At 37.0% G+C, this 211,788-nt stretch overlaps 9 protein-coding genes and 2 non-coding genes across 19 annotated transcripts; 3 read left to right on the top strand and 8 right to left on the bottom strand.

Annotated features, from left to right (window-relative positions):
• The first annotated feature begins 787 nt into the window (after positions 1-787).
• ccdc93 (coiled-coil domain containing 93) lies at positions 788-14,130 on the top strand. 4 transcript variants are annotated; one of them, XM_067444263.1, is made up of 23 exons: positions 788-910; positions 1,378-1,491; positions 1,865-1,959; positions 2,076-2,187; positions 2,676-2,774; positions 2,886-2,942; positions 3,101-3,201; positions 5,174-5,210; positions 5,985-6,083; positions 6,204-6,254; positions 7,381-7,467; positions 7,808-7,921; positions 7,999-8,061; positions 8,511-8,584; positions 9,728-9,809; positions 9,929-10,003; positions 10,454-10,525; positions 10,609-10,717; positions 10,931-11,013; positions 12,306-12,343; positions 12,475-12,559; positions 12,699-12,812; positions 12,952-14,130. In XM_067444263.1, exons 1-23 carry the CDS (start codon positions 827-829, stop codon positions 13,006-13,008), a joined length of 1,902 nt encoding a protein of 633 aa, XP_067300364.1. In that variant the 5' UTR covers positions 788-826; the 3' UTR covers positions 13,009-14,130. The 4 variants fall into 4 exon arrangements, with proteins under 4 accessions (XP_067300364.1, XP_067300365.1, XP_067300363.1 ...); XM_067444264.1 differs by having other exon boundaries at positions 5,982-6,083; positions 10,457-10,525; XM_067444262.1 differs by having other exon boundaries at positions 5,982-6,083.
• A 1,570-nt stretch (positions 14,131-15,700) lies between these two features.
• ddx18 (DEAD (Asp-Glu-Ala-Asp) box polypeptide 18) lies at positions 15,701-21,821 on the bottom strand. Of its 2 annotated transcripts, none has more exons than XM_067444260.1 (14): positions 21,649-21,821; positions 21,162-21,329; positions 20,892-21,077; positions 19,412-19,547; positions 19,210-19,310; positions 18,902-19,101; positions 18,711-18,825; positions 17,974-18,113; positions 17,719-17,880; positions 17,171-17,323; positions 16,984-17,097; positions 16,820-16,876; positions 16,549-16,726; positions 15,701-16,071 (listed from the first exon to the last, which is right to left on the bottom strand). In XM_067444260.1, the coding sequence occupies exons 1-14, from the start codon at positions 21,758-21,760 to the stop codon at positions 15,926-15,928; spliced, it is 1,968 nt and encodes a 655-aa protein (XP_067300361.1). In that variant the 5' UTR covers positions 21,761-21,821; the 3' UTR covers positions 15,701-15,925. The 2 variants fall into 2 exon arrangements, with proteins under 2 accessions (XP_067300361.1, XP_067300362.1); XM_067444261.1 differs by having other exon boundaries at positions 21,611-21,730.
• A 1,601-nt stretch (positions 21,822-23,422) lies between these two features.
• Positions 23,423-33,139, bottom strand: tfcp2l1 (transcription factor CP2-like 1). Of its 3 annotated transcripts, XM_067444259.1 has the most exons (15): positions 32,857-33,136; positions 32,271-32,416; positions 31,651-31,724; positions 30,772-30,877; positions 30,312-30,418; positions 30,071-30,223; positions 29,599-29,709; positions 28,515-28,606; positions 28,387-28,438; positions 27,011-27,104; positions 25,890-25,980; positions 25,727-25,809; positions 25,496-25,638; positions 24,409-24,460; positions 23,423-24,126 (listed from the first exon to the last, which is right to left on the bottom strand). In XM_067444259.1, the coding sequence occupies exons 1-15, from the start codon at positions 32,916-32,918 to the stop codon at positions 24,089-24,091; spliced, it is 1,404 nt and encodes a 467-aa protein (XP_067300360.1). In that variant the 5' UTR covers positions 32,919-33,136; the 3' UTR covers positions 23,423-24,088. The 3 variants fall into 3 exon arrangements, 1 of the variants encoding a protein (XP_067300360.1); XR_010905055.1 differs by having other exon boundaries at positions 24,409-25,638; positions 32,857-33,139; XR_010905056.1 differs by lacking the exon at positions 32,857-33,136 and having other exon boundaries at positions 24,409-25,638; positions 32,091-32,410.
• Positions 33,140-34,285: 1,146 nt separating this feature from the next.
• clasp1a (cytoplasmic linker associated protein 1a) lies at positions 34,286-119,317 on the bottom strand. Its single transcript, XM_067444258.1, has 42 exons — positions 119,127-119,317; positions 116,333-116,906; positions 86,781-86,859; positions 86,248-86,351; positions 85,775-85,866; positions 85,436-85,511; positions 84,478-84,575; positions 80,935-81,005; positions 71,818-71,961; positions 71,157-71,233; positions 70,970-71,062; positions 70,714-70,859; positions 69,569-69,704; positions 68,868-68,938; positions 68,721-68,780; positions 68,189-68,266; positions 67,845-68,012; positions 65,720-65,766; positions 65,451-65,621; positions 63,246-63,353; positions 62,347-62,373; positions 61,059-61,214; positions 58,838-58,945; positions 57,784-57,846; positions 56,674-56,777; positions 53,738-53,967; positions 53,486-53,549; positions 52,875-52,877; positions 51,269-51,432; positions 51,082-51,160; positions 50,846-50,989; positions 49,226-49,372; positions 46,396-46,502; positions 45,847-45,984; positions 45,344-45,491; positions 44,807-45,047; positions 43,594-43,650; positions 42,542-42,714; positions 42,286-42,414; positions 41,354-41,560; positions 38,625-38,741; positions 34,286-36,636 (listed from the first exon to the last, which is right to left on the bottom strand). The coding sequence occupies exons 2-42, from the start codon at positions 116,525-116,527 to the stop codon at positions 36,550-36,552; spliced, it is 4,707 nt and encodes a 1,568-aa protein (XP_067300359.1). The 5' UTR covers positions 116,528-116,906; positions 119,127-119,317; the 3' UTR covers positions 34,286-36,549.
• Positions 119,318-122,947: 3,630 nt separating this feature from the next.
• On the bottom strand, positions 122,948-125,824 carry nifk (nucleolar protein interacting with the FHA domain of MKI67). Its single transcript, XM_067445092.1, has 6 exons — positions 125,586-125,824; positions 125,192-125,320; positions 124,506-124,614; positions 124,208-124,419; positions 124,041-124,100; positions 122,948-123,791 (listed from the first exon to the last, which is right to left on the bottom strand). Exons 1-6 carry the CDS (start codon positions 125,697-125,699, stop codon positions 123,612-123,614), a joined length of 804 nt encoding a protein of 267 aa, XP_067301193.1. The 5' UTR covers positions 125,700-125,824; the 3' UTR covers positions 122,948-123,611.
• LOC137076227 (small nucleolar RNA ACA64) lies at positions 123,861-123,987 on the bottom strand. The gene has a single exon (XR_010905260.1). It is a non-coding gene; the product is annotated as a small nucleolar RNA ACA64 (small nucleolar RNA).
• On the bottom strand, positions 124,697-124,822 carry LOC137076226 (small nucleolar RNA ACA64). The gene has a single exon (XR_010905259.1). It is a non-coding gene; the product is annotated as a small nucleolar RNA ACA64 (small nucleolar RNA).
• A 1,209-nt stretch (positions 125,825-127,033) lies between the features above and the next one.
• si:dkey-219c10.4 (high affinity cGMP-specific 3',5'-cyclic phosphodiesterase 9A) lies at positions 127,034-136,770 on the top strand. Of its 3 annotated transcripts, none has more exons than XM_067444254.1 (14): positions 127,034-127,172; positions 128,313-128,385; positions 129,282-129,333; positions 129,760-129,862; positions 130,230-130,372; positions 130,465-130,524; positions 130,965-131,142; positions 132,870-132,992; positions 133,064-133,156; positions 133,371-133,438; positions 133,526-133,628; positions 133,794-133,898; positions 134,040-134,186; positions 135,061-136,770. In XM_067444254.1, exons 1-14 carry the CDS (start codon positions 127,116-127,118, stop codon positions 135,235-135,237), a joined length of 1,482 nt encoding a protein of 493 aa, XP_067300355.1. In that variant the 5' UTR covers positions 127,034-127,115; the 3' UTR covers positions 135,238-136,770. The 3 variants fall into 3 exon arrangements, with proteins under 3 accessions (XP_067300355.1, XP_067300354.1, XP_067300353.1); XM_067444253.1 differs by having other exon boundaries at positions 128,224-128,373; XM_067444252.1 differs by having other exon boundaries at positions 128,224-128,385.
• Positions 136,771-136,897: 127 nt separating this feature from the next.
• On the bottom strand, positions 136,898-179,329 carry cacnb4a (calcium channel, voltage-dependent, beta 4a subunit). Its single transcript, XM_067444257.1, has 14 exons — positions 179,050-179,329; positions 177,366-177,449; positions 149,835-149,951; positions 148,052-148,174; positions 147,814-147,941; positions 146,889-146,965; positions 146,000-146,019; positions 145,751-145,831; positions 145,164-145,222; positions 144,970-145,079; positions 143,737-143,888; positions 143,512-143,607; positions 141,106-141,291; positions 136,898-141,002 (listed from the first exon to the last, which is right to left on the bottom strand). The coding sequence occupies exons 1-14, from the start codon at positions 179,110-179,112 to the stop codon at positions 140,739-140,741; spliced, it is 1,560 nt and encodes a 519-aa protein (XP_067300358.1). The 5' UTR covers positions 179,113-179,329; the 3' UTR covers positions 136,898-140,738.
• Positions 179,330-185,598: 6,269 nt separating this feature from the next.
• On the bottom strand, positions 185,599-204,771 carry stam2 (signal transducing adaptor molecule (SH3 domain and ITAM motif) 2). The gene is made up of 14 exons (XM_067444251.1): positions 204,608-204,771; positions 202,432-202,516; positions 201,967-202,042; positions 200,766-200,861; positions 200,500-200,646; positions 194,278-194,347; positions 193,920-194,112; positions 193,685-193,779; positions 193,522-193,604; positions 193,311-193,398; positions 190,173-190,227; positions 189,928-190,084; positions 189,666-189,808; positions 185,599-187,193 (listed from the first exon to the last, which is right to left on the bottom strand). The coding sequence occupies exons 1-14, from the start codon at positions 204,645-204,647 to the stop codon at positions 186,998-187,000; spliced, it is 1,524 nt and encodes a 507-aa protein (XP_067300352.1). The 5' UTR covers positions 204,648-204,771; the 3' UTR covers positions 185,599-186,997.
• A 429-nt stretch (positions 204,772-205,200) lies between these two features.
• hacd2 (3-hydroxyacyl-CoA dehydratase 2) lies at positions 205,201-211,337 on the top strand. Its single transcript, XM_067444250.1, has 7 exons — positions 205,201-205,402; positions 206,919-207,036; positions 207,583-207,601; positions 208,073-208,161; positions 209,328-209,449; positions 209,523-209,701; positions 209,895-211,337. The coding sequence occupies exons 1-7, from the start codon at positions 205,278-205,280 to the stop codon at positions 209,975-209,977; spliced, it is 735 nt and encodes a 244-aa protein (XP_067300351.1). The 5' UTR covers positions 205,201-205,277; the 3' UTR covers positions 209,978-211,337.
• Positions 211,338-211,788: the final 451 nt, after the last annotated feature.

The following is a 211,788-nucleotide window of genomic DNA, read 5'->3' as shown; positions in this document are numbered from 1 at the left end:
AAATATATATATGTATTTAACACATTTTGTACTATCCCATATGTACTAATTTTATAAATAGCTTAAATTCTTAGCGGCAGAAAGCATGTTCTTGGACTTTGGTCCTCAAGAAGCCCCAATGAATTCTTCAGGCCAATAAAGTCAAATAAGGTTACTGTCACTCTTTCTCTAAATTTGACAGATATTAAAATGTTTTTGGTAACAAGAGTGGAATTCACTGTGGTTCTCGGACCCTATAGTAGCCTATAGTATATTCACATGCAATCAAAAGAAGAGTATGTCTACATGTGAATGTATTTATCCCATAGACCTAATCAAGAAGAGCATATTTAATATACAGAAAACATACAAAATAATGAAAAATATGACTTTTAAACTAATTAATTCACTTACAAGTCTACACTGCCTTACCATTGTCATGTATGCATCTTCCCATTCTGCTCTTGCTTCAGTATCACATTTCTAAACAAAACCAACAAAGCAAACATCAAAACCAACACAAACCAACTATGTGACTTTACTTCTTTGACAAATAATACTACCTGTAATTTCTTATATGTCTGATAGCTGAACATATGAGAACTGTTCCTCATACTGCCCATATCCATTAGTATCATGCAGTCAGCTGGATGAAAGCATGGATTTTTTTTCTTTTCTTGTGGGGAATGTATTAGTATGCTGTCTGTCAAACACACAAAATAATCACTAAGATTGCTGTTCACTATGTTATGAGCATTTGAAATGGTTTTGGCCTCTATGGTTTTGGTTTTGACTGTGACAACTTTTGCGTCACGTTATTCATCTCACGTGACACATCGTGATCATCATGGCGGCCACCTCTGTGTTCCAGAGAGTGAGAACGGGCTCAAAAATCGGAGCGCAATATGATCAGGAGGGAAATCTCATCAAGGTACCACTGAAAACAAAACATTTAAACCCTCGTGTTTAGGCATTTGCATTTGCAGTCAGTTTATTTCCTTTAAAGGTTATAAATTCAGCCAGAGACATCAGCCACTTAACGTAGCCTATACTGACAAAAATGTTGTGATATAATTGTAAAAGACGCATGTTATAGTATTTATTCTCACGTTTAATTTATTTGTGAGGATACACGCATTTGAAAGAAAATAAATAGACTATAATATATGAGGTGTCTGTAAATGTATGTTTAAAAAAATGCTTAATCGTTACAATTTTAGATTCATTTTAAGAAACGTTTGGATACACTAAAGTTAATTTAAAAATAAACACACACTGCCTTTTAGTTTCATCAGTGGCAAACAAGAGAAAAAAGATTAACATAAAACATTGACTTTTTATTTAAAGAGTGTGTTTTCTGTACTGACAGCTTGTGATTGTATGTCTTGTGATTGACAGGTGGAGACACGTGAGGATGAGGAGCAGAGTGTCAAGCTTGCTGAGATTTTGGAGCTGTTGCTTGCAGCTGGTTATTTCAGAGCACGCATTAAGGGACTGTCACCCTTTGACAAGGTGCATTAGACTTTACACACCTGTACCCACTGCAATAAATGTGATTTCACTAAGTTAAACATGTTCGTGAATCAACATCTTTGTTGACCCTGGAACAACATTCCAATCAACCAATCAGTTTGACGGACAAGTTTACATTCATGTCAAGTTTAGGTTTACAACAAGGGCTTCTGCACCATTCTTATTCACCTATCATTTCACTCTGATTTTAAGGAAAACTTATAGGTAGGGTAAGGTTTAGAGATAGGGATAGGACACATTTTCTGGACAGGAATGTTGCTCCAGAATCAAAAATATGTAGATCCAGGAACATGTCTTACTTGGCAAATCACCAACCACATAAATGTGTGAACAGTCTCCGCTTTTACTTTAGGTGGTAGGAGGAATGACCTGGTGTATAACTACATGCAACTTTGACATAGACGTTGATCTGCTCTTCCAAGAAAATTCCACTATTGGTCAGAAAATGTGAGTGGTAGATTAAACAATGCCGTAACATACTGTAGAAGAATGAAAACTGACAAAAAACATTTTTGCCCAGACTGAACTGAATCCTGGTAACCATCTGCATTTTTCCATTAAAGCGCTCTGACAGAGAAGATTGTGTCAGTCCTGCCCAGAATGAAATGTCCTCACCGATTAGAGCCTCATCAGATCCAGGGCTTGGATTTCATCCACATCTTCCCTGTTGTACAGGTATGTGCACTTGCATACCTAAAAATATCCTATGCTCACCAAGACTAGATTTATTTGGTCAAAAATAAAGTGAAAACAGTAATATTGTGAAATATGATGCCAATTTAAAATAACTATTTACTATTTTAATATATTTAATAGCAAAGCTGCATTAGTCAAGTCTTCAGTGTCACATCATGCTTTAGAAATCATTCTAATATACTGATTTGGTGCTCACATAATACTTTTTTCGTCAGGATTATTTGATGAATGAAAAGTTAACTTCTTATAAATTATTTTGTAACATTAATGTCTTTACTGTCACTTTTGAGCAATTGAATGCCTCCTCGCTGAATAAAAAAATATTTATACATTTCAAAAAAAGAAAAACACTTAGTGTTTTTCAAAAAAAGAAAAACACTTACAACACTTACAGGAGTGTATTTAGTTTAAATGACTTGAGAATCCGTGCAAGAATGCTTACAATGCATCATTTCTGGGGTCTATAGTGGCTGGTAAAAAAGGCGATTGAAACCCGGGAGGAGATGGGAGATTATGTCAGGTCATATTCCATCACTCAGTTCCAGAAAACGCATGCATTTCCTGAGGTGAGACAACAGGTCAACTCTGAAATATAATTAGAGTGTATTAACACTGTAATATATCAAACATTTGACAATCTGTAATCTTTGAAGTCTCAGCAAATGTGTTTATATTAGGATGAGGAGTTTGCATTAAGGAAGGAGCGAGCCATCAGCACTGTGGTGAATGTGTGTGTAAGTATCTAATAACATTTTATCTTTGCTTTTTCATCTCTGCTGAATTTATCATCGCCCCCATGAAAAACAGCTAAAGAGCTGATGTGCCATCTGTTCCTCCTACTATATTTGATAACAGAAGATTGTTATATGTTGTCACGTGTGTTTGGGTGTAGGAGGTGTATGCTCCTCAGAGGCGTTATAAACGGCAGGTAGATGCTGATGAGCTGTTGGATGAAGAGTCTCGGGTTCATTCCACCCTGCTGGAGTTCGGCAGGTACACTCTTACCCTTCCATCGCAGGACCTTATGACTTCGCATTCTTATCACGTCCCACTGGAAATGAACTGAGAATTAAAGGGTAAGTTCACCCAAAAATTTAATTTCTGTCATTAATTACTCACCCTCATGTTGTTCCAAACCCTTAAGACCTTTGTACATCATCGGAATATAAATTAAGATATTTTTGGATGAAATCTGAGAGCTTTCTGATTCTGACCCCCCATAGACTAAAACGTTATTACCACCTTCAAGGCCTAGAGAGGTAGTAAAGACATTGTTAAAATCTTTTTGTGTGCAAAAACAAACAAAAAATGTTCAGATTGTACACATGGTGCAGCACTTCTGGGTTCTGGGTCAGAACGGCGGCTCAGTATTGGCCAGCTCCATTAGTATCACACGCATGCCTCGTGGTGCTTACATGAACAGTATCGGGATTTGGGAGACACTCACATAATAGAAGAAATTGTTTAATAAAGTTTATTATTACTTGTCACTTCATAACATTAAGGTTGAACCACTGGAGTCACATGGACTATTACCAATGTCTTTACTACCTTCCTGGGCCTTGAAAGCGGTTGTTGTGTTGTGTTTCTGTCTATGTGGGGTCAAAAAGCTCTCATATTTCATCAAAAATATCTTGATTTGTGTTCTGAAGATGAACTTATGGGATTGGAATGACATGAGGGTGAGTAATTAATGACAGAAATTAAATGTTTGGGTGAACTAACCCTTTAATGACTTGTAGATACTTGTGTGGATGTTTAAACATTACTGTTCATAAGTTTGGGATCAGTAAGATTTTTTAAATGTTTTTAAAAGAAGTCTCGTATGTCCACCAAGCACCATTTGATCAACAATACAGTGCCAATCTAGGTTTTATTTAGATTTTCTGTTTCTCATTCATCCTCTTATTTGTTTCCTTCATCTTTACTGGTCTATTTCCTGCCTCATTATTTCAGCAGCGCTGGGTTTAAATCTCCATTAAAGGGTTAGTTCACCCAAAAATGAAATTGATGTCATTAATGACTCACCCTTATGTCATTCCACACCCCTAAGACCTCTGTTCATCTTCAGAACACAGTTTAAGATATTTTATATTTTAGTCCCAGAGCATATGCAGTCTATGCACACTTTACTGTCAATGTCCAGAAAGGGAATAAAAACATCATCAAAGTAGTCCATATGTGACATCAGTTGGTTGATTAGAGTCTCTTGAAGCATCGAAAATACATTTTGGTCCAAAAATATCAAAAACTACGACTTTATTCAGCATTTGCATTATTTGAGGTTTGAAAACAAACGCGGAAGGGAAGACAATGCTGAATAAAGTCATAGTTTTTGTTATTTTTGAACCAAAATGTATTTTCGATGCTTCAAGAGATTCTAATCAACCAACTGATGTCACATATGGACTACTTTGATGATGTTTTTATTCCCTTTCTAGACATGGACAGTATAGTGTGCATAGACTGCATATGCTCTGGGACTAAAATATAAAATATCTTAAACTGTGTTCTGAAGATGAACGGTCTTACGGGTGTGGAACAACATTAGGGTGAGTCATTAATGACATCAATTTCATTTTTGGGTAAACTAACCCTTTAACGCCATCTATTAATTCACAGGTTTCTGTAATCGTCTAATGTTCTCATTCTTAATTTCCCCCCCTTTTGCTTTCCATCTGTCTCTCTTATTTCACTCATCAGTCCGTGCCTTCTCATATCACAGTATATGCAGTGAGTATGACTGAGGTTCCGTTTCTGAGAATGGGAGTGAGACATATTGACTGTCAGTCAGATGTAATGGCTTTGCATTACTGTCTTTACTTTTGCATCTGCCCAAGTGCTGTCATGTGGTGTGTCATGCCTGTAGTCGGATGTGTTTTGAAACAGACTCTTGCCTTGAGCTGCATGCTTTGTGTAATGTGATCATGAAGTATTTCAAATGATTTATTTTCTGTTTTTCCAGGCGCTATGGATTCAGCAAACAGTCTAAAGCAGGCACAGTGAGTATCAGATGCTCTTTTCATTTTTCTGCCACTTCACATAAAAACTTCAGTCAGAGAAGCAGCTGACTCATTTGTCTATGGTAAAATGGATGCATTTTTAAATTCCATTAAAGTAATGTTTTTTTTTTAATTAAGCTTTGCAGTTTCCTAGAATTGGCAAGTTGTTCAAGTGCAATTTCTGTAAATGGATTTTGAAAAATCTTGGTATTATTACTGTGAGATCTCATTTGTTAATATTAATAAATGCATTTGTTAACATACTATGAGCAATATATTTTTTACAGCATTTATTACTACAATGGGTGCATAATTATAATGCAAGTCAATATTCTGATAAAAAAAAATTACAAGCAGATTTTTTCCAAGCACAATACAGAAGGAATAGTAGTTATTAATGTGTATTAATGTGTCATTAATGTGGTTTGAAATTGGTAAATTGTGCTTTGAAAAAGAAATCAGAATATCAACTTGCATAATAATTATGCACACACTAGTAATATACTGACCAAGAGATGAATTTCAGTCATACAAATCCACTGGAATTTCATTTAAACTGATATAAAATGTTTTCAGCTTTCAGCTCTACAGGCAACAATATTGGCAAAAAAATGTCTGTTGACTTTGAAGATTTTTGTATGCCCTGACCCCAGAACAGCCCCTGTGGTGTCCATCTGGGTAAAATAGACCACAGATTGAGAGGCGGGCTTGGCACTGACCTTTATTTGTTTTTGATTTGTTGTTCGTTTGATCATGTGATGATGTTTCTAGCAGGCAGTGGAGCAAAAGCAGGTGTTGGCTCAGGGCACGCAGGGTGTGCCGCCTGGAATGGCCCAAGTTTCTGAAGAAGAGGACCTGCAGGCAGCAGAGGAGGTCAGTTAGGATCATATGAACCTTCAATCAAATCTCACTTGTTGCTTGTCACCCACTGACTCTTCTTCTAACCAACATTAATTTTACATCAACCAATCAGAAGCTCTGCCTCTTTTACAGCTCAGAATCAAGGCCCTGATGACTGGAATGGCTGCCATGGCAACCGAGGAGGTAAACTTCTAAACGCGTAGCATGCTAAAGAGTTTAAAGTGATAAGTCACTCACAGTGAACAAAAAATGTATGACTTTCTTTATATGTGGATTGGAACATAAAATAATATTTTTTGTCTATACAATGGAAGTTTCAACATTATACAGAAATCTTTTTTTTCTTCACAATTTGGTAAAGGAAGTCATAAAACAATATGGGGATGAGTAAACGATAAAAAAATTATAATAAAAAATGTAAATTGACAAAATAAACCATCTTGTGCTCTTCATGTAGAGGTCAAAATTAACCAAAATGTTGTTGTTTTATTAAATAAATGTAAAATGTATTATGAGTTTAGTTTAAATTTAGTTTGAAAATGTTTTTTATTTAATTTTATGGTACTAAAATATATTTATGCAGTAGATCCATTTATTCACTGTTTGAGCATGAGATTTCCAATTTAAACTGTCATAAATCTCGCTTTAGATGTGCTTTAAAAATGGTTTAGAGCAGAGACTTCATTTTTGTCTCTTTTTAAAGATGACATTTGGCAGATTATTGCTGAAGTGAACTAATAAAAAAAAGAAAAAGTGAACTGGTAAAAAATCCTTGGTAAAAAATAAAAAAAAAGTGAACTGGTAAAAAATCCTAAAAAAATTGAAACATTTTATCAATTATTTAAGTTTAATTTTTTAATACATTTTTTAAAATGCATTTTTAAAAAAGTTTATTGTTATGAAAAATGCATACATACAATTTATTTGAAATATATTTTCCAAAACACGTATTACTCTAAAACATCAAAGCCATAAATCTACACGAGTCAAAAGACAAAGCTTGATGTCTCAAAAATGAGCTTTCAGTAAGATTTTGTTTGGACGCAGTACCAAAAGTTTAAACCCGATAAAATCCGCTTCCCTCCCATTTCCAGTGCGGTCACAAGGGTGACTTTTTTTCTGGACCATAACCTTTTCAAATCATGTCCATGTTTTATTTTTTTCTTCTTTTTTTAAATCTTTAATCTTCAAAGTTTCGTAAAAAAAAAAGAAAAAAAAAAGTCTTCAGTGGATGCCTTTTTTTCACCAAGAAAATATATAATGGTCAACAGTCTCTATTTTGCACACCATTTCTGTGTGTGTTTTGTAGGGGAAGTTGTCAGCCAGCACAGTTGGGCAGATTGTTGGGCTGCAGTCTGAGGAGATTAAGCAAATTGCCACTGAGTATGCTGAAAAGGTGAGTAGTGAACCCCTATACACAGAACCCCTGAAAAAACGTATGTTTCTTTTTCCACTACTGGCTTGATGCTGAAATACGCTACATGAGCTTTGCACAGATTTTTGCTCTGAATTGCAGTCTGGGGAGTCAACGTTAGTTTGCAAAAGTCATAGCCATCTCAATCAACTCCCTACTCCCTAAGTTGTGAATCATCATGTGATTCACTTCAACTCATAAATCCAACGGACTCACAGGATAGTAAAGTGTCCATCAAATGCGCACTTCAGAATCTACCGGTACTAGTTTAATGCCTTTTAATGTGTGGCAGGCTTTAATGTACATACGTGTGATTGAACAGGCAGAACGTTCTGTGGAGGATCGGCCAGAGAGATTTGGGCCTGCGCAACAACACCGGCGTCAGCTGGCATCACTCAACAAACAGATCACTCAAAAAACAAAAGAGCTGGAAGAGGTAATGCACATACCTCACATTGCTGATATCACAGTTATTGTTTCTTTCTTTCTTCATTATTTCTTGGTTTATTCCAGCTGCAATCCAAACAGCAGGAGGCCAGAGCGGCATGTGATGATGCTAAAATCAAACTATCCGAGGTAAGACAGGTAGACAGATATTTACTGACAGATAACGGGTTTACCTGGACCAGTAAAGACACCATGAAATCAAAATTGACAAGTCCAATTTTTTTATTGAATAGTGCAGTTTTTTTTAATTATAAATTATTTATTCATGCACATCATTATTTTTGTTATTTTTGTTTGTGTCCTCATTGATCTTTAATCAAAATAACTTCCCCTCCCTCTTTGAACAACATCTCTTTTGTTCCCTGATGATGTGTTTACTGGTGCGAGGGCGGGACATCCTGTCACTCACAGGAGATCACAGCAATAGCAAACCATTGCTGTCCTGATGGACAAAATCAAGTCCTGCTCTACATTTTTTCGAGTTGGAGAAGTCTTTTCACACTGATATACATCACAATAGGGAAGAAAAAACCACCACAACTTCAATTCCATGCCAACTTTAATGCATGTGTTTTTAGGCAACAGCACACACTGAAAAGCTAGAGAGAGAGCTGAGCTCACTGGAGGATGTGGAGTCTCAGGCGGATTCAGGGTAAGTAAATAGGGCGCCTGTAATTCTCTTAACTTAGGCAGTGTGTCTGTTTTTAATCAGCTAAAAATGTCAGTGCTCTTCTGAAAAAGACTTGCTGCAGGTGCTTGAGCACTTTTTTTCAGTTGAGATGTGATGTGTTATGTAACAGAATATCTGCCGAACTGTTACTTGTATCTGATTTCGCACATCGTTTTTTTTCTGAATATAAAAATGTTGAGAATGTAATGTACTGGCTCTGGCACTAGTTTTGGATGAAGAGATGTGGTTGTTGCTGTCGTTTGTTATCATTGTATAAGCAGAATGTTATGGTTGGTCGACTCAATGTGGTATTTGTCCCGCCCTTCCTCTGCTGTGATTGGACGGTGGGTAAAAAGTGACTGATGATGGTGACTGGTGATGCTGGCATTTGAAATAATGCAGCGCTAGCATTGAAAACAATTAGGTTTTGTTTATACCTGGTATTAAGATGCGTTTTGGTCGAACAGATCACAAGTGGACGATGCTAAATACAGGTGTAAAAGGGGTCTAAAACACTCTGAGCTTGTCCACTTGAATCAATTCCAGAGGTAGTCGGGAAAAAAATGCATTCTACTGGATTGCTTTTGTAATTCGTAGTGCTCATGTGGTTGAATGCGTTCGAACAGCCACAAAAGACCGCCTACTCTTCACCAACTGACCTAACGTGTAATTATACATTACATTATAGGAAGCGCTTTAGCCAGACAGAATTTACACTTTGTCTACTGGAGAGTTTGGTTTAAAGACGATAAACGTACCAAGGACAATGTTCGCCCCCATTCCTGTTTTCTCACAGTGTTCCGTGTCGTCTTGCGGCTGTCAGAGCAAAAACGAAAGCTGCTGCTTTTTGCGTCATCTCCTTTCACATTCATATGTAAATTGTGCAAGCTTATTTTGTCTATTAGATTTAAAATAAAAACTAACATCCATTACCCACCCATAGAGCTTCCCATCAAAGAAATCAGGACAGAAGTGGTTAAAAATGGACAAAAGAGACGGATTAAAACACTGGGTGTAAAACGGAATGTGTCTCCCTCTTCTACTTATGATCTGATCTACCAGAACAAATACTAGGTGGATAAATATGCTAGTTAGTTATGTATTATGCTTGTTTTTATCTTTTAGGTTGCTGGAGAAACTCCGTGCTTTGGTGGCCATGAATGAAAGCCTGAAACATCAAGAGCAAACGTTCCGCTCACATTGCCGCGTACGTTAATATAACAACAACCATGTCAACAAACATTAACATTGGTTTGTTCTGTTTTACTGAGTAATAGTAATGTTGAAGACATTAGTATTCATTAACAGCTATGTGCATGTGTATAGGAGGAAATGACACGTCTGCAGCAGAATATTGAAGAGTTGAAGCTGGAATCTGGAGATGAAGGAGATGATAAGAAGGTGCCGGTGACACTCTCAAATATAATCATACATAGCACACAAATAGTCGATAAAAACCCATAGTTTAATTAGATAGCTATTTTTATTTTATTTTTTATCAATGCCTCGCTTTGTCCACCATCTTGGATAAATTTTGTATCTTGCCCCTTTTAATGCTTTGGGGTATTGCTGCCTTAGTATTTGACCAAAAGAAGGTATCGTAGTCTTATTATTGAGTTTAATGGCAGATTGAACACCATTTGGCACATTATGGTGAGAAAAAAAAAACTACAATTCTCAAATTCTGGCACACAGTTAAGTCTTTATAAATACCAGAACATAAAGAAGGTATCTTAGAAGGCAGCCTACCTTTTTGAGGCCATTCTGGGTGACTTTGGATTCTCCAAAGTTTTGGAACAGAGTCAGTCTAGTTTCGTTTCTCACACTTATCTTCTGCATGTGTGTTTGTAGGAGATGAATGTGTTGATTGATCAGCAGTACACCACAGACCGAGAAAAACTACAGAAGATTCGTCTGCTCATGGTAGGTCAAGTTGAACTAAGGGTTTTACTCAGACAATTGCATGAGATTCTTAATGCTCAAGTTTTCTCTACTGCCCCCTGCAGGCTAAGAGGAATCGCGAGATCGCTATTCTTCAGCGAAAGATTGACGAGGTTCCCAATAGAGCTGAACTGACCCAGTATCAGAAACGCTTCATTGAGCTCTACAGCCAAGGTGTGTGTATGAATTTTAAAGTTTGTATTTTCTAATAAATTTCACTTGGATGTACAGTATTGTCATAATACAAAAGAAAAGATCTCTTGATTTCCATTACATTGCAACTTTATGATGTTGGCTATACAATAGATAGATGTGATTATATGGGCCAGTCAAACTCGTCGTAAAACAACTTTAACCCTCTTTAATTGTTAATTTGGTATTTTTCAGTTTCTGCGACACACAAAGAAACAAAGCAGTTCTTCACGCTCTACAACACCCTGGATGACAAGAAGGTTTACCTGGAGAAGGAGGTATCAGCTTTGTTTTGCTGTGGGAAGGAATTTTCTTTTATGCTTAGTGTAGTGTTTAAAGGCATCATGAACTGGCTTTTTAAATTTTTTATACTCTTGTCTGAGGTCAACTAATGATGTGTGTGTGGTTTTAAATTCAAAAACATCATAACTAATAAGTAACAGGCTATTTTCAACACTGGTTTTGATGCCGTCTCCTGAACGCTGGGTTTTGATTGGCGTGCCCTTACTGGAGACTTGGAAGTAAACGCCCACGGCTAGGATTGGATAAGATTTGCATATTTTATGAGCTTCAGCTCCTGTTAGTTTAATTCACATGAGGGAGAGATTGTTTTGAAAGCGGCAATCGGAATGATTTTCTCAATCACAGGGCTCGTAAACTTCTTTATCAAACAAACACATTGATTTATTTCTCATCCACCTGCGATGACTGGAATTAGGGCTGGGCGATAAAACGATAATTATCACAATATACTTTTCCTCGATAAAACGGTAACAACAGTTTGATGTTGCGCATTCGCTTTGCAGACCGGGCTTATGGGTGCTGCACGCACTGTTGTTTACAGTCAGTTTACAGCTGACATGCTTAGAGGATCGGAGTGGAGTGAGAAAAATGAGAGATAGTAAAGAAAATTCAGCGCTCATGACCAGCTCAGAGGACACAGATATCGTTGACAAGTTAAAGTTTGCTCAACATCTGTGGTTTCGAGATATTTTGGTTATCTCTGACATAAAACAGAGGAACGTACCTGGGCTGCTTATCATAGGTTCACCACACGGAATTAAATGATTAAATTATCGCGCTTCTTCGAAGTTCTTGCGTATAACATTGAGCCCAACACAGCGGTAAATCTACATTAACTACATTCACACACTGGCTTATCACCTTGTTAGTTGTAGTGGGTGACTTACTAGCTAACGTTACCAAACTATAATCACTAAAACATCGGACTTGTCCATCGCTATCATCGTTTGTCTTTGGTGAAGGATTAATGACTGCATCGCCTGTATCAAATAAGAAATAATTGTATTTCTTATTTAATTTCTCCAGTAACCTAAGCGAACACGTGTATGTCTTCTCCACGTGAGCTGGAACTACATTAAAAATAAATGAAATATCACACATTCTTAATATTAGGATCTGAAGGAAGCTTATGCAGTGACTGTGTTCTTCTACAATATCTTGCCATCTTCTTTGGCATGTTTATTGCTACTGGCTAGCGATCCGAACAGCTCTATGAGTCGGTGGGCGTTTCGATGTGCAATGAAATGAATGTCTTTTTCTTTCACAGGTCAATCTGTTGAACTCCATACATGATCATTTCCAGCAGTGAGTATCAAATAAAGCTCTTGGATACATGTAGGAATTTCAATATTACAGCAATAGCCTTTAAGATGAATTTCGACACGTTATTTCTGAAGGCACAGGTAAATGTGGCTAAAGCCTGTGTATGTTTTTAGGGCCATGGCTTCATCAGGAAGTAAAGAACAGTTTCTCAGACAGATGGAGCAAATTGTGGAAGGAATCAAACAGAGCCGCATAAAGGTACAAAACCAGACTTCTACATCATATTATAGAGGAAATCTGCTACTGCTGATCATTTATTTATATTTGGTATATGAATTGGTTTGACACTCCATTTGTGGTTTTCTAACATTTTATTTTTGTATTTTTGCACTTAAAGATGGAAAAGAAAAGACAGGAGAATAAGATGCGCAGAGATCAGCTGAATGATGAATACCTGGAGCTGTTGGATAAACAGAGACTCTACTTTAAAACAGTCAAAGACTTTAAAGAGGTAAATACTCAGAAAAAAAACATCAGTTTTACATAAAGTTCCCCCCTCTTACTTTATATAGGGTGTATAGACATTCTATTGACATTATATTGTCTGGATTGAGGAAAACCGATTCATAACATGGTCTTGTCTGTTTCAGGAGTGCCGCAAGAATGAGATGCTGTTGTCTAAACTGAGGGCAAAGGGAGCATCTTAACCGCTGGACATGCACTCACACACCCCTTCAGTACACGACTTCTGAGCACTTCAAAACATGCACATTCCCTAATGTTGATATTTGAACCACAGTCTCGTGCTGAAATCACATCTGATTTTAGACTGAAACACTCCGTTCAGAATGCGTGTAAGCCTGGATTATTCTAGGCATGTAACTAATATACTGTTAAACTGGAAATGTTTTGTGCCTTGCTGCCTTTTTCTTTAAACCCGTAATGTATATAACACAAATTATCTTGCCAGTCACCATTCTTTTTGTATTGTTGATAAAAATCTGCCATAAGACACATTAAATGAGAATGAACTACTTGCTGTGGCTTGCAGTTCTTGTACGTTTTAAAGCTCATAATTGAATAGTCAGTTGCCTATGGCTGGGGAAATGGGCAATATATAGAACATTTAACAAAATACTGAACATAAAAATTAACCAAACTCTTAAATATCAATGTGTTGGTTTTATTTGACCAGTTTTTATTTATTTATTAAAGTCTGTGCTAATTTCCAGCTTTGTACACTGTTTATGAACACAAGAGTACCAAGATTGCATGGCTATCACCAGACCAAGCTCTATTTAAAATTGAACATGGATTTGGGTAATCTGCTCTGTATTTTCTACTGCATAAGAGACATGATCAATTGACATTATTCGAATAACTCTGTACGCAATTGGATAGTCCTTCAACCAATTAGACCACAAGACCCATCTCTCCTCTATCCATCATTGTGTTAAACCAACCCATAGCATGGCAGGTGGATAAGCCAGTCTGTGATTGGTTCATGTAAAAGTGTAACAGAAGCAGTAGAAATTAATGTACAGGTTTCCAGACTAAGTTGCTGGCTGAAATCAACTTGCTGGCAGATCAGGCTGGGTTTACTCAGTCTAGTCCCAAGATGCATTTAAACAAAAAACATTAAAATGCCAATAGCTTTGAAAAATGCTAATTATTTGTTGTCTGTCGAAACATCTGCATTAAAAAAAACGGAAACACAAAAAAACATTCGTCAATCGACTTCTGTTCTCCACTGTTCTCAACAGTAATCTGATCACTGAAACTGTCCTAAAACGTTATAAATGTTCTTTCATGGCTTCATGTATTAGTAGGGCTGGGCGATAAATCGATTTTATGGATTAATTCGAGTTTGTAGTTTCATGTCGATTTTTGTGAATGAAAATCGGTTTTTTTCTTTAAAATCCGCCGACGCTCCCTCTGGGCTTCCGTAATGGCTGAGCCCTCCCCCGCGCGTTTGCCAGTGCCACAGAGATACACAAACAACAAGGACAACATACAGTGTCATTGGTTCAGTTTTTCACAGAACTATTAACAATACCCCGCTGCAAAGTGTGTTTGAAGTCTGAACGGAGCTGCGCTCATTTCAGCTGCGCGGACAACGAACGCAGCGCGAGCTCATACACGGGCAGATCTCGTGACAGACACGATACACAGCGCTGGAGATCCAGTGAGAGAGCGTTTAAATTCACCACAGAGTTAATAACATCGCTACTGTGATCTAGTGGAAGCGTTCGGCGCAGATTTCTGTTACGAACCACAGATATCAGATCAAACAGAGCTGAGCGAAGGTCAGGGGTTTCAGTCACAAATCACCAACATTCACCAGGATTTACTGTAGTAAAACCACATTGATTTAATGTTGTTGTCATTATTTTGGGATTCGTACAACCTTTTGAGATTGAAATTCAAGCACTTTCCAATGGTTTCGTAGGTTACACTTATTTGTACACGTACTGTCTGCACTTATTTCCAGCACTTCAAAGCCTAATATATGGAGAAAAGTATGAAGTCACGAAGTCTCATGAAAAAACTAAATTACACAGAAAGCAAGAAAAGAGCTCATTTTATAATAACTGAAGCTGTCGGTCAGTTCAGTGTGAGAATATTGAAGAACATTGGCAATCTATATTTAATAATAACATTAGCATATTATTAAATAGCATAACATTTAAATTTTCCCTATACTTTTTTGCACATTACTGTTGTTAATAAAAGTTAATTTGATCTGCATATGTATACTGTGTATTGTGTATTGCAAAAAATATGGTGCCCATTTATACTGTGGAATGGTCTGGGTTATTCACATGCTGAAAGTTTTGCACCGGTAGGCACTCTACCAAGCTGCAAATATTTTACCTAAACAAAATAAAGTTAAAACTTGTTTTTAACAATTTCTTTGTCATGCAGATTGATTTTAAGTAGGAGGAAGAAGAAGGAAAAAAAAAAAAAAAAAAATAATCGATTAAAATCGTAAATCAAATTTTTTGGCAAAAAATCAGGGATTTTTTTTGTGGCCATATCGCCCAGCCATATGTATTAGTAGAATAAAATGCAGTACTTCATTATGCAGTGAATACTGAAATGTTTTACCAACATAAACAGTTAATAGTTTGAGAGCAACTACATTCATTTGGAGAAATGTGTCGAATCGATTGAGAAAACTGTAATAGGTTTTAGTACTTTGCATTGTTTATTTTAAGAGCATACTTTTTTTTTTATCTGTGATAAATTGTTTGCAAATAAAATATTTAGTTGCATTTAGCATCACTTGTTGATCCATTTCTGAACAACTAAATGAAGATCAAAAGGCTGATCTATCAGCCCTAGGTTTAATGTAGGTTGTAGGTTCAATCTCATATGGAATAAGAATTATTCACAACACAAGTTTCAATGTTTAATGAGTTGGGCGATTAACAATAGAAATTCAACTATCTAACAATATATAAGGTCTTCTGAAAGCAGATTTCTGTACAGACATGGAATGCAGACTGATCAGAGCATTTCTCACACATTTCAGAACAAGTAACTAAAATGAAAATTGTGTGTTCTGATAGTTACTCCATAGAGATCGAAAGAGGTGCATAACAGGAAAAATTCATCTTATTCTCAGCGTGAGAACTGTCTACCGTCTCCCTTCCCTTTGTTGACGTGTTTGAAGATCTTGGCCTTGTGAACATTCTTAGATTTCTGGTAGCCGAAGCCTCCGCCACCACCTCGCTTCTGCATCTTCACCCCTTTACTGCTGTGAACGTCTGAGATGGCAAACGGTTAAGAAACAAACTGGAAGAATTAAACTTATGAACGAATAGGCTAATAATGCTTGCCATTGATCTACAGTACGGTATGAGGTCAGTAATATGAGTTTTTGAAAAAAATGTATACTTATATTTAGCAAGGATTCCTAATGGCCAGACTGCTAACCCGAAGGCTGTGGGTTTACTCCGTACCGACCTAAGGCACCTAATCCCATATTGCTCCCAGGCACCACAGTGAACAGTGTGTGCACGCACTTGGTTACCATACTTGGCATTTCACATGTCACTCACTTAAATGGAGAATTTCTTTATAGAATAAATGCAGCCATGGTAAACATAAGACTTCTTTCAAAAACGAAATTCTGAACAGTAGTTGTGTACAATGAAAATTCAATGATTAGCATCAAAAACTAAAACGGTTAAGTAAGTTCCACATGCAAGAAAATTCACTGTAATGAAGTGCTGAAAGGATACTGAGGTCCACAAAAGGCGGCACTTTAAAACCAAAAGACATTGCCACCTTCGGGAGGTCGAGAGTCTCTACGTTATAGATTTGTTTGAGGGAATGAGAGTCGTAAGCTCGGACGTAGGATTTGTAGGCCTCCTGAGCAGATTTGTGAAGGTAGTAGTTCTTCTCTATCAGCTTCTCCAACTGAAAAAGACAAAAGCAATTTGATTTCAGAGGTGTTCAATTTGAAATGAGTTAGAGATTCAGTTCAATTCGGCTAAAAATATGAAGTCTCACCTGAGACTGAATATCAGAGATTTTAGTCCAGGAGAACTCAAACTCACTCAGAGGGACCTTTAGAGGAACACAAGAGAGGAATCAGAAAATCTATTTTGTCTAGATAAATCTTGCTGACACATACAGAGAGCCAATATTAAACATTAACAATAGAGATGAAATACCTTGGCCTGTTTGAGGAATCGCAAAAAGCCGAGCTCCTCTGGTCTCAGGATCAGGAGGGCATGTCCTCTACCGTTAATACCACGAGCTGTTCGTCCTACACGGTGGATGTACTCCTATAATAACCCAAAAATCATATATTAATAAACACACATTTTAAATGAACAACCAGGCTTATAATTAGTGTACCTTTGGGTCATCGGGTGGGTCGTACTGGACAATCCAGTCTACCTCTGGGATATCCAGACCTCTGGCTGCCACGTCCGTACAGAGGAGAATGCCAGAGTCTGCGTTACAGAATTGGAAAAACGTTGTGGTTCTCTTCGTCTGTTTCTGCTTCCCCTGAAAAATTGTGAAAAACAAAAGGAGGTTCAAACTCAAAGGGATTTATAGTAATCTCTCACATTTCAGCTTTTAAAGATTTTCTCAAAAAGGAAAAACAAGTTTAAGTCAGAATTACACATTCATTTAAAATGTGACCACAGGCCACACAGCAGCATTATTTAATGTATAACCTTTAATACTTGCATTAAGACATATTAAGATATGCGGCAGAGCCAATTAATTCATAGCCTTATGCTTTTCTTTCACTGAATTTAAGACCGTTTCAAATGATGATAAAGACTTTTTTGGCCCTTTTATTTGCCTTAAATTTAATACTACTGAATTTAAGACTTTGAAAAGCATTTATCACACTGCATGAACAGCACTTCTCATCTTATCGCTCAATGACTCACATGAATAGCCATGACGGGCAGATCAATGTAATTGAGTAGCTCATAGTGGTACTTCACAGACATGCAGGACGAGAAGAACACCATCAGCTTCTTCTTACGATTCTTCTTCAGGAACGTGAAGAGCAGCAGGAAACGTTTCTCCGAAGGACAAACAACATATCCCTAAAAATAAAGCACAATGCTTATCCAATTCTTGTGGAACTCAATATTTTATAATATATGACCCACTGGTGCTAATAAAGATGAGCAGTTTACCTGTTCAAGTCCTTCCACAGTAGCCGTGTCTTTGTTGTCATCCACTCCAACATACAGCGGCTCCTTCTTGAGAGAGATTCGTGCAAGATCCTCCACCTTACGTGTCTGTGTTGCTGAAAACAACATGGTCTGTCTTTTTTCTACAGAAAGAGAAATATGTCAGTATATCATGTACAAAATCCACCATTCACATTATAATTTCTGAATTAAATGTAATGGGCTCAGATGATTGCATAGTGCACATTTTATTCAGTGTATAAGTATGTACTGAAACTGTTTTACATAATACATTAATAATGCATTTAGGCACTAAAATAATTGCTATGCCAATACTAGTAAAATCTATCTATCTATCTTGACAAGAGTTTGTTCAATGTACTTGTTAAAATTGAGTTAGCAGAAAAAAAACCAACAACATCCAGAGGGAAGAAAATAAATTAACATCTATGCATGGTGTGGGACTTTTAATTGAACACCAAAGTAAACACTCAATTCACACACATCCGATGATCAATAAACAATCAACCTATGACTATACGTGCAGTGGTGACATTTATAGATTTCAATCATAGCTTTTTAATGTTTAATATTCGCATTAAGCCGTATCATGATTGCTTTTCCTTTTAGTACTTATGACTTTTTTGTTACCATTTTAAGCACCCACAGGAACCCTGGTTTAAGGAAGTAAGGAATTAAGGAATGATGTTAGATTGATCAGGTTAGTCATTGGTTCTTACTAGGCAGTAGTTTGATGATCTGCTTAAGTTCTTCCTCAAAGCCAACCTCCAGAATCCTGTCAGCCTCGTCAATGATCAAACACTGAAGGTTCTTAAACATGAACCCTGGTGTGTTCTGTGGAAAGAAATGGCGAGGTCAAGTATACTGTACAGACCCATATGGCCAATCTATTCACTGTCAAAGGCCTTACCTGCAGGTGATCGAGAAGTCTTCCAGGTGTAGCCACCAGGATATTGACTCCATTAGCAAGTTTCTGGGCTTCAGCAGAGCGATTGCTGCCTCCCATGATGAGGCCATATGTGTGGACGTGATGCGTCATCAGCTCCTTCAGCACACCATATGTCTGCATAGCCAACTCTCGAGTGGGAGACAAAACCACAACTCCAGTCCCTGTAAAACAGACCACAATGTCAAAGTTATATGGTCATACTTGCAGGTTTGATTGACATTCTTCTATAAAAAGAACTACAACAGTCAATATATTCAGTGTGCACTCACCATTTCTGGGCATGAATTTAAGTTTGTAGATAAGCTCAATGGATGGAATCAGGAAAGCCAGAGTTTTACCACTTCCTGTTTTAGCTGCTGCCAACACGTCTCTGTTGGACAAGAATGAGCACACATCCAAAACGTTAATAAGACAATTAAACAAATGTGATAAATCACAGAAACGCTGGCATCTGATGAACTGCACACTCACCTCCCTTCCAGCAGGGGGCGTATGGTCTTGTGCTGGATCTCAGTCATGGTTTCAAAGCCCATTTCTTTCACTCCCTTCAGTGTGTTCTCACTGACCACTTCTGCCAAAGATGCAAATGACTTGTCCTCAAACGCACCTGAGAAAGTCACCAGGGAGACAAATCATAAATAGATAAAAATACCTAATGGTTTAAGAAAAACATTTAGAAAGGTTATTTTTCATTTCAAATAAAGCAAAAAACAAAAAAGTAATCCGCTAACTGAAGAAGCTTCTGTGGATTTAGGATTATATTATATTTTACTACTAAACCAGGCATCTATTATTTTGTCTCTAAATTGCAAATATGAAGTCATAGTGCTGGGCGATAGTGTAGTGAAAGCACTACAAATGGCTGTCCCTTCAAATAATGGCTATAGGGGGCGATTTCGGGTTTGTCCCTTGATTCCAGCGGAGAATTCAAACTTCATGCGGCGCGTGCATGAAAGAGGGTACTGCACGGAGAGCCGCGATGAGATTAAAAATGCTCACCACATGGCGAGTGTGTGTACGTTTCTTAATGGTTCTATTTCATCTCTAATGCTCTAAACACAAAACAAACAGCGTGTACACGCACATATTTCATTACTTCTTCAAATGAAATGTAAATGACACTGACAAAACCAAACATCTGATCCAGACAGAGATCACACTATAGATTATTCTGCTACACGGAAGACGATGCAAGTTAATAAACAGACTGACAATTCAAAGAAGATTAGGCAAAACGTAACTGCTTTATTCCTTTTGTCTTAAACTGAAGTATGTCGTTTGTTCAGAGACCATAGCGCTCTTAAATGTATTAAAAATATCCTTAGAATTTTTTTAAATGTTATTCCACGTTTCTCCCTCATTTGGTAGTTTGTTGTTATATAGGGTTAGGTTTTTTAAATGCTTAAGATGCCCTCAACTAAAATGTATCTCTCTCCGTGGTCATATTTTTATATTAATGCATCTGTAATGAATGTAGCAAGCGTGTGTTTTATTGGTTGTTTCCCCACAGCATCATTTTGTGGGCTTTTGCAAAACTTGTATTACCTCTAATGTGGATTTGTTCTACAATATTCACTCTTGATAGTAAAAAAGGGCATTCTAGTCAATCTACTGCAGTATTTCCTCTCTCAATCAGTAGAAAATGTGGTTAACACCCGATCATGCATAGGAAAAAAATAGCGTAATATACCGCTAAAAAGATATAATTTAGAAAAATACAGTGATATCAACTTTTGGTCATACCGCCTAGCACTATGAAGTAATTATTTCACTTGTCTAATATAATAAATTGGCTTTTTTTTATTTTTAGAAAGAAAATCATTCAAAAGGTTTTTCAAAAAGCACAAACCCTGTTTTTTAACTGAATAGCCATCGATTGGACATCTCATTATTTTCTACATTTAAATGAGCTAGACTGTATTTAACATAATGTCGGCTGTGCCATGTTTACCTGTCAGACCAGAAGGAAGCTGTGGTCCATCTTCATCACTATCATTCTCCTCAGCTGATCCCTCCTTGTCATTTCCATTCTCTGGCAACTTCACAGTCCGTGCACATTCCTCCTGTTTCTCATCACTCTGTTGCTCTTCTTCTGTTGTCTCTTCAACTTCATCTTGCTTTTTGATCTTTTTCACACCTAAACGAGTGTGTGTATATGCATGTCAAACACTAACTTTAAAATGCATAACTACACATTCACACAGCCATATTAAACACTCACTGGATGTTGAGTCTTCTGTGCCAACCAATTTTCTTTTCTTTTTCTTTTTGGTTTTCTGTGAGGTTTCGCCGCCCTCGGTGGAGATATTTTTACTTTGCAGTTGCTGCCCTTCAGTGACTTTTGGAGCAGAATCACTGGTCACAGCTTCCTCCAGCACAACCTTCACATCTGCCAGAGAAGAAACACATACATCACATTTCATCAACTCCATCTTTAAGGAAAGAACATGAGTGCATGACACTCAATATGAGGAGTAACGTTAGGTTAATACATTGGCGGTGTCGATAACATGTTCCTCAAGATTACCCATTACCAACATTGTAATTACGATTGAACTAAAATTATGTCGTGCTAGGTTTAATACAACTGACTGAACTATAAGACACAACTTTACGGATGTATTTAAAAGCGGTGTGATTATCACATGGTGGATCCGAGATAACGCTTACACATTAAATTCATCTTTACAACAAAAGTGAAAAATAACCTCCGACGCTTTCTTCTTCTTCCTTCTGAGATTTGAGTAGTTTCCGTTGTTTATTTTTTTCATTTCTCTTCTGGATTTTCTTGCGGAGAATCTTCATCTGCATGTCCGCCATGGCTGTACACAAACACGTGTGTGCGTGCTGCGTGGGGTCCTTGGCTTAGCTGACTGACTCAAACTATGCCTGACTAAAAATCATCAAAGAACTTACGGCGGCCTGTTCGAAATCACCCCCAATTAGTCCAATAATATAGTTCACTTGAGGGGGTGAATTAAAACTAGTGTGCGATTTCGTACACTGGTGTGCTGGAAGGGCTGCCTCTTTTGCATAGTATGTTCTTGCTGTAATTATTTGGAACTTAACTAACTGGCAGCTTAAGTAGTAAAATGAAAATATGTATCTTGAATTCTGATAGAAACTATGCATAAACAATTTAATAATCAACTAAAAAGGAATTTATACCGGATGATATTACGCTGGCTGAAGCCATATTTGTATTTGACAATGGCTGGATGGATGGTTCAGATCATAGATGCGGGCGCCATCTTCTGGTCAGACGAGGGAATTCATTGATTCGACGCGCGATACTCTGTGCACAACGAGGCGTAGAACTGACACTTTTTTTTATTCGTTTTTTTTTTTTTTTTAAGTTTATCAAACTTCGGTAGTAAAAAAGTTGCTAAGTACTGATTATTTATTTATTTATATGGTCGTAACTTTACATAAAGAGGCCTTGACGCTCCAGTCGTTGACTGACCCGCACCTTTGACAGTTTTTTTTATCTAAAATAAAAAGTCGACTAGAAACATGACATAAAAAACCTTAACAAAAAAATGGAAAAATCATTTAAATCTATATTATGTGAAAAATATTTTTATAATTTTTTTTACGTAAATCGCGATTGCATTGAAATATTTCCATCACGACCAACCGAAAATTGAAAGGTTTCAGAAATTACCGATTTTTTTTGTGTGCATGAATGTTCACCACTGCACTTTGTTAGAAATTAGTGTGCACGAGTTTACCAAACGTCAACATACTGCTCACATTTTTTAAAAAAATATCTTGAAAAATATTTTAAATAACTGCACCATTTGCATGTGTTGCTAAGCGTTTTTGTATGGGATGCTACAGGGCTTGGGAATTGCACACTAGTAGATTCAGTGCTGCTCAGTGAAGTGTGCTACTTTCCACGTCATGACTAACACACAAAATCGCCCCTACAAGTTCACTTAACTACACTGACCTCATGACTACAGAGGAATTGGAGGAGAATCTGAGTAGAAACCAAAGGCTTTTGTCAATAAACTGTTTCATAACCAACCCATTTCACAAGCTGAACCTAGACAACCTAATACACATTACAACCCAAGGAAATGATTTGTACGGTCAATCAAACAAAAAGGATAGCTGATTTGTTATAAAAGCTATATACACATATAAACTTTAACGCTTACCTGATGTGGCAGGTGTAACCCCACACTGTTAAGTGTGTAATTGAAAAATAGGTTAAAAAAAACAAAAACAAAAAAAAAACTTTTTTTGTTAAACTGAAACGCATATTGTCTTTATGACCAGAGTATTTACCATAAAAAAGTTTTATTTTTTTATTCTGAAAAATATATTTGTTAAGGTTATTATTAAGCAGCAAGGTGCATCAAGATAAGTTAACAAAATTCAGGTGCTGTCGTACAGTTCAAAATACACAATCATTAATCAGTTACAAAAATACAAACCTCAAAAGCATTGTGATAGAAAAAGCAAAGGAAAGCAATAAAAGATCCTGAGAAAAGACTTTATTTAGACTTTGTCTGTGATGAACAAGAAAGCACCAAAGTAACATTACTGAGAGAGGTTGTTTAAATTCCATGTTTGTCTACAATAGTTAATATAAACACTAATATCTGTATTGTAAATGGCAGAGTTATTGACAAGAGTTTCCGTGCATACAATACAGATTGTTTAAAGCAACTTCACCGTAATGAACAGAAAAAATAACAGAATCAACAAGGAAAAATCAAATGGGACAAATTCAAATAGAAACGTTTTGAAAGTTGATATAGCCTATACAGTATACAGTACATATAGGGCATCTGTACAGCAAATTTGGTATCTAATAATAAAATAAAACAAATCTGGTGATGGTTTGAAAATAAGTCAAAAAACTACTGTAACATGTTAAAAAATAATTTTTATAAAACAAATTTACAAACTGAACATGACTCGACGTAATACATAAAATAATTAATATTTTAATTGATTTCCAGTAAATCCCTTCACAAAAGTCTCTCTTTACGGAACATTCATTTACATCATGAAAAAAAAATCACATTCATTCATTTCACATTCCACCATGTGATATTTAACTTACAAACAGTTCCTATATTGTGAAATTCAGCTTAAGGCACCTGTAATGCTCCAGTAGTCACACACTCAGTCAGGTCACTTCAGTACAACATGGTAGCCATCATTACTTTCATCTGCCGTCAAAAACACATAGTCAATATTAACCAGTGTGAATGCAATGAAGATTTTTTAAATAGTCATTTGTTTTTGTCTTTAGACTTTTTAACAGTTGCCTGTTCAGTGAGCCATGAAAGTCAGAAGTGTGATGCAATCAGATGCTACCTGTGATGTATTATATAGACTTCCTGCATATCAAAGTGTTTACATTTAATGTAAAGTCTACCCTATAACTCAATTTTGATAAACATAAGGCCTAATCAGTATAGTTAAGATAAAAATAATGTCCATGAAGTTACCTTTCATAGTGCTGATAATGAAGCTAGTCTCCTCTGTAAAGTTCTGCACCATCTGAAAAAGCCAACAATATGTAGAGAGACCTGAATTCATTATAACAAACCTTTGTGATTCTTTTTAAAAGTGTATGCTTGGATTACTGTATTTTCTGGCACTCTAATCCATTTGAACAATCAGTAACTGATTTTGGTTATGATTTCGAGGAAAAGTGTGTTGCTACAGACCTATAGTCTATAGTGCTTTTTTAAAATCTATTATTGGAGTTTAAAACCACCTGGTCTATATTCACTTTTACTGTATGGAAAAGACATTTTAATAAACATCTCCTTTTGTGTTTTTTACAAAGAACCAAAGTCATGCAGGTTTGAAATGAGTGTACATGATGGAAATGGACAAAACATTTCATTTATTGGTAAACTAATTCTAGAAATAAAATGTCATGTGGCCAAAACCCCCTCATATACAAATCTACACTACCTTTGGGGTCAGTAATTTTTTTTTATTTGAAATAAATGTATAGTTTTATTTGTATAATTTACATTATGTTTCTTTTTAAAACAATGCTATTCTTTTGAACTTTCTAATAATCAAAGATTTTTGAAACATGTATCAGTCTCCAAAAAAATTATGCAGTATAACTGTGTTCTATATTATTAACAATAATAATTAGAAGAAGAAGATTAAGAAATGTTTCTTGAGCATTAAATCATCATATTAGAATGATTTCTGAAGGATCATGTGACACTGAAGACTGGAGTAATGATACAGAAAATTCAGCTTTCCATTATAGGAATAAATTACATAAAAAATATAGTAAAATATAAAATTATTTCAAATATTTTGATATTTCTGGATATTGTTTTTACCTCTTTTTTTTTTTTCAAACAATTGCAGCCTTGATGAGCTTAAGATACGAAACCATTACCATTTCAAAAGTTTGGGGTAAGATTTTGTAAGTGTAAATGTGTTACTATTTGCCCTCTTGATAAACCTATCCCCGAACAGGTTATATAACCCACAGTTCCGGCGTGATCTGTAATCTCTATGTGGAATGTCCTTACTCAATTTTAAGCACTCTCGCCATCTTACCTCATCTGAAACTAAGACATGGATCCCTGTTGGCCCGTGTCTGTATATACGATGGATTTGCTGTGAGGGAACATTATATAGATTGGCTATCTTCTCAGTGAGCTCAAGGACAGTTAGGTCCTCTAGGTAGAGGGCATGGTACACTACAGACAAAAACAGAGTATTAAGAATAAATGTAACACACCATTCGCATGTCATACATATTATTAAGGACACTGTGATATCTCCTACCATCATCACTCGCTGCTTTTGTGTGCGGTTGGTTCCTGTTCTGCAGCTGGGATACATAGACAGTGAGACGAGGTTGTATACACCTGGGAAACATTGCCACAGACAGTGTTGAGTACATGTTTGGACCCATTTTAGGAAGTGTTTGATTAGGGACACGACTCACCTTCCTTTGATTGCATTGAAAAGACGGATGCCATCAGCAGGACCACAGATCTGAATGAAGTCTTCTCTACTCATTTTTAGCAGATCAGAACCTGAAAAATTAGCAAAGCTGTTCATATAGTAGTCTAATATTTAAAATGTATACATTTTTAAAATAAAACTTGAACACAATGGCTACGATTTTGTGAATGTTTTGAAAGAAGTCTCACTAAGCAGTTTGGAGCCAAACTTTCAAACTGCTGAAATCATATGACATTGGCGATCCGAATCATTGATCGATTCATTGATTCATGGCTGTTTGAATATTTTTTTCAGGAACACGGAAGAGAAGACAATGCTGAATAAATTCTTCATGTTATTTTTGGACCAAAATGTATTTTCGATGCTTCCAAGAGATTCTAATCAACCAACTGATGTCACATATGGACTACTTTGATGATGTTTTTATTCCCTTTCTGGACATGGACAGTATAGTGTGCATTGACTGCATTATGCTCTGGGACTAAAATATTAAATATCTTAAACTGTGTTCTGAAGATGAACGGAGGTCTTACGGGTGTGAAACAACATTAGGGTGAATCATTTATGACATCAATTTCATTTTTGGGTGAACTAACCCTTTAATATTGTAAATTATTATTATTATAATTTAAAAAGCAATTTATTCCTGTAATGCAAAGCTGAATTTTCAGCATCATTACTCCAGTGTCACAAGAAAGTATTCTAATATCCTGAATTGGTGCTCAAGTAAATAGTTGAATTAACGTTCAATTCTTTTTGAATAAACTGTAAAGGGATGCTTTAAAGAATAGGAAGTTCAAAAGAAATAGAAAATAAAAATAGAAATGATGAAACATTATACATGTCACTTTTGATCAATTTAAAGCATCCTTGCTAAATAAAATAAATATATATTTTTCAGAACATTTGATAATTTATTCAATACAGTTCACAATCAACTGTTCACCCAAAAATTGTGTTCAATGTATTTTTATGCTTATCTGAGCATGTTCATGTTAAACAATTAAATGTGATCCAAAAAAAATTATATAATAGAGATGCTGCCTATGCATTTCACTAGAATTTCAAACAGCTGCAATTTCTTTGAATATTTCAACCCACCTGAGAATCCAGAGAAGAGCCTGCAGAAAGAGGAGAATCTATTACGATGGAGCCACTGCTGCGTGTCCTGCATGGAGGACGATGGCAACAGGTGCTAATGGCAAAAAGAAGAAGAATAGCATCATCCATGTCCTCAAACACAAACCTATAAAGATAAGAGAGCACAGCATTAAAGGGGGGGTGAAATGCTGTTTCATGCATACTGAGCTTTTTACACTGTTAAAGACTTGGATTCCCATCCTAAACAGACAAAGTTTCAAAAAATAAGTTGGACGTTTGAGGAAGTATTTCTGTGCCAAAAATACTCCTTCCGGTTTCTCACAAGTTTCGGAGAGTTTTTTTTCGAGTATGGGTCGGCTTGACGTCAACAGGGCGGAAGGTCCTTGTATGGGCCGTACGGACTCTTCTCCCGGAAGGGTGCGCGCGCCTCGACCAGAGCGAGAGAGCAAATGCACGTCCATAAATGCTGCACTGACTGGAGTCACAGGACTTCACCAAATCAACAATGTCACCAAAGAAGTGTGTTTTTGATGGAGCGGTCCCAACAATAAAGGTTCACGGTCGTGCATTGCAAGCAGGCGGTGAGTAAACGGCTTCAAATGTCTATGCTGTTAGATATAGTCGCGTAAGTAAACATCAGTAAACAACACGATCGTATATAGTTCATTTTTCAATGGAGCATGCGATGTATGGTGTGTGTTTAAATACATTTGTTTAGCTGACCACTATAGTCTGTTTGTTTATTGTAAAACCACCCAAACATAAACCTAGGGGAGGTTCACACAAAGCGTGCTTCTTCATTCAAATGCGCTGCTCCATTTTTTTTTCTATACACTAGTGAGGTGCAAAACCGTTTTGCTTTCTACTGCTAAGGTTTAGTCGCATAAAATAATCCATAAACCAAATCATGTCCTCATAAACCACGAGTAAACACACAAATGTTGACAAGCAAATACATACCACAGAGATGGACGTCCTGCTGCTGCGTCTACTGTTCAATTTATTTCAGCCTCCGGATCCGATTCTGGATCATATATGTATTAGTTGAATCTGATTGATAGCCATGGTTTATTAGGGTAACATTTTCTTTTCCACGCTTGAGGATGTCACAGCTTTCAGACGCTCTCATGCAATAGCTGCACACACCTGTAATTCTTTAGCTCCGCCCACACGATACGCCTCCATCCGCTCGTTTTTTTTCCAGAAAGACTCGGTAAAGCCTATTTTTCTTTTATAATTATAAAAAAACTAAAGACTTTTCGTAGATATGAAGGATGCAATCCTACTCTATAGGTACTCAAGATTGACATGAGATTGATTGAAACTGAGTGTTTCACCCCCCCTTTAATGTTTTTAAGCAGCCAAGCCATACTTACATCAGAGCAGCTGGGCAGAAGTAGCTCCACCTGCTGGTCTGGAGAGCAGTTTCTAATGCAATAATAATAATAATGTTATGTTTGTGTTCCTGAAATCATGCTGTGATTCATATTGAATAAGGACTCACTCCTCTGGGAAGCTGTAGGAAGTGTAAGCGCTGTGATAACCAGGAGATGGAGTGTTGCTGCTGACGGATGGGGCTTCAGGCCAAGGGGAGCACTGCAAGAAAAGGAAAAAGTTTTAGCCCCATCTCTTGGCCTTATTCTCAATATGTATTTTTTTTTGTTTAATAAGCAATCATGCGAACATTCCAGTCACACCTTGATTGAGTGAGAGAGCTTAATATTTCACTTTGGCCAGTCAAAGTAAAGAGGTAATGGAAAATTGAGCAGCCATAGATGTTTGATGTAGACTGCCGCCTTAAGAGGGCAATCATTAACATATGCTCTGATATTCCTATAGCTGAAATACTTAAACCCAAAGTTAACATTTTTTCATCATTTACTTGTTGTTCTGAACTTATTTTCTGTGTTCCTTGAAAGCAGATCTTTTCTATACAATGATGGAGATTTATACTCTCAGGCTCCACAACACCATTAGTTTCATAAAATCAGCCTATATGCTCTGAAGTAACTGACAACGAATGGAATAGGTTTTTGAATATCACACGATCAACGTAAAGCATAGTCAAAAATGAGATGCAAGAGAAACAGAGGAAGATTATGCTTCTGAAGCCGCATACATTCTTGAGTAGGTACTTATTTAATTACTTCACAACTGCTAAAAAAGTATGATATATATACAGTATGAATGTGTAGTATAAATGTAATCTGGACGTACCACATTTGCCATATTGTGCTTATCACGTAACCTACCAGTGTCAGTTACGTTCATAGTCACAATCATACACAAATCCTATCCCATGGCCTCATGGGATAGTAAAGTGTCCATCATATGCACACTTCAGAATCCTGCCAGAAGGTTTTTACGAGTACTGTGAACTCAGACATACGTCACACACTACTTCATACTATATAGTAGGGGCGTATGCAATATAGAACAAGCCTTTTTGGAGGGAAAAAATTAAATAAATAAAAAATGTCCTTACTCATGTGCGTTTTTGTTATCTTTGAAGGTGTATAAATCAAGATCCACTTTTCATGAAATGAGGACATTTGTGGTAGTAAATGATACCAAGGCAGAGATCTTACCTCAGTCAGCACTGTTGTTTTATAGGATGGTTGATATTTTTCTCTATCCTGAGGACACTTTTTCTCAATCTTCTCTCTGTCAGTCTTGAGTTTGCGATCTGCACCTTTCGGCTTTAGAAGTAAAATATAAATTAAAGCATTTTAATTAAAACATTTTTGTCATCCTTTACTCACTCTCATGTCATTCCAAAACTGTATGACCTTTCTTCTGTGAAACACATCCATATGTTTTGCATCAAGTCAATGAGATCAATGTTGTTTGATTCTTAACATTCTTCAAAATATCTTCTTTTGTGTTCCACAGGCAAAAAAATGCATGCAGATCGACATGAGAGTGAGTAAATGTAACAGAATTTTCATTTTTGGGAGAACTATCTCTTTATATTAACATCAAAATGATAATTTCACCTTTGAATCTCCACAAAGCAAACTGTGTATCTATTATCGTTGTAGGATCTACAGGAAGCTCTACCTTGAATACTTTGACCTGGCAGCTGGCAGAGCACATGTGTCCAGTGTATTCTCCATGCTCGCTTGCTGCAAAGGTATCTATCTGAATGCGGAAAGGGACGCCCTTCTCTCCACCATGTTTTCTAGGAGTGAACTCAGTGCTAATGCAGTTTACCTGTATATAAAGAAACAGAAGTTGCATGTGGTGATATTTACTTCAGAAATCCAGTGGAGAGGTCAGATCAAAAGAGAAAATGCTCCACCTGAATGAACACTGAGGCATTTTTGTCAGGATCCCAGAGGAACTCTATGGTGTTGAGCTGCAGTGGGTGGGCTCGAGGCTCCATTATGCCCACTGACAGTGGGATATCTGAACATAAACTGAACAGTAAATAATATGACATTGTGTTTGACACAGTATCCCTCAGTTTCACAGGCGAGGCTTAAGCCTAGTCCCACATTAAAATGCATGTTTGAACTGTTTTAACTAAAAGCAGCTTGCGCTGACATATCTTAAAATAAGCCATGTCATTGTCAGTCATTGTTTTGTCTGATGCACACTAGTAATGTTTTTTTTCTATGGCATGTTTTTAAAAGCTACCTAAATGTCCTAATTGGCCTAATAACTAAGGCCTAATCCTGGCTTAAGTTAAACTCTGTCTGTGAAACCGGGCCTATGATTTGAAAACAAATTTGGGTAAAATGCTCTATTAATGAAAACACCTATATCCAAGATCCTGTCTCCTGGTCGGTTCCACCTCCATCCTTCCAGCTGTTGATGTTCTGTATATTGCAGCCGTCTGTCATGGAAAACGACACGCACAATGCTCTAGAAAAAGCACAAGCCAGCATGATGTCAGGAATGCATCCCACATGTCAACATGGGTAAAATCAAGTAATATATAATATGCATGTCTGCATTTTTTTTAGTATTTCATAATATCTCACATTTAAACATTCAGCCACAAATGTGTCCAATTAAGTGTCAACTATAAATTTTTTTATGCATTTGGTATGTTGCCTATTGTATTGATCCTATGAGTATTATATTTGTAACTATTTGTTTCTTTGTCAATTTTATTACGTGCCAAGGGACATATTACGGATGTAAATTAGCAATATTGCTATAATCTAGCATATTTACATTTTGTATTTTAATACTGATGTTCATTAACGTGCATTGTCTCTTTTGAACAAATACACAGACAAACAAACATAGAATATGCCCTCTGTTGGATAACAACCTAAGATTTAAAAAAAAATCTTTAAAACTGATGTTAGAGTATTTTATAGAGCATCATGTGCTTCAATATAAGTAAGAGCATCTAACCATCTGTACTAAGATCCACATGATCACAAATGTAATAAATACAAGTAAAAAAAAAAAAAATCATAACTATTTTGTGTTTAAATTATAAAAAAAATACCAATAAATTTTTTTAAGGTCTGCACTGAAAAACTCTCAAAAAACCTTTAATGTAATCCATAAAAACAAAATAAGGCCACTAATGTGGTGAAGATAGAGCAGTACTTGTGTATAAACAGGTGATGCATACTGTTACAGTCACATAGGGAAAAAAACACATCATTCCTTGAACCTACCTTTACATATTTGCTGCTTATATCTGTATACTCCATTAGTTTTCTATTAAGCATCCGGATTTCATAGGACTGACCTACAGTGCATTAAAACACTTTTAACAGATTAAAATGGTAAAACAAACCACTGATTTTTCTGCCAACGCACAAATTATTTAAATTATTATGTCAACAAAACCAAACACAGAACTGAATTAAATACATGTATATGAGCAAAATGTAAGCTGCACATAACCTCGATAAAGCCTCAATAAAATGTTAAAATATTACTGCAGTGATAAAAAAAAAAAAAAAAAATCACATTTAAAAAAAAAAAAAGTAGAGTCTTTATAAGAGTCTTTATTGCGATTCTCCTTAAGAGTTTGCTTAGGTAACGCTTTCTGCTGTGTGTTGTTTGTTTTAGTCATGTCAAGTTTAGTCATGTCATTTTTTAGTCATGTCACCTTTAGTCATGGACTTCAGACATCAACAACTTTCGGTTACACCATCATGTCAAAAGTACAGATTGATATGTGCTGGGGAAAAAGGTTATATCAAGATGAACATAAGATGAAAAGACAAATAATTGTTCTAAAAAATGCTGACTGAAGTTAAACAAGCACAAGTAGATTATTTAAGAGTACCTTGATTTAGATATGTGAGTGTTTCGTCCTGGAGTTTCACCGCTGGAGATGTGGCTGCACAAAGCACATAATGAAAAGGAGACGCTCTGATCTCAGTGGACTGCTGCTTCTCCTCTTCATGCTTGAGAAACGGAGCAAGAGCATCTCTAAGGGAAAATAAAGGGTATGTAAAGTAAAGGCTCAAAACGTCATACCAAGTGAACATACTAAGAATAAAGTAAAAAATAAAACTTTGATGGTACTCGTTGAGGTACTTTGGAGAACACTTTACACACAATAATTAAAGAATATGGTAATCTATTAGAAATTGCCTTTTTGTAAATCCTGTACCACATTCCAAACAGTTGCAAAAAGCAGGCAAATGGCACCCAAACAAATAGCTGGCTTTGACAAATACCCCCCATTAAGGTCATTAGGTTCTCTCGTGAAACTGAGACTTCTAGGCTACTACTAATCTGTATAAAGGTAAAGTTTATAATGATTTTACGATAAAAAAGTACAAAATGTAAAATAAATTAACTAATTTAATGACAAAATCATTTGTCAAAATGTAAGATTACTGTTAACTCGCGACAAAAGTACTTACCGTATATAATGATTATGCGCGTGCTGTTGATAGGTTTCAGGATGGCTGTGCCAAAACAGCATGCTCTACAGTTCGGTGACGTTCGTATCCCAAAATATGAGTATAGCCAAACGCGTGGTCGCCGGTGAGGGGACCGTGAGGGCCACAAAGGCTTGTCTGAACCAACTTGTCCGCTGTCTTTTATCCCCGCGTGTCGTCCGTCAGGTGACCTGCTGTGCCTGTGAGTGTCCGTCACTCTGCCTTCATCCTCTGTCACCTGCACCGACGCACTTTTTTTGAACCGCTCGTTTAATAACAAACGGCCACCGTGTTGTTTTGGTACAGGTTGACTCTGACATCAAAGGTCAAGACTGAGTTGCTGATAAACCATAGTATGCGCGCAGAACTTTATAAACTAGATTATGCAATGCGATGTTTGTGAGCAAAAGCATGTGTTTCTATACTACATTTTCACATCTGTGCTGACGGAAAGCCTTGATATAAGGGCACACCAAAACCGTGCTTTAATGTTTGGTTAAATCTCACAAAAATGGGCAAGTTTTTTTTTATCTATGTATTATATACACACACATATATTACATTTGTACAATAATGACACATTTGCTTTGCAGTATTTGACAGTAGTTAATGGTTATTTTAATAAAATAAATGTCTCTGGATAGGATTTCCAGATTATTATATTTTTCACATTTAATGTACAAGGAAAATGTAATCCGTCATAAATAGGCTTATATATATATATATATATATATATAATTCACAGATTAGGCATAATATTATGACATTATGTGAAGTGAATTACTTATCTCTCTTCATCATGGCATCTTTTAATTGGTGGGATATATAACAGCAAGTGAAAATTATGTCCTCAAAGTTGATGTGTTAGAAACAGGAAAGTGGGCACGCACACGTAAGGATTTGAACGAGTTTAACTTACAAGAGCCAATTTGTTATTACTCGATAACTGGGTCAGAGCATCTCCAAACCTGCAGCTCTTGTGGGGTGTTCCCAGTCTGCAATGGTCAGTATCTATCAAAAGTGGTCCAATGAAGGAACAGTGGTGAACCGAAGACAGGGTCATGGGCGGCCAAAGCTCATTACTCCACGTGGGGAGTGAAGGCTTGCCCGTGTGGTCTGATCAAACAGACAAGCTACTGTAGCTCAAATTGCTCAAGAAGTTCATGCTGTTCTGATAGAAAGGTGTCAGAATACACAGTGCATCGCAGTTTGTTACGAATAAGGCTGCATAGCCGCAGACCAGTCAGGGTGCCCATGCTGACCCCTGTCCAATCCGTATAATCTAACACAGCTGGACTCAAATTAAGGTGTAAAACCATCTCAAGGATGATCAGAAGAAATGGACAGCACCTGAGTTAAATATATGAGTGTACAGCAAAGGGTCTGAATACTTAGGACCATGTGATGTGTCAGGTTTTCTTTTTCTTTTCTTTTTAATCTGCAAAAATGTCAACAATTCTTTTTTTCCCCTGTCAATATGGGGTGCTGTGTGTACATTAATGAGAAAAATGAATTTAAACGATTTTAGCAAATGGCTGCAACATAACAAAGGGTGAAACATTTAAGGGGGTCAGAATACTTTCCATACCCACTGTATAGCGCTGGAGTCTGAATTAACTAGGACTGAGTACACATTATTTCATCATGTTTTTTCAAAGTCTTTATAAATGTACTGCTGCATGAATTGTGATAAATACCAAAGTTACTGATTGTTGCCCCACAACAAAACTACAGTCAACTCAGATACATTTTAGTGTTTCAAATAATCATCAAAATAAATTCATGTTTCTGGTTGTTTTATTTCTAGGCCAAACTCAAGTTGATGTAAATCTATCATAAGCCTTAAAAAAACAAAAAAACAAAACAAAAACAAAACAAACTGTACATTGGGACAGAAAAGGACAAATTTATAATTTATAAATACAAGAGTGTATCTGTGGCAAAGACAAAAAGTCTACATGCGTAGTGAATAATTTGATGGGATACCACTAAAGGTCAACATTTCAGGAAACCCAAAAGGCAACTTAATACTTGCACTGTTGATTTGCACAGTTGGCTTTGTCCTTTCATAAACAGATTATTTTTATAAATAACCCCAGTCTAAACCAAAATGGTAGTTCATGGTCTGAATCAGTTAAAAAACATTAGAAAGAAACGCTGAATCAAACAAGGGTACGCACATTAAGCATACCAATAAAAGCCACATGCCTCAGTATATAATACTAAAAGTAGGGTACTTTTTTAAATGTCTGTCCTTAATTTCTAACATGGTCAGGTTCACAGTCTGAGGACAGGCATTTTGGTCAACTCTGTGAGACCTATTCGAGTTTTGCACTTGCCTACTTCCCCACATGGGCAACATTAATAATAACAATAATACTGTATTTACAGACAGACCAAATTGCTGACGTGGCAAGTTTCCACAAACAGCCAAACCTAGGTCAATCACGGCAGCACAGGATGGTTATGTCATCAAAACATGCAGGCTATTTGTTAACGTGCAAAAGAGTGCAACATCTTTACCTTAATTTTGTGGGGGAGTGAGAAGCAATGATTGAAAGGTATGTACATAACACTAAAAAGAAAGAGTTCAGACCTTTCAGAGAACAGAGACGGAGAGGGTTTTCATTAGTGTTGTAGACGCATGGTGAACTTGCCGTGTCATGCTTTAGCAATGTAGTAAGACTGCCTGTGGAGACGTAAATCTTAACAGTCTGAGTTTTTTTAAACAGAAAAAGAAACGCAAGGCATAGTAGTTTTACAAATTCCATCACAATCCTCTTGCTCCAAGAACATAAAGTGTAAATCAGTTTCATTCATTGTTTCTTGACTGAAGATGCTCCAGGTCATGTTTTCAACTCCATTAGAGTGTTCGTGAACTTTTTAAATGACTGTGTTATGGCTCGCATGTTTACTCATGAAACCCTTCGCTTTTTACCCCAAAGATGAAAGGAAAAGCTCTACATTCAGAAGTTTGTCCTTGTTTTCTGTAGTGAAGCCCACATTTTTAACACATAATCCATCCTATAATAAAATCAACACAATTGCTTTACATCATCACTTCCAACATTATGGGATGTGGTATTGCGGTCCCATGAAATAAAAATTAATATAAGAATGTTTTAATCCTACTTTTGTTTTTTTTGGTTGTCATTGTAGCCAAACCTACAAATTACTTACATTTTTCTCTTTTCTTTACATTTATCACTCGGCCAGCCAAATGATCCACTAGCATCAACTGAGATTCAAGTGGGATATTAGTTAACCCAACTGTGCCCATTTAAAATATCCAAATAACTCAACTAAACCTTTAACATCACTTGCAAACATGAATAAGTTATTACTAATAAACGTAGTCAACGAATCCCCTCTTCAGAAGCTGAAGAAAGCCTGTTTGCTTCAATCAAGGAAGCAATGCCTATCATGGAAGATATGCATGCATTTTTCTCGATTCGAACCCCTTTACATTCAATGTTCCACAGATGGAAAGAAGCACGAGACTAACTAAGAGGTTTCCAGGAGTTGTTGAAAAGAAAAGTCTGATTGCAGTGAGCATCACATCCCTCTGGGAAAATCCAGCAAGATTGTGATGAAGCATTAAAAAAAAAAGATGTCTGGAGGAGGCACAACTATGTTCCTAATGCACATGTAGGGCACTGATTAGAGTCCATCCGGCTAGCTGTGAGAGGACACGTCTGAAGAACTGCTGCTGTTGCTGTTGGTGGTCTGTGCCCTCTTAATGTACAGATTTAGCAACTTCATCTGCGGAAATAAAAGACATGGTAAATTTCAACACAACACATGCTAATACTCATATAGACCTGGTTTCTTTGATAAGAGCATGTATTTACACTTTCTACTGTAGTTGTGTTATCTTAGAAGGTCAGGGTTAATATTTACTTTTGCATTATGTCTAAAAAGGAGAAAGTTCTTTTTTTCCCTCTAAGGGCAATGTAGGTGATTTGACAAAATATGATGCAACAAATGTACCACTTTTGCAGAAACAATAGTCAGCACTATACTGATATCAATATTTTAAATAAAATGCAAAGAGTGTACACTTAAAGATCTGTACACATAACATTAAGAATTTGGGAGGAAGACATTTAGGCTACATTCACACAAAGCAAGAGCTTTCCCCATCCAATCCAATAATTTTTTATTTTATTTTTTATAGCAATGGTACAAATTGTGGTTTTGATCTTTATACCTAATTTTGCCCTTCTTGACAACTGTGAGGGGGTGAATTTATTTATAACTCATTTGTTTACTTTAAACCTTTAAAGTTCTGCATAATTAAGGGCGTGGCCACTTAATGAGTGACAGATGGATAGCCATTTATCCGCTGTCTGTTAGTCATTGCGTCACCTAAGCTCCGCCCACGTCCCACCTCTTTGCCCATTTCCTGTTATCTGGGCGTGGCACGCGATGACACACTGGCAAATACTTTACGCTTCAAAACGGCTTTTCAGAATCCTAGTGGTGACGTCACAGACACTACGTCCATATTTTTTTTTACAGTCTATGGTCCAGACATGGGGTGATGACTAGACTAGGTAAACCCAGCCTGATTTGCGACCCAGTCTGGAAACCTGTACATTCATTTCTACTGCTTCTGTTACACTTTTGCAGGAACCAATCACAGACTGGCTTATCCACCTGACATGCTATTGACGGGCTTAACACGATGACAAAAATGACGGTTCGTTGCCCGTTAATCACGCCTCTTGTGGTCTGATTGATTGAAGGACTATCCAATTGCGTACAGAGTCATTTGAATAATGCTTGTTTATCACACCTCTTGTGCAGTAGAAAATACAGAGCAGATTACCCAGACCAATGTTCAATTTAAATAAATTGAGCTTGGTCTGGTGATAGCCAGGCAAGCTGATGACATCATAGTTTCACAAAATATACGGATTGGCTGTACACGAAAACACAAGGGTGTCGTTTTTAGATTTATCCACTCTGGGATCCAGTTAAAAAAAATTGTGGTTTCAGGCTCCCAAATGGACAAAATGCCAATATGAGCTAAACAGCCAAACGCATCTCTGTGTGTACAGGGCCCCCTTAGAGCCATCTCAGTTTTTCTTTTCTTGGTGCATTTAATGAAACTTATCTAATACATATTTCACCCAAAAATAAAACAAATGTATGTTTGTCTTAAATCAAATTAATCTTATTTTTTAGACTATAAAGATTTTGGATTGTGAAATTTAGAGTAATTAAGCACAAATCTCTTTACTGAACATAAAAATAAAAAAAAACTTCAGCATTGTCATGTGTGAAAATGTATTTAATAGTTTATTATTTCAAATCTAAGCATTTACACACTATGGTACCTTTAATTCTACTGTTTTTAGTTTAAGGTATAGGATGGGTTTAGGATGTATATAAAATAAAACACAGTTATGAGAATTATTAAGAATAATGGAAATAAAAAATAATAATAATTTAAAAAAAAACTCAAAATTTGAAAGTGCACTAAACTATCTTGACAAAAATTCTTAATGGTCTTAATTTTGAGGTAAAAATGTTACCTTAAAATGTTCAGATTAAATTCAGCCCTTCAACCCCAGTTGTTTTAAAATGTGTTGTGCTATTAACCCCAGTTTTAGTGAAATTGGGACAAATATAAAAACTTAGACCAGTTAAAACCAGAGGGGAGACACAAATAAATAAAGGACATAGTGATAAGGAGGTTGAACAGGGTGAAACTTTTGGTGGACTTTGAGTGCATGTGAACATACCTTGCTACCTGTGAGCTGGGCCAAGTATGGCTTCAGATCCTCACCAATCACTGAGTAGATGGCCACTAGACAGAACACGCTGGCCTTGCGAACACTACTCTCCGTGTTATCATAGCCCTGAAGACAGATAGACCGTTTTAGCATTAACATCATCCATCTTTCTCTCATACATGCTCTCTCTCTCTCCCTCTCCCATGCTCGCTCTCGCTCTCACACACACACACACACAGAGAGAGAGAGAGAGAGAGAGAAAGAGAGAGACAGAGAGAGAGGGAGAGAGAGAGAGAGAGAGAGAGAGAGAGAGAGAGAGAGAGAGAGAGAGAGAGAGAGAGAGTGAGTGTGAGAGTGTGAGAGAGTGTACAGGAGGCAAAAGTACAAAGTAGGCATGCTGACTATGCTCCCAACATTCCAAATGCAGACTATGCTAATATACTATTACTCAATTTTGTCCAATAGGGTGACCAAAGGTTAAAGGGTTAGTTCACCCAAAAATGAAATTGATGTCATTAATGACTCACCCTAATGTCGTTCCACACCCGTAAGACCTTCGTTCATCTTCAGAACACAGTTTAAGATATTTTATATTTTGGAGGCAAATAGAGGAGAAGACAATGCTGAGTAAAATAGTAGTAAAATCGTAGTTTTTGATATTTTTGGACCAAAATGTATTTTCGATGCTTCAAAAGACTCTAATCAACCAACTGATGTCACATATGGACTACTTTGATGTTTTTAATAGCTTTCTGGACATGGACAGTGAAGTGGGCATTGACTGCATTATGCTCTGGGACTAAAATATAAAATATCTTAAACTGTGTTCTGAAGATGAACGAAGGTCTTACGGGTGTGGAACAACATTAGGGTGAGTCATTAATGACATCAATTTCATTTTTGGGTGAACTAACCCTTTAAATTACCAAATGGCCTACAAAACAGTCACAGAATCCCATTTTATACTTCATTTTCCATTCCGCATATTGTAAATGGTACACTGTGTTCGGGTATACAGTCAAACCAAAAATTATTCAGACACCCTTCTAGTGGGTGCAGTAGACTATAGTTAACTTTTAGTAAGTGAGGATAGGAAAATAAAGTAAACTTTGACATATTATACCCCCAAATTCTTCATACAGGGACCAAAATTATTCATGACTCTCTGATCATATCAAGTTGGAAGTTAGTAAATAAAAACAACTCTAAAGACTGTATATGAATTGAGAGAGTTTTTGCAAAGAGGGAATTTAAAAATGTTAACAAGTTCCAAAGTGACAGCATTGACGAGATTAATTTTTTATCATAAAATACTGCCAACTAGGGATGCTCATATTGACCGTTTAACTGTTAACCGAGAATTTTGACCGATTAATGATCGATTAATCAGTTAAAAGGTTTTTTTTTTTTTACGATTTTGTTTGTTTGCTGCATGGTTAAAGAAAAATATGCTGTATTTATTAACTCACAAAGCGTGTCGACACTTGCAACCACAGGTGCCGACAGACATATTTTGCTAAATGAAGCAATGGGAAAGAAGAAGCCTACTGTGTGGGACCATTTCGAAAGAAAGAGCTACTTGCAGTTACTTGCAAAATACAAAATGATGGCAAAATAATTGCAGTAGTACAAGCTCTTGACTGGTGGAAAGCTAATGAAAGGCGCTTCCCAAGGCTGGCCACTCTATTAAGGCGTTATCTCTGTATTCTCCGGGCATCAGTGCCATATAAAGCCTTGTTTAAGGTGGTTCGTAGTGTGGTTTTGGTCAAGTTTACTAAAGTAAACTTTGTCACGTATGTTCTTCTCACCACTGTTTCTTGATGGTTCATAGAAAAATTATTCTGAGTTAGAGCTCAGAAATCAAGCCCAAGCAGATTGTGTCAGAGCGCGGCCCGGCCTGACAAATGAACTATAATTATGAGCCCCGAACACAATTTAAACCCGACCATTTTTTAATACGTGGGGGTTCTGACGAGAAATGAGCGAAATGTAATGAGCAAAGCAGACCGGTGTGCACGCACGTTAATGAACCGCTCACCAGTAAAATTATGTTTGCTCAAATCTAGCCCAGACATGACATTTATCTGTAGCTTACTATACTTGTTGTAGCCATTAAAACATTTTTTTTTTCATATTTATGTTTAAATAATATAATATTATGTTTAAATTTCATCTGATTATGATAAATGCAAAGATGCGAGTGGGTCAGAAATGATTTTGGGGGTTATATTTTGTTTAATATTAAGTTTTGTTTTGTAGAAAGCCTTTCTTTAACGTGAATTTCGTTTTTTTATAAATTGTATAATATTAATTTTAAGAAAGGTTTTTTTCGGCAAATTGCCTTGATTTAATAAATAAGAAGCAGATAGCAGAACCATAATCGTGACATGAAGTCGTGGGAGCAATTGCTTTCATTGCTCATGAACTTGAGAGTGTCTCATAAATAAACCGAAACTCAGCAGGCTACTTGCCTCACAGACATGAGAAATATGTGTAAAGAAAGCTTGAAATGTCCACTTTTAAACGAATGAAAAGATTTAATCAAGAAAAGTGCAGTGTTCACGCAAGCAGCTCATGACTCCAGTTCTTTAAAGCTTCAAACAGATTCAGTGTATTTTCGTTTTGTCATCTTAATTTGGTAATTATTTAAGTGAAAATGTTTAGTCTAGGCCTATTTATTTTATGCTTTTTATTAATATGATTTTATTCTGTTTTTCTCTGTTGTCAGAAATACTCACTTGTAAGAGGCCAATGATGATGTCTGACAGCAGCTCATGCAGAGACTCCTTGGAAATGCGCTCAACCACTTTGGTCTGCATCTTGATAGCAGCCAGGTTGATGGGGTAGTCTGCGGTCTGAACAATGGGACACAGCACCTTGATGCATTGCTCTGGGTGAATGGAGCCGGCCAATGTAGCGGCAGCCTCTTCAGCTGCCCTAACCACCTGCAAATATAATATTTAACAACCTGAGATCTAACAGAAAGTAAGATGGACAAATAACTTCATTTGGATTAGGTGGCAGCACTACAGACTGCTCTATCACAGCTGTATTACATGAAAAGGGAATGAGTACATTTGGAAAATGAACTGGCAAAGGGCTTATTCTTCACAGGCCTGTACTTCATTCATTTATTCATCTAGGTGTTGGGTTTGTTGGCTTGGGTTATCTTGCTTTAGATGTAACCAAGGTGCTCAGTGTCCACATGTACAGGTGTTGTATTTAAAATGGGATTAAAGAGACCAATCAGCTCATTTTACTCCGTTCTAAAGAAAACGTCACCTGGCCTGCTTAATTTCTCAGAAACAATGAGGTCACATGTGAGGGGTATTATGGTGACAATTGAGTTTGGTTCAAAAGAACATTAATTTCCTATAAATCTAGCTTAAATCAGATCGCATTACAACAATGAAGTTATACAAAATGTTACTATAGTATAATAATTTATATCTTCACCTTTACACATTATCACTATTGAATATTTTAATATTAATGAAGTTCTAGTTTAAAAAATATATTACATTTTTGGTCCAGCAATGTATTACTTTAATCGCAACGTGAACATATAAAACAATACTAAAGTACGATTTTGAGTATAATCATTAAGTTGTATTGCTTATATTGATTGAAGGTTAAAACAGATCACATTTTTGAGAGGGCTGATTCTAACCTCTTTATGAGAGTCCTTGTGGGCTTCCAGTGTTTTCATGATGGTGAGTTCTGCATAGTTCTTGAAGCGCGCTGGCTGGTTCCTCAGGATCTCCTTCAGAACCCGTAAAGCCAGTGCTCGGATAGTGTGCTAAATAATCAGACAGAACGAATACTATCATTACTAACCACAACAAATACATTCAAATATAAAAAAGAAAACTTAAAAGACTTAAGGATTTTGAAAGTGCCAATTGTAGTACAATTCTTTGACTGACATCTTTGTCCCCGAGTGTCTCCAACAGCAGCAATAGGATTGTTTTGAAGTGCTCGTCCCACACAGCCAGGCTGTCTTCACGGGCGATCTTCAGCAGCTCGATCAATGCCCCCTTCCTCTCCTCCACTCGCTCGTTGTGATTAGACAGCTCCTTCAGCAGGTCTGCCACCAAATCTGAATGAGCCACAATGATTCAATTCAGAGCAGAAGTCAATCTGCATAAACAAGCTATTATTCTACTTCAGTTGTACCTGAACACTTTTTGTGGCTAATCTCTTTTGAGTATATGACATTCAATAAATTATTGAATCTTATGAAACCCTTAAAGAACATGTCTGGGGCTGCCCCACCTCAATTCTAAAAAAAATAATTGAATTATATTTTGCTTTAAAAATGCATATTTTTAGCATTATGCCATTTAAAATAATGCTAAGATATTCAATTGTTAGGTATATCATAGTAAAATCAATGAATTAAAAAAATGTATTTAGCATTTTGTTGTAATTCTATTTTTGTAGACTAAATTATACTGATAGAAAAAAAACACATTACAGTTAAATACAATAATCACAGTAATAACAATAATCTATTAATGGAAATAATATAATGCAACATGTTTTCATAAGCTAAACCCTTATACATTAGCAAGTAATACGTTTTGTAAAAGCATTTTGACGTTAGTTTTTGTTAGTAGTAGTTATGAAGGTACTTAGACTCTGGTTAATTTTAAATTAGACCCCCCCACCCGCCATTATATCAATGTGTTTGCAAACAGTGATGCTCTGTTAGTTGCAAAGCAATATGCAAGTGAATCATCACCAGGCTTCCATTTATTTTGAACATACAGTCACCCGATAAACATGACTGTATTGCCTTATATTAGAGCAGGTGGCCTGTAGCAGCTATCAAATAACCCTGTTAGCAAAGCAGTTGTGTCAATTAGGATTGACATCACATGAGAGACTGAAATGGATGACAATGAAAGAGAGGAAGTGGAAGGGGAAGCAAATGAAGAAAAGTGCAACAGTCTTGTTTAACTGTGCAGGTCTTTACCAGGAGTAAAGCCCTTGGGCAGCACCATCTTGTTCTCACCACAGTCTTGCCGACGGCCTGTAGAAGGGGAGGGACAGGAGGGGAAGTGATGACACAAAAACTCCACTATCCTACATCCTATACCTGCATATCTGAAACGTACGCTTATAGGGGGTTAATCACTTATTTATGTTTTGTTATGGTCTCTCGGCATCATGTTGCTAACACTGTCGAACAGCTAGTGTTGAAAGGTGTTATTTCTGCATCACCAGTGTCCGTCCACATTTTCAACAACCTATTTTTCCTATTCATTATCCACATTTTTTTTAAATCACTATAATTTTCCAAATACTACTCTTGATGTGTTATGGAATGTAGTTTTAAAAGAATCCTTGAATATGATTTCATTTTTTTTTTAAATAAAACTTTAGTTAGTGTGTAATGTTTGAGCATAAACAACATCTACAAAGTTATGACTCTCAAAGTTCAATGCAAAGGGAAGTATATTTTCTTTTTAAGGACTACAATGAGTTTATTCCTGGGTTGGCAACATCAGAAACCCTAACATTTACATAAACCCTGCCCCCAGGAACACATTTTGGGCTGCTTTAGAGAGGAAAAGGAATTTTAGAGAGGAATTCTGTCTTTTCACATTTATTGCAATATGGTACGTAACACAAATGCAACAGCATATCATAAAAAGCATGACAACAACATGTTATAACCGTAATTATACTAAACTATGGTTCTATCTTCATGCAACATATTCTATGGCTGAGCAGGCATCTTACAACAGTTCTCAAATGAGTAATTTATAGATTATCATGACAGAATATGTGTGAGGTAATCTGAGTTGCTAACACAAGCTTTGCAATTAATGATATTAAATATATATTAAATATATATTATTTTTAATAAATACATTTATTATTATATTAACATGTTGGCACGTGCTACCTGCCTAAACATTGTTGCAAAAGGATGTGCACCATTTTACACATTGTTCAGGAATGGTTTAAGGAACATGATCAAGGTGCTGTATATATTTTTAATTAATTAATTAGTATGTAGATTCATTTTTATATGGCTCTTTATACTCTATGCCTCTTATTTCTGGCTATTCTTGTTTTTGCTCATCTTAAACTGCTTCTTTACACAATCAAAGACAATGGGTGCAGTATGGAGAACAGACGTGAGAGTGGATGTAAAAGCTTTGAGCAGGGTATTGACTCACAGTCTCGGAACTGCTCCACATCATCGTCAAAGACGGCCTCTTTTAGGGCACTTTTGTCATAGGCGGTGATTGTGTCTCCGTAGCCATAGGGTGCAAACTCTCTTGTCCGTGGAACAGCGAAAGACCGTGGGGACGGTGTGTTGAGCAAAGATGTTTTGTTATCCAAAGCAGTTCGACCCCCCTCCACTACATCCAATCCCAGTCTTGCATCGGACCCTGGAGATGCGCCTTCCTTCCCAGTCTAAGACAGGGAGAGTGAAAGTGTTAAAATATGTGCTGATTAGACATGCACAGTTTGAAAAAAATATTTATTATGCATGTTATCACTGTATGTTTTAATTCATTTTCTATGTAAAGAACTTTGAATTGCCATTGTGTATGAAATGTGCTATATAAATAAACTTTCCTTGCCTTCTTCTATTATTATTATTATTAGTCGTCATTAATAACATTAATAATAATAGCAAAATGACAAAATAGGGTCAAACATTTTTGTGTCCTTTTTCCTGTTGCCCACTGTTAAAAGCATAGACTCACAGCATCATCCTTCTTTCCATCACGTCTAATTGGCTCATTCAGGTCCTCTTGGCTGCGGTAACTGAAACTCTGGATGGCTTCTGTGACACCACGCAGTGAGCTAAAAATCTCATCAGAATTCATGTTCTCTGTGTCATACTCCAGCATACTGAAGAGAGAAATAGAGGCACGTTGATGTTGAATGGACTGCAACACTCACAATAAATCCAATATATATAAAAAAAAAAAAAAAATTGAGAGGACAATTCCAACATGCACTTACAGGTGAATAAATGGATGCTCCAAACATGGTCAGTTAGTTAATTACTGTGCAAAACCTACTTTAAATTCATTAAAAATTCCTCCACATAGTATTGTTTCTTAGTTGTACATTTTAATCAACCACCATCGACCAAGGGAAGTCTGTATTTGGAATGACATACATGCCCTTGTTAGGCTGGGAGTGGGTGGGAATCTAAGCACCCATCCCGTCCCCTCCTCGTCATGGCTAGCAGCTGAGTTACCTTGGTGAGAGAGCGCAGCGGAAGGCCCTGAGGGATGGGCCGGCAGGAATAGAGGAGTGAGACGGAGCAGTAGGAGGAGGAGGAGGAGAGGGAGAGGGGTGCTTTAAGAGCCCATCGACACTCCAACCCCATAACCGACTGTGCCCACAGAACGGCCAGAGAGGGAGAGAACAGGGCAGAAGAGGAAGAGAGAAAAAAAAAAGAGTGGTCCAGACGGGGTGTTAGCAGCATGGGTTAAAAAGTTTAAGAGGACCAGAAACCCCTAAATCGTCATCTATAGCGTCCTGCAGACCTCTTTTAAAGAGTTTTAGACCCTGCACGAGTGTTTTTGGCTCCCACCCCAGAAATGTAGAAATTTATTTTAAGGGTTTCAGGTTGTGAAGGGAAATTTTGAAGAAAACAACACAGCAAGTCCAGATGTTTAGTACATGTTAGAGCCATAAAACAGGGTGACAGGCCTTTAAAACTGCTGTAGAAGGTCTTCATGCCAAGAGTGAGATCATGCTTTAGAATGGTCAGAATATGGGAGGAGGGAAGAGGATGTGTTACCTGGGTGAAAGACCCCCATGAGAGCAATTTGTGGGTGAGGTTAGAGGACTGGTCCTGCTGGTGGGGTGCCGGGGTGGCGTGCGGCCCATTGTATTGCTTGGTGAACTCTGTGAAGGAGACAAAAATTAAATAAACTAAATCAATTTAGTTCAAACAACAGTTCAGCAACAAAATATTGGTGACAGATCTTTATCATTGTCTTTTTGTCCTTTGGCCTAAATTGCGGTCAATTTCTTGCTTGAAATAGTGTGGATTAATAGTAATATACAGTCTTGTTCAAAATAATAGCAGTACAATGTGACTAACCAGAATAATCAAGGTTTTTAGTATATTTTTTATTGCTACGTGGCAAACAAGTTACCAGTAGGTTCAGTAGATTGTCAGAAAACAAACAAGACCCAGCATTCATGATATGCACGCTCTTAAGGCTGTGCAATTGGGCAATTTTGAAAGGGGTGTGTTCAAAAAAATAGCAGTGTCTACCTTTGACTGTACAAACTCAAAACTATTTTGTACAAACATTTTTTTTTCTGGGATTTAGCAATCCTGTGAATCACTAAACTAATATTTAGTTGTATGACCACAGTTTTTTAAAACTGCTTGACATCTGTGTGGCATGGAGTCAACCAACTTGTGGCACCTCTCAGCTGTTATTCCACTCCATGATTCTTTAACAACATTCCACAATTCATTCACATTTCTTGGTTTTGCTTCAGAAACAGCATTTTTGATATCACCCCACAAGTTCTCAATTGGATTAAGGTCTGGAGATTGGGCTGGCCACTCCATAACATTAATTTTGTTGGTTTGGAACCAAGACTTTGCCCGTTTACTAGTGTGTTTTGGGTCATTGTCTTGTTGAAACAACCGTTTCAAGGGCATGTCCTCTTCAGCATAGGGCAACATGACCTCTTCAAGTATTTTAACATATGCAAACTGATCCATGATCCCTGGTATGCGATAAATAGGCCCAACACCATAGTAGGAGAAACATGCCCATATCATGATGCTTGCACCTCCATGCTTTACTGTCTTCACTGTGTACTGTGGCTTGAATTCAGAGTTTGGGGGTAGTCTCACAAACTGCCTGTGGCCCTTGGACCCAAAAAGAACAATTTTACTCTCATCAGTCCACAAAATGTTCCTCCATTTCTCTTTAGGCCAGTTGATGTGTTCTTTGGCAAATTGTAACCTCTTCTGCACATGCCTTTTTTTTAACAGAGGGACTTTGCGGGGGATTCTTGAAAATAGATTAGCTTCACACAGACGTCTTCTAACTGTCACAGTACTTACAGGTAACTCCAGACTGTCTTTGATCATCCCGGAGGTGATCATTGGCTGAGCCTTTGCCATTCTGGTTATTCTTCTATCCATTTTGATGGTTGTCTTCTGTTTTCTTCCACGTCTCTCTGGTTTTGCTCTCCATTTTAAGGCATTGGAGATCATTTTAGCTGAACAGCCTATCATTTTTTGCACCTCTTTATAGGTTTTCCCCTCTCTAATCAACTTTTTTAATCAAAGTACGCTGTTCTTCTGAACAATGTCTTGAACGACCCATTTTCCTCAGCTTTCAAATGCATGTTCAACAAGTGTTGGCTTCATCCTTAAATAGGGGCCACCTGATTCACACCTGTTTCTTCACAAAATTGATGACCTCAGTGATTGAATGCCACACTGCTATTTTTTTGAACACACCCCTTTCAACTAATTCAACTAATTGCCCAATTGCACAGCCTTAAGAGCGTGCATATCATGAATGCTGGGTCTCATTTGTTTTCTGAGAATCTACTGAACCTACTGGTAACTTGTTTGCCACGTAGCAATAAAAAAATATACGAAAAACCTTGATTATTCTGGTTAGTCACATTGTACTGCTATTATTTTGAACAAGACTGTATGTAATAGCGGGGATTTCTTGATGCACTTGAATGGAGAGACTAACATTTTTTAAAATGTCTTGTCAAGACTGTGTTTATTTCAAACTATAAAATCAGACAAAGGCATCATAAATCATGTGTCTTTAGCTCAAATCAAGCTAAAAAGTGTTTTAGACCAAATAATATGATCTAGAGTTAAAAAAAGATAGGAAAAATATAAACAAACAGGAAATGCCCATACCAAAAAGGGGGTTTGCTCTTTTAAACTCTTTTAGATCTATCTATCTATCTATCTATCTATCTATCTATCTATCTATCTATCTATCTATCTATCTGTCTGTCTGTCTGTCTGTCTGTCTGTCTGTCTGTCTGTCTGTCTGTCTGTCTGTCTGTCTGTCTGTCTGTCTGTCTGTCTGTCTGTCTGTCTGTCTGTCTGTCTGTCTGTCTGCCAAAAGTCTATTTGGAAGACCTAAAATCAAAGACAAGGGGTCCACCTGTAACTCTACTCCAAACATTTGATTCACATATTAAACAACTTTTGACCAGTATATCCTAACAGAACCATCCAAAATGTAATGAATACAGTCTCCCACTTCCACCTTACATTTAAAACATAATAGAGAGAATTGCTTGGTTCGCAACGCGATGTGCATTATATGCACAATCCTGAGCTGAACAACTCTGGCCTTTATTTGCTTCAGACCCACTTCCAATTCTCCTCTGTTAAAAGTTTTAATTTACCCTCCCATAATTCTGATCTTGCATGTTCGCCACTTCATGTAAGCAAAGGGCATAATATGCTTGCTAAATGGGGTATTTGAGAAAATTGTTTCAATAGCTGACATGGAGGATTTAGTGACATGTACTTGTACTTATAATTATATATATATATATATATAATCTCTGATTTGGAGAAACTACAATCTCAAAAGAGATTAAACAAGAAATCTTACCACGCTGCTAGTGTTGCTTGAGTTCTTCAGATGGTTATGCAGAAGCTTGGTGGCTCCATCCTGGAATGTTTTAGGCAGAGCACCCAGTAGCATGGTGAACTCAGGAGTGTTCAGCTCAAAGAGTGAGATCAGCACCACCTGGGCAGCCTGCAACACAGCACAACTTATGAGATCCGGCACAAATACTAACACCTCAATGAATGGGAGTGCACTTAAACATGCTGAGAAAATCCGGCGGCGATAACGAGACTGTATAAGGAACTGTGACTGAAGTCAACTGGATCTGATGTGTCACCTAAACACTACAGTTTACACAGCGGTTGACATTTATGAGACTTCGTCCAGATTCCTGTTTGTCAAAAGCTCTGTTGAAGCTTTCTGTAGTGTGTAGGTTTTCTCAGTATCAGGGATGGGAATCATAAGGGTTGTGGTTTCAATTTCCCTTAATGACAGTTAATTTTAGTGGGCAAGAACGAAAACATCAATTCTTGCTATGTACAGCTCTGGAAAAAATTAGGAGACCACTTAACATTGAGAAACCAACGTTAAGTGGTCTATTAATTTTTCCCAGAGCTGTATACTGCCTTTAGTATTATGTAGTCAGGTAAGATTACAGATTTAAACAAATCATAAATTAACAGTAACATAAAATTGCATTTTACAATTCTTGATGATTCTTTATTTCAGCTTGGATAAAAGACAAAAAAACTTTTATTGTAATGTCAACAGCCGTTTAAAGGCCAAAAGAAGTAAGATTCCCAACCCTGGTAAATCTGACTTTATATTTCACTCAAATCATAGATAGCTCAAATGTCCATGACTCAGTTCTGTTTAATGTTATACACATGCAAGAACACTGATTTCACTGTTATTCTGTGAAAAGAAACTAAAATATCTTAAGCAGTGGAGCGTTAACAGCAATTGAGAAACAAAAGGAAACTTTAAAACACACTCGTTTATTTATGTAGTTAAAAAGTTATCTCTGCTCTCTTTAGCCTTCTGGTAGAATTGCATGTTAAGAGATTGTATTCAGCAGTCACTTCGCAAGGCAACGAGGCAGATTAGAGTGAGGAGAGAGCACACAGTTAGGTGCAGCGGTTACGTGTGGGTTGTTGGTTAGGCCGTTGGATTGGCACTACCTGCTTGCACCTCTCCTCAAGATGACCCTCTCCAGGAAGTAGAGCTGCAGTGCTGGGCTTGCCTGACAACTCCTCATATGCCCAGTTATGAAGAGTCTGGGCCATCGTTTCAGGGCAATAGAGTAACAACAGACAATAAAAGAGAAACTGATGATGACCACTTGTTGCCTTTAGGCAGCAATTGATATTGGGAATAAATGTCCTGCATCTGTTCATTGTGATTAATTGAAGTTTAACCTACAATTTAAAAGTAAAAAATCTCCAAGATCAGAAATCTCTCTTAAACGGGATCAATTGTTATTTAGAACGGCATGAGGGTGAATAATAGTCAATGATAACAGAATTCACACAATGTATTTGTGAGAATTAACCTAGAAATAAGAATTTTTTAATAAACAGCTCAATCCATGTCATCTTTTACTCGATTGCTCCACCATTAAAGCACTGATTTGTCTGTAAGCACATCTCCATAGAAACTCACTTTTCTAACGTCAGAGCTCTTGGGTTCTGTGGTCCAGGTGATAATGCGAGACACGGCTAATCTCGTCTCACTTGAGTTCACAAAGTCAGCAGGGTCCATCTGCCGTGCTAAGGACTCAATATATTTCAGGATGGCCACCTTCACCTGCATTATAACAGAATAAGAAATAACAGGCTCAGCACATGGTGAATTTGCAGCTGGGAATTCGTAAGAAGTAATGGTAGTCATCATCATACCTTCAGATTGGGGGTTTGAGTCTGATCAACAATGAATCTCATTAGAATGTTAAACTGTTGGTCGAAGGGGAAAGACTCCCTAAGAGGGGGAGAAAAATTACATTATCCTAGTGGCACAAAAGTTCTAAAAGAACAAAAGCACATTGGAGGTAAAATCTCTCGACTAGGACTGTCACTAGAGACTGACCGTGTGATGTCCAGAGCCTTTTGGACCTTAGCTTGGACTGAGCCCAGGAGGTCAGCTCCCATTTTCTTCAGCAGCTGAGTGAGCAGTACAAAGAGCCAGTCCTGGAGATCCTCTCTGTGCACTGTGATGAAGTCCACTAGAGTCTCCAAGAACATGCTAAACACCTGGAAGCAAAGCAGCCAGCATCACATCAATGCTGCGCTGCATATCATTTCATAAACATACAAATGGCTTTATATGCCTCTGTCAGAAATGTAATTCTAGTTCAATGACATCTTTTTTCATTGTAAATCTAAGGTTTTTGGAAGGTTGCCTGTAAGCCAGTTTATAAGTCTGATCACTTATAATAATATTATAAAATAACAGTACATATCCCCTTAAAGCAGCACTAGGTAACTTTTCAACCTTCATAATATATTTTTTAAGACTCTTGTGATGATAAATCTACTTACAATAGGTTGAATGACACGTCTGCCATTGCCTGATGGGGTCTGTATCGTTTTTAATCGTACTTTTAAACTGCGGGTTTCGGGTAGTAACCCGAGAAAAAGAAAAGAACTACAAAATTCAACTGCTTTACGGCATATACGTCACTTCCACCAACACACACACTTCCTTACATTCGGACGTGCGAGCCCAACTTTGTTCGTCGGATAATATAGTCATGTCCGAAGCAGCAGAGACAAATAAGAAAGAAAAGGTTTTGTTGGAGGAAAGCAATAAGAGGAAATGAAAAAATGATGGGATTAAAGGCAGGACGAGGATCAAAATGTGACCAGGGTTTGCTCGTTGGCGTGAGCTGAAGGAGGCGTGCCCGACCGATGCTGTCCTGCTTGTTACGGTGAGCTACCACTCAAACATTGAACTTACTGAAGTATCATATAGATTCTGTAAAATGGTAACCAATAGACTACTATAATGACGCTGGCTTGTAAACGTGAGCATCGTGATTATTTGGCGTTTAAAAAAAACAAAACCCATGAAATTATATTCATATGACATGCTGAAGCATCTGCCACTGACTGTAACGTTACCTGGGATGAAGACATTTCACACGCGACGCCAGAAGAACTCCTCTTGCAGTTTTCAGGGGAACTGTTAGTGCTGCACCGACCGCACCGACCCGCGGGACGCTTGAAGTTATTTGGCCCGCACCGCACCACTGTATATATTTTTACAACACGCCGCGCACCCGCGACCATTAAATAGACATACGGGGTCCGCGGGTTATGAGACGACCGACGCATCACTAGTTCAGGGCTATCAGGGTTGTCATGTCAACAAATGCACGCGCGATGGCATCCCCTGTTGTAGGATGACAGCTTACGACAGTAGTTCAGGACATAATTTTTTCCAAACTGTAGGGGGACCCCGAGAGCAAAAGTAGCCAAGTGGGGCTTTAACAGGCAGGATGATTTGACACATCACGTTACGTGTCAAAGTTCAATATTTAGGATTCGTAGCTACTGCTAAGAATGAGCAAAAAATTATAGTGTTGCTGGTTGTAATGTGATCTGCTGTATGTAAAGCACAAACTCATTTATATAAGAATACAACACAAATAATATATAAAAGAATGGTTCAGGTATTCGTAAGATCCACTTACTCTCTATTGTTAAAATCCACATCAAGGCAGACCATGCAAACAACAGGAAAAAACAATCTATTAGTGCAATCTCATTCCATTTTTCCAGACAAACTTGTTAAATTGAACAGAATCCAGTAACACTTTAGTATGGGGAACACATATTCACTATTAACTACGACTTTTGCCTCAAAAAACTCCTAATTTACTGCTTATTAATAGTTAGTTAGGTGTTTTTTGCAGCATTTAAGTTTTGGTATTGGGGTAGGATTAAGGGATGTAGAATAAGGTCATGAAGAATAAGGCAGTAATATGTGCTTTATAGGTACTAACAAACAGCCACTATCCTCGTAAAATGCATGCTAATAAGCAACTAGTTAATAGTTAATAACTGAACCCTAAAATAAAGTGTTACCCAGAATCCATAGTGATTAAAGATTATTATTTAGTCTATTATCACAATTCATTTAGAATAATTTCACAAAATGCAACAATTTCACATGATGCAAGTAATCCTACATAAAATCCTTTATTTGGACACCATCCTTGCTACCATTAATCCAGCCATTGGTAAGAAGATCAAGTCGGATCAAAGCAGCCATGTGGAAAGGATGCATCCTCAAACCGGTTACCTTGCTGTGAGGATCTGCAAACATCCTGGTGAAGATCTCACACAGCCTCTTCAGTTCCACACGGCTGAAACAAACAAAAATATGATTGAAGAAAAATATGCTAAAGGCTTGTTCGTTAAAAGAATAAGACCAAGAGTATAAAAAGCCATTGCAAGCCAACTGGGATTTTGCACATGCATCATGTGGCCTATAAAAATACAAAATAAAAATTCAGCTACAAAACAAAACTTGCCAGATACTGAAGGTCCTCACCTGAGAATGCGCTGACTCTTTAACAAGTTCTGCAAACCCAGTAGGCCCTCCTTCCTCTCTGACCAGTTGGAACTAGCGCAGTGATTTAGCACTTCGGCGACATCCTCCGTCTGACGCAGATAGTGAGGAATGCCTCCATTACGAGAGCTATAGGAACGCTCTGAGCAGGCACTTGACGCGTCACTGTTGGCATCGTCATCAGACTCGTATCTCCTTCTCAAAGGCTTGCGCTGAGGAGAATAGAGAAGGTTAGTAGGTTCAACAGGACAAAAGACCAACAAAGACAGTTCATTCAACAATTTAATTTAAATAACTCCACTTAAACATATGTATGTATGCTGTTGATATGAGAAAGCCATGCAGCATAAAAAAGGGTTTAGGATCTTTTAACTATAACCTTGGGACTTTGGCCATGTACTTGTCAAAGTCTCCTGAGTTTGTGGTTGACCGATATGATAACTAGAAATATGGATGACTATTACCTACAGTACTGTTCAAAAATGTAAGGGCAGTAAGATTGTTTTGTTTGTTAATACTTTTATTCAGCATGCATTATGATGCATTGATTCATGTATGGTTAATATTTCTTTGCTTTTTTTACTTTATATTCATCAAAGAATCCTGGAAAAAAAGCACACATCATGGTTTCCGCAAAAATATTAAGCAGTTTTTAACTGTGATAATAATAATAATAATAAGTAAAAATTTTCTTGATCACCAAATCAGCATATCAGAATACATTCTGAAAGATCATGACACATTTAAGACTGGAGTAATTACTGCTGAAAAATCTGCATTGCCATCACAGGAATAAATTTAACTTCAAAATATATATTAAAATAGAAAATTATTTAAAAATGTAAACAATTTCACAATATTACAGTTTTACTGTATTTAAGATCCAATAAAAGCATAAAAAAAGTTCTTTCAAACACATTTACAAAAATCATAAGGAGCCCAAAATTTTGAACGATAGTGTATATTCAAAGAAGGTTATTAGTAATCAGAGACATATTAAAACAAAATAATTTTTTAGTAAACTACCGTTGACTATGGTGAAAAGCAATTTGAGATAGTGAAAATCGGTGCATCAAGATATTAACAACTAGTTGTTCATTTTGGTTGTACTTCATGGATTACATGGATTGTACTTCGTTTTTAGTTGTAGTAATATAGCTTATATAGTTGTAGAATTCAGTTGTTATTCCAACAAATAACTAAACTCTGTTAATTAAAAAAAAAATTAAGAAAGAAGTGACAACTTCAGCTGCAGTGTGTACATGGCCTTTGAGGTGTTTCACCTCAGCACTGGATTGTGAAGGAACAATTCAGCAGTCATGAATAACTTAAAAAGACAATTTCCAGCAGTTGGCAATGCATAAACAAGCATTTAAAGCCTTGTCATTAGTACAGTGTGCGCAGGTGACATAAGTGAAGAGCGCGATACGCTGGGGTAATTACATCTACTTATGTAGCAAAAGGGATGTGTCACACTGATGCAAAACATCTGCCCTGTTTACAGCTTAATCCTGCTGTATTGTCATCTGAATTAACGATGACATACATTTTCCAAGTCAATAACACTGAGTGACTTACACAGATAATTCATACCAAACTGATGGCAAAATAAATTAAATGAATCTTGTGGTGCTTGTGTAGGAAATGATGAGATGTGCAAATGAGATGGTCATTGACCAAATTAATGAAAGAAACACAAATGTTTGTGGCGCACAAAATGCTCTTGATATTTGACAGACCACGATGTATAAGATATAAGTCAATCTGATTAGTGAATAAAAATGGAAGGACAAGCAGTAAATAAACTGAAGCACTACCTTATTCCTGGAGTCCCCTAACAGCTGAAGACAACCAAGAAAGGAAGAGCAAAGAGACGCAGACATTTCAAAAGGAGCAAATTTGTTGCAGAAAAGACACAATGTGAAAACCTCTCCCTTATAATATTATAGAGTAGATGACACATAAGCACATAAAGATTGCAATGTAATATACCCTTAAAATATAAACTATTTTTCACTGAAATTATAAACAAATATATATATATTTACACATACAGTAAAACCAAAAATGATTCAGACACCAGATATAATTTTTTTTACTAGTGGGTGCAGTGCACTATAGTTAACTTATGTAAGTAAGGATGGCAAAATAAAGTAACCTGTGACATATTATACCCAAAAATTCATCATACATTGGATTATTAATACAATTTAAAAGAAATTGGGAACAAAATTATTCAGACACTTTGACCTAACCATGTTTTGCTTTAGTGTTTTTTTTCTGTTAAATAATTAATTAAATGTAATTAAATTAATTGCAAATGGACATTTTACACCACAGAGTGAACACAATTAAGCATTGCTTGGTAATTGGTATTATCTAATTGTGTTCTTAAATTTAAGTGCTTTCTATCAAAGTATTCTGACATGATCAAGATGAATTCTTCATGTCAGAGTTCTTGTCATATTTTAATGACCATTTTACCAACTATAACAAGTAAACTGTGATAATATGAGAAAAAGTTGAATGTGTCTGAATAAATTTAGGTTTGAATGTATTTAACATTGCAGCACCTCTCTTTCAAGTCTGTCAGTAACACTCTGTTTTATACGAAGCCCAGCATTTTAATAAATATATGATTTGTTTATATATTTACATTATAAATTTTAATATTTTTATATGAATTAAAACCCAGTATACCTCATAAAGAACACTACATATTTAAAGCTCTTCATAAAATTCCATATTTTTCTGAGGGTGCTTTTAGGGACACATATAACAAATAGTTATATTTGTGATAGAAGCATCACAGACGCGATACAGAAGCATCACTTCTGTTATCCTAGATGAGATGATGAGAGTGAGACACATTTCAGTTCATTATAATCATGTCTTTGAGTAAGGGCCATGATGCTTACCAAAGCATCAGCTACGGCAGCCTCCACTTCCGTGCCAGTGTTCAGTACCCTCATAGCATTGACAGATGCAGAAATGCGAGCCTGATGGATCAGGCCAAAGCGATCTGTGGGGTTTGAACACAGGATGAGATGGTGAGAAAGGGGAATGGAGAATAAGCAAATACTTACCTTCTACGACATTATCTTAAAGTCAGGTCATAAACAAATAGCTTTAACCAAGTAGGCTAATTTTGTTATAGGCAAAACTTGATGACATGTAAACATTGAGAGACTCAAGACAGTCTGATACAACCCAACACATAATATGAGACACAAGCCCAGAAATGACTAAAAAAGATTTAGGTTTGCTTAAAAACTTTAAGATGAAGAGTGTAACACTTTTGCAACCACATCCACCATTGTTTTGATCAGATAGTCCCATCCCAACAATTGAACCACTGCTATCATGTTTTTCCAACAAGTTGGGTAGCTCAAACTCATTTTAGTGGCAGTTGTGGCCTAGAAATTACACATTTCACCTTTAAAGCTGCATGATCAATAGCAAAAAAAAAAAAAAAAACATATATCAATTTAACTGATGATAAAGCAGCTTCTTGAAAAATCAAGTGCCAAATGTGTGTGAATTATGGGTCCGGCAAAACAATAACTGAATTCAAACAATCCCAAAAAATATACTGAACCTCTATGATGCTCAAAGCAGAAAAAACGTCAAGCAAAATCCCCATTTTAAATTTATTACCAGCAATAGCACCAATGCAAAAGTAAAAAAATGGAAATGGAAAGTATATAAAACCTAATGTACGAAGCAGAGAACTAAAGTGATTTTTGGCAAACACACTACTAACCGAATGTATTAACACACAAATAAAATAACCTTAACTGGGATGGATGCTGATGTTTATGGCGAGAAAAGCCTAACACGTCACTCAAGACAAAGACACTGGAAATATACTTTTACAAATGAACAGATAATTCACATCTAAATCTAACAGTGACGTGAAGTGGCTCCCAGTTGCCAGTTTTACTTAAAAAAAAGTAAAGTATTAAGGCATGCTGGTGATTGGCCCTGTCTGGGGGGGGGCCAGGATAACAAGGGTTCATGCAGGTCACCTGTCTGGCCCACGGGTTCAGCCGTGGACAGAGCGCTGGTTGAACGAGAGTGACGTCGGGAGGCTGCAAGGGGACAGGAAGAAGGGTGACATCCCAGGAACGGTTAGTGCTACACTGAAACACACCATCTGGGGCATTGACACCAAATATCCAACATGCCACAGTTTAGTCGACTAAATACGTGCATATAGTACTGTGCAAAAGTCTTAGACACATTAGTATTTTAACCAAAAAAAGCCAGTTATTTTAAGCCAGTTATCTTTTGCTCTAGTGTGTCAGTAGGAAATGTTTAGAAATTTCAGTAAGAAATCAGTAGGAGTTTACATATCCAGCTAGATTATTGTATGCACAAGGAGTCTGACAACAGCCGGTATGTCCCACACAGAGATCTGATCTCACCATCATGGAGTTTGTCTGTGATTACATGAAGTTATATGAAGTTACAATTAATGGCAAAAAGAATGTTTGGAAATGTAAACTCATATTTGCTACTGACACACTACAGCAAAAGATATAAATAACTTTTTTTGGGGGTGAAAATACTATCGTGACTTTTGGACATTACTATAAATATTATATATATATATATATATATTATACGTGAAACCGTATCAGTCTCCCAGCTATAGCTTCGACGACCTTCACAAGAGGACAAGCAATGACTTCACAATGCAATATGCTATGCATTATAATCAGTGCTTAGCATAATTTTTGGTTTTCATTTTAGTTGTAAAAATTCTTGACCAGCTTGGTCAAGGTTTTCATTTACAATTTAATACGAAACGGCAGATAAATCCATTTATGGACAAACCAATAAAACATCCACTTGACGTATTTACAACCCAAAGACAAAGCAGCACAGATTATTACAGCACTTTGAGAACATATTATTGCATGCATTGAGGCAAGCAAAGCAAACTATTTAATATCTCAGGAATAACGTATAAAAATAAAGGCCAAATAAAAATCTAATGGAAAAGTTTAGTGATAACGAATTGGAAATAATTGGTGGTGGTTGTTGTTTGGGCTCCATCAGCCACAGGGCTCTACTCACCAAGAGGAGTGAAGCCCCGAGCGGGGCTTGTGTCGCGGCTGCTCTCGCGACTAGTGTCACGGCTGCACCCCTGACTCATGCTGGGGCGGGGGATGCGACTGCTCCGGGCTAGCGTGCGATAGGGAGAAGTGGCAGGAAGAAGAGGTTTACCACACAGGCTGGCTGTTAGAACACAAGTTAGCGCATTAGTGAGACCGTGGAGTAAGAGAAATGAAGGGTGAGGTTTGCCATTCCTATGGTCCTGCTTTAGAAAGGTTAAACGTTTAAAGCAAAGACTTAAGCCGAACATTTTGAATTTGATTCAGACAACATTTAGGGAGTTTCTGAACATACAGCATTAAAGGTGCACCAAGTCATTTTGTGTATGGAGAGTTTTTTGTTTTGTTTGTTTTTTTACAGATTATAGGACCGATAGCTTTACAATCTATACTGACACCTATCAGTGTTATGAAAAAGTTACAATTTTATTTTTGGCCAAAAATACATACACTACTGTTCTAAATTAATTGATTTATTAGGCAAGTATGCATTAAACTGTCCAAAAGTGATAGTAAAGGCATTTATTTTGTTATAAATTATTAAAAAATGCTGATCTTTTGAACCATTTCCACACAAAAAATTACGCAGCAAAGTATTTTTTAGCATTGATAATAATAATAAATATTTCTTGAGTAGCAATCCAGAATATAAGAATGATTTTTGAAGGATCATGAGAAGACTGGAGTAATAATGATTACTGAAAATTCAGCGTTGCCATCATAGGAATATATTACATTTTAAAATATATTTAAAAAATGTTTTTTAAATTGAAATAATATTAAACAATATTAAAATGTTACTGTATTTTTGATCAAACAAATGCAGCCTTGGTGAGCATAAGAAACTTTCAAATACATCAAATAAATAATTACATTTTAAAAGGTAGTGTGTTATCAGTAAAAATAAGATGTCATTCTATTTTGACAATAAATCAGATCTCTTGCTGTTGCTGCTATACATTTTACATTTGGAATTTTCATATAAATTATAGCAATCCATAATGAATAAGATGAAAGATTATCAATGCACGAAAAAAGCTCATGAATCAACATTGACAATTTCTGACACTGGTTTCCATGCATCTTTTTTGAAAAATGATATCCCTGCATAAATATATATTACGTATCACTCCATCTTACGTTCACTCGGCTACAGTTTCTGACAGGTGATGATGGGTTGGTAATTACTGTATCGCATCACTATTCTTCTGCATAAAGTTAAACTTTTTTCAACTTTCATGTTTGTTGTCATGTGACTAAATATACTGATAATGGTCACCTCAAATCACTGTCACTGAAATCAAATTACTTCCCACTTTGTCGCTGCTAATCGTTGTCAGTGTGAACACTTCAAGAAGCTTTTTTAGACCATGGATATGACTTGAAAAATGATCTCATCACGCATAAATAAATTAAATTAAATAAAGCAATATACATTTTTTTAGATGTAATTGCTTGGTGCACCTTTATATAAAAACATACACACAAAAAGATTGCATTTAGCTTAAAGGCATTCTGATAAACTTTTGAGGCATTAAATTATATATATATATATTCAGTTTCATATTAATTAATTTTTCTTGTTTTATAGACAACTAACTGTTAAATTTAATGAGTTTAAATAATTGGCTGGACATTTTTGGTCAGATCTTTAAATAGGCACTTAGGCAAGACACGCACACACACATTTCTCAGAAAAAGCTGATGAACAAAATGACCTCAAAACACAGCCAGAAAAGCTGATGAGGAATGGAAGCCATTAGTCAGCCCTGTCATCATTTAACATCAAGTAAATGAACAACATGCAAAAAACAGCAATGATTTGCCACAGAGTCAGTTTTGGCATAAACACTTGCATCAGCCAATTAAATGAATGCTGAGTTTCATTCACACACACCAAACTTGTGGACTAGTCAAATCTAATGGGATTTCAGAAAATCTTTCTGTCTTACATAAAGCTCTGAAAAATCCTGCCATCCAGAATTATCACATGGTCGTTGTCCAAAATAACACAGCAAATAATCTCCATGTTGTAATGCATACTCTTATGGGATTCCACAAAGAACAAGTTTAGGTCCACTTGAGTTCCAGAATCAAGTTGTTTTGAGCACACCAATGACATGTCTGCACCCACAGGCATCCTTAGTGTTAAATTGTGAGATGTGAAAATGTGTCGCCCCTACCTAGGCCCAGTCTGTTGGGGCTGGTTTCACGGCTGCACCCCTGGCTTCGTGGGACCCTAGAGTACTTGTCTGAGGGTGTTGTAGGGGCAGTGGCTCTAGGAATTCTGCCATATGCGTGTCCCAAGAGCTTTCCTGGAGAGCTGGATCGGCTGCCGGCTGCAAAGGGAAATGAGACCAGGACCGCTGTAAGTAACATGGTGAATGTTTGTTTACCAAATGCCAATGGCTCTCCTCTGCTTAGCATTGAGTTTACATAATTAAAGTAAATAAATTAAATTAAATAAGGCACATTTTCTTATAAGACACACAAGATCTCTTTAATATACAAAGTGAGCTTCACTAAACTGTGCAAATAGATGTGTGATGTTTATAATGTTGTTCACCATTATATAATTAAGGTTACCATGATTGCAAGAAAATGTACAGTACTGTTCAAAAGTTTATGGGGTCAGATTTTGAAAAATAGCGAACAATTCAAAGACTCAGAGGAATAAATTATTAAAAAAAGAAAACAACTGTTTTTATAATTTAAACTGTAAATAATATTAAACTAATATTATTAAACTGATTATACTGTAATAATATTCAATAATACAGTATTACAATTTTAACTGTATTTTTGATCAAATAAATGCAGTCTTGGAGAAAATAAATATTTTTTTAAAAAAATAAAATAAAAATTCATCTCCTGTTTCAAGACATTCATTATCAGATTAATTCTTTCAGAACTAAGGAAATCATATAAAATAGCACAATACAAAAATAAAATGTATAGGAAAATTATAGAAATTACAAAATAGTATTTGCCCAACAATGGTGTGAAAACTAAACTAAGTTTGTTTTTAACTATTATTGACTAAAAGCCTTCCTTTAATCACACTAGTTTGACAAGCAAAAGCTTAGGTTTATCACCACAAAGAAAAAGAAAATATGTGTATGCAAATATATAAAGACAAGAGCTCAACTCTGATGAAATACAGACAACTACAGAGACAGACAAGCAGGGTGAGCTTGGATCCCAGGTCTATTCGAGCTGCAGGGAAAACGGTAATCTCCACAGGCTTGGTAACATGACATACTATGAGTAGCAGACACCTTGCAAACATATACAGACAGACATCAAATCAAAAACAAATACCCAACAATAATGTCTGACCTCTATTTGAACAGAAATAAAAGTAAGATTAAACTAGAGCAGGACATGCAACATGATGGTAGACATGTGACTCATGCAGGGTTCATCTCGAGGGTATTAAAGCAGCTTTATTCTGAGGAGGGGGGGGCTTACCACTAGTGGGGTTAGCTGATCTGGATCCTTGTGTATGGAGGCGAGGCAACGGACAGGTGAAAAGTAGCCAGTTACAATAGACGCTTGATGTGATGCATTGCTACCCAGCATGCATCAGGCAAGATGTCGTTTATTCGTGCTCTAGCAAATTAGATCTACAAATGTAATGCCAAAGAGCGGCTTCAACTATAATTGTGGAATAAACTCCATGTTCAGCAGGATGCCAAACTGGGTTGTGAAAACATTAAAAACAAAGTCAAAAGAGACAAAAAGGATGATGATAGTGGTGGCAGAGCAATGGTTTAGTATGTGAGCTGCTCAATGAGATGGGGGTGAGTAAAATATCTGGACATTTTAATTTTGAAGTAAACTAATCCTTTAAGTATATTTTCCCATCAAATGATCATGTGTTTTAACTTTGACAATGTTCTCATAATGTTCTCATAATGTTCTCATGATTTATTTAAAGGATATATGTTCAACAAAATGTTTTTATTTGTATAGAAATTACATTATTATGTGAAAAGAGAGACTGTTGAGTGATATGGGAAACATGAGGTTAGGATAGTTGTATATAGCAAATTGGTTGTCAAATATCACAGTTCAGTGGTCATTATATAAAAATGATTGACAGCTGAATGTCATAAGTATTCAGAGAGCCATGTAATAACAAACATTAACAAACATTAATATTGCAACAAGATCGATAGATAGATAGATAGATAGATAGATAGATAGATAGATAGATAGATAGATAGATAGATAGATAGATAGATAGATAGATAGATAGATAGATAGATAGATAGATAGATAGATAGATAGATAGATAGATAGATAGATAGATAGATTTTAGTTGTAACAGGTGGAGGGTGGGATCAAGGCCCAACAAAGACACTTACGCTGGGACTGAGACACCACTTTAGCTCTGCTTCGACCTCGGCTGTCTGTCACAGTACTGTTGGCGCTGACTGCACTCCCTGAGCTCTGCCTTCTCGTCCGTACACGACCTGTAGGTGTAAAAAAATAAAAAAAATATATAAAAAAAACCACAATGTGAGATGAAGCAATATAAAATGCTTGAAAGGAAGGGAGAGAATTACAGTGACACAAAGAGAAACGGATTGAAATGTTTTCACGATAACAATAAAAGGACAGGGATACTAAGGACAAACAAAGAGATTTCCCTTAAGGAAAATATACTGACTGAAAGGAATTGAGTGACATGCTGTACTGAGAAGATTGATGTTCATATAAATGCAACATTATATTATTGGCTTTTGAGCAGACGTATCTTTCAAATCACACTATTGTTCAAAAGTTTGATGTCAAATTGTATATTATATATTTATATTTATATATATATATATATATATATATATATATATATATATATATATATATATATATATATATATATATATATATATATATATATATATATATATATATATATACACACACACATACATACACACACACACACACACAATTTTCCCACACTAAATACAAAGTAGCTCCACTGTTTTCAACATTGCTAATAGTAAGAAGTGTTTCTTGAGCACCAAATCAGCATATTAGAATGATTTCGGGAGTAATGATATTTAAATTGCATTACTATTTTACAATACTACTATTTTTCTATTCTACTATATTATACTTGGTGAGCATGAGACCTTTCAAAAACATTTTTAAAAATCTCACCAGCCCCAAACATTTGAACAATAGTGTACCTATTGAGTTCAATTAAATAAATAAAAAACATTGGTTTGCTCTTTTGACACAAAGTTTCAGTAAAAAATATTACAAAACAGCAATTTTGTATGCTGTGTCTGTAACCATATACTAGACCAATACCACCTATCATTTCTGAGCACTTTCCCCCCCAAGACATTCTAATACAAATGACAAAGTACAGATAATATGAAATACAAATGACCATTTTCAATTAGCTGAACTACTGTTATTTACTCAATAACAGTCAAGAGGAGGAGAGGGGATTTATCATGCAAACAGGTCATGCAGACCACTAGTCAGATTGCCAGGTGTACAGTTGTTAATTGTCAATAGAACACTGCTCGGATCCCTCGGACAGCACAGAAGGTAGACATTCACACACGCACACACACACATATACACATACATCTTACCATCTATTTTACCAGGTGCACCGTCTTTGCAAAAACACAAAAACAAAAGCAGGGGAGTGCAGGGTGGAGGAGAGGAGAGGCATAAGAGGCAGAGATTAGAGTCAGTTAAGCCCATGGAAGCGTGGAAGACAGGGATCTGCTCAGAAACGGGCCTTGCATGGAAGCACACTGGAGCTACTGAGTGTGACTGTGGGTAAGGAAATAAAATCTCTTTGATCATTTATGAGGAATCATGTGATTAGAAAATGGTACAGAAAGAAGATTATACAGACAAAAGTAACAGACAAGTTAGGGGGCAAACGTTAGGTGGCGAGTTCTGGTTGTTGAATGTTGCTTTCCCAGGACAAATAGTTCACATTTCTCACAGGACCAATGTGTTATAAAGCATCAACATTCTCTTCTGTCTTGTGCTGAAAAAGTATCACTGAGAAAACCAAACTATAACTGAAGTAATACGTTTTTTTTTTTTAAATGCGTGACTTATACCTTTTAGAAAAGGAGCAATATGATAGTGTATAATGTATTTGAATAAATTTCAGTAAATTAAGTATTTATAAACAACACCCAGCTAATAAATTATTATTAATAATAATACTGTTACTCCAGCAAAATATCTAAGTAGCATCAAACACATTGTCTTAGAAAGTAGCTCAACCAATCAGAATTTAGAGTCAGAACGATACATTATAAAATTATTTGTATCCTCCCTCCTAAAAATAACCAAACTAAACTTTCTGAAAAAAACCTTAAAGGATAATAAATGGTATAATATCCGTGGCACACACCCGTCATTTGTTCCTCATCACAGAACAGCTTAATAGTATCTATGGTGCCCATCAGTTTTATTAATGGGCCGCTGCAGCCATAAAAGCCACTGATTTTTATGGCTATTTTATTAAAATTCCTAATTAAGGATGAAAAAGGAGAGAAGATGGATAGAGTGTGATGAAACCTCACCCAAGGAGGCGTAGGAGCCTGGAGGCAAGGCTGCGGCAGTGCTGAAGGGAGATGGGGAGGTTGCGGTGGACATGCGAGATTTGGCACTGGAGGCGGCGTTCACGTCTACGTCGCTGCGGGAACGCTGGAGGGCACCAGGAGTTGAGGACACCCGAGAGCCGATCACTTTGCCTGAGAAATCATTACACAGACAAAAGTTACAGACATGGCAAAATGGCATATTTGTAAAAATGCTAAGCACCAGCAAAAAAAAGTGTTGCTTTACTTACTTCTTGTAACAGGGCCTCCAATAACACTCTTCACTGACAGCGGTCGACTGCAGGAAGGTGGATAAAAAGATTTTATCAACAGAGGCACACTTAGAAAAGAGTGAAATAAACAGGAAATCAAATTAACTAGCACAGTTAAAAAAAAAAAATCTAGTTGAAAATAATTGAGGCAGGTTTTCCACACTTTTTAAATAAACTAAATGAACAAGAGGAATCATTTTAATTTCATGACTAATACTATTTACATAATTATATATAATTAAAAAAAAACATTTTACAAGAACGAAAGAACGAAATGTTAGGAAGGTTTTCCTTGAACATTACTGATGATCACAGTTCTGAGTCAATTCACTGACAGAGACAGCTTGAACCGACGTTACTCTGCTACAACGCTGTAAAAAAATACTTTTTTCCAAAGTAAATAAAAAGGATATTGTATATATTGTATGCGCTCAAAAAAGAATAAGCAGGCAGTTCTCAGGTGCGTAGAACAAAAAAAAGTTGTCAACTAAAGAACAAAAAATGTCCACACACTGAGAAACATAAAATTAGACCAAAGCAAGGGTCTACTAAAATATATCTTTAATTTAACATTTGCAAAGTGAAAAAGTGAAAAACAGTGAAAAGTGTCTTAAAAACAGACCAAAAAGAAGACGTTTCAGCCCATGCTTTCTTCAAGATATATTTTTGATAGACCCTCGGCTTTGGTTTAATTATATGGTTTTCAGTGTGCAGACCGTTTTTTTGCTATTTCAAAGTAAATAAAACAAAGTATTGAAGTATATTTAACAAGAAAATATTTAATTCTTACTACTTCGAAATGTCATGTTTAAGTCAATGTGTTACTTGCTGTTTCTTTTTAATTATTTGTGAAATTTCTGAGTGAAAATTTTTCCAAAGTAAATCCTACACCATTGTTTCCCCTCGAGTAAATCTAAATGCTCTCAAACTCACTAGTTGCAAGACAAAGAGAGATTATGCAAATATTCTAATGATGACACTCTTTAGAAAACTTAACAGACAAATATAAAGAGCATTAAATCTATACTTAGCTGTAACCTCAAACTTTAATTAATGACATAAATCCTGTCTGACACCCCAGCATTGAAAACAAAATGCCCAAGAGTATGGGAAAACATTTACAATGTGTAATTGCAACTTGATTTTATATGGTCAGCAAGTGTGAATTTAGTGTGAATATTCAATATTTCACCCAACCCCATCTATAATAATGACACACTTTTACCTTCTACAAATCACATTGAAATTACAATGTTAATTTGCTTGTAACACCTCCTTTTTGACAATTTGTGTGACCGATAGCAGATTGAGACTATTAAAACTGTCATTCATCACACTGGTGCTAATGCAAGATGATCTCATTGCCTCTGAACAACAGGGAGACAATGTAACAGATGCTGCAGTCTAATAATGAAGATGAGATCACTGCTTCATATTAAGAGACGACTCAATGTGCTAGGAAGCACAATTAACAATCTGTGCACATGGTTCATCAGCCAGCTGGCAAATAGTTCAGCAACTTCAACAGGAACAGCTATAATGCACAGTTTGATAGCATGAGCTAGCAAACACCACAGAGACAATGTTATTACTAACTAGTGTCCTTCATTTCAATACATTTTAAAATATCATTTATTTCTGTGATTTCAAAGCAGAATTTTCAGCAGTCATTACTTCAGTCTTCAGTTACATGAACCTTCAGAAATCTTTCTAATATGCTGATTTGGTGCTCAAGAAACATTTCTTATTATTATCAGTGTTGAAAACAGTTGTGCTGCTTAATATTTTTGTGGAATCTGTGATTTTTTTCAAGGTTATCTGATAAATAGAAAGGACAGCGTTTATTTTAAATAGAAATAATTTGTAACTTTATTAATGTCTTAACTGTAATTTTTGATCAATTTAATGAATCATTGCTAAATTAAAGAATCAATTTAAAGAAAAAACTGACTTCAAACTGTTGAATGGTAGTATGTGTGTTGGTGTGTGCATGAGAGGGAGAAGGAAAATATAGTCAAAATTGGAACGCAGGCACATAGATAATATTTTGTAAAGATGTACAGAGTCATTTACTGTTTGTTAGTGAAATGTGTGCATGTCTCACTTGAGGCTCTCCTGAGAGCTTGAGGACGAGCGATCGGATTGTGGTAGAGACACTATACTGTCAGAACTCTTCAGATGGGACTGTAGGGCTTTCTGATAGGTCGACTCCAACGCCTGAAACAGGTGCTCTGCCTCCCGACTGTAATGGCCATGGAATCCCCAGTAACACCTATAGAACAAATGGACAACCTCTTAAACAAAACCATAGAAATGACCTAGACTGAAAGAAATGTTAAAATGCACTATCAAATCACATACAGTAATATCTCAATAAAGTACTGTTCATGCAACATCTAGCCAAGCTAGCCCTCAAAATACTCAAAACAAAAAGGCAAACAGACTTACTTTCTGGCCACGGATCTGGCCTCAGAGTCAGCATCATGGATCCCCTTCTTGATGGTCTCAGTGAGAACCGCCACATGCCTGGGGTAGTAAGGAAACATCATGAATACAGTTTCTTACAGTCTGCAGAACCCAAAGTGAATTCTCCTTTGAAACTTTCTGGACCAGACGGCAGACCTTTTTTCCGACTTCTCTAAAGGCGGAACAGTGGGAAAGAGAGGATAAGGGGAGTCCAGACCTCCTTATAAAAGAGCTCTTGGCTATATTGCCATGGAAACGGCTGAGACGCATGGTTGCCACACATCCCTGGCTCATCAATTCAGCACGCGAAAAGAATCATCAGTTGCCCGTTCAGCCGAGCTTTGATAAGTAACACAGGTTTTCACCAGTTAAATGTCACAAAAACAGGAAAGGGAGGGGGTGACTGCTTGGAAGCAGAAGGAATAAACAGAAATTCATGCGTGTACCAAGTTCTATGAGAAGCATCCTGAGCAAAAATCACTTCACAAAAACTAATATCTATATTTTCACTAACCTCTCTAGAGTGTGTGTCTGCCATTCTTGCAATAAAAGGTCTAAAAACTCATAACACCGTCTAAAGTGGGGAAAAATAACAAGTATTTGTATTAGAACACAATGCCTTTTTTTTTGTAAATAGATCTCTCAGGGAGGTCTAGTTTACCTTCGAACAGCCACAGATTTAGAAGTGCAGTTGCTGGTGATGATTGGGATAAGGCGTGGGAAGTGTGTATGCTGAGAAAGACAAAAAGCACAATTATAAATCTTGGTGCTAGAATATTATACACAGAAATAAAATATAAAATAGAATAAATAAACTACAGTTCGCAGCATTTATTTAATGTTTTTGTCTCTTATATTCACCCAAGCTGCATTTATTTAATCAAAAATACAGTAAAACTTTTTTTAAATAAATTGTTTTAAAATAATAATAAAAACAATCTATTATAAATGTCCTGACTCTCACTTTTGTGTGAAGTTGCTGCCTATTTAGAGCATCCCATCCCTTTTGAGGTCCCAAATGAGTTAGGATACTGCCTTAGGCCCAATCAGAAAGAACACTTTTCAGGTTTAAAAATGCGAGGCGCACCACACTGCCTGTTTTGTTTTTTAAATGTTGTTGTAAACAATAGACAGCATGGCAGTTCACTTGGTTATTGTGTCACTCTTTTCATTTAATCTCAGAATGTGCTCCAAATGTGAAAAAGTACAAATAAAAGGACATCCTGCACACTATTAATACTTGCAATAAATATAAAAAACTTTTTATTAGCAATGTTTCGATTTATATGCCTGATAAAGGTTTATTTACCTTCATCAGGCATATAAATGTGAAAAAGTAAAGAGTAAATCATCAGAACTCACTCGCAAGATGATGCGGATGGCTGCCATTCCAGATGTGGCCATAACTTTGGCGCTATTGGGCACCAAGTTGAGCAGCGTAGGCATGATGCTTTCAGCCCCGTGATCAAATTTATTCCCCAACAATGAAGACAGATGCCTGAGAGACAGCAAAAAACACCAATCAACAAGATACAAATATAAGGATACGTTAACTTTAGGTCTAGCTGGAAATGAATCAAATTTGTGTGACATTAAGGCATGGAACTTGTTTAGATATCCATCAAGTGGCTGCACTTTAGCCGAAGAGCTGTCCTGCATGCTCCAGTCAGCTCGGTTCCACTTCATTAGAAACACATTACGACCCGAAATAATTAAAGACCGGCACTGAGTCATGCTCAATCACAGAGACCCACACAACAGCTTCATTTACCCCTATAAACAGCATTTTTTAATGCTGTATCCCAATGATATTTGAGATATAACATGTATCGGAGTATGATGAAGTGCCTTTAAGAATGGATTTGTGAAAAATTGCCCTGCTGCTGAAGTGTGTCTTTGATCAATGAACATCTAAAGGTGGCATCCTACAAGCTAACTCTTAACTCTTTCCCCACCAGCAGTTTTTGAAAAAGTGTTGCCTGCCAGCAGCAGCACTTTTGATCATTTTTCATAAAAGTTTTATGGCCCCCAGAATATTTTGTTGCATGAATATCTGAACATGCAATATATCAAAAGAAAGAAGAGACCGTCTGCTTTTAAACAAACCAAAAAATTATTCTAGCTATAAGCATTCTTTGTTTTACTAACACTTGAATGTGTGTAAGTTTATTTTTTAAAAAAGCTAAATTTTGAGCAAAATGAGCAGAGAAAATTGTTTTTGTCAGACTACGTCTGGATCAATTTTTCTTATTTTTTCTTTCTTGAAAAAAAAAGATGTGTTGACTTCCATAGTATTTTTTCCCCATCAACTATATGGTTAATCATATTCTTCAAAGTATCTTCTATTGTGCTCAGCAGAAGAAAGAAATTCATCCAAGTTTAGAACAACTTGAGTGCGACTAAATGATGACAGAATTGTCGTTTTTGGTTGAACCATACCTTTAAATAAAAATAACGATTTTTACAAAGATTAGAAGAGAAAATGGCAGAGGTGAGTGGCTTCTTACCCCAATGTGATACAAGCCTCTCGAACCACTTGGGACCGAAGATCTTTAGCCGACAGCTTGAAGGCACCTTCTAAAAGACGTAGATGTTGAAGGAAACTCTCATGCTCGGTCGCACCAGCCAGAAGCAGTGACCGGACTTTCTTCAGCTAAATACATGATATAAGAGATCCTTCAGTGCCACGTTGAAGACAAAATTTTCAAGCTGGAGTGTATGTATTGTGCACAAAAAAAGCAGTAAAACTAATCAGCGACTTACAGCAGTAACGCGGTGCTCCCAGTCTTGCTTGTCATCTGACAAAATTTCACGGATTTTATTCAAGGAGTCCTCCAAATCCTTACTGGAATATATCTGAAAACGAAAAACATATGTGTCTTGCTTTGAATGTTTAAATTCAAAGAATCCATGATAAATTGCATGATAATGAAAATTTAAGATACATTACCTGCACTGCAGGTACATCTTCAAAAGCCTTGATAAAATCCTCTTCATCCACAGCTCCAGCGCTGACACTGTCCTTCCCTGAGGGATTGCAAATCACAAAATTATATTTTCAATTTAGCATTCAATGCCAATACAGGCGACATTTCGCAATTCTAATCTACAATTAGATTCTACATTAACATTATAATGCAATTCAATTCAATTAAAATCACAGTAAAAAAAAGAAACATTCTGGAAGCTGTGATATAGTTTTCGATTAATACAAATTAATAAATAAATAAATGTAATTATTTGAAACAGAAATATTTTGTAGTATTATACACATCACTTATGATCAATTTAATATATGCTTTATTTAAAACCATCAGCAAGTCACATGAAAATCTGAGTTTAAGTCAAAAACTATTTGCTGTAAAAACTATTACATAATGTAGACCTCTGCAGAGTCCTCTATTTATCCCCAGTCATTTCTCAATGTCGCTTCTCCTCTCACTCTGGTAAACTACAAGCTTTTGGAAATATAATCTTTCTGAGAACAATTACATTTCTCCTTGTTCAACATGGTTATGTGAAGTATTAATGGATGTGTACAGTATTTACTCTGATCTGACTTCAGTTTCTCAGTTGTAACCTGGGGTGAGCTGTAGTATCTGTGGTCTTACCTGCAGCCCTGGATCCAGAGGCAGAACTGGGGCGCCTCATTGAGCCCATGCTGCCTCCTCTCCTGCTGCTGGAGAAGCCCTTAGAAGAGGAAGAGGAGGAGGACCTGCCCCCATCCACGGAGTCTTCGTCATCAAAGTTCTTATCTGTAGAGAACACAAGCATCATTGATTAATGTTTTATCAAATATTTTCACTGCTGTACTCAAGACTGGTCATAATCAATATGCTCTGAAACTGCAAACCAATGACGAGGGAGTTGCAAAAGTATGTTCTTGAAATCGACTCATTATGGGATGTCTGTATAACTAGTCGAATGCGTTTCTCAGGGCTTATTCAGATGGTAACACAATTGTATCAGATGGTAACAAATGACAAGCTGATATATCTTATCTGGAGGAGCACAAGGAACACGAGAGGAAACTCTCTCTTCCTGAAAACACAAGGGAAGGCTCACATTTACTTTTCCCAACATCTCCCTGAGTCACTATTTCATCACCAATTACCACTAATTTGTCACATTCATGATCATAACATCATGTCAACCATGCATCTTTTGATTATACAATTTTTTCCATCTTCAGAGTAATGTGTGGAATGAAGACCAAGGCTTCTCCCCACACTGCAAGACCAAGCCAAATAACTTTTTTAGGGTTTAAACATGGCAGTAAACACTCTGGGGGGATGTCTAAAGCAGGTTATAGTTCAGAACACATCTATGAGGAAAATGTAGCGATTAATCTACTGCAAGTGACTCTGGACATAAGCTGAAGTAAAAAAAAATGAGCGGACATTAACACATTCCAGCAGTCTGAGAGGAAGGGGGTGGCACACCAATCTTTCTGAGCAGGAAAGAGCGACAGGATGAATCTATTCTGCTGCCTGATTCTTTCAGAGCACTAGGGCTGTCTTGCAGTTTTGTTTGACGATTAAATGTCAGATATAATTGTGGTTCAGCTTATTCACATGATCATTAAGTAATTTATTCACACCGAACTATAAAATGGATGGATGATATCCTTGAATAATAAGCATTGGGTAATTAATGCACAACTTATATAGAATAAAACTTATTATAAATTATGTAATCAATTCAGTATACTTTCTCTTCATGCTTATATTTGAATCTAGTTTACTTTAATAGTATATCTATATATATATATATATATATAGAGAGAGAGAGAGAGAGAGAGAGAGAGAGAGAGAGAGAGAGAGAGAGAGAGAGAGAGAGAGAGAGAGAGAGAGACTCCTCTCTCCTGTCAAAATGTTTTTTGTAATAATGTATTATTTATTAGAAAATTACTTAGAATATTACATAAATATATTAAATATTAAATCAATTACATAGCACGAAAACATAGGACGAAAAATTTCAATTGATATTTCTGTTCTAAGCAGACTTGGATTATGAAGTCTCTTCCCGGGGTGGCCTTTGTTTTTGTGCTGATGATGGCAGAGGAAACAGTTTGACTATGATACAAAATCTCCTTTTATATGCCACCCCTGATAATTCTCCTAAAGATGGATATTTTACTCTTGTGCCAAAATGTTCTCTTCTCGAAGCCAAGAGATAAAAACTGCAAAATATTTAGATTATATTTTGTTTAATCTAATCATTTGACCAATTAAGAGTGTGATAAGTGTCAAACTTGCTTGCAAAAGGAAATAAGCAGGTTGGAGGGTGTTTTTTCCGTATTTAGCTGAGAAACATAGTTTAGAGAGCCACTGTGGGCGGAGGAAAGCAGTCGCAGTCTGCTCTAATTAAACCCGTTGGAATGTCTACTGAGAGGTATGCTCACTGCTGAAAAATACAGCCCATTGGTGGGTTGTAGGGACAACAGAACATGTGTATGCGCACAAAACATCTGAAGACAGCGGCAATATGCCCACAAAAGGCATCTTTCATAACACAGCACGTGGGCAGATAGCTATTGACATTCAAAAATGTCACAAAGGCATCATTCACTCTGATATTACCATATCAGTTTTAGCTGGAGCTCAAGCAGCAGTTTCATTTCACTCAATGATAACAATTTGCTTTGATTTGAGATACATCAGAAGCAGGCCGCTACTGACAAAACAACATGCTCTGTAACTCATTTAATCGGCCTAGAAATTGAAATAGACCATCATAAAACTGCTGTGCGAATCAATGAAACAGCGAGCTCTTAATTAACTTAATAGAAACGTCTCCCTTGGAGTAAAAATGGCAAATCAGATTTTTTCCCCCCTGTTTAATACTGCCAGAAGATTGTGAGAGGCACTTCAAAAGACCAAAGTTCTGGCAACATGTCAAATGAAATAACATGACAATCTAATATGACAAACTACTTATATCTTAGCTACAATGGTTCTAACAATACTTCACTAAACAGTTTAAAATCAAATAAAAATAGATATTTTTTCTAAATGTACTCATCAATTCATCCACGCATGCATTTCATTTTTAAAGATTTTTTGAGGTTGTAATGTTTAAGCAAAACGTCAACGTTCTAGGACAAACTCCTGAAATGGGCCTTAATCTCTACGCCACTGAAGTTTGCGTCATTTCAGCTGGAAAAGGAAAGGAGGATATAATCTTTTCTGCATGACCAGCCAACATTACCAAAGTGCTTTCCTAGCTCCTAAATCCATGTAGTCACACGCGACAGAAGACAAACTGTTTTTAAAGTCCCATGGCATGAAATTTTCATTTTATGAGGTTTTTCAACATTAATATGAGTTCCCCTAGCCTGAATAGTCTCCAAGTGGCTAGAAATGTTGATCAGTGTAAACCGAGTTCTGGCTGTCTTTCTCTGCCTTTGAGAAAATGAGAGCCCAGGCAAGCTGATCTTGAATTCTCGTGTTATGACGTCATACCAGGAAAGGTTTCCTCCCCTTCCTCTGCTTTGCCCGCCCAGAGAATTAGTAGAGAATAGATTCAGTTTTTCAGTCGCGATGTCAGCAGCACAGGCTTTACCATATAGATTCGACAGCACTGCCACAAACAGTGAGTAACTGTGTTCATTAATGCCTGATCTGGGATCAGTGATTTCTGATGTGTAGCTAATCATTCAAGTTCACACAGACTTTCTTTCCAAAATTGTTTAATACTGTCAGTGCATCAGCGAATCAAGCCAGTGACTAAAACGATCAACTTCACGTCGTTTCTGTTAATAGCATGAAACAAATCTGTTATTTAAATGATTAAACTACAGAGATGTTCGGATCTGTCAATCACACGTATATCTGCAGCACACACTTTTCCAAACTGCCGTTACAACAGAAGCTCTTACTGTATTCATGTCGATGTCGTGTTTGCTTTTAGCAGTGTTGAAAGCATTTTGTGAGAGAAATAACATTGCAAATTTCACTGTGTTCATTAAATAAATAAACTCGCTAAATAAACTCGCGCTCTCAACAACTCAGTAAAATAACACTTTCTCAGCAATCTTTCCCCAGCTCTCACTCTCTCAATCTCTCTCTGTACTGGCAGTGCTGCTTGCCTCACTAAACCACACCCCCTCTGCCTCTTAATCTAATAATGCGTTCGATTTATATAGCGCTTTTCAAGGCACTCAAAGCACAGAGCGCTTTGCATTTGAAAATCTAATTTCAAATGCAAAGATGTCAGCCAATCACAACAGTGGGTGTTTTCACTAAGGTCTCACAGCATACACGCCCCTTGAAACAGAGCATTCAAGCCAGAGGGTTTACATCAGTATAGAAAAAATGCCTTTTATTTATAAATTATGACATTTTTAATGTAAAAAACATACTAAATACAAGTACACCTGGAGGAAACATTATAAAATAATAAAATAATAAATGCCAGGGGACCTTTAATCCTGAAACATTTTAATTTCTTTACCAAAAAAACATGCAATGCTTATAGACCTGTGAAATCACCTGTCAAAAATCTGTGTTGTTCTTTACAGCCACTGAAATGACAACAGTACCTGCCACTGTGCCAAGTGACAACTTTCTTTAGTTCCTGACTGGACAGAGACGATGACATAGCATAACATGTCAGAGTGACTTTGAGCATGTCAGCACAAAAGGCTCAGGACCCAAGTGACATGTTTACATAACAGTGCTGTAGGACATAAACACACACACACACACACATTAATCTTCCTCTCAATCAAACACACACGCATGCACGCACAATACTGCCCAATATCAACTGCTGAATTTAAAGAAGATATGGTATACCTTTCTCATCACTTCCTGCAGTGTGTCCTGGTATAAACACAGGGTGTCCAAGACATCACTAATACAATAAAGCACCTGCAACTCATAACCTGTTCTCACAGGTGCCGGCAGCACTTTGTGATAACAAAAGTTTGGAGTAGGGCATGCTGAAGGTGAACAAATGAAGTATTGTGTTCTGGACAGAACAAGTCCTTGATCTGTTGCATCACTATGTATGCAGAGGGGAAAGGAAACATGCTGTCAGTTGGTTTAAAATAAGCCAAGGAAGGTTATTTGTGGATTCTGATTTAAAACAATCTGCTGTTCGCTTTATTTAAAGTAAACATTAAATAATTTTCCTGGTCTTATATTTTGCATGAATCACCATTAAATGTTATTGCAAGACAAAAATAATTAACATAACACAGGGGAAAATAATGTTCACCACAACCAAAAAGTTATTTGGGCACTATCGTAGGCTAATGTAGGTAAAAATGCAACACTCATGCTGTGAGACGATTAATAAAATAGAGATACGCAATGAAATGGCCATAGACATCCATGTGTTGCATAGGACAATAATAAAAAGGCAGAAAAAATAACACGCTAGTCAAAATGAGCTGGTAGTAGTCAAAATGAGTGTAATGCAGTTATATTTAGTGAATGCAATGCAACAAAAACAAAGATACAAGTTGTAACCGACTGCATAAAAAACATAAATTAAATTTACAAGAAAGAAAAAAAAAAGAAAGAAAAAAAACTGTCTATATGCATCTGAATCCATGACTGAATCCATGAGAGAGGACATGTTTTATTCTTCCAAAATTTCAACATCCATCAATGCATACACTGCCTTTCCATTTCAAAAATGCTTTGAAATATAGCTAAAGAGATAGGCGAAGATAAATAATATATAATAATATAAAATCTCAGAAATTGAATGAACATCTTAGAAGCGTAATCATCTGTAAACATGAAAAAAACAGATAAATATGTCATCCTCTTGGCAGAACAGCAGCAGGAGGTTTAAGGCTGCTAATGCCCAGCACTTCTTTAGTCGTCCTTCACATTAAAGCCGCCATTTCATTCCAATCCTTACCTTCTCCGGTTGTCATAGAGCAAGCGTCTCTTCAATTCACACAGACACTGCAAAAACAACAAAGCTGTAGCTTTTTTTTAGTCTCTCTCTCTCTCTGGTCTCCGCCTCTCCCTCCCTTCCCTTCCTTCTGCTGTGGTCTCATGACTTCACCAAAGACAAAAGACACCCAACTCTTTTAAATAAAGGACTTAGAAATAAAGCCCCCTGTAAATGCTGAATGTAATATACATACAGTGGATCTGGGGCTGTCTGCTTGTCCTTTACAGCTCCCCTTATAGCTTTACAGTTTATGTTCGCTGGTCTTGAAACATCATCCTTACACAAACTAAAATCTCGCCACAGGAAAGACACTCCGGATTCTCTGGCCCTCACACAACAGATTTACTCAAAATATTAGTAACATAAACGAAAGACATTTCCTATTATATAATGCTATAAATATTTGTGCAGAGACAGCACTTTTTTAAAGCTTATTTCAGCACTTATTTTTAAAGCAATACAAGAAGAAAACTAAAATGGTGTTTAAAAATTCCATTGGCATTTAATACTTATAATTATTTAATTTATTTTAATTTTCAAATAATAATTATATTAATAATATTATTAAATATAGTTGCAAGCAGCAATTGGATATATCGTTCAAGGGTTCAATAAGTTCAAAAAGTAGCTAAAAATACTTATTTTGAAATGTTCTATAGATTTTGTGATGGTTTTTTGGAAGTCAGGAAGGTCATTGCTGATGCCCACCCTAAGATGTTGATATCTGTAACTTCTTAAAGAATATGTTGTTTTCGACAGAGTAGAAATGGTTCAGATGTGCAGACACTTTTTCAGTGTCTGCTAAAAGAACACACGTCATCATTTGTAAAACTCTCACAGTTCCAATATGGCAGCAAAAAGGTTAATGAAAAATTGTTTTGTAGGGAGCAGCGTGAACCAAGGATCACATCAAAGATTTTCAATTTCAAAATCAGTGTGACATTATTCCATTAAATAAATCAGAACTTAGAAAGGGATGACAAAGTGAGCCCCTTTGAATCTAAAAAATACAAACACAGCGATTTTCCCAAAGAAAATATATCATACACCAAGAAGAATATTGCTCTTTTTTATTTAATTATAAAGCCGACCCTTATCCTAAATATGATGAAAGATTTCACTGACAGTTGAACAAAGAAAACTAAGAATCGAAGAGATGATTAACCCCAATAAACAGATATTTCAATTTTAGTGAAACCTTATAATACAGATGCTGTTTTTCGACCTGCCACTGAAATGCAAAACCAGTACAAATCCTGTAAAAAAAAAAGTTGGCTGCAGGGGAGGAAAGATGAGGAGGTGGAAGAGAAGGAGACTCAGATGCTCATTATTCCATCTTTCAAACAGACATCATTTACAGCCTCTATTCTAATAGTAATAGATCAGCAACTATCATAATCTGCCCTACAAAAGAGCTTGGTTCGTAAAGTTTGATCAAAACAACATTTTGGGCTGTCATAATGTACCTGATCTAGACATGTGCCGATTTTCGATAATGCGATTTATCACGATAATGAATATGCACGATATTGTTATCGTGGGCACTTTAAAATATCGTAAATAATGATTTATCAACAATTTATAATTTTTTTATAATGCACTCAAGAATACTTTGCCCATCAACCGTATAAATGCTCAACACTGCTGTATTCTGCGTCAAAGGGACACTTGCTCAGATATAAACAAGCCCAACGTGTGTTTGCACATGACTGAACCGGTGAAGGAGACGCGCTGCTGAAGTGCCGCTCAGTGACAGCAGAGGGCGCTGATGAACTGCAGAATGCAGCCGGTTACCCCGGAAACCAGCAAACAAACAAAAAAACGCGTGTAGTTTTTAAAACAGCCATTCGTTTTTGTAATCTCGATGTTGTTCATCACAGCACCAAATACTTAATACTTAAAGACTTAATAGGCTATTTATTTTAAAATGTAAACATTTTTATGTTTTAATCTGGACTACAACCCTAATAATTAGAACTGTTCTAATTATTTGTTATTGTTCAGTATAACTTTGAGATTCGACTTCATTAGTTAATATGTTAATTCATTATTACCAAACTGACAATGAAAAATACTTATAAAGAATAAATCATTCTATGTTAATTTCTTAGTTACTTTTTAATAACATTAAAATCAAAATCAAAATAACTTTTAATGGACCTAAGATAAAACTAACAATGATCAGTATTTCTTAACTAACATTAACAAAAACATTATACTTTCTGTACCAAATGTAGCTATTGCTCAATCTTAGTTAATGCATTAAATAATGAGACCTTATTGTAATTTGTAAGCCTATCTGTTGTTCTTTATAGCCTAATTATTTTGCACTTTAATCTGTTTGAAAATTTTACTTTTACAGCTCTGAAAAAAATCAAGAGACCACATAACATTGATTTCTCAAGAGGGGTCTCTTAATTTTTTTTTCCAGAGCTGTATATATTTTTGGTGCATTATTGTATTTAAACATTCAGTTATTTTTGTTCTTACAAAAATAGTTCTTAAAGCTGTTATGCTATGGCAACACTTTTTTTTGCAACTTATTTAAATATCGTGATAATATCGTATATCGTGATAAAACGTCATCAATTAATCGCAACATGAAAAATTGATATCGGCACATGCCTAACCTGATCAGGTCAATATTAAACAATACTTACATTATTCTAATAAAACTTAAATACTATATTTCATGTAGCTTGTGTGGGTATTACATTGACCATACTGTAGTAGTTTTCTGTTGTGATGCTTCATCATAATAGGATGTTTTCCTGCATTGAAAATATTTTGCGACCTCCAAAAGGAATCTTTGTCCTGCCAAAGATTTATTTGATCACTTAATGTGACTACCATAGACTGTAAAAAAATATGTACGTAGTGCCCGTGACGTCACCAATAGGATTCTGAAGTGCAGTTTTGAAGCGCAATGTAAAGACAAGCTGGCCGTTGCCATCTTGGCAACAGGTCATCGCACGTCCCACCCGGATAACAGAAAATGGGCAAAGAGACGGGACGTGGGTGGAGCTTTGACACGATGACTAACAGACAGTGGATAAATGGCTATCCACCTGTCACTCAAAGTGGCCACGCCCTTAATTACACAGAACTTTAAGGCTTTATATAATGTAAACTAATGAGTTATACAAAAAATTCACCGTCTCACGGTTGTCATGAAGGGCAAAATTAGCTGTATTGTACCAGGCTGTAAACATGTTTTTTTCTGCTGTAAAGTTAGGAATTTTAACATGGGACTCAATGAGATTTTGCTCCCTTCTGGAGCCCGTCCCTAGTGGCCAGTCAAGGAATTGCAGTTTAAGTTACTTCCGTATTGGCTTCCGATATGGTAAGAGAAACTGTGGGAGGTTGCCGCTTGGACAATACCTGCCATTCTGCAGTATCGGTACCTGTGGATAGCCGGCTGCTTTAAAACACTCCTGTGAGTGTTTATGCAAGTGCTCCGTAAACAACATCAAAGGTTAATATTTTCAATCAAAGGTTCCATCATTAGGTTTCTATTGCAGCGTTGAGCAATGTAGCCAATCAAAGACATAACTGTTGAGTGTGTGAATGCAATGGCCAATCAGATGCGTTTAATTCGAAATGACGTCACACCAGTATGGTCTCCGATGTCACGAAGCACATTGGGGATTTTACAAATCAGTAACTTATGAGGTTGCAATATCAGTTAGGATGAAGTACGGAGTAGAATTAGGTTTTTGAACACAGCCAGGGGAGACAACCCATATATGAAGTTTAAAAGACTTTTTGAACATTTGAATTCTCGGAATTTCCAAATATAAAGTTCCTACCTGAACCTGAGGAGAGGATCATGTTCCCGGATCTTTGGACTTCATCAAATCTGCTGAAAATTACATTCAACCTGTAAAAAAAAAGGAAGAAGAATAAATCCATTTAAGTTAAAGATTGCTCAGTTTTCCACCATGACCCTTCACTGTATACAACACAATCCTCAGAAACAGGTGTTGCAAATCTAGCAGGAAACCCTCTCAGCAAGTAGGGTAAATGTCATTCGGTCACTCCCTCTGTCCTAAAGTACCTCCTGACTACACTACACTACTACTTAAACGCTAAAACTATTAGTTATGGACATAATGACATGATGACGTAACTCATAAAATACGGACACAACAGACAGTAGAATAGCTGATTGCTTAACATGTAGAGTCAGGCGGTCAAAAAGGGTGGTTCAAGGCCAGAACGAGGCGACAATGAAGACCAGACTTTTTGCCGTTAGCCGCAAGTCTGGCTGAGCGAGACTGGCTTGTGATGTAACACTTGATGTGACATTTCAGCAAGGATGATTTTGTGATCCTTTTAGTGTAATGCAGGCTTTGCACCAACTATATTTGACCCCACAGAAATCCTGCAAGTCCAAAAGTAAGTGTAATCCATGTGTGAAGAGGTTAGCTAATCATAACAGAGGTCAATTATGTTTTAAAGGTAGGAAATAAAATATTTTGTTTAAGGGTCAAAAAGGGTTGTGTACAATAATGCTATTAGATGAAAGAAACATTATAAGTAGGTCTGTGGAAATTAAAATGATGTTTAATTATGACGTCTTTAATGAAGCAACAATTTGGGAAACACGTGAAACCGAACCAAGTAGCACTGCTCCCTGAACTCCTCCCACTGCACATTCACAGAGCTGAGGATGTTCTCTTGCTGTACTACCCTCTGAGAACGCTTTATCCTGAACATTCCTCTCAGAAGAATATCTGTGCGAGTCAGAGGAAGATCCCCAGAGCTCTGAGCATCAAAGCCTATTCATCCTCATGTTCTTTTGCCATGCTGAGTCTGGATGGGCTGCCACATTTCTGCATTGAAGTGGCAAACAATCATCTGGTACAAAATAGAGCTGGGCGACTTATTGAATATTCAAAATATTTATTATATGCAGTGATATTTGCTAGTGATAAAAAATAACCAACATTATGAATAATGATAGTGATAATGTTAAAGTTCAAAACTCCAACCATCAGAGTCATTAAATTCTAACCAGGACAAGTAAGTAAAGCCGTGTAACATTAATGTTTAAAGGGTGTTGTTCCCAAAAATCATGCTGTTAGGATTTAATTTTTAATAAAGACATCCCTGCTGACAACGACTGACAAAATGCAAACATTTAATCCCACAATTCCATCATATTGGCTTTACCGAGTGCCCCACAACAGAATTTTGAATTGCAAATGAGATGTGATGCCCTTTATGCAATTTGAGAGAAATGAAAGTGTTGCTTGCTAAAACCCTTCTTCACTAAAGTGTTCAAAAGAGATTTCCTCCTCTATTAACTGCATCCAAGCAAACTGACTGTGTGCCTCTGAATTAAGCTGAGAAGATTTACATTTCACAGAGACATTCAAGGCAGTCTATGAAAAAACATCAGGCTGTCAGTGCGCTTAAGACTCAAAATGGATGCTTGATTTATGCTAAATGTGGGCTTTAGCGAGAAAGCAACGAAGGTTGGATTCTATCATAGATCCCTCCAAGGGCCATTTTAATTGTGTGGTTATCATTTATAGCAACAGGATTTGGTCTAGACCCAAAGAATTTAGGCACAGATGCGCATGAAGCCATTGAGAGGGCAGTATGGAAACTACATTAATCTAATAAATTAAATCTAATGAGCACAGCTCTCTGAAACGGACAAGAATAAGCTTAAAATATTTAAGTTTGACCCAAATGATTGTATTAATGACTAATGAGATATGATGAACTAACAAGACATAACAATAATGTTGCAATACACTAAGTTCAGCCAGGATGCTCGCAAGCCAGTTGCTGTTTTGACATTGAGTCCCAAGTCACAGCAAAATGTTTTCCCCAGGCAAGTTCCAAATGAGCCGGCCCTCAAAGTCTTATAACTATAACCACTGAGAAGATCACAGAAACAGATGCCTGCATGGTCCCTGGAGACATGCACAGATTTTACGGGGAGGGACACCTAACAGATGTTACAACCAAATTCAGACCACAAGCAAATGCTGGCATGCCTTCAGCCTCTCTGTGCACTACACTTCAATCAGTTCTTGCTGTGAGTATTATGGGTAGATGTTGTCGCTTGCAGATTCAAACCTATAGAGCAAAACATCTGAGAGTGATGCTCTGAAGGGCACACTGTTCTGAATGCTAGCTGTAAGGAAGTTTAATCTAAAATGACAGTGTGCTATAAGCACATAATGTCAGTCGCTAAGAGCATATTAGTATCAAGTTAGAGGGCAGGGCCTGATTCTGGGCCCGGAGGGAAATTAAGACCTAATGACCTGTATGAAGAGCCACTTAATACCCTTAAGTGAATACAAATCATTACAGTTCTAAATAGAGACATAAATGTTTTCACTCTGTTTAGAAACACTTACTAATGGGGAGAAACATCTGTCTAGATTTATCAATGCCTGATAGAAGCAAATGAACAGATGCAGCATATATCTAGAGAGGTAAAACCACCAAAACATTTAGGGTGCATTCACACTTGTAGTTCGGTTAGTTTGGTTCGTTTGGTCCGGACCGAAAAACAAAAACAAAACATATAGTCCTGGTCCGCTCAGCGTTCACACTGGCATTTTTAACAGCGAACCTAAAGTTACAGAACCAAAGGCATAGGGAGAGGCTCAGAACCTGATTGGTCGGCTTATATAACGTAGGAGCTTGCTGACCGAACACTCAAAACAATGCTGTGTGCTGGATTAAACGGCATCATTTTATGCGTGTACATATGGCATTATTTTACCTGCTGAGAACTCATGAAGAGCTCATAAAATGTTCAAAACATTCAAAACAGCAGCAGTATTTCCTCCGTTGTGCAGAAAAGAGACGGCCGTTCTGTCATCTGTACCTGCTAATAATGGGCAGCAGGTCCTTTGATGAGAATGACCAGTTATGCTTTTTGTGCGTTTTTTTTCTAGCATTTTCTAAACATGCTCGTCGGACCAAGTATTGATGAGGCACTTCCTCGTTGATCCACGTTTGCCCTCTAACGTTAACGTTATTCATTATTTTGGATACACCGATCTTTCCGCGTTGTCAAATCAGCTGACTATGCGTCGCATCTTGTGACATTATGTCCGGTTTTTGGTCCGTTTGCATGTCTTTGGTCCGTTTTGCGTTCATATATCAATCGAACCGCACCAGAGTTCGTTTGGAAGCGGACCGAGACCCATCTTTTTAGTGGTCTCGGTCCACTTGTTTGGTGCGCACCAGGGTTCGGATGGCAGCGTTCACATATGTTCAAATGAGCCACACTAAACGAGCAATCGCACCAGGGTTCGTTTTAATCGAACCAAACATGACAAGTGTGAACACACCCTTAGAGCTTCGAGACTCAAAGAGCTTACCTTGATTGCGGCAGTCCTTTTTTGCTAAGGTCAATCCTAACCTTCTCTCCAACATGTCTGTATATTTCCACAAGGCAGTTCATGGCCGCATCCCGAACCTAGGCAGATAATCAGACAACTTCAGCGCACTCGTTTTAAAACAAGTCTTTAAACAATGCAATTAAACTATTTGGGGAAACTTAACAATGGAAGCTTGTATATGGAAATAAAATGATTGATTAACTTTTTTAGCTACTTTCTCAAATGTCTATTTAAATGCTTTGTCTGCCACAAAAATGTAATATATTTGAAATCTCTTCATTTTTGATGTGTGTGTGTGGGCTGGTAAACCCGACATTATGGGGACAAAATGTCCCCACAAAGATGGCAATATCTGAAATCCTTGTCCTTGTGGGGACATTTTTAGGTCCCCATGAGAAAAACATCTTATAAATCACACAGAAGGATTTTTTTGAGAAAGTAAAAATGCAGAATGTCTCCTGTGATGGGTAGGTTTAGGGGTAGGGGTAGTGTAAGGGGATAGGATGTACAGTTTGTACAGTATGAAACCCATTACGCCTATGGAAAGTCCCCATAAAACATGGAAACATGACGTGTGTGTGTGTGTGTGTGTGTGTGTGTGTGTGTGTGTGTGTGTGTGTGTGTGTGTGTGTGTGCAGGAAACCTATTAAAACTAAGTGTTACTTTCATGTTTATTCTGCTGTTTGAAATGCTTTCCACAGTGTCTGTTAACAACATTCTCGTATACTGTACCTATCATATCAAACAAATCATATACATCATGATACATCACATTATACATCATCATATTTCTTGAAATGGCATATCAGAAACCACCACCAGAGGCCACTATGGCTTTATGTAATGTTGTTACCATCATCCATTGTTCTGTAAAAAAGCCATGTCATGCAGATCAAGATTTAACATTCAAATTCGATTACAACTAATGTGTGCATACCTGACTTGTAGGGTCTCCGAGTAGATTACATATATGTGGTACAATTTTGCTCAGAGTCAAGCCTTGGGCACCGTATCTGAAAAACAGAAGCGATGGTGACAGGGAGGCCAGCATTAGTGCATCATGGGGGGTTGCGGTATCTTTGCCAAGTCCAGCTTTAATGGCTTACCTAAAAGAATGTGCAGCTACATTTTAATTTTGACAACTTAATATCTCTATTCAGCAGAAATAAAATCAACAAGTGCAAACTGCAAACATATCAGTGTCATTGTGAGTGTGAGTTGCGTTTAAAATTAATAAAAAAGCTACAATATCCAGACTGACAACAATGCTTCTTACGTGTTCAGAGTTGAAATGAGGCAAAGACAGACTCCCTCTCTGGTCCGGTTGTTTTTGTGTTTGAAACCCCCCAACATTCTGTCCCATATGTACTGTAAAGACAATCCGAATGTAATACTTTTAATGCAATACAATTAAATAGCATCTAATCTTATTAAGAGACCTCCCATAAGCCTTTTGATGGAACAAAGTGTTCATTTAATTAATTAAATGAAATTAAAACACCACAAAGGTGTCTCGCAAGACCACTTCTAAATGGAGGAGGTTGTTCAGACTTTAAATTACAAATATTGTTCAAGCTGTCATAATACTGCAACAAAAAGACATAATACACAGATGTAGGTTTGCAGCCATAATGCGCTTTATTCAGGAAAGCACAACAGGATTGCATTGTCAGCTTTCGAATTGCTAGAATGAACATCCTGGAATTAATATTTAGGCATTTAGATAAAGACAATACCCCCACAAACTACCTGAGGTGTAGCTGATTGCTCCATGATCTTCAGCAGCAGGATTTGATCTTGATCTCTGACTTGATCTTTGGCATCGCCTAACCGATCTATCAAGCTGGGTAAAACTGGAGATGGACAGAACAAACATTAGAGATAATAGGGATGTGCAAATATATTTTCATTATTGATTAGTCAACTAGTTGGTCTTAAGGAATCTTTAAACAATTAGAGACTGGAGATTCAGATTATGTAATAATGGGAAGTCTGAAGTCTGACAATGATTGTCCTCGAATTCATTGATGAATGCAGTGGATTTGTTACAAAAGTAGCAATGTTTTACAGTGGATGAATTTTAAGAAGCAACTACTGAGACTGTTTCAGTGAATGCTGACAGTTACAGCACTTGAAACACAACACTGTCAGCACACTAAAATCTTCTGCAGGAAGTTGCATCTCTTCCTTTGTCCCCTTTAAAGCAGCACTGCTTGAAAATAATGATAAAAATACATCTTAAAATTTCTTTAATTTTTTTTTTAAAATTTTAGTAATCCTACCTGTACCAACTTGTGGCCGAAATCGGTCCTGTAATCTTGTCACTAAGGCAGATAGTAGGTCCATTCCCAACAACGCCAACTAAAGATGGAAAAAACATTAGATCAAACAGAGTCAAATACTTTTAAATGTGTACATTATTACAATACACACAATTCTTTAATGTTACAATGTCATTGTCAATTCAAAGCATCAAAAAGAAAAGAAAAAGGAAACAAGAATGTGCAATTAATTAAATGACCCCACCTCCCAACAGTTTGAATGAGTAGAGCAAAGGATCATGGGTAACGAACTAGACATCTGAATCTGAATGAGCAATGCAATAAACTATATGTAATAGACAAACATCCTAAATTTCATTTGAATCCAACATATCATACTACAAGTGTGGCTACTACTTAGAATTACTACACATCAGCATATTACTCTAACCCCGGTTTCACAGACAGTCCCAGAATAAAGTGCAAGTTTAAGCTGTTTTAATTGAAAGCAACGTACACTGAAATATCTTAAAATACGTAATTGTTCATACATTCACACTGCAGGCAAAAATGGCCCAAATTTTTTGGGGGTCAAGTGACCCCAGTGTGAACAACCAAGGCGGATTTGATGCAACTCTTACATCAATCTACGTCGACATTTGTCACAATTATGCGCCGGCGAGTTAGCCCTAGACACAATAGACACAGACAGTAACATTAAAAACTTGACTAGGTATGGAGAACAGCGATGGAGTGAGTCAATGGAAGGAGAGTGAGGTGTTAGACCTAATTAGTAAATGGGGAGATACTTCAATTCAAGCTAAACTAGAAGGATCCTACTATTTTTCGTTTTTTTTAAATAGCAAACGAAATGGAAGAAGGGGGACAAAGAAAAACATGACTTCAGTGCCAAAGGAAGGTGAAGAGTCTTAAAGGTAAATTGAAAGAACCAAGTGATTCTAACAACCGAAGCGGTCGCGGTCAAAAGTTTTTAAAAAACAGCATCTCAGTGAAACTATATACATCATATTCCCACCACTCCTGGCCTTCCATTTAAACATTTTGAAACAAAAGCGAGTTGCTTACTTCCTCCATAACCTCCCGAACTTTAGTACAACAGCGTCCTGCGTCTGATGTCATTGTTATTGTTCTTTTGCGCATGCGGGTTAGTTTGAAACCTCAAACAGTTCACGCTTCTAATCAGATATAGGCCACATTTGAAAAGGTAATAAACAGCCAAACAAAAATCAGGTCAGAGCAAAAAATCCTAATTGAGCATTAAGACTTGCAGTGTGAACCATTGATTGTTTTAAGATGCACACAAGTAATGTTCTTTTCTAAGGCAAAATTTATAAAAAGATATTTAAATGCCTAAATTGATCTAAGGCCTAATCCTAGTTTAGTCTAAGCCCTGTCTGTGAAACTGGGTGCTAAAGTTTGCAACTATACTTCAAATATATGCTGAATTTGGAAATGCATAATAGTCTATTACTAATTGTACAATATATGTATATGGCCTAAATAGTAAGAGTAGCATGCAGTTCCAAATTCAGAAATAGCTGAATGAGTAGTGCAAAGGATTATGGGTAAATCCCATCTTCTCATTTATTATCTCCTTTCTCAGCCTTTTTTGACAATACAATCAGTTTTTTGTTTTTTCAGTAACGTTCTATTAAACTTTTTTCCTTGCAATGGTCAACAAATTGGTTTAATTTTTATTCCAACCATCACAGAGAAGATTGTCAGAAAACAACTGCATATGTCCCACCCAAAAATGTAACTTTCCTTGTCATGGGGTTGAGAACCTGCTAATGCCACATCAACACAATCGCATCAACTGACTTCCTTGATGTCAGATAATGGTGCAGCTTTTGGTAACCCTCTACTTCTTTGAAATGATCATGTATAACCTTAATCCACAATCAAGACAGGTTACAGTATAAAGCTGGACTACTTGTTTGTTTAACCAATGGAAATTATGGGGAGTGTCTGGGAAACCAGTTTGGAAACTCATTACTCGAGTGTGTAATTTCACTTTTAAAGTTTATCTCCTGTTATTTATTTAGTCCTGCCCTTTTGATTAATTTTACGCACGCATTTAAACAGCTGGGCTTGACTTTATCTACTATAACAAACTCTTGATCCTTTGTTCTCACCCATACCGAAAATGACTGTAATTATCCTGATGACACACCATTGAAATAAAGGACTGAGACAGACAAATCACATCAGCTGAGGAGAGTATTAAATGCCTTAGAGGAGGTGTAAAGAAGGCAAGTCGTATCATGAGGTACTGGGTAGCACACAGATGATTTCTTTGTCCTTTCTGCATACACATTCCCACAGATGTAAACAGATTTAGCCACTTTCAACTTTGATAAATATCGTTCAAAATTTAGCCTTAAATTTAAAGTAAGCCTTTTTTTAGGAAAATAAATTAGGAAAATAAATTAATACTTTTATTCAACAAGGATGCATTAAATTGATCAAAAATGACAGTAGGAGCATTCTTAATGTTACAAAATATATTCCAAATAAATGCTGTTCATTTGAACGTTCTATTCTTCAAATAACCCAAAAAAGCTGTTTTTAACAATGATAAGAAATGTTTCTTAAGCACCAAATCACCATATTACAATAGCTGGGTCTCATTTCAAAGGCTGCATTCTCTGGAGTTCGCATTTGTTGGCCGCCTACGTCATAAAGGAAGTCTTATTTCAGAACAGTAACTATTATAAAATTGACCGTTATTTCCAGAATTTGAAATGTAGCAGTCAGTTTTCTGAAATGAAGCAGCCTCAATGACATGTGGCCAACAAATGCAACCTCCGGAGGACGCAGCCTTCGAAATGTAATAATTTTAATAATATATTTCACAATATAACTGTATTTTTATTTAAATAAATGCAGAATTGGTGAGCATAGGAGTATCTGAAAAATCCTGCTGACCCGGTGATCTTAACTTTTTAAAAGATATGTAGAAAAGCACAATAACAAAACAACATCAGCAGAGAATGCACGGGTTTAGAGGGGAGCTGGGCTTCTTTCTGTCTGATGATAAGATTCCAGGCAGTTTTGAAGATCTAACCACACCCACTACTGAACCGAGCACCTCCCACTCCCCACAGAGAGACAGATGGATTGTAAGCCCGCCTCCTCCCAATGTGCAATATAAACCATCTTCTCACCAGCGACCTGCTTCAGATCGTCTTAGGCTGCCAAATTTAAACATACCCCATCCCGCTATTTATATCTCTCCTATCCACAGTCAAAGAAAGAAGCCAAGGACTATTGTTCTCCTTGCTGAGCTTTTGTTTCATCTCTATGTGCCTTATTTTGCTCCATTCCTTCCCCTGTTTCCTTTTTAACTGCTGATAGGAAATGCACAGGAGCATGATCGATCATTCCAGTTTCTGCTTCAGGCTTAAATCAATACTAAAATAAAATATTACATAAGTCTACACAGGGCTCCGTCACACCTGGTGAGACAAACAGTGGATGGCAGGAGAGAGGAGGCTGCATCTGTCAGAACACACTAACGAGACAGATCTGTTTCACAGAGATGTGCTCATTCACCCAGTTTCGTGGTGTACAACCATTTGCATTGCCTTACTAATCAGCCCAACACCTCCTGTACATCACTCACAGTGTAAAGGGGTACTCAACTTTGTTTGGTCCGCGACCCATTTTTAAAGGGGCCATGTCATGAAGAATTAGATTTTCCTTGATAGTTAAAAAATGTTACAGGTCATTGCAATAATAATGATATGACATGTTTGAGAACTCACAGTGGCCCCAAAACTGAGCTTTTTAAGTCAGAGGGTCAAACACAGACTGGAAAATTGTCATTTTTTATTAAAACTGAGTGCTTCCAAAAAATAAAACAAAAATTAAGTGAACAATAAATAAAATGCTTGGCAGGGCCCCAGAAAATTACAAAATTCTTGCAATCCCACACTCCTACCCCACTCTCTTCCTCATCACATTATAATGTTATACACTTTTGAACGGAAAAATTCATTTTAATTTTACCCCTTAGACCATTCCATTACTATTGACTTTTCCTGCATCATGTGCGTTGAATGCAAGATGAAAGAATAACTAGTTCTGCAAGAATATCTAACTTGGATTGTTATTTTTTCTGGTGAAAACAAAGGTTCTGAATTGAGTTTACCATTGCACCTGGTTTGTTACAGTCTACATTTTTCAGGTAATATTTTAAGTAAACAAACTGTATTTGAGATACACTACTGTTCAAAGATTTGATGTCGGGAATATTTTAGGGACTTAAAGGGACATTTCACCCTAAAATGAAAATTACTTAAAAATATCATTATGCATTTATTTTGCAAAATGCTCCTCTCTAGAGTTAATTATATAATTAACTCTAGAGAGGAGCATTTTGCTAAATATATGCATATGATATAAATATATGTTATGGATTTAGGCAAGTTTTAGTCTTTTTTAGCATACCTTCTGATGTTCATTTATGTTTATTTTATGTTGTAACTAGTGGTAAACCTTCACTTGAACCACACAGACCGCATAAACTGAAAGATTTCTCAAAATGTGTGTGCTTTTTTGGGGCAGTATTAATAGTCTTACAGATAGCTGTGCACAGAAGAACAGCGACCAAGGTCAGGTCAAGTTTTTCAGGTTTTATTTATATAGCGCTTTTTATAATACAGATCGGTTCAAAAGCAACTTTACAGGGATGACAGGAAAATAATGCAACAATTTGTTTTGTCTGTACAGCAGTTCTAGAAGAAAATAAAATCTTTGTCCACCTGAAAGGGATAGATCACCCAAAAAATGAAAATGTTGTGTTTATCTACATCTAAGATGTAGGTGTGTTTGTTTATTCAGTAGAACACAAATTAATATTTTTAATTTGCTCATATAATGCAATTGGGTCTAATTAGAATAAGACCCCATTGAGATGCATATAGCTGGAAAAAATAAGCATGTTAAAGCTGAGCTCTAGTTAATATTTTTTGTTTCATTGCCAACTACTATCGATCATTACATCAACCTGAATCAAGTATCTAGATTTGCTTCGATGCAGGATTTGTTTATTGGTGTTAGCTTTGTGAGGATTCTAAATAATTAATGTTTTTTCTATAATTTGATAACATGTATTCTTTACTTCAATTAACTCATAGTTTCTGCTTTAAATTAACACACTGTTAATTAATACAATGCTAGCTCACTGTGTGATTTGTATATGTGCATTTCAGCAATTCATAACTTGGACACACTCACCTCTGATAACAGATCACTCACTTGAAAAGCGCTATACAAATAAATGTGAATTAAATTGAAAATGTGAATTCTCTGAGGTTTTTTCTTTTTTTCTCTGAGGAGTCAGGGAGAACAGCTGGGATAGAATCAACAGGCCCAGACATAGAAACAAGAAATCAACATAAACCTGCTCATGGGCCATTATTATTATTATTATTATTATTATTATTATTATTATTATTATTATTATTATTTTTATTTTTATTATTATTATTATTATCATCATACCTTTAACTGCACTACCACCAAGACAAAGTAATAGCCGTGCACCCTGCATTAGCTTTGAAATTTTGTGAGTTAAAAAGGTTTTTATTAGATTAGCTGGTCTCAGGTCAGTGCTTGAGGGAGATTGAAGGCCATCTGTAATATAAGACTAGTTGCACCCCAGCTGTTCTCAAGCAGTGGCTTCCTGAGTCACCAGTAAAAAAGGCCTGAGGGATGTCAGGAGCGGCTAAGTGAAGTCTGAAAAGAGAAAACGCCTATGATGTAAGATAAACAGAAAGTCACAACACTGCAGCAGCACAGCAAAAGAAACACTTATACTGAACAATGCTCACATGACCAGACACTTCTCCTGATTGAAGTTCTCTTGAGAAACACCTGGAATGAGATGCCTGGCTCATCCTACGCAATATAAATGCCTCCCACTGCACTTTGGTTATTTCTGTTTATGACTAGTATTGGCTCTGGCTCTGCTATCACTACACTGTCACATTCTCTGAGAAGAGAGCTGCTCACTAGAGTCTTTACGAGTGCTGCCGAACTCCAAATATAGGTCTAAAACACAAAATTACCATAAAAGTAGTCTATGGAGCATGCGTGTAATATTTTGAAGCGTTACGATAGCTTTGTGTGGGCTATTTTTTTTTTTTAAAGTAACTATTTACTACACCATCCCTAAAAACTAAAATGAGATCATTAGCTAAAATCAGGACAGGGTTTAACCTACCAAATGAGAGGTTAACGGGGAACTGCAAGGGTTCTTGAGTTGATGAAAAACAAATATTTAGTTAAATCATAAAAATGTAAAATATACAGGACTGCACAGTGAATCAACATTAAATTGAAATCATGATATGTTTTATTGTGTTTATCAAACTGGAGAATGTTGTGATTTAGTCTAATGCACTACGTTTCAGTGAGAAACACGGCATTGTGTTTTTTACACAGCTTATAATACAGTATTTTCAATTTGCTCGGAGTGGCTCGTCCACAGTACATATTTGCTCTACATGAAATCCATTTATGCATATTGCTTATAATATGCATTTGTGAAAAAGTGCAGCAATATCACCTTTTCACATTAGCATCGTTACTCCAGTCTTCAGTGTCACATGATCCTTCAGAAATCATTCTAATATTTTGATTTATTATGAGTGTTGAAAACAGTTCTGCTGCTTAATATATTTGATGAATAAAAGGTTCAAAAGAACTGCATTTAGTCAAAATAAAAACATTTTCAAATAATATAAATTTCCCTAACTATCAATTTTTATCAATTTAACACATCCTTACTGAATAAAATTATTGATTTATAAAAATAAAAAAAGGACCCAAATTAGTAACCAGTATAGTGCATTTTGTTGTTATAAAACACTTCTATTTTTAAAACATTTGCTTCTTTTTTTTTCTTTCTTTTTTAAACTTATTATTCATCATATTATAAAAAAGTATCACAGGTTATGAAAAAATATTAAGCAGCAGAACCGTTTCCAACTTTGAAAATGAATCATCATATTATAATGATTTCTGAAGGATCATGTGACACTGAAGACTGGAGGAATGACACTGAAAATTCAGCTTTGCATCACAGAAATAAATGATCATTTAAAGTATAATAAATTGAAAACCGATTATTTTAAATTGTAATAATATCACAATATTAAAAAAAAAAGTTATTTTTTTATCAAATAAATGCAGGCTTGATGAGCAGAAGAAACTAATGTGTCCAAACTTTTGGCCTGTACTGTGTGTGTGTGTGTGTGTGTGTGTGTGTGTGTGTGTGTGTGTGTGTGTGTGTGTGTGTGTGTGTGTGTGTGTGTGTGTGCATGAGATGTTTATTATACATGTATTTTTATATGTATGTATTTTGTATTTTATTTATATGTATTTTGTATTTTATATATAAATTGTATTGGAGCAATAAATCAGAATTGAGCACTAAGGCTCAAAATGTAAACGTAGCCCAATCCTAAAGGAGTGCAAGTTTTCCAGATACAACAGCGAACTAAAAACACATCAGGGGAGCTGTTAAGATCTTCAGAGAGCTCATGGGACCGATTACTGCAGGCATGATCTCTATCAAAACAACATGCACAAGCCACGTGCTAAACCTAAGCTAGCCTGCATCTAAACACAAATCACTGCAACGTAGCAAGGACTGGTTTACTGTTTGACAAAAGGGCTAAAGAGCTATACAAGAAAGCCCACCCAAAAAGGTACTGAACAATAAAAGTGTGAGTAACCTAATTAAAATTATTCAATGCACCAAAAATGTGCTGTTCTTTCTATGATCTGTCTGACCAATATTAAACAGCATCCATATTTAAACATGCATGAATTAGAGCTTATCAGAGTTGCCCTGAGCTCAACCCCATCACCTTGCTTTTTATGCAACAGAGAACACACAGCACTGTCCACACACAGTGTGTCCCGACAGAGATCACTGCGGTTCACAGAGCTGCAGAACTCTACAGGCACTTTAAACACAGACAACAGCACTCATATTCACAGCATTGAGCACACCTGCCTCTGTGAAAGGAACATTACATCTTAAATCTCATTACATGTTAGTACAATAAACATTGCGGTGTTAAAAAGATTTTTTTTATTAACCAGTCCTGCAGCACACTAAACGGATTGTGTATCTTGAAAATGGTGTCACTAAGAAACTGTCCTCATAAAACAGCACATTTTCACAGAAAACAAAAACAACTCCTGTAAAAACACCCTGAGGGAAAGAAGCAGCAACATTTTCTGAACATTAACCCCTTACAAACAAAGTACTGTGGTGGTACCATGGGACAGTGACGTGTTTCAGATAATAAATAGACATCATCATCCAACACTAATGGAACGTAAATCTTTAACGATATTAATAATATCCGTGTTAAATGTAATCTTTAGCAAAATGCAAAATGCTGTGATGCCCAGGTTCACTTTAGTAGTATTTAAAATTATAATTTTTTAGTTTATTTATTTTGACAAAATAGTCAAAAAGTAGTATTTTATTATCGGCCATAACATGTAAATAAATTAATCAGAGAATGCGCATGCTAGTTGACAGTCGCCTGCAGTCCTTTGTGTTCAGGTGCTGTTTTCCCCCCCCGACGCAGGCGACGCGAGGTGACAACACAGCCGGCTTTCATCAGCGTTAGTTCTTTTTTGTGTCTAGTTTGAAATAAATTTATCAGTATCAGGTAGAAATGTTATATCAGTGCAGCACTTAAATAAAAATCTGTCAATGTTGCTGTACAAGTAGACAGACAAAGGCCATCAAAAGTCGAGCAGTATCGAATAGGTCTATGACAACCCTAGCATTTCCTTTTTCCACACAATACCATGCCACACAAGCCTACACTTAGTGGTCAAAGGAAACTTTCCAACTACTTAGAATATCTACTCAAGAATGTCCTTGGGGCGAAGCGGGGGCCGTCCTTACACAGCGAGAGAGGAATGTGGACAATCCTTGCCAACAAAACGGAAACCTGACGGACGGAGGCAGAACAACTACAGCTGATATCTAGCGAAGAGCATTTCCTCTTATCAAACACACACATGCAGCTTTCATGACAGCAGTTGCTGACCAGTGCAGGAAATCTGAAGTCGACTGAGTATGCATGAGTCAAAGGCAAATTTCATCAAATTTCTGGGGTGTCCAAAGCCAGTGTGTTAGAGTATTGGTAAAAAGGCACAAAATGTAAGCAAGTGTGATTCCATTTTTAGATTCACTCTCTAAATAGCACAAACAGTAAGAGAGGGGTGGATCCGTAAAAGTCTGTGCAACAGTGGAAACAAGAAGCTTATGTCAATGTCAATTAAAACATGCCTTGACTCTCTCACACTTGCAAGTCATGAGGCAAGGAGAGAGTGAAACTAGACTAATGCAATATTCTGATAATGCAGTGTAGATGTGTTATTCAGAATTCAATGAATCATGCCTTTTAAATGCATCAGAAACAGGATGCAGAATAGCTAGTTAGAATTAGAGTTAAAGGAAGAACAATTAAACAGATAAATGATTTTTATATTTTTATAATAATCTTATTTATATATAAAGTACAATGTTAGCAATAACAACTGTACACATACACACTGTACAGTGTACATATAAACTCTATTGTCAAAAGTTTTGGGAGGCCTGCCTTTACATGCACATGAAATTTAATGACATCCCATTTTTAATCCGAAGGGTTTAATAAACAGTTGGCCCACCCTTTTGCAGTTATAACAGCTTCAACTCTTCTGGGAAGGCTTTCCCCAAGGTTTAGGAGTGTGTTTATGGGAATTTGTGACCATTCTTCAAGAAGCACATTTGTAAGGTCAGGCACTGATTTTGGACAAGAAGGCTTGGTTATAAGTCTCCGCTCTAATTCATCCCAAAGGCGTTCTATCGGGTTGAGGTCAGGACTCTGTGCTGGCCAGTCAAGTTCTTCCACATCAAACTCACTCATCCATGGCTTTATGGACCTTGTTTTGTGCACTGGTGCGCAGTCATGTTAGAACAGGAAGGGGCCATCCCCAAACTGTTCTTACAAAGTTGGGAGCATGAACTTGTCCAAAATGTCTCGGTATGCTGAAGCATTAAGAGTTCCTTTCACTGGAACAAAGGGGTCAAGCGCAATCCCTGATAAACAACCCCACAAAACTTTAACAAACCAAAACTTTACACTTGACACAGTGCAGTCAGGCAAATACCGTTCTGGTAACCGACAAACCCAGACTCATCTATAGCGCTAGACAGAAGTGTAATTTGTCACTCCAGAGAACACGTCTCCACTGCTCTAGAGTCCAGTTGCAGCATGCTTTACACCACTGCATCTGACGCTTTGCATTGCACTTGGTGACATAAAGCTTGGATGCAGCTGGTCTGCCATGGAAACCCATTATATGAAGCTCTCTACACACTGTTCTTGAGCTAATCTGAAAGCCACACAAATTTTGGAGATCTGTAGTTATTGACTTAACAGAAAGTTGCTGACTTCTGCGCATTATGTGCATCAGCGTGTGCTGAACCCGCTTTGTAATTTTATGTGGCCTTACATCTGAGCTGTAAAAACCAAACTCTGGTCAGGCCAATCACATCGTGTATAGAGTCTGTGGGCGGGGCTTAACATAATGACGGCCGAGTTGCGCTTGCATGCTACTAGTAAACACAGAGGCTGTCGTACAGCGGTCTTGAATCAGCTTTGACCGCGACTCTGCAAGACTTGGAGTTAAGCTTTTCTCTGGGAAAAGAACAAAGACGGCACTGAAGTCATTCTTAAAAAGGGAAGATGTGTTCGGAGTTTTGCCGACCGGATATGGTGAAAGTTTAATCTGTCAACTAGCTCCGCTTCACGTTGCTCTGGTTGGTTGTAGCGCTATCCTATTGTGTGCAGAGGAAATTTGAAAGACAACCGTTTATCCTGTTTATCCTGTCAGGCTAACTGGCTGTATTAGGGGTGTTGAAATTAATCCTTTCTTTGATGCATCACGATGCAGACAAGGACTCGGATTCGGTATCAGTTCAGACCATAACCGATTATAATGGTACTGACGTCATGTATAATGTCATTGGTCACGTACGTGCTTTGTCGTGGTAGCACAAAATGGCAGAGGGAGGCAAGATGCGAGTGCGAGTAATTAAAAATGCTCCAACTACTTTAAAAGATGACATCCGGGCATATTTCGGCTTTAATAAACAACCTGGTAAGAATGACCTGAAAAACACACGGCTGTGTGTAAATCGAAGGTATGATTTATCAAACGATTTCCTTTACACTTAGGGACATAAATGTATCTTCACAAAACAGATATACCTGTAATACTGTAACTGAAACTCTGTAAACTTTCATTTTTTCCCCTTACGCATTACTCGCGGTTCCAATATAGACATCATCTCTCCCGGTGCTCATCTCGTCTTGCCTCTCCTGCTATTAATGCACTGTAAGAATAAACTATTTAAAATGCTTTGAACAATCATTCTACTAAAACTAAATGCGATCTGGTGATTTAAATGATGTTTGCGCTTTGACATTGAGGAGCGCCATTCCATCACCGCAAGCATTTCAGATGATCGATACAATCAGTCACAGTTCTAATCGCAAGAAAGCATGTCAAAATGACCACTCATCCAAGAACTTTAATTCTGGGTTTACTCACTTGTTGTCATACTCATATACTCTGCTGTTTCTGCGCGTCACGCAATCATCACGTCCGTGTTTATATGCGTCACTGTGAATCTGTTCATCATAAGCCATCGTTCGTGTCACTTCAGAAGACTTGGATTAGACACTATTATTTATTTTTACGATGCCTTTATGACTTTTTTTGGACCTTTTAAGTTTTGTTTGATACATACAAATAGCGTGTTTTCTTTGAGCAGGTAAAATTAAAGGTTTAGGTCATATAACTGACTGACAAAATTGTATAAATGATGATGCAGTGAACCGTCAATGCATCGTGATGCTTCGTGATATCGAATTGAAGAAAAATCAATGACTATATCATATTTGAACCGAACCGTGAGATCAGTATAGGTTCACACCCCTAGTCTGTATGCGTGTTCGTATTACAATGTAGCAGCACATTAGTTTAGAACAATGATTAACTTACCTGTACAATAAACTTTTTAAAACGATCAATATCGAGTATCCAGATGGTAAATAAACATAACTTGTGGAGCGCTCTCTGAGTACGCATTCATGTATAATTTTAACTGATAAAGTAAAAGTAGACTTCAAAGATTTATTATCCTGTGGCCCTCTCTTGGAGTATTTAATAATACAGCCAATGTTAATCAATGAGATTTTTTTTGGAGTTTTGATCATAATTTATATGAAAACCATAAGTGCGATCAATTAAGTTTAACAGATATAGCCAAATCTCTCTTATTTAGGAATAAGATTGTCAAAAATCTCATGAACTGTGACTAGTCAGGCTTTAAAGCATCATGGAAGAAAAAAAATAGTCTGTGCAAATATATAATGAAATATACAAAATATGTCACCCAGCCCTGCTTCTAAATTAGCTAGATTTAAAACAATATTACTTTCAAATTTCCTGTGACTTAAAAAAAAAAAAAAAAACGAGAACACAAATTGGACGATATGCTGTTCTTGCATTTCACCTAAAAGTATGGCCTGGATTACGTTATGCCATCCAAGGCAACGGTAGGAAAACAAAGATGATCAGGTTCTAACAGGACCTACATGCTAATGTATGAGCTGATACTCTAAAGCAGAGCAAAGCAAAGCAAGAAAAACAAAAAACGATTTACTAATAACAAAAGCACAGAACTCTGTGCTCATCACTGAGTCGCACTGCAGGTGTTTTGGTGATTTGTGCTGTTGAAAGGTAGCTGAATTAACAGCTCTTGACACTCCGTCCCCTCAGGTCCACATCAGCACCTCTGCCATCCTTTCCATCTCGCTGATAAAGTAAGGCTGGCTGACAGGGAGATGTCTGCATGAACAACAAAGACGTGCGTTATACTCAGCGATCAGATCAGCTGTATGGAGGACTGAACTCTCTATATGGGCGTGGAGTTCAGCTCTATTTCCTTCATAAGCCTGGATGAGCTGATATGGCTCGTTGTCTTGTAATGCGGGCTGTTTGCGATATACCACACTATGATCCTGTTGAATTGAGAAGGTGCCGTTTCACAACTAATTAAAATAGCAACGGAAAAAACGTTGTCTGTAGAAGTTAATTCTCACTACATTCCTCAACGTTTTCTGTAACTCTTGAGAAGGCTAAATTCAACAGCCTGATTTTAAAGCGTGTCTAAAACACTGAACTTCAGACTGATTTCACACATCCCATTGCCAGAGCAGAATTAACAAGAACAAACACAAAGAACGTTTGAGACAAGTTTCTGTCTCAACACAAACAGCCTATTGTTTTCGTGTAAAAATGACATGACGTGTAAAATACAAAAAAAAAAATTAAGAATTTGACAGACAGGTTCATGGCACAGACTCACCTGTTTTGTATAATAGCAACTATTAAATATGGTTAAAAGATTCTCTAAACTATTCAAGCACAAGTCAACTGAATAAAATGCTAACTGCAGAGAAAAAAGGATGCAGGAGCATGGACTCACTAGACCAGTGGTTCCCAACTTTTTGCCCATGAAGCCCTCCCTCCTAACAACATGCCCCCCACCCCTTCGGTGGAAAATAAAATACAAGAAAGTACAGCTTATGAAACAGCAGCAAGATGGAGTATCCTTGGTTAGCTCTGTAAACAAAGCAGTACCAGCACTGCGCTTAAAAACAATACTTTAATAGGCTTCATACAGTGGTAAGATTAAAGGGGGGGTGAAATGCTGTTTCATGCATACTGATCTTTTTACACTGTTAAAGACTTGGAATCCCATACTAAAAGTTTCAAAAGTTAAGGTGGACGTTTGATGGGAGTATTTCTTTGTCAAAAATACTACTTCCGGTTAGTCATAAGTTTCGGCAAGTTTTTTGAGATCATGCGTCCCCATTGACGTTAGTGGGGGCGGAATTTCCTTGTATGGGCCTTACGGACAATTCTACCGGAAGCGCGTGAGAGAGAGCGAGGGAGAGAGCGAAAGCAACAGCCTACGCCCATCAAAGCGCTGGCTTGTAGATTGCTGGACAGGTGACAATTACACATAGCACATAATGTCACCAAAAAAGTGCGTTTTTGGTTGCCAGACCAAGACAGTCCTGCACAGATTCTCCAAACCCCCGCGTTAAGGCAACAGTGGATGTAATTTGCTTTTCCGGATCAGCAACTGAGTTGCGCGAATGTTTATATCTGTTCGCTGCATTTCGGTGCCGACTGTTTCATAAACAAGGCCCAGCTCGACGCCGCATTTTCCCAATCGCCTAATGCTGAAGGATGGAGCAGTCCCAACGTTAGAAGGGTGAGTGAGACTGCTTCAAATGTCTGTGTTTTTTTTAGTCCGCATACTGTCTACACAAACCACGCGTAAACACACAAACACACGTGCACAACTGCACTTCCCACATGTACACCTTCAAAGACAAAAATACGACGATATAATTCAAGTATAAATATGTAAATAACACAAGCCGCTAAGCATATTATATAGTTAGTGTATAACTTGTAACTTACCACATACAGACGTCCTGCTCTAGTCGTTTTTGCTGCTGCTCCTGTTTAACTGCAGCCTCTGGGTCTGATTCCGGATCATAGATGTATGGCTGTATCTGATTAAAAGCCATATTTTTATTTTGAATAAAGTTTTTTTCCCGCTGTTAGGGATGACGGACTCGACTCAACACACAGCGCGCTGCTGCACACGTCATTATTTAGCTCCGCTCACACGACACGCCCCCACCCGCTCGGCTTTTTTCGGAAAGACTCGGAACAGCGCATCTTTCTTATATAATTATTAAAAAAATAAAGACTTTTCGGAGATATGCAGGATGCAATGCTACTTTATAGGTACTCAAGATTGACATGACACTGACTGAAACTGAGTGTTTCACCCCCCCTTTAAAAGAAAATGTCATCTGCCTGGTGCAGTTTGTTCTCTGGTCTTCTCTTTGCATCCATCTTCAGTGTGTCCCATCTCTGGCCTCTGTTAACGTCCACACAAATTACATTTTGGGAAATGATTGCAATGCATTTTGTCTGCAAGTCCGGAACAGAGATCAGCAGATATAAAACAAAACAAAAATGGCACTGGCGTGGCTGGCTGGTTCTGATTAATGGGCGGGCAGTAGACCCGTGCATCTACTGGAAACTCTTCACCTGAAGCTCTAATGAGAAGAACGCGCTCACGTTTGAGGGAAATAGTTCAGAAGAGAGTGGAAGAATTCTGGATTTTTTCAATAAAGTAGTTTGAGCTATACACAACTTTTCACTGTGTTATTATTGTACTCTAGGGCAGTGGAGACTGAGACGCAGCCTTTGCTGATCTTTTTAGACGCAGCCTTTGCTGATCTTTTTACACAGCTGGTATGGAATCAAAGGAAGTAATTATCAACTGGTGCGCGCCCATTATTCACAAAGAGTGAAACATGCAGGAGTACTATTTAAATAGTATTTTGCAGTTTAATATTCACATACAATAGTATATTTGGCTACAGCCTGGAGCACTGCGCTTAGATTAACACGAAAGCGACTGAACACAGCTGCGGGTACCGAATATACTCGGTAGTCAGTACTACCGAAATGCTGGTATAGTCACATTTTTTACAAGTTCAGTACCGACTTGGTACCGAAGTACCGGTACTTGTGACATCCCTATGCAGCATGATTAATTCAAAATCGCTATGCTACATAAGTGATGGGCTAAATTAAAGGGGTGGTTCCGTGTTTTTTTTCTAGGATTGGTTGTGTTTATTGGACGCAGTATAACATGTCTTAATACTTCTTTTTTTTTTTATGCAGTATTTTTCTTATATTTGACTTTTATTCCACACCGCTGTCTCCACTGTCCTTTGAACGGCTCGTTTGCTTCCTGCCTCTATGAAGCCCATCCGTCCAAAAAAAACAATGGTCTTAGATTGGTTAGATGGCTAAATGTAGTTTCATGTATTTTTATTGGCTGAAGTGCCAAGCACAGGTTGTCTGGAAATGCCACGCCCCTAACCATTACGGGCAGAAGTCACATCTGTGGTGACTAGCGTGGGTTTATGATGTCACCAACCCAGGAAGAAGCTCGTTGTAGTCCAAACCGGCCATTTTTGTAGGCAATAAACTGCCATAGCTTTAAAAGACAATATCTCCATTTGCATTGATCTTTCAGCGCTGTAACTTTGCAGATACTGTTAATGTGCAATCAGCAACATTACACACTAACAACTATCAAGTTTGTGTCTTTTTGTTTCTTTCAAATGTGAGTCCAGAGTGGAAGCGGGAGGGTAGGCAATCATACTCTGGCTCTACAAGGCAACCATGCCTAGTGTGAATACGCCCCCTTAATGTTCTGTTTAACAATTAGGCCTTGATGTTTGAACATACGTTTCATATTCTGAATACAAAAACCAATGGAGGTCTTTGAGTAGGTTTAGTGTGGCTATTCAGCACCAGCAGACTTCATTAGACTTCATAAAGGGATGCATTGATAGAGCACAATGGCAGAAAGGAGACAGAGACACAGAGTAGAGAAAGAGAGAAACAAAGAAAAGGCAAAATTATGTAGAAATTTAGCACAAACAAGCCAGTAGAATTTCAAGACGCCAAACTATCTTTATCAACATACAAATAAAACAAAATAAAAAGGTACAAAAAGTATCTTCTAAAGCATTCCAATGGTGCACAGAGCTTTCTGTTTTGGCCTGGCAACAGTGTTGTTTTTGACAAATGTGAATCTCTGGCCCTGGCAGCAGAATTATAGAGTATGACACTTGATACAACTCTACCAACCACTAAATTCAATATACTGTAAGACCAATGTCAGTGATGAAGTCCTTATAGTTCTACAATCAAATAAATGCACATAAAGAAACTAACATAACACAACTAGTAACATCTTTTACTGTATTCGAGTCAAAATCTGCAAAGGGGTCATTAAATTCAACAAATCACGTAAAAAAATAATAATAATTGGAAAATTAAACAACATTTGATTAAACTTTAATCATTGCCTTAATATTTTAAACAACTGAGAAGATGGTGATCAAACTGCTCAAACTGCACATTATTTTAAAAAATAAATAAATCACCTGCCAATTTATAATAAAATATTACACCAGCATAAGTCAAATTGGATGACCACAGGGACTAATCTCAAAAATCAGTCATTTAAAGCTACACTGTGTAACTTTTTTAGTTTATTCTTAGCTAAAAACACTTAGTTCTTTCAAAAATATATGTGCTCATTAAAGTATATTTACTTCTTTCAAGTAATAAAGTATTCTCGTAAGTTTATAATATGCCATTGAAAATACATACGGGTGAGGGGTTTGAATGCAGATCGCCATGTTGCCCCTCCATCTTGAAAGTATTAGCCAAAGTGGGACATACCCATAAATTTAAGCTTCGCCTTTCACGTTTTAACACTCCGTCTCGAATGTGAAGAGGGGGATTGCCATGTTAATCTTGGACTAAATCGGCCACCGTAGGAATTAAAACGAAATCGGAATTGAGAGGAACAGAAACTATTATTCACTGGATGGTCGTATACCTTTTCACCGCCAGATGGGGGAAATATCACACAGTGTAGCTTTAACTGTTTTTTTTTATTGATGAACACAGAATTTGTGTTAGGTAAAATAGTTTTACATAAATATTGGGGCGGCAGTGGCTCAGTGGTTCATGTAGGTTGTCTACAAACCAGAAGGTTCGTGGTTCAATCCCCGGTTCCACCTGACCAAGTGTCGAAGTGTCCATGAGCAAGACACCTAACCCCAGCTGCTCCCGACGAGCTGGATGGCGCCGTACATGGCTGACATCGCCGTCGGTGTATGAATGGGTGAATGTTAGGCAAAATGTAAAGCGCTTTGGATAAAAGCGCTATATAAATGCAGTCCATTTACCAAATATTATAGCCACCATTAAAATGTTTTGAAAAAACATACACATTTGCACAATTAGTTGCAATGTACTCTAAAATAAACCTATGTGGTTATACATCAGTCTGAGGAACTGTATTTTTTTCTAATTTTTCAACACAATGGCACATGATGAGTTATTATCTCAAAGCACATAGGCCTAGAGGACAGAAGCCACTCATTCAGTAAGACTGACAAAAGCACAAGGACGAAGAGATGGGTTACATAAAAAGATAGCACTATTTCCCCCACAATTGAGTCTGGCAAATACAGTCGTACATCTAATGTGGTGGCATTGAATAGAAACAAGCACAGGAAAAATTGTTCATGTGACGCAAGCAATAAAAGAAAATATGTATGGCTAGTAAATTTAATCAATTACATTTGATCAATTCAAATCTATTTGCAATTATGGAAGTTAATTTAGACCTTGGTAGAGAAAAGGATGTACTCTCTGATGATTTTTAGCAATAAATATTTGAGAAGTTAAAAACTGCAGGAGTCTAAGGAGAGAGGAGAAGAGAGGGCAACAGCTGGGCAGTAAGACAGAGGTGGAACGCTGCCAACTAAATCAGAGTCTCGTCTTCCAGAAGCTTTAGTAGCTTAAGAGAGACGGGCGAGAGCAGTTGTCTGCAGCATGTAATCATTCCCCCACGGTCCTCCAGTATCCCATCACCCCCTGCGTCAACACCATCATGGCGCTCTCCTGCCGCCAGCCTGGCTGTGTGCACATCACACACAGTTCAGCTAGGCAAGCGGCGTGTACGTACAAGCCATCACACTGCACTGTCTGCAATAAGGGAGGGGGACTCACGCAACATGCAGGAACAACACAGCTCCCGCAGTAGGAGAGGATGGAGTGATGGAGTAAGGTGAGGAGACAGAGAGGCAGAGACTATAGGACCTTGAATAATGCACACTGACAGGAGAGATAAAACCATGAAAAAAGAGGGAAAAACCCATGAGAACAGGTGAAAGAGACCGTGAAGAGATGATAAGCTGATGGATGCACAGTGCTATTTAACTAAAATTGTAGTTGAATATTACTGCACTTCTGATATCTAAAAAGTAGCATTATACTTTTATTACACTCTAAAAAATTCTGGGTAAAAAAACCAACCCAATGTTGGGTCAAATATGGACTAACCCATCAATTGGGTTGTCTTAAGCAAATATTTAACCCAACCGAAGGGTTAAAACAACCCAATTGCTGGGCTAGTCCATATTTGATCCAACATTAGGTTAAAAGAACCCAGCATTTTTTAGAGTGTATGTTTAGCATTCAATAAATATGGGATTTTAATTTAAATGGATGATGTCACTGCTAATAGCAATATCTAAAGACCAGGGTGGTGGATGGTGAATATAATGTAGATGTAATCAAATTTAAAGGGACAGTTCACCCAGAAATGACATGAGGGTGATTAAATGACAGAATTCCCCCTTTACATGTCTGCCTTTAAATGTACACAAAAATACACACTTAATGTGCAAGTAAGATACTTAAATGTTTTTAAACATAAGTATTTTTTGCTCAAGGCTGTAAAAGCAGTAATATTGTGAAATATTTTTAATATTTAAAACAACCTTTTGTTGTGGTTTTAATATTCTTTCGAATCTAAATCCTGTTATGGAAAATCTGAATACATATTTAGCAGTTAATAATCCAGTCTTTAATGTCACGTGACCCTTCAAGATCAAGAAACAATTATTATTATCAATGTTGAAAACAGTTGTGCTGCTTAAAATTTTTGTGAAAACCTTATACTTTTTTCAGGATTCTTTGATGAATGTTCAAAAGAACAAAAATCTGACCCCAAACATTTGAATGGCACTGTATCTTACACAATAATTAAAGTTCATTAATGATGCCGATAATCTCTAAATGGTCAAATAGTATTGCCCTTGCCTTATCAGTCAATCATTATGAGCAACAAGAAGGTGACTAACAATCCAACTGTTCAAGTTTAAAATACAATAAGAGTTTAATAAACCGCATGCAAAAACGTTTTAACACCATTTAATTGTTGTCCAATGTCAGATTTTTCCTGAATTCATTCTTGCACACACCGAAAGCATGATGGCACAATGTGCAGGATCCACCTGCCAAATATAGGATGACTTCAACTCGACATTCCAGCGCACACTGACTAAACAAACATGACAAGAGGTTATGCGGCCTACTAAACTTTGAGCCATGCTCAAATGACGAGCAACGTTCTGCACTAAAGCGCTTCAAAACAAGGCATGGTGGCGGTGCAGATCAATGTTTAACATGAACATATTGTGATAGTTAAGTGGCTCTGTCAGTTTACTAAATTTCCTAATTTGAAAGTTTCTCTTATTAATTTATTGAGAAAACCATAAGTAAGCCAGTGGCAGGAATCAGGATGAATTCCAAAAATCTCAAACACTGTGATAATTTCAAAACCATTAGATCCGAGGTTTTGTTTGGTGTTGCTCATGCCAAAAAAGTTACTTACAACCAATGTGACATTTCAGAATAAAAGAGAATATTGAATGAGAAAGAATGTAGGGAGGACTTGATTTTATCTGTTGGGAATTGATTAAATCGGGAAAAGTGTTTTCTTTTGTTTTCCTTTGAAATAATGTGCATTGTTCACAATAAAACCAGGGTTGCATTTCCCAAAAGCATCATAAGCCTAGTCGCTCATAGAAACTACTGGCACCAAGGTCTCTGATCAACTTCTGGAAAACTCAGGCATATGTATGAAGTGAATGTGGTCAATTTCCTAGGAATTCGTTTAATTTCATACCAAAAAGTTGTTTATCAAACTATTTTTGATTTACTCATGGTTTACTCACCCTCAAGTCAGCCTATTCACTGTATAAAAAAAAAATGTAGTTGATACAATGAAGGAAATTGGTTTAATAAAAAGAAACTCAAAATACTATTGTATCTGAACCCCATAAAAATGTGATAAATCATGAAAATAGCACAATTTGGTTGTTTCACTGCATCGTCACAAATAAAACACAAACAATTACCCAATATGCTGAAAAATATATTTTAATAATATTTGAATAAAGGTTGTTGATTCTCAAAAATGTTCATTGTATTAGCTCAAATTTTTAATTTTAATGAATTCAAAATTAAGGCAACCAGGTAACTAATTACAATTTTTGTATTTATTTTTTTACAATCTAGGTGTATATGACATTCTTCTTTTGTTATATTAAAAGCTTTATAAATGGCAGTGACTTGTTAGGTCATTTTTAAGTCCATAAAAGTGCATCAATCTATCATATAAGTGCTCCACACGACTCTGGGGGGTAATAAAGGCCTTCGGAAATAAAGTGGTGCATTTGTCTAAGAAAAATATCCCTATTTAAAACTTTATAGACTAAAATAACTAGCTTCCGGCAGTCCGCAGTACACAAGTCGATTTATGCTAAAAGAGTAACCTCTGACGCGATGTATAGGAGTCCTGCAAGCTTTGACGCCTGTTGCGTATAGGGCTCGGCAACAAACTCAAGCTTCTTTTCTCATATATTGAAATCCTCCACCATTTCTCAAAAAAATTCTCGTTTTAGACTAATTAAGACCAGTGTTTTGTTTTGCTCCTGCTTGCACCAAGGGTTCAAGGGTCAAGGATTACTCTTTCACTGAATGTTGACTCTGAAAGCTAGTTACTTTAGTCTTAAGTTTTAAATATGTATATTTTTCTTAGACAAAAGCACAAATTTGCTTCAGAAGGCCTTTAATAATACCCCAGACAAGCCGTGTGGAGCACCTATGATGGATAGATGCACTTTTATGGATTTCAAAAATGACACAACAAGTCACTGCCAATATAAAGCTTGGATTTTTAATATTAACATTTTTATTTGTGTGAAAGATACACCTAGGATGACTTAAGGGTGAGTAAATCATGGTCTGATTTAAATTTTTGGGTAAACTAACCCTTTAAAACTTAGATCTAGTATTTATTGTGAAATAAAATAAACAAGGATTTTATTTTTTTTGGTAAAAATTTATAAAAAACTGTTTACAAACCATCAGAAAGTGACTTAGCAATTACGCTAGCAACAGCTGCTGTGCCAAAAAGCTTGTGCCAAGTGCCATATTAATTTAGTTTTGGAAATATTGAGAACATTTTAAAAGAATATATTTATTATATTTAAGAAATATTAAATGTTTTTGTTAGAAGCAAAACACTTAACACTTGTTAAATAGAGGTGCCGTATAGTTGCTTTTTATGAAAGTATCATCTCTCCTAACTATTATAAAGTCATGGGTGGTTGAAAGGACTCAAAGCAACAGCATGACAAAAAAATGACAGTCTCCTGCCCTCCATTTTCCTCTCTGTGTCCAGTCAGCCACATTTCCTCTGTAAGCTGCTTAAAGACAGAATATTCTGCTGTTCTTAAGCAACTTCAGCAGAAATTGCTGCAGGAAAATGTTACATTAATTTACAGGACTGGCTGACAGATATCAGCTCTGATTGTGTGAAACCGGATGTGCGAGTCACTCAATTCAACAAAGAATGCCTGAATTTGATTTGAGTTTGAATAGTTGTAGCATATAGATGAAGATATGTAAAATTTAAGAAGAATTAAAATGGAAAGAAATTCAAGCAAATGTATAGTCATTGTAATTGTAGTTTAATCCCAAAAATCATAAATTTAATCATAAAAACATTGATTCTTGTTTATTTTCCTAAACTGCCTATAATTGCATGACACAGCAATTATAGGCAACATACATACATACATACATACATACATACATACATACATACATACATACAGAGGACCATGGAGCAGATGCTGGATCACCTATGCAGTTTTTTTCTATTCCTCTTTGATAAAGCACAAAAGGCTTTATTAATCAGTTTTATTAAGCTGTACAAAAACAACATTAGAATAGAGATAACCACAAAAGCTCTTCATTCTGGTTAACCTATCACGTAAAGGGGTTTTCTGAAATGTGAAGGAAGGACCAAAACAAAATCAACAGGAGAACACTTCAGTTTTTCCCACAGACTTGCACAATATTTGTGGTGGTACTTCCACATGGTGGGGTGGAAACTAATATTATAATACATAACACAATTATAATATTAATATTTCCCAATGCAAATATTTCAAATTGTAATAAACTTTATTAACATAATTAAACATCTCCTATACATAACAGCTTTTCTATTTATGGCACATTTTGCACCCCTAGCTTTTTTAAAATATATACACTATAAAAATACACAAATGTCCTTTCATAAGCGAATATCTCTTCACTATCGATCTCTTCCTGACCCTCTCTATCTGTTTCAGCTACCACAGCAGCACTGGTGGAAATATTTGAATCAAATAATGAACTGGATAGCTAGTCATACAGATCAGACTGTTCAGCTTTCCGGCCGTGAACTCTTTGAATTTGAGGAGTTAGGTCTCTGCAAATAGCAGATTTTTTGCATACATACATAGACTCTTATCAGAGTTAAAGTCGGGGGTGAAATGCAGTTTCATGCATACTGAGCTATTTACACTGTTAAAGACGTGGATACACATCCTAAACATTGACAAAGTTTCAAAAAATAAGTTGGACGTTTGATGGAGTATTTCTGTGTCAAAAATACTCCTTCCGGTTTCTCACAAGTGTCTGAGAGTTTTTTTCGAGTATGGGTCCACGCTTGATGTCAACAGGGCGGAATATCTTAGTACGGGCTCTTCTCACAGAAGGGTGCGTGTGCGCAAGCGACCATAGCGAGAGAGCCAATGCACGCCCATAATACACTAGTCTGACGTGCAAAACCGTTTTGCTTGCCACTGCTAAGGTTTAGCCGCATACAATAGTCCATAAACCGAATCATGTCCTCATAAACGATGAGTAAACACACAAATGTGGACAAGCAAATACATTCCACAGAGACGGGCATCCTGCTGCTGCTGCTTCTCCTGTTCAATTTATTTCAGCCTCCGGATCCGATTCTGGATCATATATGTATTAGTTGACAGGGCTTGACATTAAGCATGTTTATGTTCTTGTCCTTTGGACAAGTAAATTGTTCATTCACTTTTTTTTTCCTGTGTGTGTATGCATTGTAAATATTATTTATTCTGAAGCAATATTCTCACCAGTGTTCAATCAGCTTTTACATATTTAAATATGCATATTTGTGATTTAAAAAATATATATATATTGAATCATTTGAAATTTATGATATTTTTACCTTCTATAAAGGGCATTTCCCCCCTAATCTTATTAAATAAAGGCTATGCTTCAGGTTTCATTTTATATTGTTAAATTTGATCAATACATTCAATTAAAATAAAACACTATAAGGGCTATTACCAATCAAATTAAATAATTTACACTGAAAAATTACAACTGCATTAAATAATGATGTTTTGAGATTTGTAGTAGGGCTGGGCAAGTTAACACGTTATTATCGCGTTAACGCATTAATTAATGCTGTCAAATATTTTATCGTGCATTAACATAGTTATTTATTATTATATTGAAAGGCCGTTGCTCACTGCCTCTGAATACACAGACAGACAAACCATTGGTCAGGAGGATACAGGGCTGCTACCTAAGCCAAGGGCTTGACATTCTTTGTCTGGAACAAATAAAATATAAAAATAACCACGAGAATGATTCAGATTTTTTGTTGTTTTTATTATATTCAATGTTAAGCGATTCATGAGTGTATCTCTGCCTCTGGTACATTACGTCGCGTTGAGGCTCACACTGCCTGTCTCTTTGTGAGAGACATTTGTGGAGAAATCAAAACAATTGAGCAGCAATAAACTCACAGAAGAAACATACTGGGGTAAAACTGAGTTTTTGTAGTTGTTGATATTTATGATTTATGATATTGGTAATAACAAGTCGACTTTGCAATCGTGAATTGTGTAGCATGAATGGTGTAGCCTAGTTCAATAAACAAGTAGCCTAATATTAAGTTACTTACATTTTAGATCCAAACAACCTTTTTTGTTCCATTTCACCCATGATTTCTCTGAGGAAAATAGTTCCAAAAAGAAAGCAACACTCAGCGAGGTGTTTTGTTACTAAATGATTCAGCGTTTTGAATGAATCATTTAAATAAACGACTCAATGACTCCCTTATGAAAACTATCACTTGCTGCCCCCTACTGGCGGTTATGTTTAAAAGTATGATTGCATGTTTTATTTAGAACATCAATCTTATAACATTATTTATTGCAGCTGTATTTTTTGCAGTTTAAATTATTTAATTTGATTGGTAACAGCCTAGTGTTTTTACTATTATAACTGAATTTATTAATCAAATGTAAGAATTTAACATGAAAGATGATGCATACATTTAATAAGATTTTTAAAAATGGCCTTTATAAAATTGAATAACGCCCTGGGGTGAATATCACAAATATGCAGATTTAAGTCGGCCTATGTAAAAGCTGACAGAACACTGATGAGAATATTACTACAGAATCAATAAATGTATAATAGCAATTTAATTTAATTTAATTAAGGACGGGGCCACTTTGAGTGACAGGTGGATACGATAGCCATTTATCAACTGTCACCTCGGCTCTGCCCATGTCCCGCCTCTTTGCCTATTTTCTGTTACCCGGGCGTGACGCGCAATGACGCGCTGGCAAGATGGCAACGACTAGCTCTTCTCTACTTTACGCGGGTGACGTCACGGACACTATGTCCATTTTTTTTTTTTAGATGAACGCATATTGATAATTTGTTTGCTCTCATGTGAACGAGAAGTGCTGAGCCAGTTAACGTAAGATTTTACACAGTTTAAATAGTAAAACAAAAAATATAAAGTGAAAAGGAAATCTGTTTGTAACAGGTGGCCAGAAATAAATCAATAAATGGGAAACACTGCTTTTCTATTACAGTGTACAAACCGCAGAGTTTAACACGTGACTTTTGGATGAGTCAAGTAATCAATTCTGTTTTACTACAACCTACAACATGATGAAGCCAAAGCTGTCAAGTACTGTAAAGCTTGTAAAGTAACAGAGTCAGCATTACTTCAAAGACCAAACTGTCTTCTGATATGACATGAAGGGCCAACCTCACCCAAACCCTGCCCGAATACTTTCCACATTACTCCCAACATCAATTGCTGTCTCCGTCAAGGCTGGTGCTTAAGAAAAAAATGCAACATAAACGAAATCATTTGTTGGCAGTTGCTTACAACTGTCTGGTTACTGACATCTCACAATTAGGCCTGGGTGATGTATATCAAACAATGTAAATAATGACAATATAAAATAAAGCAACATTGTAAATATTGCAAACATTTGAATGTGTCTTTTTTTGGCTATTATATTACTTGTAACACTATTTGTGCGATCCATCCTTGTCTCATGACTTCAAAGAATAAGACATGGCAGCTATGATTTAAACCAGACTAGCAAAATGGATTTAATATGCGTCATTCATTTCTAATCAGCTTTAATAAATCAATTCAAAATGGATTTAGCAATTAGTTTGCATTGAAACGCAAAAGTGCATCAGATTTTTGTTAAAGGTGCACTATAAAACTTTTCAGTCCGCTAGAGATCGCCTATTCAAAACAATGGCGTAGTTTGATGACGCCAAGTTTGAGTTCGGCATCTTGGGACATGTGGTCTTCACCTCACAGCCGATGGAAAAGAATCGGGATAGGACTCGGGCAGAAATCATGTTCATGGATGCGATTATTAACATTACTGGAGTATGAAGCAGAGCAGGACCGAGTGTTGAGGAGCTGAGCAAGGCCGCTCGAGCGATTGTTAATGAGATGAACAACACACTTTTATTATGACGGGACACAGTCACCAGCAACATTTCCAGCTCTGTTTATCATATTTGATACATTTGAGTAGGTTGAAAATTAGGTTATGACATTACTCTGTGCGTTTGCCTGGCGGCTTCTGTGACACTTGTTCACACTGCTAAAAGTAAAGTGTTTCTGCCAAATAAAACGGGAAACCGAGAGTAATGCAATTATGACGCAACTGACAGGCAACTCTCAGACGTCCTGGCTCCTTGGTTAAAACAGCAATTTTCTCACAATTTACAAATAGTTGGAAACATTTCCGATATTGTAAGTACTCAACTGAACAAAATATATAACACTGGCCAAGTGTTTTTTGGATATTTTACTGCACAAATACTACATAGTTTACCTTTAAAGAAATATATACATGCAAATATATAGGCTACTGCTATTTATTACCTTGTTTTGTTGTGTCGTGTATATAAATCAAATGTTTATATAGTGTAAATTTAGTGGGAAAAAATGACTTGATTATTTGTAACTGGGTATTTACTTTTAATTCTAACATTACATTTTGCATTTCATTTGAATCTTATTTACAGTCTCTGTGTGGATGAAATTATTTCTCTGTTTGGGTGGGAAAACATTAAGACAATACATTAGAGATGAACAATGAATTACATCAAAAGAGGCTGAGAAACTGTCATTTTAACCATCACCAGTCCTAATGGCTGTCACACAGTAACTGGCTGAAACATGAGTTCAAGAAGAAAGAGTTCAAATGAGGTTGTGAAAAAGTATCAGAGCAACGCTTCATGACGCTAACTGCTTGACATAATTGCTACTCTATGTTTACGAGCTGCTTGAGGAAGTGACATCAAAGATAAAGAGGCTCTGAACACTGTCAAAATAATAGATCACAAATAAATTAAAAAAACTATGCTAAACAAAAAACAGATGGGTGTCTCGCCGGCTCTGACTCAGCACTGCAATGCTATAAGGTCAAGGCGAAAGATTTGAAGTACAAATCCCACGTAGTTGCTTCTTAAGAGGATTTTTGGCATGATTCCCATGAAACACTTTATCTCCATTAATTGCCGATGTTAGAGTTTAATATTCTTGAACATGAAACCAGCAATTGACCACATTTCACCCTAGTCTTCTATATAGGTCTACTATAGAAAGCATTCAGTATATGACACCTATTGCATAAATAACCATGTATAAAAATAACAACAACATTAAGGTCAGCTTGAGTTCAGGGGTTCTTCGTACGTTGATTTGATTTTTGACGATTTGACATGATCTCGGATCGTTTGGTCCTTCGATGCTCATCCTGGTCTTGCCGTCATAGCAACAGGTTCATAAACTCAAACCTGCTTGCTAACAGGCTTATTTCATTTAAACAGGATTAGAAATCTTTCATCAGGATCTTTTTTAAGTGGCGTTGATACTCAAAATCTGTCATAGGCCACTGTTACTTTATTACAAGAATAGTAATATAAAAATGTATTTGAAAATAATAATATAATCTTGTTTACAATACTATAGACACAGCCACAGAGATATATTTTTGACAGAATAATTACTTTATCATTTTATTGGTAGTTCCTTTTTGTGCCTTGCATTTATTTGAGTGGTGACGGATATTATGGGAGTGGCTTGGTGTTGGTGCAGAGCAGGAGATGCAGAGAACTTGATCTTGACCCTTAAGAAACTTTAATTAATACTGTCATGTAACAAAAATGAATTAAAAATAGGGTTGGGCATCATTTTGATTTGAACGATTCTGATTCCGATTCTTACGTTCGATTTCGACTCTTTTCAATTCTCGATTCTGATTCTTTGAGGGGTGGATTCAAAACATGTCACATCGATATTCAATGTTTTTGTCCGACTATTCTATAAAGTCTATAGGCAATCAAAAATTTCTTCTGGAGAGATAATTTTATATGATAAAGCTTTCAAGCTTTTTCTCATATATAAACATTGATCAATTAAATTCTCTCACAAATATTTGCTAACTCAATGTATTTTTTACAACGCGTCCACTTTCAACTTTTCAACTTACGCATCAACTTTAAGCAGTCACTCCTGTGACCTGTCCCTGAACCCTCAGGCACCATAGCGCGTCCATTCACAAAGCAGACAGCTTTTTTTCCACTTTTTATTTTTAAAATTAATTTTCACCTTTGAAATTTGTTTTTTAAAACTACTCGGATATATATTTGAATTTAGAATATTCATTGAGAGCCCTACTCTTAGCACACCTCACATCATAGGAAAATCTGATAAGATAATCAGTAGAACCATCTGTACTTTTGTCGGCACAAAAAAAAAAAAAAAAAAAAAAAAAAAAAAAAAAAAAAAAAAAAAAAAATCGCACCATTATCTTGTGGTGTAACTACATGAATATAATTTCACCAAATGTATTCACTGTTCAACAAACGAAAGTCATTCAAGTTTGGAACAACATGGGGTGAGCAAACAATGACCGAATTTTTATTTCTGGGTGAACGAATGCTTAATCTTCATCCAAGGACGAGGACACAAAGTGAAGTCTCTCATTGTGTCTGATCTTGGAATATGTCAACATGAAGGCCTGTAAATGTTCCAGTGACCTCAAAAGCCTGCTCTGTTTTGCTCAAGGGATCGATTCAAGCCCTCAATTCGATGCCAGACAACTGCCTAAAGGAGAATTCCAAAAGAAAAGCCCTTGCTTTATAACCCATAATACCCAGCCCCATTAAAACACCACCCTGCACCATTTACAGTCTCAAAAAGTCAAACCTGCAGAAAATGACTGTTAATCATCGAAATGGTATAAACAGCCCCTTACCTTGAAGTTGCTGGAGTTAACCCAAGATGTGGCGATACCGTCCACCATTTTATCCAACGCAGTCTGGTCACTCTCCAGGTCGTGACACTTGTCTGAATCTGTGATGTAGTCGATGAGCTCCGGACCCATCTGCAACCTGCGGGCCACATCCTTCTGTAGCACCTGGGTCAGACAGTACTCCATATTGTGTTCCATGGCCTACGATGTCCTGCCACCACCCGTGTGGCAGTGGAGTGGAAAAACAAAAAAAAAGGCCTTTACCGTGTGCAATCCAGGCAAAACGAGAGCACAACCTTATTAATATACTGTGTTGATGAATCCTATGAGCGCCACAGACCGGCAAGAAGCTGAGCGGTAGGGATGTCGACTCGGGAATGCAAACGATGCACCATATGTGATTAGACAACAGCTGATGAGGACTGCAAATTCTCCTTTTTGTCCCTTTAGGAGGCAGCCAAACCACTAGCAGCGGCAGAAGCGCTCTCGGTTGCGGTGGCAGCAGCAGGAGTTGTGGTAACTAGAACAGGAGAGAGATGGTCCGGCGGAGCATTGCTTCATAATTCAGAGGTCCTCCCTGCTCAGGATGAGAAAAGAGAGCTGTTAGTCGAGTACCACCTCTGGATATTAAATGCCAGTGCAGCAAATCCTGCATTTTTGTCAGCTCAGTTCAGCAGCCCCTTATGAGAAAAGCAGAAAAGCCCTTTGATGATGGTGACATAACTCAAAGTCCGGATTGCACATAATCTTAACTATTTATTTGCTGACCACGCATCAGCTGCACAGCTTTGTGGGATACAGCAAGAGAGGAATTGCACTTTGGTTAAAGGGATAGATCGCCCCAAAAATTATAACTGTCATTAACTTGATGGTATACCATTGCAAACAAGTTTACTTCAACAAAAAGGACACCATAAAAGCACCACAGCAATAATCCATACTATACTATATTCAAAGCCTTTTATAGCTGTACAATAGCTAGCAAAATGTAGGCAAATTAATGTGGGCAAAAATTGTCTATTGTCAATAGCATAGCAATGTACAACACAGCTCACACAAGTCACTTTCAAGTCAAGAACCTTTTTCTTGGCACGAGTGAAATCTGGGTAGGGAACTTTTTCGCCCTCACGCAAAACTCCCAACCGTGCAGATTCCTATTGAAATGACTGGCTTTTGGCTGAAAATTTGCTCCTTATAAACCAATTTGTTAAAGATTAATTAAAGTTTGTACAGAAAAAAAGCAGTTTGGGTGAAATAATACCTATACTTAACTTTAATTTATAAGTTAATTATTACAGTTGAAGCACAATAATTTGAAGATTTGTAAATATTCTGTAAAATTATTATACAGAAGGATGCTACAATGTGCAAACTACTGGAAACTTCTAGGTAATGTAAAGCATTGTGTTACACATCACAAAAACAGCAGTAATGCCATAACTAGGATACTGCGTTGAGACAAAAATCTGCTAAGGCCTCAGGGAAATAATCTGACTGCAATCACAGTTGGTCACCGCAAAGTGTATTGCTCTGTTAAGTAGATTTACCTGATGCTCGCAGGACAATTTTTCTGAAAGACTTCATGAAATGAGCAAAAAATGTACTGTCTATTGATTAGGACAGAAAACTTAAAATGATGAATGAACTGGTCACTGGGGCAATATTAAATAATTAAATTCCAGTTTCAGGATTCCTAATAATAATAATAATAATAATAATAATAATAAAGGACAAATTACAAAGTTAAAAAAATGAATGATTTGCACAAAATATTTCCTGTACCTCATCAAAACAAATACAAATTTTACGTTCAACTTTTCCACTCAAATTATTATGCAGACTAAATACAGAAAAATAAAAAGCAGATGATTTTGTATGTTGATATTTGAAATTGATTCAGTAATGGTCTCAGACATTTGGTCATCGCCGTATCTTCTTCACAGTCACAAGCGGATTTGATTTTGCTTAGTTTACATTACAAGTCAGTGCCTGTGCTTCATGTACTGTCTCTAAGCTACACAATAGTGGGAGGAGACTTTGCTATGTCTCCTAATTCGCCAAAGAAAAAATCAGCACACAGAGTTCATCTTTTGAGACATCAGTGATGTCACACAGTGCATGATAATTCAATGATGTCGAATACGACTTAACCATGCCACTCTCAAACATAAACCAAAGCATTTGATTACAGCTCAATTCATTTTAGTGTGTGTGTGTGTGTGTGTGTGTGTTACATTAACATGTCAGTCTGTTTTAAAACCAAGCCTGCTGGACACAAGCTAAATGTATTATGCAATTACATCAATACTCACCAGTATCAGGTGAAAACTTGATTATAATTCAAAGCAAAATCACCTTGTCTATACACAACAGAACTGATATAAAAAATAAAATAGAAACGATCTAAAGCAAAACAAATAGGCTTATACTGAGTGAATGACACATCATACAGGAGTATCAATGTACCGGTAAATACATTAATGCTCATGTAGTATCTGTCATTTACCTAAAATGAAATGTTTTACTCCCAAGTCCAGGCTTTAAAAGGTCTAAGTGTCTTTTATATACGTTAACAAGTCAAATACCAGCTCCCTTTTTATGAAATCTGAATCAGTATTGAATTATCAAGTGTTTTCAGATCGTATATGGATGATTTTGTTTCTTTTTCATTGATCATCTAGCCGGTTATGCTAGCTCTCACTAGCCGACCGATTAAACTGTCAAAACTCCAACTATTTACACCAAACCGGTACATGTAAACGACAAGCTTGGTTGAAATAATAGGTTATATACTCACTCTGCCGAATCTAGCGGTGGTTTCTGTGTGAAATGACACGGGTTGGTTTACTAAAGGTAAACGAGGTTGTCTCTCTGGTGCTGCTTCTGTAGACACAATGATGGAGCCGGAGTGCGCATGCGTCACACACCTCTGTTGAGTCTGTTCTATTACCGATTTAATATACAATCCGCTTACAGCTTTGATACAAAAATGTTGCATCATGACTAACATGTTTATTTTTATGCCATTATGATTTTTTAGCAATTGTTTACCCATACCATCTTTATTGTGCATGTATGCAGTATGGGAGTCATAAGCACCTTTACCTCTGTAATTAGCGATCTTTGCTCTTATTTTTGAGTGTTTATCTACACCGTGACCAACAGATATGTAGTTTACGCCCGCATATTAAAAAATCCTCTGGTTTCCTTCCGTCTCGCAGCCACATGGTCATTTTTCCCTGTGTAGCTAAAACAATGAACCTTTATGGCAGGCCAATTTAACATTGATTACTCAAAACTATAACATACGTTACTCAAAACGATACTATAACTATAGCTGTCATATGTTACTAGTATCCTATGTATTTAATTTTCATTTAAACTTGTAGTTAAAATAAAAAAATATATATATATACTTTAAAATGTAGAAATATAACCTTGTGTTACTTTACTTGCACAGATTACATTACCCCAAAGCACCACCTAGTGTCCAACCTATGCTAAAGCCCCGTTCACACCGCCAGCGATTTTGTCACTGCATGTCGCCAGCGGCAGAGATTCATGTCGCTAGTGGGCGTTCCCACTACGGGTTGCATATACACGTCATTAAATATATTTGTACTATAGTACCGTTTTAATTACTAGTGTTTTGCAGAACAGAGCAAGTTATTAGAATACATACTAAATAGGTACTGTACTGTAATAGGTAGACCATATTGCATGCAGTTTAGTCAAAACTTACTTTATATCCCCACAATCCCAGACACGTTTTTCCATGCATCATTTTTTTAAATGTGTCTCTGTATGTAGGCTACACAGAGACATATTATAAAGAACAGGGGGCTTGCTAAAAGCTTATATCAACAACTCCTCCGGACACCGCAGTAGCAGCAGTAAAGTAGACGGATCACGTGCACTCCACTGACTTCACTCCTATTGGTTGTCGCTGAAAATCGCTTCTCATTTGCATAAAGTTGAAATTTCTGAACTTTTGTCGCGTGTCCAGTAGCGCGGGAAAGGGGGTGCTGCGGGGGCTGCAGCCCCCCTCGTTATAGCATCAGCCCCCCTGGTGGGGGGCTGTGGACTAAAATTATATTGTATTTAAAACATGAAATGAAATAAAATAAATTAAAATAGACTGACATAACATACGGTGTTTTAATGGGATTAAAATAATGGGCCGTGGATAAGATATAAACGAATTAATAATTATTTTAATAATTCCTCAGGAAGTGCTTTCGTCACCATCATGTCACCTCGCTCACTCTCGTTTGGTCATGGTTAGCAATAAGCAGCAGAAACATATTTGTAGACTTTTTTTGAGTAACGTTACTACTAACATGGTTAAGAAAAGTAAAATTGGGAAATCTTGTAATGTAAAAGTATGTAAATGTAACGGAGGCCAGCTAGTAGAAGTTGCTGTGCGAGTAAACCTCACTCCTCTGACCTCAAGAGACGCTCTAGCGACTGACGCTAGAGGTTGCAGCCTTTAGCCTCCTTGTTAGAGCGTCCGACTCTCATGCCGGCGGACCCGGGTTCGAGTCCCGGTCCGAACAGTAGGGGTTACATTGGTGCCGTGACCCGGATGGGAGTGAGGTTTAGGGGGGTGAGTGTAACAGAGGCCAGCTAGTAGTAGTTGCTGTGCGAGTAAACCTCACTCCTCTGACCTCAAGAGACGCTCTAGCGACTGACGCTAGAGGTTGCAGCCTTTAGCCTCCTTGTTAGAGCGTCCGACTCCCATGCCGGCGGACCCGGGTTCGAGTCCCGGTCTGAGCAGTAGGGGTTACATTGGTGCCGTGACCCGGATGGGAGTGAGGTTTAGGGGGGTGAGTGTAACGGAGGCCAGCTAGTAGAAGTTGCTGTGCGAGTAAACCTCACTCCTCTGACCTCAAGAGACGCTCTAGCGACTGACGCTAGAGGTTGCAGCCTTTAGCCTCCTTGTTAGAGCGTCCAACTCTCATGCCGGCGGACCCGGGTTCGAGTCCCGGTCCGAGCAGTAGGGGTTACATAAACAACAATGACGCTGACCTTGACACCGAAACAAACTGTTCAGACATCCGCGAGGTTTGTGAGCTGGACGTTAACATGTAAGTTAGCCTACTCTCACCAGTCTGCTGAGGTCGGGACACATGATATTTTACAAACGTGATTATGAATCATTATTTCTCCAAATATGCGCACATGATGGACTAAAAGCCCTGGCAGATGCTGGATATTGTATGTAGCCTATGAACACAAATAAAAAGAATGCTTTATGAGTGATGATTAACGTGTGTCTGTGTATGATCCATGGGCGTTGGAACCATTGTTTGTCGTGAGGACAAGACTCACCCACTTTTAAAGACCAATGATATATTGATATATTGGACCCACTCACTTTTATCATCACTAATTCAACACGTCTGTTTACCTATCCCTAACCGAGAAAAACGTATTAGGTGTTTGACTCTTTTTTTCCACTTGTCTAATATTTTCTCAATTTTTATTGAAAATAAATGCCTTTCTGATCTGTGATGTGAAAAGGGAGTAGAGCAATTCGGCAAAAGGCAGGGCAAATAACTCAGTGATTTCCGTAATTTTGTCTGGCGCAATCAATCGTTTAGTAAACTGCAGTATATTTGTATCTAACGTTACTCCAGCAAAAACAAATTCTGAGACCACCCACAGTTTTGCTTCCGACACCCATGGTATGATCGCGTTTTAACAAGTAATTAATTTTAAACAACAATAATCTGGGGCGGTGCTCTTTGGCGGTAAAGGGGGGTTCTACTACAACACCTGTCTGGTCGCCACCGACAACATAATGACGTCACACATTTTCCGACCCAACTTTGTTTCAGCCCCCCCGGAATTAAACGGCTTCCAGCGCGTCTCGTGTCGCTTGACACGCCCACATTCTGTCGCCAACGGTCACTGTCGCTCGTGTCGCCAGCGCTCCATTGAAATGAATGGGATCATGTCGCTTTGTCGCTACGTGTCGCTGGCGGTGTGAACAGGGCTTAATATTGCTATAACCTGTTTAAAGGTTTGCACCAATTCTGCATTCCACTCCTTTTAGACACACACTTGTAAAATTCCCTAAACACTTCCCCTCACGAGAATCCCTGCAGCCATTTTGAAGTGCGTTCCACTTCATGAAGTTGTAGAAGGGAAGTTTATATGGACAGACCCTTGCTCCCACCCATTTTGACAGAGAGTGAGTCCATTTCATATGTACACTTCAGGCAGCTTCATATACCACAATGCAACACGATTGTGATGTCACCGCACTTCGCGTTTAATTTACTCCACCACAAACTCTTAAATTTTTTAAAACAGCCCAAACACACCTATATACATAAATACTGCATTAAACTTTTTCGTAAAGGAAACAAAATAAATAATAAATCAACTCCATAATGGATTCCAAGTGATCAAGGGCTTAGGGTGTTCCAGTTCAGTCCATTGCAAAGGGTTCCTCCAAGAGTGGGCACTCATGCAACGTAAGCAATGACGCACATCCAAGTGAACGAGAAAGAGGGAAGTTAGTGAGGGAAGGGCATAATAAAAACAAGCTGGAGCGCAGCACAGGGGTGAGGAACTATACTATAAATGCACTGTGATGAAAATGTCATAGAGTCTAAGCCACTTGCCAAGTTTAATAAATTAGTTACCAAGTGTAATAGCAACACAGACAGTACATTTAAAGAAAATGTTAAATTGGCTTGCCATATCATGAATCCTATAACAATGGAAATGGCCTCCTGGCTCCATCTAGTGGTTATTCTGATGTATTTAATGCATTTTTATTGACCTCGTTCTCCACAACACCACTTGGATTGCATGTAAATTGTTGCTGTGAAGATTCTTATGAACAAACCATTGTTTAGTCAAAACTAATTTTAAAAGAATTAAAGAACTGTATTTGATCCACCTTTAATGGTGTAAGCACATTAACACATTTTGCAAAGCTCCATGTCTGAAGATAGTACTAGCAGTATACAATAAATCACACCAAAATTTGCAGAAATAGAATATCATCCTGCGATATAATTTTCCATACACATCTGTGTGTACTGCACAGTCAATCTGACTTTAGAAACTTCCGGGATACCACTCTGTACCCCATAAAGGTCACAGGTACAACATCTGCATAAAACACCTCAAATCAACCTTAATGACCAGTATAAATGCTTAGTTCTCTTCTCCAGCCGTAGGGGAGAAGTGAGAACTAATCACATACAAATGGCTCAGAAAGTGAGTCCAGTGTCCCTTCTAAAAAACAGGGATTGAAGTCTTTTTATTAAGCCGTTTGCTCATCTTCACTTTCATCCTCTTCATCAGAGTCCTCGCTATGTTCCACATCCTCACCGTCATCAGGGACTGTAATGGCTTTGATGATTATTTCGTCATCAACATCATCCTCAACTCTGATCGATTTCCTCCTCTCCAAAACTGATGGGGTGCACACTGGAGTGACATCCTAAATGCAGATAAATTGTCTTTAAACACTAATAATGCAAGGCTAGATATCTTAGTCATTTTCTGCAGTAAATGTTGGCACATGGGTTTCATTGCGAGTCACACTGACTGACAATAAGCTTAAAATGTACCATTTTCTGTTGGCACAGATATCTTACTCCAGTCAATGGTTACAACTGAGGTAATTTTCAGTCAGTGCCAAGACTATGCACACAAAAACGGTGCAGAAAAAAAAAACACTTGAGCTTACATCACTGCATACTGAAACATCTGCTTCTGATTGAGCCTTCTTTGCAGGAACCTGAGCTGCCTGAAGAAAAGAAAAAAAAGAGGAAAAAAGACAAAATGGTCACACTAACAAACAATAGAATAGAGCATCCTAAAACTTTTGATTAAAAACAACAACATAGTACTTACAAATCCAGGGAAATCGTAGTCAATGCCTTTTGCTGCCAGTCTCTTGCGAAGCTTAGATTCTTTGCTTAAAAGCTTTTCACCAAGTTTCATTAGATCACCTTCCGCATGCTCCTTGTTGTACCGGCTAACTGCAGGCTGCTTTGGCTTCTTGAAAACCTTCATTGAGCCAACAAAGAGCTTTGCATGGACCTTCTCGGGTGGTATCACATGACCTGAACAGGACAAAACACACAAATGTTTACACAACATACTACATAGGAAAATATTAATGCAAAATCTTTCAAATCACTCAACTCACACTTTATGAGCCGTTCTCCCATTAGGTAGTTGTTCATGGTCTCAGCCACAATCTTAGCCACCTCATCACACTCAAACTCCACATATCCATAGCCTTTACTCGCTCCAGTCTATGAAAGATGAGTTTAATAATACTCATGTTAAAATCTTAAAAGCAAGACATTACTTGCTAGTATGACTATTGTGTGTTTATAGTGTTGGCACAAGGGTTTCATTGCACAACAACATGGAGTTGGCAATAAGCTAGATGTACCAGATTACTGTCGGCACAATTATCTTACCCAACGCAACAAATGCTGCAGGTAATTTTCAGATTGTGCCTTTATCAGTTGTGTAAAATAGATTATATATACAAACAAGATGACAAAAATCCTTTAGGAGTCCTTTGGAATTGTATGATAATTTGTTAGCAGCCCAAATGGAAACAAACAAGACCCCTCTTAAATTAATAGGACCTTATCAGGTTAATGGAATTCATCCATGAGGATCTTATGATTTCATTATAGGATTCCTAAAAGAACTCTTCCTACTCTTTTGGTTTTTGTTTCAAATTATTATAGAAATTCCATTAGTATTAAGTCCATTTCTTTATGTTAAACTGCTTATTAATTGACAGTGTTAACTTATAAACATACTGCTATAACAAAATGCTAAAACACGTGCACAACAATTACAAGCACACCATACCTTTTTACTCCTGGAAACTCTTAATCGTGTGACTTTACCAAACTGCTGAAAGTAAGATTTCAACTGAGGCTCACACAATCCTCGAGGAAGATGACCAACATATAATACTCCTGGAGCAAGTGACTGACCCTGAGAGTAGGAAAAAAATTATAAATATCGCATTCAATGCAACGTTAAAAAGGCAAGTCAACGTTAAACACTTAACGTTAAGCACGTGGAACAAAATTGTAGCTTAAAGACTAAGGCCTTTAGCTCTATTAAAAGGATTATTATTTCCGAGCCCAATTCTGGCTAATAGAGATTACTGGTTAGATGACAAATTCACTAGCCACGTTTTAGCATGAAGCTTAATGATTATCAGGCTACACTCACGCCACATGGTCACGCACCATACCGTTTGAGGACGTTTCTTCACTTGCTGGACCTTCTTTTGAAACTCTGCGTCTTCATTTGGATTTAGAGCCAGCAGGTTTTTCGCCGGCTTCTCTGATAATTTCCCTTCTGTCATGTTAAAATATAAGATTGGTGAAATAAATTAGTTTTGGACCTTGTGTCGCACTACCTTTCCTTAAACCACGCTGCGCTTCTTTCAGGAAACTGGCTGCTTCGTTCAGGAAACGGAAACGTCACAACAAAATAAAAGTCCGCTACCGCACAATGTAATCCAAAATAAAAGTCCTCTATATCTATATTACAACGTTTTTTTTAAATGATACTGACATACCATGTTATTATGGTTTAATTGATTACATAATTTATAGATATTATGTTTCAGTTAGTATTATCACATAGTTCAATTCACATGTATTTTTATAGCACTTTTGACAATATATCGTTTCAAAGCAGCTTTAGGTGACTGTCCAAATTTTAGCTAACAAAGTGTTAATTTAAACAACGGATTCAATTTAAGGCAGAAACAATGAGCTCATGTCGTGAGCTCAAACAAGCTTACTTTTAAATCTACTAAATAATAGGCTACTAAAATACGCCAGAGTGGCTTTCTCAGTGCATGCGTTGTTTTAGTTTGGCAGGGTCGCCGCTAGCTATAATGAATGGAATCCTATGTTGCCAGCTAGCATGTCCCGAGTAAAAGTGATCAAAAAAATAAAAAAACACCCACCTAATTACTTCTTGTGTCCTGCTATTCAGTGAGTGTAAGGTAGCCTACGTGCCAGTGAGCACAGATCAAAATTGCCTAAGAAATTGCAGTCTTAATCTGCATCGCTATGTGTACTCGTTGTGAATACACAGGCCACAAGAAGTAATTAGATGGGTGTTGTTGTTTTTTTGATCACTTTTTTGGGACATGCTAGCTGGCAACATAGGATTTCATCCATTATGCTAAGCTAAGCTAGCAGCGACCCTGCCAAACTAAAACAATGCACAATGAGACAAAAATGCATTTGCTCACATCTAAATGTAGAAAAGAAGTTGAATAAGCCCTGCTGGACCTATTTTTAAAAACGGTGGAGTGTTCCTTTAAATGGATTTGAACTAGCCATTCATTTTGAAAGAAATAAAAAATTGGCCTACGTTATATTTAATTCATCATAATTTTAAGCCATTTCTAAAAATGTAGCTATTGCAAACATAGACTAAAATGATTTTAAATGCGAAAAATTATTATTATACTAATTATTAATAATCACATTTAAACAAGCATTTAAAATACATTTGAAAAACCAAATTCAGGTACAATTAATTACTTTCAGGACATACTTAAATACAAATACAGAGCAGGGTTGAGGATGAAAGGGTTGGACCTATGGTTAGACCCCATGGAGATGGTGTAGTATGGGGGCGGAGTTTTGAATGAACGATAGGCTGAATCACTGATGTAACTGCACACAAATCGTTCAGGAAAGGTGAGAGTGCCGCAGAGCATCACCTGACATGGCAAATACAATCATTTATTTTACTGTGAATGGAAGACCAGAACAAGCTGAGTTTCCCATTGACTGTCCTGCACAAGATGTCAAAGGTAAGGGTTATCTCAAATTACCTAGTTTCTTTTAGTCTGACTGGAACTTTACACTTATTTAAACAATAAAGTCAAATGTCAAGTTTTTGGTGTGCTGTACTTCAAGGCACGCAGTGAAATATAATGCTCAAATATCAAAATATATCAGTCAAGTTGGCTATATCTCCAAAGTATGTTGTAGTGTATTGCAACAAGATAAATGTTGAACTGCTTAACCAATAATAATACTATTACATTTATTAAAATAACATTTATGTAAAGTATTCAATATATAAAATTAAATGATTATGATAGACAGACAGACAGACAGACAGACAGACAGACAGACAGACAGACAGACAGACGGATAGATAGATAGATAGATAGATAGATAGATAGATAGATAGATAGATAGATAGATAGATAGATAGATAGATAGATAGATAGATAGATAGATAGATAGATAGATAGATAGATGTGTGGTATCTCTCAATGAATGACAGCAGCTTTAACTCATGCATCAACATCAAATAGGATTACTTATGAAAATATATTTTTGTTATGACCAAATTGGCTCTCTGCCCTCCTTTCTGCTGAAAACAACCTTGAGGACTGTTCTCAATCTCATTCTGAAGGGCACTGACAGCAGTCTTCTTTAATCAGGTCCTCTCGACTAGCAAGCCCATATGAAGAGCTATTCTGTTGACCTGGATAGCTAATAGGCTACAACACAAGAGTTGTTCAGAAGATGATCTCTTTGTTCTTTTTAATATAAGAATCCAATTATCTACTCTACAGAACTGGATTCTTATAAACCAGTTTATAATTTGTATTATTCACATTATATCGTCCACGTTTTGACTCACAAACAAACCATCATACTTCAGTTAGATAGATTGAGTCACAGGTGGGGCTGACAGTCGGTCAGTCTTCAAGTGCCAAGCAGTGCCCTAATGGAAACATATGGCATATTCACAATATTCAAGTGCATATATTGACATTGTACTTTATTCATGAAGATGAGAAATATGATGATGAATTACATCTGCTAAATGTTTGTGTGCCATCACAGATCTTTTCCGAGCTGCAGCTGAAGCAGGACCACATGACATCTTAAAGCTTTATAATACTAAAGGCAATATTATTAATATTTCCCCTCAGCTGGCACCCAACAGTCCTCACTCCTGCTATAAGCTAGAAGTGGTTGCTGCAGACTGCAACAGTGAGCTGTTAGGTATTCTTCACCACAACTACAGTTAGCATTATTGTTAAACTTATGAATAAACATTATTTTCTAGTACATGCATGATAGTTGTTACATATAACGGTAACACTTTACGATAAGGTTCATTATTTAAAGGGGTGGTTGCTTCACTTCATTTCATTTTTTTAAACTTTAGTTAGTGTGTAATGTTGCTGTTTGAGCATAAACAGTATCTGCAAAGTTACAGCACTGAAAGTTCAATGCAAACGGAAAGCTATGGCAGTTTATTGCCTACAAAAACGGCTGGTTTGGATTACAACAAGCTTCTTTCTGGGTTGGTGACATCATAAACCTAGTCACCACAGATGTGACTTCTGCCCGTAATGGTTTGGGGCGTGGCATTTCCGGACAAGCTGTGCTTGGCACTTCAGCCAATAAAAATACATGAATCTACATTTGGCCATCTAACCAATCTAAGACCATTGCGTTTTTCGGAGGGATGGGCTTCATAGAAGCAGGAAGCAAACGAGCCGTTCAAAGGACAGTGGAGACAGATGTGTGGAATAAAGGTCAAATATAAGAAAAATACGGCATAAAAAAAGAAGAAGTATTAAGACATGTTATACTGCGTCCCATAAACAACCAATCCTAGAAAAAAACCAAGGAACCACCCCTTTAACATTAGTTAGCATGAACTAATAATGAACTGCACCTTTAAAGCATTTATTTATCTTTGTTAATGTTATATTCAACATTTACTAATACTTTATTAAAATCTTGTTAACATTACTTAATGAACTCTGAACTAACATGAACAAACCATGAACAGCTTTTTATTAACTATTAACAAAGATTAACACAGTAACAAATGTATTGCTCATGGTTAGTTCACCGCTATATTAGGAACATGTTGAACACTCTTTTAGGTTCAGAGCTGGCCGTTGCTCTGGGATTTGACCTCTCTTCTATGGAGAAAAGGTAAGGTTGGAACATATTTCAAATGCAAATTTTGGAGTATCAGATGGTATTAAAAATGTAATTATCTGTGATAATCAGTAGCAGTGCCTTAAAACTAGCATGCAAAAATATAATGCCCTTCACTGAAATCACTGAAATCACACCTGTCTGTAACTGCAGCAAAAGAGGAGTCAGAAAATCAGCCAATCAGAAACATCATCTGCCTGTCATGCATTTTGCACGTTCTGACATCAGGTTGGCTGATATGCCTTTAGAGGCGGGGTTTTGCCTAGAGGCAGGGCTTTGGAAGTTGGCGAAGACATGTGAAATGTGCCACAAAGTTTGGCATTGGCTCATATTTTACACCAGAATTCAGTAAATTTTATGAGACCAATAAAAATCTGTGGAGAAAAGTATTATTTCACAGCATAATTTACTTTCAAACAGGTTACAGAGTCTGGAGAAAAGAATTCTAGCTGAAGCAGCAGAGACTCCTGCCATTGTGTATGAGATGAAGAGACAGGTGGAGTCATTCAGAGAGAAACTGGAGGTATCTATCTATCTATCTATCTATCTATCTATCTATCTATCTATCTATCTATCTATCTATCTATCTATCTATCTATCTATCTATCTATCTATCTATCTATCTATCTATCTATCTATCTATCTGTCTGTCTGTCTGTCTGTCTGTCTGTCTGTCTGTCTGTCTGTCTGTCTGTCTGTCTGTCTGTCTGTCTGTCTGTCTGTCTGTCTGTCTGTCTATCTATCTATCTATCTATCTATCTATCTATCTATCCATCCATCCATCCATCCATCCATCCGTCCATCCGTCCGTCTGTCTGTTTATATATCTATACCAGTAAGTACTAATTAAATACAGTTATCCAAGTATAAAATAATGTCTTTCTCTGTAGAGTGTTGAGCACCTCAGCTGGCTGGGATTGTTTAAGGACATGTCGGAAGGCACCCACAAGCCCTCCCCTTTCTACCATAAAAGAACCCTGCGCAAGACTCGTGAGGAGTGTGAGCATGTCAGGGAAAAGTTCCTCCAAATGAGGTGACATTGCTACCACTTATAAGGGTGTAATAGGCTATATATCTTTTCTTTCTTTTTTTTAAATAAAATTGCTCCTGGTTTACTTTCTCTAGTTCTTTGGAGGTTTCTGAAGAGGTGAGACAGTATCTTAAAACACCAACCTTTGATAACTGGTAAGTTTTTGCTATAGTGAAGTCTGCTGACAGAAATGCACACTTTGTTTTCCTTGGAAATCATGGAGTTTCCACAGTTACTGTAGCCACATCAAAGTCCTGCACCTGTCATACATGAATAGGAAATTATTAGTGAAGCAAAGGACTGCACTTCTAAAATAAGCATAAAGAACATGGCCGATGTCAGGCCTTTCATCTGCCCGAAGGGCCTCATATCAATATCAAAGGTCCGGTTCATGGTTTACAAATCAAAAGCACTTCTTGTGAGCAAAGGGCTGGAGCACCGTGTTCATTAATGCAAGTCTTCCTTCATCTTGTTAAAACCAGGCTTTAGTGTCATATTAACACAACAAGATATGATTCATTCTGAAGGGGTGAACAGAAAAATAAATCTCTTCATTTTTAAATTAGCCTTAAATAAATATTTGGTGCTATTGCAGGCAATGGGAGGATGCTGAGATTATGGTGCTGCTCCAGGTGATGTACACAGATCTGGACTTCATCTCTACCTTCAGCATTGAGTTAGACGTGCTGCAGCAGTTTCTTTATGAAGTATACAGACGCTACAATAACATCCCCTTCCACAACTTCAAGCACTGCTTCTGTGTCACTCAGATGGTAAGAGTGGGTGCAATCAGCTTCAGCCTCAGGGTTTCTCTCAGTCAGGCCAATTATCCACTTCTGCTTGATTAATACATGTTGTGCCCCACACAGCCATCATTTCACTCATACCACTGCTGCCAAAAATGTTATTTGTAATTTTACTAGAATCAGACCTAGTTTCCAGTGGGTCATTGTTGTTTTTTAAAGCCATATAAAGAGAAAATTATTGTGCAGCCTATGTGTTGTAATTCATATGTTTTTGAAGGTCGGTGAAGGTTGTAGGTTAGTCATCCATCCATCCATCCATCCATCCATCCATCCATCCATCCATCCATCCATCCATCCATCCATCCATTCACCCATCTATCTATGCATCCACCCAATTCATTCATTCATTCATTCATTCATTCATTCATTCATTCATTCATTCATTCATTCATTCATTCATTCACCCATATATCTATGCATCCACCCTATTCATTCATTCATTCATTCATTCATTCATTCATTCATTCATTCATTCATTCATCCATCCACCCATCCAACCAACCAACCACCCATCCATCCATCCATCCATCCATCCATCCATCCATCCACCCATCCATCCATCTGTCCACTGTTGAAGAAATTTTAATAATTTATGTTTGAGTTCACACAAGAAGTCAATATCTGTTTCTGCCATAATAATACACCAAAAGGTAGTGGCGGTAACCCTAGTTTGAGAGTTTTCCCTCATCAGAGGTGTCGGCTAATCTAAATTAGATCTAAGACCATTGTTTGTTGCTTTTCATTTAAATAGTTAAAGACAGAAGGGGGGCCATGTATGTGTGTGTGTGTTTCTTACTGTCCCCTTGTAGGTATGGGGAGCATTGTGTCCATTGACAAAAGGGTTGGGGGAGACATTTGTTTCATCTTTCTTCTGTACAGAAAAACACAGACATTGAGGGGTATAAAAGCTTGGGCCTTCTTTTGATTCCTCAGTTCACACTCGATGCAGGCATTACCTGGTTGTATTGACTGTGAATTCATTCTTGCAAGGATTAAATCATTATAAAGACACAATTGGCTAAGGTTTGTCTCTTATTCAGAAATGCAACAGAGTTAACATATTTTTGCCACAACATCACCCATTCATCCAACATCCATCCATCCATTCATCCATCCACACAAACCACCCACCCACCCATCATTCATCCATCCATCCATCCATCCAACCACTCAATAACCCACCCACCCACCTAATCCATCCATTCATCCATCCACCCACCCATCCATCTGTCCACCCATTCATCCAACATTCATCCATCCATTCATCCATCCACACATATCACCCACCCACCCATCATTCATTTATCCATCCATCCATCCATCCATCCACCCACCATCCATCCATTCATCCATTCATCCACCCAACCCTCTGGGGCAGTTGCATATTGTAATGAATAATCATTTAATTTGTTTATAAATATGAATTTATACACAAATTACATTATTGTATATCAGTTACAGTAAATATGAACAATTCTTTATATATGTAATTTCTACATAAAATAAGTATTAATGTATAATATATAAATTCATATATATCATTATAACAAATAATTTATAAATATTTAACCTTTTTATTTAACCTCCTTTTATAAGTAATTAATTTTTATATAACTCTATTTAAATATCATAACTTTTGAATTGGAAATTTTGAAATACCTTATTACTAATATCTGGGTCCATTTGTTTGTCAGATGTATGGGCTGATATGGCTAACAGATCTTCGAAGCAAGATTGACAGTATTGACCTTCTCATCATGCTTACCTCAGCCGTCTGTCACGATCTAGATCACACCGGCTACAACAATGCCTACCAGGTGAGCTGGACGTTGTCACAGGTTCTGCTGCTGTTCAGTCACAGTAAACTGATGGAACTGTCTCGCTTCAGATTAATGCCCGCACTGAGCTTGCCTTAAGATACAATGACATCTCCCCACTGGAAAATCACCACTGCGCTGTAGCCTTTGAAATCCTGGAAAAGGTAAGCTTTTGTTCAAGATATGAACAAGTTTTTAAAAAAATATTCTGAATAAATGTTAAATTAAACAGAATAAAAAAAAGAAAAAAAAGAAAGTAATTTAACTATTTATAGCCCTTTCAAACAGCATGTTATGTAGTACTTTACTACTCATATTAATTCTGTTGTATTCAGTGTATAAACATTTTATAAGCTAACAACATTCATTGTTTTTCAGAGTGAAAGCAATATTTTCCGAAACTTGTCGACAGAGCAATACAAAAGAATAAGAGAGGGCATAATTAAGTATATTGATTCTTCTTTATTCTTAACAACCATATCTATATTAAACCAAATGCTATATCCAATCTAAACTACTTATAATTACTGCAGATGCATTCTCGCTACTGATATGACCAGACATACGGATATCCTCAACAAGTTCAAAGCCATTCTTCCTGTGTTCGACTTCAGCAACAAGGATCACAGAGATGTGGTGAGGACCACATAGCAACACCTTGACAACCACCCATTTCACCTTAGCATAATGATGGCGAATGTTACCAAGGAAATTAACTGGCATTATGTTAAATCTAGTTTAGCTGCAATAAGCATTCTGTTTTTAAGGACTGCAGTTGACGATGATCCACTTCTTTCACAGTTGATGATGATCATGATTAAAGTAAGTGACATCTCCAATGAGGCGAGGCCCATGGATGTGGCAGAACCGTGGCTGGACTGTCTGCTGCAGGAGTTTTTTAATCAGGTTTTAATGCATTTTGTATAATAATCAAAACTCTCCCAGTGTCATGTTGGGAGCAGTACAGTACAAATGTCATTTTAAACAATAGAATTGTGTGCGTTAATGTTACCTAATTTAATAAAGTATTGTGAAATCTCTGTCCAGAGTGACATGGAGAAGTTGGAAGGTCTCCCTGTCACCCCGTTCATGGATCGAGACAAAGTGACCAAACCTTCTTCTCAGACTGGATTCATACGCTTCGTTCTCTTTCCTCTCTTCATCGAACTGGCTAATCTGTTCCCCTGTCTGGAGGTAAGGACAATGTTTGTGACATACTGTGACGTAACTTTAAGAGGTAATCATGTCATCAACTTTTTAGAGCAAGAAAAATCATGGTCGAAATTTTGGGTTATTATGCTTCCAAACCTCCAAATTATACTTTTAAGTGTTTATTTGATAACACTGCATCTACTCTATATTTTAATTATAATACATATCTTTAAAATCTGTTTTCTCAAAATGATGAGTCAGAAATCTCCACTTGTTGGACTTATCTTACTTAACCTTTTTATTATATATTTGCATGTTTTTTACAGAGGGGTTTGTTCATGTATTATTTACTTGATTTATTTAACTTTAATTCACATTCCAAAAAATAAATAAAAAAATGCGTAGGAACTTAATATGTTTTTTTTTTTACTGAAAATCATGTCCTCCGGTGTCATCATATCCTGATTTTAAATCAGGCAATTCCACTGAGTTTAATTAGTTGAAGGACCCTATTCAAAGTCCATGACATGTGCGCATGTTAAGATTTTGTCTCGGAATTGTTCAAATATTTAACTTTGTTGGAACCACTATAAAAGTGTTCATTTCTGTTGTCCTTTGGTGTAACACCCCTATATTCTTAGGACACATTTCAGAGAAAACTTTTTTTTTTTTTACAAAAAAAAAGAAGCATTTTTAATGCTTATTTGTCAATATTGATATGTACCCTTCTATATTGACAGTATTTTTTTATATATTGTGTAATAAAAAAAATCCCCTCTGTAAAAAAAACTATAGTATGTCAACAAAATGAAAGTCTAATGTTGCTTTTAATAATTGTGAATATTCCTTCATGTAGTTCTTTGCGTCATTTAATTAGTATAAACTTTTCTAACTCTTACTTTTAATCTTCTAACAGCAACACATCATTGACCCAGTGCAGAAAGCCCTGGATTATTACACAGAGATGGAGAAAGCTCTGGAGAGGGAGAAACAGAACCGGGCCAAAAGTGAGAAGATGGTCAAGCCCAGCACCTCAAAAGAGCCAGAAGCTCATTCAGAACCCGGTGGGACGACAAAACCAGTCCATTTGTAATCTAATCTCAGGCCGTTAAATGTTCATTCTATTATAATTTTTTTGCTTTAATGCTTAAAGTAAATGTACCAGCTAAATGTACTGTATTAAAGAGATGTTTGCACTAAATATATATTGCGGAGGAGACAAGTGAAAAATACTATTTTTCCTTTTTCTAATTTATATAAAAATAATTCATTAAATTATATAATCAGCATAAATTGAGTGACGTTATAATGTTAAATATCAGAATATTTCATATATCAGTAACAATGTCTACTGAGAACAGTTTGTCTTTATAAATGAATGGTGAACATGCACAGTCAGCCCAAAAGATGGCGCTACAATTTCTTAGTCACAAGAGGAGGCAGAAGATGAAACATTACATTACCATTAAATTATTTTAAAAAATAAAAGATGCCACTTCTAATTACATTATATTGACTGAAGTAGGTCTGAAATGTGAGATCCTGGTCAAAGGTTTACTGCCACTGACTCTGCAATGTGTTATTAAAGAGGGTCAAAAACAGAACATCAAAACATCACAAGACTTTTACATTCAAATTTATTTTACAAAAGAAAACTTACTTCCCTTTACACATCTATTTCCCAAAAAACATATAGTGTGTTTCTTTAGTCTGATGATGCAAATGGAATATTAGGCATGCAGTTTTGCATTACTCTCAAATACCATCCTCCATAATACCCACAATTGCCTTTTTACTCTATGTGAAGCCATTCAGTTGCAGGTAAGAGGCAGGTAAAGCATTAGCATGCAGCAATGTACACATTTGCATAGTAAATGGCTGTCATTTATTTTGGATTCATAGTTTTTTACTAACATGCTATTGCATGAAACAGATCTACAGTGGAAAAAAACGAAGTAAAATCTATTCTCAGGTCAGTGAAACTCATTCACCATGTTTTACCGGGGTAGTGGTGTGAAAACTGTACCTTTGGGGGTACAACAGCTTGCTGCTGGGGCAGTACCCTTAAAAGGATCTTTGTACCTTTTTACTCCTAAAAGGTTTATATTAGTACCTTAGAGTACAAAGGCATACCTTAAGGTACTACTGTGAACCTTTTTGTGGTACAAAATGGTACAAGGTTGCCCTTTTAAGGGTACTGCTCCAGCGACAAGCTGTTGTACTCATAAATGTACAATTTTGCCACCTTTTTTCTTTGTGTAGGAAGTATTTTGTTTGTTTTTGAATTAACATTTGCATGAATTAACTCTGATCATTTGTAGACCAATTTAACCACAAACAGAATGAATAATCTTAACACACATTAAAATAAATCGATAGAGCTCTCAAAGAGGCACAGAAAGAAACTTGTTTGCAAAAGTTGAAAAGAAAAAACCTTATTAAAAAGTTAAGGCATAAAGTTACTAACAGGGAATGTCTCTGATTTAAATTCAATATATATATAAAGCAATGGTGGTCCTGAGTGTTGGCTACAATACTGACACCAAAAATTATTTAAAATGTAGACCAAAGGACCTTGAGATGTAATTATGGAACATACACCAACATCATTTGTTTCTTTACAACAAAAAAACATCTGGAAAAAAAACGATATATATATATATATATATATATATATATATATATATATATATATATATATATATATATATATATATATATATATATATATATATATATATATATTACCTTAGTTAATTTGACATGTCCTCAAATAGAAAGAGACTTCATAAAGAGACTAATGTTTATACTGTTATTTTAAACATATGATTCAATAGTAATTATAATAACTATAAATAATTTCATAACAATACAGGTTCCCTGTAGCCCAATTAGGTCCAAAATAAAAGTGTGGATCCTCACATTCTATATGACTCAAAGAGTGATACTGAACCTGCTTTAAACAGGACAAATGAATAATGTGTTATATCCATAATAGTTTATGAAATATTGCACATGGATAATGGAGGTGGGCAGGGGAAATGGGGGTGGCAGTGATCAGTAAATAAGGACACTTTACCCAAACTACATCGACTTCTACTGGCCCCTCAACTCCAGTAAGAAACGTTTAAAAAACGTTCACTGAATGTTTTCTAATGCTACGTACAGTACATCCTGAAAATAGCCTACGGACAGACAGAATTTCTTTCTTACTGGTTCTGCACAAAGCAAATCCAGTAGTTTATTACTATCAACGCTACCTCTTCATATAACTGCTCTCAGGTAGAACTTATAGCAGAATGGAAATTTCCACTCCAGTCGTTTACATCACATGTAAAACATATAGTATTACCACTCAGATATGATTAAACCAACTATACGAACCCACTGAATGATAAGGATCAAATGCTTTTTGTAACAGTAACTATAATACTGAATCAACACTGCTTTTGTTCTCTCTCTGTGCATTACCAACGCACACATAACACAACACAATTAAAATAATCAAGTCAGATCGCAGAACCGTTGTGATTTGTAATACCAAGAAACGAGTCAAGAAAAATGCAAGTGTCAAGATCAGACAACATTTAAATAACTGTGCTAACGTCAAATATAAGCATTTTCTGGAGCCGTTAATCAATGAAATGGGATTTAGTATTTTTCATTCAAACAAAAAATGACCAATAACAATGAGATGGAGAAGTGTCAAATACAATAGGAAAAAAAAATGATCAAAGTCCATCACACAAACCATCCGCACAAGCAAGTAGTAGTGCACATGCAAAGGCAGAATGCATGATTTGTTCATCTGAGCACTTCACTTCACAATGTAGAAATACAGTGTGTGAACAGCTTTTTGCAAACAGGCTTGATTAAAAAAAATGAAAGAAAAACATGTTTTACAGATTTACTTTAACGCAAAATGAGGAAATGGACTATTATTTGATATTCTATTTGCCTTAGTTCCTGTTTTCCTGCACTGTTTAGTTTACTTGAATTTATTTGTTTCCTTGGTTAAAGGGTTAGTTCACCCAAAAACGAAAATTCTGTCATGAATTACTCACCCTTATGTCATTTCAAACCCGTAAGACCTTCGTTCATCTTCAGAAACTAAATGAAGATATGTTTGATGAAATCCGAGAGCGTTCTGACCCCTTTACAGACCAGCTATTTAAAGGAACTGTATGTAAGAAATGTATTTTAATTAATCATAAAATGGCCCTCATATGTCACTAGACATTAAGAAATCATGTTCATTTCAAATACTTATATCACTGACAACAGTACTCCAGCCAGGATATGGTCATTCAAAAGTTGTTGTTGCAGCCCTCAACTGATGTTGGTGTTGACATGTTGTGTTTTGGCCTGAAGCTCCACCCTCCACCTATCGACCAATCATGAAGTCAGTAGTGTTTCGGCGTCCGGGTTGCCAGCTCTGCTCTAGTTATCACAGCTTCAGCTACAAACGTTCCTGCTGGATCCTGCAGCCTATCTGGCAACCTCGAGTCAGGGGGAGGTGGAGAGGGGATACACCCTATAGTCATTTGAAAGTGATTGCAGTACCAGTTTTGGCCACAATCTTACGCACACTTCCTTTAATGAACACTTTCAAGTTTCAGAAATGTAGTAAAAACATTGTTAAAATAGTCCATTTATGAAGCGACGAGAATACTTTTTCTGTGTAAAAAAAAAAAAAAAAAAAGACTTTATTCAAGTTTCGGTACAGCCTGTGTTAGTCTCCTACGCAGTTTAGGTTGTAAATACAGTACAGTTTCGGAGTCATCATCACACACGTGCATCGTGGTCCTCATGTGAAAAGCATCGGCTGCCGTAGAACTCGAAATCGCTGCACTATTTACAACGGAATCTGTTCTGAAGCGGAACGAAGGTCTAATGGGTTTGAAATATAATTAATGACAGAATTTTGGGCAAACTATCTCTTTAAGTATTAGTATCACCTGTGTATCGTCATGTTTGCGATGTACAACCCCCGGTTTCAGTTGAGTAGTTTGTCAGTTTGTGTTAATTGATTGGGTTGATTTGTTACATCTCCTACTACGTTTCTTCTGCAATCAGTATTACATTTTCAAAATAAAGACTTTGGTTTGCTACTTCTAGGTTTCGGTTGTGTGTGCTGCAAGACAACCCATGACAAAACAATGCATTTCCTTAAACAGCTTGTACGTTGCATCTTAGTCTAATTTTAATTTTAATACTCAGTACCCCCTACAGCAACCAGAACATATACTATTGATCAGGTACACACTAAATAGTTCAAGATTAGTAGTAGTCATAATAGTCAATGAGTGTTTCAGAAAGCTTAATAGGACTATCGTGACTCAATGACAGAATCTCCACTCAGCTGCCACATATTTCAATGAAACACGGTATTGTGCCATTATATAGATATCTCTTTAAAGTTAAAAACAGAAAAAAAGAAAATAATATGGATATAATGAATTCTTTTATGGTTTCTTTAGATTTTTGGGTGACATAGGAGCTGGGTATTTTGACAGATTTCATGATATTCATTAATTTGCTATTACTACCAAGTAATGGAGTAATTTAAAGTGATAAATCCACCTGATACAGCTATTATGGCCTAATTTCTTTGCAAAAGTGGCTGTGTTCGAAAACTTGGGCAGCTGACTTGTTGCCTCGCTACCTTATCAAGGCACCTCAGACTTCTGAGGCAGCGAGAATACATCTGTGCTGCCTTCAAATATCAATCAGTGAACGTAGAGACAGGAAGTGAAGCTAACATTGGACATGAATGTGCCTTGATGCCTTTCTACCTTGGAATGCATCCTTCGAAAGGCAGAATTTTTAAGTTTTCGGACACAGCCAGCATCTTACATTTAGGCCTGGGGAAAGCGCTGAGCGAACTCTAGGCATTATGGTGTGCATAAAAAAGGTCAATTTGTTGCAATATTTTGTATTCTGCTTGAAAAGTGTCTGTTGACCATGTCTGCGGATAGCATCGTTACGAAAATAGACCACGGGAAAAGAAACCTCTTGGATTTTGGCACTTATGAAGCTTTCTGCTTCGTACCTGAGGCTGTCTGGGCCACCAAAAATATAATAAGAGAGGAAAAAACAGACCAGTGAATGCATGACACCTCCCATGGCTACTGAAATCGTGGAAAAAGGCTCTGTGCTGATTGGCTGTTGGCACCGCTGAGCATTTCTGCATGCCGGCACTAGTTCAGGGTGAAAATTAGCATGCCACCACAAAGAGTCCTGCGAATATAGACAGTGCAGGGCTTTGGTTAGCAATTAAATGCAGAGCTTAGGCCTCAACTAGTGGAAATTGGATGGACCATATGGTACTATAGTTCTCACTCCTCCAGGAGAGCATCTTATCTCAACCATTGCAGATAAAATCTGCATCCCCAAATGCCTGACAAAAGATGCTCATGAGCTACAAACAACTGCCTTACATAGATGGACGGGTACTCGGATGTTGGCTTTATTTAAGATGGCCCATAGATGGGAATCTGTGCCGGAGTGAATGCAATGCACTGCATTTTCAGAAAGGGCTTACACAATTACATGAGCGTTATCTCATGAATCTGGCTGTAGTGGTTTGGGGGTTCAGAGTCTGTGCCGCGAGTCGTTACTGTAGCCTCCGGGGGAGCCCCGGTTGCGGTGAGGTTTGTACGCGTCTTGATATGGATCGTGGTAGTCCTCCTCAACAAGAGGGTAATGGTCTCGACTTTGCTGGGAGCTGGAGGACAGGCGGTTATGACTCTTCTTTTGCCTTTCGTTGTTGTGGTAGTTCTCATCCGAAGTCATCAAGCTGCGTCGCTCCATTGGAGAGTTGTCGCTGATGTGATTGCTGTTTTTATTTCTTTGGCTCTGTTGAAAGTTCATAGATATCAGCTGTTTCTACATGTTCTAGTTAGCATATACTGACATATTCTAAACACATTTTCTGGCTAAGTCCCAAGCCTTCACTCACCTGTAGTCCAGAGATGGCTGTGGGGTATGGTGACAGCACAGTGGAGCCCAGGTTGCGGCCCAACAGAGGGTTTAGAGGAGTGCTGAGGGAAGTGTGAGTTGCACGCCAATAGGCTTCCAGAAATTCAGCCAGATGTTCACATGCATCCTCGAGCTGATTCTCATCCAAAATTACGTCAAACATTTCCTAAAGTGGGGCAGGAACAGAAATGTATGTGTTCCTCAGTGTTTTATGATATGTCAAACCCTTAATTTTCAATGTCTTTCATCCAATCAACCACATCCCTCCCTTTTGGCACCCAGTTTTCACAACCCAAATAAATCCCAATTAAAAACAACATTTTTTAACATTCGTCTAATTAATAAATGTTTCACTCAGAAATACACATTCAAAAGTAGCCCAAAAATAGCCGTTACGGACCTGGCCCCACGGTTTGGCACGTATGTGATTCACAGATAAATAAAGTTTAACCATCATAGAGTGAAAATTTAGCAGTTGCACACATTTTGCTTGTCAATTTACCCGTTCAAGAGATTTTAAATGCTGAAAAACAGGAGAAAATATGGACTCATGAGCTGTTATCTATGCGCAGAGCCACACACACACGAAGCACGTGCACACGCAGCAGAGAGAGAGAGAGAGAGAGAGAGAGAGAGAGAGAGAGAGACACCCAAACACTGAAGTGACTCCTCTTTCGCATCTACTTGCCCTTTAACAGACATACACACACAATACCCATCTCAGTAAGTATTCTCCCGGTTATGTCTTAAGTGAATGTAAACACTTGAGAAAGAAACTGGATCAGGATATTTGGTCCATGAATTTGATCTTAAAGTGACAGCAGCCTAATATTCCTGCGGATGTCTGTGCCATTAATGTTAATAAAACTTTAACAAAGCTCTAATTTCTACAGTGAACACAATAGTGTCATTTAACTTTACATTTCTGTACCTGAATACTACTTTTAGACTTTGTAACTCTGTTATGTAGCATTGATCTATGCTTGTAATCTGTGTATGTTTTCTTATTTTTTTAATGAATTCCCTTGTTTTAATAATGTTTGAACTTCATTAGTTAGTCTAGTAGTTTTTGCTGTGGTATCGAAGTACTTTAAATGAGCTTTAAGTAATAAATGAAAAGCAAAAATGATCTGATCCATGACTCATCAACCATAAATGATCCGAACCGTGAGTTTTGTGATCCGTTGCTCCACTATTTAGCAAGGATGCATTAAATTGGTCAAAAGTGACAGCAAAGATATTTATAATTATTACATTTACAAAGATTTCTGTTTCAAATATAAGCAGTTTTTTTAACTTTCTATTAATAAAAGAATTCTGAACAAAATGTACCATGGTTTTCACAAAATTATTAGCAGCACAACTGTTTTCAATGGGCGCTTTTACATGCACGTTCTTAAGCCGATTATGCCTACTAAGCTGACAATTAACATGGTCATGTAAACACGGTAACCCGTTTTCTTTTATTGGAGTAAGGTCATAAACGGCTTAAGCATAAACCGGTCGGGACAGGTAGTTTTTTGCCTCTTACCCCGATTTCACACTGCATGTAAACGCATTAACCTGCTTTCTGTCGGCTTATTACAGTGCACATGTGATAGGAGACAAAAACGCAAATTTAGAGCAGATTTAAATGCATCCAGACAGAGCAAGCTAGCGTTTTGCATGAAATAAGGACATATATCACAAACACAGACTCTTTTAAGACCTAGAAAATTGTAAAGATGTGTTCTCTTCTCATGCTGTAGAAGTAGATGAGGTTTAGTCAAAATGCTGAATCTGTAACTTCATGAGGGATAATATAGGCCGTATCTCCCGCTGATACAGTGCACACTTTATTTAACATCACAACTGATGTAACATTTGGAAAACTCTGAGTCAGACGGAAATTATTATTTTTGACGTCACTACAAGGAAATAACCCGGTTTATTAATAAAGTACTCGCTTTACTTGCATTGTCAGTTTACTGATTTGCATCTAAACGGGGAAAACTGGTTATTTCAATTGATCAGTTATCAGCTTACTGGTGTGCATGTAAACGCGCCTACTGATTTCATGATTTCTGAAGGATCATGTGACACTGAAGACTGTAGTAATGATGCTGAAAATTCAGCTTTGGATTACAGGAATACATTAAATTTTAAAATATTAAAATGGAAAACAAATATTTTGAATTGCAATTATATTTCACAATATTACTGTTTTTACTGTATGTTTAATCAAATAAAGGCAGTCTTGGTGAGCATAAGAGGCTTCTTTAATTATTATTTTTTAAATCTTACTGATTTCAAACTTTTGAGCAGTAGAGCATATCAGATTATGAAAGTGAAAAGGGTTCTCTAAAGAGAAGAATCGCACCATGTTCAGATTACTCTGGATACTCACTGGAGGACACTGTGCTAATTTGTCTGCCGCCACCAATTGTACATTTAAATGCTTGCTCTGAGACTTCCCACGTGATTTGATCAGCCGTTGCAATACCTGCAAGCAGACACAATATTACTGTTGAAGACAGAGACAATAATATCATTCAGCTAGCAGATACTGTTAGTACTTCTTTAGGGTCTTTGTTAAAGAGAGATGCAAAGGGAATGGTAAAATGACTGATACCTTGGGAGAAGACACTTTGACATGGACAATAATGGGAGCTAAAGAAGTCTTGATGAGCTGGGCTGGATGGTTGATCGTGTCAGCATCCAACACAACCAGCTGAAGGGATCGGGCCAATTCAAAGATTCGCTCAATCTCACTCTGCACCTCCGCTGTCAGAAAGAGGAAACATTTACAAAAACCAAGTGTCAGCAGGACAACCCAGCTAACAGGGAAAGTTTTTTTTCCGAGACCTTTTAGTTGGATGTTCATCTAAAGTTTTTCAATGTTTCAGAATGTTCAGAGAACAATCAAAAGTAATGTTTCCATAATATATGCAAAATGACTAAATGTTTCCTTAGAAGGTAAGTTCACCAAAAAACTTAAGTTGTGTCATTAATTATTTTGTATCACCCTCATGTCATTCCAAATCTTCAGAACACAAATAAAGATATTTTTGATGAAATCTGAGACCTTTCTGATCCCACATAGACTGCAACGTTATTACTCGTTTTAAGACCCAGAAAGGTAGTAAAGATATTGTTAAAATAGCCCTGAAATAATATAAAATAGTTGTGAAGCAATGACAATGATTCAATTAGGGCATTTAAGTAACTATTATAAACATTTAAAAAAAACATTACTGGTGTGCATCTTGAGACAAAACAATGGCACTGATTTATAAACGTGCATTTTAGTCAAGGACTAGCTCAAGTATTGTCTGTGAAAGCGGGGGAGCATTCCAACTTAATGGGAACTGTTGTGGATATGGTTTGACACTATGTTTGATTAAGTTTTTATTGATATATATATATATAACACAACAGGAACATTAGAAAAAAAGTTATAAGGTTTCTTCTTTTTGGCTGGGAACATGTTGATTTATTAAACATTTTTAATATCAAAGGGAAATTAAAATTCTGTCACCATTTAGTCACACTCAACTTGTTTCAAACCTGACTTACTTTCTTCTCTGGAACAAAAAAGAAAAGATATTTTGAAGAAAACTTTCAGTCCCATTGACATCCATTGAAATGTTTTTCCATATAATGGAAATCAATGGGAACCAAAACTGTTGGGTTACCAATATTATTAACATAAAATGTTTTTGTATGTTCCGCAGAAGATAGAAAATCATTAATCTTTGAAACAACATGAGAGTTTTTGGTGGACTGTCCATTTAAACTAACTTTTAGTAATAAACATTCAGTTAGAATCAATGGCTCAATGGTAGTTAAAAAGGATCTGACATACCCAGGTTGGATCTGGTGTTGGATCTCTCAATGATGGCTCTCTTACTTGGGTTATTCAGCACAGACCTCTTGGCTAAAGAGATATCTGCGGTTACTCTTGTGATTGATATCCTGAAATTATTAAATAAATATGGTGAAATCTATCACATTGACAATATATTAAAAATTCACAAAACATTAAAAGTTGTTCCTCACCTGCCTTCAAACCTGTGTTTCAGGAAGTCAAAGAGTGCTTTCTGCATCATATCTGTCACCTGTGTTCAAACCCATGAGGATAGGAGAGTAAACACAATGAACACACTATTTGAAAGATTTATTAAGAAACAATGGGAAACATCTACTGTACTTTAACAGCAACACAAATGTGCAGTCTGTCTTAATGTTTTGAGAAGGAGCAGATGACATATATGCTTGCATAAAGAAAATGAAATGAGCAAACAGCTGTTTAGCGTTCATAGATCAATCATAATATACACTTCAAGCCTTACATGCCTTGAGATCTAGTCTCTAATATTCAGATGGTGCATGTTAACACACTTGTCACACTGATTTCTGAGAGGGTGGTTGTTTTTTCTGTTTCTAATTTCAAACCATGCTCCATTTTTGAGACTGGCATGTTGTACCCAGAAGGTTGTTGCCTTGGCAACTCTGCTTGGAGATGATGACTGCTATTTAGTGACAAACCGACATCCCCTCTTGCTCGCCACTTAAGAAGTGATGCCCTGGTTACCATGTCTAAATATATACACACACACACACCATAGGGATTGGGGGAGACCTACCTCATATCCCTTAAGCGAAGGGCCAACTAACACCACTGGCCTCATGGAAGGAACCACATCGTATGGAGGAATGTGCTCTGCCTGCAATATAACAGCGATTTAAAAGTGAAATAATATTTATTTACACTAAAATAACCCCATACTGATTACTGCATGAACACAGCAATGCCTCGAAATAGCAATCTGTTACAATAGTAGGGGCATTTTACAGGATTTATAAAATTGACAAATGAAAGACAGTGAACTCACCACTTTCTGTTTCTGTTTACCTGGGATGGTGGAAAAGAGGATTTTAAAAAAGCTGATTTTTAAACCGAGCCAACAAATACTGTACATCAAAATCAGATGCATATTTATTTTATTTAAATTGATTTAAAGTTCTAAAATAAAACAATATAATAAAAAACATTCAACATTTTTTTAAATGCCTAGCATTTCTCTTCCATGGGTTTACAGTTTTTCTCAGTCGCTTTGGTACATTTCTCAGAATAGAATTGAAATTCTCAAAACTACAATTTCAATATTCACATCATTGTGTCACTTTTGAACATACAAAAATCAGTTTCTAATTTCTTTGAAAAAGTTGCAAATGCTTTGGTACATCCATTCAAGTGATTATGTACAATTCTCTGCTGTTTCCTGAATTATCAATTGCTTATGTCATGTTGATCAAAATGTATTATAATGGTTCTCTGTTGAAAAGTATCACCCCCCTCAACATTTAGGCATTAGTCTTATTGACAACATGACTAAGCAATTTGGCTGTCTTATCCGTAGACAATGACACAAGGACTTGTCATTCTGATGGCACTGACATGTTCATTGACACAGATATTTACTTCTGAGAGATGAAATAAGGACTTTGAGCAAGTTTGAGGAAGAGACTGGCTTTTGCAGGTAATCCATGGTGTTTTGCTATTTGTACGAATTGTTTTGAGACTTACTGTTTTGCAAATTTCGAGGATGAAGCGACTGATGAAAACTGTAATATAATACTACAGTACATTTTCTATAATAATCTGTTCTATATAATCACTGCTATTGGAAAATATCCATTCATTCCCAAATTTCTCTGGAAATTGTTATAAAATCAGCCTAAAAATCTAAGTTTTCAGTACAGGTGAAGACTGAAGCTGACCTGCAGAAGCAGGGTTGGGCTTGAAGGTGCCAGACACCATTTCACCCAGACTGGAAGAGGAGTTCCCACTGGACTTCCTGTGGGGGCGCGATAAAGAAAAGAGCATGGTGTTAATTAAAGACTGTTGCGGTGTTCGAAATCGCCCCCTATACCCTCATTCAATGTTCCCTACATTATACATATTCTTACTAATTGGAACATACCATATTTCTATGGACAAAATGTATCTAAAAATAGTGAAGTGGAAACACTTCATTGTAAAATGAGCTGCTGCTGCAAAGGTGTGTGATCCAAGCGTCCAGAACATGAGAATTCTTTATTGTAAGCTTCAAGGTAATGAATTAGCATTTAACATACCCTGTCATGTTCTTTGACAGATGTGTGTGCGTCCTCAGCACAACAATTTGTGTAAAAATGTTTGTACATCTGTAAATGTTACTAATTCACGCGAGTATTGCCATTTTGCATGAAAGCACGTCCTCCTAACATTCTTCAGACTTCACTAAATGAGAGTGCTACAGATGCACTTTATTAAATTGCCGCGTATTCCATTGGGCGTATGTTCAATTCGCTATTTCAATTTGCGCAATTTGAAGGGTAATGGAAACGCGGCCAGTGTTAGTCTACTCAATTGCTTCCTCATGACACATAGCAACACAGCTAAAAGTATTCCTGATATGTATTTTTATTGTAAGTAGCCTACTTATACCTGCTGAGACGTGACTCCCCAAGCACTCTCAAGAGCTGTTTGTGATCTTTGAGTTGGGGAAGGCGTGAAGCACGAAAGTGGTGTTTGCAAGGTTGTTTGAAAATATGCTTAATTTTTTTTTAATTTCCACTTGGTGCCAATAATATCACAAAAACTACACACTTCACCTTTAAGGTCTGGTGTTACACTCATTGCTGTCGTATTCTCCTGTCTTACCCGTGGAAGCGGCCCCTTTTTTGCTCCTGCTGTAAGCGGATGTTCTCCAATTTTAAGGGACTGGGAATGAAACCGATATCACAACCTTCCTTCACCAGTCGCCCAATCCACCAGTCGTTGTTGTACTTCTGTGGAAACACAGAGAAGATAAAGGAACATGTTTAAAGTCCATTTATAAATGTTCTACAATATGTGGAGACAGCCAGACAGCCTCTCATTAAATAAATGCCTTCTTCACCTCCTTGATGTGAAGGAAGTCTTTTACATCAAAGGAAATGGCAGTGCCAGCGACAGGGACATCCTCATCTAGGGCACCGCAGTAGCTGACATTTGTCCTCACAGCGAAGGCCACTGCTTTGGCCTGAGACAGATATAAAGTGCATAGTGATGAATGGCATAGCAGTGCTGTTTCAATTACTACAAATCTGGCTCTCAAGCAACCCAATAACAAAAAACTAATTTCATTATAAAATGTTTTAAAGAGGACCTATTATGCCCCTTTTTAAAGTCTACAAGAATAGGGTTTCATGCTTGAATGTTAACCCCCCCCCCCCATTATTTTTCACATATTTTACATGGTTGCAGCACCTCTCTTCCCAGTCTGTCAGTAATACTCTTTGCATGCCTTTATAAAGCCCCTCCGAAAAGCGCAATCTGCTCTGATTGGTCAGATTGGTCAGTGTTGTGATCAAGCAGCAACTTGAAGCCAGTTTCTCTTGAAGCCAGTACGGAAATGACTTAAACTGCAATTCATCTACTGGTCGCTAAGGACAGGCTCCAAAAGGGAGCAGAATCTAATTAAGCTCCATGTTAATGTGCCCAACAGCAGAAAAAAAGCATGTTTACAGCTTGGTACAAATTGTGGTTTTGGTCTATAAGGCAACTTTTTCCCTTCATGAAAACTGTGAGGGGGTGAATTTTCTTTTTATAACTCAATCATCTACATTATATAAAGCCTTAAAGTTTTGCTTAATTAATGGCGTGGCTACTTTGATTGACAGGTGGATAGTCGTTTGTCTGCTGTCTGTTAGTAAACGTGCCAGCTCAACTCTGCCCACATCATGGACACTATGTCCATTTTCTTTTCTTTTTACAGTCTATGGTTATGATAAGTCATCCACTTTGGGCATGTTTCGGAAATATCATGCCACTTATGATAAACATGAGTTTTATCACAAAACTAACACAACTCAACCAGGCCTCATCCCTTTTTTTGGGGGTGTGAATTACTTAAACAAGGAATATTGTGACTAGGGTTGGGAACGGAACTCTGTACGTTTAAGTGCACCGACTGAATTACGTCGGTACTACCAAGTACCGATTTACATTAAGTTAATTGGTGCCAAATTTCAGTACGAGAGCCGCTTTGCGAGTCACTTCATGAGCATTTTACAATTTCATTTGAGAAAACTATCGTCATCATAAACACACAGAAACTCAAAGGTCTACATGGCAACCCACCAAATTAAAAGTTTGGTTTAACTTGACAAATATATTACTATTGTACAGCAGAAATTAGATAATAATAATATTAATATTAATGTAATCATAATCTAAACTTTCTTTTTTAAGTAATAATCAAAATAAATTCTTCTATGTTGTACCAACACTTCTATAAATTACTTACTTTACAGTTTCTTTTAGAGTTATTGAGGTAAATATCCCTAAAGTACCAAAAAAAAAAATTTACCGTCTAGTACAGGTACAAGTACCGGTTAAAATGTGAATGGTACCCAACCCTAATTGTGACGTGAATGTTCCCAGAAGAAAACTTAAGACTACAACTGAGGCGTCTCAGGGAGATAAAAAATGGTGTTAACTGATATTGGGAATAACTCCCTTTGGAGTGGACTTTGTGCTTTGTAACTTTGCAGACATTTTTCATACTCAAACAGCAACATTACACACTAAAGGAAGTTGAAAATGTAAAAAAAAATTATAATAGGACCGCTTTCAATATTTGGTATGTCAAAAAAAGAGAGGCATAAATACAGGTATAGCTCTGGTTAAGACAGTCTGACCTTTGCCCTCTCCAGCTGAACGGCGGCCTGCTGTTCTTTCTCCTGCCTGCCGCCCTGCTCCTCATCCAGAGAGACATCTGAGTCAGATGGTCTGCTAGTGTAGGAATCAGCGGAACCCTGCACACACATGTCAATACCTATCAATTTATTGTCATACCCACAAATCCATCGTTTAAAAAGACTTATGTAAAACAATGCCAAAAATCATAAAACCTATCAAGATGGTTTACAATGGATGTATGCTACACTAAACAAAGGCGCTAAACAAAGCTAAAGTGTTTAGCCTTTACTTTGCTCTTGTATTATGCACTCACTTTAATTATTTTATCCAAATAGGTTTAGTCAGTATTGAAACGTTTTGTTTTAACTTCATTGCAGTGCATCAAGCAGAAGCTGATAGTTTCATGATTAAGGGTAGGAAAAAAGGTTATGTAAACCCTTACAGCACAGATAGCCTTCAAAATAGAAGTAGCAGTGATAGTGAAATGGCACATTATCAAGGAGAAAATGTGATGAGCATAAATGTCTTTATGAGATAGGGAGGGAGTTTAAATGATGGGTAAGATGAGTACTTTGTTATATTTCTTCAACCATAGAATAAAAAACAGAGCTTTTGATTTAAAAAAATATATAATACTGTAATTATCATATACTAATGTTCAAAGGTTTGGGATCATTAAAAAGAATTGAGACCCTTTTTTAACATTAGTTAATTTAACAAACAATATTAATGTTTGTTGTATTTTTGATCAGATTTATGCAGCCTTGGTGAGCATAAGAGACTTCTTTCAAAAACATCAATAAATATTACCGAACCCAAAAAAATCTATGAAATGATAAATGATACAAGTAAAATACTAGGAATTCCTCCATAACAATCAGTGACAAGGCACAGAAAAAAGGCAATTCCCAGTTTACATTCTGAGGAACCTGAAATCATGAATAACACATTCTTTTTAAACGCTTCATACATTATCACAAACAGGCTACAAGGCAGATGTGACACTTATGCATCCAAGTCCTTATAAGAGTCCAGTAAACAGGTCTGATGCAGACTTCACAGTGTTTGTAAAGCTGAGAAATGCAGTCAACTGAACATGTGCAGGTGTTAATACACAGACTCATGGAGGCATTGAAGGAAACAGGACAGGATCAAAGGCAAAGTGATTGAAGCTGACAACCTTGGTCAAGTGATTATACTGTAAACGATTCCTGGGAATGAGAAAGAGAAAGAGAGAATGGATCAATAGTCGCACAAAAAAAGACAAACTCAACACGATCTCTTTAATATCTTTATTTCTACAGCTGAAGAGCAACGAGAGCATTAAATGGAGAGCAAATCTGCTTCTCAACAGTTCTTTGATTAATCACAAACTATCCTCAGATTAACAAAAAACATTCTTCAATCCAACATCAGGGATTTAAATATAGATTTCTACATTTACATTCTCAGATACATTTCTCATCAAATTCTACCAAGAAAAAAACATATTGCTATGAACTATATCATCCACATTCATTTACTTACTAATTGTGTCTTTTTATTTCACCAAGAGAACTACTTCAAAGCTGATTTTACACAACATAGTCTTTTAGTTTCATTGAACAGCAGGAAACTACTGACAGACCAATATACAGATGGACCATCAGAAGGAATATCCTAGATATAAGCCTCACGTTAAGTGTGATGAAGTATTGAGGAGTCTGTCAAGAACAGAATGGCACTTTACTGAGACACATTGAATGCAAGAGCAATGTGCTTTAATCTCCTAATCAAAAGATTGTGCTCAAAGCCAACAGATGCCTTGAAGGTTCATTAACCCTATAGTTGTGTCCCATAAGAACATCTATCCACTAATCCTATAATCCACTATAGTATTCTCTTTATCACTGTGATACAGTTATCCAGCATCTAATACAGCCCTTCTTCCCACCAGCAATTACTGTGTATATGACATTAAAGGAATGTTATATCTATCTACGGAATCTGTGACACATGGCACATATAAAAATGTATATTAATGCACTTGAAATGCGTATAAAGTCAATTTGTATAAGTCAATAGCCCCTTTCACACATACAGTCTTTACCGGGATTGCTGTGTGAAAGAGGCTATTGAGCCCGCCTAAATGATATTCCATCTCAGACCCCCTAAATAATAAAAATAAATCTGTCACTTCAATCTTGTTGAAAACAGAAATCGGGGTAATATATCTAAATCGCTTTACAAGTCGTTGAAAAACATTGAAGTTTATTTCATTATGCATTATTATGTCCTTTATATACAATACATGCATTCATATTGTTGTATCAATTTTATTTTATGCTCCAGTCAAAATATTAAAAAAAGGATAATAATATAAAGGTGGTATTAGCTAAAAGGTTAGTTCGCCCCAAAATTTTAAAGGTGTCATGAACTGGCTTTTTTATTTTTTACAAAGATTATTACAAATATCTAATGGTATTTGTGTGGTTTTTACATTTAAACACATCACAACCAATAAGTAATAGGCTATTTTCTACACTGGTTTTGATGCTCTCTCCAAAATGCTGGGTTTTGATGGGTGTGCCACACTGGAAACTTGGAAGTAAACGCCCATGGCTAGGATTAGATTTGCATATTTAATGAGCTTAAACTCCCTTTTCAGTTCACATGAGGGAGAGGAAAGATTGAGGGAGAAGAGGCAACCAGAATGATTATCTCGACCACAGGGCTCGTAAACGTCTTTATCAAACAAACACAATGATTTATTTCTCATCCACCCGCGATTGATTGGACTATTATTTTTATATTACACATAGCCCGCAAGGTTGGACGATATAAGCGCGAACCGCGCGCACACACATACACGCTTGTGCGTGTGCCGCACTAGACAACCTGATCTCACAGAATTCCGTGAAATAAACACGGACCCTTAACTCAAAAATCTGTGGTAGTTTCACCGAATCGCCGAAAATTCCATGATGGGTCCACGGAAGTGATGCCTATGTAAGTCAATGACAGGCAGCATCCGTGGTCCACACATGGATTCCCAACACACATTTAATTATTTGCATTTGAAAAAGTAGACATGATTTTATGAATATTTATAGCCTACTTTTATATTTCAGAGCAACTAACTCCACTCCTACCCTAAACCTACCCACTCAACAATATAAAACACATAACAGGCAAATAAATGTAGACTACAGTCACAGACAGTTATTTATTGCAAAAACTGACCAAAAACAGTATAGAAGTATTAACTCATGTTGCATTCCAAGTCTTCTGAAGTCATATGATATCTTCATGTGAAGAACCGTATGACATCTTAATGTTTTAATCGTTGAAATGATGATCGCTCCACACACGCACTCGTTATTCTTTCTCAGCCAAATGATACAAACGACTCTTCAGCATGACGCCATCGGTCACAAGACACACGAGAGCCAATGGCATTTTACAATCAAAGCGGACGTAATGACGGAATTGGTCACGCGACATTCAACAGCCAATGCTGTCAAAGCTGATGTGACGTTTTCTTCCGGCGGCAATATTTGAAATGTATTAATATTCGGCAGATGGACTCGACGTTTCTGATCGCTTTTGGGGATTTTCTTCACAGAAATCAATCGTTTGGCCTCGGAACACTTGGAATATTTGTAGTTTCTGGATAAATTGTGCCTGCCGTATCTGTGTATCTGCCTGTTATATTGTGTTTTTTATAACACACAAATGGGTAAGTTTAGGGAAGGGATTGAGTTAAGTGTTTAAAACGTGTCTGAATAAAAAGAAAATTAAAGTAAATAAAATTAAGCTGACTGAATCAAACTGACGAGTATAAGGTGTTGGAACAGGGAATCTGCACAAGGACCACGGATGCTGCCTGTCATTGACTTACATAGGCATCACTTCCGTGGACCCATCATGGAATTTTCGGCGATTCCGTGAAACTACCACGGATTTTTGAGTTAAGTGTCCGTGTTCATTTCACGGAATTCTGTGAGATCAGGTTGGAGCTATTGTTGTTGTGCTAGCACGAGCCTTCCATGAGTCGGTGGGCGGTCTACTGGATTAGACATGCTGTAGATTCTATATTGCCGGTGTTTCGTCTGCAATGACGTAAGTATGAAGCACTGGACCGTTTGCTGAGCCTGGTGTCTATAAAAACTTTTCTTTGACTAACAAGGAAGTTTTCAGCTCTGAAACTTACAGGATATTCTAATATTAACATGACCTTTTATAAATCAAAAGCTCAAGGGAAAGTTGACGCATCAACAATTGCATAAAGAGGTTGTAAAACTAATTCAAATGAATTGAGCGTTTTTTTCAGTTTTCTGAAGAGACTTGATTGCTTTATAATATATGATGAATCTATCCAACACACGAGAACAAACCTCTGTGGTTCTCGCTGAAGTTCAAACGTGAGATTCTCACACATCAAGCGAACATGCTTGAGCTTCCGTTTATCACAACTGATGTGTGATTGAGTTTAATCTGTTCCTGCATTCGTGTCTCTTTAGAAAATGTTGGACTAAAACATTCATATGGGTCACTTTATGAAGTGATGAAGGGTAAGTTTGGTAGATGACAATGGAGGGACAGAAAGCTCTCTTTTAATTTGGGTTAATGAAAGATAAACAAAAGATTTACGAGTTTGAAATGACTTGAGGGTGAATAATTAAAGAAATAATTTTCATTTTTGGGTGAAGTAAACCTTTAATGTGCCATATAATCTTAAAACATTTTATCTTAAAACATATTACATAAAATGTCTTGCAGCTGTCAGCATAAATAACATCAGTGTGTCCCTGATGCAGTTTGACAGATGATGCCCAAGCCTATCTATTGTGTGTTGGTTGAGTTGCTGAGTCGTCCTCTTGGCTGAAGTAGTCTGATACTGTTACCATCACAAGAGCTGTAAAATACACACTGTCCCTCACTTATAAGTAACAAACACCAACCTGCATCAAACCTAATCGAGAGCAACAAAATAAAGATGATGGACTAACAGACTACTGTAAAACTGAGAGTAGCAGTAATGAGCAACTGTAATAGATTCCTAAACAATGTGAAATAGTCAACAAGGCAGAAATCTTAAAATCTTTTTTCCAAATTACATGAAAATGGTCAAAAATGGTCTTTGGTGCTGGCGGACGAACACCTGCCTGTCACTAATCAGGAACCTGGATTTTCCTGTTGGTTCTGCATGTCCCTTGCCTGAGCTCTCTTGTCTTATCTTATCTTGTTAGCTGTCTTGTGAGTTGGAATGGGTTGTCTGTGGGATGGTCTGAACTCCTGAGTTGTTGTGGAGCCATGCAGCTCATGTTGTCATCATCTTTGTTCGTTAATAAAATTGAAATCAAGCATTCTTCTGCATTTAGGTCATTTATTAAAATATAATATTTTAAAATACATTAAAGGGGCCGGTTTGGACTACAACAAGCTTCTTCCTGGGTTGGTGACATCATAAACCCTTGCTAGTCACCACAGATGTGACTTCTGCCCGTAATGGTAAGGGGCGTGTCGCTTCTGGACAACCTGTGCTTTGCACTTCAGCCAATAAAAATACATGAAACTACATTTAGCCATCTAACCAATCTAAGACCATTGCGTTTTTTCGGAGGAATGGGCTTCATAGAAGTGAGAAGCAAACGTGCCGTATAAAGGACAGAGGAGACAGTGGTGTGGAATAAAGGTCAAATATAAGAAAAAGTATTGAGACATTTTAAATTGCGCCCCATAAACACAACCAAGCCTAGAAAAAAACACGGAACCACCCCTTTAAAGATAATCATAACTGTAAAAGATACTTGATGGGGTTTAAAAATAAAGACAATTAATTAGTTATATTGGTTAATAACCTTAAACAAGTGACCCAAACAAAGATAAACAGCTGATGGAGGAAGAAAGACTAGAGATGCCAACACACATGCATACACGTTCCAGAAGAAATGCCTCATCAGAGAGAAACTGACTCTATTCATGCTACTCCCTCAAAGGTACATGGAGACATCCACTGAATCTAAATATGATCTCATGACTTCTACAGGTTACTCACTTTTTTGTCATGACACATCTCTGCCATTGTGGGGGAAGAAGGAAGCAGATGAAAGTTGCAAAATATGTCATTCTTTTGTTTTAAGTAGCTTAGCAACTAAGAAGCAGCTCTATGGTGACTGGCAACCCTGTTGAAAAGACCCGGTTCGAGCAAATCAGAATTGGTTTGGGTCTAGTGGTTGGACCAGCATATTTATTAGTATAGATCTCTGGTCTGGTCACATGATGACTATACATCACTGACATCACACACTGAAATTTTGAAGCTCACAACCCTAGCATTCACATTGCTCTCACTATCGGCCATCACACTAGATCATGGACCTCCATGGCCAGAAAAGTCATGTGACCAGTGTTACATAAGGCGATGTGCACTGAGGCGCGTCAAGTGACAGGCACTGCATCTGCTCTTGATGACATCAAAGCCCCTGTGATTCATCCTCACTGCACCTTGTTCCATCTTCTCATTCTCCAGAATGTATTAGGACCACTGGACCATCAAACTATTCAGTTTAATACTGCAACACAAACAGTCTGAATCTGTAAAATGATGATGTTTAAGCATCGCAAAAAACGCTTGGAGCCACAACGAAACACTTCACTCCGAGAAAGAGGTGGTTTAGGCCTGATTAAAAACAAGTTTGGAGCGGTTCAAATCTAATCTGTATCATAATTAATAACGAAATGTGTTGAAACTGAACAATATGAGGACAGTTTTACTCAAATATGACTTGCATAAACACATTTTGGTACACTATGCAACGTTCCTTTGTGAAAGTGAACCGAACCAAGAAGAAAATGCAACATTTTAACAAATTACGTCAGTTTTTTGGATTCCAGAACCAACTATCTACAGGTCTGAAAATGGCCTTAGTCAGTTGTTCTTGAGATTGGAAGAGTCTGCAGGATCTGACAGAGCTGGCTAGCAAATGAAGATCAAGCCAAACCAATATGCATTCATTTACAGAATCCGCAGTCAGGCAATCACTTCACTTTGGAACACATTACACCCCGTGGCCAGCTGGTTTGCTTCCTCTACGCTGCCGACTCAGCATTACTGATGGTTGGATGGAGAGAGATGGCAGGGTGCGGGATGTCAACATTTCCCCAGCAGATGATAGCACAGTGCTTCTTTCACAGGCTGCCAGCAGCAGACTTAAACAACAAGCTTCAAGCAATGAACGGTTATACCCTTTAGAGTTATTTTATTTTAATGATCAGTTTTTAAAGTATTGAACTATTTTGAAGTAATGAAATAATATACGTTCTGCATCCTCTTCCTTAAACTGTCGGTGTTCTGGCTCTGTCCATTCTCTCAATCAGACAGCAGACTGCAATTCCATTTTCTGCTACTAGCACAGAAATCATGTGTTTAAAGGTAGGGTAGGCAATGTTTTTCATATGTAGTTGCAGACTGTTGTGTTGTAGAGTTGTAGACGCGTGATAGTCACTGAGCTCCAGAAACAAACAGCAGCAGCCACCTTTTACATTTCATCCTGAACCAAAACACAGAGCATGTTGCATTCAAGCCATGCAACAATTACCGTAATTATGAGATGGCAACTCGTGGAGTTCTACTGAATGCAATTCACATACTCCGAATCAGATTTATTTGTTTCTATGGCAACACTATCAACACAAAAATTAAGCTGCAGCAGTCAGGTGGTCAGCATTCTCCAAGTTGCTTACGTTCATTATTATTGTTATGTTGAGACATGAGGTAATTTAAAGCCATCTCTCGTTTTAGAGGAGGCTAGAGAGCGCACTGAAGGGAGGGGGTGGAATTTTATGATTTCAAGGCTAGCTTGGTATTGCCTTTCAGAAATGATTTACCCTATATTCAAGCACAAAGAAACTTGGAAGTTTAACAAGTGATTTTTAAAGATGTAAGAGGGTCATAAATACATTTCTAATTCCTGAAGGCATGATTCAGTCTGACCTGTTCAAGTCAATCCAATAAGACAGCTTTCCTAAAACAATTTATACTATCAAGTACATTTTACTTTAATTGTGTGCTTAAGTTTATATTAAACTATTCAGTACATTTACATGCACTCTTTCTTTTTTTTGGGGGGGAAGGGGGGGCACTCAATTTCAGTCAATCTCATGTCAATCTTGTGTACCTATAGAGTAGTATTGCTTCCTTCATATCCCCGAAAAGTCTTTAGTTTTATTATATTTATAAAAGAAAGATAGGCTATACCGAGTCTTTACGGAAAAAAAACAGCGCCTGGAGGCGTATCGTGTGGACGGAGCTAAAGAATGACGAGTGCGCAGCTACTGCACGAGAGATTGCTGAAAGCTGTCATCCTCAAGCGTGGAAAAGAAAACGTTACTAAACCATGGCTATCAATCAGATTCAACTAATACAGATATGATCCAGAATCAGATCCGGAGGATGAAATAAATTGAACAGGAGAAACAGCATCAGCAGGACGTCCGTCTCTGTGGTATGTACTGTATTTAGTGGCCTGTCAATATTTGTGTGTGTTTACTCGCAGTTTATGAGGACATGATTTGGTTTATGGACTATTGTATGCGACTAAACCTTAGCAGTAGCAAGCAAAACGGTTTTGCACGTCAGATAGTGTATAAAAAAAAACAATGGAGTAACGTTAGCGCATTTGAATGAAGAAGCACACTTTGTGAGAACGTCCCCTAGCCTAGCTTTATGTTTGGGTGGTTTTACAATAAACAAACAAATTACAAATTAGTCAGCTAAACAAATGTTTTTATATACACACCATACATCGCATGCTCAATTGATAAATTAACTAAAGTAAGTTATACACGATCGTGTTGTTTACTGATGTTTACTCACGCGACGATAGCCAACATAGACATTTGAAGCAGTTTTACTCACTGCCTGCTTCCAAAGCAGGACCGTGAACCTTTATCGCTGGGACCACTCCGTCAAAAACACACTTCTTGTTGATTTCGTGAAGTCCTGTGACAGCAGTGACCGTGGAGATCCACTTTTGCTCAGTGTGCATGAAACAGCATTTCACCCCCCTTTTAAAAAATATAATGTTTAAACTTTAGTCTGATTAAAACTAATAATCAGACTACAGTTTGATTTGACATAGCAAACTTGCTCCAAAATACATAGTCAGACAGACAGATAAAAATGCTGTCCTTGGAGGATGCATTCCAAGGTAGGAAAGCATAAAGCCAAGGCACATCCAAAGCCAATGTTAGCTTCACTTCCTGTCTCCTAAAATACCTTCATCTGATCGATTTTTGAAGGCATGTAACATACAGTAGATGTATCCTCCACTGCCTTTGATATCTCATAATCCTGTGCTTTCCATTCTGTGAAAGCTAAAAAAATAAAGATAGCATCTGAAAGCGTTTAATGCTCAGTTAGTGTGTAAATTTTAGTTTTTGACCAACATTTTACAATTCTGATGCCAAATTCCACCAAAGCTCGCTCTATTTTGCCGTAGCTTATTAAATATTCATTCAATATTCAAAAGTATTTGAACACCCTGCTATTTTGCAAGTTCTTCCACTTGCAGCTGTGTCATACAAATAAATAGTAAAAAAAATCATATATTGTGATTTCTGGATTTTTTTGTTTTAGATTATGTCTCATGCACCTATGATAACAATTTCAGACTCCTCCATGATTTCCTCCATGATAGTGGGAGAACTTGCAAAATAGCAGGGTGTTCAAATACTTATTTTCCTCACTGAGTATATATACTATTGGCTTCATCAATCTATCTCCTCTCTACCAATCCGCTGGTGTGTGGTGAGCATTCTGGTGCAATATGGCTGTCTTTGCATCATCCAGGTGGATGCTGCACATAGGTGGTGATTGATGAGATTCCCCCTTCTATGTAAAGCACTTTGAGTGCCTAGAAAAACGCTATATAAATTTAACACATTTTTATTATTAATGCAATCAAAGCATTGTGTTACCATTTAGCAAGTTAGCATTTACTGAATTAGCTAGTACAAGTTTCCACTACTAAAAATATTTAAATTGAGATTACATGATAACTTTAAGCTAAATGTATTAATGATCTTACTCAAATATTTCAAGTTAAGAGTAATTAAAATGTATGAGTACAAAATATAAATCTGCCATTTATGTAACTGATTACCTCAAACTTTCTGAGTTTTGCCAACTTGATTTGCCAACTTCATAGTGAAAATAAAGTGTTAACAATGTTTACTTAGCACTCTACACATTTGTGTACACATACATTTTGATAATATTTACAGTAAATATTACAATTAGTAATATTTATTAGGGCTGTAACGATACACCAAACCCACGATTCGGTTCGTATCACGATTTTTGACCCACGGTACGATACAAACCTCGATATGGGGGGGACAAAACAGTTTTATTCTGTACAGTATTCTGTAGCCTATTTTGCAGTCAATACCATATATCTGTATGGTCAATAGGCTACTGCCGACGTTTTCTTTGCGGTACCAATAGGCAATATATATTTAACATGAAGTATAGGGCCTCCTGTACATCAGTACCAACAGAAGCGCCGCGTCAGACACGCTTCTGGTGTGCAAAGAAAGAGAAAACGCCACGCAGCCTCCCCGCGGATGACACGCAACAGAAACGCCACGCTCACACCACGTTGCCAGCCAGTTGGGGAAGCTTCTTGAAACACTTACGGCAAATTGTGTGGGTCTTGTCAACGATTGCCATCCTTGTTCTCCACCGGGTAGCTGAAATGTTGCCATACTGCTGACTTAAAAGTTGGACCTGGACAGCAAGGATAATTCTGGCAGTTGGAAGGGGTGTGTCGCGATTCTGCCTTCTCACATCGCGATACAGGTTCGTGGACTGGCGTATTGCGATTTCGATTTCATATCGCATATTGTTACAGCCCTAATATTTATGTATTAGAATATATTAGATTAGAACTGATGAATCCTTTTCATGGATTTACAAATAAAAATAAGTATGATTTGAGCTAACATCTGGGGACAAATTTGTCCCCAAACCACAGTACAGATAAGCAAACGATGGCTGAACCACATTCAGCATTCATGTATCTGCCTCAGTATGTACACCATTATCTAACCACTTCAAGTGTGTGGGCTTGGGTTTGTCAAGCCACACGTTCTGTTTATCTTCAGAGATTGCACGCAGTGAACATTTTTCTGTGATGCCAGTGGGTCTGAGGCATTTGGGGCCCTGAAAGCCCATTGTGGTGTTAGATCCTTGGCCTGCATTTCTTTAAAAACAAAAGCAGATTAATCGGTCAGGAAAAAGCATCCTCCAGTGAGCAGATATAAAGATGAATCATGAAGGCTGAGGACCAATGCAGGCAAGCGCAGTGGGTAATTACAGATAAATCTCTCCACAACACAGCATGAGATCACTACCATTTAGGGCCACATCTGATGAAAGCAAATACTTAACCATAAAAAGAGATGATGAAAGCTTTGTATCACATAGTTAGCCATGAAAGGTACTTCTTGTATCTGACTAAACTGAAATCTTTAAATCAGAGACTCAACTGGTTGGTTGCAACCCAAAAGTGGAATCAAGTCACTGCACACTGAACTTGTCCATTTATTGTTCAGTCCAATTTGCAAACAGGTTCTGATCACAAGCAGAAACACACATTATCTCTAGAATCATAGTATGCCTGATTTTTGTCTCATTTTGAGACTGGTTCACTGATTGAGTTATAAAAGAAAAAGTTCACAAAAAAATTAAAAATCAGCATGTATTTCTTTCTGCACATCGAGAGACTGAAATTTTTGCCCATCCCTCCTTGCAGAACAGCTCGAGCTCAGTGAGGTTGGATGGAGAGCGTTTGTGAACAGCAGTTTTCAGTTCTTTCCACAGATTCTTGATTGGATTCAGGTCTGGACTTTGACTTGGTCATTCTAACACCTGGATATGTTTATTTTTGAACCATTCCATTGTAGTTTTTGCTTTATGTTTTGGATCATTGTCTTGTTGGAAGTCTCAGGTCTTTTGCAGACTCCATCAGGTTTTCTTCCAGAATGGTCGTGTATTTGGCTCCATCCATCTTCTCATCAATTTTAACCATCTTCCCTGTCCCTGCTGAAGAAAAGCAGGCCCAAACCATGATGCTCCCACCACCATGTTTGACAGTGGAGATGGTGTGTTCAGGGTGTTAAGCTGTGTTGCTTTTACGCCAAACATAACGTTTTGCATTGTTGCCAAACAACAATTTTGGTTTCATCTGACCAGAGCACCTTCTTTCACATGTTTGGTGTGTCTCCCATGTGGCTTGTGGCAAACTTTAAACAACACTTTTTATGGATACCTTTAAGAAATGGCTTTCTTCTTGCCACTCTTCCATAAAGGCCAGATTTGTGTAGTATACGACTGATTGTTGTCCTATGGACAGAGTCTCCCACCTCAGCTGTAGATCGCTGCAGTTCATCCAGAGTGATCATGGGCCTCTTGGCTGCATCTCTGATCAGTCTTCTCCTTGTATGAGCTGAAAATTTAGAGGGACGGCCAGGTCTTGGTAGATTTGCAGTGGCCTGATACTCCTTCCATTTCAATATTATCGCATGAACAGTGCTCCTTGGGATGTTTAAAGCTTGGGAAATCTTTTTTTTATCCAAATCCGGCTTTAAACTTCTCCAAAACAGTATCTCGGACCTTCCTGGTGTGTTCCTTTTTCTTCATGATGCTCTCTGCGCTTTAAACGGACCCCTGAGACTATCACAGTGCAGGTGCATTTATACGGAGACTTGATTACAGGTGGACACACAGGCGGATTCTATTTATCATCATTAGTCATTTAGGTCAACATTGGATCATTCAGAGATCCTCACTGAACTTCTGGAGAGAGTTTGCTGCGCTGAAAGTAAAGGGGCAGAATAATTTTGCACACCCAAATTCTCAGTTTTTGATTTGTTAAAAAAGTTTGAAATATTCAATAAATTTCATTCCACTTCATGATTGTGTCCCACTTGTTGTTGATTCTTCACAAAAAATTACAGTTTTATATCTTTATGTTTGAAGCCTGAAATGTGGCAAAAGTTCGCAAAGTTCAATACTTTTGCAAGGCACTGTATATATATATATATATATATATATATATATATATATATATATATACAGTGCCTTGCAAAAGTATTGAACTTTGCGAACTTTTGCCACAGGCCGGTCTGAGTTTCAAGTTTCAAGTTTCGAGAAAAAACATCCAGTTTGTGGCAGTCTTGTGGGCGAAAATGCCTTGTTTATGCTAGCGGTCAGAGGAGATTGGGCCAGCTAATTCAAGCTGATAGAAGAGCAACTTTGACTGAAATAAACACTCGTTACAACTCATTCCCCTTATTGGTATGTTTTGAGTTTTAGTTTTTATTTGGTTTATGTTTTGCCCCATTGTGGGTTTTGTTTTGCTTTGTTTTATTTTATAATAAATTATAATGTTTCTGCACTTGAGTCCTCGCCCCAGTTTTCCTTTGTTACCACATGACACAACCTTGAGGCGAATGGGCCACCACAGCGGAAGATCCCACCGGGTACCACTCATCTCCACTACAAATAGGAAAAAGAGGCTAAAATTTGCACAAGCTCACCAAAATTGGACAGTTGAAGACTGGAAAAAGGTTGCCTGGTCTGATGAGTCTCGATTTCTGTTGAGACATTCAGATGGTAGAGTCAGAATTTGGTGTAAACAGAATGAGAACATGGATCCATCATGCTTTGTTACCACTGTGCAGGCTGGGTGTGGTGGTGTAATGGTGTGGGGGATGTTTTCTTGGCACACTTTAGGCCCCTTAGTGCCAATTGGGCATTGTTTAAATGCCATGGCCTACCTGAGTATTGTTTCTGACCATGTCCATCCCTTTATGACCACCATGTACCCATCCTCTGATGACTACTTCCAGCAGGATAATGCACCATGTCACAAAGCTCAAAACATTTCAAATTGTTTTCTTGAACATGACAATGAGTTCCCTGTACTAAAATGCCCCCCACAGTCACCAGATCTCAATTCAATAGAGCATCTTTGGGATGTGGTGGAACGGGAGCTTCATGCAAAGGATGTGCATCCCACCAATCTCTACCAACTGCAAGATGCTATCCTATCAATATGGGCCAACATATATATAAATTGCATACAATGAAAGACAATGAGGTCCAATGTGGTTTTTCAGAATAATTTAACTTCATTTTAAAGGGGGGTATAATGCTATTTAATGGATTCTGACTTTTGTCATTGGAAAAAGCAAAAATTTAAGTAAAATCTGACTTATTTACACTGTTAAAGAGTTGGGTTCTCATGATAAACATGGCCAAAATATAAAAAAAAACTATCTATCCCTTGGTTGTGGGGGATAGATAACCTTGTTCAGCTTCCCAAATAATCCAGCATTAAGGAAACAGTGGGTGCAGTTTGTTTTTCCAGAGCAGCAATGGAGTTCTGCAAGTGTGTTTGTTCGTTCCTGGTCATAAGTCGAAACCGAAAGCAGTGAGTTAAACTGCATCAAATATTTTTGTTTTGTTGCAATCGCCATGTAAGTGCACATAAATACAAACAACACAAACCTATAGTGAATCGAAAGTTATCCAGGGATAATGACATGATGTATTTTGTGTGTGTGTGTGTGTGTGTGTGTGTGTGTGTGTGTGTGTGCACTTGTGTCTTTTTTTGCTCCACCCACTGCACAAACTTGTTTTCAGAAAGAATCGGTACAGCGTATCCGTCTTTTATAAATATGATAAAACTAAAGACTATAGTTAGTTTATAAAGGATGTGATTCTACTTTGTAGGTACTCAAAATTAACATAAGACTATTGACTATTGTTATGTACCCTTGAAGGTGTCCGTGTTATAGTGTAATTAATAATAATTATCTACATGCTTACAATAGGGTCAGGTTTAGGATTAGGGTGTCGTTTAGGTTAGTTGCATGTGATTAAGCACATTTTATAGTAATTACAATAGTAACTTCATGTAACTGACAGTGCAAAAAAGTGTTATCTAATTTTGTTCCGCAGAACAAAAGAAAATTCCTACATTGTCATTTTTGGGTGAACACTTGCTCATTGACTGGGTCAATTCAAAACAAACAGCTCTTAAGGACTCAGTCCAATGCTAACAAAGAATTGAAAAAAATTGGTTCAAAAGAACAATCACTAGATGATAGAAAAAGGAAAAAATTCTTCTCAAAAACATTCACCTTGAAACTATACTGCAAAAAACAATCACTTACACTTTAACTGCAGTATTAGATCATATTTGATCCATACTGAAACTTATCCAGTTGATTTTTATTAGAAACCAACTCCAAATATAATAGTGAAGATCTAGTTAGGCTAACAATAGTGGAATACTGTTACTGTCATAAATATAGAGAAAAAAAACAGGATACATCAAACAATTACACGCAATGAATAGTACCCGCGTGAACCCTCCATTAGCTTTAATATTCATAAGCTGTAAGGGAAGAGGAGAAAAGAAAGGCAGACACAATTAGACCACAAGGCTATATTAAGATCATCAGAGGCCACCAGATCAGAGCTACTTTGTCATTATTTCATTCTAATTACATAATTTCCATGATATTTCTGCACCATATAATTCCAGAGAAAATACTTGCTGCAGGGTATTAAATTGTCCTCCTCACAAATTAAACAGTCTCTCAACATTTTAAAGTAGAGAACCGATATGTTGTAAAAGTTTTACTTGCAGATGGATGGACAGATGGATGGACACTTCTAAATATTTTAATACAAACTTCATTGGAGCCTCCTGATTGGATCCCCAGTGGTATATGGTGTGAACACCTGCTGCCTAATACACAGAGCTTAAAGGGGTAATTCACATCTGACAAGATGGGCTTTTAAAAAAATTAACTTGCAAACTTTTCTTTTAACACTGTTAGAGCGCTTTATTAATTAGGTGAGTGGAGGTAAATCTCCTAAGAGCCGCAGAATAACGAAAGCTATAAAGTTTTTAATATTGTTTATATGGTGTCTATATGGTGTTTTTAATATGCTTTAAGACAAACACATATGCAAATTCATAAGTCAACACTATTGCTGAGTATTATCTCCTGAAAACTGTCTCAATAATGATTTGAAATCGCCTGTGTTTCTTATATCACAAACTACCTTGTAACCAATCACATCAACGAGCGGGTGGGGTTTAGCATATCATTAAAGGAATAATATGTGAGATGTATTTCAGTTAATCATAAAATATATGTCACTAGACATTAAGAAATCATGTTAATTTCAAATTCTTATATCACTGACAACTAGCCTAGAAATCTAGACGCACCCTAGCGGCAGCAAATCTAATCTGCCGCGAGTATCGTCTAGCGACTCTCAATACAGTTCTGAGCTGTAAAAACCAAACTCTGGTCAGGCCAATCACATCGTGTATAGAGTCGGTGGGCGGGTCTTTACATAGTGACGGCCGAGTTGCGCTTGCATGCTTCTAGTAAACACAGAGGCTGTCGAACAGTGGTCTTGAATCAGCTTTGACCGCGACTCTGGAAGACTTGGACCGTGACAATCCCCAATTCCAGACCAAAGATCTTAATGTGGGTCTGGCTTGTCAGGCTAACTGACAACAGTAGTCCGGACAGGATATTGTCATTTAAAAGTTGTTGTTGCAGCCCTCAACGGATATTGATGTTGACATGTTGTGTTTTGGCCTGAAGCTCCACCCTCCACCTATCGACCAATCACAAAGTCAGTAGTGTTTCAGCATCCGGGTTGCTAGCTCTTCTCTAGTTACCACAGCTGCAGATCTACAAACCTTCCCGCTGATCCTGCAGTCTATCTGGGAACCTCGAGTCATACACTGCTCTACAGTAATTTGAAAGTGATTGCAGTACCAGATTTGGCCACAATCTTACATACACTTCCTTTAACTATGACTGCTTTGAAGCAGGGGAGTCTCAAGAGAAGTCAGGTTATCCCGGTATATTTTTTTGTTGATATGAAAAAAATCGGGTACATGTAGCAATATTACACGTGAATAATGTACATGATTTGTGTTACAGTGTTATGATGAATATGCCTTTCTTTACTGATGTTCTAAGTTGTTCAAAGCATTTTACAGATTTGCAAATGGGAACATTTGGTTTGTGTAACATTAGCAACACATTATTAGCTGTCAAGCAAAAGGCTAATCATGTCAATAACCATATGATTTTCGACACTCTAGAGAGTGATAATAATACAGTTTACATTATAATACAGACGTGTATACAGGACTGCATGAGTGAGTGACAGCGGGGCTCATTTCCATCATGGCCTAATGGATAGAGTCAGACTTGTAACCCGAAGTTGTGAGTTTAAGTCTCAGGTATGGCAGGAATTTTCGGTTGAGGGAGTGAATAACCAGCGCTCTCTACCACCCTCAATACCATGACTGAGGTGAGACCCTTGAATAAGGCACCAAACCCCAGACTGCTCTGAGTGTGTGTGTGTGTGTGTGTGTGTGTGTGTGTGTGTGTGTGTGTGTGTGTGTTCACTACTGTGTGTGGTGTGCACTTGGATGGGTTAAATGCAGAGCACAAAATCCAGGTATGGGTCACGTCACTTCACTTTATATTCATGAGACTCATTTTGTGAGGCTGTTAAATAGTCAGACACTGATTTAAACTGGTGACACACTTAATTTAAAGCTGCAGTTCATAACTTTCTTTAGTAAAAAATTATACAAAATACATTTTTGAGCAAGTACACAGCCAGTGCTCAAAACGATCTCCTTACCTTAGCCCGATTCACAACGGTAAGCTTGTAATTATGTTAGAATTTGAGTGGTACTGATAGCTTTCCACAGAAAATACAAGCTTCTACTATTCGTCTTTACATCATTACCTCACATATGTATGCATAAAGGAGTCCGGGTTAGTAGACTTTATCGTGTGTGTGGATGCTGCAGGTGGCAGATCCTTTGTGGCCTCTTCTTACAGCAGCTGGAATGTAATTAAATTGTAGTTTTGATGGCAGCTTGTAATCCAGAAAGTTCAAAATGATGACTGTCGTTCTAAACTTTCTGGACTACAAACCACCATTAAATCAATCCACACACCTACACCTGAAAACATTCTTCCGCGATGAGAAGCCGTGCCGATGCACAACCCGCATAAAGAAGATAACTGCAAATAACTGCAATTTCAGGGTACAAACAGAGATGGCGAAAAAGAGGTAAAACTTACGGACATCATCTTTGATGTCTTTAAAGGAACAGTTCACCCCAAATTGGAAATGCTGTCATCCTTAAGCTGTTCCAAACCTGTATGAATTTCTTTCTTCTGCTGAACGCAAAAGAAGATAGTATGAAGAATGTCAGTAACCAAACCCATACTATGGAAGTCAATAGGGCTAGTCAACTGTTTGTGAACACATTCTTCAAAATACCAACTTTTGTGTTCAGCAGGAAAAAGAAATGAATACAGCTTTGGAACAACTTGAGGGTGAGTAAATTACAATTTTTATTTTTGGGTGAACTGTCGCTTTAAATTTTAATTATATTTTAAAAATAACTCTTTTAACTCTTCTTTGTTCAAAATAAGTGAACAATATGAGACAATGTATATTTTATAAATAAAGAGAATTTTGCAGCGTAATCCTTAAAGGGTTACTTCAGCGATTAACATATGGCTTTGTATCAGTAGAAACCCTGGAGTATATTCAAATGACCGTGCTCCCCCCTCTTATATCCCCCTGAGACGAGAGATTTATGCATTTTATTTCTGGAAAAATTCCTCTCGTGACGCAAATTGACGATATTTGCGTCACGAGAGGAATGTTTGCCCAGAGGCTAAAGACTACAGCCAGCAGAGGGAGCCATTTCCGCATGTTTTCAACTCGTGCATGGGGAATGGAGATCACACTTACAGCACAGCTCAGCTACAGGCATTAATTTAAACGGATGCTAAGCAATGTAAGTGTTTTAACTTCTCAAATTAATTTCTATGAAAGTTAAGCTTCCAAAGGCATGAAATGAAAACGCGTTGTGAATGCATGTCGCGAATGTGGTCGCGATTTCCTCAGCTCTCATCACGAGAGCTCATCAACTCATTTATGACGTTAAATGTGATCTGACTCCTAATCTGAGTCTGCTGTGAGACTCACGCGGCAACTCGATCGTTATGTTGAACATACGTTCAGTATTTAATTGTACTTTCTGAACTCAGTCACAGTAATCCAGTAGCGGTGGCTTTGGGAATGGCCTCACGGGGCAGCGAAGCATTCTGGGAATTGTAGTCTTTCATCCCCATGAGACAAAAATACATTTTCTGTCTTTTCTCAGTCTAGAAAGCACCAAATTCAAAAATAATTTCACATTTCTACTACATTAATGACCCAGTTTAAATACAGATTCATCTTCCCAGCGCTGAAGTACCCCTTTAAAGGAAGTGTAAGATTGTGGCCAAAACTGGTACTGCAATCATCCTGACTCGAGGTTGCAGGATCAACAGGAATGTTTGTAGATCTGCAGCTGTGATAACTAGAAAAGAGCTGGAAACCCAGATGCTGAAACACTACTGACTTCATGATTGGTCGATAGGTGGAGAGTAGAGCTTCAGGCCAAAACACAACATGTCAACACCAACATCAGTTGCGGGCTGCAATGTCTAGTGACATATCAGAGCCATTTTATGATTATTTGAAATACATTTCTTACATACAGTTCCTTTAATATAGTTCCAATTTAATATAGTTCCAGTTTAATATAGTTCCAGTTTAATATAGTTCCTTTAATATAGTTCCAATTTAATATAGTTCCTTTAATATAGTTCCAAGGCTAAATCAAACACACAATTATGAAGAATGTCAATGATGGAGGAAAAAAAATGTGCTGGTGTTTACACAAATACACATTTTTTATTGTGTCATCATGTTTCAATACTCTGTACTTCTGTGAAATATAAAAGATATATATATTTGGAAGTCAATGGGCTCCAATGCTATTTGGTTCCCAGTGTTCTTCAAAATATCTTCTTTTGTGTTCCACAGAAGAAAGTAAGTCATACATGTTTTAAAATGAAATGGGTAAATGCCAATTTTAAAAAAAAAGTCAACTGTTCTTTTAAGGATTTATTTTTTTTAACAATTATGCAAATAAAATGCATCAATGAGTAAAACCCTTTATAAAACCCTATTCAGGCCAAAAAATGTATAATATCATAGATTAATTGTTGCCTATGGTAGCTGAGTGGAATGAGAATAGCAGCATCTCTAAGAGCAACAGGAGCATCTCTTTTAAAGTGTTGAAACTTGTGACCAGTTGATTAAGGAGACTGCCTTTGATGTGGCTGTAACCAGCACAGACATTATGCTGAATGCTGAATATTATTGTTACATCCATGGGACTTTTTTATGTCTGATGATCTAACGATGGCAATTAAATGAGCCCCTCAATACAAGCAGAAACAAAGTGGCACTTTAAGCAAGCCTTTCATTTGAGAGTAGTTGAGGCCACACTGAAAATCGAACAAAAACAACAATGCATGTAAGCGTAGAGGAACTAAACCAGTAAGCAGGCTTTGTTAGCGACAGCTGAATGATATGGAATAACAGGCTACCAGCACAGCTGACTGATGCTCTCCACTAACACTGACTCCACCGATGCATCTGAGGAACAGAGCGTGGTTTGGAGAAAGAGTGGAGGTGATACTGAAACAAAACCCATACACATGCATGCACACACACACACACACACACACATACAGATCCCCTCCCCCAAAACACTCACTGGGACCAGTAGCACCATCTACAAGCAGAATTCCTCCAGCCATCACCAGAGTGTTTGTGTGAGCATGCATTCATTGAAAACACCATGAAGATGCACACATATACCCTTACTCACCGCCTCCGAGTCTTCGAATCCATGAAGGTACAAATTGTCGTACATGGAGGTCTGATATTCCCAAGCGATCACCTTAATGATCAAATGCAAATGTGGGATAAGGAAGCTCCAGCGAGAGTATGTCTAACAGGGCTGTCTGTTAAAATCCCCTTCCCCACAGACAGACCACCGAAGGAGGATTGTCAAGGAAACAGCAGTCGCCCTCTCGCTCCTGAAGCCAGCGTATTGTATTAATGAGGATGAAGCGTGATCGATCACATCATAGAAAACTGGGGCTCACCCCAGAGGCTGCAGAGACCTGGCATTTTATCAAGCTTCCACAAACAGAGCAAGCAAACAGAGCCTTCCTCAATCAGAGGCTGGTGACAAAGAAGCAAAACTGTCTTCTGATTGGCTGAGGGAAGCTCCAGTAAGAAAAGACAAGTGCTCTCTTCTGTTGACTGTTAGAGGAGGAGAAGGGGTCTGCAGGGTGCTGACAGCATTCCACTCCTTGACCACTGGGTTTCCTGCAATTTTTCCTCGCCGTTTCTATTTTTGTCCATCATGGAACTGCATCTTACCTCTTTCTCTTTTCATCTCTTGCTTTCACCCATGTTCACATATAGACACCACAAATATTCACAAACAACTAATGTATTACAGTTCACATACACTGTAAAAAAAAAAAAAGTGTTTGCTAAATTCAGACTTTAAAACGAATAAATTCACTTGACTGAAGATTATTAACTTAAAATCTAAAATGTATTTTGTTTTAATTATACTGTAAATAATTTAATATTATTAATAGTATGTTTCATTTTAAACAAACGTATAACTAAGACTAAAACATTAATAAAATACATAAAACGAGAGGGTAAACATGATTAAGCACACACAAAAAACGCACTGACATCACAACACAATACATATCACACTAAATCAGAGTCAGATGGTCAAATAATTGCAACAAATGCAAATATGAATTATTCATGTTCATACATGCTGATAGAAAAGGGGACTGAACCACAAACAATAAAGTACAATTAAGTACTAAATCTTTACAATTAAGTATCACCCCCCAGCAATATTTCCTTTCAATTATTTTTGAAGTACACACACACACACACACACACACACACACACACACACACACACACACACACACACACACACACACACACACACACACACACACACACACACACACACACACACGTAGTGTTTCAATGTTTTATTGGGACTTTCCATAGGCGTAATGGATTTTATAGTGTACGAACCGTATTATCTATCCCCCTACACTGCCCCTACCCCTAAACCTACCCATCACAGGAAACATTCTGCATTTTTACTTTCTCAAAAAAACTCCTTCTGTGTGATTTATAAGATGTTTTCCTCATGGGGACCAAAAAATGTCCCCACAAGGACAAGGATTTTGGATATTGCCATCTTTGTGGGGACATTTTGTCCCCATAAACTGAGGGGTTACCAGCCCCCACAATCGCATAAAACAAAAACATTACAGAATGGCCCTGGTGCCTAAATCTCTCTAACCACCAATTTAAGGCAAATTGAAACAAGAAAAAAACTAGAAATTGCATGACCGTATTGAACCAGACTTTTCTTTAGCACCAGTATCAATACCGCTGCTTTGTGTAATTACATCCCCATGACTGTGTATAAGCTATAAAACACCAACTATATCTGGAGGAGGTCACTGACAAGCAAGGACACAGGATGTTAGAAGCTTGTTTTGCATTGCAAATTCTGTTATTGATTCATATTTCCCATGATATCACTCCAGCTAAAACAAGAACAACCAGGTCTCTTCAAGTAATTACATGAAAATGAACTGACGGTGTTGCTTTTAATTAATCATGGCTCTCTCTTGAGTATAAAACTCTGGCACACATCGCCCCCTGTAGTTCAGAACGCTCATCTACATTCAGCATGTCTGCTTTTCTACTAAATACATATTACATAAATACATATAGAAATACATATTATTCTAAGTAAAGACATAATACATACATCTCTATGACCTACTCTAATTACTTTAATGAAATGAACCCACGAAGGAGTCCATAGAAATCACAAGAAAACAAAAGCAGTTTTCTACCAATTTAAACCTTATCCACCAAGAAGCATATGAAGAGGCAATAATGGCAAATCTCTCTTTAAAAAGGAAAGTGAATGAATATTGTTAATAATATTAAATATATACATCCACAAATTTACAAAAGCTCTTACCGTTATAGACTGTTTTTTTACTTTAATGTGTTGCTTTATGAAGTACTCCTTAAGTCCACTACTGATATTTTCGGATTTAATGAAAAAAAAACATATTTATTTTTCTTCCCTTTGATTTATGGATCAGCTATCAGAGTGAAAGACCAGAATAAATGTCTGTTACTAAAAACGTAGCTTACTGTTATAATAAACCTTTAATAAATGTTGTTTCCTTTTAATACTTGCATTTTATGTGAATGGTTGTAATAATTGTACGAAGAACTGCACTCACTTTTTTTGCAATCAATGATTATATTTGTTTCCATATTCCAATATGTAATAATATTTAAAATCTTATATGTCAACATTTGATCAAGTTGTGAGTCATGCTTTTTGGGGGGACTATGGTCAATAAACACAGCAGGGAAGCAAAGAAATAAATGAATTACTAAAGAGTTTAGCCATGTGACCTATACCAGACATTAATAATTTATACAAGCTCCCAATGAACAGGAATTTTAAATGTGTTATTGTGAATAACAATAAAACCAGCAACAACTTGCAATGGTTTGGGGTAACAAGTAATTTTTAAGTCTCTGCATCAAAATAAGATTTGTTAAAGCCATATTTAAGGCAAGCTCAAGTAAGGTTATTTATATATATATATGACTTTATATGTCTTTAACCTTGATCTCAGCAGGTTTTAACCACCCCTGGGTTTTCATGCCAGATTTGAGCAAGGCGCTTCCTCTTTTAAAACCACTCTATAAAAATCTTTCATATACATCTGGAGATGTATATTTTAATTTTGCAGGGACCTGGAGGTATACTAACAGTCTACCATCTAATCTGTGATTCTCACAGAGGAATTTAACCTAAACCAAACTCTACTTATGACCACATAAAAAAAATATGCATATGCAAACTTTGTAAAGTAGGTTGTCCTCAATGAAGGGTCTTGGCTGTGAAACCACCTTTATGGCCAGAAATAGTGTGTCCTGGAAGTCAGTCAAAATGCAGAATTCCCAAGGTTCTTTGGGGACCTAGATTCTAGAATCTTTTTGAGCTAGGCTGCAGCATATGGGCTGCGTACATAAGGTGACTGGACTAAACAATTAGAGTTAAAGCTGTTTTAAGTCTCATTATATCACCAATAAATTTGCAACAAATAAACTGCTCATTACAAAAATAATAATAATAATATTTTCCAAAAAAGAGTTTTTGAAGGAAGACAGAGATGATAACAGAAATATGACAACCTTGTTGTCCTGAATAGTAAAATAATGAAGTGTTTACCTTTACATATACAGGAACAATTATAATGTGTAATTAATATTTTGAAACACAAATTCTACATGTCTTTTAAAATGAATATTGATTATATATATATAAATTGATTCCAAAACAGTAAACTAATGTATGTAGTATAAATAACATTATATTTCATGGACAAAATATATGTTTAAAAAAGCAATGCATCTATTTCTATGGTAATATTATTGTAGAATGATTAATACTATCTACAATATGAATTATTTAAAGTAATCATTTATCTGGAAAGAGGCATTCCCTGTAAGAATCAATGCATTTGTTTGTTTGAAAATTGTACAATTGTTTGTACAGTTCTTCATATTAATAATTATTTATAATATAAAACATAAAGCTAGATTTGTTACTGTAAATTTAACGAAAACATTTACAGTAAATGCTGTTTGGTTACAGTATAGTAATGAAAGTTTAATCCTATCCACATTATGATTTAATACACAAGGGCAAAGCTATTTGCTTTACAGCAGCACAAAAACTCTGCATGCAATACTGTACAGTCCTCAAATGTAGACTCAGCGACAGCTAGAAATGCCACATTGCAGGCATCAAGGTCACTGGCTTCCCCAGGGATACTTTTTTCTTCTGTGCAAACTCAGAGATCTAGATGCATCTGACAACAGGGATTATATCATATTCCTATAAGGGCTGTCAATAGATTCCTTTTTTTTTTTAATTGCGATTAATCACACTTTTGTTTCACTCAACGTAAAATTAAGCATACGCCATGTATCTTATTAAACACATTAATTGTTTCATAATTAGGATCATTGGATACTCCATAGGGACGCCAAATAATCGAATATAAGGAGTCCATATAATTCTATTATATAATATATAAAACACAAGAAAAAAAATGCAGATTTTTTTTTTTTTTACAGAATTGACAGAGAATAAGTATGTACAGAGCAGCCACAATGAGATTGTTTTCATTTTAGATGACACGGAACAGAATCACATGGAGACGCCAAAAAAATGACAGAATCAACCGCTTTGACTTAAGTGCATAAACCTACGATTACTGAACACAACATCATACAAACAAAACATTTGTTCAAAAACATAAACACAGATAATCCGGGAACAAGAGCATAATCCACAGAGAACCAACAGGAGACCAATAACAAGAACACAGGAGCAACACACAAAAGGGAAACAAGGTTAACAAGATAACAAGGGGGAGTGGCTACTAGGCAACAACTAATCATCACAAAAAACTACAAACTACCTACAAAACATGGCGCAAGACAGGAAATAACGTCCTCACGTTATTTGTCCTCACAAGACAGGGAAACACAGGCTACGATCATGACAGTGATGGAAATTACGGTAACGTCCTCATTAAATCCAAATTGACCTGATTTACTTTGTTAGCACACATTACAGGTATTAGGGGTGAATAATCAATCCGTGCAAGTTAATAAACAGAATTTTTTTCTTCTGTTGAGTAATCTTAATCAAAATCTGGAAAGTAACTTCCACTCTGGAAACGTTCCTTCTCAGATGACGGCAGTTTGACGGCTTAGGTTTGAAAGGGATACTTCACCGCTTTTTCATATTAAACTATGTTATTCCTTTAACTTAAACGAGTTGATCCATACCTCTCTCGTCTGAGTGCGTGCACTTAATCTCTCTGATGCGCGATCTTATAGCATTTAGCTTAGTTGAAAAGTTGAATAGTTGAACGACCAAGTATGGTGACATAAAATAAAATGTGGTGATTTTCTAAGTGGATTAAAAAGGAGAACTATAATGTATGGCGGAATAGCACTTCTGAAAGTACTTTGACTCTGCCCTTTTGACAGAAATGAGACAGGGAGGGGGAGATGTGAGGGAGGATGTTTCAGCCGGGACTTTTTATTGTGCCGAGTCGATGTCACCATACTTGATCATTCGACTATTCGTGTAACTGTATTTAAATAGGGAAAACGTGGAGGTGTTTGGTCGCTTCTAACTTGATCTCTGTTTGGTACCACAGTGAATGAACTGGGCTTAGTGGGCTAAGCTAAATGCTATCAGATCGCCACCGCAACAGGGCGATTAAGTGCACGCACTCAGACGAGAGAGGTATGGATCAACTCGTTTTAGTTAAGGGAATAACATAGTTTAATATGAAAAAGCAGTGAAGTATCCCTTTAATACCACTCCCTTCCAACTGTTAGTCTGCTGAAGTAAAACCCTGTCCTCTAATCAATATTCAGTTTCACTTGAAAATACGTCACAGCACGTAAGAAAACTCAGTTGTTACTTCTGGTTCACTGGGACTTTAATGACACGGTTAGTACTTTAAATTAATCACTAATTTCTAGGAAAACATTCAACGCTCTTTTATTTCATACTGCATGTTCTGAAAGAATATTTAAAGGTTTGGAAATCTTTTTTTTATTTTTTAGATGTTATGAAGATCCAAGCTAGCTTTATTCAACTAAATGTCAAACAAGTTCAGTTGGAAAGGTAGCCATGAGCAATTCATATTCATCTGATGACAGTGAGGATTCATCTGTTGCTTGGAAACCAAATGACCCATTGAAAGGCTGCACAGTAGTATAATTCTTTGAAATATATATATATATATATATATATATATATATATATATATATATATATATATATATATATATATATATATAGAGAGAGAGAGAGAGAGAGAGAGAGAGAGAGAGAGAGAGAGAGAGAGAGAGAGAGAGAGAGAGAGAGAGAGAGACAGAGACAGAGACAGAGACAGAGACAGAGAGAGAGAGAGAGAGAGAGAGAGAGAACTGTACAACTTGTACAACGTGCATTTACCTTACGATTTTAGAATTAGGCGCTAAATTCAAAGATTTTGTTTGCACTGATGAATATTATGATAAATGCAAACTCGTTGGCTTCTATAAAAAGTATTACATAACCCAGTTTTTCACACATTAGACACATGGAAAGTGGATACTCAATTGTACTGAGAATATTAGTCACTGTTCAAAACTCTTCAAAATGTCCTACGCAGAGTGAGCTATCTGAAACCAAGTCTCAGACAAAAGAGAACAATTCATTGCAAAACAAAAGCAAGTGTGAGAGTGCTTCAGAGAGTCATATCAAAACATCTAAATGGAGACAGCATGCACTGCATTTATAAACATTATTTCCATAATCTCCATCGTCTAATCTCACCTGGCGGAGGATGAAGCTGGTCGATGTCGTACTGCCGTCGGATCTCTTAAGTCGACTGCGCCGTGAGTAGGTGCCTCTATTCACCTGCAGAAAGAGAACAAGCTATTAATCCATTTCTTTCCTTCCAGAAGAACAGGGGCACCTTCATAAACACATACATCCACATATCCCACCACAACACTGTCAGAGGGGTCACAATGGGGTTAGTTATACAAGTTACTGTAAGAGTCAAATGCACTGTTAAAGCATTTCAGCAATTCATCACTCACATTAATCATAGCTCTTTTGCACAGCAGTGTGAAACCTACTGCTGTATACGGCGGACATTAGCATCTTTGACCTATCCAGGGTGTTGCATGACTAAAAGCTTGACAGATAAGGAAGGGTCTGTAGAAACAGATGTCAAAGTGCATCACCACAAGGAAGCTAAACTGCAGTGCCACACAGACATCAATGCAATGTGTTGAGCAGGCGAAACTGCCCTTCAGTATGGCTGGCCGCAATGCAGTCCTACATCGAACCCCTTTAGGGTAGATCATGTGGTTAAAATGTATGGCGGATTGGGCTGAACGGATGTTTTCAGTGAGTTTGTTACAAATGAAAAATGCTATGGCCATCTGCTCCGTAAAAAGCACTGATGCTTACAAACTGGGTCAGATCATGCATCCTTTACAAGGAAATCAATGAGGACATGAATTATTTAGAAGCCTAATTAAGGACCAATGGTTCAAACTGACAGCCATTAATCTTTAGCACATTCGGTATTCGTTTTTAATGATCCTTTTAACTGTATAAGCAGCATGTGAAGGTTAAAGGGATATACCCATAAATGAAAATTCTCTCTTTATTTACTTAACCATATATTTGTTAATTCCACTGAACACTAAATGAGATCTTAGTTGGAATGACGGACTCAGTCACCATTCACTTACATTGTGTGAAAAGAAATGCAACTTGAATGGTGACTGTCGGTCCATCACATTTCAAAGTCATTTGGTTATGGAACAACATACGGGTGAGTAAAAGATGACAGAACTTTTATTTTCAGGTGTACTTGTGCTATTATTCCACATGATACATAGGTTTAAAATACAAAATTTAGAGGAATTTTGTTCAGCATGAAATAATATGAAAAACAGAGAACCCGCAAACATCATTCTGAACATCAGTAAACCAGGAGAGAGCAAAACCTACACAAGACTTGGACATGTACAATTGTAATATCATGTTACTCTTTAATGTACATTGAAGTACCATGCGACTACAATTGTGTGCCATTTGTATCAACACAGTAAGTGTTACAAACTTCAAGTCATCTATCATATGTTAATGGAAATATTACAAGGGCATTCAGAGGTTTTCTGCTTGTGAGGTCTATTCAGGAAATGTATTACCAGCATAAATATATCTATAATATACAAAGTACATACATCCTAGTATATGATTTGGAATTAAGATGCTAACTCAATGACATTGTTTGGAACTATTTCAAATGACAAATGACCCATTTACAGTGAGTAAAAGCCCTCCAAAAGAAAGCATTTTGTCACTGTTGGCAGATTTGAAAGAAATATGTGCATTATGGATAAATGCAAACCAGCTGGATTCTATAAACACAAACATAACAACTATGCGATTGCATAGTGCAGATTCACAGCGCATCAACACCTTCTAGCGTCCTTACCTGAAAAATCGGCTTCTGAACCCCGTCGCCTATCCCGTGTCGGGTGTAGATATGCCGGGACATTTCTGCGAGTTCATCGGTCCACGGTGGTGGTTGCCTGTCGGTCCCGGTCCACTGGGTCGGCGGAGGATACTGTACTGTTTGCTCCAGTTTCGCTGTGGTGTCCGCGGTCCGAAGACGAGACTTGTGTGCGCTCGCGGTGACTGATGCAGTGCGCGCTCGCTGTGCAGCTGTATAGTGGCGATGTAGCGCGAGCGGTCACCACTAGAGCATCACGAGCTACTATACAGCTGCTCAACAGAGGTCATCAGATAGTATGTTTGAATCAGTGTTGGCAAGAATGATACTTAAAAAATGTAGCTAAAAGGAAATCTACGCTGTGAAGAAAGCTAAGCTACATTTAAGCTACGTCATATGATTTGTTTTATGAATATAAAAAAATACAAATAGCTGCATTTTGATCCAATACATGTCTTATAAAACAAATCATCTCCAAAAAGAATAACAAAAACTACTGGCCTACCTGAGGTGATCACAAGCAGCACCTCCAGATGTTGAAAAGGCTTTTCGTCGCTAAAAAATTATATGATTTTGCAGGTTTAGTGTCAATGTTTTTTCGGCAAATATTCTCGTTATCGGTACTAATTTTTTCTCCGTGCTCCAATCTTAACTACAATTTTGTTACTTTTTTTCTGAGCGGGAAACTGCACTGTGTATAGGGCGCGAATGTGCTGCTCGAATGCATTGTGCATACCTCTGATGGACAAGCAATATTCAACCATTTACATTTTTACATCAAAGTGTCTGGTGTTAAACATAAAATAATAAGCTATGCTATTTTCCATAACATTACAGTTACCAACTAACAGTAACGTTAGCCTACTAACAGTTACAATGACAATGTTCTCATTTGACAGGGTAATTAACAATGGTAACAACACCTATAATGTTGTTAGCTATATATATATATATATATATATATATATATATATATATATATATATATATATATATATATATATATATATATATATATATATAGCCTATATACATACAGTGGAGATCCAAATTAAAGAACAATTTAGAAACATTAGATTTTTTTTTCAGAAATATTGTTGATAGTCAATATTCTGATTGCTTGAAGTTTGGAGGAAGATTAGCCGTGGGTATACCATTGTTCTGCTTGCATGCTTTACAAAATACCTGCCTAATGCCTGTCCTGTCTGGTGTGCACATGTGGGTTTGGTCTGCTCTGCATGACCATTTGTGCTTCTGTCATTGTCTGATCCCTCCCCCCTTGTTATCCAATTAGTGTTTGATTTCTCCCACCTGTGTTCCCTCGTTTCCTGCCTCATTTTAAGCTCTACGAGGCAGACTGGAAAGAGACTTTTAATCTCTGCCTTGACATGCCCCTCTGTCCGGAGGTGATGGAGAGAATGGGGAGTATGGGGTTCTGGGAATTTGTTGACCACCTGGGCCCCAGTCTTTCCATGGTCCCTGAACTCTGTAGGCCATCATGCCAACATTTTATTTTCCCTATTCCTCCCTTGTTTGCCCCTCCCTTGTCTGTTCCTCCCGTGCCCCCCTGTTCCGTCCCGTCTCACCGATCCTAATCGACACGTTCCGAGGGGGATTCGAACCGGCGTTACCTGCGCGGTAGGCGGACCCGTTAACAAGGACGCTAAAGACAGCTTTTTCTAACCTAGGTTGACAGCGCACATCTTGAGGTCATGGCCCAGGGGCAAGTGTATTTACATAGAAACCAATGTGAATATATCAAATTAAAGGACAAAAAATGATCTATGCATGACCTGTCATTTTATTCGTATCTAAATATGAGGAGGGCGCTCTCTCACAGAAAGTCCAAAAGCGGATTCGTAGAAGTAATACCCTGTCACGCTGGAGCTGCAGCTGAAGGAAAACCATCATTATGAGTGATGAAACGTGACGACAACAATCAGACGATTGCGACAATATGCTTTATGTGTGCTTTTCAAGCCATCTCAAGGCTATTTATTGACAATAAAGTATATCATATGAATAATGCACTGCTGCTAACTGACCACTTTTTTAATGTTTAGTATCTTCTGCTCACCAAGGCTGCATTTATTTAATAAAAAATACAGTTAAAACAGTAATTGTGAAATATTATTACAAATTAAACATCTTTTTTCTATGTGAATATATAGTAGGCCTAGTGTAATTTATTCCTGTGATCAAAGCTGAATTTATCATCATTACTCCAGTCTTTAAAGATCCTTCACTAATCATTCTCATATGATGATTTTATAATCAAGAAACATTTATGATTATTATCTGTGTTGAAAACAATTGTGCTGCTTACAAATGTTGTGGAAACCATGATACATTTTATTTTTCAGGATTCTTTGATGAATATAATGTTCAATGCACAGCGTTTATTTGCACTTATTAAATAAATTATAATCTTTTGTAATATTAAAAATATCACTTGTGATCAGTTTAATGCATGTCCAATCAACAAAAATATTAATTTCATCTCTTTTTTTAATTTTACCACAAATGTTTGAATCATATGGTGGTTTCCACAAAAATGAAGCGGCACCATGAGCAGCACAACTGTTTTCAACGCTGATAATAATCATAAATGTTTGTAGATCATCAAATCCTCACATGAGAATGATTAGTGAAGGGTCATGTGACACTGAAGACTGGCGTAATGATGATAAATTCAGCTTTGATCACAGGATTAAAATTGCACTTTACTATATATCTACATAGAGAACAGCTGATTTACATTAGAATAATATTTCTGTATTACCTTCTTTACTATAACTTTTTATTTATTTTAACATTGCATAAAATCTATGGAGACTTAGTGCACAAGTGTTTGTAGTAGGCTACATAAACCAATCCTAAAATTAGCATAAAATATAGGAGAAAAAAATTATAGATATTATAGTATATATTACCGAATTAAAAGCATGAGATGCGATAAATTATATCGGTCAAAAAAATAAAATAAAATAATGGTATTACGACATTTCTGTCCCCATCACTTCTGAAAAGATGGCTACGCCCCTGGTTTATCATAACAATACCAAGGTACTTCAACACTGATCAAAATTCGAGAACAATAACCAATGCAGCACAAAAAAAAACATTACAACTCAAATGTGATGTTTACAGCAGTCATAAATTAGTAGGAAGTGTAGAGGCCCTTGCTTTGAATGAGCTCAGCACATCTGCAGCCAGCCACAGGATATCACTAGACACTCACACTGCTCCGGTGTGATCTTGGTCCTCTCATCCACAGTTCGGTAACTGTAGTGGGTTTCTTAGCCATAACTTTGTCACCAGTGATTTTACATAGATTTTCAATGGGGTTTAGATCAGACTCTGGGCTGGCCATTTCATTATTTCAATGTTCTCACTTTCAAGGAACTGCTTTACCCATTTTGCAGTGTGATATGGGGCATTGTCTTGCATAAAAATTGCGGGCTGATTGGGAGATGCTCGCAGTGAAGGAACCACATGTTGCCGAAGGAGGTTCTGAGGTTCTGCCATGTAGCTGTATAATAGGCCCAACTCCTGCTGCAGAAACATCCCCAAACCCATGCCACTTCCTCTTCCACCTTTCACTGACTTCTTTGGGCACTTTGGGTTCAATCTTTCCCCAGTTTGATGCCGAACATAATGTTTCCCATCAGAAACAAATAAATAAAACTTGCATTTATCACTAAAATGAACTTTGGACCAGTTCTCCTCTGTTCACATAACATGCTCCTTAGTAAAGGTTAGTCTAGCCTTTTGATTCTTTCTGCTGATGAGAGGCTTGGTCACTGCAGAGTGAGCATTCAGTCTGAATTCTCTTAAATGACAAGACACTGTATGGCAAAACAGATCCTTACTGTGTTTAGCTCTGAACTGGCGAGTAATTCCAGTGTTGAGCCGACTCCACATTGAAAGTCTCCACATTGTCCTGTCCTCTCGTGCATTGGTCTTGCGTACCTTTTTGGGTACTTGAATGAATTAGTGTCTTTGGAAAGCTTCAATATTCTAGAAATTACAGATTTGGAGTGACCAACTTCTTTTGCAATAGCTGAAAGGGTCATTCCTTTGGCCTTCATCTGGACAACCTGGTGTCTTTTGGGTTTCAGTAACCTTAGAGTGGCTTGCCATCTTCCAAAGTCAGTGAAAATTGGAAAGTTTTCTTCAAGTTACAGTCCCTGACAAAAGTCTTGTCGCTTGTGTACAAATTGACCTAAAGTGCCGCTGAAATATATTTCTAATCAAGATTTTTTACAAGAAATGGCTAAATTTAATCCCACCAGCTTTTGTGATAATGTTTCAGTGAAAAACTAAACTTTCAAAAAGTATTGTAATATTCACAGCTTGGTAAAGCCCATTGAGTCAATTTTTGCAAAGACATAAGTGTTGTCCCCTTGTCATGTGAGCTTCACCTGTGACTAATAATGGATCAATTAGGTCTCAAGTGTGTATAAAAAGAACCCCAGTACACTAGACCTTCACATCAACTGCAACTAGACCTCTGCAAACATGCCTAAGATTCACCCTGAGACTAAAGTTTTGATTATCAAGAGGCTGAAGACCAGATCCACTGCTGATGTGGCAGACACCTTCAATGTGTCTCAGCTTCAAGTACAGAGGATAAAAAAAGATTTAAAGAGACTGGAGACGTTTTTGACAAGCCCAGGTCAGGCAGACCCCACAAGACAACTGCTCAAGTGGACCGTTTGTTGGCTCGAAAATCCAAGGCCAGCCCATTTTCCACTGCAGCAGAGCTCCACGAGACCTGGTCACCTGTAGTCCCTGTGTCAACCAGAACAGTTTGTCGGATTCTGTCTCGAAATGGCCTCCATGGTCGAATCAGTGCCCAGAAGCCAGGACTAAACAAAAAACAATTGAAAAACCGTGTGGCATTTGCCAAGGCCCACAGCCTGCTGAAAGGATGGACGCTGGAAAAGTGGCAGAAGGTGGATTTTCAGATGAATCTTCTGTTGAATTACACCACAGTCGCCGCAAATATTGCAGGAGACCTACTGGTGCCCGAATGGATCAGAGATTCACCCAGAAAACAGTGAAGTTTGGTGGCGGAAAAATCATGGTCTGGGGTTACATCCAGTATGGGGGTGTGCGAGAGATCTGCAGGGTGGAAGGCAACATCAATAGTCTAAAATACCAAGAAATCTTAGCTATCTCTTATATTCCCAACCATAAAAGAGGCCAAATTCTGCAGCAGGACGGTGCTCCATCGCATACTTCCATCTCCACATCAAAGTTCCTCAGGCGAAGAAGATCAAGATGCTCCAGGATTGGCCAGCCCAGTCACCAGACATGAACATCATTAAGCATATGTGGGGTAGGATAAAAGAGGACGCATGGAAGACGAAACCAAAGAATATTGATGAACTCTGGGAGGCATGCAAGACTGCTTTCTTAGCTATTCCTGATATCTTCATCAATAAATTGTATGAATCCTTGCCAAACCGCATGGATGCAGTCCTTCAAGCTCATGGAAGTCATACAAGATATTAAATTTGGATCTCACAGCACCACAACTTAATTTGCTGACATATTTTTGTATTTGCAGTAAATTAATTTGTTCAATTTCTGTATCTTGCCAAAATTTGACCTTTCTGTCTTGATTAAATGATAAATATTTTTTCTGTGAAAATTATTTATTTCAGTGCATTAAACATCATTTGGGAGGGGTTTAGCTTTTCATATGAGCTATTTCTAACACCAATGAATTAATTAAAAGTCAGGTTAATATCAGGTATTTCTAGAAAATAGATAATCGATAAGACTTTTGTCAGGGACTGTAAATAGGGTTTGCCAGGTTATTACGGAAATAAACAAAAAATAAGTATTTTTACTTTTCACATTTAAAATCTTAAAATAGGACATTCTTAAATTACTATATATAAAAATATTGTATGTAATTAGATTAATGTTATCTACACATATTTTGGTTATCGTCAAACCAATATCGTCAATTTGCATCATAAGAGGAATTTTTCCAGAAATAAAATGCATAAATCTCTTGTCTCATCTCTTGATATGAGGGGGGAAAGCACAATCATTTGAATATACTCCAGGGTTTCTACTGATACAAAGCAATATGCTAATCGCTTAAGTAGACCATACATGCTGTTTTGTTTCTAAATACATAAATGACTACAATATAAAATGAACGCTAATGTACTGCATTACCCATTTTAATCATCATTGGGCTGTTGCAACACACTCTGTAAAGTGCCCTCCTATGTATAGATCTATCAGCATATCAGAGGAAAACCAAGATAATTATATAGAAGGGCATATTTTTAACTCTTGTGTGCTGCATCCACGAAATGCTAAATTGCAGCGGATCTGTATCATAGCAGTAGCTGCCTTTCCAACAGATCTTATAAGGAAGGATTCACATGAGGTTGATGATTAGTAGGATATCATCTGTATGCATAAATTAGCAAGAATATTTTGACAAAACATAATTGGATTTGATGCACAACTTATGATAGAAATGTATACATTTATAAAGCAACCTTTGAAACAGGTAGTTTTTATTTTCTGAAGACATTAACAGTTCACTGCGTTACAAAAGGAATTTGAAAAATGAGCAGGCAGGATACAAAGAAATCTTGATGTTACAAAACATTGAGTCCATGAGTACAATACAGATTTCCCTCTAAATCTCTTATAACATACAGGTTTACAAATATACAGCAGCTTCTGAAATAAAGTCTTTTGAATTGGTTTCTATGTTTATTCGGTCTCGTGAAAGAACAAGGCATCTGGTGGTAAATAAATGTTTATAAAGTTAAGGTGCAATACAGACAAAGCCATTTATTTAACATCTAATATACAACATTTTTTTCCCGAGCAGATTATGAAAAAAATAAAGACAATTTTCATCTATTTTTTTTTACTATATTAATCCCATTTTAACAAGAATGAAAGCTGTCTATATGGTTAGGGAATTATACATTTTCCCACTTCAGTTAAGAAGAAATGAGTGGGTACATCAGCAAAGCACATTTCTTCACATATGTAAGAAGCACAAAACAACAAATAATCAATCTTTCCAGCAAAGGAAATCATAGACCAGATGAAAATTATACTGTGTGCACTTTTACACGCTTAAATTAAGTCAAACAACAGCAAACGGCCACAATGCAAACACAAGCGGTTCTTGCATATTATAAATATCATTATACAGTGAAACATATGGATTGACCATAAAGGGATTGCATTTGTGACCACTGTCAGTTCTAAAGCACAGGTTGCAAAGGAATTTATGAATATTACATGAAAATCTCTAGTCTGTTGCTAGCCCATACATGGCTCATAACTCTGGAATCACTAACAGTGAGTTAAACCAAAAAACGCCATTTTGATTGTAGGAGTTTACACAAGTGCTCTGAGTATTGGCACATAAAATCATTCCAGATTTGGTGATCCATGTATAATCTTCTTCATACAACAGTCCTCTCTATAGCGCATGGTGCCATCGATAAAACCCCCACATTTGTTTAGGGTCGCTTAACCCAGAAATAAATGGAAAATGGCAACACTAATCGTAGGTCTTAAAGAATTGTCTCTTTAAACGAAGTATAATGTAATGTATGTGCATTTTACCATTTAACCTTAAATTCACAATCAGAAATAAAGACAAATATGCTGGTGATTATTACAAGATGATGAACATTCTGTTTATGGTTAGTGTGACCCATTCCATCAATTCTAACACCTGCACTAATGGGTTAATAAGTGGGAGAGAAAAACAAGTGTTTGCTTCCTTTTGAGTGGATTACATCTCTGTCCTGCGAAGACAAATGTCAGCGAATCTTTGTATATCACTTGACATCAATAGAGACGAGAGGAAAATACTCTCAACCTCATTTCACCATTTGGAATTTGCATTTGATATTTTTGCTGTGCTGTCTTACAAAAGGGGTTGCTGGTAGAAGGCCGCTTGCTGCTGATGGGGTGTGGGTTGGGCTGGAGCCGACATCGGATAGGAGGTTGGAGGCAGACCAGAATTAGCGTTCTGATAGGCAGACATGTCCATAGCCACGCCCATCTGTGGCGGGTAAGGGGCTCCGGGAGCTTGGTTCACATATGGTGCATTCATGGGACCGCTGCAAGAAATAAACAATTTGTAGTTATTTAAAGGGTTACTTCTGCGATTAGCATATGGCTTTGTATCAGTAGAAACCCTGGAGTATATTCAAATGATTGTGCTTCCCCCACATTTAATGGACCTCACTCATGAAACACGAGCAGAACGAATTATGTAAATCACTCGTAAAGCCGCTGTGATGTAAATTTTTGGATTCATAAATTCAAAATGTTACTTGGTACAACAGAAATTTACACCTGCTCATTATCACATTTAAATGCTGCATTTTAATAATAGCCTATTTCACAAGTACATTTGCACTGTCCTTTTATTTTTATTAAATGTTTTGTTGTAGCCGAGTTGAAAACTTCAACTTTGGGTAAAACTCGACACTGTCATGTTTTACCCAGCCGTCCAATCACAGTGGAGGAGGGGCGGGACAAATACTACACGACTAACCATCCTACTTGTAAAATGACTTAACAACAACAGAGAAGTAATTATTGCTGGATAATGCATCTTTTTATTCAGTAATATTCCTCAAAATGAGATTACAAATTACTAACAGGCATATTCTGTGTCTCAGCTGGAAAAATGCTGCGCCTCCAAAGCGCTCTCAAATGGTACCAGCTGGCCATTTAACGAAGAGCGCCTGGCTAAAAATGCTTTGGCGGACACATGTTAATTGAATATTTATTATTAGGCACATGGCCAATTAGTCTAGCATTCATGCAATATACTGGAGCCAAACCTGAGAAGGGAGTCCAGAAGATTCCACAGCATTACTGTACACATAATTTATGTAGCTGTAACTCATGGGTGGAGATAATGCTAATCGTGCATATGCCCCCTATTTACTAATTATTGGAATTCATTAACATACACACATTTACCTATCAAATTGGATGTTTACGAAGCATTTGTGAATCTGGAGTAGATTTTCAAGAAGGTAAAAATCACGAAATACTATGATTGTACTCAAACATTTACAAAAGTTTAATGAATGAGGCCCAGTGAGTGTAATATTTAGTTAAATATGTAATTAATAAATCATTTATATAGATTTATACTTACTGCTGCACTTGGTCTTCTCTTTGGCACTTTCTTAATGAAGGCAAATGGCTGTTTTGTTTCAATATTGTACCTTATATATTATACACTGTATTGTCAGAAGTTTTGCGACACCTGCCTTTACATGAACATGAACTTTAATGACATCCTATTCTTAATCCGTAGGGTTTAATATGGAGTTGGTCCACCCTTTGCAGCTATAACAGCTTCAACTCTTCTGGGAATGCTTTCCCCGAGGTTTAGGAGTGCGTTTATGGGAATTTGTGACAATTCTTCTAGAAGTGCATTTGTGAGGTCAGGCACTGATGATGGACGAGAAAGCTTGGCTTGCAGTCTCCGCTCTAATTCATGCCAAAGGCGTTCTATCAGGTTGAGGTCAGGACTCGGTGCAGGCCAATCAAGTTCCTCCACACCAAACTCGCTCATCCATTCCTTTATGGACCTTATTTTGTGCACTGGTGTGCAGTCATGTTAGAACAGGAAGCGGCCATCCCCAAATTGTTTCCACAATGTTGTGAGCATTAAATGTTCCAAAATGGGACATTTGGTATGCTGAAGCATTAAGAGTTCCTTTCACTGGAACTAAGGGGCCAAGCTGAACCGCTGAAAACCCCACACCATAATCACCCCTCCACCAAACATTACACTTGGGACAATGTAGTCAGGCATGTACCATTCTCCCATTAGATTTTCAGACAGAGAAGCGTGATTGGTCACTCCAGCGAACCCATCTCCTCTGCTCTAGAGTCCAGTGTCAGTTTGTTTTACTGACGCTTTGCATTGCACTTGGTGATGTAAGGCTTGGATGCAGCTGCTCGACCATGGAAACCCATTGCATGAAGCTCTCTACAAACTGTTCTTGAGCTAATCTGAAGGTCACATGAAGTTTGGAGGTCTGTAGTTATTGACTCTGCAGAAAGTTGGTGACTTCTGCACTTCAGCATGCGCTGACCCCACTTTGTGATTTTACATGACCTACCACTTCATGGCTGAGTTGCTGTTGTTCCCAATTGCTTCCACTTTATTATAATACCACTAACAGTTGACTATGGAATATTTAGTAGTGAGTAAAATTCACGAATGGATTTATTGCACAGGTGGCAACCTATCACTGTACCAACAACGAAGCAACCAATTATTTCACAAATGTTTGTAAAAGCAGTCTGAATGCCTAGGTCATTGATTTTATACACCTGTGGCCATGAACGTGATTGGAACACCTGAATTCATTGATTTGGAGGGTGTCCCAATACTTTTGGCAATATAGTGTATATACTGTTGGTGTGGACAGGATTTTATGGATATTGGAATGGATATTGTTTTTCCAGAAATACCCATATACATGTAGAGAAGACAAATGTTGTTTGAGATTAGAAGGAGTTGTTGTTAGAAGGAGGCTAGCAGGACACATTTATATTACCTGATGTAAGGAGGTTGTGCCTGTTGGCTGGTGGCAGCTGAATTGACTGAAGGAGGAAGAGAGCAGAGAGGTCCAGCTTGGTCCGTAAGACCATAGCCCTGTGGAACACCAGAGGACATGTAGGCTCCAGATGGCTGATAACCCTGAGAGAGACAAGAAATAAATAAAGAAGTCAGAATAACGCATTCGAAGAAAGGAAAAAAAAAAAAAAATATCATTGCCGGAATTGCCACTAATTTTCCATTTAGATGACTAGGCCAACCTGCATAGTGAGAGGAGTAGGGGCTCCTGGGTAAGTGCCTTGGATATTCTGCATTTTGGAGTATGCATTGTAAAGTGGAGCCTCATTCATTAGCTGGTTATACAGTTCCAGAGCCTCCAGCACCTTCACGTTCAGTTCGGACAACTCAGAGTGCTTCCTGCGGGAATGAGAGAGATGTTCTTTTTCATATGCCAAGACTGGGAAAACAGTCAGCTTTTTTGGGGTAAGATTTGATTTCAACAAACCTGTCAATCTCTTCTAGTTTCTCATCAATCATTGGGTTCATCTTTTCACAAGCATCTAGAAGTTGAAGAGAACAAAAGATTAGCACCCTGGCCTGGAATTTATCATTTACCCAGTGGAACTGTCAAAACCTGTGTACAATGTCACATATGACAATAGTGACAAAACACTTTATGTAGGATTTATGTCGAAATCGGAAAACTTTTTGAAACAGGACACTATTTGAAGGGACAGCCATTTGTAGTAGTGTTTGAAACCACAGCAGACAACCAATGTATGCTGTCACGCATAAAATTACGCATAGTCACGCATAAAATTAATTTCCCTGTCTAACCTAAAGATAGTGCCCACAGCTGAACCATCCATCCATTCATTTTACAAACCACTGGTCCAATGTGGCTATAGTGTAATATCATAAGTATAAATTCCTTTTTAATTGATTGTTCAATTGTTTAATTAAGGTTTGTTCATGCTAGTTGCCAAGACAGAGTTAAATCTGATAAATCTTTTCATTACTACTGGAGCTGCCAGTCTGCCGTTTCAATTGGTTATTAAAAAGCAAGCAGATACTATGCAGATATGGCAGCCCTTCCGGCGCACTCTGTGTCAGAATTCAATCGCTCGTTTTCATTCACTCCTTCAAGTGGACTATATTAGTGCAGTAATAGGGAATAGTGAATGAGGGTATGGGGTGATTTCAAACTCAGCAACGTTTTTTCTGCCCGTTTTCAGCCGGAGTGACTGCAGTTACGCCCACTGAGTGGCAGAAAGACTGAGCAGCAGCACTGGTTTTCAGCGTGAATGCCGGGAAAAACACTCAAAACACATCTAAAATGGGAAAAGAGCTTTGAGATCGACTGTAAATCTGAGGTATATTTTTAAAGACTGATGAAAGCTACAGAAAACACAAGCAAATGGATCATAGCAATTCATAGAATTCAACTCAGAGCCGACTGACATTTCACAGCTCGCACTTTATACCACATGAAATTCTGTAACTGTCCTTCACAAACGTTCTATCGTTACTTAAACAAAATAACATTAAAAAGAGCAACAGAAAGACAGAATAATAAACCCGTATACGCAGAGAGGCCAGGGGGCGCAGCTCTTAAAAGGGCCATAATCAATTCTACTCATTTAGAAACTGGACTCAATCAGTGAAACGTTGATTTGGAGTTATCAAGTCAATATGTTGACATTTGTGGTAAAATCATTATTTATATGGTTAAATATTGTAATGACAACTCATCAATTAAATATCTACATCTTAGATTTTGCATTTATTGGATGTTTTTAAATAAACACTGACAAAAACTATACAAGTTTTAGGGCTGGACAGGTCGATATGATGACATAACACTGATATAAGTGGATACCCGGATTTAGACTGAAGTATATTGTATTTATTTAAAGCATTCACATGCAAATTTGATTTATTCAAATTTTCAAATTATTTCAAATGTATTAATTTATTCAAAATGCCATTGCACAGGCATCGAAATCAGGCTCATATAAATGTCAGGAAACATGATTCCTGGCTGCATGTAAATAACCATGGATCACTGGATCTTTGGTAAGTTTTAAGGGACACAAGGAGTGTGATTGATGCCAGCTGTTCTACATCTGTGACTGTAGACTAGAGAGAGTCTGTATTTAAGCAGATGAAACTGGCTGTTCAGAGAGAGACTATTTCCAGAGAGTGTGAAGTCACAGACACTGTGCTGTATAGTTGAGTGTGTACAATGAGCTATATTGTTTTGTTAGAAAACATGTTGCTCCTGCTGTGGTGGCAGCCAAAAGGTGATGTGTTGAAGCCTTACTGTTATTGATTGCAGAAGCAGTTAGGAGGTGGGTGCCATTTTCTTTGTTAAACCTTTTTCTCCTATGTTTGGTTAGTATGAATCTCAGAAAAAAAAGTGTTTTGTTGTTTATTTCATTTTCTTTTGATAGGTTATTTATACTTTCTTACTCCCAGGTAGTTTAGTTATTCTTTGTTATTTTGGCCTTACCCCCTCTAAAGAGTCTTTGTACTTGTTTCTTTTGAAATTATTGTTACTATTATTATCATCAACATTTTGATCATTATTCACCTGTAAAAGGACCTTGTAAATAAACCCTTGAATATTTCATTTGTGTGGTAAGTGCTGGTAGAGCCATCTCTCTTACGTTTTTGCTTTTTGTTCTCGTTGGTACATTTTTGATATGCTACTCCGCTACCGCCCCTAGACACAAGGGGACGTAATAATGTGTCATTGTGATCCGAGAGATGTAAAGTGATGGATAACAGTCAATCTACAGTTTTTAAGATTCTGACCAATCAGAATTAAGTAATGTAATGTGATATAAAATGATGTGATATAAAATGACCCTTTTTACTTTTCTGGGGTTATCAGGTTGGGTAAACTATAGTGGTGAATGGAAAATATGAAAAAAATATTATTTTCAATATAACCCAATTAATAGCAAAATAAAAATTCCACTATAGTGTTTCTATGACTTTACATAAGAGGAAAAAAATATCCAGAGATTGATTACGTTGGTCAGACAGAAAGATGGCACATTTACAGTCACCTCACCTCCCACCTTTTCTGTAATTTAATGTTAAAATAATACAAAGTAGTGTTAGAAATTTACATTTTAAAAAAATGGAAGAAATAAATTTACGCTGTTAAAGTCACAATGACATTTACAATTTATATTGACAATTCTTATTTTTTAAGGACTATTGCAGTATTTTATTAAATTATTTATCCATGCATATCTTTGCATAATCTTTAACCAAAATAACTGTCCCTCCCTCTTGCAGTGAGATCTCATCAGGACAACCTATCACTTACATGAGATCACAGCAATAGCAAACCACAATAATCCAATCAATTCCCGATTGGCAAAATAAATTCCTGTCCTACATTTTTGTCTTGTTCAAGAAGCTGTGTCACTCAGATATATACATGACAATAGGAAAGAAAAGACTATGGCAACTTCAGTTACATGCTGGTTTTAACTGTGGAAACCAGTTGTCACAGTCTGTAAAAAGGATTCATTACATATATATGGTCATATTTTGTTTGGACCACCCACCCCTAGACCTAAATGCATTTTTTTTTTCTGCCGAGAAGACATTAAAGACATCCTGGTACCTTCTAATGTGATCAGCTCGGAGCTGTCAGGAGAGGCATCTGCAGGGTCTGTGTTTTGGAGCAGGTAGAGAGTTTTGTCCATCTTCTCCTGTAGAAAACAACAGTCAAAAAAGACACCAAAAGACATTTTTTCATATCAATTACTTCTGGACACTTTTCTAGATTAGTGGTGAGGTGTGGCCGAGTCACCCAAAGATCATTCAGCACTAACCTCATCTATATACACAGGCTCAGGTTCAGCTTTGACTTCAACGATGGGCTCTTCTAGGACTACTGTCTTCTCTACATACATCACTACAGGAAAGAGAGTTCAGGAGATCTGTGTGTGCAAATTGATTAGAAAAACAAATCATTCAGATTATAAAGTGTATTACCAGGGTCTGGTTCAGAATTCAGGTTGGTGGTGACGAAATTTGAAGGGAAGAGGCCTACTCCTCGATGATTCTCTCCTTTCCACCAGTTTGGATCACTGTTGGATAATTAGCAACATTATAATTCAATAATGGACAACCAATATGGGTTATGGGAAATTTAAAGATGGCATAAACAATTAAATTAAACATTTAAATAAAATGAAGTTAAATGAATGCCCTTGAACAATCAGTTTACCTGTCATCTAGAATGAGCACAAGCTCTCCAGCCTTAAAAGTGAGTTCATTGTCCTCAGCCGCTTCGAAATCATAGAGTGCGCGCACTTTACGTGACTCTTTCCCTCCATTTGTGTTGTAGGGTGGATCAGCTATCATGGTGAGGGGTCGTGTCTCTACCTGCTGTTTCTGCTCCTGTAAAGACAGCTCAATGGCTGCCCGGAGCAAAATATAAACACTCATTATCTGGGTTAAGGAGACTATGGTTTGACTCCACAGTTACAAATAACTTATGATGCTTTGGCAGGGCCGAAAATCATTTGTCAGAACAGGCTAAATAAACCCTGATATTAAAAAACTATATGAGCAACCTTCCTCACCTTTGGCCAGATCATCATCATCAGCGATTCTGCTGGTGGCAGGAGTGCTGACAGGTTTTGTGCTGGAGCTCTGCAATTACAGATCACATGATAACATGGTAACACTTTAGTTTAGAGTCCAATTCTTACTATGAACTAATTGCTTATTAGCATGCATATTACTAGGATATTGGCTGTTTATTAGTACTTATAAAGCACATGTTAATGGCTTCTTTTGCATGCCTATATTAGTAAGTCAATTTTATTTATAGAACACATTTAAATTCAGCTTACACTGACCAAAGGGCTGTACAAAAGATTTACAGATTGTTTAAAAAAAAAACATTTATTTGAAATATTTCATGCCATTATAAATGTATGTATTGTCACATTTGATAAATTTAATGCATCACTTCAATAAAAATGACTGAACCCAAACCTTTGAATAATAGTGTATAAAAATAATATAAATGTAATTATATTGTATTTATTGCACGACAGCTGGATGGTATATGAACACAGAACTATAACGTCATCTGTAGATGTACTACAGTAAACACCAAAGAAAAAACAGTAGCAAAAACCCAGATACTGATCAGATAAGTTTAACCAATGACTCGTCACCAAGCGGCAACCTCCCGCGATCTCCAAGGGGGTAATCTAGCGCTCGGAAAGCGTTCCATCCCTAGGGGCTGCCATTGCTAACCAAGCCATCACCTGCTGTTAGCATCCCATTGACTCCCATTCATTTTTGAGTCACTTTGACAGTGAATAACTTTACATCTGAGACGTTTAAAGACTCCATTTGTCCATTGTTTATTTCTAAAGAAGCACGACAATGCATAAAAGGCTCCGTTACCTTGTATCTTACACTATCGCCCCGCAGAAGCTGTTTTTGTAAAAATAGGCTAACGATTGCGTCTTAACCAACGCGACTCTGTCGCACAGTTGAGAAATTACCGTATAGACCTGAGGAGACGCTCGCAGACAATCTTTTACTGTCTATGAGACAGTCGGGGGGACGTGGAGACATAAAGTCTGATAAAGTCAAAGGGGAAGAATGGGGAGAAGCCCATAGTGAGCCAAAAGCAACGGGAGAAAATATTTAAACAACGTGATTCAGCTTTCACTTTCCACAACTACTAGAAGACCTACAGCTGTCAGACAGGAGGCTCACGTCACATCTACGTCGTCAAGCTCAGTCTGAGCCTGCGCAGTTCGCTCAGCCATCAGGAAGTGAGTGCTCCTATACTGACATCACTTAACGCCGTAGAAGTCAATGGGATCGCTCTGTCCATTTCTTTTACTGTCTATGGCGATCTCTCTTGAAGCCAATAGGGAAGTAATGTAAACTGCAATTCCTCAACTGGCTACTAGAGACCGTCTCCAGAAGGGAACAGAATCTCATTGAGCCCCATGTTAAAATGCCCAACTTTACAGCAGAAAAAAACACATTTACAGCCTGGTACAAATTGTGGTTTTTGCCTATATGGCTAATTTTGACCTTCAAGACAACTGTGAGGGGGGTGAATTTTTTTATAACTCATTCATTTACGTTATATGAAGCCTTAAAGTTCTGCATAATTAAGGGCGTGGTTACAGGTGGATAGCCACTTATCCACCGTCTATAGTCATTGCGTCACCTAAGCTTCGCCCACATCCCGCCTTTTTGCCCATTTTCTGTTATCCAGGAGTGACACGCGATGACTTGCTCACAAGATGGCAACGCCCAGCTCGACCCTACTTTAAGCTTCAGAACGGCTTATTGGAATCCTATGGGTGACGTCATGGATACTACGTCCATATTTTTTTACAGTCTATGCTCGTCACATCCTATTTACATAAGTAGGTTTTTGAGATAACCTGTATATGATGACCTTTGAGTGACACAGTAAATTCTTATGACCTATTTTACATAGTCGGACTCAGCACTTATTAACAGATACAGACAAGTTCGCATGCACTTATCATGTAGTCCAACACAATAAATGGAGTTGTGTCGTGAGGTCAGAACAGCAAATATGAGGCAGGACATTCCATTCAAGCCGCTTGGTTCTCGTCTCCTGTGTACACACGCTTTAGCATTCCAGACGCACTTGGCTGATTTATACAAATAGCTAAACTGTTAACAAATATGTCATGTGAGAAACGTGTAGTCACATGGCTGTTTGTGAAATTGCATACTTTCTTACTATATATAAGGTAACAAATAGTATGTGACAAAAAAGAAGTATACTTCTGGGTGAGATTCTGAAGTGTATATATATGGTGGACACTTAACTATCTCATGAGGACATGGGAGAGGATTTATGAATGGCAGTGAAGTGACGCAACTGAACACGGTACATATGAATTAAATTCATACTATACAGAACATACTTAAAAATGTTTTTTTTATCAACTGTACTATTTTAGGTTTTGCCAATATACTGTAAGTAGTTAGGTTGTCAAATACATATAGTAGTGAAATATAATAGTGAAATATTTAAAATATACAATTTAAAATATCAATATTTTCCAGAATTTTCAGCAGTCATTACTGTAATAAAACATTTTTTCAGGATTGTTTGTTGAAAACAATTTCGAAAGAACAGAATTTACTTGGAATAGAAATCCTTTGTAACATTATTAATGTTTTTACTGTCACTTTTGATTAATTTAAAGGTTCATCTAAAAATGACAATTCTGTCATTAATTATTCACCCTCATGCCGTTCCTAACCTGTAAGACCTCCGTTCATCTTCGGAAACAAATGAAGATATATTTGTTAAAATCCAAGGGCTCAGAAAGGCCTCCATTGGCCGCAATGACATTTCCTCTCTCAAGACCCATAAAGGGCACTAAAGAAATCGTTACGAAGTCCATCTCACTACAGTGGCTCTACAATAATTTTATGAAGCGACGAGAATAGTTTTTGTGTGCAAAAAATCCCAATATAAGGACTTATATAATGATGGCCAATTTCAAAAGAATGCTTCATGAAGCTTCAGAGCTTAATGAATCAGTGTATCAATTCATGATTCTGTTCCTGTGTCAAACTGCCAAACTGCTGAAATCACATGATTTTGGCAATCCGAACCGCTGATTCGATACACTGATTCTTAACGGTTCGAAGCTTTACAAAGCGGAGTTTGAAATCGGCCCATCACTATATAAGTCGTTTTATGTATTTTTCCACACAAACACTATTCTTGTCGCGTCATACAATTATTGTAGAACCACTGTAGTGAGATTAGTGTAGTGGCATTGTAATGACGTCTTTAGTGCCCTTTATGGGTCTTGAGAGAGTAAATGACATTGTTGCCAATGGAGGCCTTTCTGAGCCATCAGGTTTCAACAAAAATATCTTCATTTGTGTTCTGAAGATGAACGGAGGTCTTACGGGTGTCACAAAACATGAGGGTGAGTAATTAATGACAGCATTTTCCTTTTTTGGTGAACTAACCCTTTAACGTGTTCTTACTGAATAAAAGTATTAGTTCTTTCAAAAAAAAAAACAAAAACAAGAGAGATCTTAATTACTGATCCCAAACTTTTGAATAGTAGTGTATCAGTACTTATACAATTATAATATCATTTCATAATTAAAATCAACAACAACACACTCTAAATAACGCTGGGTTATTTTTTAACCCAAAATGCTGGGTTAGACTGTTGGGTAATTTTTGTTGGTTTATTTAAACACTTTTTAAACACCATTGGGTAGTTTCAAATTTCCAGTCGTTGGGTTAAACCTGCTGGGTCGCAATGCTTGGTTGATTCTACCCAGCGCTTGGTAGTTTACCGTGCTTCCCGCCTTGATTCATTTAAATTCGCTCCCAAACTGTCATTTTGAAAGGACAATGCAAAAGGCAAGGCCACTGGTTGCAGATGTTATAAGATAAGTTCATATATTTTCATTAATAATCATTTTAATTAGCATAATTATAGTTTTTTTTCCTTCTTCGCGGAAACAATTCTTAAGCTTACATGACGTTAAGACAAAAAAAGTTTTACCTAAGAATCCGATGCAATGTACTGACTCGTGTTAGTTTAGGTCGGCATTTGAGACGATAGATTAATATAGTTTGTGATTACGCAGAACATAATCCCCTTACGAAAATTAAACATGGTTTTATGTAGGGATGTCACAAGTACCGGTACTTCGGTACCAAGTACATACTGAAATGTTAAAAATGTGACGATAGTATCTGTATAGCATCGACTCACATGTAGACTATATTCGGTCCCGCAGCTGCGTTCAGTCGCGTCACGCAGGGCTCCAGACTGTAGCCGAATATATCCGTCCTTCGGATGAGACGTTAAACCGAGGTCCTGACTCTCTGTGGTCATTAAAAATCCCATGGCACTTCTCATAAAAAGAGTAGGGGTGTAACCCCGGTGTCCTGGCCAAATTCCCTTGATTGGCCCTTACCAATCACGGCCTTCTAATAATCCCCATCCACTGAATTGGCTCTATCACCCTCTCTCCTCTCCACCTATCGCTGGTGTGTGGTGAGCGCTCTGGCGCCGTTGTACTGTGGCTGCCGTCGCATCATCCAAGTGGATGCTGCACACTGGTGGTGGTTGAGGAGAGACCCCTGACATGTGTGAAGCGCTTTGGGTGTACAGTAGTACATTGGAAAGCGCTATATAAATGCCTCATTCATTCATTCATATATACGAGTGTCTGTGTAAATACTATTTAAATATTACTCTTCCATGTTTTGCGTCTCTGTGTGAATGACGGGGGCGCGTGTCATATCATGAACACAGAGACTCAAAAGTCATGGCAACCCGTCAAAATAAAAGCTTGATTTAAACGTGAATAAATTGACAGAATATATTAGGTTTGTAGTTGTCATTGTTGCCAATTTTAACACATTTGTGTATTGGACCATTTGTCAAGCAATAAAAATGATTGTTTTAACAGTCTAAACATGCATTCTTCATTTGTTCTTTCAGGATTGTCTAGTTTTACAGTAGGCTAATGCACAGGATATTTTTTTAAGAACAGCCCAGCAAGAATAACCCAGAATAGCAAATCCATTAATGGTAAAAAATTGACTACATTTTGGGTTTTCTCAACAGCCCAGCCTGCTGGGTTAAAATGCCACTGGGTTAATTTAACCCAGCATGTGTTCTGTCCAATATTTGCCTAGCGCTGGGTTGCCAATTGGGTTGTTTTTAACCCAGCCATTTTTAGAGTGCAAATATACACACAAAAATATTACATTTGAAGATAAAAATATCTGATAATATCAGCCACAGAAATTTCAAAACAACATTGTAATGGCCTACATTGCATATATGCAATAGCATGACAACAAGGAGACACAGATACACGTTTCACAGATTTCTGTGACCTTATGAGTACAGAAAAACAAACTGAATAACTAATGAACTATGCTGATCTGGGATGTAAAAAGCCGCTATGAATTTTAAGTCAGCCAAGTTACAGGGTCATTTATCTAGGCCAAATACCAGCGGCTGCTGTCTGTTCATCAGCATCTGTGTTTGTGAACAGCTGAGATCACAGAGAGGACCAACAGGATCATGGTATTAGTTGATTGATGGAATACTTGGGGGTAACACTTTATTTTGAAGGCCTACATTAGACATTCTACTAACAATAAGTAACTTTGCAACTAAATGTCAACTACCAGTTATTCTATTAGTCGACTATCTGCTTAAAGGGTTAGTTCACACAAAAATAAAAATTCTGTCATTAATTACTCACCCTCATGTCATTCCAAACCCAAAGAAATCATTGAACATAGTCAATATTTTTGTTGTTTTTTGCGCACAAAATGTATTTTTCGTAGCTTCATAACATTAAGGTTGAACCACTGAAGTAACATGGACTGTTTTAACAATGTCTTTCCTACCTTTTTGGAACTTGAAAAGTGGTAATTAAATTGCTGTTTATGGAGGGGTCAGAGAGCTCTCGAAATTATCACAAATATCTTAATTTGTGTTTCGAAGATAAACGAAGGTCTTATGGGTTTGGAAAGACGTGTGTAATTAATGACAGAATTTACATTTTTGGCCAAACTATCCCATTAATATCTGCTAATGCTTTATTTTGCTGTCCGAACAGACATTCTACTGACTGTAAGTAACTTTCCAACTAAATGTCAGTTTATTCTACTAACCCTAACATAACAGTCTACTAATAGTCTAATTCTGAGAGTTAGTTGATATGTAACTGCACAGTTCCTTATAGTTAGCAGAATGTCTAAAGTGTGTCAAAGTGTAACCTACCTGGGTGTTTGCAGTGGGAAAGGTCACTCCTTCTTCTTTGAGGGACTTGATGGTGGCACTGATGAGACTCAGTTGTGGGTCTTTCTGGAATTCTTCGGCCCACTCCACCATCAGGGCCTTTAGTTTCTCACCAACCTTTGGGTGCACCTGAGGAGAAGAGGATGAGGATGGTAACAATTATCAATATTTATTGTAATCTGAAACCAGGATTTGCCTTAATGTACAAAATTACACTAATATTTATACAGCAAGCTCAAGTTCCTTACCCTGTTCAACACACTACGAACTTCACTGGCAAAGTCCCGCGAGCAGATTTCTAGGTGAAAGATTTTTCCACTGTTTGAAACGCAGGCACCTAGCAACTAAACAGGGAAATTACAGCAATATTTAAACAGCTATTATTTGCTTAAAATACAGATATGTTAACAGGTTTGATTGATTAACTGAAATGTTCAATACAAACAGTGATTGCACACATTTAACATTTCTATAACTGTTAATACTTTAAATATGTATAAATCTGACATAAAAAAACGATAAATAATAATTATTATTATTATTTCAAACTTGCAACATTTCTAACTGTTTATATTATAAATATTTGTAAATTAAATGTGTCATCATAATGAAGATTATTTAATATTAATTGTAATTATTGCACACATTTCTATAATTTAAGTGTTTAAACAAATTTTGTCACCATAAAGATTCATTGCAAATTATTATACATATTATTATTGCAACAGTTCAAACTTTAAATATAAATATATGTAAATGAAATCCCACAATCAAGAGTATTATTATTATTATTATTATTATTATTATTATTAATAATAATTATAATAGTTATTATTGCACACTTGTAACATTCCTATAACTGTCAATACTTTAAATATATGTAAATGAAATGTGACACCATAATAAAGATTACAAATAACAATAATAATAATAATAATAATAATAATAATAATAATAATAATAATAATAATAATAAGTATTACTACTGCACACTTGTGTAACTTTTTATACTTTAAATTATAATAAAATTACTATAATAACAAAATAATAATTATTATGACAAAAACAAAACAACAACAAAAGAAAAGAAAAGTATATCAACCCATTCCATTCCTTTGTAATACCAATGTAATAAACTTTTGTAAAGATATATCCAAATGAAAAAGAATTAGAGAAGGTCTAAAAATAGAGTGAGAAATCTGAGGCTGAGATGTTGGTGAGTCAGAGTAAAAGCCCACAGAGATGCCTGTCACTTCCAGACGCTAAAACATTCTGGAGTTTTAAAGCTTTTACAGCTTCCGTTTCTTCTATCCTCGCTTAGTGTGCATTGACTATACGTGAGTCATTCACACAGATTAACTTTACCAAGAACATGTGACAACCTATATGACTGTATCCTGCACTGTACCCCTGTTTTACTCCAAAAGGAACTAAAGATGAAGAGCTCACCGTTAATGCTTGCATAGCGACATGAGGGACCTTGTGGTTCACTCGCTTCATAACTGACCTGAGACAGTCCTTTGCACTATAAAAAAAAGAGTGAAAACGACAAAGAGGGGCATGATAATATCTATATTAGGGAGAAATCTATATAAGAACAATAATAATGCATTCAAGCAACATTCATTTTACTAACTGTTACTAAAATAAACATAAAATAAAAACATATGGGTCCGGTTTCATAGACAGGGTTTAGATTAAGCCAGGATTTGGCCTTAGTTTAATTACAGCCTTTAAGTAGCTTGTAAAATATGTTTAAATGTCAATGTCACTGAAAATTTTTTGTCAGTGCAAGTTGCTTTCAGTTAATACAGCTCAAACCAGATTTTTAGTCTTAGACTAGGCTTAAGCCTTATCTGTGAAACCAGGGGATAGTTATTCAAATCTTGTTTGTATGCTGATATTTCAGCTCACCCATTCGGAGTTGTCCCAACCCGGTCACAGATATCCATAATGAGGCCCCAGTCCTCCGCTGTGTTAGTTTCACTAGTTGCTTTCTCTAGAAAGGCAAATGAGTATCCAAATGAGACTCTCAAAAAAAAGGTGTCATTATTGAGTCATATCAATGATGAAAATCTGACACTGAGTCAAAGTCTCTACCGGTACATGTCTAAACGTCCTTTCATTTACATAAAGGTAATAAACAAAGAACATACACAAACACTAAATACAAATTGTAAAAAATAATAAATACAACAATTATACAGTGTTATATTATTAGTTTTACATGCAAGTAAGGACAAGAGTTTGTTAAGTAGCTAGTAAATTGGACAGCAGCGTTTCCTTCGAGGAGGTAAGGGAGGCAATGTATCCTCAAAAAAAAAAAAAAATGGTATTACAAAAATAAAACAACACATATATTACAAAATAAGACATTAAAAAGTATAAAAGTCACTTGTTTTTATAAAGTAAAACTATCCAAAAAGGACACCCACAGGTAAAGTTTACAGTAAAAAGCTTGCCTCCCCTGAGACCATTGACTTTTAACAGACCCCCTAAAGTGTGCAGCGAATTTGGTGGGGGGTAATCGTGAATATATGGGGGAAAGTCATGTGAGAGGAAGCAATACCCCCATCATTCTATGATTGATATGATCAGTTGATTGATTGATTTTTGCTCCTCATGACGTTGCCTCGGAATTTCGTGCATGTTCTCAAACCAGCCTGAATAAAGACAATGATGCCAATAATGGGAAGACTAACTAATAAATAAGTCAGAATCAAACATGAAATGGCCTAAAAACATGATGGATCTGGGGGTTTTCAGTGAGCAATCAGCTTGGGGAAATTAGGTACATTTTCATGTCTGTGACCAGTGTGTATGAGCTTGATGACTACTGAAAATAAGCAGACTATTAAAAAGAAAAGCTGAACATTAGTTCACAAATAATATATATATATATATATATATATATATATATATATATATATATATATATATATATATATATATATAGTGTTTAAATTGTTACTCCCTTTAGTAATTATTTTTGAATAAATGTAAAAATGCATAAAAACACAAACTTGATTAAATTTATATGGTTTTAATAAACAGAACATTACATTGTCAGTGTAAAAATAAAAAAATAGATTTTTTATGTAATGTTTATTTAACCAGGAATATTAAGTGTAAAAGGGAAGTATGTATGTATGTTTATATATATATATATATATATATATATATATATATATATATATATATATATATATATATATATATATATATATATATATATATAAAATTATTTAAGAGGACTTTGCCTCTTCATTTTAAAACACCACCACCGCACACCACTAAAGTAGGAGTATTATACCGTTAAACAGACAAAGCAGCCTGTTTTGCCTGTTATTTTACATATCCAGCTTGTCACAACAGGCACAACCATTTCTGTCATAATCCACTAGTATAGATTATTTGTCCCCTCCTTCAAGAACAAAACAACTCTTAAAGGAAGAATTACATTGTGAAATCTAGCACAGTATACCTTAAAATAAAATGACCAATACTCCACTGCGTTAAACTCCTCCATAGAGCTCTAAGCTCTTAAAGGACAATGCTGTAAAAATAAAACCATGTACGCTTCTGGGTTCCCACGCTTTTGACAAATTAACTTCCATTATAGTTCCAGTCAAAAAAAAAATAAAGTTGTTAAATCTAGAAATTTTAAAGAGCAGAGCATTTTGATTGTATTATATAATAATACATTATATAAGCAAGATAATGGACTATTTTCTGTTATATGTCCATTTTTATATCACATTATGTTTAATTAATTACAATTATTATATTGTATTATATGATTATAATACAGGAAATATAAGAATGATCAAATATCCTTTTCACAGATAGTATTTAAACTAAATAACTTAAATGATCCACAAGGAATGCAGACAAGTATATTATTTACGTTTTAGATATTTAATAATTATACACTGATATATAATATAGAAATGATCAGAGATCTAATATAAGAAATAAACAAAACAGAAAAACAAAGATCTTGAGGATATGACAGTAAACAGTGCGCTGTATCGGCCCTGTTGACTTGTCAAGATTACAACACTTCGACAAAAACAACAGCCAAACTCACCCACATCTTGATCGAACGGATTTTGGCCAAATAAAGGCATTTTGTGATCTTTTCCTATCTATTAAAGAAGAAACTCGAGCGTATTATCTACGTAGATCGACGATTTCTCCTTCTCTCATCCATTAAATTGGATTCACCACTTCCACCAGTTGCTCTTCCGTAAACTTAGTAAGCCAACGCAATGCCTGTCAGAAATTGCATACGTGTCATAACTGTCAAATCATCTAGATTTTAAACTATATTCAGAATTCGTGTTAATACCACAAAATTAACAAATTAAATTATTTCTTTTTGTTTTTGTTTTTATAAATCTATTTTTCTGACAGGCATTATAATTGAGTCATTTTAAAGGCAAGTGCGTTCTGAACTCGAGCCCGCACTGCCATCTAGCGACTGGAATATATGTGAGCGCTCTGTACTACAAACTATTACACTAATATTATCATTAGTATTATATTTATAATTATAATTATACAATGTTGTTGTTGTTGTCCATGTCCGTCAAGAAGGCGAATCTAAACTGTTACTATGTAACACACAAAACATAATTTACACTCAGTCCTCACCAGGGGGCGCTCCATTTATAAGCACCTTCTATACCAGCAAGGCCATACGCCTTTATTCACCGGGACCATTTGGATGATCCAGTTTTTCTAATGATAGTTCGGTCATGTCGGCACCTGCCATGGGGACCAGCAAAACAACGCACAGTGACTCCAGTAACAAGAGGAAAAAGGGACCCGGGACGCTGGCCATCGCTTATCTGGTCATTTACAACGTGGTTATGACAGCAGGGTATGATGGAAATCAAATGCGCTTCCGTGCTCTCTGTTCAAGCGTGTGACAGTAAGAATGAATGGTTAGATTTCAGACGGCGTGCTGTGCTCGTAAGTGCTTGGCAGAATCGTAGTTACCTCCCCTTTGAGTTTATGTGACATGATTTAAGACCGTTTACACTGAAATTGAAATAATTATGTTAAAAAATGATTCCATGTTTGGCTACGTTAAGCCTATTAACGCCTGTTTAATACGCCATGGATTCTTCAGGACTGGTTACATGAATAAACTGTTCTCATTTTAGAGTCGTTGGTCTGGTCATGTACAGAAGTACGGGGGAATTTACTTGTTAATTAATGTTGCAATACAGTTCAGTAGTCATCAGTTGTTGAACTGAAGTCCACCCTTGTAACCTAGAAACTGTTGCACAATGATGCCCGTTTCGGTGAACGAATCGATTTGCTAGAAGAACAAATTCGTTTCTAAATCACTCGATTTTAAAATGGAATGACGTGTTGGAACCATAAACAACACTATTTGAAACCTTTTATACAGATACTATAATCTGCACATAATATAAATTTGGTACACTATCGATCAATCTGTTTTACTGCAAATGTTAAACGTCGAATGTGAGTAACGTTAGTACTTAAACACTCGAATAATGCCTCAAATAAATCGAAGAACCGGGTTTTAATTTATCAGAACAAACGATTTGTTAAAGGTTTGTTTTGACATTGTTTTTAGTGGTTGCAATTTGCACTCGCACACAAAAATATACACATCACCACATATGACACTTTCCGTGTGAACCGTGTAGTTCTTTTTAGTGATTCGATTAAATCGAATCGTTTGAATCGAATTTCCCAATGCGGTTGCATCAGCAGTAACCAAACAGGGTTTGCTACATTTTTGTCATATCTGTTCAGTCCAGAATTCAATCAGGAATAGTTTGATGCAATTCATTCATTTCTTATCAGTTAGAGATATTTCATGATATATCAAACAGACAATAACTATATTATATAAACTTTGTTCAGTAATGTACTGTGTAAACTGTGCATTTATTATTGTCAATCTGAAAACCATTTACAATCCAGTCCTGTGCGTTATGCTGTTTAATTTTTTAGCTTTTAGCTTGTCGGTAGGATTTTTTGTGTGGATATTCATGGAACAATGTTATGTGCTTTTGCCAGTATTATGGTTTTGTGCCCTCATCATTTTATATCAAGAGCTGCATATTTATGATTGTGACATATGGTATAATAAGGCCCAAATTTAAGAAAGGAAGGGGGAAAATCTTTGGAGAAATTGGAGTGTATTATCAGCTCTACAACGATGCTTGTGAATATGCTATAAATGTGCTGGATGTATTTGAATGAAACTGTTACATGCCACTACTGGCTGTTAAGTGCTGTGTTGTAAGAGATTTGCATGCAGTCCAGCGTTTGTGTGCATTGTGGAAATGCCCTCCTTTCTCAAAGCAAGGGTAAGTGGGACAGCAGAGTTACTCTATGAATCTTTTCCTATCTAGATGGCTGGTAATTGCAGTTGGTCTTGTTCGAGCTTACCTTGCCAGAGGAAGTTACCACGGTCTTTATTACTCAATAGAGAAGCCTCTAAAATTCTTTCAGACTGGTGCACTCCTTGAGGTAAGTTGTATGGGAGCTATAATCATTTACTATCATAATTATGAATTTAGCACAATCTTATATTTTTGCAAATGTAATGTGTATCAAAATCTATAAATATATGATTTAGTTGCTTTGTATAAAAGTAATAGTACTTTTCAGGAAGGAGACATTAAATAAAATGTGACTGTAGACTGTAGTGATAGTTTCTGAAAAGTCAGTTTTGCCATTAAAGGAATAAATTACATAAAAATATATTAAAATAGAAATCACCTAAATGGTAGTAATAATCTCTCACATTTTTACCTTTTTAAAGGGTACATAGCACACATTTTCTGCCTATCTCATGTTAATCTTGAGTACCTATAGAGTAGTATTGCATGCATTCCCCCCGCCTTAAGTAAGTGTAGCCTTGGTCAGCAAACGATGTCTTTCAAAAACATAAAAAAAAAAAATTCAAGAGTAAAAATACTCTCTCACCCTGTAGAGTTTTTAATTATTCTTTATGCTAAAAATATTTCCACGCGGAGTGCACCTTATAATATTTGTTCTGTGCTCTCTTCACAGATATTGCATTGTGCCGTGGGTAAGTGCAGCAGCTGCTAATAACAGTCTCTTACTAATTTCTCCTATAAATATGCACTCAGCGCAGTATATAGATCAGATTGTCTATATCAGGAAAGCTTCTTTTAACCCAGCAGTGCCATAGCCAGCAAGGCTGCTGCTTTCTCTGCCTGTCTGACAGTGATAGTGTGGTAAAGATTCTCACTGCACCCGTGGAGCGTAGGGTTCACAGTCCACACCTCATTATCTGGGACTTAAAGCTTAATGTGACCTTTCCCAGTGCAAACAGCCAGTCCTGCAGTACTCTCTGCCATATCATAACTGTCCTTATTGTAATGATTCATTTACAACCTATTATGTCTCTCTCAATGTGTAATATAATGTATTGAAATGATTTTAATTCTTTCTTTATTTTAACTCATCTCTGCATGATTAATTTGATTAGACCCACAAATGATTCATCTCTTTACTTAACATTCTGAATTTTGTGAAGGAATTGTTCCCTCCTCGGTGGTTCTGACTGGGTTTCAGGTGATGTCACGGGTGTTCCTTACCTGGGCAGTGACACACAGTGTTAGAGAAGTAAGTTAATGTTTAATTTTAAGTTAGTGTTATTTAAGAATTATTTATGTACTATTATAGTATTTATCTGTGATTTAAATTAAAAAATGTTTATATTTTGGTATTTTTTTAAAAAGTATTTTTACTGTGTGGTAATGTTGTGTTTTATTTATTTATTATTAATTAAACTTATTTTTTTTAGCTAGTTGCCTAGGTTGCAATTTTTAAAAAAAGAAATAAATTGAATTATTTATATTTTTTCTGATTTAATTTAATTAATGAAAAGTTTTAGTTAAAGGAACAGAACCGTTTTTAGAAATAGGGCTTATTCAACTTTCCTACATTTAGATATGCGGGCAAATGCATTTTTGTCTCAATGCATGCATTGTTTTAGTTTGGCAGGGTCGCCGCTAGCTTAGCTTAGCATAATGAATGGAATCCTATGTTGCCAGCTAGCATGTCCAGAGTAAAAGTGATCAAAAACCGGTAAAGCACTGCGGCGCAGAAATATCACGGCTCTCATCCTCACGTCCTCCGGCTGTTGAGCGATCGCAATGTGTTGCGTGATATCTCTGCGCCCAAGTAGCAGTACCGTGGCATAGGATTCCCATGGTTAAACCTGGTTATGAAAATTTAGCATCAAGTAATCATTGGCTCTAGTATACTACCATCTAGTGGACCAAATGGATTTCAACAGCTGTTTTAATATTTCATTGCTCATCGAGAGCCAAACTTAGTAGAATGTTAGTGTGAAGAAAACTGTTTTTTTATTGTTTTCAACTTTAAAATTCTCTGTAACTAAGAATTAGGTTCGGATTGTCTATCCCAGAGAAAGACGTGTGAGCTGAAGTGTATAGGTCTGTAAGTTATTCCTGCGAGAAACCTGCTTGAAACAAAACTAAAGAATAATACTAATATGCAAAATGTCCATGTGTGCCTGTGTATGCTTCTGTTGCTAAAATAACCTCCTTTCAAGCCTGTATGTTGGAGCCTTTGACAGGCCTGAATGCGTTTTGAAGTGCTACGTTTCTGATGTTCTCAGTAGTCCATCTTTGTGTGTCGAGTAGTCTAAGTGAATTGCGATTAAATGGTAGCAGACATAACTGCATGGTTCTTGACTAAATTTTGCGGTTTTCTGAAAAGATCTGTCTCTTCTCCTTGTGACTTAAAGCTTGCTCTTGTTTTAGGTCCAAAGCGAAGACAGTGTGCTCCTTTTTGTGGTGGCCTGGACTGTCACAGAGATCATCCGTTACTCTTTCTACACCTTCAGCCTGCTCAACCATCTGCCTTACCTCATCAAATGGGCAAGGTGAAGCATCTGAGTCAGTCCACTGACTTTTTATTTGTATAAAAGTGTGTTTTACATATTGTGGTCTTCACAGGTACACGTTTTTTATTGTGCTGTACCCTATGGGAGTGGCGGGGGAACTTTTGACGATCTATGCCGCGCTGCCATACGTACAAAAAACAGGGCTCTACTCCATCACCTTGCCTAACAAGTACAACTTCTCCTTCGACTACCACGCCTTCCTCATCCTCATCATGATCTCCTACATCCCCCGTACGTTTGAACTCTTAGACTAAGAGATTGTACATAATACTTTCACAAAATGCTTTTGTTTACATATCTCCCATCCGTAAATAATCAGATTCCCCAGTTGATCTTGTGCAGCAAAATTTCTTGAAGCTCATTCTTGTCTAGTGAATTAACATCTCTGTTCCTATTAATGACGGTCTTTGTCTGTGTTCCTCAGTGTTCCCTCAGCTCTACTTCCACATGATGCGCCAGAGGAAGAAAGTTTTGGGTCACATGGAGGAGTACAGCAAAGTGGAATAACTCGGCCCGCAGTGCGCCGCCCACAGCAGACTGATCGCAAAACGGAAACAAGCGGATAACCTTTAAAAGCCACGCTTTACAGATTTTTAAAAAAGAAGACAAGGCCAGATATGCAGAATGATTGTTAATACTATTGAAGAACTGTTCAGATAGTGATTTTAGGGATCCTGTAACTACACAAATGGCTTTTCTTCAGTTTAGAGGGAGGGGAATGGCGTTACCATACTAATGCATCAGTTACTGTGTGTACATTTTATTTTATTTTGGATTCTAAATGTAGAATTACTGACCAAATATTGTAGCAAACATAATTAAAAAAGGGCAAAAATACTGTTAGCTGCATCTGGTGCTTTTAACCAGAAGAAATGTCCCATAATTATCCTGTGTTGTGTGTTATGTACATTGTATTTTAGACAACTGAATCTAGTTGGCTTAAATATCTTCTTGTTCGCACTCAATGCATTACTTTTCTTTATATTTGAGTATGATTCATAACTCTAACTGTACTTGACATTCTCACTGCTTACGTTCCCATCTTGATTACTGTTATGATTATGATCTTTGCATTTTTGTTATTTGTTTTGTGTTGTGTTTCCTAAAGGATCAATGTTAATCAGTTGTTTTATCCAGTATTGGATCTATGTTGTTGGTTTGTGGCCGTTTGCTTCGAAAAGAGGTGTATCGCCCAAAGAAAACTGAGTTTCGGGTTCGGCTCTCGCAGTCAACACTACTAATGTACTAGATGTGCATTTCTGTCATAGAAGGAGATTGCAGCTGACACTTCACAAGCTTTTTTATGGCTGGTGATGTGGAAGGGTTTGGCTGGGAGGGGAGAGGGCTACGGAAGCGCATGCCGAGCAGAAGCGAGCACAGGCCTCGGATAACGGGGGCCAATTGGATTTGAGTGCCTCAAGTCATGCTTCTCCAATGAGTCAAATCTAATAATGTGGATAGAAATCTGTGCGTCAAGACTAACTTAACGCTTCATTGCCCGTCTGCCTGATTGTGAACAGCCAAGTTTAGCCCCCCAATGCAAACAAATATTTCTCATATTAAAATGTGGTCCACACTGTTCCAAACAAAGTGGTAAGCCTGTTCTCCTTATCAAACCAATGTATGAAATGATCAGCATGGGATGAATGGATGCTTGTGAAAAGCTGGAGTGCAACTTTGAATAACACTGCATGTAAAAGTGGTGTGGCTGTACCTTGGTTAATAGAAGCATGACCCTTAACTCAAAAACGGCAACATTGTTAAGCTTTTGATATTAAAGATTTGCATGGGACCAGCAAACTTTGTATGAATAGTAATACAATGATATATATATATATTTACAATAAACCATAACATGGGAAGCAAAGCTAGTTTGTGTCAATATGTATATAAAGGATATGTTCCTCTAAAATTAAATGCCCCCCCCCCCATTATTTTAGTATTTAACTGGTAGTGTAATTAAAAGGAATGCCTTTTTCTATATTTAACTTTATGTGAGCATATTTACAATTAAACACGAATTATGTTTCCCCTAATAGACTGAATAATACATTGTTTTAGTAAAGACAATTATAGTTGTTCACTCTTTGGTTACCATCATCCGTCCTTCACATGATGGCAGTAGAGATCTATTTCTAACTCTAGCATTGTGTTATACTTGCTCCTTGGGGTTATAAAAAAACTAGAAAATACATTAAACTTATTGCAGTAAGGTAACATTTACATTGGAATAATTACAACAATTCACTTTTATAATAAGAATGAATAAATATCCAGCGGTTTTTTTTTTCCCTTCACGTTGTAAATTTCATTGGAAC

Source organism: Pseudorasbora parva, chromosome 5, assembly GCF_024679245.1.
Source record: "Pseudorasbora parva isolate DD20220531a chromosome 5, ASM2467924v1, whole genome shotgun sequence".
Lineage (NCBI taxonomy): Eukaryota > Metazoa > Chordata > Actinopteri > Cypriniformes > Gobionidae > Pseudorasbora > Pseudorasbora parva.
This window is presented reverse-complemented; position numbering and strand designations above follow the sequence as displayed.

Coding starts and splice junctions, on each gene's coding strand:
- nifk (XM_067445092.1), bottom strand. CDS start 125,699: ATGACAGAAGGGAAATTATCAGAGAAGCCGGCGAAAAACCTGCTGGCT. Junction 124,615..125,191: donor GAGTTTCCAGGAGTAAAAAG/GTATGGTGTGCT, acceptor CATCTTTCATAG/ACTGGAGCGAGTAAAGGCTA. Junction 124,420..124,505: donor GGGAGAACGGCTCATAAAGT/GTGAGTTGAGTG, acceptor TGTCCTGTTCAG/GTCATGTGATACCACCCGAG.
- ccdc93 (XM_067444262.1), top strand. CDS start 827: ATGGCGGCCACCTCTGTGTTCCAGAGAGTGAGAACGGGCTCAAAAATC. Junction 2,943..3,100: donor GCACTGTGGTGAATGTGTGT/GTAAGTATCTAA, acceptor GTTTGGGTGTAG/GAGGTGTATGCTCCTCAGAG. Junction 8,062..8,510: donor CTAAAATCAAACTATCCGAG/GTAAGACAGGTA, acceptor ATGTGTTTTTAG/GCAACAGCACACACTGAAAA.
- si:dkey-219c10.4 (XM_067444252.1), top strand. CDS start 127,085: ATGGCAAATACAATCATTTATTTTACTGTGAATGGAAGACCAGAACAA. Junction 132,993..133,063: donor GCTACAACAATGCCTACCAG/GTGAGCTGGACG, acceptor GTCTCGCTTCAG/ATTAATGCCCGCACTGAGCT. Junction 134,187..135,060: donor ATCTGTTCCCCTGTCTGGAG/GTAAGGACAATG, acceptor ATCTTCTAACAG/CAACACATCATTGACCCAGT.
- stam2 (XM_067444251.1), bottom strand. CDS start 204,647: ATGCCTTTATTTGGCCAAAATCCGTTCGATCAAGATGTGG. Junction 200,862..201,966: donor TCGCTATGCAAGCATTAACG/GTGAGCTCTTCA, acceptor TTCCCTGTTTAG/TTGCTAGGTGCCTGCGTTTC. Junction 190,228..193,310: donor CGAGCTGATCACATTAGAAG/GTACCAGGATGT, acceptor TTCAACTTCTAG/ATGCTTGTGAAAAGATGAAC.
- tfcp2l1 (XM_067444259.1), bottom strand. CDS start 32,918: ATGCTGTTTTGGCACAGCCATCCTGAAACCTATCAACAGCACGCGCAT. Junction 30,419..30,771: donor AGACAGGATCTTGGATATAG/GTGTTTTCATTA, acceptor GTTTATGTTCAG/ATATCCCACTGTCAGTGGGC. Junction 24,461..25,495: donor ATGTCTTAGTTTCAGATGAG/GTAAGATGGCGA, acceptor TGGCTTTTTCAG/ATGGTGCAGAACTTTACAGA.
- clasp1a (XM_067444258.1), bottom strand. CDS start 116,527: ATGGAACACAATATGGAGTACTGTCTGACCCAGGTGCTACAGAAGGAT. Junction 62,374..63,245: donor AGTGGTGTCTCAGTCCCAGC/GTAAGTGTCTTT, acceptor TCCATACACAAG/GATCCAGATCAGCTAACCCC. Junction 53,550..53,737: donor AAGAGTCAGCGCATTCTCAG/GTGAGGACCTTC, acceptor TGTTTGTTTCAG/CCGTGTGGAACTGAAGAGGC.
- cacnb4a (XM_067444257.1), bottom strand. CDS start 179,112: ATGTCCCGGCATATCTACACCCGACACGGGATAGGCGACGGGGTTCAG. Junction 147,942..148,051: donor ACTTCCTTCACATCAAGGAG/GTGAAGAAGGCA, acceptor GTGTTTCCACAG/AAGTACAACAACGACTGGTG. Junction 145,832..145,999: donor GTAAACAGAAACAGAAAGTG/GTGAGTTCACTG, acceptor GTTATATTGCAG/GCAGAGCACATTCCTCCATA.
- ddx18 (XM_067444260.1), bottom strand. CDS start 21,760: ATGGCGGACATGCAGATGAAGATTCTCCGCAAGAAAATCCAGAAGAGA. Junction 21,330..21,648: donor AGAAGAAGAAAGCGTCGGAG/GTTATTTTTCAC, acceptor CTTCTCTGGCAG/ATGTGAAGGTTGTGCTGGAG. Junction 18,826..18,901: donor GACTTCTCGATCACCTGCAG/GTAAGGCCTTTG, acceptor TTCTTTCCACAG/AACACACCAGGGTTCATGTT.
- hacd2 (XM_067444250.1), top strand. CDS start 205,278: ATGTCGGCACCTGCCATGGGGACCAGCAAAACAACGCACAGTGACTCC. Junction 205,403..206,918: donor AACGTGGTTATGACAGCAGG/GTATGATGGAAA, acceptor TTTCCTATCTAG/ATGGCTGGTAATTGCAGTTG. Junction 208,162..209,327: donor TGACACACAGTGTTAGAGAA/GTAAGTTAATGT, acceptor CTCTTGTTTTAG/GTCCAAAGCGAAGACAGTGT.